Source organism: Onychostruthus taczanowskii, unplaced genomic scaffold (assembly GCF_017590055.1).
Source record: "Onychostruthus taczanowskii isolate IOZ18803 unplaced genomic scaffold, ASM1759005v1 scaffold9, whole genome shotgun sequence".
NCBI classification, from domain to species: Eukaryota; Metazoa; Chordata; class Aves; order Passeriformes; family Passeridae; genus Onychostruthus; species Onychostruthus taczanowskii.
The window spans coordinates 4469480-4736328 of record NW_024506993.1 but is presented as its reverse complement, the minus strand read 5'-3'; the positions used below and the strand labels follow the sequence as shown (position 1 = coordinate 4736328).

General features: G+C 44.1%; 3 protein-coding genes across 13 annotated transcripts; 2 read left to right on the top strand and 1 right to left on the bottom strand.

The window, feature by feature from the left end:
• Positions 1–87440: 87440 nt before the first annotated feature.
• MITF (melanocyte inducing transcription factor) lies at positions 87441–184644 on the top strand. Of its 11 annotated transcripts, none has more exons than XM_041425882.1 (10): positions 87441–87702; positions 143014–143260; positions 167706–167933; positions 169040–169123; positions 170417–170512; positions 175961–176078; positions 178634–178690; positions 179684–179759; positions 180843–180990; positions 183058–184644. In XM_041425882.1, exons 1-10 carry the CDS (start codon positions 87599–87601, stop codon positions 183457–183459), a joined length of 1560 nt encoding a protein of 519 aa, XP_041281816.1. In that variant the 5' UTR covers positions 87441–87598; the 3' UTR covers positions 183460–184644. The 11 variants fall into 11 exon arrangements, with proteins under 11 accessions (XP_041281816.1, XP_041281815.1, XP_041281820.1 ...); XM_041425881.1 differs by having other exon boundaries at positions 178616–178690; XM_041425889.1 differs by lacking the exon at positions 87441–87702 and adding an exon at positions 87976–87998 and having other exon boundaries at positions 178616–178690.
• An 8365-nt stretch (positions 184645–193009) lies between these two features.
• On the bottom strand, positions 193010–199363 carry LOC121347314 (2-epi-5-epi-valiolone synthase-like). The gene is made up of 5 exons (XM_041425893.1): positions 199191–199363; positions 196276–196909; positions 194660–194893; positions 193752–194004; positions 193010–193149 (listed from the first exon to the last, which is right to left on the bottom strand). Exons 1-5 carry the CDS (start codon positions 199361–199363, stop codon positions 193010–193012), a joined length of 1434 nt encoding a protein of 477 aa, XP_041281827.1.
• Positions 199364–203889: 4526 nt separating this feature from the next.
• On the top strand, positions 203890–234787 carry LOC121347313. Its single transcript, XM_041425892.1, has 11 exons — positions 203890–204082; positions 205402–205561; positions 207220–207332; positions 208328–208560; positions 215449–215685; positions 216311–216388; positions 217595–217811; positions 222421–222629; positions 223149–223221; positions 228336–228453; positions 234578–234787. The coding sequence occupies exons 1-11, from the start codon at positions 203890–203892 to the stop codon at positions 234771–234773; spliced, it is 1827 nt and encodes a 608-aa protein (XP_041281826.1). The 3' UTR covers positions 234774–234787.
• Positions 234788–266849: the final 32062 nt, after the last annotated feature.

Here is a 266849-nt window from a genome sequence, read left to right as displayed (position 1 = left end):
TTATTCCAATAGCCTGAGCCAGTCCCAGTGCCAGGCTGGGCAGCAGGGAATTGCCATTCCCTCACAGAACACTGCTTTGGAGAGGAATCAGCCAGGAAAATCTCCAGCAGCATCCGTTCAAGTCATATCCAAATTTAAACACAGAGATAAAAAAAAAATCCAGTTTTCAACTGCCATTTCTAAAAGAAAAGAAAAGGGCCCTTGTAGCTAAAGAAACAGTGCAGGGAACTGTCCTGTGCCAGGAAAATCCAACCAACCCACGAGGAAAAGTTTACGTGGTTTTGTGCTGTGCCTGCTGCCCTCAGTGCCTTTTTGTTTTGCCTTTTTTCCCCCCATTGCCTAACTGGATTGAAAAATAAGGATGATGATTTTCTCTTTTAACAGAGCACAGAAGATTTGTGTGGGGTTTTTTCGGTTTTGGGTTTGTCTGCATGTTTGGTTTGTTTCAATAGCTCTGTGATCCATGGCATCTTTACAGTGAATTTACATGTTCTGCATAGTTATTCTTTAGGCTTCACAAGCTCCTGTGAGCCTGAGCAATGGCCTCAGATACTCCATTTCAGGAGGCAGAGCCAGAGGTACTCAGGCCTTCCCTCCTCGGTGCTCCCAGCTGCTTTTCCCATCAATATTCCCATCACCTTGTGCAGGCTTTATGCTCCTGCAGCAAAGTTACAGCTCCATGGGTAGGCTGGAGCAAGGCAAGAACGTTCTCTCCACTCTGATTCAGGGCACGTGGACTTCAAGTCCAGTCTCGTGAACAGAAACTTCACCCATTTTTTTCATCCCTTGGTGACAGAACAAGAATTAAGTCCCATCTGGAGTTCACCTTCCCAGCTGACCCAAGTACAGGAGTGCACTGTCCCTTGAACCTGAATAGTATTAAACACACACAGAAATAAAAACAGCAAAGGAAGTTTGTGGTGCAAAGAGCAGCTAAATGCAATTTAGGATAATTCTGGTGCAGTTATATGCAGCTGATGAATTATCCATTCACATCAGTCTTAGTCTTTTATTGACTTCCACTCTAAGAGCCTGACTGCATGTGGGTTAGTTTGAAATACCTAAATAATACCCAGGCTCCTTAGAGTCAGAACAGAAAACAAAATTCAGCACGGGAAAGCCAGCAGGATAAATACCCAGGTGGTTTCCAAAGGCTGTACCATCCAGATTTCTATTCTGTGAGGAAAAGGAGGGGGAGAGAGCTCTCAGAAAATGTCTTTGTAGATATATGTACCACTGTCAGGGGAGCACAAGAGACAGCTACTGCAGATCTGTTTGATGTGCAGTCATATGAACAACACAGCATTCACTGCTGATAAGGAATAAGCCTACACAACAGTGATCTAAGGAGGATGTCACTTTAAAAGGCAATAGAAAACTTGATGTGTGGCAGACTCATGCTTCTCCTCACATTATTGACTGCAGATCCAGAATAATGAGTAATAAAAAGAACAAAGGTTTGCTACCAACATAATAGGAAAAGATGATCCCAAGTGGATTCTCAGGCTTCCTTGCATGTTATCTTCTATGCCAAAATTAATGGAATGAGGCTTAGCTGAATTGCTGCTCCTCTTTTCAAAGTTCATGCTCATATGAAGTTCACATGAATGAAGAATTCATTTGCCTGTGAGGCCAGAGGACAAGAGCATCAATCTGCTTTTAAATCTACAATGCAGTACTGCTCCTAGATAGGACTTTTGATTAGGCATACAGGAAAGGACACACACACACAAAGTCCCTGGTGATAGCAAATGAAATTAAAGCTTTGATCATTTTCAGTCTCTGAACCTTCCACAAAAAAAGGTGAGTTATTGTGCAGATGCATAAAATGTCTAATTCTGCAGCTCACAGATGTCTGTCCTGAGCAGAGCTTTAAAACATGCTCGAATCCATAATCTGCACTCACATTGATTACCCCTGATTGCAGCCAGTATTTGTAACATCTCAAAGAGCGAGCAGTAAAGCTCAGGGAACACAAAATAAAACCCAACTCACAGAGAGCCCTCACAAAGTTACAAGAGACAATTCTGTTTCATGGCACACACCACCATTGACATCTGCTGTTACCTCCACTCCAAGGGCTCCAAGCCTGAAGCCCTGGGTGGGCTCAGGGCAATCAGAAGCATCACTGAGGTCTGTGCTGGAACCCAAAAACCTCCTAGTCCTCTGAATTCCCACCAGAACCAGCTGCAGTCCCACTTCATCCTGCTTCACCCAGACGTGTTTCTCCTTTCTGTACAAATCTCTGTGCAGATCTGCATGAAAAGCTTCCCGTTTTGCTCAAGTTAGAAGCCAACAGCACACAATTACACTGCCTTTAAAAATAAACTTAAGACCTGCTCAAAGGTGCTGTTTTGTAGGCGGTTTCACAAGCATGAACAACAGGATTACTTGGGAATTAGGACTTTCAGACAATGCTGAAGGCTGCATATCCCCTACAACTTTATTTTTTAAATTCCTGTCATGAACCAAGCCTGCCAAGCTGTGGGCATTAATGCAATTAACCCCAAATAAAGATGAAGTGACTTTTCAAAAATTGCTTTTGCTGCGCTCTGGCCCTTAACTACCAACTTAAATATAAAGTGAAAGGCAGACACTGGGCACCCTCTCTTTGATGTTCTAACCTCTCAGTACATAAGATGCTTAAGCAGCAGCACCAGTGCACAGGATAAATCTGTAATCCAACCTGCCCTGATCGAGAGCTTCTGACACCAGATTCAACTTCTGGTAAAAGTGTTTGCAAACCAATTCGATTCCTTGAGATTATCAAAAAGAATTAATCATAATGTGCCTCTAACTAACCTACTTAATCCTCTACATAGCACAAATCTGGGGACCTCTCAGAAATTAAGTCTACTCTTCCACAAAGATTTATTTACTGCCATTCACATTATCAAAATTTAATTTAGAAAGAATGAAAGGGCCGTTCTCCTTTAAGGCTAACAACAGCATCCAGCGCAGCTATTTATTTAGCAGGTTCTACACCAGGAATTCCAATTCCCAGCTTTTGCCCACTGAACTGCACCTGTGTCAAGTGCCTGATGTAGCTGAAAGCCACAACTACACCCAAAATGATCCACAGCTCCAGAGGGAGGCTGATGCCTAATGCTCCCCTCTCTGGATGAGGCACAGCCTCTAATAAGCTTATTTAACAGCTGCCTTACATATTTCTAAATGAGGTGCTGCTGTCTTCCCTCCTCTCCCAGAGCCTGGGCTGTACTATATTGCTCTACACTAATAAGGTAAACATAACACCGTGATGAACACATTTTTAAAGATGAACAGCCACAGTGCCAGAAACACGAATTTCCTGCAGTCTGGATTCCATAGTAAACTAATTAGCACTTCACATCAGAAATGAAGTGCCACAGTCTTTTAACTTTATAAATTATTAAGCAGCTGCTGTCTGATTCCTCGAAGAGCAGAATTCATACCTGCCATACCCAGAACTACAAAATCAGGTCAGGTTCAAAACAAGTAGCAGATGCTCCAGTTTCACGAGTCAGGGTTTATCATCTCGACCTACCACGCTATCACCCTCAGAACAACATCACCCAGTTTTCAGATCACAAGCCTGGCTCCTCCAGTGCCCTGTGGCCAGGGCAGCAGGGCTGTAATTTAGCACAGCTCCAGTGAAACCTCACGTGTCCAAACACACAATCAGGTGGGGATGCTCAAGGAGGCTACGTGACATCTGGCAGCAGGACTTCTAATGCAGGTCACTATTAACATATACCTACCCGCAAATTGTATTTAAATGTTTTATAAATGTGTATTTCTAAGGCAGGAGAACTTTACGGCCTCAAAGTCAAGTTTGCAACAAAAAGATACCTAGCAGGGAGAAACATCAGACCTGTGGGGAAAGAAGGATGAGGAAATGGGAGAAAAGAGTTTGATCTGCAGCTGAAAAAGGGTTTGTCTCTATCACACAACAGAGCCTTGAATGCTGTATAAATCCAGGTTTATGACCTTTCTCAGCTGCATGGTGATGGCCAGCAGAGCAGGATGGGGACCAGCAGGAAGGCTGACACCCAGCCAGCCACCAGCACCACTGTCTGCACCTCTCTGGGCACAGAGACCTGCCCAGGGACACAGCACAGCAGGTCAGGATGTGACACTGCCTTCCCTGCTCCAGGATGGGGCAGGACCCTGGAGAACCACCCTCTTGTTCTCTGCCTTGTGGGAAGGGCTTCCTTCTCAAGGAAAGCTCCTTCAGGAGGGGGCAGTCACCACCAGTGACATGGGAAACCATCCTGCTCTTGGGTCTACTCCCAGGTCACATCTGGAGGAAACGAGAGGTCAAATGGCACAGGGTGGAAACGTGGAGCATCCTCAGAGCTGCAGAGACTGGCACCACCAAGAGCGAGGGCTGCACCCAGAGCCTCCCCGAGACAGAGCTGCCACAGGAAATGATTCAGCCCCACCAGCCCCTGTGAGAGGGAGGACACCCCAACCCCCAGCTCAGGGCCGTCCTTCTGGGAAGCATCCAGGGGAAGTGACAGCACAGCAGGGAGAGACTGTGGCTGCCTTTGCAAGCTGAGGCAGGAAAAGCAATTTCTCTCCACGCTGCTGATTTCACCTACCTGAAGGTGCTGATTTCACCTCACTGCTTCCTAACTAGGTCCCAGCCCAGGAGCAGGGCACTCTCGCTCCCATGCAGGCTGTGCTGTGCCTCCTACCCCAATACCAGCCCTCAGAGATGGTCCCCAAGCCTGAGGGGACAGGAGCCTCCAAAGAGGGACTGAGACCCTGCAGAGCAAAGGGCAAGCAGCTATCACACCCCATGAAAATAAATTATACAAAGAGACAAACATCCTCTGCACTTCCAATCTCAGTGGTCTTGTACCTCTACCTCCCCCAAACTGGCAGGGGGGAGTAATAAAGTGCACAAAATGCTTCCAGTATCCTAGTTTAGGAGGCAAAACTGTAACATCTTCTGTGCACTCACACAACACGCTGACAGAATTTCTATCTCCTGTGCCCAATTATTCAGGTGAGTCAGTCCAGTCCCTTCTCCTCCCACCCAGCCCTGCTTGCAGCAGTTTCCCAGCAGCTGGAGCAGCGCCAGATCGCTCTCTGTGGCTGGACACTCCTCCTGCCCATCACCTTACTGGAGCCATGAAGTGCTTCAGGGTCTTATCAGAGACATGGCAGGTTCAAAGCCTGGAGGACCAAAGGGTTCCAGGCAGGTGACACATCCAGCCTCGCTGGTTTGTCCCTGGCAGCAGGAGGGTTTCCTCCCCAGCTCTGGTCACTCAGGTGGACACCGACAGTGCCACACCTGCCCAGCTCCCCTCAGGCACCAGCATGGATGCTGCCACTGCCCTGCTAATGTCCCAGACAAACATGGGGCAGCGTCTCCTTCATTTTCAGTCGTCAAGGAGTATTAAAGGGAGCTTGGAGAAGCCAGGTAATTATTTCTGGATGAAGTATTTCGCAGTAGATAGAAGTACGTGAGGAGCGTGGAAAACCAGGGCTGCCCCAGCTTTATGATTACTTTATAGCCTCATTAATCTGTGGCAAATGGGGCAGAATTAGTACATAACCTAAATACTGGGCAGAGATCTACAGCTCTGTAAGATGAAGCATAAATGAGATAGTAAAGTTTCAGCACTTTTCATGATATATATATATGGACACAGAGACAAAAATAAGAGCCCAAACCTACCAGTTTCCTGACAAGAATCTTTTTAAGAGTGAGAATAAGTGATATCTAACTCTTACAATTATATCCTCAGTGCATTCATTCTCTTAGGATGAGTAACTCAGGATGCTGTAGCCTCCAGAAAAATAATGACTCAGAGCAATGCTCTACCCTTGACTAGACTTTATGGGCCATGCCTAGCCCAGGAAAGGTGTACCTAGGAAAGGACTTGCCCTTCCCTATGTAGCAGATGACAGAGTTCAGATCACTGCACTCCATCAAACATGAACCAAGACAACATCTTGCACGCCTTTGTGCTTCTTCTCCCCCTCCCCAGTTGCAGGCCACAATCCCAGCAGAGCAGAATTCACTCCTGTGGCCGTTCAGCACTTGGCACAGCAGAGCACCAACACTGACACAAGCATTCCATCAAAATCCTTATTTAAAGCAGCCCATCCCCACGGCTGCTGGCTGGCAGGGATGAGGGCAGCAGCACAGCAGAGCAGCTGATGCTCTCCCAGGGCCACCAGCACTCACTCCACCTCCCCCAGGGCACAGCCCCACCACTCCAGCCTGCCCAGGAGAATGGTCCTGTGGACATTTTCCTCTGGGATTTGATCCTGCACAGCCTGAAGACAACAGATCTTGTTGCACCTGCTGTAGGTGAGGTCAGTCCGGATCCTTTGAGGCAGAGCTGTGCATTTTCCCAGCCAGGGGAGAATCACTAACCAGTGGGAAGAAAGAGCACTTGTTAATAGAAGAGGCAAAAATTAATTGGCACTGTAAATCCATATAATAAATTGCCAGCACTTTTGGTGCTACAGAGTGATGTTTTCTGTAAACACAGGTCTGCTGCAATTGCACTTCCAGAGCTAGGAAACACAAAAACAACATTTCACAATGTCTCATCTGTTGCTACAATTAGTGCTTCATTTTATTAACAAAGTATCTGTACAACGCTCATTTGCCAGCTATGGACAAATAAATGGGCAACAACCATCTAAAATTTGAAAGGAGGCAGGTTGGGATGTCTTTAGACCAGATGAGCTCTGGTGTAAAGCATCTCTTGAAGGTGAGCCTAGCTTCAATGGGGCTGAATTTGGCTGAGGAGAAGGAAACAAGCTGAGCAGCTGATGGCATTTCCCCAAAGAGGGGTCACTCCGTGGCTGTGGAGAAGGAAACAAGCTGAGCAGCTGATGGCATTTCCCCAAAGAGGGGTCACTCCATGGCTGTGGAGAAGGAAACAAGCTGAGCAGCTGATGGCATTTCCCCAAAGAGGCGTCACTCCGTGGCTGTGGGGGTGCAAGGAGCAGCTGACCCAAAGGACAAAGAGAAAGAGCAGCCACTGAAAGGATGTTTTCACCCTCACAAGGCATCCAAAACAAACAAGCAGCATGCCATGGGCTGGATCCAAAGCCCATGGAGACCAGGGGAAAGCCTCCAGCTGCCCTCAATAGGCTCACGGGGAGGCCGGGCATGCCTGGGGAGCCCCACGCGCTGCCCCCCAACAACACACCGACCCCACTGGGGCCTCTTCATCTCCTGCAGCTCCTCCTGACACTGCTGCTCTGTTCTCAGCCCCAGCAGGCATTCTGCAGTCATTAGCTATTCAAGCCACCCAAATTATATTAAATACACTTATATAATTTATTTTTTCTTTTACTACGCAGCCCCAGGAACTCATACAGGTTTTGAATCCATTGCTGAGGTAGCTGTGGCCCATAAGATCTGCACCAAAAATCTCAATTCTGCTTCTGTGCTTCACAAGGCTCCTTCTGGAGCCACCACACAGCTCAGTCCTCCCCCAGCTGCCACCCTCACGTTTGCCCAGGAGCTGGACAAGAAATCTGCACTGATACTCCAGAAATTCCAAGTTCTTCTCACCAAGACAGGTCAAGCTAAGACAACACATTTTGCACGTTCAAGCTGAGCAAACCTCCTTTGAAAGCCACGAGTCCTCATCCAATTTTCCCTCCTTTTTTCTAAAGGAATCCCCAAGAGAAGCGTTGACGCCAGCGGTGCTATCAGATGCTGCAGGGTGGGAGCAGTGACGTTGGCAAATGTCAGAAACACAAACAATGAGAGAGGAAGAGGGAGGGAAAGGCAGAGGGGACAGCTGGGATGGCCAGGGGGGCTGAATCAGCTTGTTGAGGTCAGCAGGACCTCGCCCTGGTGGGAAACAGGGACAGGAGCTGGGCACGGAGCCCTGTCCCTGCCAGGTGAGCTTCACACACACCTCACCCCCTTCCCACAGCCCCACCAGACACAGGGGCACAGCAACTCCCCCCTTGCCAGCTCTTCTGTCCCCACAGCTGGTGACATGGCCAGATCCACAGGATAAATGTGCAAGCCCTTCTCCCAGCACTTGTGGAGGGTGAGGACAAGGATGCAGAGGCAGGGGTGCCACCTCAGCCCACAGCTCAGTCACTCATTTTGTAGCTAAGTGGGGACAACAGAAGGGGAGAGGCAATGGTAAAGCCCATTCCCCCATTCTGCCAAAGGACTGTTGATTAAACAGTCTGTTAAAACTCAATATACTTTGGATCCAGTGTTTTCTTCTGGTTTTTAACTCCTTTTAGCTTTTCCCTCATCACCCTGGCAAAAAGGGAAGCAGAGCAGACATGTCCAGAGTGGGGCTTTAGCCCAGCCAGGCTCCCCACAGCTTGCTAATCTCTCTTCTGGCCATCCTGCAAGAGCATGAACTCCCCAGTGGGGGTCAATCTGAAACCACTCATACACTTTACAAGTTATTCCTGCTATAATGGGCACAAATGAGAATTCTGCATTTGTTCACAATTATCCCAGGCAATAACTGCAGTTCCCCCCTCACTTCCAATGGAAACAATGCAGACTGAGGAATGAGTAGTACCTGCTGAAATTTTTAAATGGATGGATAAGAGGGGCTAAAATGGCTTCCTAAAAGAAGAAATCTCATTGCTTCCCTCTCCCTGCCCCTTGGGCTGTAAAGCAGATTTGAAAACTGCCCCTGCCATTATCAGAGCTGTGATTCAATCAGCTTTTCATGGTCCTAATTAGCGGGTATTTGTTTTCATGGGTGTGATGCCTCACTTGCCAAGACTGCAGAATTATAATGTATTTTTCCCTTCCTCCTTGGAGAGGACATGAGACCTTAGCCAGGGAAAAAGGAAGCCATTTGGAGCAGGAAGAGGATGCTTGGAAGTAGAGCTGGGGTGCTTATATTAGGCCCTTTCAGAGGTCAGAGGATCAAACTGACTTTTTTTTTTTTTTAAAGTCTGCTGTTCTCATTCACATTAATGGGAAGAACTGTACCACAAAAGGCCCTCTGCCTGCCTGTTTGAGCAGGTCACTCTGTCCTGCCCAGCTGGTCCTGGAGGATGCTCCCAGAACCCAACTCCCATCCTGGGCACGTGGCTGGGGGGGGACAGGGGACATCCAGCCCAGGGACACCAGAGCACCTGGTCCTCCTCTCCCTACAGTTCCACACCAGGAGGAGGGAGAACTTCCAGCTGCTTCTGACTGGACCCTGCTGCACCCAGTTTCATTCCCTCCTTGTAGCTGGTGCTACATTTTCAAATCCTCAGGGAGTTAAAACCTTTCCCCCTTCCCCTGCTGCTGAATGTTGAATCAAATAATGCCTCCCCCCCGCCAAGAACACAGCAGCCACGGGACTACAACTCCTGCTTCTGTATTGCTAAGTGGTGCACCGGCCTTACAGCAGGTAAAATTGTAGCACAGCACCATCTGTTTCCCAATATGCTCGCTGCCAGCTTCCATTGCAGGGATTTACTCCCACAGCCCTTCCAAGGCAGAGCTGAGCTGCTGGGCAGAGCATCTGTCACAAGAGAAAGGGATCTGTCACCTGCCCACTGCCCGCTTGGGACACAACCTGCTGAAAGTGGGGACAGAACATTTATTTTCTGCACAGGCTCACAGTGCCAGCTCCAGTGAATAGCGCTTGATGATGCTACACATCCTTAAAATATTGCAGGGGAAGGCACATTTTCCAGCTGTTTGTGCCTTGTGCCAGAGCACGTTTAGATCAGCAGTTTCTCTTCTAAATATTCCGGGGGCTGCTGCAAATTTTCCACTGTGATTAAGCAGAAGGAGAAAAGCAGCCAAGAGTTCCACATCTTTAGATTGAAATTCAAGGGACTTGTACACAAGCACTTGAGAAAGCCTCAGACGTCAGTCAGGCAGCTCCCAGCCTCTTGTGTGTCATGGTTTCAGATCTCAGACAGCGACCAAAGCACCAGGGGGCTCAGCACAGAGCAAGCCCGGGGGTGGCAGTCCCCAGGGGGAGCTCAGGGGGTGCCAAGCCCCAGTGCTGGGGGCACAGAGCCCTCCCAGGGCTGCCCCACCTGCAGCTCCCCTGAGCTACTGCTGGGCAGGCTGGCAGGCAACAGAGCAGAGCCCACACCCCAGCTCGACCCAAATTCTGCTGTTCTCCCTGCAGAGCAGCTGGTGGGGCTCTGTGCTCAGCAAGGGCAGCTGAGCCCTCGGCAGCTGGAGCAGCTCCGGCTGCAGCAAGAATTTTGGGGCTGTGAGCCTCCGTCCCCTCAACACCCGCAGTCACCAACACGTCCAAATGGCCAGCTGACCCCCAGCCAGCCCAGCACCAGGAGCCACACTGTCACCACATTTCTCTTCACAGAGACAAGCAAGGCACAATTCTTCCCAAGAATATTTCTGGGTTTCACATTCTCTGAACATCGGAGAAAAAACCCCACAATTCTTATCTTATTTGCTGTGCCTGTGTTGTGCTGAAGTAGAATGCAATGTGGAGATTGTCTACCCAGAGTGATGGTTTTTGTTTCCTTGGCCTATCAGGGCCAAGTGTGTGTGTGTGTCGGGACTGACAGTCACAAAATTCTGTGCAGTGATGTGCAGAGTTAAGTGCTTAGCAAATTCAGGTTAAATATAATATACGATAATACAGTATAATAAAGTAATTAATTAACCTTCTGATAAGATGAAGTCAAACACATCATTCTCTCCCCTCCATGGAGCAGGCTGCAAACTCAATACCACACCAGGAGCAGCTCTGCCATGAGCAACACCCATGCAAAAAATAAACCTGGGAGAGGGAGAGCCCTCTGAACACCCTTCATGCTCTGTCCCCTCTGACCCAAGCTCCAGGAGCACCTCCACCAACCACAGGGACATCCCCCAACTCCCACAGTGGTAACAATCTCCCAGGTTCAATCAGCTCATCCACTCCAAGTTCCTCTCACCTGAGACTCAGCAGACAGGCACCTCCTGGAAGGGAAAGCTGCTTGCACTGCTCACCCTCTGCCCCACGCCATAAAACCCTCCTGGATCTGGATGCTGTGCTCAGTGCCCCCAGCCAGGCTCGGCTCCTCTGCACAGCTCGCCCGGGTGGCTGTCGCTGGCCAAAGGCTGCTGGCCACACACCAGGGCTGGCTGCAGGCAGGGGAATTCCTGGGAGAAGGGGCCAAGCACCTCCCAGGGCAGCCGGGACAAGAGAGCGCCTGTCAGCAGACGAAAGCAATGAGCAAACTGGTTCAGCCTGTTGCTGCCTCTGCTGAGGGCCAGCCCGGCACGGGAGGTGTGCAAGTCATGTGTTTGCTCCTGCCCCAGCCTGGAAAAGAAAAAGAACAAACCCAAAAAATCAAGTGGTTTCGTAGGATTTAAGACTTTCACCTAATTACCTTGAAGGAGGTTATCTGATGACTGAAATAAGGGCAAAACAAGACCTAGAATTTCAATGCCAAAGCTGTAGCAAAACAAATCCTTCCTCCCCCCAGATTATTTTTTACATATAAGCACCTCCTCTTGTACAGCCCTAATTTTATTGTTCAGTCAGGAATGGGGAGTCTTGTTTCCACTTCTCTTCCCTCCAGCCCCATCAATGTCACAGGCTGTAAGAAATCAAGACAACAGCACCACTTTACAAACAACCTGCCCTCATCTCCCACAGAAGGAAAGGAGAGGATCCATCAATGCTTCAAGAAGCTCCAGCTGATCTGGAAGTACAACCTGTTCTACTCTTATACCTTAAATATCTCAACTCCCATGGTTGCAGGTTTCAGTAGCTGCTTTGTTGCCGAAGGGATGCACCACACAAAAGCACCAAAACACACAGCAACCAGCTCTGAGCCAGCACAGAGCCAAGGGAAAGGCTGATTCCAAGCCAAGCCAGCCTGGCACAGGAGCCACTGGCCCACCTGTGGCTGTGGGACTCCCCCTCAATGCCACCAGAGACAATCTCACTTCAGTTCTCCAAGAGAGCCCCCACGAGCTCAGATCTTGGGATGCTTTTTCTCATTTCTCCAATAAAATAACTTCTGAGGGAGAAGTCGTTGGCCACCTCATTCTTCATCACTGCAGCTGTTAGTGCCTGTGCTTTGCTGCATTCCAGCAGAGACCTGCTTGGGGAGAGGTTCACCTGCTTCACTGTGCTTCCCAGAGCTGTGTGTGTGAAATCAGCACCTCCAAAGGAGCCACTGCCTTGCCTACAGCACCCAGAATGCTCCACTTGGAGATTCTGACATTCAGGGTTTAAAACATCTGTGCATGAGTGCACTTCTGCCTGCTGCTGGACTGCTCTGCTGGGAGAAACCTAATCAATTTATCCTCACAGTTCTCCAGCCTTTGCTCATCCTCAGTTTTATGCACCATGTATGGATTTAATCCTTTTCATTATTTCATATTTTTGCAGTGTCTTTATAGGACACTACAAGGCAGAATATCTATTTTCCCTTGCAAAAAACCTCACGCATCCTAAATGGAAACATTTTTCCAGATTTTTACCCACAGTCACACAGAGCAACCTCCATGTCCCAGCCTGTGAGAGCAGACAGGGATTACAGAAAACACCAGGACACAGCCAAGACCCTGGCACAGACTGAACCCCAGCACAGCTCCATGGTGACATTCCCGTGTCCCCCAGCCCTGCAGCCACTCCTGCTGCATGCCTTGGTTCAGTCCAATGCAAACCCCTCCTTGCTTAGCATATTTTAAGTTCATCTTTGCATAATCCTTCCCTCCATTAGGCTAATGAATGAAACGCTTCCAAGGAGCAGAAACACACTTGTTACCAAATTACAAGAGTCAGGCTGAAGCAGATCCTTTAAGCAAACACATCCTGACTAAGCTCTTCTAACCCTGTTTACCCAATCTCCCTCCTCCAGCCCTTGGGTATCCCCAAAAAGCAGCAGCACTTTTGCAGGACCGGTCTTTCCATGGCCCAGGGCACTGGTGACTGTTTCAAGCCTGCCCTTATGCAAGGAATCTGTCCAATTCCCCTCCTGGGTGAATTCTGCTGGGCTCCTCTCCTGCATCCACACACCTGCTCTTAGACAGGGCAGCTCCAGCATTAAAAACATCCAACGCTGCCAAAATCTCCTGCTCTCCCTGGCTTTTCTCCTCGGCAGCTGCAGCATGCATGGCTTACAGTTTTGGGGCCATCACACATAAAACTCAAGCCATGGGGAGCTGCCCACACTGCCTGGGCAGCCCCAGCCCCCAAGGACTCCAGGGCTGCCAACTCATCTCAAAAACTGCATTTTTAATCCCAGTGATCACAATGGTGATGGTGGCAGGAGCTGCACCTGGGTTTCGACCCTCCCCACTTCACCATTACTACAGTGTACAAGCAGCCAAGGAAATACAGGATTAAAAAGCCCACCTTGAAGTATTTCAGCCCTATGGACACGAAGGAAAACCTTTCCCAGTGGTGTGGCTGGCACAGAGGGATGCCAGCACACTGAGAGGAACAGGGGTACCACATCCCCACAGATGCCTTCCCACCTCCTGTGGCAGTGATGCTCTTGAGGAAAGGTGAATTTTGCCCTGAATTTCCCCCTCTCATTTAACAGCACTTCCCAGAGGAAGGGAATCAAGGGATTCCTCTGATCAAAACCTGGGGGATGGAGCGCGGGAATGGCCGGGCAGGGATTTCTGCATTTATTCATTTATTCACGCCGGGCAGTGCCTCACTAGAGGGCAGCCAGCACCAAACCTCCGCAGCTCGGAGAGCTCAGCACAAACGGCACTGAGCCATTTCAGAAGGGAGGGATAAAACACTTTATTAACGCTGCTCTGTGCCTCACACAGGTATCCCTTGCTCCCAGCGCCCTGGCTGCTCAAATCCCCTCACCAGCTCCAATATTAAACCCAGCTTTTGATGGGTTTCCCCATGAAGGTGCTAATACTTACTGAACAATGCAGGTTTTTCAGCAGAACCTCTAAATTTGTCTCCACAACCCCAGGAGAAAGAGGCAGAGTTATTTGGCTAGCTACAGAGGGGAAAAACAGCAATTCATAAAAAATCCCAGCAATTCACACCCCCCCCCCCCAAAAAAAAAAAAAAACCAAACTGAAAAAAAACCCCAAACAACAACAACAAACAACACAAAAACAAAACAACAACAAAAAAAACCCAAACCAAACAAACAAACAAAAAATCCAGTAAAACAAAACAACAACAAAAAAAACCCAAACCAAACAAACAAAAATCCAGGTCCTAATTTTGTTTTATATACCAGACAAATATAAATCAATGAACGAACAGCAGCACAGGGAAGTTCCCCTTTCCCATGGGAATACCCAGGACCTCACCAGCTGAATTCCTCCATGCCAGAAACAGAGATCAAACCCCAGGGCTGGGAGACCTGCTCTGCATTTTAGGTATTTACAGTAAATGCTCACCATGGTGTAATTGCCTCTGTATGGCAACAATACCTCATCCTATTAGGAAATACCATGGGAACAGGGATTTAAGGTAGACAGTGTAAGTTCTCACCAGGATTTAATAACCTCCACTGGGACTGATTTGCTTAGAACAATAGCTAAACAGATCAAATATTCCCAGGGGACCCTTTTCTGATGGTGTGTTATTATTTATGTGAGGGACCAGCAATCTGAGCCAAAACTTCCTGGAGCCTTTCCAGACTGGGTCAGCCCCTCCGGTGCCAACAGAGGGTTCTGGAGGGGCTTGAACCCAGCACAGCCCCGTGGATGACCCCATCTCAGCAAGGACTGCCCTTCAGTCAGTTCTGCTCCATGTTTTAACCAACCAAATTCAGTTTTATTATAGATAAAAGTCTTCACAAATTGATCTCTGTTAGAAGAAAATTTGTCTCGGACTAGAAAGGGACATAATTTAAGATATACTTCCAAGAAGACCATTGTTTTTTAATAAGAGGACAATTTTCCTCCTTGTAAGTTGCTCGCAGCTCTCCAAGGCCATCATGGTCCCAATTCCATACCCAGATCCCAAATGTCTCCTTGCTTTAAGGAGTGAAACAAACCATATCCAAGAATTCCCCTGTGAGAAATCAGTCTTGCCCATAGCCACCATGTAATTAATGTTTTCCTGCTCTGTGTATTCTAAGAGCACATTGGCAAGCTGGAATTTGTTTCATACACATTTTTTCCAGTCTGTCTCTTAATCCACCTGAACCCCTAAGCAAGATGACAGGACAGAGGTCACCCTTCACTCTGTTACTAGAAAGTGAGCCACTGTGGGAAAGAATCTGCAGGGCAGCACATGAAGTCACTGCCTGAGACACCTGCAGCAGCTCAGCAACTTGGACAGAATGAAGAATTAACCCTGTTCCAGCATTGCTGAATCTTATTACTCCTTTCCTTGAACAGGGATTTTCACTTATGGCCACTTATGTATACAGCAGAAATGAGAAAGCAAGATGGCTTGTATTAAAGACCATCCTAGGACTTTATAAGCCATACTTACATGCCAAAACCTCATATTGGATTTATTTTTTTTATTTCATTCTCCAACTCCAGTGATTTAGCAGCACATATTGATTTTGAAAGACTAGGCAAAGCTAAATGAGCAGGATGCAGGGGCAGCCAGGAGTAACTGCTGAGCCAGGGAAAGGACTAAAAAGAATAGGAAAAAAATAATATCACTTAATCAAAAAAGATTAAAGAGAGTCCACATATTCCCCATTTGAATGGCAAACTTCCCATCAGATTAAAGAGACCACTTAAAACCAGAATGTCTTCCATCAGAAGTCTGGGTACAAAAAGGAAACCAGCTCATATTGTCCAGAGGCTCAAATATTCTTTTGGTTTATTCTAAAAAGAGAAATGTATAGAAAAAAAAAAAAGATTATATATAATTTTCTTTTTCATCAACTAAAATCATTTTCTGGCAGTGTTTTCCTGCCCAGTGCAGGAGCACAGGCACTGGGGGCTGACAGGGGGCTCCTTGTGGAGGCAAATTCCCTTCCCAGCAGTGCCAGCTCCACTGGGATACACAGGATCAGCCCCTTCACCCTGCCCTGGGGGACTCACACCAGGAGAGGCTGCAGCTCAGGCTCAGGGCATCCTTTGAGGTGAATTTTAAGTTCTCCATGTTCTGGGTGGGCTCCTGGGAAAGCTCCCACCTTCCCAAAAGTGAGCTGCAGCACAGGCCTAGGGAAAACCTCCCCCAGCCCTGGGGACAAGGGGACGGCACAAGGTCCCCCCCTCCTGTAACACAGCACAAGCTGCCCATCCTCTCCTTGAACAGAACTGTATTGTACATTCTAAAACCAGGAGAGAGAAACTGTATGGGGACAGGATTAGTGTTCAAAATTAATTAACAGATAATGCCCCAACAAATGAGCTTCATCCCACTTTATTCCCTCCATCCCAGAGGGAGAACATCCTTCTTATCAGAGCAGCAGAGAAAGTGAGGACAAGCCTAATAAAAAGACAAGCTGTACTTCTGAGAGTTGTTATTTTTAACTAATTCTCCCCGTTTTGTTCCATGTTACTTTAATGAAACAGCAGAGATTGTGCTAAGAGCCCAATCTTGCACCAGCACTAACCTGCAGAGCCCCACAAGGCAGTGAGGGGCTTGGCTCGAGCTGCTGAGCACGATTTCTCAAGAGGCTCTTTTGATACACAGCCTGTGCCATATTACCCCAGGAGAGGAAGAATCCCTGTTCCTGCAGAGCTGTGACTCTGCTTGGCGTGCCAGGGGGTGTTACAACCTCCAGGTGATGCCTCCTAACCCAGCACCTGTGCAGCAATGGTGAGGCTCACAACTCTTCATTTCTTTTGTTCTGTAACATCTCCAGAGGTAGGGGTTTGGTGATTTCTTTTGGGGTTCTGGTAAGGGCATTTTTAGAAGAAATTTTCTGATATTTTTGCATCCAGAAGCACTCTAACCGAAGCATTGGTTAGCATCTGTTGTAGTTAAATAAAAGCTATACCCAAGATTAGATCTAGCAAAGACTCAGCAAGAGAAGCTGTTCCTAAAAGCCCATCGGACAAAGCTGGGTCCTGCCCCAGGAGCAGGACTGTGAGAAGAAGGCAGCAGGGTCCCTCTCCAGCACACATCCATATGTACCCAGTGATGGGGCAGTTTGCAGGGTACCACACCCAAACTCACAGTTACTGGGTCAAAAGGAAGGAAAACATTCTGAGAGGAGCACAGAGGTTCAGCTGGCACCACACCCAGGCTCCCACAGCATCAGGCACTTCAGGACTAGAGACACTCTCCCCTCCAAACACAAACCCAACAATTTCACTTCATCTCTGCACCAGCCAAAATCATCCCTGATGCAATCCCAGGGGGTTCCTTGATGCAATCCCACGGGGTTCCTCGTGCCTGTGATTTTCCAAGGAGCAGGGCTGGTGAGTCTCCAGCCCTGCCAGCCTGCTCCCTTTGCAGCACTGAGGGTCCCCCCTGCCAGAGCCTTGGAGCAAGAGTCAGGGGGACCTCGCTGCAGAAATGACCCTGTGCTAAGGGGTCTCCAGTTAGAGACTTCTGTCTCCAGTTTGGGTTCTGATAAATGATGTTCTGGGGCAACAATCACTAATCCTACAAGAGGATGTCATCCTTGCTGACAACAGCAGTGAGTCATCCCCCTTGCATGAGAGCCCCCAGTGCCTTCCACTCCCCTTCCAGGATTTGATTCAAAACAGTCCCATCTGTTTTCAAAGCTTCTTATCCGTTTGCTTTAGCCTGCAGCTCGCTAGTTTGCTCATTTTCCCTTTCCTTAGGGAAAGGCCACGTACCAGCACGGGCAGTGGGTTCAGGCAGCACTGAGGAATGAATGGATGTGGCTTCTGTAATCACTGGTCTGGGTGATCTCTGCACCCTGAATCACACTGCTGAGCCACTCTTTGCAAGTGTTGTCCTACACAGCTGCAGCTGAACTCAGCCTGTAAAAACATCTATTCCCTTCACCACCTAGGAAAGTTGATTTTCCTTTAGAATGAACCATCACACGTAATATAGCCTAGAAGATGACAAGCAAAAAAAAAATCGGACACATTTTAAATGCCTTTTAAGATATCAAAAAAAGTCAGCTATTGGTTCTGCTCATTTTCTGGGACAGGCATGGTAAAAGAAGAGGATCTTGGAGGAATGCACTCAAAGCTTAATCTGAAAGGGAAGGTGGCAGAGGAAGCAACCCCCTCCAGCAGTGAATTACTCAACCATATCACAAATGCAAATGTGGACAATCCTGCTAAACAGGCTCAAAGCAATTGAATCTTGTAGTGAAGTTCACTGAAACTACAGGAATTTGCCCTCGAAACCTTCCTTCAAGTACCCATGTCTGCACTTAGAGATCATAGGAGGCATCTAATAGATAAAATTATCGACCTTTCCAAAGCACGCTTTAAGCTGTCTACAGGGAATCACATAATTATGGGATGAAAGATAAAGCTTTGTCTGGGATAAGACAGCATAAAGCAGTGAGAAATGCATTATACAGTTATCATCATCTGGGCTTCTTTCCATCTGCCTTCTGAGGTTCCCGTTTCCAGGATCTCCTCAGCTGCCCTGAGATTCACAAACCGACCAAAGGGAGAGCAGCTATTGCAATATCAACACTCCAGGAGTCTGGCCTTTAAGATTTAAGAAAAGAACTCAAAAGCAAAGGGCCACAGCCCTTTAAGAGCTGCAAACATCATGGAAATCATCATTCCCCATCATCTGTGATCTCTCATTCTGTGATTACCAGGAAGGGCTGGAGCTGCAGCAGCATCTAAAAACACCATGGGCAGACAGTAAGGGAGTACAAAACCTCATTCTTAGGGCACAGAACAACCACTAAATGACAGGGGTTAGGGTAAAAGCTTCCTCCAAGGACTGGCTGGCCCACAGTTGTTCAGAATCAAGATGCAACTGTCAGCTGGCTCCTGTCCCTTGAAATTACTTCCATCTGCCTTCACCCAGCCAAGCTTCTGGCATAAACAAAACCTCACAACCAAACATCCTCTCTCTCCACACCCCACTGTGCATTCCATTCCGGGAAGAGCAGATTCCACGCTGACCTGCAGCTCTGCAGGCAAGCTTCAACACTCCTGGCCTGTCTTCTTTTGGAAGAGACTGGGGGCAGATGCCTCCCAACAGAATCTTTCTTGTTGCAGGGGAACAAGTAGAGGCTGGCTGCTCCCTGTGTCCTACCACCTTCACTAAGAGGCAAAAGGACACATCACCCACATCAAAACTGGCAGCAAAGCTACCAGCACCTAGCAAAGTCCCAGGCTTTTTCCATGTTGGACCTGCTTCCATCCCATCCCATCTTCCTGTCATCCCCTGGGAGAGGGGAGCTTTGCCCACAAGACTCCCAATGCACCCTCAGGACTTGTTGTGTGTTTTGAAGCACTCCACAGCCAGATTCAGAAGAACAGAATCCATTCTGCTCCAGCATGGCAGTGCTGGAATGCTGGACTTGACATGGATTGGGCTGAACACAGTGACATTCACTGCTTCAATGCAGAAGACCACATTAAACTTGATAGATTTTGCCATCTTCTCGTGGACCCCACTCCTTTATTATAAAAGGAGTGAAGCACAGACCTCACTGCACACGAAAAGCCAGTTCCAGAGCTTGGAGCACAGCTACATCCCAGCCTCATCCAGAGCTGCATCCCCTCTACCAAACAGTCCACTGCACTGTCCTTAAGCATATAAAAAAAATAAAGCCTGCAGTAATCCTTCTTTTGCCCCTTTGTGTTTTGGTTTTGTTACTGTATGCTCCAGTTGCTGTTGGAAAGCAATTTTTGATTCAGGCTCTAGGTCCATTTAACAATTCAACTAATAATTGTATTTATTTCTCAGACTATTAGCATGTAATGGAGCAGCAGCAGCCTTGGCTCCTGCTGTCTGGGAAGAGACAGAATTTGTGCCAAGGGCTAAGTGCATTGCCTTGGGTCAGCTGGTCCCTCCAAATCCCAGAGTACATTATCTTGGGAGTGGGAATTCACCCCACTCTGCTCTCAGCAGGAACTGGAGCTTCCAGCTGCTTTTCAGAAGATGAAGAAACATCAGTACATTTCCTAGTACTTTCTCCCCTTCTGTACTCCTCCCAAATAATAGAAAGCTGCTTAAATGAGATGTGCACACTCACAGAACAAGTTAATTAACGGTCTCAGCCTGAACTGGTGAAACCAGCATGCCTTGAGCAGTGATTTAGCACTTCAACACTGCCACACTTTCACCTTCCAAGCGGTCTTTAATCCCCTATATTAACATTTAGCTCCCTGCTGAGGGGCCTCTTCCAAAACCCAGCTCTTTGGGAGCTTGTTCTCAAGACAGCAGCATCCCAGGTTCCCACTGAGCTCAGGAGCTGACAGGAGAGCACGCACGAGATGAGCCCTTCAACCCCAATCTGACCAGCAAAGAGCCTCATTTCTGAGGCACCAAAGCTCCTACAGAAGCAGGTTTAAAATTAAAATTCCTTCCTGCTGAATGAAACCTGTTCTGATTCTGCTTCATCCTGCCAGCACCTTCTCTTGCAAGATGTATTTTCTTTTATGATGGAAGAGAGCAAAGAGAGGGGGGCTGGGGAAGTAGGAAGCATTTCTAGGAGCTGCAGAGTTGTTCATGCAGCACGCCCAGGTTCTGGTTTGCAGCAATCACTGTGCCTGCTGCACACACTGGAGTGCACTGGGACTGCTCTGACCAGCCAGGGTCACTGACAGCCAGGGAGAGCATCACTCCTGCCTGGGACAGGCTCCACAGAGCAGAGGTGACAAGGACAGAGGTCTGAGCTGTGCACCAGTCTCAGGGAGCCTCTGCTGCAGGCTTTGCTGAGGTCTCCCTCCTGCAGAGGCTGAGCCCATGCTGGGCCCATGGGCAGCAGGCAGAGAGAAAATCCAAGAAACTGGTGGAGTCCTCATCCCTGGAAGAGTTCAGGAAACATGCAGGTGTGGTGCTTAGGGATGTGGTTCAGCGGTGGAGCTGGCAGTGCTGGCACCAAGGTGGGAGTCAATGGTCCTAGAGGGCTTTTCCAGCCCCAGTGATTGAGATCAGAGTCAGGGAGCAGAGGGAGGACTGGAGCACAGCCAGGCCCTGCTCAGCCCATGAAGGGGTGAGCACCTTCCCCTCTTGCACAAGACTTGTCTGACCCCTGAAGATGCAGAAACAGATGGGGAAGATGAAAACCAGGGCTCTGCCCACTCAGCCACCCCCACTCCCTCTCCAGGAAGAGCAGAGCAGGCACCAGCCCTGCTCTCTGCCCAGCCAGAGCACAGCCCATCCTGGCTGGGACACAGCCACTTAAAGCTGGGCCAGGCAGGGGACAAGGGGACAGCAAAGCCCAAGTGATGCAGCAGAGCATTTTGGCACCTCTGGGCAAAGCCAGCCAGGGAGGCAGGCAGGTACAGAAACCCACTCCAGCACTCCCCAGTTCTTATCCAATTATGACATAATTCTTTCCTTCTCCTAAAGGATTAAAGGAACAAAGAGGGAGCACAAAGGGAGAGGTGGGAGGACTGCAGCAGCATGAGGGAGATGAGAAACCAGGGGCTCCTGCCTTTGATGTTTGGATGATCACATCATTGCAATTACTATGTCAAGGGCTCTGCAGTGTCACTGGTAAATAAATCATCCACGAAAATGAAATGTGCAGGGAGCTTGCACCACTAGTTACCACAGGTAAAAATGAGAACAGAGAAGTCAAAGCATTTCCAACAGAGGAAAAACTCCAAAATGCTAGGAAAACAAAGTAACATTTCAGATTATTTCTATAACAAACACAAAATCTGTGTAGGTGCCTGTACAGGGAAGATAGAGACTTTAGATTCATCTACTATTCTTTGGGAAATGAAACCATTATTTAATCATGTGTAGTCTTATTACAGACAGAGGATAAAGAACTCATTTGTCTTGAGCATGAAGGAATCTGGCACTTGATACCTGTCCTGATATAGCATCAAAAACTATGCAATACACTAATTATTCTCCTTTATCACAAAAACACCTAAGTTCTCTCTTCCCCTCCCCTGCTGCCACAATGAGGTGATTTGTGCCACACCACAGTTACACAGAATTTCACACCCCACTCTGTTTCAAGAAAGATCCAAAGTAAAATTCCACCCCAAGCACTCGATGATCAGTTGATTTGAGTTCCCTGCTCTGGCTGATGCTCATTTCCCAGGTGAGCAAACAGACCATGCAGAGATGTTGGCTCAAGATCACTGGTGCCAGGAGCAGGCAGAGCTTCCAGCCACCCTCCTGAGCCACAGCCCCTGACAGAAACCCCCCAAACCCCACAGAGCAAATGGAGCACTGCAAACACCGCTGGCAACACCCGAGAATGGATGGGATGGAGCAGGGGGCAAAGTCTCTCTGCCTGACAGACATTCAGCCATTCTCTTTCCTCTCATTCAGCCTCTCTCTCTCAATTTCTTCTCAGCTGTTTGCCCTAAGCTGCCTCATCCTGCTCTCCATGTTCTCCCAGCCCAGAGGTGCAGCTCCAGAAATGCTTTCTAAATGCCTGGTTTGCAATTCAGAACATCCCTAAACGGTTCCATCAGCTCAGTATTTGCCTGTAATCCCCTTTGGATTTGACGTGTTTATACAGTATAACTTGCAAGATTTAACTCAAAGGTAATTAATTCAGTTCTGTGATTTTTGGCTTCATTTTGATTTTAGGGCACCAAAAGGAAACCTCTGCTTGAATCAAAGCACTTAAAAATCTGACAAACTGATTTACAGTCCTGAAGAGAATTTTTTTTTTTTTAAATACAAATTGGTTCCACTTTTACCCACCCCCATTTATGTTTAAACCCACCTACTTATGGTGGGAGCACAAATTCTGTAATCACATGCTTAACTGCTGTATCATGTTTATTTTAATCAGAACCCATCCCATTCCAGTTGCAAGTATTTAAAGCCCAGAGCTGGAGTGGGAGAGCAAATTAAAAGGAGAAAAGCAGCAGAAGTGATGGCACCCACCAACATGAGCCAGCACAGCACATGTCACTGCTCTGCAGCCTCCCAGGGCAGGGGATGCAAAGGACACGAGAGAATGGCTTCTGACTTACAGAGGGCAGGTCTGGAACGGATATTGAGAAGAAATCCTTCCCTGGGAGGGTGCTGAGGCCCTGGCACAGGTGCCCAGAGCAGCTGTGGCTGCCCTGGATCCCTGGCAGTGCCCAAGGCCAGGCTGGATGGGGCTTGGAGCAGCCTGGGACAGTGGGAGGTGTCCCTGCCCATTGGAACCAGATGATCTTTAATGTCCCTTCCAACCCAAACCATTCTATAACCACAACCCCACTATTTATTGGCTGAGGTTGCTCACAACACACAACAGAAGCAGTCCCCTTCCATTTGAATTTGCTAATTGAGCTTCTGACCATTCAAGCCATGCTTTGCTGCCTCCAGCAAAGCTACTGCCAGGTTAAAGCACTTATCCCTGCAGCCCCAACCTCCTCCACTCCCCTGCTACCCTTTCACATGAAACCAGACACTTAAGTGACATCTAAAGGGTCCCAAACTGCCCTTCAGCAAGAGCTACCAGCTCACACCACTGCTTCCCTGCAAGAACTGTTTAAAATTGCCGCACATCTGATTTCTCAGACTGATGCAGCACCAGAGTTGTGAGTCTTCCCACCCACATGACCCCGTGTAACAGAATGCTCCTAAAAAATAATTTATCCTCAGAACAGAGTCAGGAATAGCTTGCCTGACAGAAGCCTTATTGCTTTTAAACTCAACACGAGTTCCATTTTCACAGCTATAAGAAAACATTGTTTCATTTTAGCAATGGATCACAGACTGCTTTACAAACAATCAGTGAATCCTCACAGATCAAACTACAACAAGATAATGATGCATTCAAGTCTAAAAGAGTAAAACATACCTGACACAGGCAAAGGGAGGGTGTATCACATTACTGTCCCACTGGAAGCAATGGGAGGGAAGTTACTCATGGATTTCTCCAGTCCTTAGCCCAAGATGTGCCACAAACCAAGTCCCCCACAACCTTTACAGGGTGACCACACTGCACTGAAGCTGTGTCACAGCAACTGAGAGCAGCTCAGCTTGAGGACCAGCCCAGCAGACAAAGCATCCCAGCTGGAAAACACATTAAAAGCTCCAAAACCCTGCAAATGGCCTTGATCCGTTTTCCCCAATGGGACTACTTTTGCAGCAAAAAATAGATTCATTATTTATAGCAGAAAAAGAAGGTGGCTGACTGCAGCTGAGGATGCCACTTTGGATTCAGCAGATATCCTGATATGGTGCATTATGTAAACAACACCTACACACATGAGGCTCAGTAAGAAGTTTTCCCTGTTTTTTGTAAGGAACAAAAGCTTCTCCCTTTTAATTTCAATGGAATCAGGGTCTGGATTCTGAACTAAGTCTGATGCCATGACAGCCAACTTTGGTTCTCTCCATCTGAAGCTCTCCAGGCTCTGTGGCCCACACTCCCCAGTCTGGCCACTTCCCAGTCAGTGACCATGACTTCAATTATTCACACTGTGGTGGCCAACGTCCTCAGATTTGCACTCCCACACCGTTTACAGTCAAGGGACACAAATTCCGGGCACACACTGTGACAAGGGACTGTCTGAAGTAGGGCTTTGTTGAATAGTTTAAAAAACTGGGCACTTTAACCTCTCTAGGACTTGACATGAGAGTTCCAGCTGTTTATTTGCCATTAGCAGGCATCAAGCCATGGTGCTTTGCCTTGGCTGTTGTACTGCCCATTTTGATATTTTTAACACATTCTTTGCTGGGTGACCAAAAGCAATTCCCTGCTCCCCAGGGATGCCATGACCTGATGTTGCTACACTTCAACAACTCAGCTCAAAGTCCCTGCAAAACTTGTGAAGTAAAGGCACAGGAAAAAGAGAGAACATGAAAGAAATTTAAATGTAGCTTTAATTTCTTGTTTTTAACTGTATGCCACAATTAGGGAAACACAAAGAGAACTGAAGTACAATGCTCCTGTGAGCAGTCTTTGGGAAGGGGATGCTCTGAGCTCAATCTCCGTTTTCTGTCCTGAATGGCTTCACAGAAATCAAACCAGGTACTCTGCACAGCCACATAACAGCAGGAAGGCTCAACAATTCCTCCCAAACGTTTTAAATGTTTGCCTCAGTGAGAAATATGGGCATATGGATTCAACACAGTGTTTATTCTAGTCCTCTGCCAGAGGAAGAGAACCAAGAGAAGAGCTCGCTCCCTGTATTGCTTTTATGCATCACTGTCAGCAACTGCATGGTGACACAAAGTCCTTTCAAAAATCCAAATTACTATTTTGGGAAATTCTCATCCATCACATAGCATTAGAGACACTCAAAGGACTCTGGCTTTATGTGATTTAACATGGAGATTTACACCCCACCCCACCTCCTTATTTTACAGTCTTTGGCAGCATTATGCTTTGAGGTTCAGTAGCTCCAAGTGGGGTTTCTTTTTAAAACCATCTTTACTGCAGGAAATTTTGTTACATGACCTTTTCTGAAAAATATATTTTTGGGAAAAAAAGTATCAGATGATTTACGTATTTCTGAGACATGCAGATGCAATGAGCAAAAAGTACAAATCCTGCTGGTTTGACTCAGAAAAAGGCAGCCTCTTAAAGTTTAGAAATACAGAACATTACATTGTAGAGATGAAATAATAGTTTAAATTAAAATATTAAAAATCCATATCTATTGGCAAAGGAGCAGGGGAAAAAAGACAAGCTCGACATGTGGTAGCAAAAAGTGGGGATTTCTTCCTTTTAGCTTACATGGGTAACATTAAAATACACACACACATCATTACTCAGATTTTCCCCTGGGAACCCCAAATTTATGCCTGGTCTGCACAAGAGGACAACACAGCTGTGACAGGGAACAGACCTGTAATTACATCTCTGTTGTGCCATCAACAAGCCCAGCATTCATGAACACACATCCCCAGGGACACGAATCCCCCGTGGACACAGCTGAGAGCTCATGCTGCAGCCTCACCTTCTCATGCATTTCATTCTGGGTTTGATTATTAGATGCCCACAAGCACCTATTAAATAGAAGAAACCCTGGCAGAGCAAATCCCAGCCCTGCTGTCAGACAGGTCCAATAAGCCGGGAACAAAGTGCGGCAGCGCTCGCTCCCCACGCTCCTGCCCAGGCATGCAGGGGTCCAGGAGCAGGGATCCTGCAGGAAATGCAACTTGCTGGCCTTGGTGGCACACTGTCACCTCAGTGGCACTTGTTTTCACCCCACTGTTTTCACTAGAGGTGCAAAGCCTGGAGCTGTTGTTGTGGCACCCACAGCAGTGTCTTTAAACAAGGGATGTTCAAGGGACAGCCCAGGCAAACCAGTCCTCTTTGGAGGGGAAAACAAAAACCCACCCCTCTGAAATCAGGGGCAGGAAAGCACAGCTGCCACAAGGAGCTGGAGACCAGGTGCAGCAGCAAGTGAATGTCACAAACTGACCAAAGCAGGGGGGATTCCTGTTGCTCCAGGAGCTCCTGTGGGAGCAGGAGGGGCCAGCACCTGATGCCTGGCAAGTTGCTCATCCACCAGGGCCAGGCACTCACCCCCAGGAAAAAGGGGGTGAAATGTTAAATCCCCAGGGCAGAGCACCACAGACATCATAAAACACTGCAAAAACAAACACTTGTAAAAACAATAAGTGTATTTTCTACAGCACCATCACAGTCCTCATTTCCTGCCACAGTGACCTACCTACCTGCGCAGGCAAAGGACCCCATTACCAACAAATCACAGCAGTAATGAGCTTTCTGCCCCAAAAACCACACCTAGCTATTCAACAAAACACCCAGCTGCAACAGTTCTCTGCTGCTTATATTCCTTAGTCTGTCCTAAATGAAGGAACAGGCTATGAAATGCTTTTCTGGACATGCACTGCAATATGCACAGACTCCTGTGCTCCTGGGCCAAGGAGATGTCAGCAGAGGGATGACCTGCTCTTCATATCCACTGGCATGGGCAGAGCACGTGCCACAAACATCCTCATAAAACAAAACCCTTTTGGGAGAATCAGTGCTTGCTGCTCTTGCCTGCCAGCAGAATGTATCTTACACACCCGTGCTGGTTCCCACTGCATGGCTATAAAGTTTCACATCCTGTAAATACACAGCTCGACATGAAAATATCAGCTCATTTTGTGTGTCTTCTCACTCTTCCCTTTACAGCCAGTGCCAGCACCACGGTAATTCAAACACTCTGACTTGGGATTCCTTTCTGGCAAGTGCCTACATTAAATTTAAATAAGGCAGGCTTGGCCCGAAGCCAGCCTACAGAAGGTGGGTTTTCCTTTGTCTCAGTAATGTAGGAAGCAAAACAGCTACAAAGAGAGCCAGAGGATGATGAGGATGAGGAGTCTGCAGGGGGAGAAGAGAGAAAGATTAATCTGAAAATACCTTGTGACAGTTTCCAAAACAGAGAGCCTTAAACAAGGAGGGAAAAGTTGGCTTGAGAGCAAAGATTGTACGCAGCAAGTGAAATACATGGAAGATTTCCAGAGAGTGGATCACTGCAGAACAGCAGAGCCATTAAGGCATCTGTATCCCCAGAGCTGCACTCGCCATGCCCAGCAGCACCAGAATAATGTGGCTGTAACTCAGAGAAGCATCAGCAAACAGCAGTTTTCCTGCTCCCTGTGTAATTTAGCAAAGGCACAGACACTGCTCTGTCATATTTCTCCTCCCTCAAAGCAGCAGCATTACTTGGTTTGGGCTTATTTTGGTGCTGGTTTGGAATTTATTTTTTTTTTTCTTTAAGAGAGATCTCTGGATTAAGCAACCTTTTTATTTAAATAGCAGCCCAGGTTCATTGGTTCAGAGCAACCCTGAAAGCCAGATAGCTCCAAACGGTGTCAGATTTCAGTAACAGCTTGAATGAGAACACCTTGGCACACATCCCTGCACAACAGCATCGATGTGCCTGGAAAGCCTCGAGAGTTAATACCCCATTCAACACTACCAGGAATTTAGTGGTCAGTTTTCAGAAATACAAGGGACATCAGAAGATGACAGTCTCCCTACACACAAGGCTGTGCCACCAGCACAACCAACTGCAAAAGTAGCTGGATTTCTGGGAATTCCTGGAGAGCAGCTGTGCAGTTATTCCTGCTCACAGAGGGGCTCCTGCACACCCATGTGAGCTGTGCACCTTCACCTGGGACACACCAACAGCAGGTCTTTGCCTATTAAGAGATACTGCTTTTAAAGTGAGGCAGTGAGAGATATTGTTAGGAAGTTCAGGTTTAATCCTGGCTCAGGGCCTACATTTACACCCTTTTGGAAGGGGAGGACTGGGATCAGTAGCTCTGCAGCTACAGAGCAGCACTGGACAAGTATCTGCCTGTCAGCTCCCCACAGCCACGCGGATTCCTCCTCCTCCATCTCCTCTATTTGCATTCATTTCATGCAGCACAATTCACCTAAACCTCCTGCTTTACCACACTCTGGTCTGGGAGCTGCACCCATCCCATGGCCACCTTGTCCCCAGGGCCAGGTGAGAGCTGCCAGCTCCTCAGGAGTGCTGGGATCCCCCAGGAGAAGCCAGCCAAGGCTTGCCAGGTCAGAGCCACTGGAGGAGGTCAAGTGCCCAAACTCCTGGCAACACCACTCCTGCAGGGTTTGTCACCTCCCATCTAATTCTCAGCAAGCAGGAGTGCTGCAGGAAGAGTGAGCTCAGGTGCAGCACTGCCTGAGCAGCCCAGGCTTTCATCCAGACACAGAAACAGGTTTTCACCAAAAAAAAAATAAACAGGTTTTCACCCAGAAACACCCTTGTCAGAAGAAGGGGCAGAAGTCCTGTGCACTGCAGGGCTCTGCATGCACCTAACACACAGCCATCCTGATGGTTTTTCTTCTTCAGCAGTTTTTCTTTTTGACATGGATCTTTAAGATCCACCTTTCTGCCCAGATGTTGTTTTAAACCAGACCCTCCCTGCTCACAACATAAAACCCAAATAACCTGCACAGCCAAAATGAGAAGGTACCCAAGGCTGTTTTCCAGGAGTGGAGCCTCAAACCCTTTCACAGACAGGCAGCTGCTTTCTGGGCAGGCATCCCAAATGAGCCCCCCCTACTCATGCAGAAGAGCTCCCTTCACCACCTATTTCATCCTACTTGTGTGCACAGACAGGAATCAAACTAGAAGATAAGAATGCCCTGGCAGGGATATTGCCTGCTTTCGTTATTCAATAGCTCTGTGAGCCAACTAGGGCTTTGTTTGCTAAGCAATGACAGAGTATTCAAATTATGCTGATTAAAACCATTCAGTCAAGACATCATGCCTTTAGAAATACTGTTTGGTTTATGTTACAGCTATTTTTTTCCCCTCCCTGAATTCAGCAATTCAGATTGTTCCTCCAGCAAGCCAAACACAGATAATTAAATTCTTGCACCTCCAAAGCATAAAGGCATGACAGTATCTGGCCTTTTCCAGAGCAAGATCTGAATAAACTGGAGTTTCACCAGGACTCAAAGCCACTTGGATACTTCTGGACACAAGCCAGTTTCTAACCAAGATGAGAAAAAACTTCTTAGGAAAAACCATCCCAACACACAGAGAACTTTTGAAAATCAGCTCATGAAGGAGCTGGTGCTGCCAGGAGATGGGTAATAAACTACCCAATTTATTCAGATAATTTCTCCAGGCTTCACTCGAGACTTCACATTTTGTATAAAGCTTTCATCACCTTCACGGGGCAAAACTGAAAGGGCATTTAACACAAGGATTTCATGGTAGTGAACAGCAGCACAGGGGCACTAAATCACAAACATCACACACTTGTTAACCCTCCCAGGCAATTGCACCGAGTTGAAGGTGCTCGTGGCCTCTCATTCAAATAACCCCTGTGGTTTTATTGTCTGGGAAGATGAGTACCTTGCTCTGGGACAGCAATTTCTTGGGAAGCAGCGTCTCTGACTGGTTCTGTCCCACAGGCAAAGCCACCCAGATCCCTTCTCAACAAGGGATCTTTGCTCCTGCACACTTGCCCTCCAGCCACCCGCTCCTGTTTCCAGCATGCTGTTGGATGATATGCATTAAGAGACACCACAGATCCCGTGGTGGCAATGTGCTCACCCCTCCTGAGCAGCAGCTGAGGGGACACATTCATCAGCAGTCCTGAAGCAGAGAACAGCCCTGACAGAGGGAAAGCTCCATTTGGGTTATTCCAGCACCAACAGCATGCTCTGTCAAGGCTTTATCTTGGGAAGCAATGTCCATTTAGTCCCAAACTAAAGAATTATCCACTGCTTAGTAACGGCTTCCCATTTTCTATCACCCAACCAGTTGTTAGTAAGGGATGGGCAGCAATCCAGGACACAAATAATTTAAAACATTTGTGGAGTAACTGGCCTGGGACCTGTACAACCACGACAGGCACATCCTGCCTGCACCAGAGCCTCTGACCAGCTTGGAGGGGATTCCTGGAGACAGGAGGAGAAAAGCCAAACAGGAGCAGGGCACAAAGCTTCTGGAAATGTTTTGACAACAGTTGAGAACCACCACACTCTTGTTTTACCTTTAGCAAGTTTCTCTGAGTCAGCTCCCTCCCTTCAGCCTAGAGCAATCCTCACAGCTTTTTTTTCCTTAAACACAGCATTCCCTATAGGCTGGGAGCTAATTTATGGTAATTCATTAGGCTGTTCTAACTCGGCAACAACAATTCATGCTGTAACTTTCTGAAATGAATGCCTCTCAAAAACACTACCCCACCCTGGCAAAAAGTTAATTAAGGATCCTTTTACCTGCTCTCTGAAGATCACAGGGCAGATGCGGTCAGACAGGTTTGCTTTCTGTTATTACCAATTTCAGCAGCAATTCACCTCTCCTAATCCCATTCTGAGTATCAGGTACTCACACAGACATTAAAATGAAATAAAGAGGATTACTGTAACCACCCAGGTAGCAGCTTTAGTTGGGACAGAGCTTGCAAGACACAACTGAATGTGCGAGGATGAGTTGCCCTCCCTAAAATCTGGAGGACTGTTCCTCTGAAGTCCTCCTGGACTTCCAAATATTTGCTTGAGGTTTCCTTTAAATGCAGAGTTCCGTAGTGGAATGGCGAGCATGCAGAGCACATTCCTCTGCTAAGTGTCTTCTTCAAAATTGGGGTAAATACCAGCACATTCCTGCCCAGCTCACACAAACAGTTTGGATTCTAATGGCAGGAGCAGTCTGAAAGGACAGCTGTGGCCTTGCTGCTGGTTTTCACCAAAACCAAAGACACAACTGATTTTGTGCTCTGTTAATCAATATAATTAATCTCCCCCAGTGAACACATTTATCCCAGTAAATGGTTGCTCTAAACTGTATTATTTAGACAAAAGGGGAGTTGTAACCATGCCAGAAGGTTCTTACAGGTAAAAAAAGTATCCTGCATGAAAAAAAAAGCAATGATTTGTGGTAATGAAGCCATTGCTAATGTTATATTAGTGTCATATTAGAACTGAGAATTTACTGGACAGTGGCAAATTTGAATTTAATTAAATTTCTCTTCCTGTCTTTCCCCATTCTCCCTTTGGACATGGGTGTCACAGCTGCAGAGAAATTGCTGGCTTGAAATAATTGCCCAGTGAAAAGACAAACACAAAACTTTCAAAACCTTTTGTCCTTGAGAAGGGCACTAAGCACCATCAATAAATCCCTTGGAATCCTTCCTTCCACCAGGATAAGGTGCTATTCCTTACCCAACATCCTGCTTAGGCACAAAAAAAACCCAAAACAAAACAACAACAACAAAAAAAAAAACCAAAAACAAACAAACAAACAAAAAAAACCCCAACAAAAAAAACCAAAACAGTTTCAAGCAAAAGAAATTCACCATAGCCCAGGAGCTAAGTGACACAGGAACACTGTATATACAAATATATATACAAATATATTTTTAACAGCCCAAGACACTCATTAGGACAGAGATGCTAATGTTGAGGAATTGCATTAAAACTACAAAAAAATCCACCCCCTTGGATCATGTCAGTAAGGCTGGGCCAAGATTAATCTGCCTCAAAGCCTCTGCTCTGCCCTGAACACCCTGCTGGTTTTTCAAGCCAAAACCATGGTTTTTTTCACGCCATCCTGAAGCCTGGCAGGGATTTTTATCTACAAATTCCCCTCCACAGCATCCCCACAGCTGGCTTGGACCTGCTTCCTCAGCTCTCTGTGCTGCCACTCCTCCTCAGCCTGTACCAAGGAGCTCTCCTGCCTACAGGTTTGCCCCATCCAACATTTGTCATGGCTTTTCTGCCCTGCCCTGTGCACACCCCTTCTTTCTTTGATGCTCATTTGCAGCCCCAGCCTGTGCTGTGAAGAGCCCCTCGACTCAGAACTGCAGCCCTTAAACTGGTTCACTCCGAGTTGTACTACACAAGAACTTTCAACTCCTCAAAAACACAGGAAAAACACATTTTGATTTGATTTTTCCATGATTTTGCTCCCCACGCACAAATATCTTTCATATTCCATGCAGAATTAACAGAACTTTCAACTCCTCAAAAACACAGGAAAAACACATTTTGCTTTGATTTTTCCATGATTTTGCTCACCACGCACAAATATCTTCCATATTCCATGCAGAATTAACTCTGAATTTAAAGTCACAAGCCTTGGGGACCACCTCTCACATTCCACAATCGAAGGTAAGGCTTGCAAACTTGCAGAATTTCCCAGGATAAAAAAAAAAAAATCCCAGAATTAAGATGAGCTAATTCCAAAGGCCTTGCCTGCTTTTTCTGGGGAGTGAATGAGGCTAAAGCAACATGATAAGCAGCATCAGGACTGACACTGAGAGCTCCAGAGCCCAGACAAAACCTGCAAAGAGCCTGTGCTGTCAGGGACTGAATTCAACATGAGAAGTCTCTGCAGCCTGAGGTGATGGGCACTGCTGCTGAAAGCAAATCTTCCACCTGTTTTAGCCCCAGAGGAAGAAAGCAGACTACACACCGGTGTTATCATTCATCTACTACAAACTTCCTCATCAGACACCACCTCCTCCTCCTCTTCCCAAACCTTTCATTCTTTTCCAAAAGCATTATCAGCTGCTTTGGGCAGAGCGGTACCTAGAGTGTTATCAGTCATCTTTTTCTCTACAACAGGAATTTCCACTCCTGGCTGCTCTGGGAGCCCTGAACCCCCTCCCCAGGCTTGGGAGGGGCTCTGTGGTTTGCTGGCTCCAGGGCACAGGACTGGGAAGTGCTGGGTGGACCAGCTGCAGATGATGCCAGGCAGAGATCCCCCTCCCTGCAGCACAAACCCAGCACCTCCTGAGGCTCAGCACTGCTCTCACAGGGTACCCAGAGTGGTGTTTTTAACCTGACAAGCTTTGCACAGGGAGGGGACAGGCACAGTGATAAATAGCCAGGAAAATCCATTTTAACCACAGTATGATCTTGGCACCCTGGTGAAGCAGCACTGACAGCCCTTTAGTGCCAAATACTGCACAAGCAGCCTATGCCCTGCTGTCCTGTAGGATGCTTAGAGGAAACAAAAATCCCATTTCCCCCTTATTCTTTGCAGTTAATTGTGTAAAACAATCTACTGGACTGTTTCTTTCAGTAGGGTGAACAGGAACATCCCAGCAGCACGGGCAGTGGTACCTCCAGCAGATGCTGTGCTAGACCCACCAGTGTGTTCTAGATGGGAATGACTGCAGTTCACACCTTGGGCTCCATCTCCTCCTCCTGATTTCAACACTAGCCCTGTGAGAAAGGAACCAGGATCCACATTTTTGCATAGAGCTTATTGGCCATTTCCTCTTGACTTCTGGTAATTCTGCACAGCCCCACATTGCAGCCTGAGGATACAAACCCACGTGGGTAAAGGGGAAGCTCTAAATACCTAAAATGTGGGGTGTGAGGGCCAGACTCCACTGCTCTGGAGCTGGGGAGGTGTTCAGGACAACACAGCTGGGTCAGACCGAGTCTCTGACCTTCCTCCTCTACTCTGCTTCCTCCCACCTCCCTGCTGTGCACTGAAGGCACTTACCTGCTCCACCACTGAGTACAGCATGCCCACTGTGGTTTGAGATTAGCTGTTACAACGCCCCTGGCCAGGCCAACACACCTCAGTTTATCAGGGACTCCAAGCATCCAAGATTTAAAAGGCTGGACTGCAACTTAGAAATTACTGACACATTAAAAAAAAAAAAAAAAAAAAAAAAAGAAGAAAATTAAATGCACCTCAAAGCAGAGGTTTGAGCCTGCAACCATCATAAGGCACATCTCTAAAAGACTCATCATGTAGGAGTTGTGTTGGTAAACTCCAGGAGACAGTCCCAGGCTGCAGCCTCCCACCCTGGGCAGCCACATCCCGCCCTGCAGCTTCCACAGCTGAGAGAACACATCTCCCAAGTGTGCATCCTCCTGTTTTTGCACAAGTAAGGACAAGGAATGACACATCTTTCTTTGCTGACACAAAGAGCCATAAAAGCAAACACCTCTCTTCTCCCCAAGCCTGCAGCAGGACTGCACCCTCTCTGCACAACAAGGGCCAGACTCAATCTCAGGTTACCTTTCACTCACCTGCACTCCGGGGTGAGAGTTTCTAAGGGTGCAGTGCCAGGCAGTTCATTCCCTGGAGCATTTCCACCCTGCTGCTCCCCACTGAACACTGCCTGCTTTGGTCCCTCCTCTGCCTGCTCTCCCCAGCTCAGTCCCACCCATGGCTCTTCTCTCTCGATTGGGTTTTGTTGTGTTCTTTTTTTTTGCCTTCCTTACACCACTCTTTATTTTGGGAGGACAGGACTACAGAGCACCACCAGTATGCGAAAACAAAACCAAACAAGTACAACTGTGCAGAGGAAGTGGCAGACACACAGTCTGGCACACAGCACACCCTGCCACTCCGTACTCCAACAGCAGAGCTGGAGACAACAACTGTTAAAGCAAGCTGGGAGTCTGACTCCTGGTGCCACCAAAATCCCACGCAGCTATGCTGGAGATGAGAGCAAAGATGACACACTCAAATGCATCTGAATAAACATTTGTGTCTCAGCTGCTGCAAAGCCCAGGCTCCATTCAAGTATTATGGAGGAGTTTGGAGCAGGGAAAGGGATTTCTCAGGAAGAAGAGGTGTAGCTTGCCCCAACAAGCATGTGATGCTCTGACAGGGTGTAACTACTGAAAGACAAGATGTTAATGCACTGCTAACAGAATTTTCTGTCATTAAGCATCAAAGCTACTCACACTGGGTTAAAAAAAGAGGTTCAGGCTGAGAATGAGGAGGTTAAAATTAGTCTAAACACCAGCTCCCCTGTGTTTAAAATGGAAAGAACCAAGTCAGCAGCCAAGTTAACTCCAGACAGCAAGAAACCTTCAAAGTACTCCAAGACAGGGTTGAAGATGGATTTATACACACAGAGCAAAGACCCTTTTCCTCCCTTCCAAACCCACCACACACCCACCTCCTCCCTTGACTAGGGGTGGACAAACAAATCTCCATCCCTACTGAAGACTACTCCTAGTGCATCCAAAACCAACACTCCTGTGTGTAGTACTAAGCAGTGGTCACTAAAACCCTTAAAGGTGAGCAAGGGTTGCACAGGAGAAGCAAGGTCTTGTATCATCCCAGTAAGCCCCAGTATGCACACACCTTCCTCTCTTCCCTCTCTTCGCTTCAGGCTGACTTGATGAAGCCCATGGTGTTCTCTCCTTCCCCAGAGATAATCAGGGATCATCTAAGGAATAAACTGAGCAAGCCCTGACTCTGGTGTGTTTATCAGGTTCATGCCACTACTACAGAAACAGCGGGCCAAGTTTCCTGGTGTCTCCTGAATGCCCCAAACTAACAAAACAATCACATCTCACCTTCATTTCACCTCCTGATTCATGGAAACCCATCATGAGGTGACTCCTCTCTTGTTTCCAGCACAGGGATTTTCTTGTAAGTGCAGTGAAGGCAAAGCCACAGAAAAGGAGCTCTGCTGCTGCCAAGACAGGCAGGCTCACACGGTCAGCACTAGGAAATACTGACAGATAAGCACATAACTCTGTGCCAGATAATGCATCAGCCCCAAGGCTGCCAAGCAGACACCTCCTTGGAGCTTCCCATTTCTGCCTCCCATGTGAGCAAAATCAGGTGGGGCTGGAGAAGGGTTTAGGAAAGGTTACTTCTCCAAACTTTCTCTTCTATGCAACAGTACAGCCCATTACATCAGAAAAAGATGAAACTGATTTTCAAGGTGTTTGAGACAACAGCAGAGTTAGAAGAAATTCTGTTGCTTTGATTTAAAAAAAAATTTTTTTGGAAGCAAGGAGGATGAACCAAGTCCAGGCATTCAAAATCTGCATTAGCTACACAATACATACACATCTCTCCAACCCACCAACACGGATGCTTACAATCAATGCCAGTTGTGTTTCAGCTGCTAAAATGTGAGATTCTCTGAGCTCTCTGCTAAGCTTTTTTGACAGTGGAGGAGAAACAAGCGATTTGAAACACTTGGTCTGTTTTACCATAAAATTGAGTAATATGGTCCCCATTAGAAGGATTCCTACTGCACATCCCTGTATAGTTCCCACGCTTCTCAGTTCTGCTCCACGTGCAGCTATCCTACGTGGTGCAGTCATGTTACTGAGAGAGTTTATTAAGATTTTGGTCATTTAAAATTTGCTTTTAGCCAGGCCCTGCTGTCAGGCAGCATTCCTGCAAACAAAGACACTTCCTTGGTATTATGCACAAGAGGGAACTCGGTGTCTGGGGAGTTAAATATACTTAAATTGCTGGATCTGCAATCCAGAGGGGTTTGCAGTTTGTTTTCTAAACGAAGAACAGAAGTCTAAACTAAGACAGAGTAGGGATAAAGTGTGAGAAGAAAGTAAGAAGCACTCTCCATGCACTAGAGACAGCCTGGAGATCCTCCTAAGCTCCAGACACAGATTTTTCCATCATTATCACCTTCAGAAACAAACACCACGATAGACCATGTCAATGTTTCATGTTAAACATGCACACCCCTACTTCCCTCCTGTCTTTTGAGATACAAGACATTTTACCTTTACAAGAACTGCTTTCTTTCCTGGTTGGACTCAGCCCCTTGCACAACAGCTACCAGATGTGTACATCTGCTTTCCATAACATCCAAGCAGGACTGTAAAGATGGATGCAGGACCTGTGTTCCCATAACCTACACATTCAGCACTGCAATGCCTCCAGAGGAATTCTGTCACATAAAACCCCTCAGTGTGCTGTGGTCTCAGCCCAAGGCTGCATTTCAGATGGCAGCCTCCCTCTGTGCCATGCCCAGTCCATAACAATGACTCTGCCTAGCTCCTCTCCTTTCCTCCTGTTCTTCTAGACCCTTCTCCAGCTTTCCAACCTGAGTTTTCCTCCTGTTCTAAAGCCTCCTCCCACTACAGCTATCATCCTTACATAAAACCCAAGCACAGAGCGCAATGAGCACGACCAGGCAAAATTATTCCAAAGGTTCTGACTACAAAGCAACAGCCTCTGCTGTGTTCTCAGGGCAGGCTGACTACTGTGAAAACGCTCCCCCAAAATACCCACTGATTATTTTTATTACTTTCAGGTTTCTTTCTAAACTAGACAAAGTGGTCTCTGTCCCCAAATACTTCTAATGCCTCTCCAAGTGCTTCTAGGACTGTCTGGGAAAGAAGGGAAAGGATGTCCAAGTTCTGCTGATCTGTTTAACATACTATTTAAAAATAATTGAATATTCCAGGCATCTGTTTCCTAATCTTATCCTTCACTTCAAAGAGGGGAAAAAATCAGCCAGATCATTTATTCATAAAGCTGGAACACCTGGCAACTGGTATTTCAGTAAAACTGCAATTTCATATCTCTAAAAGCACATTAAATATAGTATTCCACTGAGGTACTTCTTTAAAACTCCAGGCCAAATTCTGGTCTTAGGATTCCCATTCACTTCAGGAGGGTGAAGATTTTGTCAATTTTGCATTCTTTGTTGCTTGATTTTCCATAAGAATTTTCAGGACTGAAAGCCTTGAAAGCAATCTCTTTCCTGAGAAGTTCTTTGCAGACAGAAACCTTCTATGAGATCTTTTATTTTGACACCACACAGCAATAATAACCAAGACCATGCAGAAAAATGTCTGTGTATGTGCTTAGTTTCTGCTTTCAAGTACACTTGGGTTTGTTTCCAATGCAACACAGGGTAAATGGATTTGTTTCTAAACCATCTCTCCCCTACACTGGGATCTGAAAAAAAATAAAGGATTAATTGTTTAAAAGAGATTTATATACAGGGAGATTAACCAGCCTATGGAACTCTCTTTCAAAGGAACTAAAGATAACTCAGACATTAGCATGAGAAAAACTGTAGGGCTACATTTCTTACATATATTAAAGGGTTTTACATGCCCATCTCCCACTGCAAAGGCACGGCCACACAGCAGAGCCTGCCCAGGCTGTGACCACTGGAACTGATCACTGCTGATCCATAATTGCAGTAATTGATCACCTCCATTCTCCAAGGCCAACAAGCAGCAGCTGAAACTGCCCTTTTTGCTCAATAACTCCACCACACCACCTCAACACACACCTAAAGGGTCTGAAAAGTTCAGCTTTGAACTTGAGGAGTGTAGCAGTGACCAATCCTGTCCTGGCAGAGGAATGAAGGATCTGGCTGGTTCCATACACTGGAGATCTGGGATATCTTGGCAAACACTCTGGGACAACAGTTTTTGTAATAGCTGGTTAAACTGGCAGATAACCCCAGTAGAACTGTATTTTCTTCTACCCCTTCAGCATCCCCCTTCTTCTGCACTGAAGTTTTGACAACTGCAGAAATTCTGGAAGCTCTTGTCAGCTCTACATACAGCTGACCCACTGAGAGTTTAGGCTCTAAACAAAGAGGCCATCACATGAAAGAATTTCCTTTCCTGACACTGCCCTGTAAATACTCTACACAGAAAACAAAGGACCAAAATTACAGTTTGCATGTATTCCATGTGCACTCTATGTTTTTCAAAAATTACTAGAATTCTGAAGGAATTATGGTTTAAATGTTTGTTGTGTTGCTTTAAATAACAAAAGAAAACAAAATTCCCTCCCTTCTCTAACCTATATCATTTAAGCACAGAACTGTTAACCATTGCTGAAAGCACTGATGCATTATGACTTGGGGCAAGAGGAAAGCTTAATGCTTTGAAATGGCTGCAACCAAACAATAGCAGCTTTGCCCCGTGGGTTTTCAACATTACATTGGAAGCAAATTGCTCAGCCTGTTCAAAAAATAAGATATGCACGCTCCAGACTGGCCAAGGAATTGTTCCTACAACTAAACACTGTCACACATTGTCACTACTGGTGACATACACAAGATAAGGATGTAAATTATGCCCAGCGACCTATTTCCTGCCCTGGACACTTGACTGAGTCATTCTCAGCAAATAGTTTTAAGTATTGCCCAATCTTGCAGCATATGGCATGTGCTGGTTTATCTGAAGCCTGATTACAAATGTCAAGGTGCCAAGCCCAAGCCTCCCATCAGTCCTCCTTGTCATGATATGGTGGTCTGAAAACCTTGATCTTCCTTTATCTCCCTTGCAGTGGGGTGTGCTCTGCAGCTGTCCTCAGCTGCTCAGAAACCCTTAAATCAAAATACAGCTGCTTTATGAAAGCTGTTGTCTGCAGGCAACTCTTCACAGTCACTCTGCAATCAGTTCCCATGTTAAGCACAAAAACTGTTTCAGTGTGATAATCCAGTTCGAAATAAACACAACAGGAGTCAAAACATAGTATTAGCCCCTTAGAGAATTTGCTATTTTATTATTTATGTTTTGGTATATAATCCAAGAGGAAAGGTCTGAAATGTGATTTAACCACACGGTTCTCACAGCAAAGGAACTCAAAAAGAGCTGTAACTTGTATTGCCACACAGCAAAACACACAATGCCTTTCCTTCTCCATGGCACCCTTGGAAGAGGTGACCAAAGCTGGCTCCTGTCCTGGTGTGCCACTCCTCTGGGCAGGCTGTGCCATCCAGCTCAGACAGGCAGAGCCTGGTACTGCTCCTGAGCTGGACCTGTCACCTGAAACCAGCACAGACTGGAGGGGACACTGGGCAGCACCAGCCCTGTCCAGGAGCCAAGCGAGCAGGAAGGATCTCAGCCCCTCTCACCCATGGAACTGGACTGGCTCCAACCACAAACTCAAAAATATTCCCAACAGAAATGAAAATCTACACAGAAAAGTCCAAAAATTAGTGGCCTGAGCACGATCTCATTGTTAAGTCGGACACTTCCAGTCAGATGAAAGTCAACATCCCCTTCAGCTTTGCTCCTCTGGATATTACCGCCAGGCCAGGCTTACAGAAAACAGTGCCACCCCCTTGGGGAGGCCACCTGACAACCTCAGGACCCAGAAATCATTTAACACAAATTATAGCTCCTCTTCTACCGGTTTTCCTCTGGCCTGTGCAACACCACATGGAAATAAAAGTTTTCTCTGACCCCTGGGAGTGAGCAGCTCTGCGTGGCAGCCAGGGCACACTGCTGTGCAAGGCTCAGGGATCACCAAGCCCGTGGTACCCAGTTCCAGAAGACACAGGGGTGCAGGGTACTAGTTCAGAGCTACCTTCCTGTGCCCAAAATCACACATCAGCCCACTCTGGGGAGTACAACCAAGGTTTCCTTGGCTTCCAAACAGCCACGACTCCCCCCTCCCTTTTTGCTACTCTTCATATTCCTGTAACTGCTGTAACACAGCATCCTGGGAAGGGGGAAAAAAGCAAACAAAAGACATTATAGCCAATTTGTATGGAAAATCAATTAAGTTCAGACATCTCATTAACCTTCTAACCTGCTTATCCCCCAGCTTTAATTTACACTACTGCTTGCAAATGGATTTGACACATTGGCCCACCACTTCCCTGGGAAGGTGCAACAGGCACGAACAGAGTTCTTGGATCCCAGAATACTCCATTTGTCCAGGTCCTTCCCTCCCTCCTCCCTGCCATTCACTCAATGCTAAGAAGCACTGGAGGAAGAAAATAGGATACAGAAAATATGCAAGAGCCCTTTCAGAATCATGTGAGCCCTGCAGTGGGCCTCCTTTTTTACCTTCTGTTGCTTTAATTACCAGAAACTACGAGCAGAATTGCCTAAACCAACAATGCCCAGCCATGGCCACATCAGCAGAGTCCCACAGTGGTGGCAAAGCCACACTCACAGGAGTCCTCTCACTCCACATTTCACTTCCACACTGTCACAAGACTGAGCCAGGTAACACACACTGAAAAATCAGTCACAGGTTCTGGTTTTTTATGTTGTAGCACAAAGTCTAGCAAAGAGCCCTGATTTCTGTAGCTGAGGTGCATTTACCTCCTTTACTCTGGGGATCTCTGTAGCAAATTCATCTCAGTGCCCAGAAAACACCCAGCTTCAGAGAGCACAACCCCAGCATTCCCACAGGAAACCAGAGAAAAATGGTCACCTGCATCTTAGACCTTAGGAATTCGTTCACTCCTGTCATGCATTCCCACAGGAAACCAGAGAAAAATGGTCACCTGCATCTTAAGACCTCAGGAATTCATTCACTCCTGTCATATTTTCATAATTATGGAATTCCAGGGCTTGTTAACACACTGAAAGGTTTCTCTACAATCTCTTTTGCGTATTTCTAATGGACTGAGGAGCAAACTCTTAACAAGGGTTTTTACATGTTCAGTACAGCAGAATCAAGCTAAAAAGATGAAATCTGATGTGGCTGCACCCATGCAAGTCCAAGGGAATCAGGAAGATGAATCTCCCTGTAAAACAGACCAATCCTTGAAATCCACACTGGTGCAGGAAAGATAAATCTCTCCAATGCAAGCACTGGTAACTTCTGCAAATAAGCTCTTCAAAAGGAGGAAAAGGGGCAGCTCCAAGAGAGTAATTTTTAAAAAGCAGAGAACACAAGTGAAAACACGTACATTTTTCTAAACATATGTTCCTGCCTCTGTATGAGGCAGGCATAACTAAAGCACTGCAGCCTTCCCCAGCCTGCAGACACAGCTCTCCAGCCAGTGCCCCTGCGGCTGCTGAAAGATTTCCCAAGTTATAGCCAAGTAAAAATTGATTAAAGCCTTGACTACTTCACTGCAGCTATTGGGAATCCAGCAAAAGTTACAAGAATGAGCTCAGCTGCTCTTTGCTTCCCATTAGGCAAAACTCTAAATAAAGGCAGTGCTTAAAGAACACAATCCCCTAAAGGAAAAATCAACAGCCCCCCTGGCAGCAGCTGTGCTCTGCCCTGTTCCAGCAGAGACACAAATACTTTCATATGGATCTGTGCCTGAAAACCAGCACAGCACAGAAGGTGAGGGCTGGACCCTGTTGGAAACACTGTTCTAACAATCTCCTAACCTGCTCTCTCACCCTCTGGTGCTCCCAAACTTGTTTCCAAGAGCGATGTGTTCAACATTTACAGTTTTCAGCTGCATTCAGCAAAGCTGTGCTCATTTAGCCAAGGACCCACCTAGTCCCATCTATATCAAAAAGGCAGCAGTGAGGTCAAAGGTAAAGTATTACCTTATTCTATATCATAGCAATGATAGGTTAAAAAGCCCAGTCTGAAAGCAGAGTGCTCAGTGTAATTGAAACTGATATCAAGTGCCAGGCAGCCAGAAATCTCATCCTTGTTATGCAGCAGGTCCTAAGTGAAGTTAATTCCAATCTAGTTTAAACCCATGGAATGAAAGTCAAATTGAAACACTCAAGGGGGGGGGGAGGTAATTTTCTCAAATAGGTAGATCTGGACTTTAAAAGGCCACAGGGGAGAGGGAAGATGCCTGTCAGGGTATCAGGTCTGCAGAGAACCCGCGGGAGGAAGAAGGAGGCGAGAGGAAACACACGGAGAACAATACTGGGAAAGGGGCTATTCTGGGCAAGAGGGAGAATGCGAGGCCAAGCCGGGCAGGGAAACGAGTGTAACAAAGGCAGAGGAAGGGCTTCCTCGCTCGGCAGGCAGCGATTTCTGTCCGGCTGCCTGCCCGCATCCCTGGCGGACCCTGTGCGGGGCTGAGCCCAGCGCTGCTCGCCTCCTTTCTCCAGAGGAATGAAGGGGCAGATGTCCAGACCGGTGTGTCTGCGCTGCCTGGCACAGTGAAAGAGGCTGGGGATGCCCCACGGAACCAAGCTGGGGATGCTGTCAGCCCCCACAGCCAGGTGCTGGCCATCGCTCCAGCGAGAGCAGCTCCCCGTGGCTATTCTCAGCCCATCACAGCATCCCATTGGGAATTTCACCCTCCCCGAGAGACTCCGGCTTGGCTTTTCCCGGCGGTGGAGCTCCTCCAGCGCCCGAACTTGAACCAGCCGCTCCGCACGGGGATGCGCCCGCTCGCACTGCCACGGCTGGGGGACCCCGAGCATCGCTCCCCATCCATCCCCCTCCGGAGCCGCATCCCGCTCGGAGAACAATGCACCGCCCTTCCCCGCCTGCCCGGCCTTACCTTGGCGGGGGCTCGGCGCTGCGGGCAGCCCGGGAGGGGGCTGCCGGCCGAGCCCAGCCCGGCCCCGCCGCCTCTCCCCCGCGCATCCACCCGCGGCTCCGCAGCGCCCGCCCGGCGGGGCAGGGCTGGGCTTGGGGCAGGGCTGGGCTTAGGGCAGGGCTGAGCTTAGGGCAGGGCTGGGCTCAGGGCAGGGCTGAGCGCCGGCCCCGCTGCCCCCCGAGCAGGGCCGGGCTCAGGGCAGGGCTCAGTGCCGGCCCCGCTGTCCCCCGAGCAGGGCCGGGCTCAGGGCAGCTCCCCCCCGGCCGCGGCGGCACCGGGCAGCGGCAGAGCTCCCCGCCGGGGTGTCCCTGTGCCCCCCGCTCTCACCCCTCGGAGCGCCGCAGCACAGGGCACGGCACAGGGGACGCGGCAACTTAGAGCATCCCGGTCCTCAACTTCGGCAGGAGCCCGCTCGGGGAGGGGTGGTCCGGCCCCGCTGCCCACAAACACGAGTGGTCACCACCGGCAGTTCCCTGGGAAAGCTCGCCCTGAGCCGCCGTGGATCCTCCCCTGCCTTTGTTTTGCTCCCAAGCGCAAGGCACAATACCGGCACAAGCCGTGTGTCATGTCCTCCGAGGTGATGGATGGGGATTTCTCCAGGGCAATGCCAAAGGGCTGGATTTGCCTAAACCCAGCTACCTCTCCTCATAAGGAGCCTTTGTCATCCTCGCGACGTGAAGCAGAACAATAAGATGAGTTCAGGAATACCCATGCTGGTATGTTACAAACGGGATCCTAATTACCATATGGAAATGAGCTGCCTAAAGTAATGAATCGCAGCCTGGCCATTGTTTGGGGGGTGTCAGATCAACTGGAGGTGCTGGCAAGCGGTGCTATAAACCAGGCTCGCCGTTTGCAATAAACAGCAGCCTATCGAGTTCTGTATATGCCACAAAACAAATCACTGCAGCTAAAACAGCACTCGTGTAGCAAAGAAATTCACTCTAGCATTTTGCAATGAATGAGTATTCTACTATTCTTGGAGAAATCACACAAGTATTTGCTCATTCATTTGACCAAAATTAAGAAGCTTACAATAGCCTCCTAGGAAAATGAGATTTTTTTTTTTTTCATGGCAATTGAATTATACCAAATAATGGTTATTAGCCCCAGAAACACAAGGTCTTCCTATTTATCACATCTACAGACTGCAGTGCCAGACTACCTGGTGCTTTTCTGAAAGCAGAGCAATAAACACAGCTTGACTCTCGAACATATTTTGCATTCATCTCCATCTCCACTGCACAGCATTCCCTGGCTGTGTCTCACCCATGCCATTTTACAGCAATGATCTCCTCGTGCTCTCCTGGTCCTTGCTGCATCAATCATGCTAATGATGCTCATTCTCTTGCCTCTCCTCCCTCATCACTGCTTGCACCCCAGGGCCCCAGTGCCTGGGTTTTGCTGCCATCTGACTTTTCTGGGGTTTTCCTTGCCTTGAGCTCCTCTGGGGTTGTGGTTTGAGCACTGCAAAGTGATCCCAGGTATTTCCCACTGCCAGGAAGGTGACAACGTTTGCCTCTTCTGCTCCAAACTGGCACAAGTCAAGAGTAATGCAAGAAAAGCTTTAGGTCATCAGGTATTGTACTTCACCACCCACAGCTCTCTCCTGTATTTTCTGCATATTGCAGCTCCCTTCTGCCTGTTCTCCTACAAGTTTCCTGCACATTCATGTGATAGAAAGTTTATCTTCTCCCTAGAAACACCAAACAGATTATTTTAGCTATGAATATCTCTGTATCAGTAGTCTCATCCCTGTCTGATTTCCAGATACCATCAACCACCAACTCCCAGTGGGCTCTGTACTGCAGAAGATGAACAACTACTAGGCAATATCCCTAAAAAGATTGTTCTATATCACAAGAAATCACTGCCTACTACTCCAGCCATCCCCTCCTTCCTGCATCTAATGCTTCGTTAGGGGAAATTACACTGACAGATATTTTGATGTGATGTATGCATCCATTTGCCCTCCACAAATAATCCTAAATCAAAATCTAGAGGCAGAGGAGCAAGCTTCCTCTGAGCAAAAAAGGTCAGCCAATATTTATAGCGACTGATATAAATGCTCTTTATCTGGTTTATAGCTGTATTGTAATAAAATCAAGAGCTTCTAGAAAATACTGCTGCTGCACCTGAACAAAGTACCTGCAGAAAATGAGTGATAGCAGTGCACAACAGCAGAGAAGACCTTCCAGTGTGATGGATAAAGGAATGCAGGGCAAAATTCTCCAGCTGAGTAACCTCTGCTGGCTCTGCACTCAACCCTGAGACACCAACCCACACCAGGAGCTGGCTGTGGGAGGTGTCTGACAATCCTACAGCAGCTCTTGCCCTCAGGAGCAGAGAGCCAGAGACATGAGGGACAGAGAGAGAAACCTGAAGATGTGGTTTGCCTGGGGTCTCACAGCAAGGCACAAAGAATTTCTTCTACTCTCAACTCTCAGACTACAGCTCACAACAGATGCCTCAGGTTTGGTGAGAAATTCCACTTCTGGTCTGTAATGGGGAGCAAAACTCAAAGTAAGACTCAACAACAAAGTCCTTTTGCCTTCCTTGTCCAACAGCTATTTACAGAATTCAAAACTCCAGAGACTGAATGCTTTGCAGCACAATTAGTCAACACATGTATGTATCTGTTTCCTGAGGGTTTGCAGTCTGAAACAGAATCCCTGCGTTCCTAGCCCTCAAACATTATTTTTTTTGGATATCAACTCCCTAAGTATACCTCTAAAGGCTATGGACATGAGTCAGATTGGGAAAAATGGCTGAATTTATGCTACCTTCCTTATGTGAAAGGCAGACCCAGCTCTGACCATACCTCTTTCCAAAATCCCTTCACAGCAAGGAAGGAATATTAATGCTTTAAAAGGTACTTTGCCTCTCTGCTGAGATCTTCCACTGCTGCAAATCTGTACAAACTGCCAGAGTGGTACCATTTATTATTTAGGATGAACAGTGCAATGCCAGGCTAAATGAACAGCTAGTCCAACCCATCAGAGCATTCTTCTGGGAGACCCCAGTAAACACAAGCTGTTTATGTAGCCTAGCACTGACACACACAGATCCTAAAGTGAGGAATCACTTGAGGAATGCTGAGGCACAAACTTGCTGTATTTCATGGCCTCTGCACAGCCAACGTCCAGCCAGCAGGTACCCAGTTTATGGGGGATGTAGGGAGAAAAATGCTGCTTTGCTGACAGCAAAAATCATCTTTCACATTCCTCTGGAGCTGGAAAAAGATGATAATCACTCCAGCAATAAACCACTTTCTATGAGTGAAGGCCCCTCTTTGCAGCCCAACTGAAAAACCAGAATATACTTGCAGACAAAATCACCCTGCTTAGCTCCAAATGCGTTCATTGCTGATTTCAGCTCATTTGGCTGATTTTAGCCTAACACCAAGATGAGCACTCACGTGCTGGAGCTGCACACCTGAGGTGGAGCACAAACCTCCAGAAGAGGATGAGAGCAAACAGCTCGGATGGAATATGGGATCCAAGTGGTGGCATTTCAAACACCTTCATAAACCTTTACAGAATGGGCACAAAATATGTTAGAAACAACTCAAGGTAGACTGTGGTCAGCTCCAGATTCCCACAGCCACCTCACAGGAGCTCCAGGAATGCCACAAGCCACCTGTTGTATCACAAATCTAAACCAGAATGTGAAGATCCTAAAAGCTGCTCAAGCTTAATAAAAAAATCGGATGCTCTCACCTAAGACATGTTTCCAGTTATAAGGATTTTCCCCCTGCCTTTCAGAACAGGTCTGCTGAGCTGGACAGCAGTGTCTGAGTTCCACACATTTCACCTGTGCAAACTAATTTCCCATTTTTCTACCCCACAGGACTGGAGTAAGAGCTTCAGGTGGCTGTACAGAGCTCAGTGAGGATGACAGCCTGGTCACTCCTGAGCACAAGCCTCCCTCCATAACAAAAGCAGATTAAAGGAAAGGAGGAAGGATGGGAGGGGATTTCCTCTGCTTCTCCAAAATATCCTCGGGTCTGTTCCTCATCAAGACCTTCTGCAAGCAGAATCTGTTTGTGGGGTGTGATGTGGTTTAAGTGAACATCATAGGAGACAAGGGGCTGCTGGCTTTTCTCTGTTTTCAGATTCATATCACTGAGTAGTCAAATTTGTATATTTTTAGAACAGGAAATGAGGTAAATAAAATGCAGAAAGATAGAGTAAAATGATGTCATTTACCTTAACTGCCAAAGCACACAAAGTGGTGTTATAAAAATACACCAGCAGCTCCAAGTCCTGAGAAGCTCTTTGTAAAGCCAACTTTAGATGTCAGGATTCAAGTCCAAAGTCCAAATTCAGCAAACACATTTGTTAGATGCTTTATCTCAGCTTTCACTGGGGCACCAGTACACTCCTGATATTTACACCAGCCAGGTTTACAGAGCCTGGCACAGCTGAAGTGTCTTCCTCTATGTCTGCACCATTATCCTGCTCTCTTTTCAGGTGTAGGTTTTTGTATATTGTCCACAACAATTAACCACATTTTCCTGATTGTTTCCTTTTGGTGCTTTAAAAAACTCCTTGGTCAAACTCACATATATTAAATTATTATAAATTCAATACATTAAATTATTTTTGAGTTATACTTTGCCTTAAATTTACATACATTGATGTCATTTTAAGGTATTAAACTACATAAATACATTACTTAAACATGGGAAAAAACAGGGTTGCTAATTATGTCCAACAGTAAACCTCTTAAATATTGCTGCACAATCTTTATTTTTCATTTATGTGTGGCTCTGTTCACAGATATTCCTCTCAAATACTACAAAGGCAATTAGAATTGGTAATGACTGTAAACACCATTAGTCCTGGTAATTTGCTCTCTCCTACAAGTCTGACAAACCTGAGGCCCCACTGCCAGTTTCAGCTTCCCATGTTACAGAGAGACTTGTGATGGTCTTCTCTGGCCTTTACCCACCTTTAAGGACCTAGAATTAAGGATCTAAAATGTCAAAACCAGTCTGGATGGAGCTCTGAGCATCCTGGTCTAGAGAAAGGTGTCCCTGCCCAGGGCAGGGGGTGGAATGAGTGGATCTTTTATCTCCCAACCAAACCTTTCTATAATTCTGTGAAAATTGGCTAAGTGAGCCTGAGCTTCACCCATGTCATCACCCTGCATCTCCATTTCCATAACCTATTCCATCTCCCCATTTTGTCTGTATTGCCAACGGGATCCTGTCTCCTACACACGGAACTGAGAACAGCTGAGCTCAGAGACTGCAGATAAGCTCTGCAGGAGGAGACAAAGAATTTGCCAAAGTTTAGATTTCTAAGATCCTTATTTTTCCAGTGTTTCTCAACAAAAGGCAGTTCAGCAGGAGAAAAGGACAAGAAACACAGCCAGGTCCTACACAGGCTCTCAGAGACCTCCACCCCATGTTCAGTAGTAATGCCCTCATTGGAGGCATGGGTGTTGCTCCTGTTATCACTAAAACTGTTCTGACAGAAATGATGCTTATTCTGATGGCTGACAGCACAATCTGCCGGGCTTTTCTTGCATTTCTCCCACTTCATTATTCAGTAATCCTGTTTCCATAGAATTAAAGGCAGGTTACCAAAGGGAAAGAAACACAAGAAGTGGCTCCTTACAGCCCTTCAGTCCAGCCACGCTGCACTCCCCCCACCACAGCACTGCATCCAGCAGTTTGAGATTCTCCTGCTGAGCATTCCTCTGCAGTTCTGTGTATTTATTTCTAAATGGTAGAAAGATTTTACACTGATATTCCTGACAGACCTGTGCATTCAGAATGATTTGAGGTATTCATTAGTTTTTATAAAGATACACTTAAAAATAATTCCCCAATTTGTTCCACATCCAAACAGTTTCAAGTCTGGCCCTCTAGTGCCAAGAGGATCTAGAGACACCACCATGCATAAAAAAAAAAAATAAAAAAAGCACAACTCATTGTCTCCTCAGGAGATCCAGAAGCACATTACTAACATTATACATTAGTATTAGCAGCTTCCCTTATTTTTTATAAATTGAAATAGTCAGAGGTAAGGAAGGGGAACAGTCTGATGAGCCAAAAAGCTGCACTCCTGAGTCCCACTCCTCCTCACAAATCCCCTCTGTGTGTCTCCAGTCCAAAATACCTCCAGGACTTCACTTGGTTTCCTTTTCAGTCCCTGCTAAGCTTCATATTGTGAGCAACACCAGAGACCCAAACATCAGTCACCCTCAGCATGGACTACAGCAGTAGAGGAGTCTCATAAAAGGAGAGTCTGCTGGGCTCTTCATCAGTCCTGAAGCACTGGTGTGCTGGAGGCTCAGCTCCAGGATGGGCAGGGCAGGATGCAGGGACAGCCACTACACACAGGCCCAGAGCTGGTTCTGGGATGCAGGGCAGAAAGGATGCTTCCAAAATGCTGTTTATGCCCTTAGCACTTCACCTCTTAACTTCTCTTCCTACAGAATATTTTAAAATGTGCACATCCCTGTTCTCCACCACTTTATTGTCCTGTGATTTTGTTTGGGCTGGGAAGGGTTTGTTTATCTGCACTAGGGAAGGGCTGTCAGGTTTTTTTTTTCCTGATGCTTCAAGAAAATAATTTTTTTACCCATATTTTGGCTTTCATATACCAAAGACAGCTTAAGGCTTCTATAGAAGGGACATTTGAACTTGTATCTCCAGGCACATTGGCCAGCCATAAACCAGAAGCACAGCCACTCTGCTGGGTGTCAGACACATCTTGATGCCTACATGGAGGGTTTATGTGAGGGCTTTTGTTTTGCCTTTCCACCAGCCAGTCTAGGAAGACACATTAAGATGGAAAACAGCATAACACTAGAGGCATTTAACCAGCTAAAAATATTACCAGAGGTCAATGGACATAATTCTGACAAACAGAGTCCTGCTTGTTGGATCCTGTTTATTTGACCATAAGAGCTGAAACTGCTCCAAAGGGTTTTGTTATGGCGGTGTCAAGGAGAAATTATGACACTGAGCCCATGAGATTTGCTCTGTCTCTTCAGTAATGCAACCTAGCTCAGACTGTGACCCATTGAAAATGAACTTGCTGACCTTCCATCAGCCCTCCCAGCCTCCAGAGTGCTCTTCAGGGCCACTCTGAAATGACTTCTGGAGAATGAGTGAACTATACAATTACACTCACACACAGTCTCAGCCTCTCCACATACCAAGGGACAGAGCCTACAGACATGGCCATCATGCAGCTCAGCTGTGATTCTGTGACTCTGTCGTGTAGCTCCATGAAGATAAAGCTATACATTAAGTGTAAAAAAAACCCAGTAAAAATCACTATGGCAAACCTCCCATAACCCAAAAAAACCCCCCAGTAAAAAGTACTATGGTAAAGCTCCCCTAAGCCACACTTCAGCAGCATGTTTATCCTCTGAATCACATCTCACCCACACAACCTCAACAAAAAAAACAAGGCTTGCTAAAGAAGCTGAGCTCCTTGATGTCTGCAGACACTGCATCAGGAAGACATAATTAAAATTTCATTTCTGCACTGCAGTGGTGCAAAAAATGCTCCACAGAGGTTAAAGAATAAATCAGGGAAGCGTTGGCCATGGAATAACATGGTACAGGTGATCTTACCTTTGGCAGAGAGAACATCAGGAAGCAGAGAGGGCCAGCAGGTCCCTAAGGATGGTGCAGAGCATCACACCACAGGAGCAGGGATGCTGCCAGCCAAGGCTCTGCCCTCGGGTACCTGAGCAAGGCAGGGCCACAGCCAGAGCTCAGGAAGCCAATTCAGAGAGGATGTGGAACCATGGTCAAACAAGGAGTTGGTTCCCCGTGGCACACTCCAGGCACAGCTTTGCTCCTCCAGCATGACTGAAGGGAAAAGCTGCACCCCCCTGGCTGAGTTTAAATGGGCTCCTGGCCCATGGGAATGGGTGGAGCACTGGGTGGGGCTGCTCAGGGGAGGTTAAAGCTAATCAGAGCTCTACCAGAGACCCTTTAAACCAGTTCTGTGTGATTTCCTGCTGGGATTTTAAAGCTTGTTCTGCAGCAGGAATAAAGTCTGCACTTTCTGCAAACATTCATCTCCACTTCATGATGGTGTAGGCATCCCCAGGTCCAGCAGGTTGACAGAAGAGGTCAGAGCAGTGCTTGGCAGGGAGGATTTAGACAATTCAGAAGGTGTCTGTGTATGGGGAAGGCAGGGGGTCAGGAGACTGCATCAGGCAAAAACCTTAAAGCCAGCTCTGATTCTTAACCTCTGACTTGAGAGCACTGTAAGGGCTTCACAGAGCTGGGAGGCAATGCAGTGAGGCCACTTGAGTCACTCATTCTTCTTTTCTTGCTTTTCTGCAGTTGAGGATAGTGCTTAAAGCCAGAGGGAAGTGTTTGTTGTTTTCTGGCTTGTGCAAGTTAGCACAGAAGACTGGTTTTGATAGATTTTTATGTCTAGAGGAGAAGCTGCCTTTACACCTGTACACCTTATACTGTGTAAACAAACAAAATCTGTGATTAGACCACAACATCTCAGGGCATCCAGAAATTATCTGCAAGCATCTGCCTCATTAAAACTTGAGTTACCTGGGCTCCTACACCTGTATATTGTAAATTTGGCAAATCCCACCCTGCAAATTCAGAAAACTTTATCTGCTACCAGCATAAAATTTGTCTGGGAAGGTACACAGGATCTCACAGCAGCAAGCCTTTAATTACCACCTGCTAATCACCACAGTGATTAAATTGTCATCAGTTCTTTGCTGGTTCCTCTTTAGCCTCTTTTATCTGCACCCATCGTGGAAGGAACCTGGATCAAAGGACTAAAAGTGAGGTGGTGACTCACTGTCCTTCTTTTCAGGGGTACAGTTGTATTAAATCAGCTTTAATTCTTAGGTGAACTTAACATATTACAGTTTAGAAATCGACAATTTAATATGAAAGCATTAGAACAGTTTGGGTTGTGTTTAGTGAATGCCATCCTAGATCTACATTTCCTGCTTTCTTAAGCCAAAAAAGGTTCCCAAATCCAGTGTCCTTCACACAGAGCCATTTATTCAAGTTTCTGACTGACCTTGTCACCTGTGTGCCACTTTGCTACTTTTTTCCCATTAATAATTGTTCACTCTCCAGATGTGGAAGTTGTTGTATCTTGATCTTAACTGCAACTTGATTTGTATTCACCAGAGCAAGTGGATAATCCACAGGAGTCTGTGTTTAAAAATTGCTGCTGAAATCAGGGCAGCCAGTGCAGAGGGCTACAGAGCAAGGGTCATCTCTGGGTGGGTTTCATCCATTGCCACAACAGCCCAGTTACAGAACATCCACTCCCACAGGAACCAACAGGCCAAGAGAGGGCACAAACAAACAAACACAATAAATTGGATACCCAGCCCGACGGCAGATTAAGTCAAGAAGGAGTATTAAGTTGTTTGGGTTCTCATTTAAAAATAAATAAATTGACTCTCCCAGTCAATCTGCTTAATGTCTGATTGACATTAAGTAGATAAGCAGTGATTTAACCTTATGGGGTAGATTTCTTCCCATGATGCAGAGGCTGTGCCACACTTAGAAGATGACAAAGTGAATTTTTTAATTTCCTGTCCTACCACAGACCAGCTCTATTTGCTAGGAGATGAGGGTGCTCCTTGTTTTTATGTTTCAGATGCTCCTGGGGCATTCTGACAGGGACCAGCAGAGTGGAAATAATGCTGTCAAATGGCACAGCAGTGCTGTAAATAATTCCATGCAGGGAAAATTTGCCTCATTTCAGGCGACATAGAAAGGTTTAATGTGGGATATATTCATCTGGCCATTCAGGATTTCCCATTCCTGGGAGCCACTCTCCACAGCTGCTTGTATTGCACACCCTCAGTGGCTCCAGGAGTGCCAGCAGAGCCCAATATGCCAAATGATCCAATGCCCCAAGAGCCCCCAGGTTTTCTGCACCGTGTTTTATTGTGTTGATTTATCTCTCCATTTCTTACAGACTGATTGAGCTCAAATTGGCTCGCACAGCTGAGCTTCCCCAGCCACTTGCCAAGTGGTTCTGCAAGAGGTGATTTTTCATGTTGTGTTCAGATGTCACTGCAGGTCCCTGCACCCGCTCCTGCCTTAACCCCTGGTCCCAGGGGATGGCCACTCTCAATTCTGCCAGGACTGGACATCTCCTCCGCCATCCCCTTGTCCCTCCATGCAAGATTAACCCATGCAGCACCCTTTTCTCATTAGCTTCCCCTCTCACCTCTCCCCTCAGTCCTGAAACAAAAAATGCTAAGCCCAAACTGGAAAGTTTGGAATGGTTGTTATGGCCTTTGAGCATTTTGTTTCCTGGGGCACAATTTTCTAATTTTGTGACAGAAGGTATTTTTTTAGTGCTGTTGACAGCTCTATCCACAAAATCAAAGCACCTTAAATACGTTGTTAAGATTTTGCTTTGTTGACAGCTGATGGCCCACAATGCCAATATAAAGGGATCAGCACAATCCAGTTCAATCCATTAACTTATTTAAATCGTCTCTGGGGCGGATGTCAGGCAGGCCAGGCACCCTCAATGCTTGCTGAGGGAACTGCCAGGACACTTGTGCCATCCAGCTGTGCTAATAATTCCATGAATTATTGAGATTGAAGCAGGTTGGTATTTCCATACCTTCCAAATTTGGAGCCAAACTAGTCAGCCCAAAGCCGCTGATGTCCCTGCCTGTGCTGGGAACTGAGCTGCAGCATCTCCCTCCTCCTGCACCAGCACTGACACCAGCCCAGTGGCAGCAGGCTGAATCATACTGCACAACTCCACTAAAAATATTTGAGTTAGGTTACATTATAGAAGAGAAACATCTCTGTGTTTCTCCCCCACCTCCTTGGAAAGCATTCCTGCAGGAATCCCCTGTATGGCCTCTGCTGTGCTGCTATCTTTCCTCCACAGGGCAGTTTTTCATGGCATCGAGGAGCCCTCCTGCTCTCAGCATCCCCCAAGCTTTGCTGGCTGATGTAAACACCCTTCCACTTCCATCCTGCCTTCCTGGCTCAGCTGCCACTTTCCATCTTATCTTAAAGCCTTTTAATTCCAGTGTTATTCCCTCACTCTCTCCTGTAATTCATTTAGCACACAGCTGCAGAGATATGAGTCCCTGCTCTCCCCTCTCACTTGGCTCTGCAGATAGTAAAGGTGTTTTACACCAGGGAATGTCTCTGATTCATTGCCAGGTCACCTCTGCAGCCCCCCGTGTCCCCCTGCTGCAGGCTGCTCAGGAGCCAGCCCCTGGGAGGCTGTGGCTGCTGGCACAGCACCTCGGGGGGCACCTGCAGCCTTTGGGCTGGCTCAAAAGTGGGGATTTAGGAGCTGGCTAAAAAGATCTTCTGCCCCTACACCGCAAAGGGAAGCAGGGTGTTGGGGTATGCTGTTGTTTCTCATGCCAAGGAGCCGTAAAAATCCTCTCTGTGCCATTTCTCATGGGGCAGGGATTGCCCCGCAATTCCCAGCCCTCCAAACACCACACACTGGATCAGTGAGTTTCTGAACCTCGCACAGCCTGTAAGTGACCCTGAACACTCCAGCCTACACATGGGGAAGCAGATACTTTAAGTGACAGGGGACAAGGAGCTCTGGGCTGTGGAGAACACAAGAAACACTCTGGACCTGCTTTGCTTTAAGAGGCAGTGATGGCAAATCTGGGAGAGGGCAAAAGAAAAGTTGTTGTAAAAAGAATTAATTTAGGCCTCATGGGAACAAAAGTCATGAAACATAGAATCATTTAGGACCAGAAGTGCCTAATTTGGGGAGGGATAGCAGTGTACATGCCTGCAGCATCACCTGGATTCCTTTGGAAGGGAAAAACCAAATTCCTTTGTTAGGGTTCCATCAGGACAACTGCAGCAGGAGCCTGAGGTGTGCTCAGCCAGCAGAGCACAGGTCTGCTCCTGCCATCTGTGTATCCCCTCAGAAGGGCTTGGAATTTGAATTTCAAATGTCAAATGTCTACAGTGACTGGGTCACCAGGAAATTACCAAGCAAGAAACATTTGTGAAAATAATTTTGTAATGTTTTAACAATCATCATAACATTTGGGTAAGAACTCAACCTATTGTCAAGCAATTTGCAGGTGGAAAGGGATGAATAAATTTTTCCTGGGTAATTTTTTTTTTTCCCCATACTATTTCACAGCTGTTAGATGAAATTCCAAACCACTTATTTTTGTTTAACATCTTAACAAAAGAAATATAATTCAGACTTAATGCCTCTAGGAAATGTGTCCTGTGATGAACCTCTTTTGCTGAAAAGCATGTGATGTGTCTTCAATCACGGAGTCTTTGAATGAGGAACTTTTGCTTCCCAGTAACTGCAAATATCAAGAGGAGAATTTACCCTGGATGTTGTGTTTCTAAACTTAGCAAATCAGGGATGAATTTCTTTTTCTGCAACAAAAAACCCCGCCTTTCCTCTGTAAAAATTCAACTGTTTACAATGTCTTGAAGGCAGCAAAGCCACAATAAAGAGCAAGAAAGAAAGCAAGGCAAGTGTGGAAATTTCCATCATAGAGACAGGTTCCCTTGGACAGCCAAGGACATGATTTGTGGCGGGTTGAAAAAAATACTTTGAGAGGCATCACAAAAGCTCTCGACTTGCATGCTTGAGGAGCTGAAATTGCCCCTTTCTCCTCCCTCTTCTCCACACTGTACTTCATACAGTGTTTAATTTCAAAGGTCCTCTGGGGCCTGGCCTCTGGCACTGTGACTAAAATGAAATGTTCTGGCTGGGGAGGGGGAGCTGGGAGGGCTGGGGAACAAAGCCCATGGGGAGAGGCTCCCAGGCTGTCACAGGACCGGCTGCAGACAGCTAATTAACAGTAGAGTGAGTAATTAACAGCCGTGAAGCCAGACAGTGCTGCCTGGGGAGCTCCAAGAAGCTCTGAGTGGGGTCTGTGGGTGCATGGCAAATGCTCATCCCAAATGATGGAACCTCTGTCTTACAGGGCAGAGCTGCTCCTGCCAGGATGCTCAGCACCAGCGAAGCCCAGTGGGGTTTTTGTAGACACCAAAGCTGGTAGAGATGACACAAACCTGTGCTGACCTCCTCATGTTTTTTTCTCATAGGTTCAGGTACAGGTTTAGGAGGTAGAAATTCCTTCACTGATGAAAACAGGGAGTGGGTTTTGCAGAGTAACACAGGAAAACCTGTGATTTCTTCCCAAAAGTCAAGCGTGGTTTATGAGTGACCACCTGAGCCTGTTGGTGCCTATCTCCCTCCCACACACCCAAGTGCCTCAGCAGATGGGGCTTTCAATATTTGTGACTTTGATGGTGTAATTCTTCAGTGAGAAATTTAAATAAATCACAGCCCCGTAACGCAGATGATGTTTAGTTTTGATGCTCCACAATGTGAAGTTGTGTCCTTAAAGCTTTGTTCATCCAGATGGATGGAAGCTCTGTCCCTGGGAGGGCACCCAGCAGGTTCAGCACTCCATGGAACTGCTCATTCTCAAATCCCAGTGCAGGGCTGTGCTTTTCCCTTCACTCTCCAGCGAGCAGAACAGGACTGTGATAAAGCCACATTTGTTGCCTGATCACCTGGCGTGACTAACAAGGGTGTGTGGTTGGAGCAATTTAGCCAGAGCTGAGCAAGCTGAGACCCTCCTGGTTCACATCCCTGTCCTTGGCTGGCCGTGCTGGACAGCAGAGACACACCAGGTGTGTGTTCAGCATCCTCAGAGACACCCAGACTTCAAACACACAGCTTTGCCCTGCAGACTGGCTACAAAATAGGGACAGTGTAGGCAGTTCAGATATGGAAGGGAATGCTACCTTTAAAATTCCCCTGGGACTGACTAAAAATGCAGCCTTCCTCCAGAAATCTTCATATATTCATTTATCTCTTTGCCAGGGGCAGCACAGCTCAGGGTGGGACTAAACATGCACTCTGCAAATCACACAGGGCTGCTGAGCCCTGGCACAGCCAGCAGGGCTGATAAAACAGACCCTGAAATCAGAAATCACAATATCCCCATTGAAGTACAAATTGCTCTTTACATGCTCCATGATCATATAATGCAGAAAAGTTCATTTTCATTAGTTTGCAAATAGCTTGTAAGAGCAGACATTTCCTCTTGCATGCTGAATACTTGGAATATTTGCATATTTAGGTAATGACAATATTTTTTTATGCTGTAGCTTTGCTTGTGGTCATAAATCCATAATCCACTTCATGGCTCTATTGTCCCCCAAAATGTGACGTACTTCAGTTTTTCCAAGTTATGAGCATGCATCTGCAATTCATTAAGCAACTGAGCAACACATTTTCCATTTCACAGTCACTATCTTTGTATGACCTCTTTGGTCTGGTGATTCAAACATATTTCATAAATTATTAACGGAGATTACATTATTGAGAGAGGAGCTGTGTAATTAGTTGAAAGAGTGCTCAGAATTGGGATTGTGGAGATCTTCTGAAATCAGAGAGGGAAGGTTGTCAGGAAGACTTCACAGGAGGAAGAAAAAGAGCACAGGAAATTTAAATCCAGCACATTTTCAGATAACTCCCCTCACATTTTCAGGGGAAAAAAAGAACCTTGCTTGCAGTTCATGACTCTTTCTGTGAATTTTAGCTGTCAGATGCTTTAGAGACACAAACCTCCATCTCCCTCTGGCCCTCTATAGGAAATACAAGTTTTGAGGGAACTGGGACTTCCCTGTGCCATGCTGTGAAGATGCTCCCTGTGCATGGGTGAAAGGTGGCAGGTGAGTCTGAAGGACATGCACCCCAGTTTGGGATTATCTGGTCCAGGAAGGACCCGCCTTCTCTGCCCTGGTGTCTGCAGTTTCAGAGTTATCTCAGTAGCTGATTTTCTTTCTTGCATTTTTCATGCACTTTGCCTTGCCCAGCAGCTTTAAATGTCTCAGAGTAAAGGGGTTTGCTGAGCCCAGGCAGCTTCAGTTTTGTCTAAATCTAACCAGCGAGCTGTAACTCTTAAAGTAATAAACATTATTGGTGTTCTGATAAACGAGAGCAGTGTGGCAGAAAAAGCTGTCCATTCCAATCCATGGAAGGGCTCAGCTTCAATCATATCTTATTACCTTCAGTGTATTCAATCTTCATCTCAAATCATTCAGTGGCAGTTTAATCAATACATCAAAATCATGCACAAGTCCTGCTGCTTAGGGAGTGGCTTACATCACAAGGGGTTTCTGGGTTGTGTTCTGGAATCAGGCAAATTAAATCAAAGAATGAGTGATAGAAACACTCCTGAAGGAACCTCATTGTTTTCTCTATGATTTATCTGCATTTCCTGGCCTCGGTTTGTACATAACACTGAACTGCAAATAATCCTTCAAATCCTTTCCACACATTAATTCTGAAGGCATCACTGCAGTCCGGTTAAGTGCTACAGATACGTCTCAGAGCAGGTAATCAGAGCAGGGAGAATGGTCTGGTCACTGCTTTAGTGGTTGTGCTGATTTAAGACTGTAAAATCTTACCTGAAATTCAGGTCTTAGCTCTTAACTTATTCAAAATCATAAATCAATGGTCTGCCCTGAAAAAGGTGTCATTAAAAACATGTCTAAGTTCCAGTACTAAGTTATAAATGGTCCTGGACTCCAAAATCCTTTTTCCTTTGGATCAAAATAATATCTTGCTTTTCTCCCAGCACTCTTCAGGGATATTTTCTCAAAACCTGATTTCATCATAGTCAAAATATTGGTTTTGGTGTCTTCTTCACCTTTTTTTCTTGCCTATCTCTTTCTTTTAAGCACACTGCAGATTAGGAGCCCTGTTTATGTAAGGGTCAAAACAAATGTAATCAGTTGTGGGAAATAGTTATTCGTGATGAAATAAATAAATATTTATTTATGAATTTTATTTATTTTAAAATATTTATTTATGTGTATTTTAATGAAATAAATAAATAGGTTTTTTGTGATGAAATAATGGGTCTTTTTATTTCACGTATTCATTATTCTCCTTTCTGACAGAACAGTGTGTTGTTCTGGTGTGATCTCCTTGTAGCTGTGCTGAGAAGCCACTGAGAGCAACTTCACACAGGGATGGAGAAGAGCCAGTCTCAGCCTGCACTGAGGGGTTTTCACTGGCAGGTGCCTCGGTCCAGCACCCCTCCAGATGAAAATATGGGGAGATGCACACGTAATTGCAGTCAGTGCAGCATTTAACCTTGAATTGGATTTGTGGTAAAAAGCCTGGTCCAATTTTCCTGGTGAGCTGAACAGCAGTGACAAGAATTCCGTGGCTGGGAAGGTCCCCTCAGACCTGAGCCTGCTCTCAGCTCCAGCCCAGCCGTGGGTATCAGCCTTCACTGGAGCTTCATGGAACTGTCACTGGCTTAATGAAACTGCGCTGGCTTCAAAGAGAGATGGGCTGGGGCCAGCCTTCAAGTTACCATCAAATTACAATAATCCCATTCTTCTTTTGATCAGATTTCCTCCTGTGTTTTCAAAGGTGGTGCAGGACACAAGTACCTAAATTCTTCTGAGATCAGGTCACTTGCTTGAAGTATTTTTCTGCACTCTGTGCATTTTTTCTTTTCATCCTCGAGGAATAGCACTGACTTTTTTTTTTCTTTTCTCCCAATATGTTACATGTTTTCTCACATATCAAGTTATGCATCCTAAGAAAGCTTAGCAATAGACCTCGCGTGTGAGGCACAGGTTGGCCTCCAGCTGTGACAGCATGTGTTAGATTATATATTATAATTGTTTTCTGCTCTGATATATTACATAGGGAAAGATGGGGCCTAGCTCAGAAGGCACTGATGTGGATATAATGTGCTTAAATTGTTTTTTGAGAACAACAAGGCTGCTGGGGCAAGGGGGTTGGTGTGTTTGGGGCTCTGCTTTTGACAGCACTGCAGGAAAAAGGCGTGTGTTAGCCCGTTGTCTTCAGCTCCTTCACCATAAACAATCCTCTTGGGCTGCACCAGGTGGCACAGAAAAAAACCCACAGACATTTCTCCACAATATGTATGCAAAAAAAATCAAAGTGTTTGATTCTAAAACGCTGTGATAAGCCTGACGTAGCCTGAACACCACCTGGCTTCACTCTCCTGTGAACTGGGATTTTCACTAGGCCTCCTGCAGCTGGATTTTCAAATTGAATTGTTTTAGTTGAAATAATTTTCACTTTTCATTTCAAAATACTATTTCCCACTCCCTCAGCTTCCTCCAAGGAAATCCTGTGGGCTCCTTCCCCATGCTTGCCCTTTCCTGACACTAGGATACCCTTATCCAGATGCCCAAACTTTGCATCCCTCACCCTTCAGCCCCAGAAGGATGGTTTTATAGGATGTTTTATTCTCTGGCATGCAGGACCCATCCTGGGGTCAGACCACAAGCTGCATGAAGGTGGCTGAGTGTGTTGGGTGCAAGATCAAAGCCATCACATGGCCTTGAGGGAGCAGCAAATGCCAATGCCAAAAGCATCCTGCTTTTCTCCTGAGAGCAGAGTAAATGGTTCCACACTCACAGCAAACCCTCAGCACCCACTGAGAGCACGGGAAGGGGAACTGATGGGAAGAAAATGTATATTTTGGGACTACAAGATTATTTTTAACCTTGTCAGAGGAAACCAGCAAAACTGAAAGGGGCACAATGAAGAGCTGCACTGCTCCCAATCCCACAGATTATGGATGACCACTTTGGCCATGCATTATTTATCACATCTGCATTATTCTGGCTTTCTGTGTTTTGCACAAGTCTGACTTACAAGAGGCTGCCATAGAAGAGCATTTTTTTGTTCCCTGAGCTTTGCTGTGGGGAGAGAAAATGGGAACATGTGGTGGGATCCTGCATAAAACACTGATGAAAAATGAGCAAGCTTGTCACTGGAGTCAGAGCATTGCTTTTTAAATGAAAACCAATTGAGTAGTTAATTTTTAAGTAAATTGCCCTTGTTTCTCATAGTAAGCCATTTTGACAGTTGTGTTGACAGTTACCCAATTAAATGTGAATATTTTGGTGGCATTTGAGTGCAGACCAAGCCAGGTGTTTCAAGGGCTGCACAGATCTAATTTCTATTAAGGAGGACAGTCCATTCCCCTCCAGGCATCTGAGTGGCAGAATTCCATTATTTTTTGTAGAGGAAACCTGCACTGCAAGCAGCAGCTCATGATGTTGCCAGAGGTGGTATGTGATGTGCACCAAGGAGAAAGGTTATCTGCTCCTACTGTAATCTTTTTATTGCACAAAAGCAATAAATTTTTTTGAGCACTTTGTGAGGATTTTTAAGCCTCCTCCTTGGCCAGAGGGAGGGTGGGAGCACGAGGACGTGGATTCTCTCTGCTCTAAGCAGCACCAGGGGGAAAAAACCAAGCAGAGAATCCAAATAGGAGGAAAAATGCAGTAAATGGGGAAGGGTTTGAGGTGGCAGGAGGTTTTTACTTTAATATGTGAACTTTAAATGATAATTCTCCTCACTGGAAATCCTCAGAAAGGCGTGGACTGGAGGAATTGGCCATTCCTGGCTGCAGAAATGCTCATCTGCTTTGTGTTCACACAGGTCTCCAGCACCAGCGGGTGCTCCAGTACAACAGCAGGACCTCTGTTATCTCTACCATAATGCTCAAAAAATCCTCATCTTGGGAAGATGCCTGGCTTTGTCAGCCCCTTTTAGTGGAAACAACGTGGTTTTTTTTGTTTTTTTGTTTTTTTTTTTTTTAATTTTGAAACATAAAAAACAACTGGAATATTAAGTCCGTTTGCTCAAGATGTCAGGAAATATCCATCCAACTTTTTATTCCTACTTAAGCCAAGAGGATTTCTTGCAAATGCAGCACAAATATGTACAAGCAACAATTTTGACTCATGTGGGGCCCTCTGGCTTATCCACTTGCCTGGACTTTGGCATGCCATGTGGGAGTGAGAAAGGAAACAAAACTGTTCCTCTTTGGGGGAAGGGAAACTGAGGCACAAAGGTACCAAATCCATAATTCTGCCTCTGACTTGAATCAGGGTGCAGAATGTGAACCTTGTGCACCATCAGCCTCCCACCATCTCTGCCATAATGCAGAAAGCTGAAATAATGGGACAAGGGACTGTTTGTTCCTGTTGCTAGTGGCCAGTTGCTATAGGAGATTTCAGCTCTCCCCTGCTCTGCTGGGGGAGATCTTTTCATGTGCCTGAGGGATGCATAAAGCATTTGACTTTCCAGACACAGTTTTGTGCTTAAAATCTCTCCTAGCACAGATTAAAGTACTTCTCTCTGATTTAGCAGAGACCCCTTGAAAGGCTGGATGGAGCACAACATGGTTTTCATCCAGCTTCAGCTGCCAGGCTCAATTAGGGGAGAATTAGGAGTTTGCCTGATGGGAATTGTGCTTACTTAAAGGCTGATTTTCCCTCTTCCTCTGATGGCTGGTGGATGCTCAGCCCCATCCTACTCAGATATACTTGAAATACAGGAGGAGAAAATAGCATCCAACCCAGCTGGAGAGTTCCACTTTTGTGACTTTGCCATTTTGAGGGGAAGTGGCTCCATCCACTGGGCCTTCCTCCCTCCCTGGGTCACCTGGGAGGAGGAGAGTTCACTGAAAGCCTGGTGTGAGCCAGAGTGTCTCAGCCTGCCTGGAGCCACGGGCTGGCCTGGGGCCACACTGCTGAATGTGCAGCTTGGGGAAAGTAAATAGACATTAATATGGCATATATATATATATATATATATATATATATATATATAATATCTAGAAGGATGAGTATCTTTGCTTAAAATCTCTTTGGAAATTACTTCTGTGATGCAGAGACATTCCCAGCTGGCCCAAAGGCCTTTACACCAATGCAGGCACACTTTGAACTACACCAAGAGCTCTTCTACTTTTGTATCAGAGTATTGAAAACCATCCTCCAAAATGTAAGTGAAGGAGAAATAAATTATTTATTACTTTTTTTAAAAAAAGGAAAATTAGCTTCTTCTTGCTCTGTGAAACCAGTCCACTAATGTGTTTAAGGACTGTATCAACCCCTCAGATCTTTCTCAGGCAAACCATAACCCCCTAATCTTGCAATACAATACAACTGAGCATTTTAATGAAAGAAATGTAGAAATTATAACATTTTAGGGTGAATAAGTAATTTAGTTGTCCACCCTGAATTCCTAGATGCTTCAGGAATAAGGATGCTCATTCTTCTGTTGCTGCCTTGTTGGGATCATCTTGTTCTGGCAAAAGGCAGAAAGAAATGTTACTGAAGAAAATGATTTTGTACCTTTGATGCCAAAGTGAAGGAAGCTCTGGCTGTGGTTAAAAGTGTTGCTGCAATGTAGAGGGTTCAGATCCTACCTTATCTTGTATCACTGCTAGATGGCATAAACCAGCCACTTTTATCCACTGGGAAATTTAAAATGAATTAATTGATACAGAATAGGGTAATGGAAAGACAGAAAAATAAGGTGAGAATAAATTATAAAAGCTATAGAAAATAAACTATAGAAACTAAGACCAGAGCACAGCAACACATGTTGCAGGTCACAGGTAATTTATAGCTTTAAATGGTATTTTAATTTCATGGAATTCCTGCCTGATTTATTCCTCTGGGTGAAACAGTTTTTCCCAAGTAACTCCACGTTATCAGTAGCATGAGAGGTAATACAAATTCTTTTGGCAGGAGCATCCAGCGATGGAATAGCAAACATTGCATTACTAACCCAAATAATTCAGGGAAAACATCTTTCTATTGTGCAAGCAGACAGCAACAGAACACAGAATTTCCCCACAGGAATAGATCGAGCTCTTACAACAAAAGCTTGTGAAAGCCTTTGTTCTGATCCCTAAGGATTTTATGATTGTCACACAATCTGTGTAGATCAGCCATTCACTCTGAGAAGCAGACTTTGCATTTCTGTGATAGCTGGTTGCTGTTTGAATAGCAGAAAAAAAAAAGTAAAATAACATAAAATGAAATAAAAAAAAATAAAATGGTACTTTGACCATTTTGAGAAATATATATATTTTTTTTTTTTTTGAAAGAAGAAGCAAGAAGAGATCTGAAATGCCCCGCTGGATACTGTGTCCCTGACTGCAGCTAGACCTCAAGGAGGTGTCATATCCTGAGTAGCCTCTAAATATCTATATACAGGTTTTGGTAGTGTGTTTTATGCTCCAAATCCACTCTGTCCTCAGTTGAATCTTTCCATGGACGCCATGTCCTGATTAGGTTTTGCTATGTATCAGCATCTCAAATATTGTCTGCACTAACACTTGTCACACATTCAGTGCACACCATCTGATTGAGATGTTTTCCCTGAGTAGCCTCTAAATATCTATATACAGGTTTTGGTAGTGTGTTTTATGCTCCAAATCCACTCTGTCCTTAGTTGAATCTTTCCATGGACGCCATGTCCTGATTAGGTTTTGCTGAGATATGTATCAGCATCCCAAATATTGTCTGCACTAATACTTGTCACACATTCAGTGCTCACCATCTGATTGAGATGTTTTCTTCTCTCCAGGCAGAGAACAGGAGGGATGTTGCTGATGCTGCCTGTGGTTGTTTTAGAGCATTGAGTGTGTGTATAATGCTTATTCCATGCAAGGAGCCTGCACATGACCATGGCCAGAATTACTGGGCCCACCATGGTGACACGTTTTTCAAGTGATATTTGCCAAAGGTGTTTTTATAAAATTCAAAAACCAGGATCCTGAGAGACACAGCACTCAGCAAGTAGTGTCACTAGATTATAATAATCCATAAGTGATGGCTTGCTGATCATTGGGAGCATGATCTGAGGTCATATTTGTTTATCTAAACCTGATTTCCTTCAGTCTTGTCACGAACACGCTGCAGCCTGCAATGGTTTAAGACATTAAATCCAATTAAATGTGTTTTACTCCAACCAGTAGCCCACACTTGGGCCAAAATAGTAGGACCTAAATGAGAAACCAAACCATCAAGATTTATACTTGTCTACATGCAGGTTACCTCTCTTGCCATCAGGCACTCTATGAAGTGCAGGGCTGGTGTTTGCCATGGCTGCTCCCTTCCCTCTCCCCCATCATTAGCATTCCCCTCCCGTGCCAGCTCCAGAGGGGAGCTGTAATTAAAATTCAATCTGACAGAGCATGTCAAATGCAAAGGGTCCCTTTTGCACAGAGTCTTTGCTAAGCTCCTGCTCATTTTATGGCTGCTCAGTTCAGTGTGCTGCTTTCTAAGAACAAATGGGCAGGAGGAGGTTGGGCTTCCCCAGTTGCCTACAGCAATTTTGTTTAGGTCATTTTCTTGACCATTAAATGCCATGCGTTTATTGGTTCTTTCTTGCTTATAAAAGCAAAGCAATAATCCATGAATTATTTCTCTTCAGAGCCTGGATGTGCTCAGTGTAACAGAATATTGTCCCTGGAGCAAGGGCAGCTCTCTCAAGGCCAGCTCTTTTCAGCTGCCACTCCTTGGGAATGTGCAGGGAGGGCAGCCTGGAGGGATGGATGAAAGAAAGCAGTCCAGAGCAGAGCTTCCCAGTGTGGAAGATCTCCCCCAGCTTCACCTAGATGATCTAGGAAACAAGAGATAGATGGCAATGCTTCAGCAAGGGGGCCTTGAGGTGAGGTTTGTGTTTGAGAAGGGCTTGCCAAAGGTGTCTGGGCTCTGACGGATGTGGGGCTTGGATGAATGAGAGGAATTCGAGACTGGCAGTGGCCCTGCACCAGCTCAGCTCCCCCTGACCACTGAAAGTCAGGAGATCACCCAGAGGAGACACAGGACATCCACTCCCAGCAGGACTGGGACAGGCAGGGAGCTGTGGAGGATGAGGAGGATGGAGCGAGGACCAACAGGTCTTTTCTCTGACAACAAGGGCAGGACTCGAGGGTCTTGTTCCATCAGGGAATTCTTTACACCACGTTTGCCAGTCTTTTACATGTGGTGATGGACCTCAGTGAATCCCAGGGGTCTCACTCTGCTTTGAACCTGTCACTGGTGAGACTCTTGGTTGCTCTGACCTCAGTACAGGTGTCACAGTAAAACCAGAGGTGATCACTGTGGGCACATTGCCTTTAGGTAAAGGAAACTTTAAAGACGCTTGAGTAAATGTCCATGAAAGAGTAGGGCAGCAATAAAACTTGTAAAACTATAACAAAACTCACACTAAGAGCAAAACTGCCAGTGAAGTGAGGAGGATGTTGGGGTGTAGCAGATCAACACCCATCATCACAGGGCTCTCTCTGGGCTTCTCAGGGCAGAAGAATTCTGCTGGAGCAGGTGGGATAATCAAGGCCATGATATCTCTGGAAAGCTGGGACATATCAAATCTGTTGGAATGATTGTAGAGTTAATGAGAAGAAGCTGTGTGTTCTCCCTGGCTGGTGCTGAGGGCAGGGTATTTAGGCAGGCAGGGGGGCAGGACTCTCCCTGGGCTGTCTGACAGGGCTTGGGAAGGGTTCACTGCAGAGCTGCAGTTTCCTGTAGCATAAACACCCCTGGAAGTCTCAGCATCCTGCACTGCTCCTCAGGAGGAGCAGATGAGTCAGGAAGAAGAGAGAAGCTCCAGCTGAGATCCCCCCTTCTAAGGAGGTATTGACCTGTAAGCCAACCCCTGACACAGCTGTGTTACCACATGAGGAGTGCTGGCTTAACTGTGAAAAGGAGATTATGGATGAAGTGTCTGTGCTGCTAGGCCTTTAGTTTTTGAGCCGAGTCACTGTGGGAGCTTAGGAACCTTCCCAGTGAGCAGAGGGTTTGTTATTATATATTAATGATGGAAAATGTAACATCACTTTCTTCTGAGGTGTGGGAACTCTGGTAGCTGGCATTGTTGAGCACAGAATTAGTCCCTGGAAGGATTTCTTGACACCCTTTCCACTTGGAGCTCACTGAGAGCATGAGTCCAATGACTTAAATGTGTTTTAATTTATCCCGGGGCTGCTGTGGGCTCTGAGGAGGAGCTCTGTTTCTGTGTTAGCTGCAGTGCCCTGCCTGGGCTGTGAGGGGGAACACCAGCACCTTCCCCAGCACATTCCCCAGTCCATCCTGGCATTTTCTTCTCTGGGCTCTCCTCTTGCTCCTCCCCAGCATTCCTGTGGTACTTCCAAAGAGCAATTGCATACCTGGTGTGCCATGGCTGTTGTCACCCTCTTGATCTCAGCTTCGTGTCCCAAGATACCCCCTGGTGTCTGTTTGTACTGTGACTTACCCTGCCCCTCTTAGGACTGGAATATTTACCAACTATTCCAAAATCAATGGTAGGGAGGTTAAGGTTTTAGAAATCTTGGCTCAGTTTTAATTACAGCTGCTGTAATTAGCACTTGGGCTCCAAGTGCACACACTTGGAGCTGGTGAAAGCTCCTTCTACCTCAGTATAAAGGAAGGAAACTTGCTCTCAGCCTTGGTCAGCAATGACCATTTCTCCTCTGACACTTAGCTTATGATTTTTTACCATGTTTGTGCATGTAAGCATAGAAAAACGCCCAAGAAGCAGGTAGGGTTGTAAATTGGGTGTGTAAATCCCTTGATGGGAAGGAAGCTCTTCCCCTTTTGACTTCCTTCTCTTGTGACTTACCAGGAAGGCTGCAGAGCACAGGAGAGCTTCCAGCTTGTCCTGTTTGATTTCAGGTGGCTTGGTCCCCTCCTGGTTACTGACTGAGGCCCAGGGAGCACGGAAGGAGAGTGTTGGAGTGTGTAAGGCATGTGCACTGCCCTCCCCAAAGCTTCTTTTCTAAACAGAAGAAATCATGTTAGCTCTCTGCTTGATGCTTCTCTGAACATGATCCAGCACCATTCTATAGGCAATAAAACTTGGTGTCAAAGCACCAAAGTAATTTATTTTACCCATTCCATCCACACCCTCCTACTCAGGATGGAATAATGCACACCAGCTGTACTTTAGAGCCTAGCTGGCTTTGAACATTACAAAGATATAAGCTAAATTCAGGAAATTACCTTGCTAAGGGCTCATTGAAGATTTCCATATATGGTGCTTATTACTGTTATTACAAATGAATTCATGGGAAATTTAATTAAGTTCTCAAAAAGAAACAAATGGGTTTCTATCTATTAAGTACACTGTCCAAGCTTACTTTTGGCATATCTCCTTGTCCCATAAAGGTTTTCAGAACATTACTTTTCTCTGAGTAATCTTGTTACTAATTTAAGCCTTGGGGTCAGCACCAGCTCGCTGTCTAACATGGGAAATGTTGATAACTGCAGTGTGCTGCACCTGCAGCTAGGGATGTTTTAAATATTGAAGTCACTCCTCTCAAATAACACTCACAGAGGGCTCACATTTACTTTTCCTGCATGTGGCTCCTCTGTATTTCAGCGTGGATATGTGAAAACAGGATCTGTGCTGGGGAGCCAAAGACTGCCCTGCCATGCTTGGCTGTCCCTGCCAGGCTGGCACAGCTGAGGCACCTGGTTTTGTGCTGGTTTTGTCTCCCCAGACCCCAAATCCAACAACCTGGTACAAGATGGGAGCTCAGACCTGCCTGCTTCCAGAAAAGGACTGTGCTAAAATGGGGTGATCAATGACAGAGCAGTGGAAGATGGGGATAATCACTCATCCCTACCCTGCCAAGCCACAAGGAATCCTGCAGGAGAACACAGCCCACCAAGAGAGCTGTAGAGGGCAGTGATAGGGCAAGGGGGAATAGCTTTAAACTGGCAGAGGGAAGGGTTAGATGGGATATTGAGAAGAAATTATTTGCAGTGAGGGTGCTGGGGCCCTGGCACAGGTTGCCCAGAGAAGCTGTGGCTGCCCCATCCCTGGAAGTGTCCAAAGCCAGGCTGGATGGGGCTTGGAGTAACCTGGGATAGTGGAAGGTGTCCCTGCCCATGGCAAGAGGGGTAGAAAAAGATGACCATCAAGGTCCTTTCAAACCCAAACCCATTCTATGGCCATATTTTGATGAAGTAGAATATGCAGATCACTTACCTGCAAAAGAAATTTTACAAGCATGAGCAGCAGGACCAAGTCTTCTGCTTTTGTGCCCCTTGCTGTCTTGCTGGGGTTTGTCATCTGATCAGTGAGGGTAAGAGGGGAATGTGATTTTAGCAACTTGGATCAAAACAATACCAGGCATGGAAAATATTCTTCCTAAATCTCCTGCTATGCCAGAGTAACTACCTGTTCACCAGTCAGTGCTGACTGAATCTGCTGTGCTGAAGGTGCTTTGCACAGGCAAAGTCCTCACTGCACTTCAGTGAGAGACCCTTATTCAGATCAGAACATGGATCAGAACACAGATGGGTTTGGTGGGCTGGAAAGAAATCCAACAGATCTTCACCCCAAATGAGAATTTTCATGCTCTGTGTATTCTGTCATTGTTCTGGATATGCAGACTGGTCTGTTTTGGAGTCCATGGTAGGAAAAGGGGCTTATAAGACTGAAAACCATTGCCACTGCACCTGACAGCTTTAAAGCCATCCAGAAAGTGATGCAGAAATCATCTGCTTGAAAACAGTAAGCTGCAGGAGGCATATTCAATCACTGCTCCATAATGTGCATTCGCTCTCTGGGAGCTTCAAACTGCATGTTACAGGCTCTATCTGCTCCCTGGAAATCTAGACAACTTAGGAACCTTATTTCTGAGATCCTGCCTCTCTGCCTAGGGCATACTGCCCCAAAAGAACAGGGGAAGGGCAGTGAAATGCTGAGCCTGGGCCAGCTGATAGATCTGTAGGGCTTCCCAGCAGCCTGCTGGGAAACCTTGAGGGTGAAATAATTCAATGGCCCCAAGCTGGTGTCCTGGCAGCTGTGGGGAGGGAAATATTCCCCAAAGCCACCCTTAAGCCATCCTTTCATCCTAGAACTGGAAGATGCAGTGGGGTGGCAGAGATACCTCAGCTAAGCTGTGTTGTGTCACCAGATGATGCCATATGTGATGGTGAATACACATTATATATACACATATGATTACATTGCCCAAATTAACCTTCCCCAGACAGTTTGGTGGAGGGGACCAGCCTGGGGTGAGACTTGGTTGCTGGAGCACTGAAGCTGGCTAATTTAAAAGAACCTATTTCACATATTTGCTGCAGATCTCTGAGGACATGAGACAGCCACCCTGAGTTTGGAGTTACACCACAGAAAAGGGGGATTTGCTGATTGGTTGTAAGGTGAGGCTTTTTATGAATTTAGCAACAGACAGGAAATTATGTAATGCTTGGTCTCTTTGGTCTTTCTAAACCAGCTGTACACTTCTACCTCATTTATTATTTAGAGCTGATGTGTTGCTTTATGTGGTGAGGAATTTATGCTCTCAGATATTGATTTGCTGAAAAATCATAGAGCCACTTTGGGTATTTCTATCTGAGCTTGGAAAAAGAAGCTACTGTCAACTGTGTGGAGGCTGCAACTGCCCCAGGACATGGTCTGATCTCGGGGTGATGGAGCAGGCCAATAATATTAATTATATTTATAATACTAATAATAATAATAGTAATGAAAAGGAGAGAGAGGAATAAAATTCAATCACTCAAACTACAATTGCTCACCACCCACTGGCCAATAACCAGCCCATTGCTGAGCAGTGATCAGTGGCTCCCAGTTTGTGTCCTGAGTGTGACATTCTCTGGTTTGGAACATCCCTTTGGCCTCTTTGGGTCAGCTGTCCCTGTTCTTTGTGTTCCTGCTCCCTGGAAAAGCATGGGAAGCTGAAAAGTCCCTGACGCTGTGTCAGCCCTGCCCAGCAACAACTAAACCACCAGTGTGTTACCAATGTTCTCATCCTAAATCCAACACACAGCACTGTACCAACTACTTGGAAGAGCATTAGCTCTACCCCAGCCAAAACCAGGACATTATGGATACCCAGCCCAGACCCTCCCAAGGGGCAGGGATTCAGCTCAGGTAGTGTCAGACAGAAAATGAGCTGCTCTTGTAGCATTCCTGAAAGACCTCAATCCCTGCTTTCACTGGGGAGAAAGGGGGTGCCCTGATGAATTTTGGGCAAAACCTCTGACTGGGAATTGGAGTTAGGACAAAAGTAATTCTTTTATTTAGGGTCCTAGGTGTACTTATATCTATGTAAGATTTTTATTTTTCACTCCCAAAACAGATCATACACATCAGCAAATAAAAAGTTGCTCATGTTTTCATTGACTTATCCTAAAACCTACCTGGGCTCAGCCTGCTTTCTAATTGGAGACTGATAAGGGTGTAGCAAGTGCTGGACTATCTTTGGAGGGTGACAAGCACAGAGAAGGGTGGGCAGGGTGTGCTCTGGGCCCTTTCCCCTGCACGGCTGGCTCCCGGTGGGTGCCTGCATCTCCGGGCAGGGTGGAAGCGATGCTGGCTCCTGGCGAGTCAGCAGCACCATCTGCTGCAGACGGCCCAGAACCGCAGGACTGGGAGTTAAATGTGGATTTCAGGGCTTAGATGCCGACTGCAGACCGCGCTGTAAATCACACAAACATTAGGCTGAAGTTGCTCAGTGAACAGCAATGGGCTCAGCTGGTGCTCCAAGAGAAACACAAACTCCGATGTAAATCTGCCTTGCTAAAATAAGAAATGTCAAGTTTGCACAGAGCCTTTGAGGCATTTCAGATGGAAAGGAGTCAGGAGAAGTAAGTCTTCCCTAATTATAGAAGTTGGTCAAAACCTCTGATTTAATCCCAGAAAAGGAGGAAGTTCAGCTGTGACCTCTGTGTCTGAGAGCTATAGGACACAGCACTTTTGGGACAGTGGTGGCACTTGGTGAGGTCATTAAATGAGAGGACTGACACTGCTGTGAGAGCTGTTTGGAAACCTCTCTGCTGCCCTTTTCCACCCTGTAATTGGTAAACTGTTTTCCTGCAAAGAATGGAAAATTGAGCAATGTCCTGAAGGCTTGATCCAAAGCATATTGGTTTCGAAGCCCATCCCAAAACTTCAGCTTCAGGGGAATTCAGAGTGTGCTCATCCCAGTAAATCTTCACTTGGAACAGTAGAGAACAAATTTGTTTTTCAACAAACATATAGGAGGTGCCAGACAGATGTACCAATCACCTGAAAATGTGGGTGCCACATCTTGAACTGATCTCAGCAACTGGAAATACTGTGGAAATTATGTTGAACAGGGGCATTTTACCTCAGGGACCTATAAACATGAATAACCTAAAAACTGTTTGTAGGTCTATATTGTGTCCTTGAAATATTTTCTCTGGGAGGAGTGGAGGTGCCCAATACCAGGTCCTTGGCAGACTGATGAGCAGATGAGGGATTTTGAGGGAGGTCCCCTGGGCATGGCAGGATATCTGACTCTGAAGCTGGGGATGCTCTGGAGCCCTTGGCCCTGCTCCATCTTGCTCAATGCACAAGAGCAAAGCACAGAGGAGTGTAAGGAGACACCCCAAACAGCCTGGCTGTTGCATCTGTTTTCCAACAAGGCTTGTTCTGCACCCAGCAAGGGCAGCCCAGGGCTGTTTGGCCTATCCAGGAATGTGTGTTTCCAGTAAGCTCCTCTCATGAGAGGAAGGCATGTTCAGGAAACCCAGAGCAATTGTATTTCCTCATTTCTAGACACACAAACAAAAAAAAAAAAAAAACCAGCAAAACCGAAAAATGCTGTCAGAAACTCCCAGCAGGATAAAAAAATCTGATGGGTGGAGGACATTGGTAAGGAGGGGCTTTGAGGTGGACCAGCAGGCCCTTGCCTGTGTGACATGAGCCAAGGAACCCCCAAAGCACCCCAGTACCAGGAGAGTGCTTGGATGCCCACTACAATATCATGCCACTACCTGAGCCAGAGAGGGCAGTAAACCTTCTGCTGGGGCTTTGGAAAGCAGAATCCAAAGCTGGGATGAGAATTTCCTAAATTGCTGTTAGCTTAAAGAGCTGCATCATAAATAATGGGCTATCGCAAAAGTAATTTTAAATGCAAAGTTCTGCCTTAACCCTGCACTGTGCAAAGCCCCGTTGATGGTAGGCAGAAGTTTTACTTCAATCTCAGTCCCACCCATCACATCCCACCCCTGATGGCTGTGCTGGAAGCAGGGCTCTACCTTATCCTCCAAGTGGAAGGTACACAGACCTCTTAGAGAAAGCCCCAAGTTCATCCTCTATATTTATTTTGGGGACAGGCTAAGGAAGGATCTAAGATCCCGACCTACAGTTACATCAGCTTATTCAGCTTCAGCAGCCAGAGCACGTGGCTATTAGTAATCTAGTGAAAAATGTAACAGCACTTGCTTAAAAATAAACAGCCTACTCAAAAAAGGAAGTTACAATAAATAATCTGCATGAGAGGTAGCAATAAAAACTTCATGGCTGGAGTCATAACTGGCTGTAGAAATAAATGTCGCCACAGCAGGAGGTATTGAATATTTCCCTCCATACATCTTGCCACTGAAATTTCCCCAACTGGAAGAAAGCAATTGCTCCCGAGGCTGAGTGCCTGGGAAGGGACATCACTGTATTTAGAGTCACCTCGGTGCCTCTGCCCACACAACTTCCTTTCTTCAAGTCACGCTGGAGAGAGAAAATATTTCCCTTCCACTTGCTCAACAGAGCATGGTGAGCTCATGAGCAGGAGACTTCAACTTTCAAAGGTTGAACTCGGCCGAGGGCTGATTTCCCTTGTTATTTATGTTTTCTTCAGCAGCTCCCCTGAACTGAGGCACACTCTGCTAAACTCATATTCACCAGCTTTCACTCCTCCTTGTCTGGAAAAGTTGTTGCAAGTGGCTGTGGTCGGCCTGTGAGTAATCCTCCAGAATTACTGCAATCCCAGATAATCGGGACTTGCCAGATGAGACAGGGACAGCCCAACAGGGGGGTGGGAGAGGTTGCTGCTTACATCTTCTTTTTGCTAGTTTTGAGTAATTTCAGCTCCAAAATGAATTGCTTAAAAACTGCTCTAAAATAGAGTGGTAAAAGCAGACAAACTTCCACTTGGCTTTGTACCACCAGATCCCCAGTCAAAGAGAGGACCCAAATCCCATTTCCAGGGAAGAGACCGATCCAGACCCAAAAAAAGCCATGGCAATGCTGCCAATCTACTGCAGCTCTGACCTGACAGAGTTCAGAGAGTTGTTCTTAACTACAACATCCCACCCTGTGTTGCAGAGATGATATCCTCCCACACATGTTGATATTGTTCTCCAGAAGGCGTGTGGTTTTTTATTGTGCTGGTAGAGTTAGATGAAACTAATGAGTCAATGGTCCCACATTTTTTAACAGATGGTTGAGATACAGCACTTTTGATTTTAGTCAGCTGATGTGCTCCAGTGCCTCTGTGTTTTGGACTGTTTGGGATTACACCTGTAGGGAAAAGAGGCTTAAAATGTCTATGGATGCAGATTGTGGAGTGATGGTCCTTGCTGCAGGAAGCCTTCCATGGGTTTTAAGACCCTTCAAGGAGAGTGGTGTCCTTGAAAAAGAATAAAATGGCATTCTGAGAGTGACTGGGACATCCTAATTAGCCCCACACTGAGAGCAAGTTGGTTGCCAGTGATGTCAACCAGACTTCATTGCACACCTTCACCCTCTCTCAAGCCATGGTGCTCTTACTCATGCTGAGCAGCACCTCTCTGAGGAAGCAGTCACTGGTTACAACAGGACTACTCATGGCAGGCACCAATACTCAACATGAGTAAACAGCTGTACGTGTGTGGTGGGGTGTACACAGCTCTTCAGAGGCCTCTGCTTTGCAAGTCCAGAAATGCATGCACACTAATGCCAAATTCCAGATAAATGCCCTCAAGGTTGTGCTGGCATTTCTGAAGAGCCAAAAAACAAATTTCAGTGATTTTAGTTAGGAAAGTTTCTCCTCTTTTCTGAACCGATTTCCTTCCTGTCTTTTTCTGGGTTCTGTTGACTGAGCTTAGAAGCTAGGAGAAGCAATGTGTGTAAAAACCAGGGTTTATAGACCTCATGGTACCTGAATTCTTGCTTGGAAGTGCCCATACTGGCAGCTCAGAGCATGGCAACCAGCTTGAGGACTGCAAAAGTTGCACACTGCAGTGCTTAGTCTTGCCACTTTATGAATGATTCTAAGGAGTGTATTTGTAGCTTCCAGTGTTGACTGTGTAGAAAAGCCATCACAAAAGAACTGCTTGACATCTTGGACCCATTGTGCAGATTGGTCCACGCACCTCCATGGCAGAGATGTTGGGCAGCCAAGTATGGCAGCTCCTAACTGCAGGCACATCCCAACACCAGACATTTTGAGCTCCTCTGGCACTCAGTCCACAGGTGCTTCAATAAATCCCACTCTGAAGTGTTTCAGAGGAGCTGGGAATGGGTAAAAGGAAAAACTTTGTTTAGAGAATGGAAAAATCCCATTGCCTGTGCCCTCTCCATAGACTCCTGGAGGTGGGAGGGTGCTTTGAGTGGCATTCGTAGAGGCTGCCAGTCCCACGTAATTCACGTAGGAAGTTTCTCACTGTTACAGTCTTCAGGGACATTTCTTCCCCCTTAGTGACCTAATTTTGGTGAATGAGCAACTGTTTGGAAGGACTTTCCTGCCTGACTTTCCGACTGCAGCTTGGAGCCAGCAGGAGCAGGACCCAGGTTCAGAGCTTCCCTGGTGGCACACCAGGGTTCTGCCCGGCAGCCCCTGGTGTCCTGCTGTGTCACAAGGTGACACTCCATGCACAGGATGTGACAATGTTGCTAGAATAAATAGGTCCTTAAGATATTAAAGCACCCTAAAGCAAGCTTCAGATCCCACTGAGAGTAACTGGATGTGGCTCACTGAACTTTCATAGAGCTTTGCCAAAAGAAAGTAACTTTTTTTACACAAGGCACATGATTTTCCTTTGAAAATATGTTTACAGAATAGAGCCCATTGCTTCATCAGTCAGTGAATCCTTGATATTTTCATTTATGTGGTTTCTTATTCAACACGTGTTTGAATCATAAGACTTCTGCCCCTTTATCTGAATTTATCTACTGGGAGTATTTTTAAGAGTGAAATGTCAGTCAGGTGCATGCCAGACATGCAACAGTTTTTTCTCTGCTCCCCGACTCAGTTCTCTGGAATTCCCCTCTGCTTCCTTCTCATTTTTCATGTCCTCTTTCTAGCAGAGAAGAGATACAGGGTTTTCTCTAACCAAGGGAGCACAATGAGGTCCTAGGACCAGCTCCTTGCTTAGCATCTTCAATCCATTGACATCATACCAGGAGATCCTTTTGTCTTCCAGATGAGAGTCTTTGAAGACTCCTCATAATTTTTCAGCTGGTCTGTTCTGGTTTGGTACTGGAAGGCTCCCTGCAAGTTTTGATGGGTCTAAAACCTGTCAGCAGCTGGTTGTGCTGCTGAAGTATTTTTCAGGTGGGTTTTTCCTTGGATTTATTGACACAGCAAAGGAAGGGACAACGAGTCAGGAGCATGGGAAGCTGTGGGTGCACACCCAGACCTGTCAGCAGGCACTCCTTGCCCTCCTCTGGTCTGCATGTCTCTTGTTTCTGATCTCTTCTGCTGCAGCTGCATGGAGATCTGAGGATGTGGGCAAAGCTGGAATGGGAACAGAATGTCATTACTTGTGGTGAATTATTTCTTCATGCTGAGAGTAGGAGAGACTGTAAATATATGCAATAGCACAGCATTAATACACTTGTCTCTTCACAACAATAATGCAATTTTCTAGAAAATCTCATAGGAATCCAGGCCAGAATTTGGATAAGTGAAATAGATATTTGTTTTTCCCACACTTAGTTTTTCACTTAAAATAATACACCTAGGTGTCACCAACAGCATGATGCATGGGCAATAATGATGACAAAGAATAAACATGGGGGTGGTGTGATGCTGAGCAGAGGCAGCTTGATGTTTGGTGGTTTAGGCAAGGCATGTTTAGGACCAAAACACTGTATCTAAAATGTATGACCTTGTATGTGTGCCCCTGTTAGCTGCCCCAGAACGTTCTCCTGGCTGCTGTGTGCACTGACATCACAGGCAAAGCTAGCTGCTGGCATTGATGCCTGTGTCACATGCATTGTATGAGAACAGGGCAACATCTGGCACTAAGTACTTCAGGCCCCCGATCAGAAAATTGAGTGTAAGAGGAAATGTGGTGGTTCTGTTGTCTCCTGGGTGCTTTAAAAAATAAGACAGACTCAAGAACAAAACTATTTCTTAATGAGGCCTACATGATCTTTCCAGTATTAACACTGCAATGAGCTCAGACAGCATCTCCCCAGAGTGCTGACGTGGGGTTTCAGATGTGTCTGCAGTCAGCAAGGCATCTCCCTGCTGCTGAGGTCCAGGGCAGAGCCCTCTCCATCACCCAGGGAGCTGAGGGACAGGGTGGCTTCAGCTCAGCCACACAGCAAACCTGGGAAGGGGACACAGCAGACCTGGGAAGGTCAGCACGTGGTGACATCTTTTTTCCTTACATTTGGATGTGGTGAATTTTACTGGTGATTCCCAAGCTGGGCAAGAATCTTGTTCACTCACCAGCGGTGGAAGAGGAGCTGCAGTGCTAACGGGGCCTGTGACTTCCCATTAATTACAAGGTGCTGTGATTGCACATTTACATTTGCTGATGATGACTGTGTCTTTCAGTAAAAGGTACAGAGGATTTTACATGACTTTCAGCTGGAACACGGTGTCACCAACACTCCCCCTCCCAGGCTGGTGGAGCAGTTCTGATTGCTTGCAACACTTTATTAATAGACTTGCTAACATCAAGGAAAGGTTGATGAACACTTAGGATACAGGAAAGTGCCAGTGACTGCACCTTGTGCTACTTCTGCTAATAATGTGTAGAAATTATAAATAATGTATTTTTATTTTCTGCCGAGACAAGTTAGTGTCACCAATGGGTGGCCCTTCCTTGGCCTTTTAGAACAGCATTCAGCAGCTCTGACTTCTCTGATGCTCACACCAGGGCAGGGACAGGGGACTGTGTTTCTTACTCCATGGTTTGGCAAGAGTCAATTTCTGATAGCAGAGACCTGAGGCTTTCATGTCTCAAACAGAAAGAGGCATGAATTTCTTTCCCAATGAAACCCTTATTCCAGAGGTGATATCTGACCTCAGGTGCATTGCTCTTGAAGGGGATTATGAGAGCTGGTCTCAGCTACGTTTTTGATTCTATCTCAGCAAGGTCCATCAAGGTTGTCCTCAGCAAGGACATCACAGTGGCTCGAGTAGTGCTTTTTGCATTTGCAGTGGATGGGAATGCAGCTGGTTAAAAACCCTTCTTCGTGGGGAGGAAGTTGATTTTCCATGAAAGGACAGACAGGTATTGAGGTGCCTTGTAATCACCTGGCATGAACAGGGCAGAATTTAGCTCTTTATAAGAAGCAGGCCTGGAGTTCCTGGGCTTGGGCAGCACCTTCTCCAAGCTTTACACTCATCTTGAGCTCTGATCCTTCTGTGCTTGTAGCCCCCAGAGCACCCCATATCCAGTAAATCCAGCCACTGCTGGGGAAAATTAAGTGAGATAGGCTTTATCAGCTCCAGACAGAACAATCTACTTCAGAAATACCTCTCCCCTGATAGGGATCAGGCCTAACTGATACAGGAACTCCCACTGGTGTGTATCAGATCATCTTTGAGCCACAACATGGAGCCTCCTCTTTGCCTTTATTGAAATGTAAAAGATTTCCAGAGGTTCTGACAACCATCAGACTAATTAGCTGGATGCAGACAGGGGTGTGAGGTTCCTGGATACTCAAGGGTGCTCTGCACTGCTTGGATGCCACAGGCAACCAGGTCTGTAGCAAGGGCAGCCCAGGTGAGCACGGGAAGGTGGATTTCAGCTAACTTTGGCTACTCTAGACTCAACCCTTCCAAGGAGGCTTGACTGGCTGCTGAGTAAGCCTTTGTGCTGGAATTCACCTCAAGGCCTGCTGTGCAATGACTTTCCATGGATATCACTAGAGAGTTTCCTCCATTCCCCCACAGCTGTACAGAGTGTACTTCTTCCTTCATTTTACCCCAGCAAAGGCACTAACTGCTGGGAAAGCAGACAACATGAGCTCCAGGTCTGGCTTTCTGACTGATGATGTCCTTGGAGAGGAGTCAGCTCACTTCAGCCATATCCATGAAAGCTGCTCTGCCCGATAATTGAGTTTATTAATAATAATCTGAAGCAGTTTGAGTACCCAGTTCTCATGCACTGCATCACTGGGCAGGGTGTGGAAAGCTAAGCCATGTGTCTGCTCAGGGAGTCACTGAGCTCTGTACAGTTTGGTCCAGGCTCCAGGCTGTGCTATTCTACATCAGCTCTCCCCATACAGAAAGGAGCATTGGTGCTTCCCAAAGGACTGGGTTGGCACTGATGGGAACGAGTGCTGGATGAACACAGAACTAAGGGAAGTGTAGGGGAACACTTGATGGAGGGATGCAAACAAAGGGGCAAAACCACAAAGGCATTTTGCTGGGCAAGCTGCCTCTTTTTTTGCTTCTTGTACACACATATTTGAAGTAAACATTTAAACTCCTCCCTGGATTTGCACTAAGGGAAGGGACATGCCTTTTTAATGGCTGAGTGGCCTTTTTTCACAGGCAGGACATGGGCCCAGTGGATTCACATTCACCGTGTTGGGTTGGGCTAATAGGCCTTTAACTGCCCTTTTCTTAATGAAGCCTTGTTAAAGAAAAAAGAATCCTCTGGCAAATTATCCTTTCCAGGTGGATGGAGGAAATGACATGGCCTTACAAAGCCCGTTCAGATCAAATGGCAGCCTGCTGAGACAATAAGGGAAAAAAAAAGTATTACATCCCTGTGGGGATCTGAAGTAGGCACACATTCTGAGCAAAGCATTTTATGATCACTCAAGAAGAGTTTTGGGAAGCTTTTTTTTTTTTTTTTTAATATGAGCAGTTTTGATCTTGACTATATATAGTTTTGGCCCTTGATGCTGCCAATTACCTCTGTATAATATGGATTTAAAATACTTGCCACACTGTCTTGCTAGCTGAAGGCATCCTTTTTGTACATCCAGGAGTGTGAAAAGTAGCACAAAAAATTCAGCAAATTGGCCTTTATCCTTTAAATCCTCTACTTCAAAAAACCCCACAAGTCTCAGCAGGCTTTATGTACTAAAGACTTTTTTATTTTGCTTTGGATTTGTGATTCACTCACTGCTTAATTTTTGTTTGAAGACAAACTCTTTAGGTGGTGAAATAGAAATGTAGAAATGCAGTAGATGAGGGAAAAAACGGGATTCTGACTTCAGGTGGAGAGTATTTTAGTATTTATTATAATAATATTTGATATTCTGATTTCAGGTGGGCAAGTAATTGGAGACATTTGAGGAGGGTTTATGTTTCATGATGTGTTTGTAAAGGCCTGTTGGAAAGCAGAAAGATGAAAGTCTTGGTATTTGAACTCATTGTGACTACTAATATTCATATTTCTAATGTTAAAAAAGTCTTGTTCTCTTCAGATAGTGCTTGTAATGAAGTATCTCAAAAGACTCATAAAGCATAGGAATCATTCTTGGGATTGTATAGAAACAGAAAGCCTGAGAAAGTTTTCACTGAAAAATCTTCACTTTTCCCATTCAAAACTATTATTAGACAGTGGCAAAGGAAACAAACACCTTCCCTCTAAATTGATGAGATTGTGTATTTTAAAAACAGGCTGTGATTTTAGTCCCACCTTTTTATAATAGGATTTTTGGGAAGCAAATTTAGACCTGAGTGTTGTTGATGTGAAGATGGCTCCATTTCTCAGGAAAGCTGAGGAGAATAAGGCCCCAAAGACCAGGGCTGCTGGGCCAAGTCCCCTGCTCTCAGTGCTCTTTGCTCCTGGTTAAAAGCAGTTTCTCACATGTCTCTACAGGTTGTACTGGTTTAAATACAACAGGGAAATTTGGCAGAGGTCTACAGTTTGCTTTTCACTTTAAAGCAGTCCAGTTAAACCAGTGCCAGTACTTAGGGCAAATGTATTTAAACCAGTTAACTCTCTAATCAGTTTAACTACCACTGATGCTGTACTGAATTACATTAAATCAGCATAAGTGAGAGTTTAACCTGGTTTATCTACGTCTGCTCTGGCCTTTGCACCAGTTTAATTAACTGGATTTGCAATGTCTGTTGGCCAGATGAGGTTTGGCCTCACAAACTTTATTCCACAGAGGTTTACTGAGTTTCCAGCCCTTGTTGCCAGCCTGTCCATGGCTGTGTCCAAGTGCCAGTCTGTGATACTTGCTGGGGTCCAGCTCTGGCTGCTTCTGCCCCTGCCTTCCCTGCCCACAAGAGCTCAGCCTTGAGAAGCAAGACCCAAATGATTTCCCACTGGAGAAAAAACTCTCTGGTCCCCAGGAGTAGCTGATGACACACAGCCTGCCAGCTCTTCTGACCCTGTTCTTGGCCTTGGATTTGTCATTCTCTAGGCAGTAGCTCTACAGCTGTTCTAGCTCAGGAGAACCTCAGCTTTCACTCAAAGAAAAGGCCAACTCCCTGCTTCTCCCCTTGCAAAAGCACTGTCACCACTTCCGAGCTGACTGGGTGTTACTGGCTGGAAGCCCAGTTCAGAGCCTGTCAGATCCTGCTCTCCAGGTCAGGGACTGAAGGCAGGAGTCCCCAGACTGTCCTCTCCATCCTGCAAGTCCTGTCCCTGAATACCTCCCCAAACCATGCAGGGCTGACCATTTGTCCCTGCAGAGGCAGCTGTGACCCCCCCCACACCCTCTGTTTGAACCCAGGAACATCTGCCTCGAGCACCAGGCTCAGTCTCTGGCGTGGAAATCATGAAGGCAATTCTTTTGATGAAGAACCAAAGGGAATTACTTAATCCCAGTCTAGGGTGTTGTTTTTTTTTTTTTCTTTTCCCCCTAAAGCCAAGTCAGAATGACATTGCTCTTCCAGCTTCTGTTTGTGCCACCACTGCTGTTGCTAACCAATGTCATGAGTTAGCATCTGGAAAGAGGAACATGTGAAAATCAAAACAAGGATATTGAACAAGAGAGATTGTCCAATTCCCCCTTGAATTCTTCTGTTACCTATCCAAATATGGCAGAGATGAAGAAAGGGAGGACTAGGAATTAGTGAATGATTCATTAGAGTAACATAATTCATTCGGGAACCCCAGCTGCAAAATTAATCTCCTTCAGTTCTGCTGATAAAACCACCCTGGGACTGACAGGGTTTCAGACTTTGTTCCAAAATGATGACACATTCTTAGAAACTATATTTTAAAATATGAACTCTACTTATTTCTCCTGGTGTATTCATGTAACAAGGGGGCCCATTTTCAATCTGAGAGCTCCAAACTTTTTTCTAGGAGGAGCAAATGCAAACTTTGCAGGGGAATTATTAGACCTGGCAATAGCATCTTGTGTGGGGCAGGCTGTGGAGAGCAAGGCTGTCCTGCTGAGATGTGGGGTAGCTGGCCTGTTGTTCTCCCTCATAAAATGATTTTTTGGATTCCTTCTCAAAACATCTGGTTGTTTCTGGCTGTCTAGCAAAGCCCTGCCTGAAAACTTACAAAACTTGGAAAAATTATCTCGCTGTCTGCTGGTTTTCACTTATGTCAGAGATATGTCATGTCCCACTCTTGTGACAGTCAGGCTAAAGTATAATTCTTTGCAAAACTCTACCTGGTATATGCACAGCAAAGCAGCAGTTAAATGTCCATGAGTTTCATCCCTCTCAGGCATTTTCCACCCTAAATGGAAGCAGGATTTCCTGTCGGTTACATTTCTGAGGTCCTTTCTGTAGGGAGCTGAGAGGAGATTGTTTGGTTTCTTTCCCTGAGTGAGGAAAAGGAAATCCTTGATTTGAAAGCACAAAGAGTGAAAACTGCACCTTATTGGAGAAAAATCTCAAACAGCACTCAGGGTGGGCAGAAACTGTGATTAAATAAAAGTGTGTGGGTACCGCTGGAAGGTGGAGGGAGCTGAAGTCCAAAAGAGGGAAAATGTATCTTGCCTGGGCAAAGAGATGGGATGGCAGCTGGGGAAGGAAAGAGATGGGTGACAGGCTGGGGGTCCCCAGTGTGGCTGGAGAAAAAGGAACTGGGACAAGAAAAAAGAGATTGGAGATGGGAGATTTTGACTGGCATTATATGTGCTTGGTGGAGCAAAGAAATGGGACAGGGATGTTCCTGTGAGACTCTACAGAATCTCTCCATGGCTACTGGAAGCTCTCACTTAAATGCTCCCTTTCTTTCATACTCAATACTGAAAGCTTTTACCAAGTCTTCTGCCTTGTAGGGAGATAAAGAACGATAACCACTTCTTGTCCTTTAGTCTGCAGGGGTAAATTGCATTCTCTTCATGAATTTCACAGTGTACAATGCAGAGTATGAATGCAAAAGTCTGGGAACTTTCTTCAAAATTAAATCACATGTCTGCTTATTTTTTATTTTGAATAGCAGCATTGACTGCTTCCTTTCCTCTTCACATGAATGCACAAATAGTTGGTGCGGGGGAATTCTTGCAAACTGGGAACTCTGCTGAGTTGTGTGTCAATTTTTTGCCTACTTATAGAGATATCAATCTATGTTGTTGCTCCCTGCTGTCAACTAGAGATCCCCAGACTGTGACTGGAGTAACATTACTGATGGGAGAATCATTTTAAATGGTACTTGTAGGCCAGAAGAAGAAGAAAAATACAAATGATGAGAATTAGAAGTGAGACTATTACAAATAAGGGAATTGTAAAGAGTAATGGGAGGAAAAGCAGCAGCTCTGCTCAATGTGCTTGCTGCACATTAAATGTTGTACCCCATGGTATCTGAAAAGCATTGCTGAAATCACAGGAAATATTGGCTCAGAATGAGGAAGAGCTGTGTCTCCTGATAAATCTTTCTCAGGAGCTGCACAACCAAAGTCCTTCAGTCTTCTGAACCTTTGTGCTGCTTTCTCAGAGAATCCACTCTGAAAAGGAGAATTTGCCCAATAAGCTGAACAGATTTTAATGGCTTTAGCAAAATCAGACCCATCATTTGAAAAATAACTGAACAATGCTGACCCAGTGTCTACATGGCACCGGGGAGCCCAGACACAAGTGCTCATGGCTTTTGAGTGGGTTGTGTCAGTTTGGGTGAAAAATGAGACAGAAGTGTCACATAAACATTGAGACTGCCTTTATTGCTGGGTTAATTCCCAGCTCTGGAAAGGACTTGCTTTAGAAAAACCAAGCTGAGCATTCCCTGTGAGCCCTGAATCTGAATACAAGGGTATCCCTTTTGAAACCTGACTTTACCTCCTAGAGAGTGTTTGGGACTTGCTTCTAGGCCATTGTCCTTTTTGGAGTGACAACTGTACAGAAATACTTCCTAGCAAGAGTCTTAGTAGGGTTATGCCCGTGATGTGAACACTAGACTGAAGTTCATTTTCTGCCACTGATTTGATGTTTGACAAATGACCCTTCCGTGTTTTGTTTTTCACTCTGCTAAACTGGATAATTGTTCTTGCTCACCTCCCTAAAGCAGTCTGACATTCATAACTGGAACACAATTGACAGAGCTGTACAGAATTCCAGCTATAGAGAGTAACTACAGAAATCTGAACCTTGCAGCAACACAATAGTCCCTTCATCTTAAATTTTACCTGATATGTATTTTGGGGTTAATTTAATTTTCTTTATAGCAATTTAATTGCAATATTGGCATAATAAGGTTCATTTTAAAGCAACCATTTTTGTATTGGGGCATGCTTATGAATTAGTATCCTGCTTAGGCACAGTGGAAGTATTGTTCTTTCACCCTGAAAGACGAACTCTAAAATGATATTATAAACACGGATGACATCTATTATGAATAGAACACTTTGTATGACTCAGCAAAGCAGTGTCAAGGTCCCAGCTAGCCCAGGTGCAATGAGAAATTGCCTTGATCTGGACACCAGATAAAACTTTACATTGCAGAGAGGTTGCAAGACAGAAACAAAAGATTCATGGTCTGATGAGAAGTAAACCAGATTCCTTTCTCCCTGGGAGCTGCACGCACTGCTCCTGCCGAAGCTGTGGTAACTCAAGTGAAGCAGCATTGCCTGGGATATGTATTTGCATAAGAGATCTTTGCTCTTTAGAACTAGTGCTATAATTAAAGCAGAGCTGAAGGCTCATAAGCTGTACATTTTGAACAGCAGAAGAGAATATCTCATTTTTACACCTGGAAAAATAGAAGCAAAATCATTGCAAAGAGATGAGTCCTGCTGTTTACTGCCTTCATCAAATCATAGAGTGATTCCTCACTTGTGAAAACAGCTCCTCAGCAACACCCCCTAACCCACAGAGGCTCAGGCTGTAAATGTAGCTTAGCAGTGGGTTTATTCTAAGTTGTTTTTAATTGTTTGTTGGTTGTCTTTTTTTTTTTTATCCCCAAAGCACTGTTAGCAAGCCTACTCCTCTGTCGAGCCATCCCAGCCATCTGCCAATGTGGGCTCAAAAGAACATTCTTCAGGGCATTATCCAATTTGTTGTATCTGATTCATTAAAGTAATTACACTTGCTATTAAGTCATTGCTTGGAGTTTGGCAGCTGCATAATAATCTGAGATTTAAATTTCTGAAGCAAGCTAAAATTCTTGGGTTTATTTTATCAAATCCTCACATTGCCTGAAATGAGCAGGAGTCCTGGTTGCCAGGTGTGAGCAGTCCATGGTGCAGCACTGAGCAGCTTTGGCAGTTGTGATGGAGGAAAAGGATGTGTGGAAAAGACACTTTTCCTGTTTTATCTGGTGTGTTAGAGTCACTGGTGTTCCACTGGCACAACACAAGTGGTGTGATTTTAGCTGTGATATGATGGCACCAGAATTATTAGGCATCAGTTATCAACAGCATCCTCAAATGTCCCAGGCCTCTGAGTTGTGCTATGACTTCATTAAGTGAGGTCAGAACTCGGGGAAAATGCCGTGAATGAAATTCTCTATGGAATTTCTGTGCTGAGGGGGTTCCCTGCCATCCTAATGTCACAGCAGGTAAGGGGACAGGACAGAGCTGGGGAAGGTTTCTTGCCCTCTGTGTTGTAAGGGGAGATTAGAGATGTCCTGAGTCAGTCAGTGCTGGTAGAAGGCCCCCGTGAGCACAGGGACAGAGCCCCATTCCTGAAATCCATCTTCCTCCAGCACCAACCCCCAAACTGAGGAAAACAACAAAGGCCAAACAGGATCATTTAACAAGTTCTGAATGGGACCCTCCACCTCCAGGGTCTTTGAACCCCAGGAAGGACCAACACCATCACCCACAGGGGCTGAGCAGGCACAGGACATCTCTGGTCCCTGACACCACTCAAATCCTCCCATGCTGAGACCTCCTTGCCACCCTCCCACCCGGCCCTCCCTCCTTGTCTCCCCCTGGGACTGGCACCTGTGTGGGGACAATGGTGGGTGGCAGAGGCTCTTCCCGCCTCCATATTCTGAGATTATCTGCTTTTAGTGTCCCAAACGTGCCAGGAGCCAAACTGGAAGATGAGATGGCATTAAAACATTTCTGCTGGAAATAACTGAAACCAGCTGGCTTTGAATATTCCATTTTAATGAACATTTCTTTGCCATGTTGATGAGCTTTGGACTCTTTATAAAAACAGATAAAGTTCAAAGGAAGCCACTTAGAGCTGTCAATTCTTGTGCTGGGAACTTAATTGGAGAAGTGCAAAGTCCTGGCATGCAAATGCTCATTGCTTTTGTACCCGTCAAAGTAAGTTACAATAAATGTCCCACGCTCTGTCACCACTTGATCTCTGCCGTGGGCATTCAAGCCCATCACTGGCTTTGAACTCCTGGGTTCTGACTGAACCTGAGTCCCTGGCAGGGCTGATTCCCGGCTCTGCAGCAGTGCAGGGATGTTGTTTGCAGCGGGACAGCTGCTGCCTGTGCTGATGTTCCCAAGGGGAGATGGAGAGCCCTTTGTGCTGGTCCCTTCCAGTACCTAAAGGGAGCCCACAGAAAGACACAGAGGGACTTCTTACAAGAGCCTGTAGTGACAGGACGAGGGAGAATGGATCCAAACGGAGAGAGAGCAGGTTTAGATTGTATTGAGGAGGACACTGTCCCCTGTGAGGGTGGGGAGGCACTGGCGCAGACAAGCTGTGGCTGCCACGTCCCTGACAGTGTCCCAGGCCAGCCTGAACGGGGCTTGGAGCAGCCTGGGACAGTGGGAGGTGTCCCTGCCACCGCAGGGGGTGGCTGAGATGTGCTTTGAGGTCCCCTCCAGCCCAAACCACCCCCCGATTCTGCGGCTTTAGGGACACCCGCAGCGCTTTGCTGAGGGCGCAGGCCCGGCCGCCGCTGCTGAGGGGCTGCGGGCAGCGTGACGTCACGCGCGGCACCTGTGCCGTCAGAGCCGCGTGACGTCACGGCGCGGGCGGGGCGGCGCAGGGAGGGGGCGGCAGGTGGCGCGCACGGCCGGGCCGGGCTGGGAATGGCAACGGGCTGGGAATGGGCTGGCAATGGGGGGGCCGGCCCCGGGGCGGACTACAAGTCCCAGGCGGGGCGGGCGGCGCTGTGTGCGAGCCGAGCCAGCGGCGCGGAGCGGAGCGGGGCGGGCGGCGCGGCGGGGCTCGCTCGGCGCCGCAGCCGTAACCTCCCGTCTCTCCCTCTCGCAGCGGCCGCGGCGACGATGCAGGCGGAGTCGGGGATCGTGCCGGACTTCGAGGTGGGCGAGGAGTTCCACGAGGAGCCCAAGACGTACTACGAGCTGAAGAGCCAGCCCCTCAAGAGCAGGTGGGGCGCGGGTCGCGGCCGGGCGCGGAGCATCCCCGCGGCCGGCGCTGCGCAGCGGGGCGGCCGCCGAGCGCCCCGTGCCATAATAGCGGCGTTGTTGGCGGAGGGCGGGCCGGGCCCGCGTTATGTAAAGGGCATTGTTGGCCGTGCGGGCCCGGCTGTCACCCGGGGCAGCCCCGCCGGGAGCGGGGGCGAGGCCGAGGCCGCGCCTGCCCCGGTGAGCGCCGCGGCCGAGAGCCGCTCCGAGCGCGGAGCTGCGGAGGGTCGGGTAGCTGCAAGGTCTTGTAGCATCTGAGGTTGTTCGTGATTGTTTGGCTTTTGGTTGTTTGTTTGTTTTTGTGTGTGTGTGGTTTTTATTTGAGCCCCAGAGCGGGTTTGTTACTTGCTTGGGGACTGAAAACTTTTGCTAGGTAGGTCACTTTCTTCCTAGAGCGGTTCTTCCCTGAAATAGACTATGTTTGCTTATCTGGAGCGGCTGCATCGTGTAGATACGCTCTGTAAAGGGAAATAAGGCGGTCTGTGTGTGTTTCCCTCCCCTGAGGGCTGTTGGCGACCCGTTGTCCGTCCTGTGCTGGAAAAAGAAACTGCTCTCCCGCGCCTTGAGCATCCTCATTGCCAGCTATGGCACGTTTCTCCCTCTGTTTTTTCACTCAAGGAACCCTCCATTTCACCTCAACACTCCCCTTGGCAGCACTCTGCTGAATATAAGGTCATTGCTGTGAGTGGGTCGTGTTTGTAATCAGGTCTGTTGCTAGCCTGTCTCTGTATTCACATTTTAGTTTTGAACACTGCTCTTCGTACATCTGTGTGTAGTGGAAAAATAAGTAAGAATGTAAATGTTAAAAAAAATAAGGTGCTAAAATGAGTTTGGATTGTACAGCCTGTCAGACAAACTTCAAAGTAAATAAATTACTTTTTTGATCATTTTCACAATGTTTCAGAAACACTGAAGATTTGTACTAAGATGTGTTAAAAATTCTGTTGCTGTCACAAGGGCTGACAGAAGTGGGGCCACCTCCTGTGGCCTGTCTTCACGGCAGCCCTGCCTCACACCCTGCCCCTGGTCTGGCTCAGAAATGGTGCAGGTAGTGGTGGTGATGTGCAGACAGGCCATCCAACCAAACTGAAGTTGGCAGAAGTCCTTTGCTCCCTAAGGTTATGCAGGGAAATTGCCATTACCCAGGTAATTATCTGAGAGCCAGGCTAATGTGCAGAGCAGATGGGGTTCACCAGCACTGATGGGTTCCAGCTGTGATGGAGGCAGCTGAGAGACACACAGGGCTCCGGGTTTAGTGCTTGTGTTGCCAGTGGAGTGCAGCAGTCATGGCTGCTGTGCTGTGGCCCAGTAGCCCTGTTTGTACCAGCCGTGTGTCCTGACTGGTGTGCAGGAGTTGTCCCTTTGTGGCTGTCCTCTCTGTAGTCAGCAGTTTGTGCTTGCCTGGTGTGAGCATGGATAGCAGGTCTGCACTGGAGCTTAGGTGGCTGGTCTGCATTTGACATTGCACAGATGCTGCAACTGCTTTTGATTCCTGTGACTTGGTGCTTTGGGACCCAAATGCAGCCTTGCATTGCTCACCTCTCTCAGGGAAGAGTGAATAAACTCTCTAATGAAGCTCTGGAGTATTTTACTGTCTTCTAAAATATTATCATTTCAAACTTCCCTGGAGTGAATTTCCCCAGTTCATCCTTACCTGATATTCCTGCAGAGACAGCACTGCCCACTGTTTGGGTTTAAAGAGGTCTGTCATCCTGACATCCTGGAGGTGCCTCCAGGACCAGCATCTGCCCTGATGTTTCCAGGACAGCTTTTTGGAGCAGTGACCAACTCGTCCCAGTCTGCCTGTGTCCCTCCACATGTAGCTATGTGTGTGAGAAGAGGCAGCCCCGAGGGTGGAATAGCAATCCATGGTTTTTCTGGCAGATAGTGAGCTGACATGTTAACCTCAGTGTGGAGCCTGCCCAGCTCACGTACGGCTCGTACCTCGAGAGAGAGTCTCAGCTGTCTTCCTGCTGTTGTGGGAGATGAAGATGCAAAGGAGTCAGGGGCCCTGCCAGGTCCATATAAACCTGTCCCTGGAGCCAGGCTGATAAAACTTGATGATAACAGGAGGCAGAAGTTGCTCCCAAACCTGTTTGTTTCATGATCATATCTCAGAGGACTTCTGTAGTCCTTCAGCTTTGCTGAGGCCTGGAACCAGTCTGACTGATGATTATCGAGGGTATCAGCATCACCCTGCTGCTTTCTCCTGTGGATGTAAGTCAGGAGTAATTGCATAGCAGTGAGCGGAGTAGCAGCAGGTCAGCGTGGTGTAGTTGTGGGACTGTGGCCATGGGAATTGCTTTCTTACCCTCTCCACAGAAGTGTGCCTGGGGAGCAGGCAAACCAGAGCTGATGTGAGAAGCTGAGTCTAAACAGCAATCTGCTCTTTTCCCTGGTGAGAACTGCTGATTTCCTAGCAACATTCAGGGCTTTCTCTGATCTTTTTAACCATAAGAATTGAGAAGCATCCTTGGCTTACTCATAGCAGCTGAAATTGTGAGTACAGAGAAAATTTAATCCTGCTCAGAAATAGGTAAGAATGTCAGTGCTCTGAACCAAGAAGAAACAGTTTTGTTGACCAGTTTAACTCAGCCCTGCTGATACTGCTGTCCTTCTCTCCATGAAACCCTCCTATTTGCTCACAGATTTCTTGTTTTCCAATATGTGACATCCAGTTGAAGATTTCTCCTCTCCAGCGTGCCCTCACAGTTACTCCATCCCTGTTTCATAATTCAAGTCTGCAATCCAAAGCCACAAGGGGTCCAATAATAAAAGCTTTTTGCAGTAAATACTGTACTAGCTTAGGCCAAGCCACAATTGAATGCTAGAGGCCAAGTTAAAATGTAAGCCCAGCAAAAGCTTTAATCACAGGGGGTGGAGAGGATACATGGGGCTGAGATAGATCAGTCAAACCCATGCTTCCCAAACCCTCCCAACTCATAAGAAGTTGGATCCTTGGGCAAAGTCATACCTACATTCATGGGATCTCTGGAATTTGCCATGGTCAAATGTCTTTGAAAACTGAGATGATGTTCCAGTTGATTTGGTTTCTCCAGAGTAATTTTTCTCTGTGGGAGGAAAATGGGCTTTCAGGCTACCCAGTAAGACAATGAGATCTATTTTCCCCCCCTCATATTCATATTTTATTCCTCTTCTATCATATTCATAAAGTATAATAGTCTTAATCTACAAGTACATACACTTAAATATGCATGTGTTTATGTAATGAGCAAGCAAATAAGATTTGTTTCCTTGTACAAGCAGTGTACAGTGAAATCGATGGAGTTTTATTACCAAAAGTAAACACAGGTCCTGACGTGTCTGCACGCAGTCAGCAGGGCACTGGAGGATTGAGTTACATCTCCAATGTGGACACTTTAAATCATTTGGCAATGTTTTGGATGCCAAACTGGTATTGGAGGTAAAGGCTGTACAGCCTGCCATTGCACAGGGCACTCTGAACCAACCCAGGTGTGGCAAATGCAGCAAAATTTTCTATGTTAAGTTGATTTTCTCAGTATTTTTTTGTTGTCTGCAATGTGTTTTCATTTGGACGGTCTGTGTGACATGGCAAACACCAGCAAATTATTGTCAGCTGTTGTAATTTACTGCTCTTAATAAAGCCTGCAGATAAATTACTGCTATTTGTGCCCTTTTCTGTTGCCTATATTTTCAGACTGGTTAAAAAGCACCTGAATGATGCAGTTACTGAAGTATTTTTAGTGGAAGAAAATATTAGGAAATGCATTTAATTTGCATGTTAGTTTCTTAGGAGGCTTATTTTTGTTTTATGAGCAATAACGTTGGGATGTAGAGTTTGTCATTATTAAAGCAGCGATGTCTTTATAAAATTCTCTTCATTCCTGCTGTCCAAAAACCTTTTCCTTTGTGCAAACCATCAATATTTTACTCATATCAGCTGGTGCCTCATCTCCTTCCAGTTAGGATCCTCTGTAAAGCTTTACTTTTTGTTTTTTTCCTCTTACCTGCTCAATGCTGAAGTTTTGATGTAGTTCAAGCTTCCCTTTTAATACACAATGATTGTTGAAGAAATATTAATTTTGTCAATAGACACATTTTGAAATGCGTGCTTACTCTGGAGCCAAAGAGGACTCTTCTGAAGTGCCCTAGTGCCTTAGCCTGCAGATGATCAAATTTAATTTTGTAAATGAACTTTGCAGCGTGATTGAATTTGAACTTGATTACATTAGGCTTAACATTGAGTTTGTGCCTTATTGGAGGTAGTCTTTTCATATTACTGCTATTTATGGATCTTGTTCAAGTGTTTTATATTCTGGTTGGGTTCTGCAATGCAGTTTGTTCAAGCTACTGCTTATATCTGTTCCAGTTGTGCAAGAAGTGGAAAATATCCTTTATTTAGAACAGGTCACATGTTCTTGCATCCAGGAACCGTGTCTCAGTGTGATTAAAAAAAAATCAAAATGTATCTCGGAGGAACAGATTTAAAAAGTTCCTGAAATATTTTTCCGTCTGTTACAGAGGAACATTACATATTTTAAACTAAAAGGTAATAATAGCTGAGCTGGAAGTGCTACGTAGGCCAGCACTGCCTGAAATCAGTGGTAGAAGTCTGAACCAACGTCAGTGGGAGTAGAGCTAAGCCAGAAGTATGTCTCTGAAATCTCTCCGGTAACATTTTTGTGACTGAGTCAATAATTCCATGTTTATTCTGCACCTCAAATTCGCTGCACTGGAAGGAAACCCTCACCACAGCTTTTTGTACTTTTTTATTTTTGAAAACAGTCTTAAAAGGAAAGGCTGCTGTTGGAGTGTCTGTTGTATAAACATGTGGAGACAATAAGTGGTATTTCCGTATATTTCTTTACACAGGGAGCTGGTGCTGCTCCCTGTCTGTAGCACAGCATTTGCCATGGTGAGAGATCCTGGGTGACCTTTTCTCTCCTGCAAAACTCTCACTCTGTTATTTGCAGTAGGCCTTTGCTATTTAGCAAGGAAACAGAAATAGCCCATGAAATTCAGTTCAGCATTTGCTTTGATACGAACTATTGAGCGTCACCTTTTTGCTTCCCTGGCCTGCTTTCCTCGGGAGGGTTTTGTGTGGCTGCCAAGCTGATCAGAGAGGGCACAGATATTTTGAGGCTGAGCTGGCTGCACTGACTGTGCATCTTTTAGCAAGCACATGTGTTTGCTTTTTATTTACCAGACTGCTGGCTGCATTAGTTGTGTACAAGTACATATGCATTCTGCTTGAAAGAAATCCATACTTTTCTGGTAAGCAGGAAACTTCCCTAGCTGGCTGCTGTTGGTTTGCAGATTCCAGGTGATCACTTGAATCAATATATTTCTGTCTCTTAAAAGGCTGAAGATAAGCCTGTGCAGCCCTGCTGATGGAGAGCTGGGCTGCCCCTGGTACTGCTCATTTCCCCACGTAGAGTGGAGGTCATTTCACAAGCTTCTGGTACAGAATTTGTGGGGCTGCTGTGAATCTGTCCACTGTCATTAACAAGTAATTGCAGAGCCTGTGTATGTTTTTATTTGGCACTTAGGGCAATGTATCAGAGGTCCTTCCCAGCACGGTGGTAGGCAGCATGACTAATTCCTGCTGTACAGCCTGGTCAGGATCTAGAAGAAAACTGGAAGTGAGAGCAGAAGAGACTTGCAGATGCACTATTTTGCAAGCAAATTCAGCCTCTTAAAAATGTTCTCTTGATTAAAAGTTGATTGGGAAAAAATCAGTACAGCTGCTTAAAAATGAGGGTACAGGAGAAACATGTTCTGACACTTAACGATACTGTCCTGTTTCTGTGTTTGCTTTTAAAAACAACATGCTTTAAGACTTAGAAAATGAAACAGAAGGAGTAATTTTCTGTTTACTTTTCTGCTAAAAAAAGTTGAAATTGTGTGTTGGCTGTTAATTGTGTTCTGTGAACAATCTGCTGTTTCAGTGTTGGGAACAAAATGAGAGTCCAACTTCCATTAAGCTGGTCAGGCTCTTGGCCATTATTGTCTGTCTCGTTCTATTTTGGATTCAAAAAGTTTTTGAAATACACAGGCTGTAACGTTTTTGCTTGGAAAAATTAACTGTCTTTTAATATAATTTTTTGCTGGAACAAAGACAACATGATTAAGCAGCCTGGCATGGCAGATTTTGCTGGACAGTTAACTGTTGCATCACTATCATATTATACAAGAACTGTGATGATTTATTTTTTTATAATCTCTAGTTAAACAGTAACAGTACAACTAATGGTTTGTGTGTAGTTATACACTTCATTTCATACTGGTGAAAAAAAACCCATCAAAGGAAAATGAATTTTATTGCATATTCACAATATAACTATGCCACTGCTTTATCTGCAACAGCTGTGAAAAACCTGATGCTGCTTTGAGTGTCAAGATTGAAATATTCAGGTTCACTGGAGCCAAAGTCTTGGAAGAGGTCATCCTGTTCTCCAGTCCATCTGGAGCAGAAGTTAAGTGCAGTTTTTAGTGTTAGGCACCCCAAGGCTCTGCTTGCTGTGGGTGGGCACTAACAGTTTTGGGTGCCTTTTGAAAGGCTCTGTCTCAGTGTCTTTACCCAGAAATTCAGCTTGTGACTTGCACAGGCCTGCCTGTGGGCTTCACCTGAGAATAGGTGTTTCAGAGAGGCCACAGTAGTGTCCCAAGTGAGACAGGATAGGGTGGGTATCATTGGTACAGGCACAAAAAAGGTGACAATTGCTAAGGAGGGCTTGCACTACGACTCTCAGCTAATACTTCAACTCTGATAGTCCCCTTGGATCGAGCTCACTTTTTCTGGTAACATCCCTGCTGCAAGGCCTGCTGTAATGTTTGTGTTAGCAGCTTTCTGCCAAGCATGCAAGCCAGGGGCTGGTGGTTTTTAGCTTTTTTTCCTTCAGTGGTAAGTGATTATGTAGAAACACTCTGTAGGCTCCCCCCGCCCTGACCTGCTGCTCGCAGCTGCTGCATGGACTGGACTGGCAGGTTGAAGGGCAAAGTTGTGTTGCTGTGATATATAATTACTTCTTCCAGCATGAGCCAACAGAGCAGCTTGCTGTGATGATTGTTACGTGTACTGCTATGTAAAACAGAATGCAAGTGTAATGTGGGGTTCGGGCTAGTATTTTAATGTTGTAATTAGCAGCCTCTAACCGTAAACAAGTTTTTTTTTAAATCAGTTCCCATGAAGATTATTCCTTTACAATGCAGGCAGACATACATTTGCAGATGTGGGGTTTGTGAATTCTGTGTTCCATGCAGAAATGAGCATCAAGAACAAACAAGTGCCTTTTTTTCAGACCCTTCTTCTCTTACTCTAGAGCACCTCAGGTGCAGTGTCAGGTGGCTGGAGCCCAGTCCTGCAGTTGGTATTTCATAGGGATATTACAGCTCAGGGAAACAGTTGCATTGGGGACGATGCTGCAGCTGCCACCTCTGGGAAGACCTGGATTCATCCTCCTCAACTGCTCCCCAAAAAACACTGATCTAGATTCACAGGTACGTTGCACCTTCCTTTGGCTGCTCTTCTGGCACAAAAGGGGCATAAACCCACCTGAACCTGCTGTTTGGGCTGGTGTGGCTGGGGAGAACATGTTGGGGGGCTGGTCTTCTCAGACCACCCTGTGAGGCTGCTTCTGAAGAGAGCACAAGTTTTGGAGAGTTGGAAGGATGTCTGTGTCTGTTTAAACCTACAAAAGCAATCTCTGTGTGCAAGGATTATGTGCCTGGTTTGGCCTACTGTTGCATTAAAGAATTTATTTGGGGTGAATTCTGAGAAAATCTGGGTGAATATTGGTATTTTGGGTTCCTGGAAAGATGATGATAATCTCTGAGATATTTAGGTGCTGGAATCTTGCCAGTTTCAATGTGATAACAGTATATTGTTAAAGCTTGCCTGTAACCCAAGTGCTGTGATGCTGTCTCTTTTCTTTGCAAATATGTGACTGCACAAACTGCTGGAGGAATGGGGGAAACAAGTAGGGCAGGGGAATTGGGGTCTGGAGGTGGGAGAAAAGTAACAATAAGTGGAACAACCAGAATGTCCCAACTGAAGGATGCTTTGCAGGATGGAGACTGGAGCAATCAATGATTGTTACTAATCTTACTGCCAGCTGTCCTGTTGTAACATATAAACACATAAAACAGGAACTGCTGTGATCCTTCCTGGAAGAGAAGCAGCCAGCTAGAAAACTTGGGCTGGAGGCACTGTTTCAGGGTGAGAAGATGGGAGCAGACTTAGGAATCTGTCAGATGGTGAGAAATTGGGAATATGGGCAAGGGGAACATGTGGTTCTGGGGCTTCAAACTGGGAGGTCGGAATAATGCCATAGAAGTGAAAAAGGATATGAGAGATCTGAGTGGGAGAGCCTAGCTGGCATGTTTTGTGCACATGTACTACTTCCTTTCAGGATTCTTTGGGTTTTTATCTAAATAAAGGAGAAAACTTGTATAAAGCATGACTTTGGAAATGCTTTTTCTGGATGTGTCACTGCATGGTAATATGCAGCTGTAAAGCCAAATTAGGAATACAAACCCTTTCCATAATGTTTGTGGACTTCGGTCTGGATAAAAGTTGCAACTTGAGAGAGTGAAATCAGAATGGTATTGATGTGTGTACACATGCAGGAGGGAATGGTCTTAGAGAAAAGCAAAGGGAAAAAAAAACCTAGGGGCTGGAAGGAGTTCAGGGGCCTGTGAGTCTCTTGAAGTGTGTCCCCTGGATGCCATTAACTACTGTGTTTGGGTTTCTGCTCAGTCTAGCAAGCTTTATTTTATTTGTAGCAAATATTTACAACTCTGCCCAAGCTCAGCCAGCTAAATGCACATTCCAGCTGTCAGTCTGTCTAGTGAAGCCACAGGCACGGTTCACAAGAGTTACTGGGATCATTTATTTATTTATTGCTGTTGTATCACGAAGGTTGCTATCAGATAAATAATTATTCCAACCTTGGAGAAGGTACATTATAAATCTGCTAAGCTGCTCCTTTGTTTGTTAGGCTTGTGCATAATGAGTTTGGAATTTAAGATTAGTAGTGTGCTGTGCAAAGTGCTCATTTCGTGACCTCATCTCGGCTGGGCTCGCCTGCCCCTCCACCTGTCACATCCTGTTGGACATTTGGGGCTGTGTTCATTAGGGGAGCTTCGGGTTAGCCTTGCATCATCTCATTTTTATGTGTTCTCTTGCCTAGTGGAATTTAAAAAAAACCCCACAAGGTGGGTGTCTGGGTTCCTTAAAGAACTCGGGGTGGCTTCAAAGTAGGCTGGTGAGCACTGATCTGGAGCTGGGGAATGGCCAGAGCAAGCTGTGAGAGGCTGCTGAGCTGAGCTGGGTGTCAGGTCCAGGGGAGCTGTTGCTAAACCCTCCTTGGAGTGACGTGCCCAGGGCAGGTGTGCTCTGGCAGAAATGAGGAAGAGCAGGTAGTGTGACATCCCCCTGCCCTAGCTTTGTCCACTCAGCACATTGAAGTTTTGAGTTCCAGTCCTGACTGTGACTCAAGACACAGTATTGTGAGTGCCCAAACATAAACCATGGACTTTGTGAGGTGTCTTTTTTTTGCAGAAGCTACTCCATTTTGCATTGTAGTGTTGTTTGAGCCTGGTAGGGGCAGGAGTGGCTTGGTGTAACACAAGGGAGAGAATATTTGCATTGGATGTTCTGACTTTGCTCCAGAAAATAGTCACTGGTACAAAGTGGAACAACTCTACCAGGAAGCAAGTAAGATGTGCTCAGAAAATAGATGGTTTTCAGCTCCATCTAAAAGGCAGTAGTTCAAATTTCTGTAGTTGAGGTACATATGGGGACCTGCTCAAAGTAAGAATGGTGATATTTGGGGCAGAGGGAGTTGGATGAAGGGAAGGAGCCCTGAAATGGTGCAGGAAGGCAAGGAAGATGAAGGGTGGTGTGGGCTCTGGTGCCCAGAAGGCCTCTCGGAGTGCTGTGTGTTGGTGAAGCAGCTTCAGGCAAAGGTGGGTATTAAGAGTGACGACAAACATACGTTAGTTCTTAGGAGTGCTTAATTTTTTAGGAATGTGAAGTCATTTGTGGTACAGCAAAAGAAGCTTGAATCTGTGTAGAAACAAGTTACAAAGGAGTAAGGGTAGTAAGGCAGGAGCTGAATTAAGACTATGTCTGTATCACAAACTTGTTTTTTAATTTAGCTGGTTGCGTAATTTACAGTTTCAATCTAATTGCAAAACTACTGTGCAAGTGATAATTTGGTTCCCAGCTAATGCAACTTTTGATACTGTACAAAGCTGTGCTGTAGGGGCTGTTAACCCTGGAAATGCTGTGGGCCAGCAAAGACTGTTTTTCAAATGTGTCAAGTAATGTAGGGAAAAATGTGAAATGGGTCTGCCTGTTATGAGGCTCTCAAAGGTGCTGGAGCTGCCCCTACAACAAAACCAGGGTTGTCTGGAAGGGGCCTGATGCTGCTGCTGGACATTTTCAGAGCTGGGGAGGAGGTCTTCCTTGCAGCTTTTTTGGTGTTTCCCAAGGAATTGGCTGCGCTACCTTACAGCAGCCTCCTGCTTTCTGGGAGAGATCCCTCCAAGCAGGCAGTAATTGCTGTCTTTCCAAAGCAGTCCTCCTATGTGGAGGAGCCATAATTATCCCTCACTTGGCCTTTCTAATGAAGGTACTTGTAAGAGTTGTGCTGGGGTGCAAAGATGTCCATAAGGCAAAGTTTCCCTGTCTGTGCCTGCAGTGGTCTCTTGCCCCAGTCTGGGGCGTGTGTTCTTGGTTTTCAGGTGGGATCTACAGGCACTTGCTCTTTGAAACTGGGGGATCATTTGGCTTTTTTGCCTTGCAGCACTACTTAAGTCTATAAACACACCTACAGAGGAACACGTCCAGTGATCTTGTGTTCCTGAAGGCTGCTCTGCTGTGCTGAGAGGCACGCTGGGCACCAGCTCTGTGAGAGGAAGCTGCTGAGAAAAGGTGGCTCTTGCAGTGAGTTTCAACCAGGGGCACCTGACTGTGGCTTTATCAGCTGCTGAACCCACCATTTCCATCCTCAGAGCTTTTCCTGGCAGCCTGAAGAGCTTTTAGGAAGGCACGGGGTCCTGCTCTCCCCAAGTACTGCGGGAGCATCGGAGCTTTTCCTGGCAGCCTGAAGAGCTGTTTTAGGAGGGCACAGGGTCCTGCTCTCCCCAAGGACTGCGAGAGCATCGCTGCGCTGTCGCTGTGCTGCGGCGCTCAGCAGGGCTGGGGGTGAGGCCAGCCAGCAGCCCTGCGTGAGAAAACATGCTAGTGATCTAAAGAAGAAACACTTCAGGGATTTCTTCCTCTTTGAGAAACTCAGTTTAAGTACTGAGTTTGCTCACTGGCCTGTTTTCTCCTCTCGTTTTTGGGGTGTACTCAGCAGGGTGGTGCTGGTTTGTGTGATAACCAGTCCCATCTCCTGCTGTGGAATAACTCCTGCCCTGTTGCTATGAAACATTTTAGTTAGATGCCATGTAAAAGGGATGAATATCCATCTCTGACTGCAGAGAGATTTTTTTCATGGCTCATGTCATGCTGATCAGTTTTTTGTTTCTGCTAGTGGCGGATTTGAATGATTTCAGGTGTTGTGTAATTATATAGATGCTTGTTTCTCTATCTGTAATTCAATTCCTTTGCATTGATATTTATTAAATAGCACGGCACAGAAAATTGCAGTATCTATCCTCATCTTTTCTCAGTAGGTTTATTTTCTGTGGCAAGGACTTTCACAGCTCTTGAAATTCTAAATCTGTAATCACTATTTAATCTAAGACAGTTTTCCCTGTATTTAAGAGCTGCAGAATCAGGCTGTGCTTTGGAGAAAATAGCAAATTTGCTAAATTTGGCTGCTTGCAGAGTCATTCAAAGTACATAGGTTGTTCAGCAGGTGCTCTTTGGCTTCTTGTGCTGTAGTGATTGCTGAGTTTTGGAGGTTAAGTGGGTGGGAATGCAGTTCCTCCTTTTTGCAAGTAGCACAGGAAAAATGAAGTGGTTGAACTGCGTGTAGTTTATTTGGTGGTGCTTACAGCTGCAGAGCACCCCTGGCAGCAAAAAGCTGGGTCCTTTAGCACTGCAAGATTGTATTGATTGTGTTGCATTTCTGCTGGAACAAAAATATAATGGGCTCAGCATTTGCACTTTCCACTTGTGCATTGTTTTCTCTTTATTTTGTGTATTTAGAAAACGCTCTGCTTTGCAGACTGCTGGTTTAGTATTTTCTGTGGAATGAAAACCATCTGGATAATTTAACTGAATTTTATCGAAATTTTTGGGAACAGGCTCTTTTCTGTTTCCTGGCATCTTGTTAGAAAAAGATGAGAATTTGAGTTAAACTTCAGGGAGGTATCTGACGTGCTGGAATTTTAGAAACAATTTAGGCTTGTTTGAGGTTGCAGAAGTATTTGAAATATTAAAATGATGTATAGTGTCTCCTGAGCAAATGCCTGCATAGACTGTCCTCCTCCCTAAATGTTCTTTAAATCCTTGGTGTAGTGGGAGCTGCGAGCTAAGAAAGCATCCAGTGTTCAGGATGAGGCTTCTTTGAAAGAGATCAGACTTAAATGCCAGCTGAAGTTAAGCATATGTTTAAAGATCTGCCTCAATCAGACCTTTGTTCAACACAACACTTCTGTGTAGTCTTTATTTCAGAATCCTAAATAATTCAATTGGTTCTGTACTGGTAGGTTTCATCTTGTTGCAGCCCCAGGCCTATAACAAACACAGGAGGGATGCACCAAGCCTGAAGCATGTGAGCTGTGCTGCTCAGAACTGTTTGTGCTTCAGTTTCAGCTCATGGTTTGAGCTCAGATCTATGTTGTTGGACTGGGAGAACAGTGTTCAGCATATGGCAAGATCCTAAATCTCATGTACTTTCCAGCCTGACACTGTGATTTTAATATGTTCCACTTTCACTGAAATACTACTTAGAAAAGTGAAAAATCCCACTAGAAAAAGATAAATTCATAATCTTTTCAACATGAGATGCAGAATTAACTGAATTTTGGTATATAGTCTGTTGAGCAGAGGATGCGCACTATCAGCTGGTTTTGATTTTCTGTCCTCTTTTTTTCCCCGAAAGACTTAACTGCCCATTTAGTTTCTGATGTCTTGATGATAATGTTTGAGATGAGTATTTAGATCTGCACATGCTTATATCACAAAACAGTTCCCCCACGTGTGTGTTTGCTTGCTGTGACTGGGAGTGCTCGTGTGGCATCTCTGGAAAAGGAGCTTGAAATGACCACAGCTTTCTGGATCCAAAACTGGGTTGTTCTCAAAGCCAGCCACCAAGTTGTCATATCTGATGCTGGGTGTTGCAGGGACAGCATCTGAATACAGTTATTTCCAGCAGTCTGAAGCTTTTCCCAATGGCTAGACAGACTCACAGTCACTGAGGTGCCACCTCTGCAGATCATCTTGCCCCGACCCATGTCATGCTGGGTTTTGAGTACCTCCAAAGACAGAGACTTCACAACTTCTCTGGATGACTTCTTCCAGTACTGATGACTCTTACAGTGAAAAAAGGTGTGGAGCTTTTTTTTTTGTGTTTTGGGTTGTATTTTGAGTTCTACATAACCTGTTTCCTGACTTCTTTGTCACAGTGCACACAAGATGGACTGTGCAGGAGGCTGCACATCTCCTCCGCAAGCTGCACTCCCTCAGCTTTGCTCTTTGAAGTAAAACAAGGGGCTGCATTTCTTATCTAAACTATTGGATTTTGCCCCAAAAACAATGGATTGTGCAGGTCAAGCTTAAGACCTGATGGGCAAAACTTCTCCATCCTTCAGTCGTGGCTCAAAGGCTGGCAAGTTTTCTTCCTCATCTTGATTCAGCCCTGTTTGACATAGTTTAGTTTTTAGCTCTGCCATTGCCCATTGTGGATGGATGCAAAGTGCATACAACATAACCTTGCATTTAATGAGCAGTTCAGCCTCAGAGCAGAGGTTGTGTCCAGTGCTGCAGAACTGTGCCTTGGTGTTGTTTGTGCAGAGCACTTGACAGATGCTCATCACTTGTGATGTTATCTGGACTCTTTAACATGTATAATAATTCCACAAGGCTGTTGACTAAAATGTTGCTGTTCTTTGATGCACCAGCACTAACTTGTCTGCTATGAATTCATACGCTGAAGTTGAAATTACTTCCAAAATAGTAAACATGAACTTTGGCCATTTCTTGCTCTGGGATATTTCTAGAATCGGTTCCTTGGTGAGCCGTGCACAAAGTGGCTTTCTGTAATCTGTAGCTGTTTCTGTTCATCAGGACAGCATACAATGCACTTTGGCCAAGCTACATTAAATACATATCACATGGAATTGAGTATCTGATCTTTAGCTGGGACTGATCTTGTCTTGACTCGGTAGGACTATGCTTCAGTTGCATGCAGATTATTTTTGGCAGCTTCAAGGGCCAATAAATTGGAGATTTTAAAGAATATGTTCTTTAGCATAAAGAAAATTTTATTGGAATTACTGGAAAAGTTTATTTCAGAAATGTCTTCCAAGATAAAATTAAGTGTAGCAATTAAATAAAAATCTTCAATGACACTGTGAATAACAAGCAAGAGTACAGTGCTATGTCCTGCCATAGCAATCTCACTTGATTTACTTGGTGTCAGCCATCAAGGTGGCCATGTTCAGACTCCAGTTTTCTGAGGCTGCCTTCATTTCTGTGTGTTCTCCAGCTCTGACATGTTTGGATAATTGCAGTTGACTGGCAACAACAAAACATCACATATAGAATATAAGCCATGTTTACTGTTCCAGACTTGGTTCCTTTTGCATTTCCAGTAACTGTTGAGAAATAAGCAGAAAGTTACAGGTGATTTCCCAAAGCAGCATTTTTTGGGGAAGAGATAAGATTTCTTAATGCCATCTAGAAGCTCCAAAGCAACTGGGACCCTGTGGATTCAGTGGTCCTTCTTACTTCACGATTTTAGATGAAGATGGTATTAGCATTTATGCAATCCTTTTGGGCTTTTCTTGTGTTGATTGGAGTGTCTGTGGATGGTTAACAGTGAGCAGCGATACCTGCATAAGTCAGGGTACTTATGGCATGGTTAGCTGTTCAGTGCTTTGGTGACAGAATTGAATGTTGGCAGATCTTGATAGCAGTTTTTGCATCTACCTGTAATTCATGAAGTGAGAGCTCTTTTTACCCATTGCTTTTCATTGTCTCCCCATGTTTATCCCAAGGCTCAGTGGTGTGGGTGAGGCAGGTGAGGAGCCAGGTGGGGGAGAGGCCTGGACATCTCTTACAAGGGCATCACAAAATGCCACTTGAGTGGCTCACTGGAAATGCAAGATTCGGGGTCAGGAATCCTGTCCCCTGTCATCTGTGTAAAATGTGGGATCCTGGGAGGGCTTAATGTGTGAGCTGCAGCTTGAGTAAAGCTGTTGGGGCAGTTCAACTCTGCAATGCTTAACTTCAATTAAGTTGTCAAGCTTAGCATTGCTTTAGGCATTAATAGAGTTTTACTCTCACTTAAAAATCTGGTTTAGTAATTAACCTCCATTTTATTCTGGAGTTCAGAAGGTGCTCATTTAGTGCAGCAAATCTAATGTCATGTGAATTAAAACATTAAAGATATGCAGTAATGAGAAACCGAAACAGTGTAGTGCAGAAATTTGATTATATGCAGTTTACAGGGATCTGAGTTCTTAATGAGAAGTGTGTTAAAGGCACAGTCTTGCCTCTGCACTTGCAAGGTTAAGAGATGTTCTGAATTAAATTGGGAGTTAGTAGTGGAGCTGGTATTTGTCATGTTGAACGCAGAGTTTTTGTTGCACTGAGGTTTTATTGCACAGCTTTTCCTGAAATCTGGATATCGGATAGCTGTGACTGTACAACTACTAAAAGGTGTGAGGTATTTGCAGGGGCTGGGAGAGGTGTATAAAGATGAAGATCCCATTTTCTGTTCTAATGGAAGTCTGAACCCCAAGTCCAGCATATTCTGCAGAGTTTATTGTTGGAGAGAGGTGCAGAAGGTGGTTCATGAAGGAGAATTACACCTGTAGGCAGCAGAGTTGCTCTACAGAAATTGGCCTGGTCTTTGTGATGTATTTGGTAGAGCTTTTCACACTGCTGTGCCTGTATTTTACATCCTACCACAGCCATTAGTGTTATAAAGAAAAGTCCCCAGCTCCTTTGACAAGGGGACTATTTAACTACTTCCAGCACTGAGTACAGATGTGTTTAATTTTCCTCAGAAAGTGTCAGTTTATTGCACGTGTGATATGTGGAGTCTGTGCCAGCTGGTTCGTCCTGCACTTTTCAGGGCTGGACTGCTGGCATCACACCAGTTCATACAGGCTGACTTGCCTTTGGTTATAAGGTACAGGCCCTCAAACAGCCTGAAAAACTGCACCAGTTTCTGCTGCCCAAGAGTTTTGGGTAACTACAATGATAAAACACAGGTTTCCCCTTTTATACTGGACACTGCATGCACAAAATGCTGATTACACATCTCTTTTTGGTCTGGGAGCCAGAGACTGTGTAACAGATCCAGTTCAGAACATGAACATTTGCAGAGCAGTGCTGTCTATCATGCTTTTGTAATGCATGTAATGTGCATTCTCACATGAAAGTGCACTTTTACCAATTCTTTGTCATTGTCTGCTTCAAAAAATATTGGTGGCGAAGATGCAGAAGGCTCAGTGTTTTCCAACCATCTCCTCTCTAACTTAGCTATGTGAAATCAGAGGCTTTGTCTTCACTATCATTTGAGTGATTTAAGGTAAAAAATAGCTTCTTATCACTTACTTAGCTGCTTGATTTCCAAGGCAGTAATGTGGGGTAAAAGTTCACCTCACGCGTGTCAGAAGGACTCTGCACTACGTGGGTGTGGTTTTGTGCTACACCTGATCTCTGCAAGGTATGTCTGTGCCCAGTCCTCAGGAGGATCTGGGCTGCTGAATGACTGTAAGGAGAGTTGGTTGAGTGATTCAGTGGGAAGGGACCACACATGTTCAAAAATAAAAGGTTTTCTCTCTGCTGACAGAACTAACTTGTGCTATAGCCACACAATTACAAGACCCAACCCAAGAGAGGATTGAGAACCAGACTGTGGGCCAGACTCCTCCTGCTGTGGCAGCCTGCAGTTATGCTGGGTTGGATGGAACTTAAAATCATGTTGCTGACCTTATAAAAACATGGTAAAAGTCATGTGTAAGTTGCATGGTTCCTGGCCTGTAGTTGTTTCTTTGTATTCCGTTGAATTTTGCTGTCTTAAAACCAGCATTCCAGTAAAAGTGTGACAGGTACCACACTTAGAACCAGAGGCACCTTTACCAATGAGTCCAGTTGGAGGACTTTGTGTCTGATTCTTGACATATTGAATTTCTGAAATGAACAAGAAGCATATGCCAGTGGTCTGTTAACCTGCCAGAGCTCTCTTCTTGAGCTTTATGCTTACTCCAGAGGAACCATGACCCAAAAATACAGGCTCACCGAGCTAATCATCTTACAGCTCAAGCATAGTTGAGTTAATTCTGTGTAATAATTTACTGCTGTCAGCTCTACAGCAGGAGTTATCTGTGTGCAAAGTCCTGGTTCACAGCAAATACCACGTAATGCAGGTTAACACTAACCCCTCTGACTACAGACTAAGCTGAACTGTCTTAAAACACGCTGGCTGTTGTCTAACCACGCACTTGGCTGCTCTGTGCTCTGGTGCTGGATGGTCACTTGTTTAGCCAAAGGATTTTGATAGACTGCTGGAGTCCTCCTGCCACCATGGAGGCCTGGAACCATTTGTGTTGACTGAGGCTTTGATGGCCAAATTGTCCTGTGTTAATCCATTTTCCATGGAAGACAGAAAGTGTAGATAAAGGATGAAATGGGGTTAAAATCTTCCTGTGAGTAGCTGCTGCTGGTGACTGTGGACTAGTTTGACAGGGTTCACATCTGTGTTAACTTTCAGAAGACAACATGAAGCTATTATGCAGTTACTACCCACTCCAGGATCTGCACATCAATTAGGAGAGGCTGCTTACTCATGCTCCTCAAAAGTTGTGCCAAAATAGCTATTACATTATGTCAGAGCCCATATTTTCATCCTGAACAATTAATCAGAATATAAACCTTGTTTCTCCTCAGCAACTTTGAATATAGACCTACAGCTTTGATACATGTTGCTTTCAGCTGCACTGGTTGAAGAGGGCTCCTCTGCTGTTGACACACATCAGGGAAATTGTGATGAAATGTGATATTATTTTGTCAGCAGTATATCTGGGAAGCTCCAACAACACCATGTTCTGTAAACAGCTTTAGTTCCATGTGTTGTGACTTATTCTACTGTAACACTTCGGGTCCCTGCTCGGGACGCAGCATCCCGTGCTGCTGGTAGGTGCTGTGTGAGCATGCGGGGAGGTGGTGGGCTGCTTCACAGGAGCTCTGCCATCTCAGAATAAGACACAAGAAGCAGATGGCTGCAGGGGGAAACAATGAGGCAGAGCTGTCAGCGTGATGGGATGGAGTCCTAGCACACCCACTGCCTTGCTGTTGGCAGAACCCTGCTCCGTGTCCTGCCCTGGAGAGAGCTCTTGATGGGCTTGGTCAGGGCAGGTACACGTGGAGGTACCTCTGAGGATCCTCCTTTGTAAGTGGGATAAAGCACTGAGCAGGTGTTGTTGGAGAAATGTGGTGTTGTTGGTCACCAGCTTTCAGCTTTCCTTCTTGAGAGTCAGGAACCTGAGGCTCTGGATCCCAGCTCTGTCCCCTTGGGTAATTGTGGTGGTTTATTACAGCCCCGAGATTGATGGCAGCAGGGCCTTGGACAGGTGTAGGGTCTCAGGTAAGATGTGACATCCTGAGGAAGTAATGCCTGTGGTGAAGTGACAAAACCTGTTGTAATGAAAGCAGACTATTTCTTTTACTGATGCTTCTGGTTTTAGATCTGGAGGAACATGGAGACATATTTCTCTCCTCATTTTCCAGGCTGTCCTCCTGTAATAGCTGCCTGATAATGCTATTCAGGAGCTCCTCTTGTGGGAATATTTGTACTGTGCAGCACAAGACTTGAATGAGGATTCTATACGGAAATCAATACCATCATGCTGATGACCAGACTAAGCTCCGTGCTGTAATTCTTGATCCTAATTCACAATTTTCTTTCTTTTTTGTCTTTTGCCAAATACCTTTAATGCAGAGAACATTATATCTCAGAAGAGATGGTGTATGATAAAAATAGAAGCACTTGCTCCAGTTCTTCCATATGTTAATGGCTGGATTTTCAGGCAAGACATTCCAGTAAGGTGTGCCAGCAGTCTGAATACCTGCATGTGCTGTGGCCCTCTTTCCATGAAAAAGCTGTTTGGGTTGGAGACAAGGGTGAGGTCATTGGGAGTTTGATATCTCTAAATTGGATCCAATTCCATGTGATTTTATTAGAATAAATGAAGTACTGTAATTCCTGAGGTACGTGCAAGTTTCTTGCTTTGGAAATTCTGTCTTGCTTCCATTTATTTCTTCTCCATTGTAAAATTGTGAGTGCTTAACTTCAACTCTGGAGGCCATCTGGAAATAGCTGGAGCAGGCTAAATTACACATTACATTTGATAAAAACTTTTCAAAGACCCTTTCTCAGGGGAAAGGGAAGGATGGAAGCCTGGAAAAAACTTCAGTAGGAAAAACAGACAGAGATTAGGGTTCAATAAATAGGAAATTATGGTAATGTTTTCATTCAGAGAAAATGCACAGGCAGAGATATTAGATGATGATTGAATACAAATGTTGAACCATCATAGTGGTCCCTTGCCAGTGGCTGTTCTCCTGGTTTATTCTTTCTTCTACCAGCTGATGTATATGACTTCAAGATGCAAACCACTTTTCCATCATTTCACGAGATACCTACCTGGATTAAAATAAAAGTAAACACATTAAATTAAATAATACAGGCTTGTAGGGAAAGTTATAATCTTAAGCAGGTAGTTAACACATGGATTTGGTTTTTTGGGAAGCTGTGGAGGTAGATTGTACTGGGAGGCTCAAAAAGATTGGGCAGTTTAATGGACAAACCAGACAGAGAGCAGCTGAACTGGGGTTGCTCTATCCCTCAGTTGGTGACTGTGGATGCTGGAGGGGAGCAGAGCACAGAGAGCAGCTGGGCTTGTGCCCTTTCCCCCTGGAGACAGGGTGCTGACCAGGACAGAGTGACTCTGCCTCTGCCATGCCCTTGCCCAGCACCTGGGGTCTGGGCACCACTCAGCCAAACTCTGGCAGGTTGGATGTCTTGTTCCTTCTTTCTCTCCTTGTTTCCAACCCAGGAACAACTCGTTAAAGTGTGGACTAATGAATCATTGCAAGTGCTTGATGTGTTGGCAGCTCCTTGCCACCCAGCTTCACACTCTGTTCTGCTGCCGTAATTTTAAGAAACTATTGGAACAGTGCCCTCCTCCCCCAAAAAAGTCTATCCAGAGATCTGGGAAGTAATGTATGCAACCCTCCCCCAGTTTATTTGTACCGAGCCATTTGGGTAGGCCTTGGTGTTAGTTTTAGCAGCAGAGCAGGTTCTAGTCAAGGAATCAAAATTGTGGATATAGTTTACTCTGAGAAGGTAATTGAGTGAGTTATTCCAAAATTGGTGAAAACAAACTCATCTGAGTTGGGAGACTCCAGTCCAAGACACCAAAATCTCCCAAGTCCTTAAGTGTTTTGCTTTACATGGGGTATTAGTCATTATCCTGTCAGTAATGTTTGTTAATTTGATTTAGAATTCATGTAGCAGTCTCTCACGCCAAGCTGTGTTCTCTGTTCATCTTTGCATGTACAGTAGACTTGTTTGTTCTCCTAGTGTCTTAGTTTAGTTGAAAAATTGACATCTGTACTTTCATCAACTATTTGTCATATTTTATTTGACTCACAAAGTCCATATCATGATGTACTTCAGCTTATGCATTAAAACAACTTAGTTCAGTGTTTGTAAAAGGCTCCTGTCTCTGGGGAGCAGATGCCTTCTGAGGGGGACCTGCTTCCCTTGGCTTGGCTGTGGGGTCAGTAGGTTGTGTTTGTGCTTGCAGCAAAGAAATAGGGAGTTATGGAAGTGTATGGTCCTCTCCTGACTGGGTACTCAATGAATCTTTGGGTTTTCACCCCACATGCCTGTACCACCTTGACCCTTTGCTTTCTGAAGCAAACCACAAGTCACATTGCAGGTGAGCCTGGCCAGAGGAAGAGTTTCCATTTTACAGAGGGGTGAAATTAGGGACAGTGTTTCATCTGGAAGTTGGGAATTGGGCCTTTCCTTCAAATCCAGAGGAACAGTCCTCTTCTCCAAGAGCTTAAACCCTTTTCCAGTATTTGAAAAGTTGTCTGCTCGCCTCTGCTAGTGTTCCTGCCTTTTATTTTCCTCCATTTCTGCAGTGTCAGGAAGAAAAAATAAATCTGTAATCCAAGTAACATCCTAAATATAGAAGTGCTAGTTTACAAATGAGAAGTCTTTCTGATGGCTTCAAAATGGTTTTGTAATAAAAGGAAATGTATTTGACACTGCCAGAATTTACAGTCCCACCAGAGACTTGTGAAAGAACTGCTATACCAAACAGCCTGGGCTGGAATGGAGCTTGTTGACACGTAGGGGTTACTGAAGGGTATTTCTGGCTGTTGCCATGAGGATGGCTTAGCAAGAAAAAATACCTTCTCTGCAACTACTGTAGGGCTTGTCTGTACCATCAGCTTTAAGAAAAAGTATTTTAATGGATGGTGGTTAAAGGGGGAGGCTGCTTTTTAAAATTGGTACCAAGATATGGCCCCTGAGAGCCAGGAGGAATGGGTTCTGAGAAAAGCTGGTGTGGGTGGTACAATCTAATACTGCTTTTGGCTGTTTAACCAAGTAAAAACCAGTTTTTCTGGAGTCCCTGCAACTTTCAGGCTTTTTTTTTTTCTTCCTCTCTTTCTTTCTCCAAAATGTTTCAAACTTTGAGTCTCTCGTGTTCAGTTATAATTGCAGGAAGGTGTCACAGTGGTCTTCAGGTGCTGTCAAGCACAGAGACCATTCTCAGCTGTTTGATGAGATTTCAGCTATGGGTTTAGAGGTGAATGGTCTTATTCCATTTGACAGCAAATATTTACAGCTGTATCCAGGGGTCCAGTTCTGTTTGGCACTTAGAGGCATAACCATAAAGGAGTTAGGAAAAAGGGGTAGTTTGCCATGGTTTCTGCTTGGTCTACCTTTGGGGGCACTGTCAGTGTGTTGGGGAGAGAGGAACCTTCTACCCAGCTTCTGAGAGTGTCCAAAAATAAAATGGGAGGACTTAAAAAAGTGGCTGATGATAGAAGGGAATAAATAGTCTGTAATGAACTTATGCCCTACCAAAAGTAGTTTGCAGGTGAAATAAGATGGCTAAAACAAGTATTGGAAGCTTGATCAATGTAATTGTCTAGAAAACTGAGGATCTAATGCTTCATTGTCTTCAGATGAAGTTCCTGTCTTAGTCACTGTCACACACGAGGTTTGCACTATATTATTTTCATCTACAGGCCTCTTAAGGGCTTTATGGCTTGCCTGGGAATCCTATGTTGCTGCACAATCACAAAATGAAATGTCATGGTATGCTGAACATTGAGGAATTGCTTAAATGTTTTGCTAAAGATCAGTTCCCTGTGCTGAGTGGCAGCGGTTTAAACAGCAAAACCCCAGTTTTAATGCCTTAGTTTTCATCCATGTTTAGGCCTGTGATTGTATAATCTGTATAATCTGTGGGTGCTGGGGCTTTGCTCTGCTTTTTGTTGTGATTTTAACTTGAGGGCTTCTGCTGCCCTCACACCACTGGCTTTTGTTTGAATCCTTGCTGTGCTGGGGACCACCAGGCTCTGCTCCTGCTTGGTACGCAGTGAAAATACCTCCATGAGCTCTCAGAGATGTTTCAGGTTACATAAACCAGGATTTAAAATAGTATCTTTTTCACAACATTTGGAACACGTGTTCGTGAATATAAATTTTCAGCGCAGTGCCAACAGAGTTAGTTTAGCAGATGCAGAACTCTGTTACTAAGTATAGTTTCTGCAGTTATCTCCCCACACAAATTTCTCCCTGGGCATTTGCTATGTGCTTATCAACACTGCAGAAGATCATATGCATGTTCTTTTTTTTTTTTTTTTTTTTTTTTTTTTTCAGAAGTCTGCAAGCTTTCTGCTTTCAGAAACTATTGAAAGCACGTTCTTCTGAAGCCACATTGGGTTTCAACTGATGAATCAGAATTCTGCATGGAAAGATTTGGGTACAAACACAATAAGAAAATTTAGCAATACTTTTTTTTTCCTGTGTTTTCCCCCCCCATTCTTGCTTTCCCTTGGTAAACAGCAACACTTGCTGGCAAGAATGGGAATAACAGATCAATCTGCTTATTTTCAGTTGTTGGATTCATGTGTGTCAGTCATCCAGCTCTTTTCCAGCTGTTACCCAGTGAGAATTTACCTGGTCGAGAGGAAGATTTAATGTCTTGGCAAACGATCAGACTCCTCCCTAGTGACATTAAGCCCACAAGAGAACCTAAAGTCAGTTTCAGGTTTTATTTGAATGAAAGCCGAATTCTTGGAGTTTTCCCACCAAAATAAAATGCTCTCATGAGTTAGGCAAACGGGATTTGGTCACCAGTAAGCGCAGGAAACTATATTTAAACAAGAAAGAAGGAGTTAATTGAAGGTTGCCTGTTCCTCTTTTGCCAAGCAGCAGGACTTTTGTAGGGTGTGAAACTGTGGTTATTAGCCAGGGCTAATGGGGATTGTCTCATTCATTACCATGCACTGTTAAGAGTAACTGGTGGTTCCTCTGTTCAAGCAGTGCCTCTGTTGCCAGTGCTGTCAGGAGATCTGCTTCATTTAAAAAAAAAAACAAAGTCCTGGGCTTGGTATGTTAGTAGCCATTGAAGGGGAACATAAAAGAAATACAATAGGAACAACATACTGAAAAGAAACACGGCTTTTAAGGTTGTTGAGTGCTTAATTCTTTTGTAATCAAAGAGAATTCAAGTGCCCACACACAGTAAAAATAGGGCAGGGGAAAAGAAAGCATCAAAACTAGCAAAAAGGCTTTGGGTTTGCTGAAGTAAAAGGGGAAAAAAATGGGGGAAAGTATCAAAAAACCCTAAAACTAGCTAACCAAAAGAAATAAGAAAAGCCCTAACCAGACAGAAACCCCACCTTGTTTTGGTGGAAGTTGAGGGACATAAACTTGGTATAACCATGATGTACTTGGTATAACCATGGTGTACTTTCTGTCCCGTCACATCTGACAGGTGGCAGTGGAACATGGAGGTTCTGCATCAGGTGTGAGCACCGCAGAATTACTTGTCTTCTGTTCTGCTTTGATGTCCAGTAACTTAACAATGGATGTAATTTTAGAGAAACATTGGTGTTGAGGTTTTACGTCTCTATTTTTGTGCATGTTTTAGGTCTTGTTGTTAAGATTGCGTTGTTTCTTTTATGTGGGACGGCACAGTCCTAAATCTTTGGCTGATTAAGGAAAATAAAAGAGTTTCTATGAAAGTGTGTGGAGTGATGTGTGTGGCTGTGCTTGGAAGAGGGACCCCTTTGCTTGTGTCCTGTGAACATCACTGCTGTTGGGTTGTTTCTGGGGGATTGGCAGAGTTGGATGTGCTTGGATAACTCTGAGGCAAGTGAGCATCTGCTAGAATGGACACAGCTCTGTGCTTTGGGAATAGCAAGGGATAAACTTTGCTAATAACTGGGGTTTTTATTTTATTTTATTGAAATTGATAATAGCTGTTGTGAAGGTTGCTGGGATTGGTGGTGTGGTCTGTAGTGTCAATTCTCATCTTCCTAATTCGGAGTTCAGTTTTTTGGCACCACTGGCTGTGGTAGGTCCAGCCTCCCTAGTTGTCCCTTCCCCACCCTGATGGTTTTAATGAAAAATGGATTTTTCAGCAATTTAAAACTTTTTCCATAGGTGCCATTTCTTTCTGCTCAGCTTTTGCAGGCTTCAACATTTGTGGCGCAAAAAAAATGCGTGCTGGGGTATTTTCAGGATTCTCTAAACGAGGAATTACTACTCCTCCAAGTCTGGCTCTGAGTGTTGCTGTCCCTTTCCTTGCATAAAGACCACCTGTGTAGTTGGATTCTGCATGGATTCATCTCCTAAAAGTAACTTCAGGGGCTGCTTTTGAGAGAAGAAAACATAGCTGGGCCAAGGCATCTGGAGCCTGCTGTCATGTACTTCACTTGTCTGCACCTGGGGGCAAAACCGATTCCTGCAGTTGTGTAGGACTTCCCCTTGAAACAGGGAGTAGGAATCTGGGGAGGCAAAGGAAAGCTTGGGATTTTCCATATCCTTGTGCTTAATTTAAGACAGTGATTCAGCCAGCCAAGGGAGACAGTTTATCTGTTCAGCTCTGGTACAGGTGTTGCCTCTTCTTGTGCCAAATACCTTTGAGGATGGGAAGAGACAACATGGTCCTTCTGGAAACCTGAGAAGAATTTTGGTGGTTAAAAAGAAATAAAATGAACTTGAATCTGCTGAGTTTGTGCTGCCATTTACACCTAAGAGAAGAGAGTAGGGATTACAGCAGAGTTCAAGCAAAAAGCCTTGAATCTATGAGTATGTAATATTAAGGAAGCCTTTTATTTCTGACTGATCTGTGTACCTTGGTATTTTCATGTCTCCTGGAGAAGGCTGCTGTGTGTGGTTTGTCCATCCAGCAGCTGTGGTAGCCTATAACTCTGAAGTGCTGTGCTGCAGGTCTGAGATTAGTGTTGAAATCTGCACGTTTATTTTTGAAACACGATACAAATGTAACAACTTCTGCAGATCAGCTATAGATTAGCAAATACTTGGTGAGTCATACCTTCCCCTTGCTGCCTTTTTTTTTTTTTCTTAAGCATGTCATAAACGTTTAGGAAGGCTCATTCATCCCAGATAGGTGTGAAATCAATCTTTGATGCATAGGGCTGTGACTCAGGGAGTGGAAACAAAAAGGCTACTTGGTGTAATGTCTGCTGCTGTGCTCTTGCCAAATGCCATGAGCAGAGGGGGAAATCTCTCCTGCTCTAGTTTGTTTGGGAGATGCTTTGAAGATTATGGATCTCTTCCATATAGCAGACACCCAATTAACTGTGATTAGGAGTGTTGTAGGTAATAGCTCTGCTATGAGGATGAAGAGAAGATGAGAAAGATGAATAGCACAGGATGTGCAGGTATTGGCTGGATGTGTGAGGGGAGGTGATGGGGTATTGGGAGTTTTGTTCCACGGGGAGCAAGACAGCAGGAGAAGGGAACAAGACAGCAGGGCAGTGTGAGACATTCCGGCCCGGAAGGAGCTTTTTCAGGAGGCTTTCTAGGGCAGGTGTCAGCAGCCTGGCTGGGAGCTGATGTCAAGGTGAGTTTCTGCTTCATCTCCTCTCTCTGGCTTCTCTCTTTGTTGTGTATGTGCCTTTGGCCCTTCTGATGGAATAAGTGGGACTGCATCTCTACAAGATCCTTAGCTCTTTTATGCAGCACAAAGAGGAACTCAAAGCCTTTAGACTCTGTCTCTTGCCCATTCTTCTCTTTTAGCTTGAAATTAAGTATGTCAAATATATCTTCAGCTGTGAGAACTTTCCTTATCCTTCCATGTCCATCTTCTGTCCCCAGGATGCTCCCCATCCCTTTCTTCTCGTACTTGCTCTTCAGCATGGAGGTGGTTTTGTCTGTTAGTAAATGGAGCTGGCTGCCATAATTTCCCACATGTTCTTCACCTTCTTCCTTCTCATCTTAGAAGTCACTATTCCAGATTTGTCTTGTGTTACAGCACATCTGCTTCCCCTTCCCAAAGCTTTTGCTGTGTCCAACAGATCGTGTTACATGATTGTTATCTTTGTAAGCCATTTAAAATAATTTTATTAGGGAACTGTGCTGTAAGTTGAGAGATGGCAGAGAGTGGGTGTCGTGTTTCTACAGCTCTTGGTGGCACACAGGAGCCTCTACACTGTTCCCAGTGGGTGTTGTGTACTCTAGCTTGCTATCCCAGGCAGAGATTCTGTCCAGCCTCTTGCACTCGGGCAGCTGGGGCTGATGGAGCAGTTCTCAGGGCTCTCTGGCGTGCTGAGTGTGTTTGAGCAGTGTTGCTGTTCCTGTAATTGCACTGGGTGGACAAACAGGCTGCTTATTGCTCCTGTGATTGCCCAGGAAATGTTCTGTCAACTCCACCCTTTCTTTCCTGATGTGTAGCACATCCCTCTGATCCAGTGTTGAGCTAAGCTGGAGAGGGGAGCAGAACACGGGGTGAGTCATCTCACAAAGCTTTTGCAGCAGGTGTCTGGCTGAATCTGCTTACCTGCCTTTCTTTCCTCATGATCTTTTTTCGCCCCATCTCTCCAGTTTCTTTGGGTTGTTGTTTAACAAGGTGCTCTTAATAGAAAGAGACTTATTAGTTTATTTTTTGCCATCTGTCTTCCATTTTTTTCCCTTGTGATCTTCAGCTTGCAGTGCAGGAGATAAATTGGCAGGTAAAGATGATCATTGAGATAATTTACTTTCTGCTCCAACACTTCTATGGCAGCTTCATCCAAAGAAAGGGAAGGGGAAGGGTCAGCAGAGCAGCACTTGGGGAGGAAGGAGAGGGAGGACTCCCAGCTACAATGCTGTTTCAAGTAAAACTTTGTGTTGGGTTTGTTGCATCAAAATGAGTTGACCATTTCATATGGAAAAGATATTTCTGCTTCCTTCAAAGGCAAGAAGAGATCCACAGTATGAAGTGGTTCAGGCTTTTTTGTCATTATTAAAAAAGACAAACAAACCCTTTGGCTAGCATCTGTTGTAAGGACTGCTGCTGTCTCCTGGCACTCTTCTGTCTCCCCTCATGTTTCTTATGTTGTCTGTCTTCTATAATTAAAGTTTTTTAGGACATGAGTGGTCATGTTTGCTATTTGTGTGGTGCTGTTTGTACAAGATGCTGATTGATGTTGACTGCTCCTGTGCTCTGTGGCAGTGCAAACAAGTAATTAAGTAGCAGATAGAGATTTGGTGTATGTACGAGTGGATGTGCGTAACCCCCCTGATATGCTAATATGGAGGGGGAAATACAGAGCTTTAGGTTTTGTGACTTTGATAAATAAACTGTTTTCAGGTAGTAGGTAAAATACCCAGTGTGCTCAAGGGAATGTGGCAAAATAGAAGCCTTTGAGTACAGAAAACTCTCAGGAATTGCAGACACAAGTCATTCAGCAGCTGCATTGTTTAATGCTTTCAAATGTTACTGTAACTTTTAATGCAGATGGACAAACCTTTACCCATTTAAGCAATTAATTTTGTTCGAATGTCTGTAATAGAGTGTATTAATGCTTTTGGTCCTCATCACTTTTTTACCAGTCAGAAAGAGAAAGCTGTAATAGGGTCTCCAGTAAGTCCATTTTGATATAAGTCCACTCTTCAACTCCTAGATTACTGGATAAATGCTGTATGGTTTCTTTTCACAATGTAAATATTTAAAGGGAACTGAACTTGTCGGTGGAAACCATCTAATTAAAAGTATTAGGAGCTGTGTTTATTTATAACATGTATGAATAATTATTACTCAAAGTCTGGGTATTATTTTCTTGGGAAGTCCCTCATTAGAAACTCTGCATCATCAAGGGTGAACTGCACTGTTACTTAACCAGTTTCGGTTTGCATCTGGGCAGAGGCATCAGAAGAAACTGCAGAGGCAAAAGGAACATGCTGTGGATATGAAAGCAAATTTTCCAGCATCCCAGCATTTTTTGTAATTATTTTTATATATGTGTCTGGAGCTTAAATGCTCTCAGAGCTGAGCTGCTTGAGCAGTGCAGTGGAGTGTTGTTCTGGGTGGTGCAGGGAGGAAGGGGAGAGCAGTCAGGGAGGGTGGAGTGTTTCCTCCCCTTAATGCCAGTGCTGCTGAGCATCTCTGGGCTGCCATGCACCTTCTGCCAGACTGCACTCCCTTGGTGCAGCTCTGCTTGGATTATACATCCAAGCATTTGGCCCCTCTCCATTTCCTTTAGAACAGGGACCATTGTTTGCGCTTGGACAACAGTGGCTGTGTTTTCTAATTCAAAAAATGCCTTATAGAAGGGGCCTTTATCATCATCCCTGCTTTGCAAATGGGGAAATAAAGAGAGAGGGGAGCAGCTTACCCTCAGGTGATGGAGATGAGCAGCAGTGAGGAACAGGATCCTTGTCTTTGCCAAGTCCTGCAGTTATTTCATCTGATGTTAGTGCCATCAGGTAAAACTCTCCTGTGAGCTTGTAAAATAAGAGTTTATTGCAAAGTATTTCAGAACATGAACAACCTTTCCCTCCATGCAGCCAGAGCTGGATTAGTGGCAATTACTGGTAATCATGGCCTTAAGCTACTGGCAGTGATATTCTTTGACAGGTAGGGATATTGAGAGCTCAATAGTCAGTGCTGGAGCTCTGAGTTGGAGAAGTCTGGCAGACAATAACAGCAACAGCAGTCTGCTTCTCATCCTTCAGGTTCCTGAGAAGGGAAGTTTCTGTACTTTGTGCTCCTGGCTGGGGCTGGGAAGTGCTCTTCTCGTGGTCCCATGCATGGAGAGTGAGCTTTGACTTACTCACTTAGTGAAGCTGCTCCTTAGATTTTGTTACACAACACTTGTCCTGGCCTTAAACAGAACAAAACCAAAAGCCTTTGGGACTTCTTGTCCTTATTTTCTCAATTCTTCAATGTTGTTTTTTTTTCTGCATTACTTCCCTTTTTTAAGATCTGATGGTTAAGTTCTTCCTGAGCCTGTAAATACTTATCTCCTGTCCCATCTGTCTATCTCTACATACACCCTGACAGCTACTCTTCCATCTTTACTGCAGTGATACTCAGTTGTGCTCTCCACACTTTCCTGGCCCTGTCTTTTCTTTGCCTCTTTCCTCAGCTGCCCTATCTCCTACCTTTCTCATGCAGCTGATGCTTCAGACTTCACCTGTGCCACATCCCTTGGGATTGTTCCTCACAATCTGACACTGACTCTGTCCTGACAGCTTCTTCTTTGCATCTCTTTTTTTCTTGCATTTTCCTGTGACCTTTTCTCCTGAAGGGGAAGGCTTCTTGTGCTACAGTCTTCCTTTTGTGTTATATTTTCTTCTCTTCACTTTATTCTCTGCCCTCTCTTTTTACTATTGAAGAAATTAAATTTCTGTAGCTTCATGCCCAATAGCCAATTCTTTGTGTTTTTGGTTCTTTGTGTTTTCACACTATGAAGGAATCCCAGCTATACCTCTTTGCTGTATAGTGTATTGCACAGCCCAAACCCAAGAGTGATCCCTACAGCTCTTGTTTTGTGAACTTACTTAATTTGGGGAGCAAAGAATAGGAAAATAATACAGAAACAAAGAATGGTAGTAGTAGTTAGAAATTCAGCTTGCAGGACAAGGAGAGGCTGCTCTCTGTATTAAGAAATTTTTGTTCAAAAGTGGAAATTGTAAGGGTTTTGCTAACTGTCCACTTTTGAGACCAGGCTAGGGTGGAGAGCAAGCACTTGTGGCAGGACATGAGTTTGTTTTGTGTTCAGGGTAGGGTGACAAGGGATTCTGACCTCTCTGTCACTTTTTTTCTTTTATCCTCTGTTTGCTATCCATTAATCCCTATATCCATGACCCAAACTAACCATAGTGTGTGCTTTGTAGCTGTCATCTCACTGTGATTTATTTCTGCCTGTTTGCTCAGAACTGTTTGCTTCTGTGGCTAGAAGTGGGGTAACCAGGATCTAGCATGAGGGCTGTGCTGCATGATGCCAGTGAAGTTAAAGCCTTGCTGTGCTTCTGTCATGGAAGAGGAGGAATTCAGCCTTGAATTCACATGTTCCCATCATACAGCAAAGGAAAACTGAATTGGAAGCTGAGGCTTGATTACATTTTTCTATTTTGTTCATAAACTATTATTTCCTGTCCACCCACCCCTTCCCTCCCCAAGACTAATACAATTTAAGCAGTCAGCTTTGCATCTAAGAGCTGGGCTCCTGAAAAATGCAGTGGAAATGAATCAATTAATGCCTTAAGAACTTTACCATAGAAACATCTCAGTTCTTCCACAATAGCAGCATTTTTCTTGGTTTATGCAACCAGTAGCATGTGAAAAAACTCTGTGTTGCTAAAGATGATCCACATTTTGACATGCTATTGAAACAGCAATGCACTTCATGGTATTTTAGATTTGCTCAGCCATCAATCAAAGTGTTTTCTGATAGTTTGGTAGTTTTCCTTAATCTTGTGACATTGTAGATGCTGGAACTGGAATATAACCATGCAGAGCTCACAGAAGATAAATAACTTTGTCCTGTGCCCTCCTTCTGTCTTGTGTGAGAAATACCAAAACCAAAAAGTGTGTTTTGGAGCCTGGTGGTGCTGTGAGTGCTGTGAGCACCAGGAAGACCTAATGAACAATTTGTCTGCCAAAAGCTTGTGCTTTCCCCTCCAAGTGTTGCTGTTCATCTAAAGAAGCAGTCTCCTTGCAAACTATGGAATTGTTCATGCCCTGTGAGTGTTGTGGCTTCCAGCACATGGCTTTTTGTTATTATAAAAATGTAACTTTTGATGTCTCGGCTGAAGGTGTTTGTTCATCAGCTGCTCTTAACAAGTGCTTTGTGGATCTGCATCCTGCAGACATCTGTCCTGGTTTTCTTTATATTTAGGCAAGGCAAAGGAGCTGTACTGAATACTGTCAAGATTGACCCAGGGTGGTCTGGGCCATCTCCTTTGAGTCTTGGAGTTCTGGCCCAGGATCTTTAAACAATGACTTTGCTGTGTGGGTGCCTGAGTCCAGCTCATGGGATCTGCAGCCTGTCATCCTGAGTGTGGGGTAAGAAACACCAAGCTGGAAGGAGGAAAAGAGGGTACAGACAGGCAGGCAACTTTCTGTCTTGAAGCTCAAAGCCTGACTTAGGGAGGAGATGTGAGAACTGGGGGCTTCTGTAGGATTTGCTGGTTTGTCTGTTTTCTACGCAGAAATTAATACTTGTGCTCTAGTCAGTGACAGTGCAGCTGGAATCAGAGGCATGTGCTGGGGCATTGGGGTCTCCCCTCTCCCCACCTGTGCTCTTGCTGTGCAGAAATGGAGAGATCTTGAGTATTTCCTTCAGGAGTTTTGGGAAGACTTGCTGTGTCAAGATGTCTGTGCTGCAGTGTCTGGTGGCTTGAATGACACTGCCAGATGGACTCTGCTCGAGTGGCTCTGACCACTGGCCACATCTTCACATGTCTGAAGGCTGAGTCACCTATTAGATGATGTTTTTTGAAATACTTTTTATTTTAGTTTATCGAGCAAGGCTTACTAAATTATTCCAAAACCTATGGAATATTGTTTGTCCTTAGTCTCATAGAAACAGTAATTTTAAAGTGTTTGAATAAAGTGTTTCCCAAGATATGCTCTGGTATTTCTGTTGACTGAAATTGCTTATTAACTTGGTGATGCAGCAAGGCTGCTGTCTGGAATAGATCATCTAAGGCACCCTCTACTGCTCTGCTCAGTCAGTGTGTGTGTTTCCTTAAAAGTGCTACAAGAAGCACAAATATAGCTGGAGCACCTAGTCTGGAGTCAGGGACAAAAATAAACATGACATTATTATATTAGACTTGGCCACAGTTCTGACTAGTGGTGAGCTTTGATAACTTTGACATCTAATATTTTTAAGCAGACTTTAGGGTTCACAGGCTTTGCTAGTTTGGTGGATAAGCCTTTCACAGTCAGTTTCTTTCTTTGATGTTCTTGTTTTGGTGTTTGTATCCTTCTCTTAAGGCTGCAATTACAGAAAGCTAGGGTTGTGCTTTTCTCTGCTTATACCAAAGTGGCGCTTGGACACGATGCCCCAGCTGCCAGCTGCAAATGCTGTTTTTTTGGTACAGCAAGGTCAAAATTACACAGACCTGCAATCAGCTTGCTCTGCTACCTTACTAAAGCATTTTTTGTAGCTCTCCTACCTCCCTTCCTGCACTGAAACGCCTAAATTTAGAAACGTTGAAGCCCAAGGGTTAGATTGTGCTGTGAATTTGCCACAACTCATTTGGTGTGCATTATGCCCATTCAGACAGTTCAATGGCAGTTCCCTTTCTCCTGCTTGTGTTTTGGGAAGCCACGGGCTGTTTGCCAGCAGAGTTTGGCCACTGGGCTGCTTTGGGTCCATGTCACTGCTGTTACTCCCACTGCTATAGCAATAGCTGTATTTATATTTGCAGTATCACCAGCTACAGCCTTTCTATTTTAAGAATCCCTGGCATGCTGTAGCCTTTCCAGAACATGATTTGCACTCTTAGGGAGAATGAAAGATGCATCCAACAGAAAGGAGCAAGCTTGCAGAAGTTTGGATGTACATCAAGTTTCCTTGGGGCGTACCTTAAGAGAAGTGATGGCTGGTTATGAATTATGACTGCTAGAAGATTTCTGCCACTTACAGAAAACTAACAAGGAGAGATTTTGACTGATTCTGATTAATTTTTTCCAATGCATATACACTGGTCTAGTACTTCTTGTTTTCAGTTCTGAATAACTATTAACTCAATATTGTGGATTTGTCACTGAAACTGATGTTCAGTAAAGAAGGTGCTTCTCCAAGCCATAATCTTTTCCTAAACTTGCTTAAAGGTGATAAAAAGTGTCTGAGACACTGGCACTGCTGTGGAACAGCGGGAAAACTTGTGTGTGCACGTGTTGGGTTTGAGCAGGAGCACTGCTGAAGGTTGACTCTTGTTTCAGAGGAAGAAGGGGAATTCAGCCACTCAGTGCAGTCAGATTTGATCCATTAGTGTTTAAGGAGGCAGCCAGGAAATTTGCTGCCTCCACATGAAGTTCTGTGCTTGATGAGGAGAGGAGAACATGTGTAAGGTTTCAGTGGTTTCTTGTTGGCTCAGCTAACTGAATTTAGTAGTTGTCAACATTATTAAAAGCTTACATGATATCTCTAGTTAATTCTATTAAAAGAGTTTGGCTGGTATGAGCATTCAGTCTCTGAATCTCTTAAAATTACAGCAAGTCAACAGATGAACTTACAAGGATTAATAAAGAATTTAACAACAAGGGCCCAGAGAGTAAATGACTTGTGTAGAGCCTGTGCAGCAATACATGCACAGAGGAGTTACTGAAGAGTATCAAGAGGTTTGTTGCAACTATAAATGTTCTTATTGATCTTTCCAGTGGGTGATGCAGTGCTTGGGCCACATCATTCTTGATCCTGTGGCTGAAACCTTTCTAATGTGGATGAACTAAATATTTTTAAGGATATGATAAGTAAATTAAGAGACAGGGATTGAATGTCACAATTTCTGGACCAGAAATGATTTAGGTTGGAAGGGACCCCCAAAGGTCTTCTGGACCAACCTCCTTGTCTGACCGTTTTGCTTTGCCCTTCTAACAGCCCCAGCTGTAAACCATCTTGGCAGTGAGCAGCCAGCCAAGGAACCAGGACAGGCCCACTGATTTCTAAGATATTTCCTTTTTGTCAGAGGGCTCAGCAATGCCAGGGCCGTGGGCTGCTGCTTTTCCTTCCTGGTGCCAGTGCTGGGCACTTCGCAATGCACTTCACAGCCTGGATGTTCCAGGTTTCAGAACATTCTCAGCTGTGCTGATAGGTACATGGTGGGTGGGAAGAGTTTGTTTCCTATTGAAGAAATTAATTGCTGGTAACTTCCCACATTCTTCTTTCTTGGTTTTGTCACTGAATATTTTCCAGGACCTGGGTTTTTTTTTTCCAGTAGCAGTTTTGGCTGGAAAAGCTATAGGCTGTTTCTCAGTGCTGTTCACTCAAAAGCAGCTAATATTAAGAGGAAAGCTCATTTGCATTTTCAGAACTTGTGGATGATTAATTTTTTGGTAGCAGAGGTTTTTTTTCTTTAAGTGCTAACAAAATATGTGCATGTACAAAAGCTGTGTTTGAGTGCACAGAGATTAAGCCAGCTAAAAATAGCGACTTCTGTGACCCTGCTGGAATTTTCTTTAAGCTTGGAAACACTGAAGTGTGTGTTTTGTCAGATTTGAATCATGAACCTTGAAGAAGAGCTAATGACTTCTTATTTCTCACCCCTAATCTCCAACTAGAGCATTCTTTATGTGAACAGCAGATCAGTCTGAAACTGTACCTCAGGCTTTACCTACCTTATTTAACTTTGCTTACTTGCTTTGTTCATTGTAATATCTTTTTCTGCTCCACTGAGTGTGTTTATGAAAATCATTATTTTCAACCCTTATTGTCAGACCCATGCCAGCTGTGCAATTGTTACTGGGGGTGACAGTTCCCCAAATCTGCCTTATTTTCTGTTGTGCTTAAAACCAAGCTTTTCCTCTTGAGCATCTTGTAACTCTTACCCCGATGAAATGTGTGACTTTCTCTGTAACTCCATCTTGTTTTCCTGGCAACTTAATGAAGATATTTTACCTGGGAATAAATGATCAACTCTTGGGACAGAAGCTGTATTCTCTGTTATCTGTCCCGGTGGATCTGGTGTTAGGTAAGGGATGGCAAAGCTCTCATTTGCTTTTGGGGTTGAGATTCAGTTTTGGCCTTCAAAAGTGTTCCCTGGATGTGCTGCGCCCAAAGTGGCTGGAGTGCAATTAGCATTACCATTAATTATGTTTTACCAAAAAAAGGACAAAAAGTAATTGAAATGCCCCAGTTTGGTTGAAATTGAAATGTTCTGGTAGCAAGCAATTGTAAAGCCTTGCACGTCCCCTTTTGATGCAGATTTTCTTTCAGATATATTAGTATTTAAACTGTAATAGATGTTTTAGTAATTGGTTGAATCCTTGCTTCAGAAAGTCTTTTCTTTAAATTTGTCTCTGTTTCTGTGTAGAACAGAATTGCAAAAAATAAATTCCAGTGCTTGACTAGCTCTTGTTTGGCATGAAGTTGTAGAGCACTTAAAATTCCTCATACAACAGCTTTAATTGCTTGCTAATCTTGCCTAAAGATTGGCTGAGAATGTCAGCTCAGTTCTCCTGTTGCTTATTCTCAGTAGCACAGACTGCAAATGCTTGGGGAAAATGTACTGGGAGCGTTTTCTGTAGAACGTGGGTGAAGGGGTATGGAAACACTTGCCTAGAGGTCAAACTGTTGACGTTTTAGTAGTTGGTTATTGATCTCTATCAGCAGCCTGACAGCTGTATAGCTTTTGTAGAATGAGTTAATAATTTCTTGGTGTGATGCAAAATCAACACCCAATTGACCCGAGCCCCTGAGTGTGACCCTGTGGAAGGGGATGGTGTGAGATGCTGCTCCCAGCACGTCTGCTCTGCTCCACAGAGCCCTCCTCAATGAGCAGCTCTCCTGGACAAAGCCTGCCCGATAGCTGTGCCTTCCTCTTTCCTTCCCACGTTGTGCTGGCCTTTGATGAATGTGTTAGTGCTCATGTTGGTGGCTGTTCCCTTTTTTTAGAAACAAATCTTACCCACAGTAACTCTATATCCACAGTGAGTAATGGAGAAATCATTGCTCGTTAATGATTCACTTGCAGGTTCCTGTATTGCTCTTGCTCAGTCACTGGTGTTGCTGTTGGCTCCGAAGTGTTGCTCAGCCGAGCACTTAGACCTGATTTTCATAGTTTCTGTGGGGTTGTTGTAATGGCAGGGTGGTGGGTGGCTGCCCTTGGTTACTGGTTGTCTTGTCCAAAAGATACCCCTCCAGAGCTGGTCCTGATGATGCTCTTGGCAGGATTGAAGAACTTCTGTGCTGTTAAACCTTTTCAACTGCTTGAAGACCACTTTTACCAGTTATTTTTTGTTAGTTTGCAAAAACTGGTGTTGGGTGTTTGCTTAAAAACTACCTCATGATTTACTTCTCCTGCTGTGTGTATCCCCTCTGTGCTCAAAGGTTAAATACTAAACTTGGAATTTCCATTTTGAACCTTATTTTCGGGTAGAGTTCTCATCCCAGCCTCTCCAAAGTGTTTGTTTTCTGTGTGCACACTTGGTGATCCACTTTCTTGGGAAATGCCAGTGCTTTGCTGCTGCACTTATATGAATGGTGCCTCTAATCAAGGAGCAAAAGCATACTTCAGCTTTTAATAACTCAGAAAGAGAATCCTGAAGAATGCCTGGGGTCACAGAGTCCAGTCCTTTGTCTTGGTCGTGCCTGTCATATCCTCCCTGGGCTGATTGAGTTACGCAGACAGAGCTTGCCTAATAATTCAGCTTCCTATTTTGTAACAGTCATTATTGTAGGCTGTTTCATGGTGCTATTGTTCAAATAAACTAAGGAAAAAAAAATAATAGAAAAGGGCTCACACAAGAACAAGAGGATGCTTTCGCTGCTTTTGGCTTGGTTACTTCCTGTGAAAAAAAACAAAAACATTTGCCGAGCAATGCTTGGGATCATTCAGGAGCAGTCAGCCCAATATCAGAAATTAATAAGCTAAAAACCCCTAGAGGCTTTAGGATGGAAAAATGCTGTGGCTTGACTTTTGCATATTCAGCATCTTTTTTTTTCTTGATGTCTACTCACCTTCCAGCATGGGCAGCCAACGCTGAGTGGCTCCGAGTCATTTTCCAGCACTATTTGTAGGATAACGGAGGCCTTGGGCTTGATTGTGCTACATTTCAATCCATGATTGGTATAAAATCTGCACCCCAAAAAAAGGAAGGAGAGGGACATGGCCTTTGCTTGGCCAGGGGCATGAGCATGGGAGGAGCAGGAGGCTACAGCAGACCCCAAGCCAAAGGGGGTTGTGTGGTGGGAGGCTTCATCAAATAAAGTGTGGCAGACTTGGGGTCTGTTATTTTTATTGCTTTCAGAAGTTCCTGTACTGATTTGATTGCAGAGAGCAAAAGCAGAATTTTGTACTGACAGTAGTTATTGTGGCTTTTCTTGTTTCTTTTTCTCACACAAGGGAAGGCTTTCCTGCGGTCATTCTCCCACTGTTACTTCACAGCAATGGCTTCATCCCCTCTCTGTTTTCTTCCTCTCTTCTTGCCCTTCTCCACTTTCTCTTCCCCACATGCTGCCCTTTCCCTGTGTGCCACCTGTTTGCTCCTGGCACAGTTGGGCTGGGCAGGAGCTGGGAGCTGCCAGAGCTCCTCTGCCTCCCTTCCCTGTGTGCCACCTGTTTGCTCCTGGCACAGTTGGGCTGGGCAGGAGCCGAAGCTGCCAGAGCTCCTCTGCCTCCCTGAATCCATCAGCTCTCCTGCCAGGGAGCTCAGACCTGCCTCTGCCTTCCAGTGTGAGCAAGAATGTCTCTGTTCAGATTTATTTTTTAATTGAACACCCAGTGTCTCAAATGAAGGAGCACAAAATGTGATTTTAAAAATTTTTTTTGAGGGAAACCCCTTAGAACAGCCTGAGATCGCTCCACATCATGTTGATCACAGAAATTGTTCCAGAGTCCTGGGCCTAAGCTCATATGGGGAAACGGCCCTGGATCAATGAAAGAAAACATTCAGCAATGTGCATTTTATACAAGCATTTAAAGTTTTTTTTTTTTTTTTTGGTTTTGTTTAGTAATAAAAGGAACAAAGCTATTATTAGTGACCATGGGCTTGGGAGTTTGCTAAAGCAGCAATAGTTACTCATCTGTTTTCATTTGCAGAAGTGTTCTAACAAAGGCAGCCACAAATGCAGCAGCAGGGTTAGGAGGTGGATGGTAGGAGTGGAAGTGCAGTTTCTGGAAGCCAGTGCTTACTGAGACCTTTCTGTTTAGTCTTGGTTCTGTGGCCAGCAGGAGCTCAGGTCCCAGGGAGCTCTTGCCTTGCCTTGGATTGAAACGTGGAAGGATGAATCCCCTGGGTAAGTCCTTGGTCCTTTTTCTTCTTGTCCCTCCTGGTGCCAGCCTGGGGTTGTGCCTTCACGTCAGCTCCTGCAGCTGGCTGGCAGAGATGGAGAAGAAGCAGTGGTATATGATCATTTTATTTTAGTTTTCCCTCTCTCCTCCTGGCCCAGGTAGGAATAAAATGGAGAAATTACCTGACTTGGAACCACAAAAACTCCAATATTTTCTTGCTCATTTCTTTTTCTTTTTCAAACCAGCTGAACAAGCGTGCACAAGACCTTTTGCATGTGCTTTCATGTGCAGCCAGCTGGGTCAGGGTTTGCTCTGTGGCAGATGCTGTGGACTGCAGAGCTGGCTCTGTGCATGGAGGGATCCACACTGCCTGCGAGGGCAGTTTCCTCAGGTGCAGCAAGGGCAGGCAGGTTTTTGGCTCAAAATGCTGTGCTGTGCCCAAAGATTCTATGGGAAGTCAGAAGGAAATACTGCTGTTGATTTCCTTGGGTTTGGGACCATGTCCCCCCTAAGTTTGGTTGTGATGTGCTGAATCTGTGCCTGAATTTAATGTTGGAATTAAGTGCTGCGTGAGAGTTGCTGTGTAATAATCTCAACCAGCCTCTTTTTCTCCCCAATCCTGCAGCAGTAAAAAGTCTGATTTGCAATTTGAGTTTATATCCTGAGGTTGGTATGACAAATACCATGAGAAATAACTTGAATAAGTAACAAATTTCAGGAATTGCTGTTTGCCCACATGTCTGCGTGCTGAAGATACAAACTTAAAACCATGGAATTGCAGAAGACCTAACTGGAAAGGAGAGATGCAGAAGGAAAACTCTTGTAACTCTTGTTAGTGCACAGAGATCTGTTGGGGCAACTGAGCCACAACCTAGAAAGTTGCAATTATTTTTCTAGTGTCAGAAATTATACTGGGATAAAAGATAAGCAGGGGAGGAGTCATTGAGCTGCTTTATCATGCTGCTTACAGAAATGTGAAATTTAGCATGATAATTGAATGAAAGGTCTTATCTGTAGCTACGGTTGCTAATGGCCAAAAACTGACATCTAAGAGGACAGATTATGTAATTTGCACCATCGTTGTAAATACATAATTTTTTTTCCTGGATTTCATGCAAACATTTTTTAAAAAAACAAACCTTCTCTCTGCACTGTGTGAATAATATTTTGCTTTCAAAGATGCCAGACTTCTGGGAGTAGACTGATGGAATAAGAAAGATGTCAAACTTGATGATATTTTTACACGTGGCATGTTGGAAGGCCTTTTTGGTTTTTAGGAGTGGGTTATTAACATTTTTCATCTTCTAGTTTTCTTTCCTTTTATCGTTTTGAAGGTTTTGCAAGCGTAATAAAGTATGTAGGCACAAAAGTTTGAAGTGACCTGGCACTAGAGGGAACAAAGAAACCTTCACACTCTTGAAACAGGATTCTGCACACAGAACTCCAGCTTGCTCAGTTTTCCTCCATGGCAAACAAATTTTTGAAGTTTACTTTGGCCGGAATTCCCACCACCATTATGTTAAACAGAAATGGGTGTTTCCAAGCAGCATGTTTCTTTGTTGCCATGCGGAAATACAGTTTTAAATCTGTTTTCTGTAGGCACTTTATTTTGCTTTTCATTTCCTTGTCTTCTTCCCATGCATCCATAGCTTCCCAACACCACTGGGAATCTTGGAATAATAGATTGGTTTGAGTTGGAAGGGACCTTAAAGATCATCCAGTTCCAACCCCCCTGCCATGGGCAGGGACACCTTCTACTAGACCAGATCGCTCAAACTATTTTGGGATAAATAGTTATATTCATGTTTTTAATTGAAATGAGGGAAGAACTTTGTTCTGGCTTGAACTTCACTGCTTACATTTTTTTGCATGTGAAATGTTAACTGATAAAAAGTGCCTGCAGGTTGGGATCCACCTTAGATTTACGTATTTGTTTTTTCAGTCCTAAGGAACTTTATTACATTTAATCTCAAATGAAGAATTATAAAGAGGGGCTTTGCTGTAGAAAATCTATCAGTTTTCTGCCAACATATTTTTTTTCTTTTGTGCTGTAGTGATTATGGAAAACCTTATAGAAAACCCCTTTTGTATAGCTTCTTGGAGGGTAGTATTTGAGAGGTTGATAAAATGATGCTGCTGTTGAATAATGTGATGAGAAAATTATAATTCTTGGAGTTTTTGTGCTTAAAACGTGTTTTTTCACCAGGCTAAGGCTATTCAGCCCATCCCTGCCATCTCCAGCTGTTACTTGCATGTGGACATGGAAAGGGCTTTTTTTTCACCCTCTCAAACATTCACTGGAATCACAGTAGCCTTTTATTGCCTTTTTATTTTTAATGGTAGTATATTGAGGTTTTTCTTAACTAAGGAGTGGTACAGTTTACCTGAAGAAGTAACTGTCAGGCTGGTTTTGGTGTCAGCATCTCCCTTCTGGCACTTGCTAATGCTTCATCTGCATTTTTTGTCCTGGGCCACCACAGTACCAAGGTCTTGGACCTGGTTGAAAGCCCTTTGGCCTGGGAACTGCTTTATTCTGGCTGACTCTGCAATTCCCAATTTACCTGGTGCTGGTTCTGCGGAGGCATGTGGTGGGATGGGTGGAGAAAATTGATTATTATGGTTTTTTGCCTAGGGCTTTTTTCCTCTTGTTTCAGGGAATTTCTCAATCCCAGGCTGTAAAGATTTAATGTGCTGTTTTTTCAGTAGTACTTAACACTTGTAAGATTTTTACAAACATACATAATCACTCAAATATTAAAGACTACAGTTTCAGCAACTTGGATATGGACTTAATTTAATCACAAGAATATATTAATGCATTTGATCTGCTTTGGGTTTTTTTAGTGTAGCTTTTTCAGCTTAGCATTGCTGTCTATTTTTGAGCTCATCTTTGCTTTTCCCGAGTTACTTTTAATAAATGATTTTAGCAGCAGGAGCTAGTGTAAGTGTCCTTAGAAAGCACTTGCTCTGCCAGACAGGAAGGTGTTTTTCAGGTTCCATACTTTGGTTTTGTGTACTTAATTATTACTTCTTTCAGAATAAATTAGCCTGTATTAAAAGCGCACCGGAGGCTGGAGTTCTTTGTTCCCAGGCTGGAAATAACATGGTCAGTGAAGGTGTTTTCATTATGCTCTACTCTTGAACTTCAGGGGAAATTTTGGATGGCATGTTCAGGACGTTGAACTGTTAGAGGCTGTCAAAGGTTTGGGTTTTCATGCTGCTGTAACAAACTGAAAGGTTCTTCTTTGCTAAGCCTCTGAGCAGGTGTTGTAAGAGCCTGGCAGCTTCAGCTTCAGTTCTGTGTTGCTTGTCAGTGCTGAGTAGGATAACAGGACATGGCTGTTGGCTACAGAGGATGGAGCATTCTGGGGTTTAGAGGTGTGATTTCCCCTTCTGTCTGTAGTGCCCAGGCTGTGTGTCCCCAAGGGGCTCTGCTCTAAAGCCTTGTGTTGGAAGTCATTATGGGTGATGGTGGCTGTTGGACCCTCCAGCTGCTGTCTTCTCTTCAAAAGGTATCCCTCTTAAATCTGCTCTGAATGAAACCTCCTGCCATGCATGCCTTCTGTCTGCTTTAGGATGTCTCTTTTTGTAGTAGCTGTTTCTTGAGTTTGTTTGTTTTGGGGGAACCTCTAGTCCTTAATTTAGAAAGGGGGGGTTGCATTTTGAGGTATTATTTACTGCTTTAATCCAGCACAGTGTATGTGAAAGGAAGAGCTCCTGTTGTGTGCAGTATTCTAGCACTACTTCGGATCCATCTGCTCTGCTAGAGTTTGCTCTGCATCCGTCCTTTTGGAGCCTCTGGCTGCAGGGCATCTTCTGTGTTCAGGAAATGGCTGGACATGGCACTCGGTGCTCTGTTCTGGTTCACAAGGTGGTGGCTGGTCAAAGGTTGGACTTGATGATCTAAAGGTCTTCTCCAACCTTACTGATTCTGTGATTCTGTGTCCTGCTATTCATTGCTGGTTGCTTTATTCCACAGTGACCTACTTTGATTAGGCAACCAGTCTTTATTTGCAAAGGAGCATGTTGTTCCTTCGCCAGTCCTCCAGCTGGAAATGGTTTCAGGTCTGAACTTCTCAGAATGAGACTGTTGATACCAATTTAATCTTGTTCATGGCTGGTTTATATCGCTTGGTGACATGCCAGGGTTGTTCTCTCCTGGGTGTTTGTTTCTCTGCTGTATTTATAGACAGCAACACTCACTCCTGTCAACCTCCAAACTTTTCTTTAGCTTCCCACTATAACATGGGCTTGTTTCCCTTGTCCCCTCAATTTTAGCTCCATGTTCTTGAGCATGTTGCCCCAGCAGGAGCCCTTGCCCACAAGGCACACACAGGTTTTGCACTTGGGACACAGTGCTTCTCCATCCTCTCTGGCATTGCCTTGTCTGATACAGCCTGAGGCTGCTGCTTTTTGTGCTTTGCAGTGCTTGGCCACTTGTGACATCGGGAGTGACTCATTCCCCTGGGCTCCTCTCAGTCCCATTGAGTTTAAATTCATCAGGGAAATACAGATGATGTACCATATCCTGTTGTGCTTTGAAAGATCCTAATGGAGTTGTGGCAGCTCACCAGAAGGATGAGCTGTTTCTCTTGACCTGTGATCTGAAACAATACAGACCAAATCCAACAGATACAAATCAAGGGGAATTTTATCCATGAGTTGCTTCCTCGAAATGTCAGTGGATCCAAGGCTGGAGCCTGAACAGAGGCATTTGAAACAGATGTTTCAGGTTAATAGAGAAGAGATTGAAGAGCTTATTTTGAAAGAAAATAACTGGGAATATGAAGAGGGATACAGGAAAGCCAGTGTGCAATTCAGGTGTGTAATCTGGTAATAAATTTAATTGCTGTCCCTTTATGTGGGGAGGACAAGAAGTGTAACTGTACCTTGCAGCCATGGTAAAGGCTGGCAGGAGTTCAGCATGGATTGAGACTTGGAATTGTTGAAATTCTTCAAACATAGCAAAACAAGGCTGTGTTAAAATCAGAGAGCCAGGAGGGCAGGGTGAGAGCCCAGGTCCTCGTTGGTGCCTTGCTGTTCCTGAAGCCACTGCTGCAGGATGTTTATTTGGGGTGACGCTGCTGTTTCACCCTTTGCCTCTTTACCCTTTTTATCCCAGCTCAGGGCTCTGCCAGACGGCTGGGGAAGAGGGGACAAAGCTCCATCTAGTGTGGAAAGGGAGATGTCTGGGAGCTGGCCAAATGAGAAATCCTACAGAAGCTGCCTTTCCCTAGTCCAGGCATGGGGCTTGTTTTTTTGGCTGTTTTTGTTTTGGGGTTTGTTTTGGCAGCTTGTGTATAGGATTGCAAAGTGCTTTGGCTGTGCAGGTCTTAATTGAATAACTCTGGCATTGACAGCTGATGTTCATTTTTGGTACTCTGGAAGTGTGTGCAGGATAGTACTGGCTTTAATGCAACTTTAAGTAGTCTGTAGTGTCAATTCAAGGCAAATTTAAATATATATCCTTCTATTAAGATTAGGAGTTCTATGGCCAGGTTGTAGCTGTGTGAAGGGAAGTGGCACAGAAGTATAACACTTTGAAGGTAGAATATCTTAGTTAAAGATGAAGTTCAAGATTTGTACAAAAATAAACTATAGTAAGATAGATGATAAAAGCTGTTATCCATTTATACTTGCATTATGTGCTTTTAGAAACAAGAAAGAATAGAAAAGAATCTTGTTTGTTCTGGAGTTTGTAGAAAAAAGCCTTTTTTCCCCCCCCTAAATACTTGCAAAGCCAGTTGCAGTTCCTGAATGTGGAAGGCAAAAATATTTTCAGTGTATTAGATATATATTGGCAACTAAGCATCAAGCAGCCACTAAATTTCTGAATTCAGTAATGGTTGTATGAAAAAAAAAACGACTACAGGTTAATCCTGATTTATGTGGGTTATGAAGGAAACATTTTTTTATTTTCCTTAATCCACCTGTGATGTTCCATTCTTACCCAAGCACATGCCTGCTTGTCCTCCTGCCTGCAGTACCACAGTGCCAAAGACCACTGGGAGCAATTGGTCCCTTCCCAAAGTGGTAGATCAATGTAATCTGTGGGAATTTGGGATCAAGCATCTCTGTGGGTTTTCATTGTTGTTTTGGGGGTTTTCATTGTTTCCAGCTTGTTGGGAATATTGGCCTGCCTTTTGTTTCCAGCTTGTTGGGAATATTGGGGATTGTTCCTGCTGGAGGAGGATCATGAGGAGTAGAAGGTGGTGAGTGCAGAGAAGGTGAAGTTTTCTTCCACACTGGTAGGCTGAGGTGAAAGCAGGGTTTGTAGCACTGACTTTTCTGAGCCAAGAGGATGAAGAAGTGGCAGGGTCACTTTGCTCCAGCAGCACGTTTCCCCCAAAGGTGCAGCTGCAGGTCCTGACTGAGAGCTGCTACAATACTGCTTTTTAGGGACAGCAGTACAGTTGACTGCTGGGCTCCAGCAAGTCTAGAGCTGCACATCATTTCCAGGTGACTTTGCTGCATGTTTATGAACCTGGCTCACTAATGTAGCGCTGTACAGTCGCCTGCTGAAGCCTAAAATAACAGAAGGTGTGAAATGCTGCTCCACAACAATGGTGGGTGCTCCAGCAGGTACTTTGCCAAGGTCATAAATGCTAAGTAAACCAGATTAAACAAAACCCTGTTGCAGGAATGCATGATTAACTGTAGTCTTTGCAGGATTTATTGGTTATAAGCTAAGCCCTGCCTTTTTTTTTTTTTTTGTCCTAGTAACTAAGGCAGATGTGAACTTCAAGTCCAGTGAAACATTTTTTTGGCTCTTGCCTCTGTTTACATGATTCAGGAGTTTGCAGTAGTTCCACAACAAATATAGCTTTGAACAGAAATAGCCATTCAAGTGCTGTGCTTCTGGCAGTGCAGAACAGATTAGGAGGGTCTGACAGAAAGGCTTGTAAATAGTTTTGAGTTGGCTGCTCTTTTTTCAAAAGTAAACCAAGGGCTGTAATGTATTTTGAAAAATAAGAAGTGTGTTCCTGCTACAAGTGGCACAGACAACATGGCTTAGTTGTGACTGAACTGTGCAGAACATGGGCTGTGCTGAACAGTTTTACTTGAGAAAATCCCGTTTTCTAGAAACTCAGCAGCCGTGTTAATCTTTGAGATTGTATTTGGTAGCATGAAGTTATTTCTGAAGATTTTTCCTGTCTCCTCTTTGAGATGTGCTTGTGCATTTTAGATACAACATAAGACATGCAGAGCAGAAGGGTGATTGCAAAATTAAATTAAGGCTGTGTATTAGCAGGGTCATATTTGAGGTGTTAAAAGACCTATAAATAGGTTAGGGTGGATCTTTTTGTATATATTTTTGACTTTGTGAAATCAGCAAGTATAAATGTTGCTTGCATATTTTTATTTTGAACAAGACTTCATTCTGTACCCTGGTTTTCATTTGGTATTTCTTTTATTTACATGTGACCCCATGTTTAAGTAATTATTTTCCTCATTTCCTCTCTGATGTTTGTGAACAGTTTCTGGCTTCAAAGAAGATGCAGAATTATTTTGTTGAGGGAAGAGGAGGAATTACCATAATAGTCCTTGGAGATGCAGTTCCCCAGTGCTGAAGGCTTTAAATCAATGCCAAATATTTCTGTGAAAGACTGCAGTTCCTGCAAATGTGGCAAATTTAAAACAGAATTTACAACTGTTGGGTGGCAGGTGAAAAGGTCCCTTCAAATAATATTTGCACTGTCCTGCCCCAGCCATCCTGCCCCACAGTGCACACTCTGAGGTTGTAAGCACTCAGAATCTGTACCCAACTTTGAGAATCCCCAAACTTGGAATTTGGGAGAGGTACCTGGTGACAGAAGGGCTCTTTACTGGGTGTGCCTGTACAGAGGATGCTGCTGACAGCATAGCAATGATGCCTGATGAACTGAGGAGGTTTTCTTCCTCAGGAGCCTTGGTTTGGGATTCTCCCACATCAGGGATGTTGTGAGGACATTGAGTGGCCTAAGCAAGGGAATTGAAGGCCGCCTGTCTTCAGTTGTTTGCAGTTGGGCAATTCCTCTGTTTTGCTTTGCCTCAATTAGCAAGTTTGTAAACATCACTAATGCTTCCTTACATGGACAGCTGGAGCTTATCCCACCTTCCTGTCTGTGCTGTGAAAACCCAAGGCAGCAAGTCTGGCACATCTGTCCTGCAATTGCAGTGTAAATATCCAAATGGTTGGTAAAGTAACTTCCTGCTGAATAAGGGCTTTTTTACCCCCACCCCAAGTAGGTCAGCTTGCACAATCCTCTTTGCCCCAATAACTTTTCCACAAATAGATAAAAAGGTAGAAGAAACATGAGCAATGCTTAAGAGACTCTAAAATTGAAGTTTGTTCTGAGCATGGGGACGCTGAGGAATTGGTTTATGCAGCCTGGGGAGTTGCTTTGTTAGAAAGAAGAGTTGCTAAAGACATTTACTGATCTGATCAGGTCCAGTAATGAACAGCTAGTGCTGTGGCTAGAGACTGAAATGAGAGTTTGCATAATATCTGTCCAAGACTGGTTTAATGTTACAATTATTACAGCGATGGGTTGTTTGTTCCCTTGCATGTTGTTTTTAGTGTTGTGAGCAAGTCCGACGTGCTGACAATGCCAACATACCGAGCACAGAATTCACTGTGTGGTTCTCATCATGACTGTTTGGGATTCTTAATCATTTAAAGCAGATCTTCTATAAACACTTTCCCTTTTGCTCCTCAAGATCCTGTTTGCTCAGCATGCCAGAGCGAGGATGTCATCTGCAGGAGATGAGGCTTCCAGCTGCCTCATCCTCTTTGGAAAGCCTTGAATAGTGCTGTAACAGTGCAGTCAATAAGCAGAAAACCTTGGATGAATGGAAAGGTTTAGGCTGGGGATTGCTGGTCCTGGTAAGCCTTGAGGGACACCATGGCTTTTTAGCTGGGAAGGAGTCTGGGCATGTGAATTATGGATACAGGCTGTGGGCATTACATGGTTGGGCCTTATCTTGTGCTGAAAACTGCCTCTGTGAATAAACTTGCTATCCAGCTGTGGAAGTGATAATTTCTAAACCAAGATACGATGGAAAGGTGCTGTGAAGCCAGAGCTGGGCACTGTGTAGTTGTAAAGTATCAAAAAGTGTGGTGGTCATACGTCATCTTCCCTGTCAGCGACAGTGTTATCATTGCTGTTTACCCAGATTAAAAAAGGTAAATTCTGCATTACAAAATCAAAAACTACAGAGATTGCTAGTGGAGCCTTATCTCCTCGCTTTTTCTTTTATCACCTTTTGGTTGTTTTAGCAATCTGGCTTTTTGTTTTGCAAATTTTGTCGAGCCCTTTAGAGAGGGAAGTGCCCATAGATGTGGTGTCTGAAAAATGGTTCAAAAAGCCTTTAACAAGGTCAGACTTCTAAGTGAAAGGCAAATCTGCATCATGCCTTTTTTTCCTCTTTTATTTTTTGGCAACATTTTCTCTAAGTTTGTGATGGAAACTTCAAAAGTTGGAGGAAAAGCATCAAACCAATATCAGGTAATACAGTCAGCTACATTTAAAATTCCTTTAGCCCTTCATGGGGGGGTTTTGGGAGCTTGAGGTATTTGTGTAGCTGCATGTTCTTTTCCAGCCCGTTTGAGCAGAGGTGGAGCTGGGGAAATGGTGTGTGCACTGTCACATCGGCTCTGTACCATTACAGATGTAGTTCAAGCTCTTGAGGGATGCATGTCCACTGGTTCCTAGGTGGAGGTTCACCCAGCTGAACCTTGAACGTGAAAAAGTTACATCCCAGAAAACAAATTTGTCTTGCACCCACCCTTTCCCTTCATCTTTTTGGTGATAAAGATCGTGAGAAAACGGTGCTGTTACAGGCAGCCCTTATCCACTGATGGTGTTAATGGCCTGATCACACCCCTTTTAATTAATGAATGGGAGAAGTGCTTTCAGTGCCAGCCCGTGTCTTCGGTTTCTCCCATTCCTTGCGGGGCGGTGAGGGTGTTGCAGCCCCTGGGACCCGCTCAGCCCACGGCAGTGCCGGGAATTTACCCCAAATCCCGCGGATCCAGGCGCCCATCAGGAGGCTGCGCGGCGCTCCCATGCAGGTGAGACAGGATGCGGCAGGATGCTGGCTCCAAACTCCTGGGCTGTTTTGGAGTTTTTTCGTGGTACCCCCTGGCCGTGCTGCCTCCCTCCCGTTGTTTTCTCCTCGGTAGGTGCTGGATTGCACAGGTCTGCAGTGCCGGGAGCCGCTGCTCCCTGGGGATTGGAGTTGCCAGGTCCTTATCTGGAGCCTCCCCTGGAGACACAGCCGGCCCGGACGCTGCTCGGCTTTCACCTGGGGGTGCTCAGCACAAGCCCTTGGACACCAAATTTGGGGGGAAAGATGGAAGCTGTTCAGATGTTCATGCCCTGCTCCTTTGACAGCCTGTGTCTGTGAGTGATGCTTTGCCAGAGTGGATGAGTGCGGGGTTGGTTTGGCGTGGTGGAGGTTGTGCTCTGGGAATTGAGGATTGCTGTGCTTGGGACTGGCCACTGTCCTCTGCAGAGCCACAGCAGCTGGGCTGATCAGCTCAGCTACTGATGATGACTTTCAGGAGGGGAAGACTCTTATGTGTAAATATATATACATTTGTGTGTCTCTTGTTCTGAAACTTGATGGCAAAACCGCAGATTTGGGCTCACAGAGGTTCAGTTTCTGTTTAATAAGACTCGGTGTATTATCACTGTTATAATATGGAAATCTTTGAGGATACTTTAGGTTTGCAATTTTTCATCTCCCTTTTAATAGTAGTAAAAGGATTGTAAAATGTGACCTTTGCAGCTTCTGGATCAAACCTCTTAATTTTACCTTGTTCCTTAATCTGGACAAGATCAAGCTTTCCAGGCTATACTGCAAGCTGTGTCCCCAAGTAAATGGGCATTCAAGCAGATCAACTTACGGCATTTTATTAAGTCAACGCTCATGCAAAAGCCACCTCCAGAGCTTAATAATTATTTACTGAGTGCTCCTGGGTCATGAGAGAGGTTTTCATTAAGTTCAGAAAGCATTATGTTCAGCCACTTGTGAAGGTGTGTTTTAAAGACAGGAAGAAAAATGGAAAACTACTACATGGTGTACAACAACTTAAAATTTCTTAGCTGAGGATTGAATATTTTTGTTTGTGGGGTTGGGTTTTGTTGGAGGGGTTTTGTGTGTGGGGGGGGAATTTAAAAATTTTTTTTTTTCAAGGCGGGTTGGTCCTCTGAAATAATTTGATTTGAAATTCAACCCTTATCTCCTTGGTATAGTAGGTGTGCATGGTGGATGGATACTGCAGGGTTTTGCCTTCCCTCCCCAGCCAGGTGCACTCAGTGCATTCAGGCAGATGGGTGGGTTCTGTTCTGGTGTTCAGCCCATGGTGCAGGGCAAGCAGTGCAGCTCAGGATACAGGGGTTTTGTGTGTGGGGGGGGGATTTAAAAATTTTTTTTTTTCAAGGCGGGTTGGTCCTCTGAAATAATTTGATTTGAAATTCAACCCTTATCTCCTTGGTATAGTAGGTGTGCATGGTGGATGGATACTGCAGGGTTTTGCCTTCCCTCCCCAGCCAGGTGCACTCAGTGCATTCAGGCAGATGGGTGGGTGCCTTATGGGCTGTGTTCTGTTCTGGTGTTCAGCCTATGGTGCAGGGGAAGCAGTGCAGGTCAGGATACAAAAGCATTTAGGAGGCATAGAAAACATTTCTTTTGATGATGGAGCAGGGGCAGGCAGCCTATTTCTTTAAACATGCAACCTTCAAATGCGGAAACCTTTCATGTAGGAGCCTGAAACATTGTCCTGGCTTTATTATAAAGGCTGATAAAGGTCTCCACACCGTTTTTGTAACTGCTTTGTCCTTGGCAAGTCAGGACGTAGGAGGGTGCCAAATCTTGGGCTTGTTTTTTTTGCATTGATACTTCAAGCAGCGCCAGGCAGTTGGCGGTGAGCGCAGCGTCGCTGTAACCCACAATCAATTATTAAATGTTAGGAATGAAGTACAAAGTGCTCCAGGGAAAATGCTGTAGTAGTTGGAATCCCTTACCTTGGCTGAAGGGGAAGAGGGATTGTGTAGGGGTTTTTTTTTTATTGTTTGTGGACTTTTTGTGTTTTGTATTAGACGTTTTTTTGGAGTGGTGGTGGTGCGTGCCATCTGGCTTCTCCTTGCATTTATTTTTTTCTTTTGCTATTCTTCACTTTTCTGTCACTTCTTTCTGAGGCAAGCAGCATTGCTGGCCAGCAGGTCAGAAGCTACTACAGGCATTGTTGCTTGAGCCACATATAGGGAACAAAAAGTTTCTTGAGATTTTACTGCTTGGAAGAGAGACTGAAAACAGAATTTGTGCAAATCAACTTTAATTTTGGAGAAGCTCTAGTGATTATCTACGAGTGGTGTTGGGAGCTGTGTGGTGGTCTCCTGTGAAAATGTCTGCTGGAGGTCAAGTATTTAAATAGCCACCATTATAGCATAGAACAATCTTTAAAGCAAGGAGATGAGAGGTTGCCAACTTCACAAGTCAAATGTGGATGCCTTTATTTTCTCTATGAATAATTATGAATGAGATAAGGGTAAGACATAAACAAAAGTGTTTAAATCCAGTGTTATTTCTTTCCTCTGAGATTTGGTGCAGCTCAGTGCATTTCCTGAGGTCCTAAATCTGCTTTTCGTGGCTGATTTCTCAGTGGACTAACCCATTAACAGTTGGTATGAATAGAGGGAAGAGAGCAGCAGCCTCCCTCATATGTGCCATTTCTCAATTAAGAGCAGGGTAGTCCATCCTGCCCAGAGCAAGTGGCTTTGGAGAGTCTTTGTCTAATTTGTCTAAGAAACATTACATTGGAGACATTTTTTAAAATATATTCAGAAATAGTTAAAATTAGAAAGCAAAGTGGAGGTCAGTTTTTTTTTTTTCAGTTCAAAGTCTTCGGAGAGGTTTCTTAATCAATGCATAGATAGTGCAAAATAATGCTTGTACATCAGATAAGTCATAACTAATGCATGTGAACCAGAGCATTTGTTTGATCAATTTATAGAATCTGAAAACAAAACTGTCCAATGAAAGATGAGTTTGTCTTTTTGCCTAGGGAGACAGATAAAATAATCAGTAAACATCTGGGAAGGTTATGGTTTCTGTGGGTTGATGGCAACAAAATCACACTTGATTTTAATGTGATCAGTTGCCTTATGTTATGTAATGGCTACCTGCATAATAACTCATGTATGCAGTAGCTAACATTTCCCAGGCATCTGTGCAAAGGATATGTAATTTAAACTATTTAATAAAGCTTTATCACTTCATGATTAATTGGATTGGCTCATGACACACAACTAATAACTCCCAGTCTGTATTGCGCTGTGCTTATTAGAGTGCTAATGGATAACTGGTTTAATCATGTGTCAATTAAAAGGATGAGTCGGTTTCATTTATTGCAATTAGATGGTTTCCATAAACTGTTTGCAGGAAGTATCTGAATTGCATCGTGTATTAGCTGTGTGTGGGCTCTGCTCCTGGCTCCACGTAATCTGGGGGTGAATCAGTTCAGGGGAGTTTTGGATCCACGTGTCCACTCAGGATTGTTCTGTGGTGCATGGCACTGAGCGTGGGCATGGGGCATCTGCCTGTGCACCAGCATGTAAGGGTCAAGAAGCTTTAAAAATGACCATTTTCAAAACTCTCTGGATGAAGCTTTTGCAATAACAAGTTTTTAATCGCTTCTTTGGTTGGGAAAGTGAGTTTCTGACAACCCTCCTGTTTGCTCTGTGGAGGTACATGGTCATGAAACCCAAACCATCTGTTCCTTTTATTCTGTGCTTGAGGAGATGAGGAGACATGATGCAGAAGGGACGCTGGATGGGAGAATGACCTGTGTGATGCATGGGACAGACTTAGAGGATGAGATACCAAAGTTTCAAAGTGATTTCTATGTTTGATCAGTGCCACTCACAGCGGGTGGAAGGAGAGCTGGTGTGGGGAGACTGTCATGCACACAGGAGGAGCTTTGCAGACACCTGGGAATAAATAACAGGAAATCTGTCCATGTTCCCTCCCAGTGCTTGTGACAGAAGCATCTGGTTAGGCAGGCAGGTACTGTGCAGCAGCTTTTATCCCAGAATAAGCATTATTTGAGCTCACCTGCACTGTGATGTGGTTAGGTGCCCATCTCCCTTTCCCAGTAAGTTAAGGGTAGGATAAGAGATGGCCCCAAGTTGTGCCAGAGGAAGTTTAGATTGAACATTACAAAGAGTTTCTTCACTGAAAGAGTTGTCAAGCACTGGAACAGCCTGTCAGGGAGATGGTTGAGTCACCATCGCTGGAGGTATTTAAAAGACACATAGATGTAGCACTTGGGGACATGGTTTAGTGGTGGGTTTGGCAGTGCTGGGTTAATGGTTGGACCTTATAATTCTGGAGATCTCTCCCAACCTAAACAATTCCATGATTCTGTGGCAGTAGCTGCAGTCTGGCAGCATGTGGCTGTCCACACTCTGCGTTCAGGGCTTGTCTGCCTCTTTGCCATGTGAAATACTCAGCAGATTTGCAGAAGAAATAAAGCCTGGGAGCATCTTTGCCCTTTGGGGAAGAATTTGGCAGAACACCATTTTCTGGGGCTGTTATCTCATTAAAAGACACAATACTTGAAGCTTTTGCTTACAATTTTTGATCAACAGTAGAGCCCTGGATCACCTGTGGAAGCTGGAAGGACACTTGGTGCAAGTAGGTAAAATAGTTGCATGAACAAGATGAGGTTCCTGGCAGGAGCTGTTTGAAATGCTGTGGAAATAATTTCTCCTTCCTGCTCCCTCTCTTTCACCAACACTTTTGTATATAGGAAAGATCTTCTGAGATGGTTTCCAGCACACTTGGCTTTGGTAGGCGGAGAAACAGTTCAAAATGAAAGAAGGTGGGAGGAACTGCTGGGTTACCAATTTTGCAACATTAGGTATCTGTAAAAATTGCCAGTAGCACACAAATGAGAATGCTGACAAGTGTGGTACAAAATTGGCCTATTTCCAACATGAGAAGAATGAATCCTTCCCTGAATGCAGCATTTGGGTGGCTTTTTTTTTTTTCTCATTTATTTCAGTGGTCTCTGAGGTGGGATGCACAGTGTTATTAGTGGGCAGAAAGAAAATATAAGCACTTCAGCAATACATGTATATAGTTCATGAATAAATAGGTAAGCATTTTGGGGGTGCATGTTCAGACATTGCTGGTAGGAATGTATAATCAAAACAATTGGGAGACCACTGATCTATAACTGTCTTGGTCATGGAAATAAAGCATCTCTTCGGTTTGGAAATGTGAAAGTGGTTCAGATGTGCAGCCAGAAAACAAGCTGCTGGATTTAGATGTGAGAATGCTTCACCCTTAATTGAAAAGGGAGTGTTTTTTACAAGTATCACAGTCAATGACTTGTCTTGAGCAGCTAATTAGTACGATTATTCCGCAGCTGCATTAGTTTCACCACAAAGGTTTTCTCTTGTTTTATCAAAAGGATCAGTGTCTCTGTGAATGTTTCAACATGACAGGTCTTAAATAGCAAGATGGTCCCCTGCCTCCCTGCCCCCAAAATGTGTGCTCTGGAAGAGCAGAGTTTGATCTCTTGGGGCAGTAAGCGTGGGTTCTCCTTTTTTTTTTTTGTTTCTGCCCTGAACTGTGTTCAACATCAGTCCTAAACAAAGCCAGAAAACTTCCAGCAGTGCTGGCTCTGGCTGTGGCAGCACAAGCAGTGCTTTGAGCAAGACCTGGAAGGGTTGCTGGCTCCCAGACTTGTGTGTCCTGCCAGCATCCCACAGGTATCAGCACTGGAGCCGGAGGTGGGGGTTTCAAGAGCAGCTTCCTCCTGGAGCCAGGAGGATGACTGCTGACTTGCCAAGGCTTGGCCCATGGATTTTGGTTCTGTGGCCTAAGAAATGATGAGTTGCTCTAGAAAGTGTCCCTGCAGTCCATGGTGAAGTCCTATGGTCTGTCCCATGCTCTGCTTGCCAATGGCTTAGATATATGTCTTAGGTGATAAAACTGTGTTGTGTTGGCTTGAGCCAGCCTGTTGCTCTTTGTAAAGGATGACTGGAATAAAGCTGTTACTTTTGTTTATTTTGCCTGTATTTTGTATCTGACACTGCTCAGAAGATGCTGGTGGGCCTGGGGTGGGAGCTGGGTTTTTTGTAGAGGTCTGTTTTCTAACTCTGAAAAGTCACTGCCAGCAAGCCCAACCCTAAGGTGGTATTATGCAGGAAATAAGTGAACTATATTTTGTCATTTTTTCATGGGAGAGGTAAATTTGCTTTACTTTGAGCTAGATCATTGGACTGGAGGATTATCCATACCAATCATTAGACTTGCTTCAGCTCTTTATTCTTAAGGAAAAAGGAATAAACGTGCCTACTACTGTCTATAAAAGTGTTTGTTTTTCTCATGAGCAGTTGCTTTAAAATTTGAAAGAGCAAATGGCTCTTTACAGCTGGATGTTGGCGTTGGGGGAATGGTTTGGCTGCAGTCAGGTTGAGGCAATCTAAGGTGGCCACTAAGTACCTGAAGTTGTTTGGCTTCGAGTTCCCCTCTCGCGGTGCCGCGGATCCTCACCCACCGCGCCCCACGTTCCCCTGTAACTCCACCAGCTCTGGCCTCCGGAGCTGCCATCCCGCTTGGTGGAAGCTGAGCTGTCTTTCTCTGGTCTTCCCACAGCAATTCCGAGCATCCTGGCGCTTCCAAGCCTCCCTTAAGCTCCTCCAGCATGACCTCACGAATCCTGCTCCGACAGCAGCTCATGCGTGAGCAGATGCAGGAGCAGGAGCGTCGGGAGCAGCAGCAGAAGCAGCAGGCAGCCCAGTTCATGCAGCAGCGAGTGCCCGTCAGCCAGACACCTGCCATCAACGTCAGCGTCCCCACCAGCCTGCCCCCCGCCACCCAGGTGCCCATGGAGGTCCTCAAGGTACGCACCTTTCCGCTCAGGAACTCCTCAAAACCTGCTTTATTTTACAGGGATGTGGTTCTAGGCATTTTCGGCAACAAAGTTTTGCAAATAAGCTGTGCCCTGGCTTAGTTTGCAGCTTGTTTTGTTGGCCTGGTAATGAAGAATGGAAGAACTTTTAAAAAGAGTTTGTGTAACTTTTGTTTTCTTTCAACTTTGTGATCTCCGGAGGGAGGTTTTGTAACAAAGCTAAGTTTTCCGTCATTTTCCCTTTGGAAAACGCTTCTTCATCTTTCTAGTGCTTAATTACTTTCAATACGAAGAAATTATTAGCAGATAACAAATCAATGTTTTGGTTTTTAAAGGAAAACAATGAAATCGTTTTGTAAGATGGAGTCAAAACTCTTTACAAAAGAGCTCCTCAGAAAGCCTTAATCTGAAATATGGGTGAGTTTCCAACTACTTGCAACAAGTCTTTGTAATCCTTTTTTTGTTTAAATGACTTGTTTGCTATTAGTAGCTTTGGATTCCTTGTCCCACTGGAAACTATAGGAGCTTGTTAGTGTCCCTCTGTCAAAGGGGATGTAGCTTGCTAATTACTCAGGGAAGAACATGCACAGCTATAAGAAAGGAGATAATTTCACGCACTGCTTAAATTCAAGTAGGCTGTAGCACCGTGAAATGTGTGAGTAAAACAATGTCAAATGTTTTGGAGAAGTTTGCTGACATATTTCATGAAAATATGATTTTCACCAGTTTTGTAGAGTTTGCTTCGCATTATTGCTGGATCTTTTTATTGCAGTTTGTTGTTTAGTCAGTGAGCATATTCTTACCACATAAGTTAGCTGAGCTCAGTGACAAACCGTTCATGTTGTGCTTGTTGCTCTTGTATAACAATTATATGCAGACAGAAATTCAGTTTTAAAATAGACTTGCTGGCTCAAAATTTTGAGGTGTTCTGTGTGACAGGTTTATGGGGAAAAGATGGGATAATTATATTTATTGAATCTGCATTATGATGTTGTGTTGTGAGCACTAAAACTAGCACTTGATTTGAGATAGTACAGTCATAGTCCAGTATGTGATCTAGGAGCAAAAAGGCAGCAGTTGAATTTTGAATTCTCTTTTTCCATACACACACATTTCCATTAAAAATGAAATGTAATATTCTTTGAGCATGTGTGCATATATCTATAGTAAGGAGTCTGAAATTGTCTGGGAAGAATTGTTTTGTCTAATGTTTGTATATTACTCACAATGTTTGTGTGTAACAATTTCTTCAGCCTGTTTCCAGGTTATGGCTGTAGTTGTAATTCAGATCCAGCAGATGTGTAGGTGCTATGATTTTTTTTTTTTAAATGCACCTAGCTAAATAAGCATATATTATGTTTTTACATCTTTTCATCCTAATCTGTTACAATATGGATTTTAGGGTATTTTTAAAGTACTTGTAGGTATTTTAAAATCCTTGTGAAAACTTGTAGGAAAGTGTTTACTTTTTGATGATATTTACTGATAAGGAAGGAGCATCTTGAAGGACCATTAGCAGTTGTCATTATTGTTCATTTTGCAAATGCCTCTTTGGATAGGGGAGGAGGGAGGGCAGCCCTTGATTTCTGAGGGACAAACTTCAGAAACCTCTGCAGCCAAAAGGTGATGCAAATGGGGTTCCTGAGATCTGGCTTGTCACAGGATCTGTGTGCAAAGCTGTAAACTGCTGGAGAACTGCTAGGAAACTTCACCCACAGGACTTGAACCTGACCCCTTGTCCCTTAGGATTCCAAAAAAGATATTTGTCCCCCATTTCCCTCTGATGGAGAAGGATCTCCTGGAAAGAGGTAGGACGCCTCTCCTCCACTTGTCTTTAGCCCAAAGAAGAGTGCATGACCCTGTAGAATAAAAAATTTGGAGAATGTGTCCTTAAGCAGCTTGTAAAATAAAAATAGTTACTGGCAACAGGTACTTTTTGGCGATGGAATTCCATTTTGAAGGTGATAGTTGTGGAAATATGAGCAACCTGCTGGACTAAAATGATGTCTGTTTTCTAATCACCTACATTTCCATAAGTAACAGTCAAAATTAGCAAAACCCAGTCCTCTTGGGCTCTGCCTGTGAGAGGAGAAAAAACTGCAAACTGAGGAAAACAGCAAAACTGCTTTGCATGGTTTTGCTGCTTGTGTTTTTGATGGAGGAAAGCAGTGAAAGATTCACCTTTTTATCCTTACTCATAACAGTGGACCAGTTCTGTACAAAAAAATTAGTACAAAATGCAAGGTTTGAAGTCACAATCTTCCTGAAAATTACCACTGAGGCTTCAGTGAGAGTAAGATTTGGCAACAGATCCATATAGTTTCTTTGTGATTTTGGGGTGGATTGTCTTAGGGTTTTTTTGTTTTTCGTTTTTCCAAATAGGATATTTGGCTCAAAAGCTGAGATTAACAATAACTCAGGATCTTCCTGGTGCCAGTGTGCTGACAGCCAGCTCTGGCTGCAGTGACATCATTTCCCTGCAGCTGCTTTTTACACTTCAGTTGTTTTTTAGCTGTAGACAAATTATCCATATGAGCTGTACAGAAGTTTTAATAGATAAATAGGGAGCTAAGTTGCTAACTTTACTATGCATATGGTCTGGCTTTAGTGACCTTAAAGAAGGAGGTAGACAAAACGAGGATTTTTTACACTTTCAGGAATGTTAACTTGCAAGGCAACTTTGTTTAAAAGTGATCTTTTTCAATGTTACTTCACAAACAACACCAAATCCAGCCAATGGTTTTGTTGTTGTGTTTGTTTGTTTGTTTTGGTACTTTGCATCAAAAAATCCCACTCTAATCCTGTTGAATTTGTCAGTGTTTAGTGGTTTTAATTATGTTGTGTGACTTGCCCTTTCACCCATATCTCGCAGTGTAAGAAGGAGAATAATACTTGCATATCTCAGGATGGTAATTCAGAATGACTGGTTTAAAAAGAAGCCAGAGGTGTTAATGAGCTTGGATTTTATATTTGTTTTCAAGATGTCCATTTAGAAACAATACAGAAAGAGAAATATGTACTAATCTATGTCACGTTGCATAGGCATCTCCAAATTGCATAACGTTTTATGCTCAAGGCCATGTGAATAAATTGGATTTCATTTTCTTGAGTAATGACTTCTCATTGCATCACTCCTCTGCCAAGTAATGTAGCTTGGCAAGGTAGGAGATGACCTGCTGGAATTCAAATTTTGCATTGCTTTGTGCTGCCTAATTAAGAGATGGACAGGGATAGGTTTGATGCTTTCAGAACAGTATCCCTTCAAGTCTGATAGCAAAAGGAAGATTTGTTACAGCTTGTGGTTATCCTTCTGCAGAGCTGGGATTGGCTTCATGGGCTGGTTTGTCTTTGAGCACCTTCTCATCCATCTCCAACACTACAGAGAGATGTCACCAGGAGTTCTTTGCTTCTGCTGCAATTTACTTTGTTTCTCTACCTTGGAAATAGGAATATAACATAAAAAAATTTTCATTGGAGTAGTTTCAAGCCCCAGTAAATCCCATTAAGGATGGGATCCATAAGGACCCATGGGTCCCATAAAGACACATTCCTTATGTTTTTATTTATTTATATTTAAAAGGATTAGCATCTTTGCAAAGAGCTCATGTTAAAACTGAATTGTTGCTGTGCTGTGTGGCTTTACCTGTATTGCTTTACTTGATTTCTGGATCAAGCTTATTGTATAGAAGAAGTATGACACAATCCCCTGAATCCTTTGAATCTGCCTGCCCAAAAGTCAGTGTGGCACTGCAGGAACTGTGGCTGGTCTGTGTCCTCTGCGGGAGCAGCAGCACACGAGGCTCAGGGCCAGCACCGGCCCACAGAATTGCAAATCAGTTCCACTGAAAATATTACCATTTCTTGCAGGATTGAAAACATTTCTGGTGGGCAGCTGACACCCAGCCCTCTGCATGTCTCACTAAGCAGATGGAAGGTGGAAAATGAAGGGTGAACGTTTCTTCCCTCTGGCCCTCCAAGTTACTTGTTGGCGTTTCTCGGTGCGTGGATGTGACACTTGCTGTCATGTTTCTGATGTGATGCACCAGGTCACGGGTTGATGGAACCTAAACTGGATGTCCTCTGGGTCCCTGTCCCTCCTGCTGGATGCAAATGCTCCCAGGGATGAGGTTGCTGCACATCCCCTTCGTCCTGAGTGTTGCCACACCAAATGCATAGCATGAAAGAAATCTTCTGAACTTCTCATACCTCTTCCTCCTTCTTTGTCTGCCTTTGGGGTTTGAAGAATGTAACTTTCCTTTGGCACAGATGGAAGATGCTTGATACTACTGCCAAGAACAGCCTCCAGGGCTGCAGTGAGAGCCTGCAGTGGTACAGATATCTTTGGAGAGCTGCATAAGCGCTTTGCAGGTAGTAAGGAAAAAGCAGGTGTCTTCACCAGCAGATGATGCAGCAGGTCCATTTAATCCCCTTTTAGCTTGTTTTTGGAGAACAAGAAAACAGTTCCCTTGCCTTGGGGATCTAAATGTTGAGGTCTCTGCTTTCTGGATAAAAATCTCTACTTGTGCATATACTGCCTTGCTAATAGGGCAGTTCACCCCAAAATATACACATGTATATTTTATATATATATGTATCTGAGACATATGTATGGAAGCATAGGCCACAAACTAACTTTTAATGTCTGTCCTTAAGCCATTTCAATCGTCTGTCTCCATACAACAATGCTTATAGTATGCTAAATATTCAAAAATTTGTTGTCCTCACTTCTGATTCCCCCTGCTCAGTTGCCTGGGTTTGTGGTTTCATTGTAGATGTTAATTCGTCTTTTGGTGCCAGAATTTCATCATGGCCTTTCTTTCTTGTCCTAAGCAAGGTGAAACCTTTCCAAAATCCTTATTCTGTGTACTGGATTCCCTGTCTTTATTATTCCAACATCTTTGCCCACCTCATGGCAGTACCTCATGGCTGATCACTGCTGATACTAGAGTGGGTGTGGTTGTCTTCTGCTCAGTGCCCTCCCATTGCTGCACTTTGTGCTCATCTTTTTCCTGTTCCCACTTTTTCTGAGTGGACAAGAGTGCAGGCAGCCTCTCTCCTTCACCCTCATGTCATTACTCACTCAGACTTTAAATATGCTACCACAATAATCTCTGCATCAGAAACCCTGTGTTTCTTCATTTTTGAAATGCCAAGCATTTCTTCCATTTGATGTTAATGACTACTGGACATATAAAAAAAAAAAAAAAATACCTCCTCCCATTCTTTTTCCAGTGTGTTTATTCCAGAGAGTGACCTGTGGAAGCTCTGCCTGACAGGGAAGGCTCAGCAGCTGGCAGTAGTGCTCTTGGTGTAATAATTACCATAAGACTTCGTTGTGTGGAGGACTTATCTCACAGTTCTGAAGAACAGAACAATGGGATGGCAAGATAAATGTGTGGTAGTGCCTGCCCCAGAAAATGTGTGTTTGTGGACATGCTTATCTGATTGAAAGTTAATTTAATCTCACCTGACAATGGTGGATAGTAGTGTGTGCTGGTGTGTTAGGTAAGCCTGGTGTGTATTTGCAATCAAGAACTTAGACAAGTGATTTGCCAGACTGAGTCTTGGTGAGCTGCAGATAAAACATTTAAACTAAAGTTACTTACTCTTGGTGACATACCTTAAGTCATCAGCAAATTCTTCATAAAGAAGAACTTGCATTTAACTAGAGAACCACTAAAGTCTGCCTTGCCTCTTCAGCCTTCATGTAAGTAAAAGTATCTCTCAAGCTGTAAATCTTTTGCTTGCTCATTGGGTTGAAAGCTATTTTAAAACAAGCACTGGTGCTTGAGGTCTGCATCAGTAATAGAGGTAAAATGTAAACTCTTGCTTAACACCCAGGGTATTAGACATTAAAAATGCATGGAATTCGAGGGGGCAGCATACTCCTGTGTGCAAGTATCTGATGGTTGACTGCTAGTGCAAAACCCTGCTCTCACCCTTCGTCCCAAATGCCCTTTTCCTGTGCATGCAAACAGGTGTGATGCTTGGCTATGGAGAGAAATGGTTGTTGCTGATGAAGGTGTTTGATCTTTCCATCTTGTTTCTTCAGCTGTGGTCACTGTGGCACAAAAATGCAGCTCCCAAAGTTGTGAGATAAACTGTGCTTGCTGCTGGGGATGAGAGGATTTCTTGGGAAAATGATGTGAGCAGAGTGAGAAAATAGGTGAGAAACTGCTGCTCATCACAGAGCTATTGCCTTGCAAGTTCACTGTAGTTACCTGGAAGTTTGAAATAACTCATTTGCCAGAGAGGAAATCAGGATGTACTCAGACAAAATGATGCAGATAACTGGAGGTCCAAGCTCTGATTGCTCCTTGGAAATTCTTGCTGGTTTATATCCTGGTTGGTGGTCTTGAGGATTTGCTGTCTTCCTGCTGGCAGGGGAACATCCACAAAATTAAGAACTTACTAAGTTCGGTCTGTTACAGCTTCAAAGCACTCTTTTTTTTTATGGTCTAGACATATTATCTGCTGGCTGAGTTACCAGACCTTGGGAAAATGGTGGTTCACCACGTGTCAGTGGCTGTTTTGGACCTGCAGATGATGAGTTAATCTTGTGCAGATGAAGATTTGTAGGTGCCCATAGTTGTGGGTATTAAGAGCATTGATGAGGCTCCACAGCCCTCAGCTAACAAAACTTGTTACCAAGTCCTTTGTCAGGCAACATGAATTTAATAACCACCTTGCTCCTGGAGCCAAGGCTGTAAGAAGAGGGTGAGTGCTGGTCACTGCAGTTGTGTTTGCTGAAGCCACGGCTTAATTTAGCAGAAAATAATGCCCAGAGCCACACACAGTGCTGGCAAATGTGGGGGCTGGGGGGATATCCAGGGGGGCCTCTGCTGACACCTTTGATAGGCGTTAAATTTTAAATGTGAAAACTCAGATCTGCTTAAAGTAATCGTTGGGTATTAGGTATACTCACAAATATTTGAGTTCTTCAGCTGGGTTGGCAGCATTATTCTCCAAGATGCTGAACCTGTGTAGTGAATGAATTCAAAGTGACAAGCTGGAGGCATTCCTGCCATTCAAGAGAGGCTTAAGGAATTTCTTATTGGCTAAATTACAAATATGTAGCATTTTGCCCAGCACTGCATGGCAATTTCAACCTGCCTGACCGTGACAAGATTAGTACTTTTCTTCCCCCTCCCCAACAGTAATTTTTTTTTTTTTTTAAATTAGATTAAGAAGTACCAGGCAGAGATGCAAAAGCTTGAAAGAGTGAAAACCAGCCTTACCTTGAATGATTCTGTCTGTCATTGGATTGGTTCCTTAATTAGCCCCATGTCCTTTAACCTCTTGAGAAATAAGTAAGGGATAAATTTGGGGATAAAGACAAAGACGCCTGGAGATTTACCACACACCGCTAGGTAATTCATCAAGGAATGTTGGTAATTAGCCCTGCCTCTTTCCTTTCTGGCTCATTTAATAAAACTGGTTGATTTAAAATAATGCCTGCTGGTTCATTATCAACTACTTTAAGAGCCAAGTTATGAACTTGAAACAAAACCCAGTATTGTGTTGTCTGCAAAGGACCTGGCAAGTGTGTTTTGTTTTGTTTTTCATAAAAAAGAAATTGCTCTGTCTGGTTATCAGTCTCCCCAGCTTGATAATTAAATATTACTTTGTTTGGATTAGCATTTGGCTTTTTGGGTGTATTTATTCCTGGTGTCTACTGCTGAGAGGCAGAGAAGAGGGGAAGAAATCCAAGATCTTGAAAAGGTACGTGTCAGATTGTGTTAAGAAAGCATGGCCTGATGGAATTCAGCTGAATAAGGACTTTACAATAGTAGTAGTTGTCCAGTTGAGGAAATGGGCAACTGTTTTAACCCTTTGTCTCTCAGAATTGAGTTCCAGCTAAGTTCCTTGTTCTTTGAGCAAAACGATCCATTTTATTAACCCATCTGTGTAGTGCTTGTAGTGGAAATTTTCCCCGAGCTGAGGACAGAACTCATCTAGTTTGTATTTGCTTGGGAAGCCGTGCACCAGTCTCTCTTTTTCTTTGTAGATGGGAATAGCATTACTTGGAAGTTAAATAGGAGGATCAGGCTGACACTGGATCAGCACTGCTGCCTCTGCAGTGTCTGGGAGAGTATCTCAGTGCCCACTTGGAGTTTGTTACAGCAACAGTGGATCTGGTTGGGTCTGGGCTGGTTACAGCCACGGGATCTGGTTGGGTCAGTCTGCCTGAATTAAAAAATGAACTTACTGTAAATCTTCCTTTAATAATTAATGTCAGTCTTAGGTTGCAACACCTTTGAAACTGTTGTGGGCTAGCACAGCTAGCAGTGCTGGCCTTCTGCTGATGGAATCCTCTATAAGAGTTTCTGAACGTGGAACCTCTCAGTATCATTTGGAGCAGAATTGGATGTAGTGTTTCAGTGCAAATAAGAAAGAACATCCTCCTGCGCATCTTCCATCCATCTCTTTCCCATCCCCTGGGGTAGTGCTTATTCTTGGAATCTTGTGTTCCATAAGTGCTTTTGTGACCCAGCAAAACTACCTGTCTGCTTTTATATGCTTGGCAGATTAACAAATAAAAAAAGAAATTAAATGTGATGGTCTCTGTAGAACTATAACTCTGCCAGTGATTATTTTGTCACCAATGATAAAAATAATTTATTCCTGCAAACAATTGCAGAGAGGCCTCTGGGGTGTTGGGGTAACAGCTCAACCCTGCAGGTTGTCACTGGAAGTTCTGCCACTGGATGCCAGTTACCTATTTATTTATTATTTTGAGACCTGTTAATAAACTCTGATAGTTTAATTGATTTTAAACTATGTTTGCTTTTTTCAGCTTGTAATGATTTGGAACAGAAAATCGCGTTATCTTTTAACCAAAATAACCCCCAACAAACAAAACTCTAATACCAGTTTTTGTAAAGTTAGAATGTCCATGCCAAATGAATAGTTTGGGTTTCACATATCATACTATTATAACATACTGGAACAATATTTATTATGAACCTCTGTGACTTTATGTCCTAGATTTACTGAATATCAGTAGTTGAAGTTTCAGTCAGTTGTTTGAAAATTCTTGTGTAAGTTATATAGTGCAAACAGATTGTTTTTGAGTTGATCCCCAGCAGCAGGCACTTCCACAGCAGTGTTACAGTAATGAAACAGTAATTCATAGTGCTGCACTTCCATAATTTCTCAGCAGATGGCATTACATTTTCCAAGACTGTGTATTCCTTGGGAAAGTGCTCAGTTGTCAGGGAATTCATCATTCTAAACTATTCCCTTCAATAATGAAGGCTAATACTCAGCTGTTAAGCCTGTTTTGACACATTATATTAATCATGTTGTTTGGTTGTGTTGTTGTATTTTATTTTCCCAGAGGTGCCTTTAAGCCATTAACCAAGTAAAAACTGTATGTGACAGTTGTTGCATTCAAGAACTAAGGCAGGCTGCCTGCTTTTAACTAAAACTGCTACTGGTGTCCAGCAGAAGTGATAAACTTTTTCAGCATGTGAGAATAGAGCATTAAAAAAGGTTAAAAGACAATGTTTTCTATTGAACATTCCCAGTCTTCAAAGCTACGTAAGACACAACTGTTCTGTGTTAAATTCTGCCCCCCTTCCTGCTTTGTGCTGCAAATCCTGGATTTTGTACAAAATGTCAGCTAGTGGAAGAAAAATCATTTGGAGCAGAATTTCATGCCATTGTGGAAACAGTAACAAATATCAGTGTTTCTAAATAAATGTGGCTTGCAGAGCACAGAAGGCATCAGCTGTTTTTGGGCACCCCTCCTCTTGCATCCCTGGCTTCTGACAATGTTTTTGTCCCTGACCTGGCTGGAATCCATGTCCTGTCCTCCAGTGGACACCCTGACATCAGCAGGAGCGTGTCTTTCGTGTCTAAAGAAACCAAAGTTTCAAAGAGCTGGTTTTCTTTCTTGGAACAATGTGCTCCTTGTATCTGTCTGTGTGTCCATCCTCTCCTTCTGAGTGCAGAGAGGGGCAGATCTGCTCACCAGGGAGCATCCCAGGCCATGCCTGTGCCATGGATCTGGAATATCTGGCAGCGCTGTGGGCTTGGGACACCAGCAGCAGCCAGGCACCTGGAGTTATCCTGACCTACAACCCAAACCACTCCTTTAATCTCAGAGGAAGCTTGGAAGTTAAGCAAGGCGAATCAAAGCTTGTATTTCAGGCTGCCTTCCTAAAAGTCGCCCAGAAGTTCCTGGTTGAAACCAAAACTAAATTTTGTTGGTGGACGTAATGGTTGGCTGTGAATTAAATCTTTCTGTTCTGGCAGAGGAAAATAACAGTTCTCTTCTTGGAAATTAGTCCCTTCTTTGAAGATACTTGAAGGCTGAGGTGTAGCAAACAGCCTGTCTGCCTCTCTCAGGTCTTCATAAAGCTTGTGCCAAGGACTTGCAGGCAACACACTAAACTTTTAAGACTGCTTCTAACTTCCTCAGGCTGTGACTTGTCTACTTGTGTTTTTTTTCTAGAGGTGTGTGGATTTTTTTTTTTTTTGGTGGATTTGGGCAGCTCTGGGAGTAGTATTGTCAGAAAAAACTTATTCCAGTTTACCAATATCAGTGATCCAGAGTGCCTTTGCCCTTAACCAGCATCTCTGTCCTGATAGCACCCAAGTCATAAAACTTGGTTTTGTAAAGTTAGAATGTCCTGCTGTTAGTTCTGCTACAGCCTCATGTGAAGTAGAGCTGTTCCATTGAGCAATGTAACATTTCAGAAACAGCTTAAAAGTTAATTATAATAGTGCTTTAAAGTTAATTTTTTCTGTCTTATTAGACAGAAAATTCTGAGAAGTGAAACTTCTGTTTAAAAATCATGGCAATCATCTATATTATCAAAAATTACTGATTGAAAACTGTCCATTGAGCTGTCTGAAAGCATTTTTTCTGTAGTATTAATTTGTCTGTTACACGATTCTGCTTCCTGACTGCCATCAAAACCATACTTTGCTGAAATACCTGTGTCTCAAAGAAACAGTTTGTTTAGGGAGAGAATAAAATGACCTTGAATGAGTCAGCACTTGTGTGTAGCAGTCGTAAGCCTTCCGTGCTCTTTGCTTTCCAAAAGGAAATGAATTCTGGACCGCAGGCACCATTCATTGCAGGGCACTTAATGGGCTCCATTCACATGAAAGTTCATATATTCCTTAAGGCTTCTGCCCTCTATGGTTTGCTGTGTAAAAGGAAGAATACTATTTAATCATGCTACTTTGGCTTTTCAAAAGAGTTTATCCTTTTCGTGCACTGGCTTTTTGAGGGAAGGAGTGATTCCTTCTGCTCTGGAGTGCTGCTTATGCAGTTAGTGGTCGCTCTGTGCAAAGTGCCACTTCCTCTGTAGGTCATTGTTCCAAATTGCCTTTTGCCTTTCCCTGCACTGTTTGATCTGAGACGTGAGGAGAAAGCTTCCAGCCAGGGATTCTGCAGGATTATCCTTAGAAAACCCTTCTCTCTGAACTTGCACCTTCCCCAAAGAAATGTATTAATTCCGTTTATCTGCTTTGGTTAAAGGCTTCAAGGACTGAGTTGGGTCTCAGTGGCTCTGCATGATCTGAGCACAGTCTGGGTGTTCCTCCTTGGATGCAGAGTGAGGAATGTGCTGATTGCTGCTGGAGCCAGGGAACAATGACAGATACCTGTTAGAGGAACAGTGTTCAACTTCCTGTTTTCTTCTCTGATAGCTGCAATTCCAGAAGACATGCCCAGATAGCTATTGCTGCCAGCTGTACACTGCCCAGTCAATGGGCAACTTGATGGGGTAAATCAGGAGCAGGTTTGGCTGATATTCAGTCATGGAATCCTGGAATAATTTGGGTTGGAAAGAACCTTAAGCATCATCTAGTCCAGCCCCTCTGCCATAGAAAGGTGACTTTTTAAACATCACTTTAGTGGTTTTGATTGCCTGGGTTGGTGTAATCCTGCATATATCTGTACCTGTGTCACAGGGAATGGCTGTGGCAAGGCAAGAACAAGCAGTTGGACATCAGCCCTGGCACCTTTTGGGGCTGACTCTGCCTTTAATGTGGAGCAGCAACACGATTTTGAATTCCCAATTGCCCCCACATATTACATATTACCTTATTTTTGCTCCGTGCTGTTGATGAGTATTAATTAGATTCTTGTCAGAGGAAATTAAATCACAAGACTCCATGTTATCCAGCCACTCCTGGGAGTTCAGTCTGAGAGCAGACTAGAGCTGGTCTGACACCAGTGGCTTGAAACACAGCATAGTGTCCTGAACCATTCACCTGTGGGTGCCACATCTCAGACCATGCTGTTGGCTGTTGTGGATGTACTGGCATCTCCTTGGCTCCAGCAGATGTTAAAATATCCTAAACTTTCACTTTTCACTTGTTCAAGCTTCATTTAAAATAAACTCTGCAGTGTGAGCTTATTTTATTTTTAAAGCAAATTAAAAACAATTTGTTCCATCCTGTAGTATTATGCTAAAATGGGCTTATATTTGAGGTTTAAAAAAGGGCAAGGGAGGTGGGGAAGTCTGATTTAAGATCTAGTTAATCTCCATCTAGTTAATCTCCATCTAGTCTCTAATTACATCCCTAGCATCTGGTTGCCTTGAATTCTGTTATGTTCCCATACAGTTTCTTGAGTAGCTACAACCTTGTGTGTGTTGTCAATTAGTGATGTGAGGTATGTTGTGAAGTACATGTCATGATGTTTGTATTTTTCAGTGTTAAAAGGAGATGCACTTTTTTTGCATAAATACAGTTTTAGTGAAAGATACTTTGCCTGTTTCCCCTTGTGAACATCAAGCTGTTCTTGCAATAGCACTTCAAGGGTTACGTTAGTGAGGGTCAAGTGCGGTTTAAAATAGGATTCTTCTGAGACCAAGCCTCCAGGCCCTGAATTTCTTTCTCAAAAGACATTTTGATCTTCTGACAAACTATTGCTTCTGAATTTCTTGGTGCTTCATATTTGCAGCTAACCTTTGGAGAACTGGAATGATAACACACACTCCTCTTTGTGTTTTGTGAATGTGCCTCCCCTGGTGAGTCGATGGCTTGTGCTTTTTGAAGTTCAGATGAAAATCATTAAAAAGAGTTTTCTGTAAGATGTTTGGAAAGATGGAATTTTTCTGGTGTCATGTAATAAAGTGTGTTTCCAGTCTTGCAGAAAGAGCCCTAACCCTTACCTTGACAGGACTTCACAGAGGAGAGAATCAAGAGCTTGTAGTCCCTTACAAGCTGGAGGTTTTATATTTGCTCACATGCTGCAAATGCTGCTCTGACAGGTTTGTGCATATGTTGGAAAAACACCATGGTAGAATTTCAGACTATCTCTTTATATAACCTGTTTATCAGTCCTAAAATTTTTGTGATAAGGAACACTCTTGTGCAACATCTGTTGAAGTAATGAACCTGAGTGCAGTTCTTTATTACAACTGCAGTATAAACTGGGCTCCTGACAGCTGACTGGGGTTTTGTCCAAGATTTCACTCCTTCATTTGATGGTCCTGCCAGCGCCTCATCCTTTGGCTACATTGAGTGCCATTTATATGGACAGCAGCTTCTCATTTCACAGGGTAAATAATTATTTTCCTGCCATATGTGAAATAACACGAGGAGGAGGAGGATTTTCAACAGCTCATCTCGGGAAGACGTGGAGGGGCAGGTGTGGGGAAGGTTAAAAAAATCGGCCAAGGGGATGTATCTTGTTTTTGTAGGTATAAAATAGATTGTGATGTCATGCCTTCATGCGTGTAAAGCTTGAGATCTTAAAGGGCTGAATTGTTGGCATCCTTGTTTAATAAATGAGCCCATGTTACTCTTGGTTTTTTTTGGGAGCCAGACGATAGCTACTGTCTGACTGTTGTGGGAATAAGATCATGGGTGCAGAAGCCAGGTCATGCAGCCTAATGCCTATTTGTCCTAAATATGTATTTCTGTTACAGAATTATTATGGTGGCATGCCTTTAGCTAAGATATAACTATAACAGTAAATTCCATTGTGGTTTCTGGGTTTAAAATTAAGAGTGAAATCAGCATACTTAATTTCTCACTCTTGTTACTTTTAATCTCTTGTGGCCGCTGTGATGTCTGCTCTGGCATCTACTTTGTGAGTGATATGTCAGGAAAGAAAAGATATGAAGTTGCTTAATGGAAGTGTTGGATTTAAGCACTCCAATCTCAAGGAAGAGCCACCATCATTCAAAAGCAACCCTGACAGTGTTGCTTTCAGTTTGAATGCTCTGTGGGGCATCAGTTTGGCCCCCTGGGTTAATTCTCCTCCAGAGCAGTGTCATGCTACTCCACACAAGGGGTGACCCACCTTTGTGGCTTGCCAAAGTCCTCAAAAAAATCCCTGTTCTGGTATTTAGCAGAATGCTTCAGATCACAGCCAGTTGGGTTTGCATGAAGGTGACTTGGATTATCTTACCTTAGCAAACATGATGATCAAGCACTCTGAGGGACTGAAACTCTTTTATTATAACTCAGTAGGTTTTAATACAGTAATAAATAACAGCACAGCTCGTTGATCAGAAGGATAAAAATCAAGGAGTTCAGTGGTAAGCCAGCTTGCATTTCCTTCATGTAAGTGAAGTCAGTGATTTATTATTATTTTAGGCTGTGTCTAACGATCATATTAGTGGTGTGAATAAAATGAATGTATCCGGAGTGCTTTATTCTTCTGCTTATTTGAGCCTTCCATATTGGGGCTGACATGAGACATCATCAGCTGTAGGCAAAGTGGTATAGAGCCCAGCTAAGTCCTTCTGATTCTTTACTAGCTGTAACATGTAGAAGCTCAGGGCATGTTACAGTGTAAAACTGGTTTGAATTAACACCATCTTCATTCTCTTGCCTTTTCTGCTGTCTCTGTGTGTTTGCTGTAAAGCAGATCCCTTCCAAACAGGTATGTTCCAGGAGCAGTGGCCTTTGTGCTTTTAGCCAGTGTGTTGCCAAGTGCTTTGTTAAAATAAATGGTCCTTTCAGAATTATTTTCAGTCATATTTTGGGATGCTTCTTTGCATGTTTTGGTAGGAAGGCTTTCCAGCTGATGTTGAAAGCTGTTCCAGCAAGCACTGTTTGGGTTTTGGTGAGTTTGTATTTTCACATTGGGGTCATGATTGGTGGCATGCTCTTGGTATGTGCTGTGTAAGCGACCTTCAGAGCAACCCAACATGTCCTGTGGAATTATGTGAACAATGAATGGAGCAGTCTTTCACTTGATTTTTTCCAGACAAGTAGGTCAGAAGTGTGGATGTCTTTGGACAAGTAAGCAATAAGATGTGGAGGTTGGGCTTGATGACCTTTAAAGGTCCCTCCAACCCCAACTATTCTGTGACGTCCTGCTGATGTACAGTGTGCTCCCAAAAAGAGGAGATCTTTCTCTGTGATAACCCAAGAGTTGCATTTGAGTTTACAAATGGCTTTTATTTAAAAAAGAGAAGGATACAACTGTTTCTGTGTGTGGCATTTGGGTGTTTGATAGATTTTGATCTGGTGCCATCTTTACGTCTCTTGTGTTTCAATACTGAATGTTGAAGTTTTGTAAATAAATACTTCAGTAGCCCACAGGCAATATTCTGAACACCAATTCATTCTTGCAGGCTAATGCTGTGGATATGAAAGACTTGTAAATCAAACTCTCTTTTTGCTTCGCCCCAAAATGCCAACAATTACACTCCTCAACAGTGGAAGTTATCTTGGCACAGGTGTGTGTCCATGTGCTATATATTTGAGCAGCCCTTCACAAACCTTATAGTGACAAATGAGACCAGGTTTGAGGGTATCAGGTTTTAAGATCTATGAAAGCAACAGGTTGGGTGTTTTTCCCACTCTTACACTTTTTATTCATGATTTGGGCAAAATAGCCAATTCTAAGTTAATTTTCACCTTTGTATTGCATGGCACATTAAGAGAAGATCATGCAAGGCCAAAGTAGATTTACTGCATTAAAATTTTGAAGCTACTTGAATTTTATTTCTTAAAGTCTGGACAAGCAAACAACCTGTGCCATTCTGCACATGGGTAACTCTGCATCTTTAGGAAGTTGTTAATAAGGAGTTTTATTTAAAAGGCAGCATGTTCTGTCTCTCCTGCTGTTTTAAGCTTAGCTCTGGTTACTTTTTATGCAGCATCTTTTATACAGCTGGCTTCAATTTTCGCCATTATTCATTTTGTACAAAAGATGCCATTATTTTTACCCAGTCCCATTTGTGTTCTTCACATTTGACAAATGAGCCATGGATGAGCAGCCTGAGCAAAACCAGGTGTGGAGAAGGCTGCCTCTTCTCCCTTGTGGAAGCTGCATACTCAGGGCTTCTCAGGAGCTGAGGGAAAACTCATTATCCTCCTTTTTTATAGCAGAGTGCAAGCTTTTTTTGGGTTTGGGCTTGAGAAATACACCTAGAATCTCCAAATCCTGTGCACATGTGAAAGTTGAGATGATTTAAGCAGCACTCTGACCTGGCCTTCTGGGCAGAGGATGGGTGTTCTGCACCTCTTCCCTGCCATGGGAAATGCAGTGAAGTCATTAAAACACCCATTTTTGCAGCTGTCTTACAGGCACTGGAGACCTGGGAGCTCCCATGCTCTGTCCCTCAGGTCTAGCAGGGGTTACTGTGGGCTGGAGCAGTGCCAGGGTCAGTCACCCCTGGGAAATGTCACTGACCTGTCCAGGCTGCCAGGACGTGACTGCCACTCAGCTGGCCTGGCCAACGCCATGCTTGGCAGCCCCTGAAGGAAAATAAGGTTGGACAAATTCTTTTACTCCTCTAATGTGACTCTGTCAAGCCAGTAGTGATCTGTGTTAGAGTGCTCTGGTAAATCTTGTGTTGGTGCTGCTTGGGCTGTAGCAAGGGTGGGGGATTTTGCTCAGGCTGTGGAAGGCTTTGCAAGGGGAAGCTGGCAGAATAGGTGGCTTCAGACCATCTGCCTGAACTGGTTCTGGGCTTTCAGGCAGCTGAAATATCTGTAGTCCTGTGACTGTGCTCCCTCTTGAATTCACATCTCCATGCCAAGTCTTGCAAGAGATTTTGGAAGCAACTTTATGTCTATCTTTGACAACTCCTGTGAGGAGGAGTCATCGGTGTCCTACTGTGAGTAATCTCAAACCCTCTAGTGCTGATGCAAGTGCTGCTCAGCTTCCTTCTGAGAGAGAAGGGTGGCAGAAGTGGACCTAAATATGTGGTGCTTGAATTAAGCTTTTCACTGTGGTAGTACCATAACTCAAACTTGTGTGTCAGGTGTAGTTGTGTGGCTGCTGTTGTTGCCTGTGAAGTCAAAATATTTACTCTCTGAAGTACCTGGGGTAGGTAAAATCATTGCAAAATATTTGTGCCTGACGTTTTATGGAGTCAGTTGCTTGTCTGTCCTAAAATCTTGCAGTGTTTTTTGGTATCTTCTCAGAAACTGTATAAAATAAAAATTTATGGCGTGTGTGTTGGGAAGTAAACAGCTGAAATGTTGGTTTCCTAACAGAAAAGTAGCAGGACTTCAAAGGACCTAATTCTGACTGGAAGCCACACTTGTAGAATGGCAGCCAGCAGGCCACTAACTTGCAAATTACATCAGTTCCTATCTCCATGAGTACATTTGCCTAAACTCTCTTTAATTTCCTTAGGTACCATTGTCATGTGCTTCTATAGCTAAAGCACAGTTTTTAAATATTAATCTACAAAAATTTTACTCTTGTTTGCTTCATGTCTTTCCCTTGGATGAAAAGTCACATTATGCAGAGGAATTTTTGGTGATGGACTAAACAATCCCTGGTTGTGTAAATGATGATAATTCTGTACAATGTGCCCTTTCTTTTTCATAACTTTGTGCTTGAAGATGAGTGTTGGATTCACTGATTCACTTACTTAGACTGCAATCATGATGCCAGATCTTAAATAACTTTGGTTATAACTATCTGCTTTGGTTTTCAAGTTCAGAGGGGTTTGGGGTGAATTAGGTAACCAGAGAGTTTTGTTTGCTAACTGATGTGTAGTTTCCTTGTGTTTGCTGTGTCCTAAGGTGAAATGATGGAATCAGCTCATCATGGTTGTCATTCCCCAGTCAGTACAAGTTACTTTTCATCTTTTTCTTTCTCGTTGTGCTTTTTGGTCGGTGTTGTTCTGGCCATTTTTCCTGGGTAATGAGCTAAAGGAAAGGGGTGCAAATGTCTTTTAGAAAATTTGGCATTAAGGGGAGAATGGCAGCTGGATAAGATACTGAAAAGATTTGTCTATTACTAAATTCACAGTTGGCCCTACGGGGAATCACAACCCAATCAACTTAATTTTGATGACATTGTAAAATGAGGTGACTGTTCCATCTTGGAGGACTGGGGAGGTCTCAGCAAGCAAGAGGACCGAACTTCTCATGTGAAGCTACTTCAGGCCACTGACGTCTGTAGGGGGGGAAATGTGATGTTGTTTTTTAATGCTTGAATGCAGCATGTGAGACGATGTCTTTGAGGATGAGTTAAACCATTGTCTGGCTATTTGGATTGCTCCACGTTTCGTGGTAGGAGGGTACTTCCTGGCATTGCAGTGAAACCCATGATCAATAATTAATGAAGTTAATTGAAGGGGTGTTATGGTCTTTAAGATTCTCAGACTTAGTGACCAACCTATGGTGTACATGATTTTACAGATTAACAGAATCTTGAACCTGTACTGGAAAACTTAAGGACGATAAATCACTCTTACTTTAAGTGGCACTAATTGATTATCTTTCTCAGATATCATTCTCCTCATTTTTTTTTTCCCCTAGCAACAAAGAACAGACACTTATTTATACAGCTCCCTGTTTTTATTCAAAGTCCTAGAAAATAGCTTGTTCCTGCTGTTGTTGGGTCTTTATACTTGGAAATGATGGGTTGAAGCAGCTTTGAAGCCCAGGACTAGCATGGTTAACAGGCATGGTTGTGCAGTGGACAGAGCTGAAGCCTGGAGCCCCTGCAGAACACATCAGTGGATGTGGTTTTGTATCGTTTTTCTTTGGGTACCATTAATTGTTAAATGACACAGAATTTTAACCTTTCTTAAAAATCCCATGACATTTATCTGTCTAGGCAACAAAAAGTTCTATTGAACTGAGAAAACTGACCTAAAAGTATTTTACTTGTAATTGTAAACTGTAAGTCCTAAGGCAATTTACTTGAAACAAATGGTCTTTTTAATTAAAAAAAGGAAAAAAAAAAAGGGGGGGGGGGGGGGAGTGGGGTGGGGAGAAGAGTCTTCCTTCCCCTTGGTTCACTGTCCTCTGAACATCTCTGGTATGTCCCTGCTTAAATAAAGCATTGAGTGCTTCAGCTTTACTGTCACAGGAAGCTTCAGGGATGTTTTTGGTGAGAAAAATCTTCTGTGTGGTTTTGGGAACAGGAATATGCTCCTTCCCAGCTAGTGGTGGCCAGAACAGTGGGGCAGCCTGGAGCTGCTGGCATTGTAATGGCCTTTGGTCACTTGTATTGCACCAGCAGATGATTTTGGGGCATCTTCAGCTTTGCTTTGGAAGCAGCAGTACTTGGAGATGAGACAAGTAGATGATGTGATTTGAAGTAGTAACTGCAATGGGAAAAGCAATTCTTGGTGTTCCACCTTCAAGAAATACTCAGCACAAGACCTGCTGGGTTTGTGCTTGCTTACAGAATTTATACCTATTGCAAAGAAATCAAAGCTGTGCAAGGACAAATTCAGGAGAGTATAAGTAACCCAGACCAATTACCTGAGCCTGGTTACCTTCATCCAGATGTACCAGAGACTCAAATCTTGAGCCTACAGAAATTAATTGACTCCCAGCTGTGGTTGAACTTGACAGCTTTAAAGATCTTTTCCAACCTAAATATTTCTATGATTCTATGACCTTGAAGCTTTCCTAGAGGACGAGTGGTAGTAATGCCACAGTTCATTAAATATTTTTATTCTGGTGTAAGTCCCCGTTAGTTTTTACTGTTAGCCATTTAATTTCTGGATTACTCTGTGCAAAACACATTTGCCAAGCCATTAGGCTGCCCTGGCCTGTGCCTGCCCAAGAGTGAGCTCTCCTGGGTGCCTCTCCAGAAGGAATTTGGTTACTGCAGCACTGTTCCAAGTTCTTGCCATCATTAGCAAGTCATTAGTAAATTAAATCTGAGTGATTCCCAGCAAGACTCGACCGAAGGAGCAAGTATCAGCAGTATTGTTTCAGTTGTTTGTGTTGGCTTCATGCAGAAGGAACCACTTGAGCCATGTGCTTTGTGCTTAAGCACACAGCTATGCTTTGTGTTTAAATTCCTGAGTCCTTGATCACTTAACAGGAAATATTTTTACTTTTGGAAACTGAAGGAAGTGTGTGGGTCTACTCAGAGGTTCTGTCATTTATGTGTAATATAATGTGGATTTTGAAGAATGTCATCTGACATTCACCTAAAATTCCCACTGATATGGTGTGTGTGCTTAAAGCTAGTGAAAGTCATTGATTAAATGTTTGTTTGATTGATAACTAGACCCAAGGGCTGAGAAATCTGCTCTATTTATATGGGTTATTACTGTTCTTTCCATGATATGGAAGAAAATAAGCAGCTATTCAGATACTTGAACTAGATGTATGCACTGGAATTAGCAGTCAGATTTCAAGATGAGTGAAGGTATGAGAAAGCCTTTCCCCTGCTTCAGATAATGTTGTTCTCCAGGGTATTTCAAAGTGTGAGGGATGAGTGCTAACTAATCAGGGTGGCTCCATCCAACACTTTTCTAGCCCAGCTCAGTCTTGTAGGAACATGGCTGCAGTCAAGTTTTCTTTCTGCTGCCTTTCTCTTTGCTTCATCTGAAGAAAAGAGATCCTCCTCAATGTCAGCATGGCAAGAGCAGATGGAGCTTGAGTGGCTGACAGAGAGACTCAGTGCAGGAGTGCCTGATGCTGGGGCCAGCCCATGGAGAAGTGGAGATGCTGCTGAGCTGGCATTGAAGGCTCTTCTGGAACTGAACCAGTTTTGGGGCTCTACTTCTAAGGCAGTGTTTTGCTCTTGCAGCCAAATTCTTGTGTTACTATGCTGTGATAAATTTATCTTTTTTGCCATCTTGTCTTAGCTCATTTCTGTAGTTCTGCAGATGATAATAATTCTTACATTACTTCTTATTTGTCAATACCAAAATGCCCAAAACCCAATGTTCTACTCAATTGAGTAACAGTACAGCAAAACTTTGGTTGAGATTGCTGGAGATAGAGGGTTGGAGAGCCACAGGATTTGGTTTCAAATGGATTTATTTTTCCTTTCATGTCCTTATTCAGTCACATTTCTTAGGAAGTGTATCCAAACCAATAATTTGTCATCTTGCACTTTGTGTCTCATGAATTTGGATGAACAACAGGAACTATTCTTCACCCAAAATGCTAGAAGGGGCTGAGAACCAAAATTAGATCTTAAGTCAAAGCTTTTATTCACGGTTTCAAGTTCAGGGTAGTGGAATTTCATTGTAGGGTTTATGGGGTTTTTTTGCAGCTCTTTGCTCATGAGATATTTTGTCAAGAAGGAAGAGTGCTTTATGGCTTATCTATATAGTGACTCTGAGGCATCTTGGGAAGTTTGCCCAAGATGGTTGTCTTTGATGTAGAATCTGCAGAATAGGATGCTCTAGGCCAAAGACAAATTCTCAACAAACAGCAGGATAGTCCCCACCAGATTTCCATGATGGAACTCCTAACGAAACTCAAGAGAGCAGCCAGTGACAAAACAGAGAATCAAAGTCTTCTTCATGTCATTTTGGAGCAGGTTAGTGACAGAAAAGGCAGTTCTCTGTGTTCTTTGGTTCATTACTAAACTTGTGTGAGCTTGTGACACATGAACTCAGAATTTGTCTTCCCTGGCATGCTGAGGGCAGCGCAGTCCAGTAAAAAAATATTAATAACTGAGTAGCAAAATAAAATATTTTAATGTAGACTAGCACAACAGAATCACAGGGAGGGTATGTTCTTGTGAAATAAGTCTGTGCTTCACCATCAAAAACCCTGTCAATTAGGCAGTGTGTGTTTCAAAACGTGACGTGTAGTGGATTCAGTTAAATGTGTTGGTATATATTATAAATAATGTAGTATTTGATGATACAGGGTTGAGATGTAGATCTTGGAACTTTGCTGGTCTCTCTCCTGGGAGTGTGAAGGATGGACAGGCAGTGGGCACAGAGGAGAGACATTGCTCCATTCTGGGATGGAGAGCAGCAGAGGTACCTGATGCCTGCGGAGGAAAAGGAATGTGCAGATTCTGTCAGACAGTTAGGGATTGGTTTTAAAATAACATATTCAAAGAGAAGGGTTACAAAAACCACTTGTTTACTGACAACTTCATCTTCTTGGAAGATGAAAATTTAGTGAAAAATAGACTTACCTGGATAGTGTAGCTCCTAGCACTGATGATAGGAAAATTGATAATGCAGTTTGGGACTGACAAAGTGCTGTGCTTATCACCGCACAGTGTTGTTTGTTGATACAGTGCAATAAAGCAGATTAAACTTTCTAGAAATGCTATCTTATTGTGCTTCCCTGTAAGCTCAGACTTCAGAAAATAATGCCAGTTGGGCAGTTTTTATGTGTTTGAGTACAGACTTTTTCAAGGAGCTGGATAGAAAGAAAAAATAAGTTCTGGAAGGTGTAGGGACTGTGCCCAAACGCAGATAAGTGCAATTGGAGCATGCATTAGCCTTTTGTCAGCCATTCCTGAATAGGAAAACGTCTTGCAGTTATACATAGAGACAGGATCAATGGCTTTGAAGCACCAGGGAAGCTGAGGATGAGGTAGAGCTTTTTCAAGTGCTTCACGTTCTGCTGCAGGTCCTGGGTTGTGCTGGGAAGCTGAGGACCGGACTGCAGAACACTGTGGGTTTATCCAGGGCACCCACTGCCAGGGAATATGTGTTAGGCTCATAGGGCATTTATTCAGTTATTTCTTACTCTGTACTTAAAAACTTTTAACCTTACTGCTAAAGAAAACTACCATTGTGTGTTAGTACGACTGGAACGAAAGCTGAATAGCGAATTAGCCTTGAGCGAACTGTCAATCTGACTTTGATAGCCCATCACTTAAAAGGTCCTTTTATGTTTATGAAAAAGCATGACATCAAAGCCAGGGGAAAAAAAAATACCAATACTTAGAGCTTAACTTAAACTTGCATAACTTCCAAGAAGAGGCCTTGTGTGAACTGTTTGTTTGTCCACTTGCATGGCTAATTAGCGTAGGTTACTAAAAGTCTGAGCAGTGGCCATCAAGTTTCTTCTGCTCTTCTGGGGTTTGTTGTGCTTCCATATGTGGATCCCTCAAACTGGAGTAGCATAGACAAAAGATACTGCAGTTGCTTCTCTTGCAACCTCTAGGTAGCATGCTGGAAATGCTTGAGTATAACCATTATCAGGTGAGTTGTTATTGGAGACTTATTTTAAAACCTGTTCCTATGAAGGTGTACAGTGTACAGGAGACTCTTTTCCTCTGGTGTCTTGGGTGCTTTATTTAATTTCTTTCATTCCAATAAGTGGGGGGCATGCATGGTCACTTATAACAGCAAAAGTCACTTTAATGTAATTGTTTTAAAGCAAAATAACTTTTCAGATTGTTGCCATATTTTGGGTTGATTTCTAGCTTTCGATAATAACGTTAATGATCGATGAAAGGTGACAAAGAGTTTATAGGATATGGCGGAAAATTTTCATGGGAAAAAAAATGGCCTTTCTTCTCTTGCTTATTTAGAGTGTGCAGCAGTTGTTCAGTATGAGGATTTTCATATTTTGTATGTAAAAAAATCCTAAGTACTGAGAAGCTTATCTCAAATACAAAAATAGCTGCTGCTGACGACAGTGATTGATCTGAACTGAAACACTTCTTTTCTTGCATCTTATTTGCATGATGTGTTTATAAACAGGCTGTCTTATTTGTATATGATTTAGGCTGTGTATCTGAGGTATAAGTAATCTGTAGGCAGAAAAAGGTGCCTTTGTTTCTTTTGTATTTTAACCAAGGTATTAATTTAAAAAAACCCCAAACATTCAAAACCTAAATAACCAATAACAGACCTTTTATATCTCTGTTATTTGATACTGGATTAAGGATAGAAATCCATACTTCTTGATTTTAATTGTTAGCTACTAACAAGTAAAATGAGTCCTGTGGTACAAGTCATTTCTCCATATTTTAGTGAAAACTAAATGTCACATAGCTGGAGGTCTGAACTCAGAACTGACTGTTCTGGAGTGTCTGTATCAACTGAAAACCCGAGCGTTGGTCTTAAGTGAGAAATCTCATGTTTTAGAAAAATAGCTGGAACTTCTTGGTATACTGATAGTGGGTCAGCTGTTGAAAGACCAAATTGTAAACTGATTTCTTGCCCCAAATGCGAGTTAGTGAAGCACTGTGGACTTCCTTGGAGCTGTACAGGTTTGTCCTTATGTCACAAATCTATAGCTCAGATCCACATCACCTGCAGTGACATTGTAAAACAATAAATCCCTTTTATCCTTTTCAAATTGTGTCGTACAGGTGCAGACTCACCTTGAGAATCCAACCAAGTACCACATTCAGCAGGCCCAGCGGCAGCAGGTAAAGCAGTACCTCTCTACCACTCTAGCAAATAAACATGCCAACCAAGCCCTGAGCTTGCCATGTCCAAACCAGCCTGGGGATCATGTCATGCCACCTGGGACGGGGAGCAGCGCGCCCAACAGCCCCATGGCAATGCTCACCCTCAACTCCAACTGTGAGAAAGAGGTAAGAGCTCTCCTGTTCGTGTTGTCATTAAAACAGAGCTGTCATCTGCTTTAATTAAGTTGTTTTAAAACCATATTTGCTCACTGTTAAGGTGTTCTGTTTGTCTTTTTCTGTTCGTAATGAAAATGTAGCTGCTATCTCTGTGTCTGCCTGATTAATAGATATTTTTGGCAAAAAGCCCATGTCCCTCTAGCTTCCTCTTGTTTGAACTATTTTAGCTAGTTTATACTTATTGAAACTACTTTTCTTGTTCCCCACCCTGTTGCTTGATGCACACAGTGAATAATTGACCTTTGGAGAATACAAAGCAGTATTGTAAGCTGTAGCTTTCTGGAATAATGTTATTTATGGCTTGTTCATCTAGAAAGTGCAAAGAGCATAGCAAAAATAACTGAAAAAACACAAAGCTATTTTGAGATATTTTAGGTATTTTTATGGTAAAATATGAGCAAGTCTCCTGTGTAGCTGGAAGGCCAGATTATCCCAGTAATATGCCCTAAAATGTTACTGATTGCTGTTCCAGTGCTGCAAATATAAGACTTCAATAGCCTATGTCTAGAAGTCCTTTGCAACCTTGTCTTAATCTTTATTGGCAAAAACTGAGTTAGACGTTACGTGTGCTCAGGCTCCAAAGCAAAATGGTTGGGAATATATTAACAAATATAAGACTCATGTCAGAATTTTTGTAACATGAAAAGTAGGAGGCAATTGTAGAGTTCCTCTTGTCCCCTCATTCCCCCTTCAAGCTCTTGTGCCAGATTTTCAGTACAGACGCATTCCATGAGCAAAATGTTACACAGCTTGGAGAAACAGTTATTACAGGACATATTTTGCACGTGCAAAGGTAATACTTGTGCTCCATAGTTTTGAAAGAAATGAAAATGAGATATTTCCATCCTATTGTCCCAGCTGTACCCAGACACTTTTTTCTTGAGGATATTTTCAGCTTCACTTTGCTGTGTCATCGGGGACATGTGTGCATGACACTATTTCATTCGTGCTCTTTTTGGGACTGAGACTGTGCCATGAACTCAGATCCATGCTTTGCTTTTTCTTCTTCTTTTTTTTTTTTTTTCTTTTCTTTTTTTTTCTTTTTATATCTGCAGGGATTTTATAAATTTGAAGAGCAAAGCAGGGTTGAGAGTGAGTGCCCGGCTCTGAATACACACTCACGAGCATCATGCATGCAGGTACTGGATGACACAGGAGGTGGAGCACAGGTCCCTTTTCTAAAGAGCATGTTTCTTTCATGTTATGTTGAAAAATAAACTTACCCCACAGTGTCTTTAAAAAGTTGAATATAAGATATATTTAAGGTACAATTCAGCATGTTGTTTGTTAGCATTGTGTCAAAAGCATGTGAAGATACCTGGAAAGGGCTTATGCTGTTCTAGCACAGTAATGCCATAGCAGAAGAGCACATCAACCATTTAAGGTCTTGCATCAGGAAGTCTTTTCTAACTGTGTTTTCCAAGACTGCATGGATGTGGGTTTGCCCTGATAATCTCTAAGTCCACATTTCTATGGAGATCACACTTGTGCTTTAAAAAATTATATGAGAAGGCTTTAAAGGCTTTAATCCATCTGTGGTAATTCATCCTCAGTAATCACCCTTTTATATTTTCATTCTTTTTCTTAAAACTAAGAGGTTTTTATTTCTTACCAGAATCAGTAACAAGACTTCGGGTATGGGCTGTAACTGTTAGTTCCTTTCTTGCCCTCACTTCCAGTCAGTGTAATTTGTTGTGATCACACTTTCTGGAGCTGATAAAAAAATCCCATGTACTGCTACTTTTATCATCACCATTATGCATTGGTTTTGTAGATCTCTGTCATTTAAGCTCTGGTTTTTTAGTGAGCAAAAAGGAAATAGTCCTGTCCTGAAATAGTCAATCTTGCTGGACAGTTTGGGGCACGTGTGTGGATGCTGTAAAGGACTGTTTCCTCCTGCATGGAGGAAACCTTCCAGCCCAGCCCCTGAAAGAAGGTGTTTTGTGCCACCTAAAATCAGCTCTGAGCTGCCCCTGGGAGGGTGTGTGAGGGACACAAATCCAATGGATTCTGCTGTCAGGGGCCAGCAGCAAATCTTGGCTCCCTCTCCTTCCCTGCAGGTATCCAGGGCTCGGTGTTCCTGCCTGTGCCCAGGTTTTGGTCCCATTTTATGGAGGGGAGGCAGCAGTGCTGCCGTGGGGAGAGGGAGTCGTGTCCTTAGAGTCACTTATTCCACAGGCAGCTTCCTCCTCTGCTTCAGGAGGAGCAGTGTGTCCGTGGGCAGGAGGTGCTGGTGGGAGGAGGGGGTTGGACCATGAATCCTCAGCCCTGCCATGACCTGAGTATCCTGCCTGGACAGCAGGAGTCACAGCTGAGGGATTGCCCAGCTGCACAGGCACCTCTGCTGCGTGGCTGCAGTGCTTTGTCAGGCTCCTGTGTCCCTGTGATCCCAATAACTGTTCTGTTTCTCTTTGTCCACTTCTCTGCTACAGATGGATGATGTGATTGATGACATCATTAGCTTGGAGTCCAGTTATAATGAAGAAATCCTCGGCTTGGTGGACCCAGCCCTGCAAATGGCAAACACGGTACAATGGTCCTTTCCTTCTGGTTTCCCTGTTAAGTCTAACTGGTTTTCCTTGAGAGGAAGCAAAACTACAGCAGGACTTTTCTTCCTTGCAATTAACTAGTTATTACATTGTTCTACAGGGAATAATTAGATTTCCTTTGAAGAGTTTAAGGTGATACAGTTGCAATGAAAAATGTGAATTTAAAAATACAAGCTGGATTCAGGTCAAGAAAATACGAAGGGCAATTTTGCTTTTCTTATTTCCAAGTTAGTGGCGAGAGGATTGCAACAGAGGAGTAAACTGTGCTACCAGGAGTAGCACTGATTTTGAAGATTGTCATAGACTTTATACTTCAGAAAAGGAGGAACCTCTGGCATCCCAGGTTCCTGAATGTTGTCATATTCAAGTAAGAAATGGTCTGCCAAGTGTTAGCATCCCTATCCAGAGACACTTTCTGTTATCTCTAACATCACAGCTTTATCTCTGCCTGATTTCAGGTGGGGAGAAGTCCCCAGCTAGACGTCAGCAAAGATGTTACAGAATTTAGCAGAAGGAAAAAAAAATTTCAAAAAGCAATCTTCCAAACAAACAAAAGGGAAGGAAGAAACAAGCTTGAAAACTGAAAAAGGCAGGGGACGTGGGAAGCCTGTGATAAAAGCCAAGAACACAGAGGTGCAGAAAGCGCTGAGGGAAAGCACAGGTGTCCTCCAAGTGGCTCTTTTGGTTTGGTTCACATTGCTTTGAGAATTAATATAATCATACTTCTGGCATAATCTGATTTTGATCTTCTGTGGAGGGTAGCTCCAGTGAATTTTTTTGCCTTAGGCTTAAGTGCTGTTAGATCTGGCTGAGTAGATGTCTGCCAGTGCTGGCGTCTGTTTCTGTTTCATCTGGTGCCAAAATTTGCAGCTTACCACAGAGCATTGATTTTGTGGCATAGGTTTGCATTTGCTGACAGTAGTTGTCTGATGTCATGTTAACCTGGTCCTGTGCTCCCACAGATTCCCACAGCCCTCTCAGAGACGTGGTGGATGACGCAGGAAGCGGCCCACCAGCTTCCCTTTCTAAATGGTGCCCTTTGAGCACACAGGCAAAGAGCTGCACGGTCCTGCTGCAGAGAATAAATTTTCCTTTAATCTAAGATGACTTGCAAAGTGCAGCTGTCCTGGAATTTGAGAGGAAACCTCAAGGAGCTGACAAAAGATAGCTTTCAAAAAGTTAATATTTTTTTTCAATTTATCTTTTTTTTTTCATTGAGGGATGAGGTTCTTCTGGAGTCTTTTCTCTGAAGTTCCATTGGATTGGGACACATTAATTCAGAAGGGTTATCTTCACGCTTTCCTTCTTTTCTCATTTCACAGGGACCCCAGAGTGGCTCTTTGCTTCCAGACAGGTATAGAAGGATACTCTGCACTCTTTTGGTGCAAGGAGCCCCTGCCTGTGCTTTGCTGTGCATACTGCATGGCATTGTAAAGACTGCCTGATCCACATTTACTGTGGAATTTCAGAATTTTCCCACTCTGTATGTTGAAGTCTGAAAAATAAGGATATGAAACAGTGAAATTAAGACTTCTTTACTGATAAGTTTAAATAACTGGAGGAAAAAAGCATATTTCAGTCTCTGAATCAGCCTAGTACCAGTCCTGAAGAGATGGAAATTGAACCATGTTTCTCAATAATTGGTTTAGGGAAAAAAACCAAGCCAGACACTTTTCTTTTGGGACAGGACTTAGCTCTTAAAACATGCAACATTTTGTTAATAAAGAATTAATGCCTACAGACTGAACTAAGTCGAGGTAGGAGAAATCAAGAGAGGAAATGGTCTCTAAAGAGACACAAGCTATAAATAGCTGTGCTGAGTCTGTGACAAAGGCAGTTGTTGTTCCATAACCAACAAAGAACAAAAGGACCAGTTTGTTACAGTTGGTAACAGTACTTAATTGATAAGCAAAATCAGAGATTTCTGTGCAGGGCAAACTAAGGGAGTTTCCAAGTACCTTGAAAATGGCCCATTGCAGTTAACTGCTTGTGAGAGTGGAATAATAACTGTGGTGGAAAGTATCACAAAATGGTAACTAGTTTATAGAGGTTTTCTGCCTAGATGTCACCTGCTAATTGAATTACTGAGTACTGTGTAAAGTGCTCTTGTGGAGATAACAATTAATTCATCCAGCTAATCAACTCCAGCCAGAGCCTGGCATGGAAAGCTTTGTGAATAGGTACAGCTCCACTTCTAAATGTGGCTTTCTTCTGGAATTTAAACTCCACTGTAGAAGAGTTTTTTACAGGGGCTGCTGCTGAGCTTGTGCTTGTAGGTCAGGGAACATCACAATATGTTGTGGGCTGCACAAGCTGGGGTGCAGAACCCATCCAGTGTGTACTGGTACCTTAGAAACAGCCTTGTTGGTCACACAGCTGATGTCTCAGTGATTTTAGACAGAATGTGGGTGCTTGTTTTGTTGGGAGTAGTGGAGGAGAAATGAAAGCCTCAGACTCCCATGAATGTACACTATGATGAATCTGCAGTCATAATTACCATATTTCAAATTTCTGTTATATAAAAGCCATTATTAGGAAAAAAAAAAAAAAGAAGCAGATGCAAAGTGATAGGAAAATTTTAATTTGTTTTACTTGGTGTTTGTGCAATTTGTGATGCCAAGACCTTGAAATATGAAATCTCCCTAGTGGAAGCATTTTCAACCATGCTGTTTCAATGAAGATAACATGCTAAACCTGGCATAAGCCACCCTTCCTTCACTTACTTTTTGGAAGAGTAAAGGTGGATGATCTGGCTGGTGCTGTATTTAAATTCCTTCTCAGCCAGAAATAGCTAAGAAAGCTCTAAGGAAAACCATATTTAGGTTGGAAACATGCTAGAATTTGAAGAAGACAGGGAAGGAGCTTCCTTAGCTCCAGAAAATTCCGTGTCTTTCTCAAGTTTGAGATTCCAGCTTCCCTATGAAATGGCTGTGGAAGTTTTGACATTTTTCCATCTTGTACTTGAGGATGGTGGTGAAAGGCTCAACTGTCTTAGAGCCAAAATGTTTGCCAACAATGTGTATTTTTTTTTCCAGTTTCTTCAAATAAGAAACAATTGAGATAAATACTCAGGTGTCACTGCAATGGGCTCATAATAAACTCCTTTGGGGCTTTTTTTGCCCCATTTAAGCCTAGTGGCTGCTTTTGTGTGCTCACCACACTGCTGTCTTGTGCATCTCAAGCCAATGCCCCCAGCACAGGGGTCCTCTGCCCTTTCCCAGTTCCCTAAACCGTGCACTAATGACTATTGTGTTTACCTTGGTCAACTCATTTTATTCCTCTGGCAGCTGTTACAAAATTGTGAACTGAGGATGTGCCTCAATTTTCACTTATCTTTAGCTGCAGGTATTTTGTGTGAAATGGCCAGAGTGTTGCATGCACTTTATGTTTTTGGAAAGGAATTAGTAGTGTAAGTTATGTGTGAAATGTGACCAGAGATGTGACCTGCAGCCATCCTGGAGAAAAAGCCTCTCAGGGACTCATACTGAGCATGGACCATGTGTAGGAAAATGTTAAAACTGAAGCTTTTGCCTGTGGAGTTTGGATGCTGGGGAAAGTGGTCAAAGAAAGGAACTGATCAGTCTCTTTGCTCATGGATCACTGATTTAAGTGGAGATTGTTGGCATCTCCCTCCCCCTAATGTGAATTTCTCTGAAAAGCATTCCTGTGGACAGCTTTAGCAGCCATGCACATGTTCAGCAGTTGCTGCCTGTCTTCTCTGTCTCCTTTTGTGATCATTGCTCACACTGGTCCTGTTTATTGACATGGAAATCTGGCTCAGTGTTTGACTCCTTTGGGGAAAAAAAATCAATCACAAACGGTTGTAACAATCAGGGTCCATGTTGCAGTAAGGAAAGCAGCTTGGTGTTCTCCACATTTCATTACAACCTGGCTGCTTTACCCAGGCTTTGAGATGCCACTTTCAAGATTTCTAACAAAAAAATCTTCTTTTTTATTTCTAAATTCCCTGAAGTTCCTAATTAGATTTCACATGTCTGGTTATGAACTTCAAGTCCTTGGGCTACAAACAAGGTCTTTGTGTTCTCCCCATGCTTAGGAGCATGAATAGTTCAAGCACATCCAAGTCAGAAGGGTGTGTGACGCTCTTGCTGTGTCAGTGTCAGGGATGTGTTTGGGGGACCCAAAGGCACAAGGGTCAGCCTTGTAGAGCAGTGAGACTGAGTGGTCATCCTGGCACTAATGTGGGCAGGTCACAACCAGCACAGCTGTGACCTGAGCAACACTATTATCTTCCTTTTTTTTCTTTTTTCTTTTTGAGTAAGGCTGACTCATAGTGAGAATTCAGCTACATTTATTCCTCTGTCTCTTCAAGTTTTAGTCAGGGGACTTTGGTTTTGTAGTTGGCCATCATCTGTTCTCAGCAACCATCAGCATGGCTTCTAGCTGGTGGTACTTTACATATCCACTCCTGTTTAATCTGCTTCCATATGGCAGAGAAATTTTCTTAGGTCCCAGTCTGGCAAGGCCTATCAGTAGGAGTTTAATAGTCCTGGCTGTGACTCACTGCATTGTATTCACCAGCATTATTTACATGGGTGTAAAGTTAATACCTACTCTAATCTCTGCAGGATCAGTGTCTTGGAGGGATTGGTTTTCTTTGCAGCAGTGATGATTAGTGTTATCACTCAGATAAGATACCTGAGTGTTTTATACCTGTCTTTTCAAAACCAAATAAGAGATGGGTAAAATAATCCACTCAGGTTAATTGCAAACTTATTTAAATATGTTTCAATATAAAGGGATAGCTTTGATGGAACTTGTTGAAATACTGTCCTATTTCTGTATAAATCTACTTGTTTAAATACCTAAATAAATTCAGCACAGTGAACAAGTAATTGAGGAAACTTACTGTAAAAATAATCTTCCTCCTACTGGTGTGCATTTTGTTATGTAAGGCGAAAAACAAAGTAAACTAAAATGTTTTCTGTGTAGGTAGCTTTCAAATCACATGAAAAATGTGATTAATTAATACAGTGTTCTTCTTCCAGCATGTGACAACTTGCAAAGTGCTTCCACTCACGTATCCCTGGAAAAAGTGGGGGGTTTCTCTGGGAGAGTTCTGTAGGCTCTTTCAGATATGAGAGAAGTTTAAGGGATATTGATGTAATAGTATTAGAGAAAAATAAGGAGCAACAGTGCAGCAATATCATCAGCATTTACCTCTTCTGTTACCTCTTAATATTTTAAATCTGCATACTTTTGAGGAGAGAGAGCAGAACTTTCCCAGTGTAGATGTTTTATCCCTCATGCCTGTGAATATCTGTGGATTTTGCTGACCTTCTTGCAGGCTCTGTTTGCACATGGAAAAGAGCACAGATTACTTAGCACATCCTGACTCTGTTCTTCTGTACAAAGGCATTCATAAAGGCAAACCAAATGATCCTTTTCCTTGTTTATCTTTTCCAGTTGCCTGTGTCTGGCAATTTGATTGACCTTTATGGCAACCAGAGCATGCCTCCTCCAGGACTAAACATCAGCAACTCATGTCCAGCTAATCTTCCTAATATAAAAAGGGAGCTCACAGGTAAATACATCTAAAATACCACCTTAGAGTAATAGTATCATTTGAATTCAGGTGATACTGGACAGAATTTCTGTTCTGAGAAAGAATATATGGGTGAGCAGTTACTTTCAGCCCGTGTTCATGTGTGGGTGCGCGTGTGTTCACTGTCACAAGTCCATATGAAGTCCTTAATTGTTACAGTCACACCTGCACTGTCTTGTGTTCCAGGAAGCTTCCATGCATCTTTTCCAGAGCTGTTTACTAGTTTGGACTTACTGATTGCTCTATCAATACCAAACTTTAACAACTTCACATCTGTAGTCTCTGTGGGTTTCATGTCGAGGAATGATACACATTGGGGCTTTACTTCAGTAGGGGAGGGCAGTAATGAACAAATAGCCTGTTATGATGTGAAGTCTGGTCATGTAGATCCTTCAAAATGTAAAATTAGGCACTTGGGGGATTGGAATTTGATGATCTTTAAGGTCCCTTCCTACCCAAGCCATTCAATCATCCATGAATATGTATCACTAAATTAAGATGAAAATGAAGTGTTCCTTAAAGTTTTATGCCAATTCCTGCAGCAGTGCTCTGAACAAGCTGTGGGAGGCAGGGGCAGGGAAGTGGGACACTAAAAAACTCCTTTTCTCAAGCACATGTGTACAGGAGCAAGATAGTTTGAAGCAAATAATAAGTTTCATATTCACAGGCATGTTTTATTTCTGCTCACTTGGAAGGATATAACCACACATAGAGTGCATATGCAAAGCATGGTTGTCTGTAGGCTGTCAAATGGAGTTCCACTCTAGAACTGATGGCAAAATCATATTAATGCCCAGAAATGCCTGTTCTTAAGCCCAGCAGAGAGTCACTAACCATGCAGTAGGGTAGGGGCCTGGTTTCTTTTTTGTCTGTCATCTTTCTGGGTTTCTGTTGTGAAAACTCAAAGGCTGACTCAGTTGCAAAGCAGGTTCTGGACAGGAATTAGTTTAAGCAAAGCAGTTTTAATAGGCCAGGAGGAAATGCCACCTCTCTGAGCCAGCAGATATTTGCATTTATAGGACAGCACAGAATTTGAACTCAGCACCAAAAAAAAAGACACACAGAGCACACAATGATTTGTGGCTGCTAGAAAAAAGCAAAGCTTGTACAGAGATGGAACTGTGCAAGAGGAGGGTGGGAAGGGAGGAGAGCTGCTCAGAGTTCTGCATTACAGGCAGTTTTGTTGTCCCAAGTATAGAAAGTCCCAGGGGCTGTAGGCTGCAAACTCAGTCCAGCTTAGATGTGCAGACTGGTGGATTTTCTGCAGGCTTTTTTTTTTGTGTCAGGCTTCAGGCCAAAAAGGCAGAAAGAGAGGGAAAATTGTGAGTGAAGATGTCTTATGGAAGTCCTCAATACATCAAATACATCAAAACAGAACTGAATTAAGTTTAATGTCTGTATGCTACACTTACCTGTACACAGAATTCATTTAGGTGGGTCTTTTTCTGATCAAAACAAAGTAATACAGGAAAGAAACTTACTGGCTACAGTGAGGGATTCTTTAACAATGGAACGTGTGATAAAAGGTGATGCACTCATTGCTCCTCACTGACTTACTGTGGAACTGCAAAGTGGTTGCTGGTTTGGGGATTCAAATGCAATGGGGCAAGGATTAATGAATTAATCCTTTTAAAAAAATGAAAAGGGGTAGAGCAAAGATAAAATACTTGAAATTACTTGAAAAGCTTAGGACCAAATGAGAACTGAAAAGAAGAAATTTAGTTGTGCTGCTGCCTGAACTATTTTATGCTGAAGTTAATAATTACTATTATAGAATATAATATCAATAATAATAGAATAATAAAAAATAGGTAATAAGTGTGTAGAGCAAGATGAAGGCCACGTCTGAGTTGAGGAGACAAGTTCTGTGCAGCATGACTGCCATGACTTTCCTTTTTGCTTTTCCCAAATCAAGAACCATTGTTTTCCAGCTTTATTGCTAAGAAAGGTGTTGAATTTTTCACCTTTTTTTTTTTCCCTTCATCTAACAGAAACAGTTAGCATAGCTGGAAAATACACTATTCTTAACAAGTCACTTAAGGTATCCCTTGAGTGCTGTGGTGGTGTGTGTGCACGTGCCACAGAAGGATGTAGCCTTAATTTGGGTGAGCAGAGCCTGTGAGTCCTGCCTGTGTCACATCCTGAGCAGGCAGCAGTGCCCCGAGCATGCTGTTCCTCTGGCTCAGCTCCCGTGGGATACGTGTGCACACGTGGAAGGTATGCTGGATTTCAGCACCTTGTCATCCTCAAATCCCTTGCTGAGTCAGGGCCTCCGTGGGAAACATTCCCATCCAGGGAGTCACTCTGGGAAGTGTGGGAAGAGATGCTCCACAGGTGCAGAGGTGAAGCTCAGTCCCAGCCTTGTGTTTTGGCATCCTCAAGCCCTTCTTGCTCCTTGGAATGGGGGTAATGATTGGTGTGACAAATATCCATCAGGCTTCCTGTGCAGGCATTTCACAGGCTGGAAGGCTGTGATTGAATTATTTTAATTCTAATTACCTCATTCACATGCACAGCATGTATTTTTCCTACAGAGTCGGAAGCGAGAGCGTTGGCTAAGGAGAGGCAAAAGAAAGACAATCACAACTTGAGTAAGTTTTGGTTCCTCACATTTTGCACCAATTCCTGGAATGATTTTGGGTATTAAATGTTCAAATACTAATGTTTTAAATCTGGATGAGATACTGCACGTAGTATAAAGCACTAGATCATTGTGTTATGCCCATAGATCAAATAGCTCAATTTCTTGTGAAATGTGTCCTTAAATCTACTACTGAATTATAACTCTATTTTTATTTATTTTCAATAAACCAAGTGAATGAGTGATTGTTATCAGTGGAATTGCTGGGTTCAACACGTGACCCAATTGCTTTTAACAAATCCACCTTGCACAATTCCGCTTTTTTAATTTTAATTTTTTAAAAAATATTAGATGTCTGGTCAATTTGTGGCTTTAAACAGCAAATGGGTCCTCACTATGGCAATTTTATAAATTTCAGTTTTGAAAGGAGCTCATATTTGCAAATTGGAAAATAATGTTTTAAAATAATGAGCATCTTATGACTTAATAAAGGATCCATAACTTTTCTTTTTATACTTTATAGTAGTAGAAAAAAGGAACTGTTTCATGCCTTGAGCCATTCAGAAGCCTTTTCCATAGCATGAAAAGGTAATGCAGGAAAATTGGTATTTAAATTTGACTTTTGGATCCTCCGAGTGTTGCACGTGGAAGACTGCTTGAAAAAAGAGACAGTGCCTTTTGTCCCTATTTCTGTCTTGGGATTTCCTTGAGCATCTAAATATTTGTCTCTGAATTTGTCTGTGATCCTTATCCCAGAAAATGCTTGTTTCTCAGTCATTCTGGTTTTTAGTCTCAGTTAAACTCTGCAGTCCCAAAATTTACAGTATAGACAGAACTTCTGTCTTAGTGTGTCCGTGTGTAGGAGAGCAGAATAAATTATCCCTGGATTTTAAGCTTCAGGCAAACATTTCAGCGGTGCTTAAAGAAATCTTTGATAAAACACTTGATAAGTTGTGATTAAGTGTGAATATTAATTGCAACATTTGTGCTGTTTTTCCTAAAGTTGAAAGAAGAAGAAGATTTAATATTAATGATCGTATAAAAGAACTGGGCACCTTGATACCCAAGTCAAATGACCCGTAAGTACAACATGCCCAGGGAGACTGTGGGAGGGAGAAGGTAAAAAAAATCCTAGGGGAGAGCAAGAAGTTACAAAAACCCCCAAAACTCCTCTTTTCTACTTGCTCTCAGCACTCTGTGACAGCAGAAGTGCTTGAAAGGTTCCATTATATTTTTTGAAGATTTTTTTGAGGGATTAATTTTTCCCCTTTTGGAATCTGCTTGTGTTTGTATTAATTAGATGCTTTTTGTCTCAAAGCTGGGCTTGGTGCTGGGGGTGACTGACTGCCTTACCAGAGTTGTGAGGAGGGGAAACCTTATGCTGGTCTGGCTGCTGAGATGGTTGCATGTCTTGTTAAATGATTCTTTTAATTAATTAGATGTTACAACTTGACAAGACAGAACTGGTCCCTGTTTCAGTGAAAATGGAGGGCAGTTTATCTGGGAAGCCATCCATTCCCCTTCCCTCCAAGGGAAAAAAAAAAAGGAAAATAAAGAGCATAACTGTCCTTGTTCACTGTTAATTTGTCGGTGTTTGCTGTAAGTTCCCAGATGTTCTTTGTGATAATTCTACAATGATTTTGCTGCTTTTAGCTTGTATTTACACTTTCTCAATGCTGATTCAGTAGCAAGGAACCTTTCTTCCTCTGGAGTTTGAGAGCCCACTTAAATCAACACCCCGTGATGATTTTGGGGACATTTTGCAGTATTTTGAGGCACTTGCTCATGGAGCAACTTCACAGCTACTCTGCAGAGAGGCTCTGCAGCCTCCTCAAAGGCCAGCAAGACAATATGTCTCAGTACCAATGTCCAGGGCAGGTGGATCTTTGCACTGACAGGTTGCAGTAAGATGTTTTTTTGCCCATTTAGAGAAAGTGAGATGATGTGAGGAGATGCAGCAGCCTCTCTCTCTCTCTGAAGCAGACGTGCTTCCCAAGGGCTGTGCTCCAGCCCCCTCTAGTGCACTGCAAACGCCTTCTGCATCCACAAACTCGCAATAAATAGCAGCTGGGTGTTATGTGTGCATAATGTACAGGTACAGGTATGAAGGGAACAGCTCTGTGAAGCAGAGCCTTACCTTGTCCTTTTGTGTTGTTCCAAAGTGACATGCGCTGGAACAAGGGAACGATCCTGAAGGCGTCGGTGGATTACATCCGCAAGCTGCAGAGGGAACAGCAGCGCACCAAGGAGCTGGAGAACAGGCAGAAGAAGCTGGAACATGCCAACAGGCACCTGCTCCTCAGAATACAGGTTTGCTGAGAAATGAGCTGCAAGTGCTTTTGGTGTTACAGCGTGTGATTGCAAATAGTGGTGGCTTGGGGGGTGTGGGTTAGAAGGAACCAGCGTTTAAATTGGTGGGCAGTGCGGAGATGTCTGCAGAGATTTTTCCAGAAAAAGCCAAAGATATCTTAGTTAAAAAAAAAAAAAAAGAATCCTAACACACATAAGTGCCTAGTAAAAGCACTTATGAGTGGTCTGTTTTTATTCTACCATGGCTAATGCTAGTTCCAAACCATGCCATCAAAAAGATTTATGTGGTAATACATTCTTCTGTTTGCCAGGTCTAAGGCATTGGGACTTCATGTGTCATATAGTTGTTGATAGTCACGAAATTAAGTTCAGCTCTTTGTGAGTCTTCCCTGCTGCTTGCAGTCTGTAGGACTGTACAACAGTTCTCCTCAGCACTGAAAAGCAGTAGGTGGCATGAATATGTTTTTTCTGTGGGTTGCTGCCTTGTTAGATTCACCCAGGTTCCCAGTGTTCTGAGCTACACAGAAATTTAAGGGTGAAAACTCCATTTCTCTAACTAATTCCTTTGTCTTCACCTCAAGCTGGATAGGAAACCTTAACTTTGATGCCAACATAGGGTTTTTTTCTGGATAGCCACCCCTCTCCATAGAAGGGTAATTAAAGAAGTGTACCAGAAGTGGGTGTAAGAACACCTAACATGGAGACAGTGATATCCCAGATATCCTCGTGTTGCTGCTCCCCTGCAGCACGAACAGCTGTGCTCTGCATGTAGCTGCAGCCTGCCAAGAGACCCCTTAACAGCCCAGCTAATCCACTGGGGAGATAATGAAGCTGCAAATACCTGACAGTCAAGTGTGGAAGTAAACAGCTTTAAAATAGAATGGGTCAAGTTGAGCCTCAGCGCAGTTTTGTACTTGGTTGAGCAATCTGCTGCTAGAGTGAGATGATAAAAACACAAATCTTCTGCAGAGCAGCATCAAGCAGTGGTGTTTCAAAGCTAAGTGAGATCACTTCTTAAACATCTTTCATCTTTCTTTGTATTACCCACCTGCTCTGACTTCTTCAATCAAAATACCATAAAACCCAGACCCTTGAATAACAGGCGATACATCTGGCAGCAAATAACCTCAAGTGTGTATTTTCCCTTTTTGTGTTGATTAATCATGAAGTAAGGAACTCCTGGTTCTGGCACGTTAGCTGATGGAAGAAGTGCTTGCTCATTCCACCTTCTTATCTTGCAGTGTGCCATTACAAGCTTGTTTTAGCCTGGAGATGATGGGAAAGGGTAATAATCATTCTCAGTGACAGGAATATCCAGAAACAGCACAATCACAACAGAGATTGTGATTGCCTGGTATAATACAGAAGTAGAAGCAAAATGTCTCTTTTACTGATGTATTTGTGAGAGAGCATTTCTGTATTATTAAATGTGAATGTGAGATTTAAACTTTTCATGGAAATTTGAAGAATCCTGGCTCTGTGTGAAGTCTGAAACCTTCCTGTGACTTCCTTGTGATTTTTTTTTTGCACAGGAATAGTGTTGCTCAGTTTTGATTGACCTCTTCCAGCTCTGCCAGACTTGTAGAGTGAGAAATGTCCCCTCCAGAGTCTCAACAGGGATTGATAAGGATCACATAGACATGCTGTGCCTTCACAGATGACTTTTTAAAAATTACTAAAAACACATGCTTCTGCTAGTTCTTTTTTTTTTTTTTCCTATTTTTAAATGTTTTCCTCACCCTACCTGATGCCAAACCTGTCTATCCTGGCACTGGTTTGAGAAGAAGCCTGAGGGGAACATGTCTGTGCTGCAGAGTGCTGGGTTTTGGCTCTGGTGTAGGTGCTGAGGAGGAGTGTGAAGGGCCTGTGTGGGATGGTGTTCACCCACCTCTTCAAGACTCTGCTCTTCAGGTGAAAATCTGCAGGGCTGGAGTGTGCAAGGTACAGGCACTTGTCACTATGGGGAAGGGATGAAATGTGTACAAGAGAAGGAAACTGGAAGCTGCGAGACGAGCATAAGACAAATTTTACTTCCAGATTTAATTTGCCCCTAATTCTCCTTCACAGGAACTTGAGATGCAAGCCCGGGCACACGGACTGTCCCTTGTCCCATCCACAGGCCTTTGCTCCCCTGACATGGTCAACAGGGTCATCAAACAGGAGCCTGTGCTGGACAACTGCAGCCAAGAGATGATGCCACACCACACAGACCTGTCCTGCACCACCACCCTGGACCTCACCGACGGCACCATCACCTTCAGCGACAACCTGGGAAACGTGACTGAGCCAGCTGGCACCTACGGAGTTCCTGCCAAAATGGGATCCAAACTGGAAGACATCCTGATGGACGATACCCTGTCCCCCGTGGGAGTGACTGACCCACTGCTCTCCTCCGTGTCTCCTGGGGCATCAAAGACGAGTAGCAGGCGGAGCAGCGTGAGCATGGAGGACACTGACCATGCTTGTTAGCATCTGTTGGCACACCCTTCATAAACTGCTTTGGTTCTTTGATCAGTAGATGAAATAATTTACCTTTTGTAGAATTTTTTTGATTTTTCCCCCCCCCTTGTGCTTCATCAGTGTGTGTGCGTGTGTGTATATATTATATATATAGAATTTTTTTTAGAATTTTTGTGAAGAAACTTGTATATTCTATTTTAAAACTACCAATGCCTCCAAAATATTGTACAGCATATGTACAGAATCTGTGAACTGGATTCGCCAAGAACTTTGAACTGGTCAAATCTACTCAAAGCAATAGAATTACAGATGAAGAGTCTGTTTCTACTGGGGGGGGGAGGGGGCAATTGCAGGATTGTAAATGCAACCTATTTACTTGGAAACAAAATGTAAAGTTTAAGAATGTAAAGAAACAACAACAATGACAAAAAAGTCCAATTTGTAATTGTATTAATTGAATAGTGCTGCCTTAAAGATACAGTGTCCCTCAAATGTTGGTCTTATTTGACAAGTGTTTAGGGAAAATACCCACCTGACTTCACTCAGAAAACAAACTAAACCCAAGTGTTAAGACATCCTGATTGTGTTGATTGTGGTATAAAATGCTGTTGCTGAAACTGCAGGGAGATGTGAGTGTCTCAGAGTGTTGTTTAATTTTACTCTGAGCTGATTTGGGTTTTCCTTTTGATCATGGATCAAGTTTTTCCTCTTCAATTTTTATTTTGTTTTGTGACAGACATGGGTGGCTTTGCCAATGGCAAACCAAGCAGGAGCACTGTAAGTTGGGATACACTCTTTGGACAAAAGGAAATTATGCATATTATCAGCTGGGCACATTATGTTGTACATATCTAATTGGCTTTATTTTTTTTTTAAATTGCATTGTACAGTTTCTTTTGATTTGCATGGATTCCTTAGTTATCCTCAACATTTTGTTTTAAATTTATTTGTATTTCATTTGTAAGATTTTTGCCTCTTAATATTGCAGCGATTTTTTGACATTTTTAAAACTCATTGGAAGTTTTCTGCGTTCTTTGTAAACACTTGAAAGGAAGCTTTTATGCAGGGTTCTGTGTTTTAAGAGAGATTTTGAGAATATTTTGTATATTACAGTCTCACTTTGAAAATGTTTTTAAACGCATTTAAGGTAGAGTAAAAATTTAGATTAGGTAATAAAACAACTCTGTAGAGAAACTGAACTTACATATTTATTTTTAGTGATACAGAAAAAAAGTAGTAATATGCTTGGAAACATAACTATGTAGTTAATATACCCGTTAGAGCAATTCGTGTTCTATTTCAGCACCGGGGCTGACATAAGAGAAAAAAAAAAAAAAAAGAGTAAATTACTGTATCTGCAAATAACTGTTACTTGATAACAATGTTATTAATTTTTAACATGCAACCATGTTGTAAAAGTAGTTTGGTGCATTATCTACTCCAGTGTAGTCCTATGCAATAACGGTAGTTTTCCTTGTATTATATCCAGCCTAGGTGTTCCACGGAGGTGACAGGTGGTGTTCCGAGCTAGACAGAGGGAATGGAATTCTCCACGGCAGCCTACAGCTGACTGGCAGGCGTAGCTCGTTCAGAATGAAGTGCCTTAAACTCTAGTTGTAGTCTTCCTCGACTAGCACTGACTGAAGTGTGGCGTAGACAGAGCTTTAGGGTGGTGGTGTGTAGGGCCTTGAGGTGTAGCATGGTGCCTACGGATAGAAAACCAGAGCTTCCCTTTCTCCTTTGTGCTACACTGGAAATTGCATAGGATGAGTGCAACGGTGAGTAACCTGAGTGCCAGTTTGGCCGGCTTTCCAAGAAAACCTTGGGCTCAGCAGGTGGTGTTCAGAAACCAAATGTGAACTGGGTAGGACGGGGTGGCTGGGGGTAGTGATGGGAGTTCCCACAGCGCTGAGCCCTCTCCCAGACATCTCTCCAGGAGGGCTCCCTGCCTGGCACTGCTGCTGTGGCATGGGGGGCAAGGGTTCCTGGTGTCCCCTGCCTGGTACTGCTGCTCCTGGTGTGGGTGGCAAGGGCTCCTGGTGTCCCCTGCCTGGCACCTGTGCTCCCAGCACAGGGGGGCCGGGCTCTGCAGGGCTGTGGAACTTGCTCCTGGTGTGGGTGGCAAGGGCTCCTGGTGTCCCCTGCCTGGCGCCTGTGCTCCGGGCTCTGCAGGGCTGTGGAACTCGGGGTCTGTGTTCCTGTCACTCTTCCCGTGGCTGTGTCCAGCCCTTCCTTCCCGCTTGAGCCGCCAGCGATGTGTTAGCGTTGATGCAACCATGGGGTTGTGGCTTTTTTTCTTTTATAGTTCTTGAAGGAGGAGCTGGAGTTGGGTTGTAATGATGTCCCCCTCAGCCCAGGCAGCTTTTGGGAATATGTCTTTCCTAGGGTAGAGAAGCTCTGGCCCAGGCAGGACCAGGAGGCTGCAGAATGTGCTGGGGGTCACCATGGTCCTGGGGCAGGAAATGCCCCCAGTCCCTGCCAGGCAGCTGTGCCATAGCTCTGAGTCAAGTGTGGGGTACAGGCTTCTGGTGCTGCTGTTTGGCTGGGGTGACAGGTAGGAAAATCTGTGAAAAATGGTTATAGTTGTAGCACAGGGCTGTGTTGCCCTTCCCCAGCTGCCAGAGGGGCAGCTCTGCAGCATTGGTACAGCAAATCAGGGTGTGCATGCTAGAGTGTAGTAACTGAGAACCACTGAATGTATTGAATGAAGCTTTTGGTTTGGTGCCTGCCCTGGGCATTCAGAAATTCAAGTCCAGACTGTGGCAAATGAATATTTTTCAAGCTTATGTGAAACCACTGGTACTCGCTGACAGCTGTGACTTCTGATTTTTGGCTGTGTGGAGGTGAGCTAGGATTCAAGGCCAACCATTCCATCAAGAGCTAGATTCCTTGGCAGAAGTCTCTGTGGCTGCAGCAGCTGTGTTGTGTGCTCCTATACCTGGTGTTTTCTGGGGTAACACAACTTGGCCGTGCCCTGCTCACTCTTCCCCCCCGTGTTTCCTTAGGTTACAGCCCTCCTCTGAGGCTCCCCACCCTCGGAATGGTGACACTGCAGTGGGGACACCTCCAGGAGACACAGACCCCCCGTGGGTGCTAACAGGAGGTTCCTTTGCCTGCTTGAGCGTGGTGGAGGGTGTGACCCTGCGGGGCTTGGTGGCAGGGGACAGAGGCAGCACTCACAGCAGTCACAGGCACGGCTGGGCATGGGCTGGCTGCAGTGAGATGGACACAAGTTGTTGCCCGCTCTGGTGACGCTGGGCAGCGGTGGCTTCCCTGAGCAAGTGGGTGGGGAAACGACCAATTCTCACTTTGGCCAAAGCCGTGCAACAGGCAGGGGCGTGCAGAGTACCGTGAAGTTCTTCCTTACTGCTTTTGGCCTATAAAGCAATATTTAACTCTTACAACCTGTAAAAGCAAAAAGAAGGTACATAAGGAAAGCACAAAGCACAAAATAATGCACTTACATTTATGTTGTTTGACATAAAATGCACTGGGGGGGGGAAGCTGATGTTGATAATAGTATAAATACCTATATTTCTTGAAAAAGTGACATTAATTACTGCCTCTTGCTATGATGCTTGGTACTGTAATGTTGATATTCATCTGCTGTTGACTGCAGCAATAATTTGTGTATGGTCCATAGCACTGTAAATTATGGATCAATATTAATGTATCCAATGAAATAATTTGAACTGTTGTTCTTGATAGATGGATTAAAGCATTTGGTTTTTCACATACATCTGTGTTAGTCACTCGTTTTCCATGTGAGTGGATCTTGTTTTCTTGTGCATTTGAAGTCCCTGCAGTGCTTCTGTGTCTGTGACTTGGCCATGGATGTGTCCATGTCCCTGATCTGGTGTTGGTTGGCATCCTTGGTTCCACCAGAGCTGTCCAGTTGTGTTTGTGGCAATCACAGAGGGGAATGAAGCTGCAGACCAGACCATACCTGAGCTTTGCAAGTACACGCCGAAGTGGAAAGACCCAGAGCTTATGGTCCAGAGTAAGGAATAAAACAGGTGGGTTTTATTTAACATCTCCTCCCATGGGCTCTTGTCATTTGCCTCCCTCCCTCCCTGTCCCTTGGAGCTCATCAGTGTGAGGCCATGGGCTCTGTGAGGCCTCGGGGTACCTGCCCCCCTTTGCCTTGCTGTCACTCCTGCAAGGTCACCTGTCCCCAGCAGTCCTGCACAGGAGCACCTCACCCCTTCTCCAGCTGACCTGTGCATGGCAGGATCCATCCCCTCTCTGCTCACTCCTCCCAAACCTCCTCTCAGCCAACACGCAAACAGCTGCCCCTGGCTTCTGCTGGTGAGGAAACAGCTGCAGTCTTGTTGTGTCTTCCCATCTTCATTATTTCTCCTGTCTCTGTTGCTCTCATCCCTTCTGGTCTTGTTCTTCAACAGCCTTTTGCTTCCTGTGCTCACAGCATTGAGTTCCTGCTCTCTGTGGACCTTGATGCAGCAGCATTGAGTTGTCTCAGGGGGTTTGAGCCCTGAGTGTAAACAAGAGTATTGAATTTGACCAGTGTCTTGAAAGTCTGATGCTTATTAGAGTAGAAAATACCTAACTCAGTTGAATTAAAAATTACTAGCTCAATTTAAAAACCAACCCAACAAAAAAATGCCTGACTACTAGAACTGCAGCTGAACAGTCCCACTCCTTCCTCATAGAAGAGACTTGACTAAAAGCTTGTGTTTCCAGCAGGTTTTGTAATGTAATTTCATAGTATTAGAATGTGGTAGTACTTAATTAGAAAATCTATTTATTAGCAGCTTAGGATGTAGTTGCTATTTTGAGTTCTTGGATGTATTTTGAATTTGCTTTTGATGGTCAGTTGTTTCTTTTTTGTGGTCAGCTTGGGGTGAATTTCTTGCTGTGCGTGGCAGCACCTCAAGGTTTTGGCTGGGTTGGAAAACCCAGGAGGAGCAGGAAGAACACCCATGATGGGGATATTGGCTGTAGGCAGTAGATCTGTGTCAGTAAAGAGTTGGTGGCAGCACTGCTTAGAAGCCTTTTCAGTTGTGTTGGACAAGCTTGAAAAATTCAGCACAGGGTAAGAAAGTGGATTTTAAAAGTGAGTCCAGCTGTGCCTGGTGTGGTCTGTTTCACTGGGAATCTCAGTGTCCAGGCTGGAGGATGCTGAAGGGCTCAGCTGTGTGGTGGCACAGCAGGACACTGCCACCGTGTCACCTGGTTGTGCTTTCCTTTCCAGGAGACCTGGGAGCCCAGGAGGGCAGGAGGGAGGTGGTGATGGCTCTGCCTCGGTGGGTTCAGCAGCGCTGCTCCCTCTGCTCTCACATCTGGGGGTGGTCCCAGCACTGAAAGTTGTCCTACACTGTTGCTCCAGCTCCTTTGAAATACACTTGTTTAAAATTGTGGGGGAATGGCTTGGAAAAGTGTTCCTGAGTTATTAAAATCAATGAGGCTTGACAGGATGCTGGTTCACAAGGCAAATGTGTGTGCACTGAGCAACACCGTTGTCTTTGCCTGTGACCTGAGCCTCACCCTTCCTTGAAACTGCTCCTTTTCCAGCTCAGTTTCTGGGACTGATGCTCTTAACAGGACCTGTGCTCTGGCATCACAGAGGGAAGTGATGGTTCCTGTGACAGACCCCTTTGTGTGAGTGCTGTCCAAGAGCTGTGCAGGGAAAGGAGAAGGCTGCTATGGTCAGCAGGAAGGGCCAGGGTAGAAAAATATTTACATGAAATATTTATGTGCAAAGTATGTAAATATCAATTGTTATTTAATATATATATATAGATACCCACGAGGGGGTTGATGTCTACGTGGAGGATGCTGCCTCAAAGCAGGGTTTGGTGGATGGAGCACACGGCTCTGTGGACTCTGGTCCTGCTCAAACGCTTTGCCTGCTCTCTTGCTGTTCAGCAGCGCCTCTCCAGAGCTCCCTGCTCCCTCTGGCTTTCCTCCCGTGTGCCTGTGGCTGCCGCAGGAGTTAGACTTGGATTAAAAGAGAGGAGAACAGCACACTCTTGTGGGGCTGTGTCCTTCCCAGCACCGGGCGCGGATTCCTGCGCTCCGTCCCATCCCGACAAAGCCCCTGCTCCAAGGCAGTGATTTACGGATGCCGTTTGCAGATTGTTTTCTGCGAGTGCAGCGTGTAATTCACGCCAGGGTATCGGCTCCGGGCAGGCAGTGGGCAGCAGGTGGTGGGTGAGGAACGGGGCGCTGCTCTTGCATTCAGCGCTGTTCCTTCAGCTCCTTCAAATACATTTCGCCAAAATCTTTCAATATCTTCAAGACCTTTGGTCTGATCCTCATTTTACACTGAGTACAATGAATGCTACTCGTCTCTGGACATGAGTGATTGCTGCTTAGATACTCCTCTATGCATTCCAGAACCACAGAATCATAGACTGGTTTGGGTTGGGACTTCATTAATATTCCTCTTCTTTTTTCCCTGCTGAAAAGCAGTTTATAGAGCAGGTTGTTGCAAAAGAAATTACTTCAGCACTTGTAAATAATAAAATAATTTTTGATTCTCTGACCACTAAAGTAATTTTGTTCAAACAAATCCATGAAGAACTTGCACTGCAAGGACCCAGCTGGGACTTTCTGCTTTTCTCTTTGGAGTAATGCATCATAAGAGAATAAGCAGAGATCTTAGGTCTAATATAATAGCTCTGTTTGAAAAAGAGGGAACTAAATCAATGCTGAATAAATGGAAAATAATTAAATTCATGCTAGACATTAAAAAAATGCACCTCAAACAATGAGGGGTATTTTAAAAAGTCACAGTTTTATTAATAATACTTTCCACCCATTTCTCTTGATCTTTTGATGACAAGCCTGGCAAAGGCACTTTTTATCAGACACTGAAGCAATTTTGCTGCTGTCATGTGCCTTTCTTGATACACACATATTAGTCACGCAGCCGTTTTATGTTCTTTAGCATATTTTAATATATAATTAAAAATGTGCCTGTCTGCTACCAAGCAACCGAGCACGTCAGGGGCTGATTGTGTTCTGTCACCCACAGCAGAAGTGAGGGTAAAAAATAATAATAATCATGTGTTCACTTTTCAGTCCTAATTGTGCTTCAGCTCCTTGGATGTGTTGTTGCAGACACAACCACTGGCTTCTGAAGGCAGAGGCAAAGCCAACATGGGGGAAAGGCTGGCAGGTGACCCACAGGTCACTGTCACCAATAGCACATTGGTCCTGGATGCTGGGCTTTTAATGTGCTTCTATGACCCTTTTTAGTTCAGTTCACCTCGACCCTGCTGAGATGCACCTCGGCTTTCCCTGGAAATGGAGTTCCAAATGCCTTTGGTCTCCTGAGAGTCTCTCCAAGGACATTTAAAATAAGCAACTCCAGATGATGTTTGTATTGTGCCTCCACTGAGGTAGATGGAGCTGGACACTGTGCTGCAGGACACTGACTTGGGTGGGTGATAATCCTGATCATTCATTTCTAGGTTGTCTGGTGTGGAAAATGGCCCACAGAGCTGCTGGAGAGGAGGAGGACCATTTGTGAGAGTGCCCAGGTGATCACTGTAAGCACAACATTAAATGGCTCTGAGCACCTTTGCCCCTCAGACCGCTGTCCCTGAGGCTCTCTCATGCTCCCCAAAAGTTGGGGTCACAGAATATTTCAGGTTGGAAGAGACCACAGTGGGTCATCTGGCCCAACCTCCCTGCTTGATCAAGGTCATCCCAGAGCACAGGATTGTGCCCAGACAGTTCTGGAATACCCCCAGTGAGGGAGACTCCACACCCTCTCTGGACAGTCTGTTCCAGTTCACAGTCACTGCACGACAAAATTCTTCCTCAGGTTCAGGTGGGACTTTCTCTGCATCATTTTCTGCCTGTGTCCTCTTGCCCTGTTTCTGGGCACCGCTGAGCAGAGCCTGGTCCATCCCCATCTCCTTCCTTCAGACACTCATGGGCCCTCACCTGCTCTCCTGCCTGTTCTAGCAGAGCTGGTGGGTGCCTGAGAGAAGCAGTGATGCTCTCCCTACACACTGGCTGCTGTCAGAAACCCACTGTATGAGCCTGTTTTGAAAAAGGAGACAAGTTTACTGATATCCTCAGCCCCAGCTTATTTAACTCTGGGAATCATGGGTTTATTTTTAAGAAGTTGTGGCTTTGAGGGTGTGCTCTAAAGCTCCTTGGTAAGATGGTACCATCTGTGTGAAACCCTGTCCTGAAATTGGAGAGATGCACTGCTCTGGAGAAGGCTGAGCAGGGTTTTCTGTGTAGTTTTAAGCACCTCTTCTCCAGGCTCAAGAGGAAAAGGGATTTATTATGTCAGCTCTATGCCACACTTCGCCAGTCTGTGTCTCTCAAGCACATGCAAAGGTACTCAGGCATGCACTGTGGGCAGCAATGCAATCATTACTTCAAAAGTTTTTCATTTTAGTAGCTTTTATTACTTCAGCAAAACAGAAGCCAGCACATCAGCACAAACTGGTGTGGGACAAAAACACAAGGGGAAAAATCAAATAATGTTGTAAATAATTCAAAGACTGTTTGTTGATTGCAATTCCTTTGATTGGACCTCCAGGGAGAAGGATGGCATTACTTTTACATTTTTCACCACAAGCATCCATTTTATAATCTGCTCTGAGTCTGCCAGGATCCTGAGACACGACACTGAAGCTGCTTGAAGATGATGAACTTGCTTGGAGTCCTCTAACTTCTCTTGGTTTCCCCAGCTGGCCTTTTCTAACCAGAAGAGGCTGAGATGGGAAAGGAGCCAGGGTCTGACAGGTACGAGGAGCCCTGTGGCAGATGTGGGGGCACCAGAGGGTTCTGAAATATTGCCAGGAGCCCAACTTTGTTTTTAGGCAGCAGTGCTGCAGACTGCCCTGTTTGCCACCCCAGTGGCTTGCAGGTGTTCCAAAGTGAAACCACCACAAACATTTGGGCAGCAAGGGGGGACTTGCCAGCAAGTCCTCAGTATCTGAGAGTCCCAAGACAAAGGGCTGCCTTACTACCAGGAGACAGCCCCCAGGTGCTCCACAGCAGGGATATTTACTGATCTGTGACTTGTGATGGTGCCTCTAATCAGAGTGTGCCACTCCCTTATACTGGGTGCAGAGGCTGGCAGATGAGCTTCTTTGTTTTGCTTTTTTGAATGAGAGAAAAGAAGAACACCAAGAAGAAAAGAATGACCAGTGAAGGTGATAACCTACTTGAAATATTTTATGTAGCATAGAAATTTTGCATGGTGCCATACCACGGTCTATGACCAGCTACACCAGCTTGTGTCAGGGGTCCAAGCAGAAGCAATGGTGGGACACCAGTGGCAAGGGGCATGGCAGTTACCAGCTTGGATTAACTAAATAAATGAATAATCCTGGTCACTTTTCCTGAAAGAAGACCATTTACTATGAACTACACTACTGGCACTCTGTGGTTTCATTTGTGAGTGGTCACTCCTTCAGCCATAGTAGATTCCCATTCAAACAAAGCAATTGAAAGAGAAAAATCATGTCACATGCCAATATTCTGCTTGTTCCATGCAGCTCTGGAGTGAATGCAATGTCATAGGTGCTTCTGCATTTATCTTGCTCAAAATTCAGTTCTGCCCACTACCTTACAGTGGCACACAGCTCATGGTTGAGGCAGGACCATCACCTTGGGCTTGCAGCTCTTCCTCCAGCCCCATCTTGCAGTCCTTGACCCACAGCTTGTATGCTCTTTCCAGGGTCTCTTCACTGGTGTCGTTGAATATGTCTGGAAAATAAGAGTTATGGTTAATAGGAAATCCAGAAGAGCTTTTCCTGCCTGCAAACACTGACTTTGGCAGAGTCACTCCAGTTTGTGAGAGCCTTTTGTCATGTGTGGAGACTGAGCTTCATGGAAATGGTGTGAAAATGAAAGAGATGGCAGAGATCACAACCTGGTACCATGCACTGCTTCTGTGTTAGGGGTTGGTTAGTTTTTATTTTTAAATCTTGTGAGTATTTCATCCCTGATATTGAACAGATATTATTTAATTTGCAAATATTATTTCTAGGCACAGTAAAAAATTAAATTCCTTTTGCCAAGGATACTTCACAAATATTTTCAAGTATAGCAGAGGAATTATTCTTCTCTTTTCCCCTTTGCTGCCAGAACACTGCATTTCCCTTTGCAAAACGAATTGGTTAACATAATGCAATTAATTAGACCTCAGTCCTTAATGGAGTTCTGGGGCTGGTACACAGGAGGGATCCTGTCTCTCGATGGGTTTACCGAGACGCGAAAAAGAGCGCAAGAAACGCAAGAAATGCACAGCTGCAACCTGCAGAGTGCATTTCCCAGGCTGTCACTCCCCGGGCTCCCTCCGGCCGTACCTGCCACGCCGAGGCCGGTGGGCAGGGGCATCCGCAGCTGTCCCCCGCTGTGCTTGAGGCGCTCCCGCAGGGCTCTCTGGATGAGGGCCCAGCTGCAGCCGCCGTGCCAGACCGGCAGCTCCAGGCCCCGCATGCACCGCAGGATCTGCTCCTTCTCCTCGGCGTCCAGCAGCCCGCGCGCGTGGGCCACGTACGTCATGAATGCCATGTCGACGTTCACAGCTTCCCCGTGCATCAGCGACGGCAGAACCCTCTGCAGCACAGCAAAGGTGGGTGGCAGAGCAGGTTTGGGGTGGCAAGTAGGAAACAAGTGGGGTTTATTGCTAAAAGTGTCCCTGCAAATCGACATTTGACTCACTGTGGTTGCTGGATGTTGGCGTCTTGTGATTTACGGGTTGCTAGGATGATCCTAGTTTTACACATGATTAATAGCAGCTAAAATCTCCCGTAGGGATCTAGGATCTAATTCTCTCATCTAAATCACTGATGGAGTGCCATGAGATGGAGGGTTGAGCTCTGGGTATTGGATAAGACATAGGTGTCCCCCCTCATTCCTCAATGGCAATTTCTCCCCAGCAATATGAGCTATGGCCTCCATGTCTTGGTGCTGTTACAGTTTGTGTAGGTGATTTCCAGTGGCTTCACTGCAATCTGGTTTTCTTTGAGCTTCAGTAAGTGCCCAGTAAGAAGCAACAACTGGAACGAGGTCTGAATTAGAAATGGGTGGAGGTGTAGGGGAAATGGGGCAGGAGAAGGAGTCCCTTTGATACCACGTTGGTGTGTTGGGTGACCTAGTATGTGCAAATCTGGAGTTTCAACTCCTTTTCACAAGGTTTTAATGAAGCCTATTGAATTTTTTTTAATATTGTCTTTGAAGGGGATATTGCAATATAAAGTCTGTCACTCACCATTTCCAGTTCTGGGCTAATAAGGTGGCCAAAATCAACCAGTCTGTCCAGGTCATCCTCCCAGAGGTTGGGAGCCAGCTCTTCCAGCATTGTTTCAATGGCAATCCTGGTAGTCTGCAGTGCAGCATCCCCATGGTGAGCAAAGCTGTTGCAAGACTGGAACTTAGTGTCCAGCAGGTATTTTCCATGGTTCTTGAGCAGGTCAAACAATCCTTTGTGTTTCATGAGGGCCATCTGGGACAAAGAAGAGATAATTAAGGGTACTTGTCTGATCCTTGTATGTGCTGTAGGAAACTTGAGTGTTTTAGTAGATTGGACAGCAACAACATGTTATACACTAGTTCCCCTGCTGCTGGGCAGCTCTGCCCATGCTGGGGGTTTGCTACGTGCTCCCATAGCCCAGCAGGTGGTTTGTAATCAGCTTTGGTTATTTGTGTGCCTGGAAGGAAACTTGGGACTGGATGGTGGCCCTTCCCAGGACAGGGACTGGGTGGTGGAGACCACCACCTTGGAGCTACTCTTTGGGTAATGGAAGGAGGGAAAACACTGCAGTATAGAGAATATGAGGGCTTAGAAGTGATGTCTTGTTAGAAGTACATATTTTTTCCCTCTCTGACTCAGGCATTAGCCCCACCCTGCAGTGGGGAATGGTGACCTGAGGGTTTTACAGTGCCTGCCAGAGACCTCCAGATATCCTGGGGATTTCTCACTGTGCAAGCCCTGAAAATTGCTGTTGATGAACTCATCTCTAATACACTTTAATAGCTTGAACTCTGCTTTATCAAAAGTTTCCAAAGCTCTCCAGACATAAAGCCATTTGCTATGCACTTTCCAGGTAATTTTAGAAGTAGAATTTGCCTCGCAGGAGATTGATTGACCACACTTGACATACCCACTGAGGTAGGTGCAAATGATCTTGCAGATTATTAATCCCCAGCATAATGAGCCTCAGATTCTCTGCCAGGAGTTCATTACAGAGTGCTATGGATCAGCCTCAATGGAAAGATCAGGCTTTTCTTCCATAGCTTTGCTGTGTCTCCTGTGAGTTTTTTGCTGTTTCTGGCTGTGAGTTTTGGCATTTCCTCTGCAGGGTTAGCACTGGACACTGAGTGTAAGGGATGTTCTAACAAATTTAGCAGCTGTAAAAAAACTATATATAGACTCAATGACAGTTAAAAGTCCTCATGCACCCTCAATGGCCCACCTTGATTCCTCTAAGTTTTTTATACAATGCCATGCATGCTGCTGGACATTTTACTTTCCAATACTTAAAAGGGGAAAGAAAGATGAGGACAAACTTTTTAGTAGGGCCTGTTGTGCTAGAACAGGGATAATGGTTTAAACTGAAAGAACATAGATTCAGTCTATTTGTGAGGAAGAAATTTTTTACAAAGGGGGTAATGAAACCCCGGAATGAGTTTTCCAGGGACTGGTAGATGCCCCATTCCTGGAAACACTCAAGAACACGTTGGATGGGGCTTTGAGCAACATGAGTGAGTGAAAGTTATCCCTGCTCATCACAGGGGGTCAGATTTGGTGACCTCAAAAGGTCCCTTCCAACCCAAACCATTGCATGACTTTTCAGTTTTGAAAACTGCAGCTGCAGAAGTTCATACCTTTAAAATTTCCCCAAGGCCATTGGAGATGTGTCGCCGAGGGATGCTCCGGAGGAAGGATCTGTCCAGGAAACTTGCCACGGGGGGCGTGTAGCCCCCGAGCTTGTTCTTACACTGCAGAAAGTTCACCCCGTTCTTGGCCCCCACGCTGGCATCCACGTAGGAGAGGAGGGTGGTGGGGACCCGAATGTAGGGGGTGCGTCTCCTGTAGAGCGACGCGGCGAGGCCGACGATGTCCAGGCACACGCCCCCGCCGATGGCGATGATGGGCTCCGTCCGCCGGTCCAGGCTGAAGCTCTGGACCTCGTGCAAGATGTTCAACACCAAGTCCATGGATTTTGTTTCCTCAGTGGTTGGCAGGGCGAGGATTTTGTGCTGGACGTTGTTCTGCTCGAAGTATTCTCTGACTTTGGAGCCGTAAAGTTTGTCGACGACTTCGTCTATGACGATGAAGCGCCGCAGTCTCCTCTTGCTGGCCGTGGCCACCTCTGTTTGCTGGGGGTCAGTGATGTGGCCCCAGAGCAAAGTGGTGTTAGAGGGTTCCAGAATGTTGTATGTTTCTACCACTTTGTAGCAAAAATAGATGGGAGCTTCAACGATCCAGGAAATGCCGCCTTCGGAGATGCACTCACCTCTGGCAAGGAACAGAAAACATGGTTTGAAATCACTGTATTCCTAGTCTGACCTTTGCATGTCTGAACTAGTTTAAGGATGTAGCTGGGAGGTGAAGAATGTGGAGTCTCCTGCCCTGTGTACTGCAGAAACATGGGGATGTGAGGGTGGGACACTCCCTGGGTGTCAGGGCTCAGCAATTGTATTCATGGAGAAGCTCTCCAAAGTCTTGATGAAGAGTTATATGTCTGAATTCCTACACAGCATTAAAAAGATACAGTCTCGAAGGGCTGGGACATGTTTTTCATGCTAGAAGTTGAAACCCCATAAAGAATGAGCCAGTCCAATCATCTCAGCTTTCAGAAAGGGAGTGGGGAGGAGAAGAGGTTGCCAAAAATTTCCACATTTATGGAAGGAGCATCCTCTGATTGTGTATCTGGGTAGTGGGAGTTAATTTATTCCTGTCTATCTATACACAGACATACATCTCCATTCAGACCAGTGCTTCTACAATGCCTTAGTTGGGCTAGCAGACCTCTACCTCAAAATAGGTGTGATAGAAATAGGAAATGCTCCTGGATAGAGAAAGAAAATGATTTGGGGGTTGGGAAACATTTCCACACTGGAGTTTTCAAGGGTAAATAAAAGCCAAAATTAGTTATCTATCTAAATTAATGAAAAACACAGCCCTACAACCCCTTCCTTCTGTGGGATGGGCAAAGTAGGGAAAAAACAAGTTGGGAATCAAAAAAAGAAAACAGGCAGAAGGAAATAGGAAAATGCATTTTATGTAAGACTGTTTTTTGAGCTGCATTTTGGTAAAATGAGTTTCTGTGATATTCATTGGATAATCAGATTTCTCTACATGCCCAATTTCTTTTCACATGCCTGAACATTCACTTAGAGGTCAAAATAGAGGCTTCTCTGCTTTGTTTACCAAATTGTCTCTAAGTCTTGAACTCTTAAATACTCTAAGCCCTTAAACTCCATAGCTGTTAAAGAAAACCAGTGAGGATTTACACCTTCCAGAAAATTTCTTCTGGGCTTTTCAAATATGGTATCAGAAAAAGCATTGTTGTGTGGATTTCAATGCACCATCTCATAGCTGTACTTAACTCCATGTGCATTCATCTCTGGTGTGTGACCCTTCTAAGAGACAGGATGGTTTGGTATATTTTTTGGTAGAATCAGCTTTGGGTGCTGGATGGTACAACCAGTACTCATTGCAACCCCTCCGCTCTATGAAAATCATAGGGAATTTGGGGCTGAACATGCCCTTATGGGAGCATATGTCAGCTGAGAATTTTTCTGCATATTCTTGGGCCCTAGGTTCATCCTTCTATTGACTGAGGTCCAGCAGGCTGTTTCTGGGTCTGCCAAAGTCCTGCTCTATCTGCTGCAGCTCTGCCTGGGTGATGCTCGTATGTGGTCACTGCCAGCGCTGGTGAGAGTCCCTCTGACCTGGCTGAGAAAAGGGTTAGACTTGTGCCATTAAAATCTGAGCATGACAAAGGCTGGAAAACTTCTGACATGCAGAAGAGAGCCGTATTAAAAAAGATCTGCCTCATGAATGGAGCTCCATGTGCTTGTGAAAAGGAGCATGCTGTAATTAAAAGATAATTAGCTGGAGAGATGTACTATCAGCAAAGAGATGTGTGTTTCCCTGGGGGAAAGTTTTGTCTTTGCTCTATCTGAAGCAGCATTAGGTGACTTCTGCAGTTTGAGGAATGTGTTAAGGGTTTTGCTCCTGTCAGTGACAGTTTATTTTTCCCACCTACCCATTTCATTTGTCTGCAATCACCTCTATAAACCCATCTGTCTTCCATGCCTCGGCGTGAGATTTTGCACGCACAGAGATTGAATTTTCACAGAACTGGAGAAAATGAGCCCAAGTGCAGCACACAGATGTCCCTGCGTAAGCTTTTCAGAAGTTTAAAGAAAATTCCTCTCTACAAAAATGGAGGCTGTTGATAAAATTCCCTCTGTAACTCTGAGCTGTGTCAAGGAGCACTGCAGCTGCCTGTGCTGCCATACTGCCCATGTTCCCAAGACATGTTCCCAGGTTTGTACACACAGGTCAGGTTGGACAGGGCTTGGAGCACCCTGGTCTAGAGGAAGGTGTCCCTGCCCATCTCTGGGGTTTGGATTAGATGACCTTCAAAGATCCCTTCCAGCCTGAACTATTCTGTAATTCTGTCATTGGGGGTTGAAGCCGCCATGGCACCCAAGATGGTTTTCCATCCCACCAAGAAGACAGCCCAGTTTGGCCAGCCAGAGCAACACAGGTTCCTTCCTATACTCACATTGTTGCCTCAGAGAGAGTGACCTCGTCCTCGTCGTTGGAAAGGGCTTCTCCCTTCTTGATGCGGCTCCACGTGCTCTTGACTCTCACCAGCTGGAAATCCGTCTGCCGGCGCTCCTGGGGCATGGTGGCTCCTGGGACCGCTGCAGCACACGCCTCTTCTGTCACCAGCATGCTTCCAGAAGGTGAAATCTCCCTACCCAGAGATCTCCCATCACTGGGTGCCTTTGAGGTGCTTTTTAAAGGCTGCAGGGTGACCAGGCATCAGGAGGGGAGGTCTCGTCTCCATGTGAGAGACTAATTACAAAACCGAGATTACCTAATCTGGGATGCATGTTAGGGGTGGCAGGAATGTTTGAAGACACGTGCGACTACCAGGATGGGGTTGTGTAATCAGCTGGTTTTATAATGCTTAAGATGTACAATAGAAGTGCATACATTTACTTCCAACATGATGCCCTACAGCAAATTTAAAGTTATGAAAGGCAGTTTGTGTGATTCTTCACATCATTCAGGAATCTCCTTTGCTGAGCAGAGCCTCTGATCTGGCTGCAGCTCTACGCTGCTCTTATGGGATGAGACAGGAGCAGAAGCATGGGGATCAATATCAGCTGGTTAAACCTCTTTTGAGTTCACATTCCTGGGCTTTTCTTGAATTGAGGAACAAAACTATATATAATAGATATTTTAGCTTTTATGGTGGGTTTAAAAAAATTATCAGAGAGCGTTTTCTCCTGAAGGGCTGTTTGGACATGAGCTGGGTTTTGATCCCCACGTGACTAGGGGATGCACAATTCACTTTTCCATGTGATCTTCCAGCTGGGGTTTTTGGAGGGCCCCAGGCTCAGGTTGCCACACAAAGTATTCCCTTGGCATTCAGCTCTGTGTGCTGAGCACAGGAAGATCTTCCTTTGATTTCACCAGTAGTGCCTGAAGGCACAAACCTGTCTCTGCCACCTTCTCAACCGTGCTTCTGAAAGCTGTCCTTGTTCAGAAACAAAGATCAAGAAAACCAAAATCAGATATAAATGCAGAGACGGGAAAAAAATGGGTCTTAAAGAACCCATTGGACAACACTGTGTCATTGCTTTGAAGGCTTAATTGCAACCAAACTCACTTTGGGACCTTCATCTATCTCAAAATTAATATTGAGATAGCTGCAAGAAAAGTCTCCAAAGCCATGTAGCCCTGCTCCAAGAAGTGCCTAACTCCTGACTCCAGTCCTCACTGCTGGCTTCATCTGCAGATGGCAAAGTGCTTTTTAAAGAGGACAGGCTGTTAACCCCATTTTGTAGAAGAAGAAAATAGAGTCTCAGAAGGGAAACAACTTTCCCAAAGTCACCTTAAAGCTAGTGTGTGTGAATTAGATGTCACACTAAAGCTCGTAGCCTGTTTACCAAATACTCCTCTGAAATTTTCACTCCCAATCTAAACACAATTTTTATTGCTTTCTGCAGGAACTGCAATTCTAATGCAGTTTGTTGTTTACTAAATCATAAAATAGAACACTCTTAGGTATGCCAGGCGGTCTTGTTTTTTAATCTTGTTTATTTGTTTTAATTAATAACAATACAGTCAGCTTCGAGACTTCTTTTGTTTGCTTTTCTTTTACTCTTTCATAGTGTGTATTTACATATTTTCTATTTGTACTTCCCTATTCTATTCTGAGGACACTGAAATATCTTCTGTTACATTTGAGAATTTGACAAATTAACTTTCCACAGTCCAGCTGCTTGCCAGCACCAATGACTGCCATGTCTCTGTACCTTCCATCCTGCAGAGGGGCTGCCAAGAGTGTGAGGGGGAATGTGAGCTCCCCCAGCCTGTTCACCTCCCCTGCCCAGCTCTGGGCTCTCTCTGCACACTTTGCAGGTACATTGAGTCTGTCCTTGAGTGAATGAGCCCAGGGTGATACACCCCAGAGGTGCTGTTTTGGTTATGGGGCAGTCCATATTTCCTCATTACCTTCAGTTGTGTTTCATCTGAATGAAGAGGGGATTGCCAGCCCACCTCGGCTCCATCACTCTCTTTAAGGACTTTGCTTTAATTCCTCACCAGCCCTTTCTGCCCAGCTCTGCTGCAGGCCACCTCAGCCTTTTGGATAGCTGGGATGTCCGCACTGCTTGCTCCTGATGCCTCCCTCAGCCAGTCCCTTCCTGGGACCCTCTCTTGGGGCACAGATCAACTGGTACCAGCCCCAGCCTGTGCAGAAACCTGGCTCCTGGAGCAGGGGCTACTCCAGTGTGTGGCTGTACTGTGGTGACCTTGTGGCTAAGGACCACTTGTAGACAATCTGGGATTCAGAGTCCTGGGACATTTTTGGCCCCATACCTGGTGGTTTAGCCGGGGCATGTCTGTGATATGTAACTGGAAGGTTATGAAACTGCCAATTACTTTGTGAGAGCCAGCAGCTTCCCGAGGTCAGGATGTGAACTAACTCTTATGTAAAGCAGAGGCACTGAAAGTCGGCTCTTTTGTTGTGCCTTTCTCATGTCAGATGCTGTTGGATCTCACCTGCTGCCTGTGCTCTGGGTGGGTCAGGAGGGTGCAGCCCAGCCTGGAGCCATCCTCCCCGTGCAGCCTCTCCCAAGGGCTGGAGCTCTGCCCTGGTGATTGAGGGAGGAGACTTTGTCCCCTCAGCGGGCACCCAAGCACCAACCTCCTGCTCTGCAGAGGCAGCAAACCCACCACAGCATCCTCTGAGGCCAGGGGACAAGAAGGAACATGAATAACCCTTCAGGTAAACTCCCTGTGTGGGGTGGGGAGCTCTGGGAGAGCGGTGTGACAGCAAGGACACCGAGTGATCCCCTAGTCCAGGGTCCCCACCTTCCCCATGGAGAGGGTACCTGCAGGCTCTGTGGCTTGGCAGCAAGGAGCAGAGGGTGGCTTTGTCAGGGAGAGGGGAGAGGCTCAGCACAGGAGTTGGGTTTGCATGAACCTGGACTGGAGGGAGTGGGACAGTCCCAGGAGAAAGGAATGGTGGGATGGTGGAGGCTTGCAATGTCAAGAGAGTTTTGCCTGTGACTAATTTCTGATGGATTGCCATGCTTGTTTTAGAAATAATTTCTCTCCCTAATGGGGCACTGGGGAGATTCAGCTTTTCAACTTATTTTCTAGCAGTAGAACCTGTAGAAAATGCATCAGGTAGTGTACATTTTCCTTGCATTCCCCTGAAGTTCAGTCAGAGTTTAGATCCCTGGTTCATGCCATGAGCAGCAGCATCCCCTCTCTGGCTGCTTCCTCAAGCACCCACTCCATCCCTAAGCTGCTGCCTGTCTCCCATGACAAGCCCTGTGCTGGGACACATGTTTACACACCAAGGCAAAGAGCTGAGGGTTGGGATAAGCTGTTGTCAGTGCCTGAGGTGCCTTGGTGAATATGATGGCTGGAGTTGTTGGGGGATGGTTTTAGCAGAGTGGATTTCCAAGTGCTTAGCACGGAGCAGCTCCTGCCAAAGTGCTTGGCACTGGAGCACCAAAGAGTCTGGCAGCAAAGAGTTCAGGTGGATCAGGTTCAGTGCTCTGCCCTGGCTGGGAAGGGGGGCTCTTTGGAAGGCATTTCTGCAGCTGCAAAACAGATCTAGAGCCTGGAAGGTGAAATGAGGATAGCCTAAAATGGGAAGTAAAAATTTGGTCTTTTTGTTCTTGTGTTTTTGCTTTGTTTTTGCCAAATCCAGATTGTCTTCTTGTCTCTGTGCCTCCTTCAGGGTGGTCCCCTGCAAACAATGAAGTGTTCTCCTCTTTTCCCCACCTAAAAAGTGCCATCTGAGCACAAACTGCAGAGTTTAATTTGGTTCTGGAGCAGCAGGTCCCTCCATGGCACTGCACTGCTTGTCTGCTCAGGGAACACTGATGTCCCACACATACAGTACTGACTTTGGTGTGAATTAAAAGTTTCTGATTTCAGACAGAGGAAAAGCTGCAGTTTATTGTTCAGCTTAGATGTAAAACAGGGTGGCTGTGCTCTCAGCACCTGCCCAGGAAGGTGCTGGGAACCATTCTGCTATCAAGAATGGTCCATTTTAAGAACTGCCACCTTATCTTTATGAAGCTGCTGGAGACTTAAAGCAGCCCTTTCCTGCTCTTTCATGGAAGGGCTATTTTCAGCATTTTCTTCCTCTGAGTGAGCTGTTTTTCTTTTCTCCTCTTGCTGATAATGTAGAACTAGATGGGAAATGGAAAGAGATGTCTGTGCATACATAGATCCGTAGGAACACAGTCAGGAAGTCTGATTTAGTGCTTAATACACTCCAGCAGTTTTTCTGGGATTGTGTAGAGCTCTGCAAAGAAATAAAGCACTTTTTCCTGGAATAACCTTAAAAAAATGTAGTTACATAAAGTGTAGCTCACCTTAGTGCTCAGGGCCTTGGGCCGGGCAGCCAGCCCTGAGCTCTGCCCTGACTTGTCTGGTGCTTGCATAAATGAGGGCAATTCTGACCTCTGCTGTTGGCCCAAAGCATCACCAAGCTGCAAAAAATGCAGCACTCCCTGCAAAGGTTGTGTAAGCTTGGATGGAGGGTTGCCCCTGGCATGCCCTGCCTGTGCCCCCTCCCTGCAGCACCTCTTGGCTCTCACGTTTGGTGTTATAACACAGCTTACAAAACAGCTGAGTTTAAGTCTTGTTTCCTCCCCTTTGTGTGACAGGCAATCCCTGTCTGTTACTTACCCAGAAGCAGAACATGATGATTACTAAAAGCCGACATGGATTATAAACATGTTTTTACCCCTAAATTAGCAAAAAGCCTCAGAGTGCTTGGCAGGGAGGATGAGAAGATCCCAACCTCCAGCACTCTCCAGCTGAGCAGTGGGAGCCCAGGGATGCTCCCTCTTACAGTGGTGAAAATGCTGCAAGAAGAGTATGTGTCCTTTTCACTGGAAGTGCAGCTGGGCTGGGGTCAGCAACCAGCATGGTTTGGGAAAGGGGTCTGGGAAAATTCCTGCAGCTGCAATTATTCATAAAACTGCTGGAAGAGATAAAATCTTCCCCTGATGGTTAGAGACTGGGATGAGATGTAAATCGTGGCCTTGTATCACAGAGTCACTGAATGGGCTGGTTTGACAAGATCTTCAAGCCCATCACAATCCATCCCCCTGCCATGGCAGGGACACCTTCCACTGTGCCAGGCTGCTCCAAGCCCTATCCTGCCTGGCCTTGGATACTTCCAGGGATCCAGGGGCAGCCACAGCTGCTCTGGGCACCCTGTGCCAGGGTCTCATCACCCTCTCAGAGTAGAATTTCTCCCTAATATCTAATCTAAACCTATCTCTTTCTGTCTGAAGCCATTCCCCTTGTCCTGATACCACATGCCTCATAATGTTCTCTCTTCATCCTTCTCATAGGCTCCCTTCAGGTACTGCAAAGCCACAGAAGTAAAAGAGATGTCCTTTTTTCACTCACTCCACGTAGTTCTCTGCAGCCTTTCTATCCCAGGCAATAAAACCCTGCCAGGGGCAATCTGCTCCACCCCAGCCTCTTGGCCTGTGTCTCACAGGTGCTTTCATAACCCAGCACGTGCTCTCACACTTGGGGAGTGGGGGAGTTCCCCAGAGCCTTGCCTCGCCTCTGTGGCCACAGCTTGCTGTGATCCATGGTGGATTGCTGCCATAAAGGTTTTCTGGGATCTCAGGGCAGGTTCAGTGCCATGGGCAGCATTGCTTTAGCTCCCAGAGCAAGGGATCTGGATCTTGGAGAGGTGTGCACGTTTCAGAAATGCTGACATGTGTGGTGCACAGCAGCCCCCCTGGCACAGACACAGCTTGGGGACATTTGTGCATCCCACTGACACAAAAATCCTCCTTTTTACAAAGCTTCACCCACTGCCTGCATCTCCTGCCTGGTTTGGCAAAAGCAGTTTTGGAAAGCATTCTCTTTCCTTCAAGGAAAATTGGACCTGGAGGAGCAGGGTTTATATGCAGTTTTTTGGTGTTTGATGTTTGTCTTGGAGCCTTAAAAACAAAATTCATGTGTTTAAAACATTCTTATTCTGGATCAGCTCTGAGGGGAAAAAGGGAGAATGCATACAGCTAAAAATCTATTAGAAGTATAGAATGTTTTCAGTTTGAAAAGGTTTTTGTGATTGTTTTCATAGCCCTTCACAACCCTATATTTTGTATTAAAAAAAAAAGCACACCTGTGCTTATGTACTTTAAACTCCACTTCCACTGATTGAGCAGTTACGGAATCATTATTCTCTCTTTTAATTTCCATTTCAGAAACTCCGGCTGGGCACATTGCTGAGAACCTTCTCAAAGCCAAAGAAATAGCCCTCAACGACCCTCATGTACCTGAACAGCTCAGAAATTACTTACAAAAAGCTCTTGATGTTGCTCTTGGACTAGACCCTTACCTGGATGCAATGGCAGCTTCCAAGAGGTACAGATTCTCCTTTGTAGCCTGGTGCTTTTGTCTGTGGTGGGATGAATATCTTGTTAGATTTTCTGTCCAGAACATGCCAGAAACGTGGGGGACAGCAGCAGGAAGTGGAATGAGACTTAAGTGCACCCAAACGTGTAGCAAAGCGTGCATGGATGTGTGTGTGAGCCCACAGCCTGCAGGAAAGGAGGTGAGAACAAAAAGCTTTAAGTGCAAATTTTAGGAGATATTCTCCCAGCTGATTGCTGGCTGTGGCAGTGTCTGAGTTGGAACATACCCTGGGGAACACCAACCTCCACACTGTGCTTGCTGGAAGGCTCAGAGAGTGAGCCCCTGGATCCAGCTGGTGCTGGAATAAATAAAGAGTGAGGAAAACCTGCACCTCTGGATCCACCCTCTAATAACAGCCTTTATATGTGGTTTTTATCTCCAAGCACTCAACAAACATTAATTAATCTGCTAACTAAATTACTCTGGTAACTAAACTAATTAATTAAACTAATTTAAGGTATCATTAATTCAGAAGTCCAACTGATACCCTCATTATTCTTTTTTGAGCTACACTATATTACCCAGCCGTGTGGGGTCTGCTAAACAATTCCCATTTATCAGTGTACATTTTGATATGTGGAAAAAGCCAGTTCTGTCTAAAATTGACAATGTGTAAACTGTTCCAGGCTGTGGATTATGGGAACGCTGAGCGTTCTCTCTGTTGCTGAAATAATAGCTGATAGTTGTTTGACTTACACTTGCTGTAGGATAATAGCTATACATTATCTTATTAAAGTTGTTAAAGCATTTGTGAGGGGCAGAAAAGAGGTTATATGAAATGTTCTACTCTTTAAGTCTTGGATTATCTGACTGTGGCTGACACGGGTTATGAATTCTTTCTCATTTTACTGAGGAGCAGAGGGGGGGGGAGCTGGAGGAAAAAAACCACTGAAATGGCTCTAAATTCTGGCCCAAAGAATGATCACCATCCATTTCTGGTGGTTACTTTCTTCACACAGGGTAATCTAACCTGTCTGGAGGCTATGGGCTTCTTCCAGTCCTCTATTGCCTTCCCTGTGTAATAGGTAACATCTCACTTCATCCAGAGTCATTGTCACAGGCCTGACTTCTGTGAAATAGCATCTGGAGGCACCCTGCTTTCTGAGCACTTTGTGAAGAAAAACATTTTTATTCCCTGTCTTATAAAAAAAAAAAATTAGATTTAATATATTTTCCCCTGTTATGCAAAGAAACCTTATTTTTGGCTGGAACAAAACTAATAACTGTAGAACTGAACAAAACCTGGCCAGGGTAACTGGAGTAATTCACTCCAAAGCAGCAGATAGAGATCTGTCTGGGACCAGCTGAAAATGGGAAAGGTTTGGGGTTGAACAGTGGGGAATTCTTTCCTTTGGTCCCAGGTTCCCTCCTTCCCAAGCTCCTATGACTGGGGTGACTGCCAGCACTGAGATGTTCTTGTTGCCAAACTAGGTTCTCTTAGGACTGGAATTTAGGATACTTGTGATCCTTCTGGGCTAATTTTTCATGGTCATGCACAGATGGAGGTTTTCCAGGAGTTCCCTCCTGGTTGCTGCTTTTTATTCTGGATGCTCAAATTTTGATTATTATCATAATACCGAAATGTTTTTTTTTTTTTTTTTTCCCAGAAAAACTTCACCTAAGCCCATCCCAGGGGATGCTGAAGGAGGTGAAAGCAGAGTCAGGCTGCAGGAAATACGTGCCTCTGGCTCTTTGAATGGCAAGTTGTTCGGCCAAGAGGGTAAAAATGCACCAGATTGGTGTAAAGGCTGTCACTGAAGTTGAAGCTATTATCCTCTACTTTGTCTTGAGTAAGGGGAGGATAAATGCCATAGGAATGCTCAGAAAATGTGGGAAATTACTTATAAAGAAATATATGAGCTTCCTATGGGCTTTGATCTTCCTCTGTCATGAGTTTTCCTGTACCCTGCCTTCCATGTGTATTTGCTCACAAGTGCCCACATAAAAGTGCTTTAATTCCCAGTGCCAGCCCCATCCCTCAGAGAACAGCAAAGAGATCATCACCTTCCTGGAAGGGAAAGGGATGGAAAAAGCTTCTGGTTTGGGCTTGGGATGTCTGATAGGGGTTTATATGCTTTTTGTGGTGAAGGTGGCTGTGGCCAAGCTCTGCACCTTTACAAGCAGAAATACCCAGGCTTGTATCCTCTTATGAAACCTATTACACTAAATCTATTCCCAGATTCATTCTTCCCAGATGTTCTCATCTTTGGAGCAATATATCATCCCAGTGAAGTACTCTTATAATCTATTACACTAATACATTGTTCGAAGGACACCACTGATGATAAATTTCTTAAATGATGGTGCTGTCTAGGGATAATGACTCTAAGAGCAAATGCAAGGTAATGTAGTGATTTTTTTTTTTTTTTAATGCTGGATTCCAGAAAGAATATGGAGCCATCTCAAAGCCATTTTCATATGGGGGGAATGTTAAAATATGCAATATTTCAAGCACTATTTAACAAGCACTTGAACAATAGCAGCATTGATGATAAAGGTTCTACATTTAAAATCAGTCCTTTTATTCTGTTGTCTTTTAGCTGCATTTTTAGGTGAAATTTTGTCAGATTCTGTGGTTAAACCTTTATTTGAGAGTGTTTTAAGATTAGATTTTTTTAAATGATCACTTAAAAGGCACATCTAATTTTCACTGTGAAAAAAGGATAGTCTTTCTCATGGTTTTATTTTAAAATTTTCATTCTTGTCTTTCCACAGGCCAAATTTTTCGGATGTTTGTCCATATGATCAGAGCCAGGAAGATTTTATTAATTGGCAAGGTTAAAGGTTGCAGTATCCTTGCTATTGCAGAGGAATTGCCAGACAATGGCAAAATCTTTGCCTGTGCAGAAGAGCCGTACCTCGGGGTGAACAGCCAGGAGGCATTTGATTATTCCTCAGATGGCAAAAAGATAAGCATGCGAGTGGGACCAGTGGCAGACACCTTGGAGGTAAAATCAGCTGGGAAGGGAGTTTGGGAGCTCTTGTGAAGAGCACATTAAACAATTTCAGGCAGGTCTTCTTCCCTGCCCACACGATGCTGGGTGGTGGCTCTGGTTTGCTTGGACACACTCTTGCACCGAGGTTATTTCTTATTTCCAATGTATGCTGGGGCAGCTCTGTCACACAAGACAGTTTTTCTCTCTTTGAACTAAAATCCTGCAGCTTTTTGATCAGAGGAATGACAGGCTCTCAATGTAGGTCGGTAGGCTTCAATGGCAGTTTAACTCAACAAGGGTTGGCTTTGTCTCGGGTCCCTAATTCCAAACATAACAAACAGGAAGAATGGATCTGTACCCTGCTGAGCCAACTTTTGAGAAGGACAGCTTTCTCCCAGTGTTCACAAGAGCTAGGAAACTCCTAGAGAAGTTTGTAATTCTGCCAAAACCTCTCACTATTTTTCCCCACAGCAAACTCTTAGATGAATTAGACCCCACTTTCTCACTTCCAGAGCAATGTGATTAGCCTCAGAGAAATAATGCCTTAGCTGGACTTGTTTCATTCTGACTGGTGACTTTGTCCCAAGGCAGAGAAATCTTATGATTGCTGGCAGCTCACATTTAATTCCAGTTTATGGATCTCCAGGAGGCTGCTGTGGGTCCAGCATGAGAGAGGTGGTGCCCATACCAGGTTCATTAAAAAGCCCTCCTATTATTAACACAAATCAATTTGATCTGATTTCATTTTCAATCAGGATGTGTCAGTGTGAGCTTGATTGTAACTTTATTTGCATTAGCAGACACCATATTTATTTCTAAAATGAAATGGCCAGGAGCTTTCTGACCTCTGGTTTTCATGACCTGCAAGTTTGATAAGAAAGAAACAAAGAGCTTTGCAAGTATACCAAAAAACCGAAATGTTACAGATCACCTGCAATGTGCAGCATTTAAAATCCCAGCTCCCCGCAGTGAGTGTGAAATTAATTGAATTGCTGTTGCTCTCTAGTGCCCATTCTGTGCAACTGACTTACTGTGACTGAATTAAAATATCTAGAGGCAGGCAGAGTACATGCTGTGTAGAGATTAAAGAAGGGAGCAAAGACATGAAAATTAAATCCTTAAAACAGAATGTTGCAATTGATTTTATATCCTCCAATTGCAACATGAAGGCCCATCCTGACCCCAGTTCTGCAGGTGCTCAGAACTTCAAATACCTCTTGGAGCTGTTGGGAACAGAGATGCTCATGTTTGGCAGGAGAGCTCCCAGCATGGGGACACCTTTCTGAGCAGGATTTCTGCACTGGGCTCTGAACTTTTGCTATTCAGTGTGGCAGGCGTTTTGCCATCAGTATCAGGACAATCAGGACTGTCCTACAGGTTTAAACCACAACGGCTGTAAATGCTGAAGCAATGAATTTGGTGGCCTCTCTGGTGCATTTGCATTTTGGGCTTCTTGAGGGCTGCCCAGCTGGAGTGTGGCAGCTGCATGGGATGTCTGGGGATGTGGAAGAGGCTCAGCCTGTGGACAGCATGCTGCCTTTTCCCTCTCAGATACCAGTGTAGGCTGGAGAATGAGCAGGCTTCCTTTGCTGAAAGGCAGGAGCTGGGGGAGGGATGGCACAGCAGGGCTCTCACAGCTCAGCTTCGCAGAGGAGGAGGAGAACATTTCAGTCCCTTCTTGTCTGTGGGGAGGCAGACCTGGCTAACATTTACTGAGGAGCACAGTGAGGTTTAGAAGAGCTGGATTCTGGTGAGGATTGTCCTTGCTGCCTATGGAGTCTGCAGCCCTAGGTGTCGTTCTTGTCCAGGTGTAGAAACTGGAGGGCAGAGCTGGTCACCCACCAACTGCTCTTTGGAGGTGTCTGATGCAGCTTTCTTGCTTGGTGATGATGGCTGAATCTTGCTTCTAAGCTGAGTACAGCAAGGCAATTTTTCTGGTTATCTGCTGCTCCTCAAATTTTCACAGTAATACAACTCCTGGAAGCAGGATTTGCCTCACTGCCCTGGCCCATTCAAAGCAAGAAAATGCCATATGGTCTATAGATTAACTACCTGTCAGGGGATTCCTTCTCTGCTGCATGAAGGTGTGATTCAGTGTGTCCAAACTGTCAGAAGGAGTATGATCTCTCCCTTCTGGTGTAAAACTAGTCTACCCAGGAGCTGCATCCCAGCCTCAGGTATCGTCCAGGTGCTGCAGGATGTGTCCCCACAATTGCTTCTACCCTTTACAAGAAGCTGCTAGATCTTGCAGCAGTTGCCATAAGGATGCAACAAATCTGTGCCAGTGCACCTCAGACAGTGGGGCCATTATGTCACCCCTGTGGCTTTGGCTTTTTCACCCAAATCCATGGCCCAGCAGGGCTGGGAGCGAGCAGAGAGCAGAGCAAAGGCAGCACAGCAGTCCATGGCAGAACCTTGGCCAGGCTCTCTGAAGCCTCTGTGCTCCCTTGTGTTATCACACAGCACTGGTGGGGTTGGCCTGTTTGCCTCCCCCTTGTCCCAGATCACAAAACATCTGGGATTTTGACCTGTCAAGGGATGCTGAGTATCAGACAGGAGCCAGAGAGCTCAAATACATGGTAAGGTTCATTTGATACCTGAGGGCACGGTGATAAAATTCCACCTTCCCCACACAGGAGGGACAGACACTGCCAAGCTGGGTGAGGTCCCCAGCAGAGCAGAGCTCACACAGACCACAAACCCTCTGTGCCCAAGGGCTTCAGGAATTCTACATGGTATTTTAAAATGTGGATGGAGGGGAAGCCTTTCTTCAGGTTCAGTCTCAGGTACAGGTGTTTCTGGTGGGAATTAGCTACCTATTCAATGTGTCCTGGGCCAATGTTTAAAACCATTTCCCAACAAATCTTCCCTGAAGTCTGAACTCTGTTGAGCCATGCCTGGATTATGTGCCTTGCCGTGGATCTGCTACCAGCAAGAGCCTGATCCTGCACAAAGAGCTTCCTTCAAATCCCAGTGGATTTTGATGAACAATGGATGCAGGATTGAGTCTGGAGGGAACGCAAACTATCAGAAAATTATTCCCATCCATTATTTTGATCCTTCCATTTTCAAATTGAAAAAGCAACACAAAAATAACACGGTGTTTGCAGCCAATCCTGCTGATTGCAGGGCAGTGTGGAAGCATGTCGGGGTTTGCTTTCTTCTTTTTTCCCTCCTGTTAGCAGACAGAATAGGTGAAGAGGTTGAGCTGCAGATCTCATTTCTCCTGTTTTGCTGCTTGTGAAGTCTGCCAACAGAATCCACCTTGACAAAGTCAAGGACTCTGCGTTTAATGTTGAACTGAGTGAATAAATTATGCATGAAATTGTGTCGGAGTCTCTAGTGTGCTCTAGAATTGCTCCTTTTGATATGAAAGGTTAATTCAGAAAGGAGTCCAAAATAGCTGGAAATTGTGGGGATAAGTGGATAGTATTCACTGTTGTGAGCTGTTATTACTAGAAATTGCATTCCCTCTCTGGCTTCCCTAGAGATTTTGCTTTGCTGGTGAATATAAACTGTTCTCAATAGAATAGCGTTTAGGAGTAACAAGAGTGTATGTCCACACACAGTAAAATATTCTAATGGTGTTTTAAAAGGAAACTGTACTTTTTCATGTATTCTGTGCACCCCAAGGATAGATTGCTATTACATTTAGGTCAAGAACAAGGCACAGGAAAGGTAATAAGTTTTGAGTACATCTTTATTACAAATATGCTGACTGTATGATCCATATCAAAGGAACTGGGCAGTCATTTTTTTTCTGATTGAGTTTGTATGTGCCTTATGAGAGTGTTGTCTCTGATCAGGACTCCAATCAAGTTTGCTCTGAGCTTTGGCAGAAGATTCATTCATGTTTTTATTTGGGATGTCCTCTCCCTTATCTTTTGTGCTGCTGTGCCCTTTCTCATGGTCACTTTTGGTACATCTCCTCAATTGAATGCAGTGTTACACTTTTTTTTTTTTTTAATCTGAAAGGAAATTAATGACTCGCTGTAAGCAAAAGCATTAATTTTAGCCAAGTTTGTTCTGAATTAAAACTCTTATTGCCATCTGTTACCATCTATGATGACTCTGTAGCAAGGAGCAGGGATTGCACTGTAAACACTCAGGAAATTAGTTTCAGCAGGATATTTTGCAGGCAGATTATTTCCTTCTGGATCTCAGCTTTCCTCACAGTTGGAGGCATTTGGGCTCTGCCTCTCCAAGAAAAGGACAATGGCATCTCCAGAGTGCTGTGAGGTCCCAGGCAGGGCCTGGCCCAGTCTGTGCTGGGAGGGCCAGAGTGTCAATCCCTCATTTTAAACCCCCTCATCCATACTGGACAGCATGGAGTTGTCCTTTCCACCACTGTACCCATCTTTCCAGTGCTTGGCTCTGCAGTTAAAGCAGATCTTTTATTTTCTGGCTGTTTTTGTCCAGCAGTGGGTGCTGGCAGTGAGGAAACCCTCTCCAGGGTGGTGTCCTGGCCATGGTGACCACCTGCCTGGGTGACCTGTGTATTGCTAGCCAAGGGGCTCCAGGAAACAGGCATTTTCGTCTCCCTGTGGCAGTCATCCTGCTGTTTAGAGGCTGCTCTTAAGGTAAGGCTGGTTCAAGGAATTTCATGGATTCCTCTTATAGCCCTGGAGCTGTTTCTAGCTAAATATGGGAAACCCAGCAGCAATTATGAACCTGTGGAAAAAAGAAGCTCAAATGAAGGCAGGTTCCAGGACAAACTCAGGTTATTCCTTCCATGTGTCAGGTATCTGGATGCCCAAGTGACCTTTCTAGTTGGTCATTCAGGACTCAGTGAAGTGGCAGAAGAGAAATGCCTTAGAAACCATGGCCTGGCACACCCAAGGACAAGCCTGGTGTGCCCTGGTTACACATCCAGCCCAAGCACCCTCCTGGGATGGATGCTGTGATGTTGAAAGGTGGTTTATCTGTATCAAAAGACAGATAAGAAAGAGATAAGCTGTCAGCAGGTAGGCAGTACAGAAAGAGGGCTGAAATGAGAAGTCCAGCTAATATCCAGAGAGCTGCACAACTCCATATGGACCTAATGAAGTCAATGCATAAAAGTGAGATTCTTTTTCATTAGGGAGCCATCCCACTGAGCAGGAGTAACATATGTTCAGCCATGGCCACATCTGTTTCTGAATGTCTGCCCCCCACCTCCTCCACCCAGGAAGGTTACAAGTCAGAAAGTGGTGATAAGTCATGATAATTACTTGAATTTGGCTTTGGCTCTTCTCCCTGAGGAATGTGACCTCTAACCCTCTTTGTGATGGGCTCCTGCACCCAGCTTTCATCTTCTGACCCTTCCTGAAGTACCCACGTTGGACAGACTGACTGAGGTGCAGCCTGATGTAAGATTCTCTTCCACAGTAGCAAAAATGTCCCTGCTGCTTTCCACCAACGTGGCTCAAGAGGGAACCAGGGCAAGAATTTCTTGTTGGTCATGAAATGAAAAGCTGAATCCCAGGAATCCAGATGTCCCAGTTTCTCCTACATTTATAATAAACCAGCATATATTTGGCCTTAAGGTCTTCTTTCATTGTAGTGTAGTGTGTCCTAAATGTGGTCTCGTGAATGCTCTCAACAGAGTTTCTGTGCTATCAAGCATCCACAGTGAAATGTGACTATCCAGGCTTAATTCCCCACCACTAACAAGCTCACAATGACACCAGTTTGCACAACAGAGGAGTTCAGAGCTTCAACAATCTGCTTTCCTTGATTTTCTTGTCTGATCCACACACTCCTGCCTCAGAAAGGCTCCTGAAATCTCTCTTTTGGAGCCATTAGCCTTACTTACTCCCAAAACCAAACCAGTTTTTCACATTCTGTTGCCTTTGTTGATGCTTTTGCTGGTGCTTCCCAAGGGATGGCTCATCACTTCTTGTGCACAAGGTCTCTAAACACAAAAGGGAAATCTGGATGCAAGAAGCACCATTAAAAGTCATGGTAGAGACAGTGACTTCTGGAAAACAGAACTGTTTCTCTTTTCCCTTGAAATGCAAAGACTTGAAAGCATTTCTGCTCCCTGAGATAGGTGGATGAGCTGTTGTTTCATTGCAATGCACACAGATGCAGTTAAATAGTCCCAGATGGAATCTGAAATATTCCATAGCAGCCTCTTGGGCAGCGAGTGCATTAACTGCCACAGGAGAAGGCTGTAAAGGCTCCCATCTGGTCATCCATCAACACTTTTATACATTATCATCAGCAGCCTGCTTGGAGGGAAGGTGTGCCACATTTCTGAAAATCCAATTAGATGATAGCAGCCAGTTCTCTTTTATCCTCTCTGTTGCTGAGCCATCCAAAGCATTTTTTTAGATTAAAGAAACATCATTTTCCTTCACAGGGGCTATGCTGCTTTATCTCTATCATGACCTGTTCTTTCATGTGCTTTATAATTCTATATTAATTGGGATTTCAACCTTTTTCCTGCTACTGAAGTGGGACACACTAGTTTGCAATTCCCAGATCTGCCTTATGCCTCCTTTTTTCCCCAGATTGATATAATTGCCACTCTTCAATTTGTTGATAGTTGCTCTTTTGAGAGGAGAGAACTTGCAGCACCTCAGTGTCAGGGTTTGGTGTCAGTCTTACCCTGATGGATCAATTTACTTTGACTCAAGGTATGCAGGTGTTTCTGCTGTGACTCTCAACACCATAAGCTGGGACGAGCCATCCTCTATTATATCCTGATTTTCCTTGAGAAGTTCAGAGATTCATTACTGAAGAATTGTTTGCAAAGCATGGAAAGCTCCCAAGATCTCCAGAAGCATTTCTAGCAGCGTTACCTTAAAAGAACAAGTTTCTGTCTGGTTTGGGGTTTATATAAACAACAAATTAATGGCAACATGTTAAACTTTCAGGTAAATAATGAGTGTTTTCTCCAATATAATTTTTTCCCAGGCATTACATGCTGAGGACGAGCACTTTGATATAGTCTTTATTGATGCTGATCAAAGGAATGCTGTTCAGTACTACAGCTTTGTCATGGATAACCACTTGCTGAGCATGGATGCAGTGATCTGTGTAGAGAATACACTCATGAAAGGACAAGTCTACCTGGAGAACGTATCAGATGAAAATGTACTAGCAGTCAGAAAATTAAATTCAGTGATTAATTCAGATCCTCGTGTTGAGCAGGTTAGTGCAATGCCATTGGTTAAGGTGCCCGCAGTGCTGTATCTATGGATTTTGCAAAGTACTCTTTAAAATACTTCTTTTGTTGGTGCCATTATTCAAAGGACCTAAAATGAACTCAGATTTTATTATAATTCACCTCACTTGAGCTCTAGGTATGAGTTTCTATATTCAGGAGTGGTCCCTGCTCTGTCTACATCTTATAGTGTGTAAAAGGCAAGATAAAAGGAGAGCACTTAAAGACTAAATAATCAGCTCTACAGCACAGCTAAAGAATCACCACTCTGCTTTAAAGGCTCTGGGGGCTGCAGGGCATCACCAGCACAACAGGAGTCAGCAAAGAGAATAACAAGAAGAAGTAATAGGATGCACAAACAATATCTTGTGATTTTAGAAACTGGAGAGACAAGATTGCATTTTTTTCCCTGGCGTTTGTGTAAGCAATGAGTTTGGAAGAGGAAAGGGAGCAAATTCAAATGCCTGAAATATTTGTCTTGAAGGGAGATTCAACTAAAGAACAGGAGTAGGGGAAAAACTACTGTGGCCTGATGATTATCCTTCATGTCAGTGGAATTTGGGTGACAGAAAGCCAGGTACCAAGCAGATGAGCATTGTGTTGTATTTGCAGGTGATTTTGCCTGTGCAGAGTGGTCTGAGCCTCATCCGAAGGAGCCCTGTGCCTCCAGATGCAGTGATTGAGTCCAAGGTGGGTATTTCCTCTCTGTGAGCATTTCTGGGGATATTTTGACTCTGCCAAGGACAAGGACAAAAATAATTTTCAGAGGTTTGGTGGCAAGAACCCAAACATGTGGCACTGTGATCATGGTTTTAGCAGCTAAGAGCTTGGCACCCTTTAGCATCACCAGTCCAGGGTTGCACTAAAGATGATAAATGCTGATTCTTTGCAAAGCCTTTCAGATCAGCTGGTCCTGTGATGAGTCTCTGGAAGGACTGGTGTGCTGCTCACCAGGTGTCAGTGCCTGGTGCTCTTCCATCCTTCCCATGCATGGGAAGATGGAGCTGAGGACCAGCTGTAATGAACCAAAACAACATTTCTGAAATAGTTCATGTTTTTGCTCAAATGCAGCACAGGATGGCCTCCTGTGCTCTCTGAGCTGGATATTTTTAATGGCCTTACATTTTGCTTGTCCTAAGGAAAAAATGGTGCTTTTATCTTTCTCTGTTTTATGTAGTGGGCATCATCCAGCTGTAATGAAATTCCCATCTGGAATCTTAATGGCCTACCTCAGTAAACCCAGACCCAAACATGCTGGTTGTTTTGCAGTTTCTGAGCACTCCCAAAGCTACACCCACTGGTAATTCCTGGCATTTCAAACTCAATATTTTAAACATCTTGTATTTTGCATTTTGATTCCAGTCAGGGGGAAATGATGTATGGCAGCTGATCAGATGACAGCTTGGTTTAAGTTATTGGCTGATATCTTTATTTGTGCACCAGCCTTTTGAAGATATTTTGATTGCACTCTACTTGACCCAAATCCTGTCTTTGGAACCTTGTTCTTAGCCTCTTAGCTGAGCCTGAGGGCAAGATTGGGCCCTGGGGATGAAATAACTACAAGACTTGATCAGTCAACTTCTGAGACTTTGTACCCAAGCCAGGCTAGGAAATGCCATACACTGCTCTCCTGAAAATGGAATGGTTGTGGCATCTCCCTAAAGCACAGCCCTTCTGCTCCATTGTCTGGCACCTTAGTGCTGTGTTTGATCTTAATATCTGTATGGATAAGGGGGCTTTTTGGCTTGAATTAGTGATGCTTTTTGTATTAATTAATGGGCCAAGAAGACATGGATCCCTGCTCATGCTCCCACCTCGTTCTCACCAGCAGAGTCCTTCACAGCTGTCAGTGAGCTCTGCCCCTGACTGTGCAGGGTGTTTGTGCTCTTGTTTCAGGCAGAAGTGGTGAAGGACGATGTCTTCTGGGGCTGCGGCCGGCGCCGCATCCTGGAGCGGCTGCGCTTGGACGGCAGGGTGGCCTATGTCACAGGAGGAGGGCAGGGAATTGGCAGGGCCTTTGCCCACGCCCTGGGGGAAGCTGGGGCTAAGGTGGCCGTGGTGGATCTGGTGCTTGCCAAGGCAGAAGCGGTGGCGTGTGAGCTCAGCCTCAAAGGTAAGCGCTGAGCGTGGTGGGCGCTGTAATGGGGGCTTTCCTCCTTCAAATCTGACACTACACTGCAAAGCAATCACTCCCATCCAGCCCTGGTGGGGAAGTGGTTGGAGTGGAGGATTTTCATGCCATGGGCACAAAGCTTCTCCTGCCCTGTCAGTGTTGCGCCAGCAGTCACTGATACCACACCATCTGCAAGAATTATTTGTCAATATAAACTCTTCTAGAGAGGCAAAGTGATCCAAACAAAATTCCTTGCTAGAAGTGTCCAAAGTGGTGAGCCATTGCTGACAGGAACAGAGAAGGGTCACCCTGCACAAGTGAGATCTGTATGACCAGCACTGGACAGAGATGGTGCTGCTCAAAGTAAATCATGCAGGCTTCACTATGGGTGAATGAAAGATACAGCCAGCAAACTCACCTACACCCTATTCCAGACCCTCTTCCTACCACGAGCCAAAACACCAAAACAGGGTAGTTGTATTGTCAGTCTGAATCTCTCATTGTGCTCTTTAAATTGAAGACAAGTAATTTTTCAAGCCCTCTTTCAAACATGTATTTAAGGTCAGGTATGGGAACAAAATACTGATAGACATAATAAGTAAAATCCCAAATAAGAGGTAAAATCCTCTACAAGCCACTTCTGTTTTAGCAGTAAAAACAGAAAATGTAACATAAAATCGAATTTCCTCCTAGAGCTGTGCTAAACTGCAATTGTAAAGGGGAAAAAGAAAACTGGAAATATAATTTTAATGATAAAAGAAAGGAAGTACTACTCATTTTATAATTCATTCTGTGAGATTACACCTGAGCCTTCTTCAAAGTTCAGTACTTCATTGTCTCTAAAGATGGACAATTACACAGGAAATTTTCACATTCCCACCTGGATAAAGTCAACAGTATTTTTTTCCACTCTGACTTCTGCCATTAGAAACCATATTCTCCAACAAAACCAGCCCCTGCAGATGTATTTATATCACCCAGTCTCGGGAAGAGACAAGGACTGGTGTCATTCTCGTTCGGGTACCATCCTGAGGCTCCTCAGAGAACATTTAAAACAAAACATCCCTGTCTGCACAACCCCAGCTCTGCTAAGCAGGAGACACTTCACATGGAGTGTCAGTGCAATGGTTAAAGCTCTGATCCCAAATAATGACCTAGAAGAAAGTGTCCAGTTCCTATTACAAATTCTTGAGTCATCCATTCCCTCCTTCCCTGAAGCTTTTATTCACCAGAGCCAGATGGTTTTGGCACAAAGTAGCTGTGCCCTACACCTTAACTCTCCTTTTGGACATTGTTTCCCTGGGAGATCCTGCATATCAAGCAGAGCTGTTCAGACAGAAATGGGCTACTTGATAGAGCCATGAGACTTTGGATGCCAACAGCCTATTGGAAAATGAACTTAACTCATCTCCAGGGCATTTTCAGTAGGAGTTTGATCATCTACCCTTCAATGGCTGTCCTACATCTCTGCTCCTTCAGCAGTGGGCTGCCAGCCAGGAGGAGGTGGGGGGTTGTTCCAAAATGCAGTCGGAGAGGTCATGAGGCATGGCAAATATTATTGCAGTCTAAAGTAAAGAAAATCTCACTTCTCACTCTTTACACATCTTTATCCTTTGAGGTCAAATATTATCTATCAATTTGACCAGTGCAGCTGGTCAGGGCACATCTCTTCCATCTCATGATGGGTTTTGAGGTTTTGAATTTATTGTCGCTCCCTGTTGGAACAACCCCCAAACTTTGTAAAGCTTTTGTGCAAGGGAATTATATCCAAATGCCCGTTTTTGGAAAGGATCTGAAAAGGTCAGGTTTTCAATCTCTTTCTCTCCAGAGGTAACTAGAGATTCTAGCCTGGACCTCAGAAGCTTTCCCTTGAAAACTTTTTGTTGAAATCAATGTTTCCATGAAACATTTTGGCTTCAAAGAAGTAGCATGCTCTGTTGGAAATAAATTTTGACAAAAAGGTTCAGCTAGCTTTACACTCAAAATATTCACATGAGTAAATTGAAGCAATCATAACATTAATACGTATTTTTCCTGCTGTAATAAGGACAAAGGGGCTGTGATTTCTTTTTCTCTGTGGCTGTAGATCTCTAACTCAAAGTTGGAAGCTCAGTGCCCCAAGTCATTCCCATACTGATACTTTTTCAAAACATTTTACTTAGCTTGCTTAGAGCTGCTCTGCTTCTTATATCAAGGAGCCCTTTCCTGCCTTTTGGGATGGTGCCATCATTTCATGATGAGTTTTAAACATCAGAACGCCTGTGATCTCAGTTTTAGCTTTGTTAGACAGCTCGGGTGTAGGTCCCTTGGCTGCAGGGCTCTTTGTTTTTAGATCCTGTGTGAATACCTTTTTCAACAGTTACTAATGGATCCTGACTGAAGAACCAAAAATGATGAAACATAACCAAAAAATCCTAAGGGTTACCTTCCACTACACACACCTCTGTCTTCAGGGGGAATCACTGCCTGTACCCTAAGGGAAGAATTAGTCTGATGGGATTTTTAAAATGTGCATTTTCACTGTAAACTATGCAAATGCCTTGTGCAATGTCACTCCTGATCTTCCTGTCTATATGCAACATGTTACTTCCATTTATACCGAGACACCAGACATGAAGCCCATGGCAGGGGGACGTGTGCTTGTCCCTGCAGAAGGACACCTCAGGCATATCCAGCACAGTGATTTTCTCCAGCACAGAGCCCCTGGGCTCCTCTCCTGCCCCCCTCATCACAAACCTGTCTCCATGAGCCCCACAAAAGTGAGCCGAGCACTGTGGAGGTGCACTGGCCCCACCTGTGCTGGATGTCTTGCGACTGTAGATTTGAAGCTATTTTCCCATAGTTTGTTTTATTTATTATTTTTAACAGGTGGTTTGAGAGGACAGTGGAGAGACAGAAAGCGGTTTCCTCCCCACTCTCAGAGTGCAGGAATATCAGATAAACTGATTAACATGGAGTGTGGGACTCTGGTTTGAAGTGAGCTTGGTTTCACTGTTTGTTCACTAGACACTCACATGTGGCACCTTTTGTCTCATTTTTATAAACTGACCTATAAGATGAAGCTCTAAATGGGGTGAGAGTTGGAGGGCAGGTGAAGAGTCTTTCTGTTACCATTAGTAACACACTTGCACCCATTTTATCTGTAAATTGAAAAAGGAAGATTGCAGTAACTCCCTGTGTGTTACATGTCTTGATAACAATTAGGAGGAGCAACAGGGGCTGTCTGGCTATTATTCTTTCAGCATGTTTAGCATAAAACCTGCCATAAAATAAGAGGTCTTGTTTTGTGGCAGAGCATGCATCCATTTTTTATTTGTCAGTGTTTTTTCTCTGCCATGGAAATCAAGAGAATGGTGCCATCACTGAAAGGGACAGGAGCTCACATGCCCTGGCACCCCAGAGTGGCATCACCTCGGGCTGAGCACTCTGACAGGCTCCTGGAGGCACTGGAGATGAGGAGGAGCTTTTCCATACAAAAGCCTCTTTCCTGTCATTTTTTCACGCACACACCACTGGGCAATTCCTGCTTTGCCTTGCTTTCCTGGAAACCTCCATCTCAGCTTCATTTTGGGAGAGACTCCTCCTGGAATAGGCTTATCCCTTCGTTTAAATGTTTAATCAGAATGATCTAAAATAGGTACCAGTGTGGAACAAATTTGTCATTTATATATAAGAAAAAGATCTTGCTTTAATAGCTGCAACTTCCTTCCCAGACTGCTGATCATGGTCCAACCCCAGTGGTGCCTCCCTCCTTCCTTATTTAAGACCCATTTCACCACAGCCCTTACTGGTGTAGACTTCTTTGGCTTTGAGGATGGGTATAATCCCAGTGGCATCAGGTGCCTCAGCAGGTTTCTTATGCTGTCTAACAATAAGGTTATTTAAAGCTGATTTTTATGATGAATTAAATGAAATTATTTGCAGATCAGCCCTGGTGCAAAAGTCAATGGCTGGATTATTTCAGGAAAAAAATGCAAAGCTTCTTCATATTTCAAATTTGGTAAATCACTTCCAGATATTTGCTTTATTCTGGCAGTGTGATTTGCAATAAATAAGTCACTATGACTGCCATACCTGTGCCCCTGCAGGTATTCCCACTTAGCTCCCACCTAAAACTGGTTTGGTTTGTCTGAGGCTCCCATCTCTCTGCAGGCTGTAGCTCACCCAGAGGGCAGTTTGGGACAAATTAATTTGATTTCTGCAGCATCTTTGGGGGGGACCTGGCATAAGAAAAGCCTCTGCAGAGTGGCTGGGAGCTGGGGAAGCTGCAGTTGAGGGTTTGGACAGAAGATGGTGCAGTGTTCCAAGCTTCGTCCTGCCCGATGGCAGCCGTGCTCCCGCACCTGGGCTCCAGGCTGCTCTCCAGCAAGCGAACCTCGCAGCAGTCAGCAACTTTACAAAGGTATTGCAGTAACAAACACACGTTCTGCTACTACTCGTGGAGCAATGAATTAGGTGGAATATATATACACACACATTCATATATAAAATACAGCCATATATAAAATGTCACTATATATGTATAAAAAAAAAAACAGAAAAAAAAATAGAATTTTTTTTTCCCCCTGTGAATTCCCATGCTGACTCCATCACTCTTATTTCAATGCAGGCATTAAAAGCCTTGCCCTGGCAGCAGATGTAAGCAAGCCTGAGGATGTGCAAAGGATGGTGGGTGCAATTGTGGCTCGCTGGGGCACTGTCCACATTGCATGCAACAATGCAGGAATCAACCTGAATTCTGCAAGTGAAGAGACTTCCCTGGAGGAATGGGACAAAACTTTTAATGTTAATTTACGAGGATTATTTTTGTGCTGCCAAGTAAGTGTGAAGTACTGCACTGGTTTGTTTTGCAAATGTGTACTAATAGTCTAAGTGTTTACTTTATCTCATGATATAACAGCACTTTATTAATAATTATCACAATAAAATTGGTCCTAGTTTTGGTGGAGTTTAGGAGAGATTTGCTTTATATTAATTACAGATTTTGGTCAATATATTCAAAAGCAGCTGGTACTTCTTGGCTACCCAAGCCCAGGCATTAAAGAATGGCCAAAATTTTTTTTGAACAGTGGTTATTTGAAAACCATAGAGCTTGGAGGGGGGAATTCCCAACATTTGAGATTTTTTTGAAAAAATATTTCCAACAGTGGAGAGGTGTGAAACGGCAATGGGATTTTCCCCTGCATCAGCCATTTTTATACCAAGTTTTTATATCAGGTACTTAAAAAAAAAAAGTGTTAGCACATCAACTCTTCTGAAAAGACTAATTTATTATCATGTCATTATTAGCACAATCACAGAAAGGGTCACTGGTCTTTCCTTTAATTTCTGTCACAGGCTGCAGGCCGCATTATGCTGAATCAAGGATATGGGAAGATAATTAACACAGCATCTATGGCAAGTTTAATAGGTGAGTGATGAGAGCTAACAGTTGTGCTTCAGAATCCATATTTTAATTACTACCGATGCTATTTGAATCAATTAAACCTGTATTGGGAAGGAGTAAATCACTGACATTTCGTATTAGAGGAAATGTACTACAAAATTTTTATTGATATCATTTTTCAACATTTATCTGTCCTCAGTGTTTTAGAGCACTTATTACTTTTTATAGAAAAGGCAGAGTCACCTTCTCTGACTCTGGAGCAGATACCAGAGGAGAGGTGCTGCTCCCTCCATGCTGTTCCAGGCAAACTCCTTGGCACGTGGGAAGCTGAGCCCAGCTGAGCCCTGATGCTTACAAGCCACCCAAAGGATTTTGTGCCAATATTTTTCCTGGTACCCATGGGTTTTATAACATTCTCATTGCCAACAGGTGCCTGCACCAAGGCTGCTGAATCAGCAGTGTCATCAAAAGGACCAATAAACCATTGTAACATATGGAATGAAATCCCTACTGCTGAGCTAATCTGGAAGGCTGCTGAGCTGAAGCCCATGTAACAAAAATTGATCAATTACACAAATTAACCATAGCCCTTTAGGAATTTATTTTATTGGTCTGGACATCTGTTGCAGTATTGTCCAAATCCAAAAATCAAATGGTGCCTTGGGTTGCCAAGTTAGGCAAGAAAATCTAGTAGCTATAAAAGTACAACTGAAAACCCCTGTATTAATATCGTGTCCATCTGCTGAATGTTACATAAATATGCAGTCTTTTTATTTTCCTTTGGATTAATGTTTATTTTTACTGTGCCCAGTTTGACATTCAATGTCATTCTACTCAGTTTATTGCACAGTAACTTTAAATGGTTCTTCAAAAATCCATTTATAATGTTGTTGTTAATATTTTTTCAAGTGTCTTTACCAGCTGTTTTACTTATGCTTAAACACAGGCACCCAACTTTGTAAAGTTGCAAAAACTCCCCATGAAAAGTAGTTCTGAAAAGATTGTGAGGCTTTAAATTTCAAATACCTCAGGCTTTCCTGCTCTGCTCTGAGCAGTCGGGCTCTGGTCTGTGCTTGGGCTGTCACCATCCACATCATTGTCACAAAGCAAAATTTCCTGGGATGTAGTCCCTCCTGGAGAAAGTTAGGAAGCTCTGGGAATTGGCACAAACTGGGGATCTGCTGGTTTGGCACACATCTCCCAGCCTTGCTGCAGCCCAGCAGTGGTCTGCTCTGCTTCAGGAGAGGTTTTTTCCAACTTTTCCATCAGGGCTTGGCACAGCTCTGCCGAGCTGGGTGGTGATGCCATTCCAACACAGCATCCATCCCAGTCCCAGCCTGGAGCTGCTCCTCCTTGGCTGGTGAGCCAAGCCCAGGGGATCACATTTGAGGGCAGTACCTGTCCTGGAACAGAAAGGAACATTGGAAAGCAGCCCTGAGAGCAACCTGGAAGGGTCATCCCAAGATGCATTTAAATGTCAGTGAAAGTTAATACATGTTAGGCCAGAAGTTAAGAGATGGAGAGATGTGTTTACCTTCTGAACCTGTTTGAATCTTGGCATTGAGAAAATCTAGTAGTTACGAAACTACGACTGAAAACCACGATGTTCATATCATGTCCATCTGCTGAATGTTAAATAAATATGTTGGTTGGTTGGTTATTTAAGTACGTTGGCCAACTGGCATAGTATGAAATGTTTCTAGAAATAGTTAGGGGATATTTTTTTTGTTGTTGTTGTAGGTTGAGTCCTTCCTAAGAGATACAGGAAAATGAGGAGACACTTAGCAGGATAGGGAGGTTTTTGTTTGTGATTTTTCCAGATACACTGCTCAGAATCAGCTTTAATTAATCAAAGATAAGCTGCATACATTTTGCATATGTGCATTTTGATTCTGGTGTTCCAATGGAATTATTCCAGGCGTTCGCTCCAGCAGCGGCGGCTCGGCCGTTCACACAGGTGTAACTCAGGGCTGTAATTTTTACAGTGAACATCTTCAGGGGGAAGTGTCTGCTCTGCTCTGTGTGCACCTCTCACTAATATTGTGTGGCTGCTTCAAGGTCAGGCTGGGAGCCTGATGCACCAAACAAGGGTGTGACAGCAGTGTCAGGTTGCTGTGGTATAACCCCACGGCTCTTCCCTCCCACCAAGCATGGGAGAGACAATCTAGGAAAAAAAGGTGAAACCCGTGGGTTGAGATAAAGACAGTTTATTAGGACAGAAAAGGGGAGGTAAATAATAATAAGGAAAAAAGAACATAAAAAACAAGTGGTGCACAGTGCAGTTTCTCACCACCCACTGACCAATGCCCAGTCAGTGTGCCCACCCAACTCACCCCAAAAAACCAAAAATATTTGTTCTTCAGCACAATGCCATGTGACTTGAAATATCCCTCTGGCCAGTTAGAGTCAGCTGTCCTGGCTGTGCCCCCTCCTAGGTTCTTTTGCCCTGCCTAGCAGGGCAGCAGGAGGCCCTGAAAAGTCCTTGATTTAGAGTAAGACCTGCTCAGCAACAACTAAACCATCAGTGTGTTAACATTATTCCCATCCTAAATCAAAACACAGCACTGTAACTGTTACTGGGACAAAAAAAAAACCCACCCCAAAACAGCCAAAATCAGAACAAAGGTGCTTAAAACACAGCTGATGTGATGGCAGAATTTTTATCTGCTTTCTCCTCTAATCTGTCTTGAATAGGAGTGAGTGTCCTCGCTTCCCAGAAGCCTTAGCAATGCAGATTTTTTTGTGACACTGCTGGAGGCATGGCTTTATTCACAAACCCCATTTTGCATGAGTTTGGAGGGTTACAGATTTGCTTTTCTCTCTGTAAGAGACCACCTTATGTAAGGGAAGAGGAGGTGGTATGTGGTGTTTAGCTGCAGAAATCCCACCCAACGCCAGAGATTCACAGCAGCTGTTGGCTTCTCCTTGAGTTCTCCCAACTAAGAGGGGCTGAGTGTCTCAGCAGGGGAAAATTTCACGCCCCTACTTACCTTCTTCAGATATTCTTATAAAGACAAAATACCATGGAAGGACTTTTGATAGCTGTGTCCCATCACCCAAGTCAGAGGCTGATTCCTGTGGCTTGCAGCACCTTGTTCTCACCCACATGCACTGCAGGTGCAGAGCCAGTGCCAGAACTCCTCTCCTCTTAGCAAGTGATCACCAAAATGATTTATCACAGACAGACATGTTTGGAAAGTTTAGCAAAGAACTGCTTTTGGGAGGTTACAAGGTTAACTACCGAAGTTGTATGTAACTTGGAGCTGATGCATGGCAATTAATCAAGAAATTACATTCCACTTCTCTTCGAGAGCCCCCACGGCGCGCTGCGTCAGGGGGCAACAGGCACACACTGAGGGCAAAGCAGTTCTGCTGGTCAAAATGCAAATTATTTCATATTGAACAAAAAAGGGCACAGAATAAATGCTGGCAGAGGAGGGCCATGGTAAGAAATGCTCTTTTTAGCAAAGGAAAGGTCTCTAAGTTCTAGCAAACCTGAAGCATATGCAGAAAAAACCCCTCTAATTGTTGCTGCCATCATGTGTGTGCTTTAAATCTATTCACAAACATCTCTGTTCAGGGCAAAGGTCCTTGTTCACATATTCACTGATTTGCAGCAGGGCTTTTTGGCTCTTTCAGAGTTTGGGTAACTCAGTTATCACCTTCTTTCCACCCTTTACACTGACATATTCAAACCCAAGATTTTAAGTCAATAAAATCAGTAGTGGGTGTGTTGGGATGCCATGGGTGGGGGTGATATAGAACTGATGCATCAGCTTAATTTATTGAGACCAGTTTAATGCCAGCTACCAGTGCTGCTTATGTGCTTCCATCAAAATGTTGGGAGCTGGGGTTTGGCTGCTGAACCTTGCACAAAGCCAGTGATTCCCTTTCTTCCAGGGCTCAGCATTATCCAACCCCACAGGCTGGAATTGCCTGTCTTTGTGACTACTGATATTTGCCCTGATTTCCCACTCTGTCCCTCCATCAGAGTCAGCAGCTCAGTGAAGCTCTGTGCTGCTACAGAGCTAATTATGGATGGATGTTTTGCACTGGATTTGTTTAATGAAGTCCTAATGACAGCCAGAAAAGTCCAAGGAGAGATATTTTGTGGGTGTGAATGCCAACACCTGGACTGACTTGGATTGACTCCCGTGGGTTTAAGGCACTTTACACGCACTGGGGATTTGTCCTTAAGTAGCTTTCACTGAGCTGGAGAGGGGCAGAGCCACCCGAGCACACGGCACTAACAAGCTTGAACATTGTAATTAGCAAGCTGATCATTTTCTGTCTTTGACTGACATGTGACATCTCTGAAACATTTTCAAAAGCTTCAGATTTTGAAAGTGGTGGGTGTTCTGAATTTTTGGGATGCACCTGTGTTCACATCCACACAAACATTAGTTAGATCATAAGATGTGTTTTCCTCAGACTATGGATAATTTAAAAATTAGGGAGAATAATTTGTTCCAAGAATCTATATATAATAAGTTATATAAAAATCTATTATGCACTTATATCATATTCTATCATATAATGTCATATCAAACAATTTACTGTTACATTCAGCTATCACATATTATCTACCACATAATATTATAAATAATATTCATATATTACATAACACAGAATACATATGTTAGACATTATATAATTCATTATATAATATTTTGACATATATTTTGATTATATTTATATTATTTATATTTTGATATAATACATGATAATATATTTTATTGGTGTTGCAGTGCAGAAGTACATAAACATACATATGTGTACAATATAGGAATGTGTATGTGTGTACATGATTATTTATCTTCCTTCAGAGCTGTCAAGTATTGCATATATATGTTTAATACATTGGTTTTGTCTTTGCCCAAACATGGGATCTTTTAAATGTCTTTATTTTTATTTTCACCATTGTTTTCCAGCAGCCCATCTGCTGAGACAAAATTGTTAGATGGCAAAATACATATTTAGGGGTTTGTGTTGTAGGTGGCTGAATTCTTGCTGCTCCCTGCCTGGCGCCTGGGAAAAGGGCAAATAGCTCATCTCAATGCAGGGAGTTGTCTGTATAGTGCCTGAGCTGTTTTAATTTGGGAAGAATAAATAATTTTCTTCTTCTGAATCCCTTGTAGTCCCTCACCCACAGAAGCAGTTGGCGTACAACGCCTCCAAAGCCGGGGTCGTAAAATTAACACAGACATTGGGAGCCGAGTGGATTGACAGAGGAGTAAAAGTCAACTGCATTTCCCCGTAAGTAAAATGTAGTTTCATTTTGAAACTACAAAGGGAATGAAATGTGCTACAAAGCTGAAATGAACACTATCTCAGCAAATAAAGTTTCTAATTAGCAGGTGGATTGCATCCCTTTTTATGTTGTCTTTTCCTTAACAAAGGTTTAAATACTTAGAACCAAGCCTGCTCTGTTGCTGTGTATACTCAGGGATTTAAGGAGAGGTTTTAGCGTTTGGTAATAGGTTTTCCAATAATGTGAAGGGTAGTTTTTAGCATTTCCCTTCCAGATGAAATATTTCCTTAGTCTGTCCAAGCCTTCTGTGGTTAAAGAAAGGGTTTTTGACAATTAGCAGACAATACTTCTTTTCCCTTTTTACTCGAGACAAATACATAGGCACTTTAAAAGCTACATTTTACTGAGCTACTGTTCAGCTCCAACAGACACAGGAGGCCAGGTGTAGTTTTGTAAATATATATATATTAATTATAAACTACATTTTTCTTATTTTTTGAGATTTCAAGCTCTATGTTTTAGGGTATTTATTCACAAAGAAAAGTTTTCCTACCAGATCGACTTTGTCTCTCCCCGATTCTCACACACATGCCCAACCAGTCATTTTATTAAACAATTAGCAGTGCATGATAGTGCTGAGCAGAAACCCAAGTGGATAGCGTTAATTGGAAGCGGTCAAATTCTGTAGACCATTGAAGTCAATCAGAGTAACTAAGAAGGGCAGGATTTTAACCCAGGAGTTAAATTGTAATAATGAAGATAATAATGTAGATCAAATTAGGGAAAACAAATTACATATTTTAATCCACAAAGTGGAGGGGGAGAAAAAAAATCACAGAGCTTAATGGCAAGTGCTTCTGTTTTTACCACTGCTCTGCTCTCCCCTTGCTTGTGCTAGCTGTCTTCCTTATGATTATTTATTACTAATTATACCAGAGACTCCAGCCGTCGCTCTACGTGATCCACAGATTCTTTCAACAGCATCTTACTTCCTAATGGGATTTTCCCCATGCCCATGCTAGCAGCACTGTAATGGTGCTCCTACAACTAGCACTAGTGAATTTACACTGGCTTTTGGGAGCTGGGGAGATGAAGGGAATTAGGGAAGCTCAGCAGGACCTGGCAGGAATTGTGTCTGAAAACATACGGGTAATCTGCACCAGCAGAGGTGGGATACTTGTGCCACATTCACAGCAATTACAGATGAGAAGGCTCTTACAGGAGGAATTACCCATTTCTTAGGAGCTTACATAAATTTAAAAAATAGGCACCAAATGATCAAAACTCATTGTTTTGTACAGCTTGGAAGCAAGCACTCACTTCTAGAGAAGTTAAGTTTCTGGAGACAGTTGCCAGAGCAAGGAGAAAAAATAGCTTCTCTTTCTACTTTTCAAGGCAACACAGGGTTGCATTTTGATCTCACTTCTAGAGAAGTTAAGTTTCTGGAGACAGTTGCCAGAGCATGGAGAAAAAATAGACAGCTTCTCTTTCTACTTTTCAAGGCAGCACAGGGTTGCATTTTGATAATCTCTACCTGTCTTAAACTCTAGCTCTGATCTTAAAATCCTACAACAAAAAGCAGGTGATGTATTGCCTTTTTGGAGGAATAGCCAGGAAGGACACATGGAGAACAAATATTTTGCTGTCTTTGAGTTCCCCTGTTGTGAACAGAGCAGATTTCCCTAATGCAGGTGGGAACCTGGACTGAGCTGTTTTGGAGACCAGCAGAACTTCCCTCACAGAACCTCCAGGCTCTGGCTGAGCCCCTCATTATGGGATTGTCCAGGGATCTCTGGTCACGAGGAAGGAGCCTGCAGCAGCTCATGGAGCGCAGATCCCTCATCACATGAGCAAAAGCCACAGGTTTCTGAGTGAATAACTATTCACATTTATATTCCTATCTGTGTGAGATGTGAACCTGCACATTTCAGTGCACATTTGGTCCCATCCCTGGAACTGAGAACCCCACTATTGTTGCTGTCTCTTGATGTGACTCACTGAGGACCAGGGACACATTCAACACACTTGATCTGAGTACTCAGAACAGCAGAAGCCTCAGTGTCCTCTTATAACAGGATGGGATTTTAAGGAGTCTGAGGAGAACAGATGTAGATATAAGGCACAATAGTACCCAAGATCAGCTCTGGATAAGTAAAATATTTATGTCCTACTTTGCCCCTCCCAGTCATGGTTGCATTAAAGCTTTAAGGCACTCCCAGCGTGCCTCTGTCTGAAGTTCCAAATGCTCCAGTCTGGCCTTAAACATTATTTCACCATGCAAACCTTTTGGCCTTTCCCCCCTCTTCCTATCTGGTCACTTTTTATCAACTTAATTTCTTAATGAGTGCATAAAACTTATGCAGAGCAATGCATAAAAGTTAGCAATGCATAAAATGTTATGACAGAGTCCTTAGGATGATTTATTGCATTTATAAAATTGAACATGCAGGCTTCTCTTGCTGGCCAGTCAAACCTGATGCCCAGGGAGAGAAGGTGGCTGAGATTCCCTGGATCTACCTAAAGATCCCTTTGGCTGATGTGCTGTTGCTATCGTGGAACCTGTGCTCAGTGCTTGCACCACCATCCAGTGCCATCATCTCACAGCCTGCTGCACAGCTGATGTAAAAAAATGAAGGTCCTGGAGTCTTCCTGAAATGAAAGTGGTAGTTAAACTGCAGAGGGTGCCTGGCTTTAATCAGGGAACTTTACAGAGCACTGAGTGATGCCCAGTTGCCCACAGGGTTTAGTCTCTTTGCTGGTTCCAGGACATGGAAGTGTGCTGGGTGTGATGGAAGAGGAAATTCTGGGAGGTGTCTGGTTTTTGGCATGTGCAGCATTGAACATGTCATTTTTGCAGCCATTACACTGAATCAATGTCCATTTTTTGGGCTAATTACTGCCTTCTTGATTAAACAGACATGAAATGCAATTATGTGATGACCTTTGGGATGGGCAGCTGGAAGTTGATATTAAGGTCAAATTGCAGCCAGGCCAGCAGCCCTGGGGGATGAACTGTGTTCCCTCCAGATGGGATGCAGGGATTTGGGTGTGGGCTGCTGGGCAAAGAGCCTTTGTGTGCCTTGCATCCTGCCCTGCTCCTCTGAAGGCAGCCACACAGTGCTGCACCAGACTTGCAGCCCCAGAAATCAGGCAGGGCAGGATCACTGCAGGTGTGGGGAACACCCCATAACAGGGAAGGAGAGGCAGAGCTGGCAGGTGAAGGAGCACCCCAGCATCACCTGAAGGCATCCCAATTAAGCAGCTTTACTATCCCCATTAAGCAGCAGTCGTTGCTGGTAAGTATCTTTGGACTTAAATCTTAATTCCTTGGGAGATGTCCCAATTAAGTGGATCTTGTGATTAAACACTTCCTGATTAAGTGGAGTGTACTTAACTCATTCAAATTAATAACTCATCTGAAAGAAATCAAGTTACACACAGATGGAATCTTTTTTTTGCTCTCATTTGGGGATTGAGTGCACGTAACAATTCCAGTTAAGTATCTGGTAAGTGATATTTTTCCTAATGCGTCTCTCAAAGTGGAAATGTTTCAGGCAATTGTTTTTTTCTCCTTTATTTTTAGCAGTCTTTTTTTCCCCCCTTCATGTCCAACATTGTCCTGTGTATCAATAATGAAATATTGATGCTCATATCTAACATTAAGGAACCAGCAGTTTGATATTACATTGACATGCAACAGAAAGCACTGATAGGCTCAGCACTGCATATGAGATGAGGTAGGGAATTAATGCATTGGCAGTTGTCTTTGCTGGAACTGGTTAGGAGCCAACTAAAATCTGCCTAAAAGGGTTCGACAACGTTAAATTGCCCAACTTGGCACCAAGCTTTCCCAGAAGATGTGTAGTATCAATGACATGCCTAATATTTATAGTGCCATCAGTATGTGTGTTTGCAACTTTTAAGTTTTGCGCTATATTTTTTTCCCATTTCTATAAGAAAAATTTGTAGTGAAGTTTGGTTTCACATCTAAATTTTTGTTACGTGGAGTGAACCTAAAGAAAGGTCCAGCAAGAGGCACAGCATGGTGATTTGCAGACTGCAGTGATCAGACCAAAGATCATTTTTCTTAACAGATTGAAAAACGTCCTCTTTTTAGCAAAATCTGTTGTGCTGGAGGACTGTATGTTTTATTCCCTAATATACATTCTCTTGGGGATAAAATGTATCTGTAAATGAAAAAAAAAAAAAAAAGACAATCATATGGATCTTATTCTGGTCTCTGCTAGTGTAAAGCCAGAATGATGATGACGATGGTGATGGTTTTGTAAGCTCAGAGAGGCACGTAAGGGAAAGGAGTTCAATATATTTCATGTCTGCTGCTCAAAGCACGTTTCTCTCTGAAGAAAACCAGTTCTTGAGGAGTTTAGGAAAGCAAAGGAGACCATGGGGCTCTGCTTGAAGGAAATAAGTAAAGCATTCTCAGTCCTATACTGGAATGTGCTTGATTTTGTTACATTGCCAGAACTTAAGTGAGCTGCATTGCTCAGTGTTTCCGAACTGCTCTGCTCTTTATTGACAATTACAACAAAACATAAAGCTGATATTTAAATCCTGCCTGATTAGTGCGAACAGAAATGTTTGGGGGAAAATCTGAATTAGTTCTACTTCATAACAGAGTAAATAGTGGATTTCAGCCTTCATTTAAAACAAAAGGTAAATCTCATACCCAGAATCCAGTCTGTCTCAAAAAATTATTTCCTTGGAAGTCTAAATTGGGATGCCGATGAAGTTTCAGAACAAAACGAGTATTTTTATACTTTGTTCATTTCATATTTATCACTAGCTTGTTTGCTAATTTTCATTTGCAAGAGGCAATTCTTCCAGCTAACTGGCTGCCTCAATGGGCCACTGATTTCTTTGAAGTGACAGTCTGTAAATATGCATAAAAAAGAGATGCAATTAGCGTGTGTGTGGTTCAGTGCAGCCTGATTTCATTGGCAAGTTTACCCACAGTGTTGATAAGCTACATTATCTAGAAAATTGGCCGCTGAAAAACAGCACCTCTGATTGCCAGCAAAGGTTCCAGATAACAGGGTGCTGAAGAGAAATATAATTGAGGTTGAATATGTTAACCAAGGTGTCACATGCTCCTTAGAAGCGCTAATTTATCAGCATGTTGGAATTTTTATTAACATTTGGAATGCATTTCTACCACACTAATGAAGTGGAATTGGCAGTTCAGGTTTTAGTTATTGTCATTTCTGAGAAGTTAAATGTAATTTCTCGTTAGACACAGTTATGTAAATATATTTGTTCAGGGGCTGAAAAAATTATACATTTCGCAAAATACAAATATGTTGTTAAGGAGGAGTATGACAAATCAGTTGCAGTTAAAGTCATAAAAGCCAGCCAAATCCTTGCCCTGCATTGTGCTTCCAGTAGAATCATTTTTATGGTACCTGAAAAAAACCAAACTTAGCAGAGTTTTAGTAAATAGTGGAGTCAGTCATTAATGTAAAAGAGGCATGACAGGAAAATCAGTGTGATTTGTTAGGTGTTGGTTTAAGGGGGATCACACTGGCTGTGTTGTGCTTATCTCTGCCCCTCCTTTTTTTGGGTGGAAAGGCTCTGGTGCCCAGAAGGGTGCTGGCTTTTGTTCCCCTCGTTTGACATATGGGGAGCTGGTCTGTTTTCAGTTTCTGGGCTGTACATAAGCACAATGTATGACATTAGTTGTAGAGGGATGAGAAATTAGTGGAAGGACAACAGTTCCCAAGAGCCATGACAGACCCAACTCAAGGCACTTTCATTTCCAATGCTGTGCTTATTTTCTAGAAAAGAAATTTAAAGTGGTGATTGTGGGTAATCTAAAAGTAAGGGGGTTGTGCTATTAGCTAAGAAGATTGTGTGAGTGTATGTGTACTTGAAAGGAAACCCCTGAGCTGCGCATCAGCAGCGAAAGGTGATGATAGGAAAGGAGCGCTATGGAAGTTTGCACCATGACTTTCAGCAAGGGCAGAGCAGGCTGGACGCGCTACTCTCCTTTGTGCTGTTACCCTGCTTTCCTTCTGAATTAACATTCTGAATTAACATAAAACACCTCTAGGAGCTGCCTTTCCTTCTGGGCAGGACTCGTTGCTAAACCCTTGCTCCGTGTGCTCACTGCAGGGGCATCGTTGACACGCCGCTGATCCGCTCGCGGGAGCTGCGGCCGCTGGTGCGGCGCTGGCTGGCTGACATTCCGGCCGGGAGGCTGGCCCAGCCCACGGACCTGCAGGCTGCCGTGGTCTACCTGGCCTCTGAAGCCTCTGACTACATGACAGGCCATAACCTGGTCATTGAGGGTGGCCAGAGCCTTTGGTGAGAGGCGTCCTGCGGTCTCCCTTCTCACGGGCCTTAGAAAGTGTGTATTAGAGTTAATCTCAGTCCCAGCTTTGGCTTGTGTGACTACGTGGCCAGTTGATATGAAATTATTGTTTTCTTCATTCAGGTGTTAATTTGGAGACTTGTATAATGCACAAGCAGAATAAGGCAAAAAAAAGGGCAATCTTTCAGTTTTCCAGCATTTTCGCGTTTTTCACTGCGCAGTCACGTTTTTGTTAAATTAGTATTTAATGATATAAAAGTGCATTTACAGCAGTGAGATTTGGCTATTATTTAAGTTTAACAGGGGGCATTTTTAAAGCAATCAATATTAACTGGTCTGTGTAGTTTATTGTTCTTAGGCAATTTTTTTGAATTCAAGTTGTTCCAGTGACATCTGTGAGTGGTGAAAAACAGTTGGATGTAGTGTTAAAAAAAATAAATTAGTTCATTACATTTGAACCTGAATGTTGCCATTTTATATTTTCTGGTGTTCTTTAGTTTTTGACAGTGTTTTTATACAAACACCCACATAAATGCCCCTGAAAGAACAGTGCTGCACTTAATAGAGATTCATGGTTGGTAATTATAATGGCTCTAATCCAAACCTATTGAGGTAAGTAGGGACTGCTCATATACTTTAAGTCAAATGTGTGTTTAAGTGTTGATACAACTGGGTCTTTGTTTTCCATGATAGACAGAAGTAAGCAAAGGTCATCTTCCAAATAATTTCTTTTTCCTCTTGTAAAATTCTGAAGACAACTCCTGGGTCTAAACCAAGGCCAGCTCAAGTGATATTGATACAATTCTGTTGGCTGAAGAGCCCCTTTTGGTGATAGCATTGGGTTCATTGCTTATAGGCAGTAAAACGTAGCACAATAACCCCACGGTTCTGATATTGCCCTGGATAAAGAGAGACTTCCATTCTGAGGGCCCTACAGCATAACCTAAGGAGAATTTACGGGAAGAAATTCACTTGCAAATCCTCGTGTCATTTGTTTTGCATTTGGCAGCTCTTTGTTACCATAACATAAATAATTGTGGATGGATGTCATTACTTTGATTAAGTGCTACAAGCCCATGCATTGGCTGGCCATTATTGTGGGGAATTGCTGTAATGGCTTCAGACTTGACATTCACTGCTACGTTGTAAGGTATGCGCCTCGCTGACGTACTATCATCGTTATCATGGATAAAGTGCAAGAAGATACTTGTCTTCATTAAATTTTCTATTAGACCATTGATAATTAATACATATCTCATGTTTCATCTTGAGTCGTTTTTCTGGGGAGTGCTGCTGTTAAGCGACTCAGGGCTAGAGATTTTTGGCTTGAAATCCTTGCCTTGTGTGCATGATCTAATTTATTGACAATGCTCTGCGAACTCACAGGCTTAAGTAGAGCTTGATTTTGGATAAATCTTCAAGAAAAACAATTAAGGATTTAAATGTTTTATTATTTTTCTGGGCTCACAAAACCTTTTCTCTCCTAGCTCCCACACTTGCATCATTTTGTGTCATGCTCTGGAGGGCTCAGTGGAGTTCTCACATCCCTCTGGCTGGCTTTTCACCCAGAGGTTAATGTGCAAACATTGGTGAACTCATCAGGAGCTCTTCCAAGGGATCCTAGAGGGGCTTGTATACTATTGCTTGGATTGCTGGTGAATAGTTTATTACAGCTTCTACCTAAAGTGTAAAATAATGAACTTTAGTTAATTTGAAACACAAACTACAATTGGCGCTGGAACTATGAGCAGTGTTTTCACTTTCTCAGAAGAAAGACAAAAGACTGAATGGACTGCTAAGGCTGAACTTCCATTCCTTACCTGGAGATGGTTGAAGCTCAGCACAAAAGGCACAGGCAGGGCGCTTCAGGAAGCTGAACTTCACTGCCCGGGTTTCGGGAAGACTTTCAGCCAGTAAAGGTCATGCTGTGATTTTCACAAGTTTCAAGTTAAAAACAATACCCAGACATAAAAAAAAAAAAAAATCACCTAGACTTAAAAAAAAAAATCAGAATGATCTCTTAACTAAGCAGCCTCCAGTGTTTGGACTAGAGCTTGTCTCGCCTGCTCTGTTTGCCCCCAGGCTCTGCCTTTGAAGGGCTGAGTGGGCAGAGCAGAGGAATGAGCTTACCTGCACAGGCTGGTGTGGGGCATTGCTGTGTGCCCATGTGGGCCCTGGCCCTGCCCCATGTTGGCCCAGAGAGGCTGGTGGAAGGGCTGTCTCTCCCTCCATTACACAGGACTAAGCAGCCCAAGGGGACGCAGCACTTGGTGCCAAGTCCTCAAGCTAATTGTCAAATACCCTCACATTACTTTTGTTTTTCATGGCACCCTCACTTTGCCCAGAGAAACATCCTGGAGGAGGCCATGTGTCAGAAGGGAGGTGTCTTTCTCCCTGTATGTATGAGCTGGTCTGTCTCTTCCTAAGGAAACACTTTCATCTCTCTCCTCCACAGGCCTGTTGAGTCATCAAATGGTTTGGGTTGGAAGAAATCTTAAAGATCTTCTAGTTCCAACCACCCTGCCACAGACAGGGACACCTTGCCCTCGACCAGGCTGCTCAAAACCTCATCCTGCCTGGCCTTGAACCCAGGGCTTCATCCATTTGGGAGCTCTGGCAATGGCACTGTGCTCTTCACCCTTTCCCACAGAATTTCCTGAGGAAAATGGCTGATTTCCATGCAAAGGCAGGGCTGTGACCATGCAGTGCTGCTTCTGTGTGGTAGCACCAAACTTGACATTTGTGTTGGGAACTGTGGGGTGGCTGCTCCTTGGGCATGGGGCTCCCCACACTCTGCCTTGTGCTGGGGGGGAGGCTCATTGCTACAGCCATGGGGTCTCTTCCTGAGACGCAGCCCTAAGGCCAAGTGGAAGCACCAATTTCCCCTTTAAAGGCAAAAACAAAGGTCAAGAGGTTTATGTCAATATCTAGAAGTCCAATTCTGATGTCCAAAAGGAAGGTGTTGAGAGGATGGTGGTGATGCCAAGTCAAAGGACAAGAGGCAACGGGCACAAAATGATTCCCAGGAAGTTCCACCTGAACACAAGGAAGAACTTTGCTGTGCAATGACAGACCACGGGAACAGACTGCCCAGAGAAGGTGTGGAGTCTCCCTCACTGGGGATATTCCAGAACTATCTGGCTTCAACACCGTGTTATGTTTTCTAGAATAACCCTGCTTGATCATGGAGGTGGGACCATGGAGACGCACTGTGGTCCCTTCCAGCCAGAACCATTGTGATTCTGTGAAGAATGTGAGAAAAGCCTTCCCCTCCCCCTAGCAGGGGGCAGGGGAGGTGGTGTGGGGGCATGCAGAGCAGGGGGGATGCGGTGCAGGGGGGATGCAGAGCAGGGGGATGCGGTGCAGGAGGGATGCGGAGAGGGGGATGCGATGCTGTGCAGGCGGAGGCGCCGTTCCCGGCGGTACCTCTAGGAGGAAACCTCAACCTGTGTTGTGTCTGCGGGAGCCGGGCTTCCCGGCTCTGCTATTCAACTTTCATACTGCGTCTAAGTTAGTACTTTTGATATTTCTAAGTTTTTTTTTTTTTTTAAACATTTATGTAGAACACCACATAATTGCAGAAAAGATAATAGTCACATACCCTAGGGCTTGGTGTACACTTATGTTAAAAGTACAGCTTTTATTGGCAACTAAAGTAATAACCTTTCCATGTCAAATTGCTTTAAATTAAACTTAAAAAAAAAATGCTGGCTGATACCCACACTTGGTAATTGTCAAACATTAGCATAATGTGGAATACTAAAGCTGCTTAAATCTTGGGTTTAAAAATAATTATTTACTTAGGTAAATTCTCTATTCAAAAGCATAATATTAGAATTTTTTTTTTTAATACAGCCTCCTTAATGTATATGTTAAAATGCAGACCTGAGCTTGATGTGGGAGTGGGGCTGAATGTTACTGTGGTCTCTGTGAGAAAAAGGGCGATTTTATACCTTTAGCTTGTCCATCCATCATTGCTCACACGGAAAGAAATGTTTTAAGGTCGTGCCTCTGAAGGCAGAGGTGCTGTGGGTGACATCTGGTGACCCAAGGATGGTGACCTGCAGTACCTGCTGATCGTACCCCCTGCTGCAGCCCTGGAGTGCAACACAATGTTTCTGGTGCTGGATGGCATCTGGGAGGAGGATGCCTCAAGGATGTGGGTGTGGAAGGCCAAGGGCAGCAGGTCAGTAAAGTGTTTCATCCAGGTGAAATTTCCAGTGTGAAGCACAAGAGGGGACATTTCACTGTGAGATGTGGCTCTCAGGGCTTGCTGCCGTGTCTGAAGGAAACGGGACCTTCCAGGTGCTGTGAGGACACAAGTCCTCATGGTTTTCTGCTTTTGGGAGGCCCACACTCTGACATGCCCACTTTGTGGAGTCCATCCCCTTGCCAGCACTTCCCTGTGAAGTCCACCGCAGCACTGTGAGTCTACTGGCTCTTCCTCAGAAACATGCTAGTGTTTTACTGGAAGTTCAGCAAAACCTATTTTGGAACATTTTCTTAAAGAAATCAGCAGTGCCCCTCTTAGGGCAAAAATTTTTTTTGGCAAATTCCCACACCTTTGACTAGCAAGTTAGAAAGGGATTGCCCTTCCCACTGCTTTAGGAAGCTCTGGGGAGCTCTTGCTGCCTTTCCAGCAACTTTTCAGAGGAACAAAATGGAGCAGTAGTAACTAGTTACAAGGAAGTTATGAACTTCAAGAGAGTTAAACACTTGTTGGGAGGGGAATCACAAGTAGCTGAGGACTGAAAATTAGATAACTTTCCCAGCCTTGCCTAATATCATAAGTGTTTTACAGTGTAATTATAAATCTGATTATATACTAATTTCCACACTGTTTCAATTCTTTAAAGCAGGGAAGGAAAGTACACGGATCTTCTCCTGCACTAGGAGAGCCCTAGTGCAGTCCTACAGCTTATGCCTTCTCACTACAATAGATTGGAATTCCTTAAAACTCCTGAATAACAGTGAGTATTTGCTGCTAGATTCTCACCTGCCTGGTGTCTTTTGTCCCTTCACACCTCTTTCCTCCTTCTCTAGAGCTCTCCTTTCCCCACCTGTCCTACCTGACCTCTTTCCCCCGCTCTGCTGTCAGTGCTGCTGCTGCTGCCCCATCACACCAGGGAAAAGAACACTGCAGAGGGACCAAGCAGAGTGGAGACTGCCCAGAAATGTCTCTCAATGCCAAAATCTGGATTTAACCTTCATTTACTTGCCCCCTAAGCCATTCCATCATAACCCATGTTGCATCGGGTACCAGGACTTCTTCTGTGGTAGCAAAAGCAGGAAAGCTCTTGTTGATGAGTGAATGCAAGTAACTCCCACCTCAATTCCTTCCTATTTGAAAACATGAAGGTGTTGATGAATATATTCTGGGTGTGGGGATGATATTCCCTCCCAGGGGAGATGTCCTTTGGGACACAACCCCACACTGCAGCTGCAAGTGCTCTCTGCCATGCTCTATTTGCTCCCCTCTCTCCGGAGTAGCAGGCTGTGTACAGACACACTTTGTATCTTTAGGAAGCCTCATTAATTCACAAGATACATTTTTTTTTTTCTTCTGAACAGTTTGTAGCAGCTTCTTAGATGTGTAAACTGGCATTTTCAGATTTGTATTAAAATACTGAGAAATAGATTTATGTTTCCACAGGCTACTTCCTATGTCCAGACAGACTTCTGACACTACCTTACATGTACAGTTGTTTCATAAATGATATGTTAACGCATGAGAGAAGCCATTCACTTGAAACTGTTCAGAATGATTAAGGGCTTTAATTACAGCTCTGATTGAAACAAGGCTTTTGGTAAATAGCAAAATGGCAAAGCTACACTGTTTCATTACAAGCCTTCCTTGATGACAGTGTGGTTTGTCTCTGCTACTCCATTTATTGTCATTTCACTCATCCAATTCTGCTGTCCAAATCCCACCTAAGAAATGGTAAGAGGCTCTACTTTAATGCTTACCTGTGAATAAGATGTTGGAAGTGTTGATTTACTTTTGACACGCTGCAAAGTGCCTATGCTGTAACAGAGCAATTAGATGTGGGGTTTGGCTCACTACTATATGTTACTTTTTCCAGACCTCAGGTAGATGTACTCATCATCTTGCATGAAACCACGCCAATGCCTTTCCGCAGGAATTCTCAGGGCAGTGATGATCATCTGGGAGACCACTTTTCGCCTCCTTTGCAGGGGACTGTTGACTCTGGTGGCAGAAACTTTGGTTATATTTAGATCCTCCAAGCAGCACCACGCAGAACACAAGCTTCAATGAACTTCAGCATCTTTCTGTCCAAGCATTTCACATGCTCCTGAATCGTCTACATAGATTTTTTTTTTTAAATTTCTAATTTTAAACTGATCTTCCACTGCAGAAATGTTGGAAAGTCTCTTCTCAGTGCTAGAAATGGCTTGAGTGGGTCGCAGATGCTCGGGAGTCATCCTCCCTCCTTCTCTCCTCCGGTACTTTCTGGAGTTAGTCTAAGTAGTCCTGAATGAAGAAGCAAATCTTCTCTCTTCCGAAGCTCCTCATAAATGTGCTTGCAGTTAATATGAGTCCTTTTATATTCTCTCCCTTCAAATTCTTTGGATTAAAACAAATACCGTCTGGTTCTTTTAGCTCTTTTGATTATATATTCAGAACTATTGTGTATCCTGGAAAAGGAATTCTTTTCAGTTTTCACTTTTCTTGACAACAAGCTGAAAAATTTCCCCAAATGAAAATTTCCTGCAAAAGTCTTGGTTTGTTCCAAGACCCATTTTTCAAATAAGTAACGTTTTGATGAAAAAATGCCAACCTGTTCTACTTAACAACTGTTCGTGGAACTGACGAGAGAAAAACAAGGAATTGGAGAAAAAAATTACCGAATCTTTTATGTAGAGTTAATCTTTGAATATTCCTGTTGTTTCAGTAACAGACAAGATGTTGGTACAAGTAGATGAATATTTAAACATTAGCGTTGACACTGACTTATCTTCTCGATAACATATTGATCGTGTTCTTTCTATAGAGATTATTCCGGACTTCCCATGGAGTCAGGGAGCAGCTTAATGAAGTCACAGGCTGGATGTTTATGTAGGTATTTCCTTAGAGGTTGGTTACACAACCTGTGCACAGAAAAAACCCCCACAGATACACCTCTAAAGCAAAATCAGTGCATGTTCCTGCCTTTTAATCATGGGTAGCACGTGTGATAAGGTGGAGATGGTGTTGTGATGCAGTCTTGACTTAATATCTGTTATTCATTGTATTTTAAATGACCAATAGCTTTTCTTTTTTACCAAGGCATCTGGAAACTGATTCAGGATCCCCTTTGCATGTAAATTGATGTTTATCAGGCATCACAATGATGAAAAGAAAAAAACCACCACCTGTAAATCTGTGCCCATGATTTTGGGAAGCCTCTGAAGGATGCTGTGCCCAGAAGGGTGTCCCAGTGCATGAACTGTCACAACGAGAGAGGATGACTGCCAGGCAGCCATCACTGCTACAAAAGCTAATGGTGATAGAAGTATCCTGCTTGGATTAATACAGGATCTGTGTTGTATTAGCAGCACCAAATGAATTCTGCAGTGGACGGAGCTGTATAGAAAAAGAGGCTCTAAAATGAAAAACATATTTATTGCAGGAGGATATATGCTAGTGTCTTTCAAGAGAACTTTTTTGAAAAAAATGAACAGTGCTAGGAAGGAAAAACAAGTACACAATAAATCATGACTCAGAGCAAAACTCTCATTGACTTTCAGAGGAAGGCAGGATTTAATTTTCACTGTAGTTATTAAGAAATGCCTCTTACTTATGTGGAGATGAGAGGTGGAGAACACTGATCTGTGGGACAGTGAAGAGTTGTTAATGCCATTAATATTTAAAGTGGGCAGTACGTTTGGGGTTCTTATAAATAGCTGCTTTTTGCAAGATTTGCAAAGTCATGCCCGTGCTCCAGGAGCCTAAAAATCTTCAAAGAATTGTTAGTCAGCCTTGCTGTTCTTAGCCTCTTTCTTGCAGTTCTTGATGTTGGGCTTCTTCCAAAGGGTGTTCAGGGCAGTTGCAGTTTTGGGCTGTTGAAAGTATTTTCACATGAAAGGTGCTCCCAGTGAGGTTGGAGGTGCCAGTTCCTGGTGGGGCAGAGGTTTCCCTTCCCCATTAGTGCTCTGGAGAACAAGCAGAGAAGTTTCTGAAGCTGGGCAGTGTGGCCTTCTTCTGCATGCAGAAATGCTGAATGCCAGCTCAAAGTGGTAATGGAAACGACCCATTCCCCGGGACATTTTTGTGCTTCTCTGAACGTCAGCATCGGGCAATAGGGGAGACTTTATGTCACAGGATTGCTCTAAGTATAGTTTGCTAAATTGTCTTCCTGGTCCAGGCTCCATACAGACATTTTTAGGTTTCAGTCCAATTAGGTTTACCCCTAATTTGAGATCCAGCCTTGAATGAACCCTATATTTGGAGCCAAACTTGAGATGTATTATACAATTTTTGATAATACAAGGACCTGGAATTTGGACAGTGCCAGAAAAAAAAAAGCATATATTGATCTAGGGTTGTTTTAAATTAAACTGGGTTCCCTTAAAATATTCATGAACTGGAAAGGGTCAGTTAAAAGCTTCAAGCTAAGAGATTTATAACAGACTTATCAAAGCAGATGCGTTTTGCATCATTTCTAACTTTTGACTGGTGAGAAGTTTAGATTTTTTTATAAATACATATACATTTTCTCTAGCAAATGTGTGTGTATATTTATATAGATATAATTTTTTTTCAAATACATCCCCATATGCACCCTCACTCTCAGAACATTTTGCTTTTACTCTCCCGGCGTTTCAGTTACTTTGCCTCAGCTGTGCGCCGTGTTGCCTTCCAAATGCAATGCATCATAAATTCATGATGGTTTGCCAAGTAAAAGAGGGCATTGAGCTTCTTTATGAAGAGGATATTTTTGCAAACTGGACCTCATCTCTATCCCAGTGGAATTTTCTGATGCTTCCCTATTACTCCCGTACAAAACTTTTAGGGAGTTATAGATCAGACATCAAAACCAGTAATTAAAGTCCAACTTACTCCATTTCAATATCTGTCTATCCTTTTCATTAGGGAGCAGAGACATTCCCTTCCTCTCCTATAACAGTCAGTTTAATGACCAGCCATCAGCTCTTCTGCTTCTCAGATTTCTAAGCCTTCCAGGTTGAAGGATATTGCTTGTGTGTCCTGTAAGGTGTGTGTTGTGTCAGTCCCATACACAGAGCTGGGTAATCCAAAATACTGGAACACATAAAATTAAGCGCAAGCCAGTAGTTACCAGGTGACCAGTTTGGTTTTCTGCTTGGAGTCTGGATGGATGTGGGCATTGAAACAGAGCTGGAACCTGTTTGCTGGGAGGAGTCACAAGGGACTGGGAAATTCTGAAATGTCTGAAGTAAGCCTAGTGTCTTTTAGGAATATAATTTCTTTATTCAAGAATATTTCAAAACCTTCCAGAGTGAAAAAAGCCTAAAGAGGCCTGTGTGTATCACTGACCATCAAGCCAATTTTGATGCTGGAAGTCATGGCACTGATGCAGTTTGTACCAGTTTACTGAACTCTCCACACATGCCCCGCTCCCATGCAGTTTGCTCCCCGATGCTCATACCACCCCAGATCACCATCTGAAAAGCTACTGTAAACAATAAGCACAAGAACACACAATTTTCCTGGAAAAATCATCTCCTTGGATTTTTGGTTGGTGTTGTTTTGTTAGTTTGATTTTGAGCATTGGCAGAACCTCACTGCAATGTCTCCAGATGCTCCAGATAATTTTGAGTTAGAGGAAGTTCCCAAAAAGCCTGGAGAGAGGAGAAACCTGCCCATAGGAAGGGGTGGACCTTGTTCCTAGAACTGCTTCAGTGCCTTATGGAAGAAAAACAACACTGGGAAAGCAATGCAGATTTGGTAGACCTGACTCACACGTAGGCAGGGGTTAGCTGTGTAAAGATCTAATGGACCTCTATAAACTCCTTTCAGCTTTGGGAGTGGGCCTGAGAAAACCCTGTGCAAAGCAACACTACCGTGGTATCAGCACTGGTCTCAGAAGGAGGCACATGATGCTTTATGGAGATCCTGGGTCTCCCTGCTTCAGGACACAAGGGAGCTTTTAGCGCCGGCAGATGAGAGCTCACACAGAGTACAGCTGAGGAGTTTTCATTACTCTGTGACCTCTGCTTTAATGACCCCTGCTTTAATGTCCTCAGGAGCAGAAAAACTCCTGAAGCTCTTGCTGGGATGATGGGCCTTTGCAGAGATCTGGCTCTTCACTGCTCTTCAAGCCTTGGAGGGGTAATTATGCTACAAGTGATTCACAAGCAAGAGAAAGCTTGTAGGCTTTCAGCTGTCTTTAATTTTACATTAGACAAAAAGTGATAAAGAACTTGTTTTCTGTAATCTATGGATTTAACTTTGAATAGCAGGTGGTAAATGTTCCAACAAATATGTATATATATCAAATCAGTGAGTGCCCAAATATTTACATCTTCAGCCAAACAAAGGCTGGAGACTCACGTTGCCTGAGGGGAAGATTGTTTTTGAGAAACAGGTTGAAAGGAAATCAAGAATGGGAATTACAAATCCTCTTTCAGAGATGAGGGGTTGTGGTGGAGAGGAATCATGTTCCTGATAGATCACTGGCTTAGAGAGATAAGCTGGCTTGCAGAAAGGGGTGTCCCGTTGTCTTTTGGGTTGTGGTCTCGTTTCTTTGAGTACTGTGCAATTTTGAATCGAAGTCTGCAGAAGGAGCACGCCAACAGTAGTCGAAGTTTGTACCAGGTTTCCCAGCATGGGCTGTCAATCTGGTTGCATGGCAAGGGGATGTGATCTGTAGCTGATGGATGGGTCTGTGTTGGATGGCAAGACTAGCAAGTCTATCAGCTCTCCACTGCTAGGGTGGCAGTCTGTAGGGACATCAGTGGTTTTATGGTGGTCCTTGGGCCCCAGAAGTCTGGGAACTCTCACTTTTGTATTGTAAAGCCCAGCAACAGGGGGACTGGTCTGCCATTTACAATTTTCGCACTGATCTGCCATTTAAAGTCTAAGAATGGCTAAAATGATGATGTTTTGTGTTTGCCAGAGGGCTGCTAAGCAGAGCTAAAACTTCTCTGAATAGTGAAGTTTGTCCAGATGCCCGGCCCCTTCTTGAATCTCACAGGGTTGTAGGCTTCAAGGGCTTTCTGTTGCACTTGAAGAAATTGGGAAAATACAAGCAACTATCAGTTTTTAATTTCCCATTTTTATGTTCCTTTTATGTTTTATGTTTTGACTCAGGGAGACCAAAAGTCCTAGCTGATCTCTATTACCTGCTTCCCTTGTATATCCTTTCCTTTAAGGCAAACAATTTAACTCATTTCCAGCTCTTCCCATAAAGATTTTTGCACAGGTTTGATTATTCTATCACTCACCTATAAATTACTTTTGAGTAATACCAGTGTGTCAGCCCATAACACGGGTTCTGATCCATACACAGGAATGATTAATCAAATTTTGTGGTTTCTTATGGAAAAGTTGTGCATCATTCGCATATGCAAAACTTCAGTAGTACTTAGTGAAGTTAATGGTATATTTTCCTACTGAAAAAATTCCCTGATTTTTTTTCAAAAGGTGTTGCATGTCTGTTGCCAGATTATCACTGTAGAGGATAAAATTTTGTACGTATCTGTGCACTAGTGAGAATTCTTAATCTTCAGGAAACTTTTCTAGAGTGTCAAGAAAAAACACCATTAGTATAAGGCACAATATTAAAGTCTACCTTTGACCTTTGCTTGTGGGCTATTTACAAGAAGCTGGAACCAGACTCGCACTGCACTGCCTGAGCAGTGCAAAAATAAGGCAAGTACAGGACAAATGCCAGGATGAACAGGTACACTTTGCTAAGCTTTGGATGTGTTCAGTGACAGATGCTGCAGCCTGGAGGTTTTCATGGGTATGTGTCACCTGTCATGAGCTGCAGATAGATCCAGGCCCTTTTTAGAGTCAGGGAAATGCAGGCAGGCACAGTGCTCAAGGCAGAAGGAGGAAAACAGTGAAGAAAGTCATCTCTCCTCCCCTCGTGGCTGATGCAGCCTTTCCTGTACGTCAACACAAGCTAAATCTCTCTTGTCCAGACTTCAGTCGTCTTTTAATTTCTTTTGTTGTTACCACTTTTAGTGTCAGACAGAAGCTGCTGCTCTTCTTATTCAAGGCTCTTCTTGGTCTCTCTTGACCTATGTGTTCATCACTTTAATTCCACCATTCTACCAGTAAATAGAGATGGGGATTTTTTTCCTGACTTGATGTAATGGTACAGAGGCTTCTTTCTCTGTTGGTTAAGAGCTGTAATAGCGTAAAAGTCTTCTTTTCTTCCTCCAGCTCCTTCCCTTGCTTCCACGCTTGAAAAAATAGTTATGGCTGGATTAAAGGGTTACCCACCCGTTTCCAACCCGGAATAATTGACAGAACCCTTACAGGACTGGTACCTGGTGTTTCTTGACCAGGATAACTGAGGCAATAAGGAATGTATTAGTCATCCAGATATAAAAGCAGGAGTTTGCATCATATAAAAAGTTTACTTGGACATCCTTTACTGGCCATGTCACTTATGCAGGATTCTGAATAGCTTGGTAGAAGAGAAAGACCAGATTGAAAAATGAAATGATTGAAAAATGGAATGATTGAAAAATGAAACGACTAATTGTTGCACATCTCTGAAGCACAGCAAGTAGGAAAAAACCCTGTGAAGTTGAAGGGACATTGAATTTTTTTGGAATTAGGTTTCCATGTATCTGTAACTTCATGAAAGGAAAGATAAAAACATTCTGGAATTCAGCTTTTCAGTTTGCTATATTTTACCATATGATTGAGTTTAAATGTATTGGTGTATTGGATATGTTTTTTCCATTTAAAAAGCTCTTGTAAATGAACTATTTATTTACATGAAAGAAAAGGATTTCCAGTGCAGCCCACAATACTTTTCCCTCCAAGCCTGCCTTGAAAGAAGGTTGCCTTTTCATATTTGGCTCCAGCTTTCAGAGTTCTCAAAATGAAAAAAATAGTATTCTTAAAACTAAATAAAACATATATATTAGTATTTCTGGCAGAATGAAAGAGCACTTCTCCTGAATAGACCTATTTGAATGGCTACTCAATGTTTTGTAAGAAAAGTATATTAAAAAGTTGAAAAAGCCTGCTGAATGAAGGTAAGGGAGAGAAACAAAATATAAAATGTGTCATGTGAAAAAAAAAAAAAAAAGAGACCCTTTATCCAAGAAGATCTTGGTAAAACTTTAAATGGAAAAATGACACTCATCAAACGATTTCTATATCATCTGCACTGAATAATTTACTTTTGGGTGAGATTCACTAACATCATTGCAGAGGAAGTGTAATTGAAAATTATGAAAGCTATATCTTTATTGTGTATTACAGCACATGCCTTTGATATGGCGTTATGTCTGCCACAGCGGGAAGTGTTTTTCAGAAAAAGTCAAATCTCTGGGACAGATTCTCAGTGGTGTAAATCAGTGTTACTGCACTGACAGCATCATATGTGAGAAAGCCTCTGCCTGCTTCTTACATGGGTAGAACCAGGGAAGAGCTCTGCTATTTTGTTTATTATGGACAGCTCCAATGTGTTCTTAAAATTTTGGGGTCTTCTGCTCAAAGTTTATATAAATATCTATTTTCTCCCAGTGCAGTTTAAGCCAGCCTGGTTAATGATCACTATCCAATGTCACAGGTTGCCGTGGTACATCCTGGATCTAAGCAGCCTCTTATTTGAGGCCTTGACCTTGCACTGGCTTTGATAGCACAGACACTTCAGCTTCAAAAGGTGCTTCAGAAGTGGAGTCTGAGCAGGAGCTGGTCTGAATACAGAACTGGTGTCTAAATCGATGAAGATATGCTGGCTAAGGACTTGTCTTTTACAAGGTACATGGCAAGTCCAGTGTATTTTTTAATTCCTCCAAGAGTATCTGAATGGCTTAGGCCTCATTCCCAGGTGATTTAGAGAAATTACCCCCCCTTGCCAAGGGCTGGCAAAAACGGGCAAGGCTGGCTTAAGGCACTTAAGCAATGTTTGAGCGAAATGTTTTAGTCTGGCCACTAGTGCTGGGCTGAGCTCTGGCTGGGCACAGCCCCAGTGCCCCAGGAGGATGGCCACCAGCTCCTCCAAGCTCAGCTGCTTCCCAAATGACTTGTGCTGGTGGAGAAAGTCTGCCCAAAGTAGAACACCATGAGTGACATTAGCATTCGGAGAGCATCTGTTCACCCATCCCCAGTTAGCGTATGACTGTCAAACTGAGACACACGTCTATTCCCAATCCAACTCCTTAACCCCTGCTTTGCCTAACCCACTGCTTCATCTCCCAGGGCCCTTTCTCAAGGGAGAGGCTCATCCGTAGGCACATGAAGTAATGGTGAAGGCCTGGCTTCCTTATTAGCAAACATCCCTGTTGGCAGTGCAAGGAGAGTGCCTGACCCCCCTGTGGGCAGCTCTCAGATGTACCTCATATCTGCCTCTCCTGGCCATATGCCCTACCCTGCTCAGGGATGTGGGTTTACTGTTCTGGAGGAGAGGTGGGAATTTTGGCAGTCTTGGCAGCTAGGAAGTGTTAACCTTCATGAGTGAAAATCTGTGAGGGACGTGTAGGGACCTGGACTCAGTGAGGTACAGATTTCTTCCAACATCTTCAGGTGAGCCTTAGCTAAAGAAAGGCCAGCAACCCCTCTTGTAGCCCATGAGAAACAGTGCCACAGAAAGCCCAGGAGAACATATTCACAAAGGGCAATCGCACAAAGCACTTTTTCTTTTAATGCAGGTTTCCATTTAGTGCAATTTCTGTCCATGGCTGACAGAAACCCTAATCTGTCCTGCTCTCCTGAAGTGTGTGTGTGTGTAGATGAGTAGAATCTGAGTGTTAATTAACATTTGAATAATACTTCAGGGCACCTTGTGTAGCAACTGATGTTTTTTGAAAGAAAATAAGGTGTTTTTGTTATTTTTAAGTAGAGATCTTTCTCTGTGTTGAGGATAACTCCAAAGCTGACACCATTAAACTGTCAGCATTTGCCAAGAGACACCACGCAGTAACCACAGGTTTTGCTGTGTTACCCACCATGGAGTGCTGGCTTCTCCAGGAGCTCAGGATCAGGACTTCTGGTATTGATCCAGAGAGGGGTTTGGCTTTCAATATCCTTTCAATGCCATTCATTGACAGTCCTGTGAGGAATGCATCACCTGCTTCATCCCTAGGCCAGCAAGGGTGTTCAATTAGCAGCTGGCCTTGTGGTGTAATATTGGATTGAAACCCTCAGGGATGCAGGTTTGACTGTCCAAAGGGCTCCTTGTGTGACCTTGGGAAAACACCTTAATCCCTCTGCTCATGTGGCCATCTGCCCCCTGCCCAGATGTTTGGGGAGGTTCTGGCACTCTTGTGCCTGGCTCTTGTTTTCAGCTCTCGCAGTGCAGCTGTGATACGAATATCAGTACTTAGAAGAGTGCGTTGCTTGCTTTGTTTCTCCTTTCAGGAGCTTTTGAACTTTCTATGAGTTCATTTATTTCCTAGCACAGAATGATTTTTAATCAAGTTGGCTGCTTAAAACTTTGCAAGCAGTTAAGGGGGTTTGCTCAACAATGGCAAATTATTGTTTTCCAAAACTAGTGAAAAATTACAGTGTACTTACATTCCAGGCCCTGAACTGTTAAAAAAATCCCATTCTCATAGGTGTTTTAAATGTAATGCATTTTCAGATACCATTTATAAATGTCCAGTGGATAGAATTTTATTATTTTTTTTTAAATTTCCTTCATCTGATCTAGGTCTTTGATAAATACTACAGACAAACTGAGTGCTGTAGGATCAATCTTGACAGTTCTTCAATAAAAGGCTGTGTGGTTCTTCGTCAGTGTCTTCCTTTCAGTGACAGCTGCTTTGTTCTTTTTCAGTCAGATTTTCTAGTTAACACATCAAAAGTGTATCTGTGTACATGAAGTACTGAGAAAACAGTTCAAAGAGGCAGGAGATTCACTTTTAACTCTTCACTGCATCTCCCTGCACTTGTCACAGAAGATAGCTTATACTGAAAGCTTCAGAACAAGGTGAGTAGTTCACCAAGGAGCACTGTGAAGTACAGCACGTGTGGATTAGTCTTAAAACACAAACTGGTCAGTCAATCCACTTACCATCCCAAATCAGCTTTCTTTTGAGCCAAGCCATTAAGTGATAAGAAGTTTTCAGGTTTAGGCAGCAAAAGCCTCACATTGGACACAGATAAAGCCATACGTTTGATCCAGGACTGAAGTTTTTTCTGATGGTTCTTGCTGTGGTGTCAATACCTTAAAACTAATTAAACTGAGTTCAGTGTTCAGTTTAAACTTATTTCTTTGGAGGGTTGCCATCAGCTTCTAAACCAAGGTAAATAGTAAGGACAAGCAGCTGCTTTGCATATCATTTATCTTATCTATTGTGACTGAAAACTTATTTCTGACTGCATTTTTAATTGCTCATGCTTCACCCACCAGCTCAGCAGTGTAGCACAAAACTTGGGATGCTCTCTGCTACTTCATGGCTATTAAGCAGTGCTCAGGTAAGGAGCCAGAGGAGCAGAGAATGTGCTAACTCAGGAGAGCACATTCCAGGCATCCTCTCCTAGTCTGAGCAAGGCTTCAAACCTGTGCTAAAATCTGGTAATGATAAATCTTACAGGAAATTCTGGTTTTGAGTGCCTGTTCTCACGGGCTGTCTCCTGAGTAAGACCAGAGAAAGCAGCTGGGATTAGCAGGGATGTAAGCTTCCTCCAGGATTTCTATCAGCCCTGTGGCACTACAGTAGTCCCAGTTGCAAAGTCTTAATTGCTCCGATTTCTCTCGTTCATCCTTGTTGTTATTGTACAGCAGTTCAGAGCATCCTTGTGCCTCTGTACCTCAAAGCTACTCTTTGTACCTTAAGCAAGAGGATGTGTCACAGGTTGGTGGGAAGGAAGAGGAGCTGTCACTGTCCCAGCAGTGCCAGGAGGCAGGAGGGGAGCAGTGACCCCATCCTTGCCTCCCTCTGTTCTTCACCCGGCGCTGCTCCGCTGCCCTGTGTGGTCTGTGGTGCAGGTAGGGGCTTCAGCCTCTGCTGGGGAAATTTCCTGTCTTAGCCAGACCTTGCCTGTGAAGTGTAAGCTGTTCAAGGCACACAGGAGCTGTGTTTGTTCAGAGGCAGCTGTGTTCTCCCTAGCTCAGCACTCCCCAGCAGCTTGCTCTGACATGTCCTCTGTTTGACTCCTGCAGATAATGGAGACCAGAAACACGAATCTTCCTGGAATGAGCCCCACCAGACAAGCTCTCCTCAGGCTGCCCTTGCTGTACCCTCCTGTGGGACAAACAGCCTCAGACACGAGGCGACAGAGTGTGTGGGAAGACAACATCAAAGCCAGGGCTTGTTACAGACCCTTCCTGGAGTCCTGTCATCTCAGGAGTGGGCTGGACACCCCGGTGGCAAAACCACCACATTTCCACAGGATGGGATTTATATGGTCTGGGGATTTGTGTAGCAGTTCTGGAAGAAACCATCAAAGGAAGGACAGCTGGTTACAGGAACAGATAAGGAGGTATGCACCACAGAATAAGGAAAACAAGGGGGAGCTGGTGATTTATGTGCAGTGGAAATCAGTCATCATTAAACCAGATGAGTTAGAGGAATGAGAGGGTGGAGCCCTGGGAGGAGGGGAATGAGTCCAGCAGACACATCCTCCAGGAGACACAAAAAACTGTTCTGGGCTCCTCTTGGGTATCAAGGAAGCAGGAATGTATGCAGGAGGGGTCCTCTGGACCTTAGATCCTGGGTACACCAACTGCTCTGCAAACATCACTGAGAGAAGCACCTCTGCCTAGCAAGAGTCTTTATTCCAAATTCTGGTGGGACACAGATCTGTAAATGAGGAGAGAATGCTTAAATGACTGAAAGAGAAAGATGGCCACATCTGAAATTGTATGTGGACATGTTTTGGTTACAAAGAAAGCATCAACACAGTGAAACTGGGTATAATTAAAAACAAGAGGTGGAGAGAACACTAATGAATGGTACAGAGCTTCTGGTACAGGGAATATGTTTAAAATCAAATATATAATTTCAGGCTCAATGTTTTTGGAATATATTCTAGTATGCGACTTATAATCATTATTTCTGGAAACTAGGCTTCTCCCTCTCATCTATACTGTATTGTCAAATATTACATGAAATTTGCCTAAACCCAACAAAATAAATACTTCTGCAGATATGATTTAGGGTATAAAATTGGGCACTGAACAGATCATATAATTGATTTTGATATTTAAAAATGCCCAACAGAAGACTCCTTTGGGGTAGCTGGATATGCGTTTAAATAAATCTGTTTTGCACAAAGATGACTTTGCAGGAAGGAGATATCCAAGGAGTAGCTGAAGAAGACAGAGTACAGGGCAGCTGCCTCCCAGAGAAGACACGTGGGTGCAAGAAAGAGATGCTGGAGCAACCAGGTCTGTCACTTTGTCCTCCCTTCATTGTTTCTCTGTGCTTGCATTTCCCAAAATCTGGATGTTGTCCACCAAGTTTGCAACTCCTTTGTTGGCTCCTTGAACCTCCACACCCATTTTGCTTCCACAAACAGGATTTTTTTCTCACTACATTGGCTGGGATATAAAATCTGCTGTGCTGGCCCCATTTTAACCAAACTCCTGAATCTTTTTCCCACCCTGAAAAACATCAGTGGGAATAGCCTCATTAATTTCAGTGGTCTTCTGCCATCAGCTGGTGTTATTAACAGTACTGAGTGAAGGATCTGGAAAAATGTTTTTTATACACTGTCAGCCAGGTAGAAAGGTGGCAAAAGGAGTGCATTAAAAATCAGCATTTATTTGTCAATATCAGAGTGTGCACTGTCAGTAACCTCTGGCTACACTGTTTTATCATGTCAATATTTCATAGCATCATAATGCTATTATACGGCTGACTAATGGGAATGGCTATTAGCAGTGTTGATGTAGTTTGAAAATAGCAATCCATATTTTATGGACCAGAAAGAGACCGAGCCTTTACCTTAGACCTTAGCAAGCATAAAAAGGGAGATAATGTAAATGAAATTTACCTTCTCATTTCCATCTTCCCCCAATTAGTTCATAATTCACATATTGTCCGTCTGCTTTCATGCTTTGAATGCACTTACACAAATTAAAATATCCTGAGGAGGTCTGTTGAAAACTCATCCTTTTCTAGGTTGAGGTAACACAGACAGCTCTGCTCTGCAGCCTTACTAAATCACAGCTGTCCTTTATGTTGTGGTCTAGGCAGTATTTTGAATGATTTACTAAAGTTACCAACTGAGGATATGGACCATCACTGCAGGGTGTCTTGGCAGGCAAGAAAATGGGACTGTGACTCCCCAGGGTCTCAAATGCTGACCATAATACCTGTGACCACAGCCAGGCTTGGGGCAGATGGAATAATTTAACTGGGAATGTGCAGATCTTACATATTGTGTGTTTCATTGGATGGAGAGTCTTCTTTCAGTCACTGGCCATGTTTACCTGCCTGAGTATGCAAAAATATGAAATGCTTTGGTGCCCAGCAGAGAAACACACAGCTCTGTCCAAAATCCCAGTTCCTCTTACCTAAAAATGCAGCTTCCCCTCAGCTTGGAAGGCCAGGAGGAGAGAGACACTTCTGCTCTGAATCTGTGCAAGTTTCCAGTACATCCTCTGGAAGGGCCAAGAAAAAAAAACCTATTAGGCTGTAATCGTCCATCTTCTGCACTAACCTGCACTAGACCTTCATGAAGTTAAATCTATGACATTAAAGAGAAGAGAAATGAACATTGCAAATGGCCTGTGAATAGCCTGACTCTGAGAAGCTCCCATAATGTGGTTTTACAGAGGCCGACTAAATATACTTTAATAGTAACCTAATGGTGGAGCTAGAAATTAAATAGATTGTGCGTTAATTAGGTATTGGTTAATGCTATTATTTCACTTCATTATTCCATATTCCACTGCTGAAAACGGGAATCCACCCTGGTGCTGAGAGGCTGAAGTTGTCCCAGACAGTGCACAGCTGCAGAGGATCCCAAGCATGTAACACTTACACCCACCTGAACCTTTTGGGGTGTGACACAAACACATTTACTCAGTGAGAAAAGCTGGAATAACACATCTGAACTTTGCTACTTCAACAATTAACAGCGTATTATTAGTACTTGATGAACTTCTTCCTAATGAAAAAAAATCTCCCCAAGCTAGAAAATGATTAGTAAAGTATTCAGAGAAGGTGATGGGAAGATTTCGTCAAGACATCCCATTAAAATGTTTTACATTTTTTACCTTGGCCTTTATTGTCCCCATTACACAGTATGCATTATTTATTAAAAATGCTGGCTACACAGCAGTGGGCAGCAAATTGCCCTTTAAGCCAAGTATTAATGAACAAGTGTTAAAACTTCCTAAGAAATGGAGTATTTGGAAACACAGCCTGCTGTGTCCCAGAGAGAGAGATGAATTGTCAAAATTCATTTTACATGATGGCCACGCTCCATGTGAATGCAATGGGTGATCAGTGCTGAGATAAACTTGGTGGAAAGAGTGGTAATGTAACTTAGTGAAACTGAATTTATCCCAAGACTTCTTTAAACTCCTTTGTCATGCACTGTTTCCCTTTGGATCAAGGCAGTAAATGTACACAGTCTCTTCTTTGGGACAGTCATTGGTGCATTAATGGGCAAGAGTTGCACTGCATTGTCACAGCAGTCAGTTCTAGAAAGAAAAGGAGGGGAATGTAAAAGATAATGATGTTTTCCCAGGGGAGAAAAAAGTCTTACCTATTTGAGTCAGCATTGTGGATGCTCAAATACTGGATGGTCTTCTAGTCAGATTTTGCAGAAAAAAAACCCCTCTTATTTTCTTTTTTCCCCTTGAAATCAGATGCTTTAACGTTCTAGTTATGACAAAAAGCTAGGTTTTTTAAAATCTTTTTTTCTTGTGTTGGTTTCTTTGGGTTTTTTTGGTAGTCATGTCATGTTTAAAAGCGTATACTTTGAAAAACAATAGGCATGCCTTCACCTGTCCCTTGGGACATTTTATTAGCTCCTGATTCACAGTCAGCCCAAGCCTTTGCTCTCTGGCAATCAATTCTCTTGGGCAGCCACCCAAAAAGAGCAACTAAACCCAGCAATCTCCTCCTGAAATCCAGAGTGATTGTACCATCAGCTGTGCTGGGGAGGAATTCAGCATTCCTAGGATGCCTGCCTGGAGGTGCTGTCCTCCCTCCTGAGCTGGAATGGGGTCCAGCACCAGGGGACAGGAGTCTAAGGTCAATGACATGATGTTTCAGCCCCTGGGATCTCACCCAGCATCAACAATTGCAGCTGTTGATTTGCAGGATGGGACGGTCAGATAATTTTCTTCCTTCACTGTTTTACTGTTAGCACCACTCCAGGATTTCATTCCATGCAATCCATGTGACTGCAGTCTATATTCTTCTTAAACTTTATAAAAAACCTTCTTTGAGTACTTTAAACTTCTAGTGCTTTTAGAAAAGTTAATTTTCAGTCTTTTCTTTCTTTCTGCTGGTTTGTCATTTCCCAGCTCCTGCCATGACACAGCTACAAATGCTCTGATGCAAAGCCTGCACCATCAGAGACCGAGAGCCGCTTATCCGAGGGAGCAGGGAAGAACCTGCTCTTCAGTAATTAATGCAGGAACCATCAGATCATATGAGACCCCAGGCTATGGAGGCATAATTTTGTAGGTAAAAATGACCCACAAGAGCTGCCCTGGAGCTAAATGCAGTAATCTTTACAGTAGGTCAGAATGAAAGAGCAGGCCAAAGGAAATGCCTCCTCCTTGCTCATGTTCTTTGCAGGCTGGTGCATGTCTTATATTTTAAGACATTTCAAGCCCTTTCTGCTCTAATTATGTACACTGGTCTCTTCCTCCCACCTCTTTATTTTTAAAAATTTGCAGAGATCCTTCTTTCAAGAGAATCTTTCTGTTGGCAGTGGGATTTGTAAGCTGCTGACTGTGAAACCTTCCTGTTTTATCTATTCCAAACTAGCACTGCACTATTAAAACAACTCTATTGCTTTTCATGCCGCTCAACTAGCTGGGTTGGAGTGCTGCAGGAGCAGTCCTGATCACAGAGTGAGCTTTAAAAGCATATGATTTAATCTAGGAAATTTGAATGGAAATATTTTAGGGCAATGTTTTCACTTTTTCTGGTAGTTAAAAGGCATTAGGAAATGTTAGCTTGGAGAAGAGAGTGCAAATAAAGCATTTGTACAACACAGATAAATTATTATCACCCCATTTTACTGAAACAGAAATCATAAGGTTTTTTTTAATGAAAATTGTGGATATGAATTTGTAATCCAATATTTATTGGCCTAGGTTTCTTCCAAATATATGGTTTCCAAATCTGAATTTAAATATTTATACTCTAGCACATATTCCTGATATAGCTAATATAAGTAATATATTTATCTTTCAAGGCAGCAATATTTTTTCACTCAACCTTGACTTTCAAGTTAAATATGCGGGTGGGAAGTGGTGCTATCTGGAGGTTGTTGTCACTTATTTCTATGTAAAAATCAAGATAATTCCAACTACTCTTCTAAGAGGTAGCATTTTTTATTTCTATTCTCCAGCTGATCAAGCAGATTATAATGGTCCATTGTTACATTTCATTTTTCTGCCTTGAGTTAGACAGATTTTTTGTATGTGCCTTCCAAAACAAGGAGGCGAATTTCCACAGCCACTGTAACTGTTAGGAAAAAGTTTAATGATAAATTATGTTTTTCCCTGTAAAAATCCAGGATAAAATTTTCATACACGTGAAGTCTGTCTTGCATCATTCTCACACTTTAAGGGGCATATGATGGGTGTATATTTAGAAGAGCATGAGAGGGATTTAGGGTAACTGAGACTCTTGTCCATATCTCTGAATAGGTGGAAACATCTGTTTTTGTAGGAAATTTTTGATAGATCCCTGAAATATTCTTGTTTGGTATCAAATTCACTGCATTTATAGCCATTACTACTGCTGAGAAAGTGATCCCAAGGCCCACCACTTCTTGAGTTTCCAATCCTCAGTTTCCCTTTGCACTGAATTTTCTTTTTATCAGACAGAATCCATAGATACAATAAATTTTACTTTATTATTCTTGTGCTCGAGGAATAACTTTCCCCCCAGAGAGACCTTTCCTCCATCACTTTTTCTTTCCTTCTTTTACATTTCACTCTTCTGTGCAGCACAATCAGATGGCAATGGGATTTTTTTTTCCCCTCTGGGTAGGTGGCTTTTGCCTGCACTGGTATTTTGGTCAATGACTAAAGGACCCTGTGCTCACTGCTGGGGAAAGGACAGGTCCCTCTCAGCAGGTGACTGGCTGGGTACATGGGGAAGGGACATGCCAAATGGCATTCTTGTTGTGGGAAGCAGTTTTGTCCTCTTTTGGAAAGTGGCAATGCTGCTTTTTTTTCTCTCCTGCTGAGGGGGTTTGAGCCACTCTGGGAAGCAGCCCAGAGGTGTGGCTCCAAAACTGATCCTTGTCCTTATTGTCCATAGCACAGGATGTATAAACTCCCATGTTCAGAGGTACTGGTTTGCAGAGGGAGCTGACACTGGGTTTCACTGAATTTTTGCATGTGTAACCCACCAGTTCAAAATAAAATTTCATGGGCTGAAGATACTGCAGCTGCTCTTCACTGACTGTATCTTGAGCTCTTCATACAGGAGGACAGCAGTGAAAAGTCTTCCCTTCCCCCTTCCCAAAATGGAAAGTGTCTCATACAGCAGCTGTGCAAAAGAAGTATTATTCTGTCAATACAATGGCCCTTGGGATGTCAGTGGTAAAAGTTAAAAAATCCAAAGTCAAGAGAAAAGCCTAATACAGTTGCACTGACTTTGCATACACTTTGAATGAGCCATCACTATGTCAATCAAGTGTCTAACACAGAGCAATCTCACAGTGTCAGTGCAAGCTCTGTGCTAAAATCAATGGCAGAGTTCCTATTAATATTTGGAATTTCTATTTTCTTAGACTCTTAAAGCTATTTTCATATCTCTTGAATATTCAGTAATGCATGTGAGAAATATTGCTGCTCTTCAGCAGTCTTGTTTTCTGCATTAGAAGTTGTGTGACAGTAAAGGGTTTTTTATAAGCCCACTTGCTGTCTCCTTTTTTTACAAGGATGCCTTGAAAAGATCTCTGCTCAGCTCTGTGCACATATGCTAAAAGAAAAAAAAATGTTCCCTATGTGGTGAAACACCCTGAGGTCTCCAAACCTGCTATCACTGCCCCTTGACTAGAGTCCAAACAACCTTAGAGAAGAATATTTTGGTGAAGGCTTGAGTGGTGGTACAGAAAGGCTTCTTTCTGCCCCTCTACAGACAGCCCTGACTCAAATGCCTGCCAGAACTCATTGCACAAACCCAACCACTTGGAATTATCTGACTCCTCCCATAATTCTGTAAACTATAGAGGGACTTATCAGTGCCTTTAAAATCATTAACCAATGCCCCATTAAATTTCCCTTCAGCTGAGTTATAAGATGGGAAATAAGAGACAGCAAGCAGAGGATATTGTTCCTCATCATGGTACAGCCACCTACCCCACCAAGGGAGCAGAAGGAGAAGCAGCACTGAGTTTCTGGAGATAATGCTGGCACATCAGCATTAGGCAATAATGGGGAATGTATTCCTCATCCTTCTTCTCCCCCAGACAGCTAGAGGTGATATATCTTTTGGCACTGTCAGCCTAATCTAGGTCAGTCCTATTGTCAGGCTCCTCAAATAGTACCTGTCCACAGTTAAAATTTATGTTGGAAAAGCATTAATGCAAGCTTTTAATAAGATGAAGAATTTAACAGTATGCTGTTATCTGGAGATGATATATTTTATATACAGGAGACATATTTAATTAGCTCTCGAATAGGCAAAGGGGCTCGTGCAGAGCCATGGATCTACCTCCACTGCTTCCCTTCTGTAATTAGAGACAGCAAATGCAAAGCACACATTAACTTTTCTGGTGGCTGAGCTGCCTTGTGTGGACCTTCATGAACACTGCTGCTCAAATATAAATTAGCCCTTGCGAAGAGTGCTCAGTGGATAAATAAAAAGGAGAAAAAGGACTCCTTGAAGCTTCTCTGCTAGGTACCCACAGCAGGGGAGGAGCCAGGAGCTGCATGACCTGCAAGCTGATCAGGTCCTGCAGGGAGGAGGACAACCCAAAGAGGTGGGTGAGATGCTCCTGCTCCAAGGCCCTGCCTGCTCTCAGAGCCACCTCTAGAGCCAAACCTTTCTCACAATCCTCTGGTGGGAATGCAGGGAGCTGGGCTGTTCCCATCCTTGTGAAACCCCTCATTTCCTCCTGTTCAGCCTGTTCCAGAGGAATGATGTTCAGACACCCATCAGAAGTGAGGGGGTCACCTCCCTCCTGCCTGGGGGATGCTCTGGAGCTAACAGTGTGAGTGAAGGCAGTGACTGCAGTGAGCTGGAGCTCCCACTGATGCTCCTGTGCAGGTCATTACAAACACCACTTCAGCTGATACCATTTCTCCCCCAGCCCTCCTCTCTTCCTCTCCATGTGCTGCAGAACCAGGACATTACACTCATGCTGAGCAGTAGTCAAGGGCATCTTTGAAACCCTGTGAGCTTTTCTGCTCATCACGTACAGCCCATGCCAAGGCTTTTCTCCAGACCACAGCCCACCTGTGCACCAAAATGAAATCCACATGAGTCAGAAGGTTGCAGGGGTGAGTGTGGTGCTAAATGACCCCAAACTGCCTCTCCTCCCTTATCTTTTCCTGCCCAGGAGATGGTAGATACCCTTCCCAGACAAGCTGATGTTTCTTTGAGCCACATCCAGCTCCCTCAGCCCCGTGCACAGCCCAGACCTCGGGGTGCTCTCTTCCACCATGGATGGGGTCACATCTGGCAGCTGATGGCTGAGGGACTGTTTCACTTGGACCCCATAATGTGACAGCCAAGGTAAACAGTGCTTTGCTGTGATTTTTGTCTCTGGCTGTGACCTTGGTCTCTGAGGACAGCTTAAATACTCTGTGAGGGACTTTTTTAATGCCAAAATGCTTTGTATGGATTCGTGATAGCCAGCAAGTCTGTTTCAGAGGAGACACATTTATTAATGCACCACCATGTTATATCTGTATACAGAAAAGTCAGGAAAAATACTTTAGTCCTCTCATAATGATGATATATATGAGGCTAAATAGACAAATATGTTTTATAAATATAGTCTTCTAGGCTATTAAGGCTTTTCTCCTGGCTGAAAAGATACAAGAAATCACCATAAACTAACTAAATTTAAATGGCTTCTGTTTAAAAAAAAAAAAACGCTAGCTATTAATAAGTTGTTGAATAACAGGCATTTAAAGAAAGGCATAACTCTGATATTAAATAGATAAATGTAAAATAATCTGTGTGCATTTAAATGTGAAGATCACATTAGGAGTAGAAAATTACAAAAATTTAAATACTGTAGGAGGTTGTTATGTAGGTAGTCTATAAAAAACAGGCAATTTGGAATTCCTCTAAAGAACATAAACCCTAGATAGAGCTGCTAGTTCCTTTGATAAAGACAGGTCTCAAGCTGAAGGTTTGATGTATAAAACCCCCAAAAGGTGTCTGAGCTATCTTTTTCTAAGGGATTATATAAGATAAAAGCTTGCACTGTAAGTCCCTATTTTAAGAAACAGAGTTGCTAGGAAGTTGCTAATACGAAAAGGCTAATTGTGCATGCAATGAAAGTACTGCTCCATTCACAAAATAAAGTGCTAACGTTTTAATAAGGGCTGAAAATTGTCTGCTCAGGAGCTGCTGCAGGGCGTGTGTCACTCGGGGGCTGGTGCCTCCTCCCCTGGCACCGGGGCTGCTCCTGTCCAGCTCCAGCACCAGGATGTGCCATGGACACCATGGAAGTGCTGCTGTCACTTACAGCAGTGCTGGGGGAATAAGAGGGATATCCAGGTTTTGCACAGTTCAGTTTTCCCAAACTGTTCACATCTCAGTTACTTACTTCTTTTATTCAGTTTTCTTTCCCTTCCAGCTTCCAGTTTCACCCCCAGAGCTCCAATCTGCCTGCATCCATTAGCTTGTTTGCCCTGAGATATTTTCTCTTTTGGGTATTGGGACATGGCTGTCCAGGACACAGCATAGTTGCTCAGCACTTTTCTTCCTGTCAGAGAATTGAGGTTTTCATCCCTCAATCAATGTTTCATATCTTAAAATGGGCTGCCCCCCCATCTGGTTGTGCCTTCCTCATTCTGTGGATTAGGAGTGCAGATCTGGACAGCTAATTTAACTAGTGCCATTAGTTGAATTTCTACAGCTTGTTGAACTTTGTGTAGGCTTCAGAGGCTGAACCCAAAGCTGATGTGAAATGTCTTTCCTCCACTGGATTTGCTGATTCATGTAAGTTAGATCCAGGAGTGTTTTGTGGTGAGGCCCTGGCACAGGCTGCCCAGAGAAGCTGTGGCTGCCCCATCCCTAGAAGTGTCCCAGACCAGGGTGGACTGGACTTGGAGCAACCTGGGATACTGAAAGCCGACGCTGCCCATTGTAGGGGAGTGGAATGAGATGATCATTAGGGTGTCTTGCAACCAAAAACCTTCTGAGATGCTATAATTTTAATACAGGATGAAGTTAAAAAAGGGCTGAGCCCAATTGGGATGGCAGGAACCCAACACCCAGCACCCCCACGTGGCCTCATGGTGGGCAGACCCCTCTCCTTTTGTCTCCTCTTCCTGGGCTGATGAACACATCTGGGTCAGACCATGAGTTCCCACCCACAGCATTTTAAGGGCTCATTTTGATTATTGAGGTCTTTTATTCCTGGCAATGAAGCAGGTTATGGCTGTGTATAAGAACTTGTATTAGAACTAGGGAACAGATTCTCAGCTGCTGTAAATTGTGTCACTTCATTAATGTGGCTACTCTGGTACTATCAGTGTAGCTGGGTTGATGTACAACAGCTGAAAATCAGGCCCCAGAGCTTCCTTTTATTAAAACATTCTTGATCCGTAAAATAAAGTTGCGAATAAGACGCTGGTGACAGAAGGGGATAGCCTGCTTTGTGGTACCTTGTTCACTGGCATTATAAGTGATATGGAAATTCAGTTGATGTTTTGCCTTTAAAATATTAGCTAAATCATTCTGTCAACACATATTTTTTAATACATATCCTCCCTGTCAGATTTTACACTTAATCTTGGATTCTGTAGACAGCTCAGCAGCACCGCTTTCTTCAGCAGCTCCTGCACCAAGGTCTCCTTTCCTGTTATATTCAGCTTGCATCTGTTTAAACACAAGATACGAGATAAATGATAGTGCCAGGCTTAAACATACATCATCAGGACTCTGATGTGAGGCTCTGGAAGTGGCAGGCCAGATGGTGTAACACAAAACTCAGACATCACAGTTTGTCATGCCGTGCTCCAGTCCACCGCACTAAAAATGGACTTTGCTGTGCACTTAGTCAATCATCTCTCTGGTGACCAGAAAGCAGGGGTCAAAACAAGAGGTGGCATCAAACAAAGGTTGTGGTCATGCTCAGCAGCTGTTCAGCCCTCCAAATCTGGCCATCGTCCTTGCTAGCTGCAGAGATGGAATTAATAGTGGGAGGAAATATTCCAGATAATATCAGTCGATCTGAGCAACCACTCTAACTTTTTTATTGTTAACATAAAAGAAAACATGTTTATTAATTCTGCAGAACAGAGTCAAGAATATAAGAACCCTTTTGGAATAATGCTGCATTAGGGAACTGTTTTTTTGGAGGACACAAGAGATCAACACATAAATAAGTTCCTGTGATGTTTGCTGTAAGGGAACTATGTAAATGCCATTCAAATTAAAAAAAAAAAAGCAAGTAACTTGCTATATTTATGTGAAAAGCATTCATCAGAGAGTAAGAGAGGAGAGGCAGAGCCAAAAGACACTAATTTGAATGAAAGTTGTTGGCATTAATTTTGATTTATGATATACAACCACATTTGAAATGTGGCCACAGTTTTTACACGCTGACCTCAAGGACTATATTTAGAAGCCAATCTTGCTGCTGAGCAGGACTCAAGGTGGTATACAAGGAATTTCTAGGAACAAGCGTATTTCATGATCATTAATTATCAAACCACTTGTATTTGGAGGCTAATTCATCACTATATTACTTCAGTTTTTGGTGTGTGCAATTTCAGTGAAACTTGAGAGTTCAATACTTTTCAGATAACTTGAAAAGCTCCAATACAGGTGCTTTGCCCCAGTTGTGTATCAGTGCAAATCCTGGAATAATATGGCAGTGAACTGAGCTTGTGGTGCTAAAGGCGAGGAAAGCAAAGGAGCCACAACTTGTATCAACAGAGCAAACACCTTCCAACCCCACTGAATTTGAAATGATGCTCCTAGTTATTAGAAGAATATTTGTTATATCACATAGGGCAGGTTTGTTTGCTAAACTCTGTCAGCTGGGGAAAAGCACTGTATGGGAATTTGCTTTAATTTAACAAGGTATGTTACTCCTTGCACTGCTACACTTTGCAGTAGAAGGTTTCTTTGCCCATAAAATGCTCATCTCTTGCTTTAATTTAACAAGGTATGTTACTCCTTGCACTGCTTCACTTTGCAGTAGAAGAGAAGGTTTCTTTGCTCATAAAGTGCTCATCTGTGTGAGATTTTGCTTTATCAAGCATCAACCTCAACATGTGTGTGAGGAGTGGAAAAGGTTCAAATAAAACAAAGGCACATTTTAAAATATTTGCATCAATCTACTATTCTTTCTAAATTTTCAAACTGCCCTGAGCATAGACAGGGCTGAGCAAGAGGTCAAGGTGCCTTTACAGCTTGTTTAACAACATTTATCTATGCACTGTGAAATCCAGTTTAACCTGAAATGGGACTACATTTATAAAACTGAAATGCTTTTTCAGGCTCCTGATATCCCCACAGAGGTTCCACTTGCTCTGCTGTGGATGTCCTTTGAGCCAGGTAAAGGTGGCACTGGAGGAGGTCTGTCCCATTTGGGAAAAAAGGAAACCCAGACACAGAATTATCCCTGAATACAAGTGAGCCAGGTAAAGGTGGCACTGGAGGAGCAAAGGTCTGTCCCATTTGGGCAAAAAGGAAACCCAGACACACAGTTATCCCTGAATACAAGTGAGTGGAATTGGTTTTAATTCTTTACTTTACAAGGAAGAGGTCATTATTTGTTGCCTAGAAAGAAATTTTTGGAAGTCCCTGTTGCTGATACAGTTAACTTTTTAGAAGAGGCCAGAAAAAGTAGAATCAGCCTGTTTTGAAAGTGTAGAGTTAAGCCGAATTGTATTTATGGGAGCAAACCACCAAGAGCCCATTGGTATTTTATAGAGATTTGATTTGATAGGTTATTGATTTTGGCTTCGGGGGATATAGCCCCCGTTGAGAAAGTATCAAACTCACACTGAGTAAAATTGTCAAAAGCCTTAAAACCAGTAGTGAGGGACTGGCTGGCTCTCACTGCAGCACTTCAAATGGAGTGGGGAAGATATGCCTTATTGCCTCCAGACCTCTGGAAGCAGTTATGTGTATTAAATACTGGAATAACTCGATATTTTAAAAGCTTATACGCTCATCCAAGTAAAATGGGTTTAGAAGACTGCTGGGAGTTTCATTATTTTATGGCTAAATCGATACCCAGATTTATGCCTTTTGGACATAGAAACTTGAATTTAATTGAGAAAATGGATCTAATGAGGATAGACATTTTTCATGCAGGTGCCCTTGTTTAAAAACACACATGCACACAGCTCTTTACCACATGAAGAAAAAAAACCCCTTAGTTTTAAGAGCTGAATAGACCCACCAGAGAGAGTGACACACCCTGAAAACTGGGGAAACAGGCAAAGAAACAGTAATACTTCTGAACTCCTGAGAATCCAAAGAATTTGGATTTTTTGTTTTTCCCAAATAAAAAATTCATTAGTTAACACAGAGAAGAAAATTATTTTCCAACATACCAGAAAAATTAATGGCCAGATGGCAGTAACCTGGCCATCAAAATCAGCACTGCTACTGATTCAAAAGCAGCATCACTATTTCCTATTTGCCCACTCTCTGGCAAAAGTGTGGTATTTATGGCACACTTTTCCTAATACAAGCTATTATCTATAGAGATGAATATCAGAAGGAAGCTATATTCAATATATTTAGCTAAATTCTGCACCCTGTATGGAATCAATTTTTAAAAAAAGCCCCAGACAAGAATGTATGCATGTGCTTAATTTTATTCCCGTCTCCAAGACCAACTTTAGACCACATGCTTTGCCAAATCGAAATCAAAATGCAGAGTAACCCCACTGACTTCAGTGAAATAACTTGTGATTCAGTCCCATATATTTGTCTCAGTATGTGTTTCATTGGCTATAATAAGCAGAAACTATTTATGACACAAATTTCCTGGACTTTAACAGGCACAATTAGCACTCTGAAGGGCAGAAGAAAATGCATAGGAAAAGCTAAAAAGTAAAGAAATGGAGATGGAGAAATCATTAACATTTCATTTCCTCAATACATGTGCTCACACACACACATACACACAAATGACTCTCCTCCGGGAATGTACACATCCTGAAAATCTAAATTACACACTGAGAATAGGTTTGTGTTGCAATGTACTGCAAGAAATTTTCAAGTTTGTAGTTGGCAAGAAATTAGCATTTACTATATAGAGAGACAACATGATGGAGTATATTTTGCTCTTTATGCTAAACTTCCATTGATTGCCATGGGAATATTCTATGTGTGGAAAGGCAGTAGGAGCTGTGCCTTTAACAGTAAACAACAGTGATAGTCAGAGATGTTTCTGTCGGCACTGAAATGAAGTGCTAATAAAAAAAATCTGTGTTCTTATTGTTTAAAACCCACAGTCGATAGATTTTTATTTTCCCTACTGACTTGAAGAGTAAACTTCTATAAACAAAATGTGACGTGACTATCTTATTAAATGTGATTTAAATGAGCGCTTGGTAAAAAACCCAAAGAAGCCTTCAATGAAAAAGACTCAAGGATGCGGCT

Coding starts and splice junctions, on each gene's coding strand:
- LOC121347314 (XM_041425893.1), bottom strand. CDS start 199,363: ATGCTGGTGACAGAAGAGGCGTGTGCTGCAGCGGTCCCAGGAGCCACC. Junction 196,910..199,190: donor ACTCTCTCTGAGGCAACAAT/GTGAGTATAGGA, acceptor GTTCCTTGCCAG/AGGTGAGTGCATCTCCGAAG. Junction 194,894..196,275: donor GCCTTGGGGAAATTTTAAAG/GTATGAACTTCT, acceptor TCTTTGTCCCAG/ATGGCCCTCATGAAACACAA.
- MITF (XM_041425879.1), top strand. CDS start 131,018: ATGAGTTGCTTCCTCGAAATGTCAGTGGATCCAAGGCTGGAGCCTGAA. Junction 176,079..178,615: donor TATAAAAAGGGAGCTCACAG/GTAAATACATCT, acceptor TCACATGCACAG/CATGTATTTTTCCTACAGAG. Junction 179,760..180,842: donor ATACCCAAGTCAAATGACCC/GTAAGTACAACA, acceptor GTTGTTCCAAAG/TGACATGCGCTGGAACAAGG.
- LOC121347313 (XM_041425892.1), top strand. CDS start 203,890: ATGGATTATAAACATGTTTTTACCCCTAAATTAGCAAAAAGCCTCAGA. Junction 204,083..205,401: donor GGAAGTGCAGCTGGGCTGGG/GTCAGCAACCAG, acceptor TTTCCATTTCAG/AAACTCCGGCTGGGCACATT. Junction 215,686..216,310: donor CAGATCCTCGTGTTGAGCAG/GTTAGTGCAATG, acceptor TTGTATTTGCAG/GTGATTTTGCCTGTGCAGAG.